General features: G+C 41.6%; 2 protein-coding genes across 2 annotated transcripts; both read left to right on the forward strand.

The window, feature by feature from the left end:
• Window positions 1-395: 395 nt before the first annotated feature.
• On the forward strand, window positions 396-99,261 carry DMXL1 (Dmx like 1). The gene is made up of 44 exons (XM_075272123.1): window positions 396-724; window positions 28,011-28,136; window positions 32,542-32,619; window positions 34,728-34,806; window positions 35,064-35,196; window positions 35,797-35,863; window positions 36,164-36,342; window positions 37,444-37,633; window positions 38,951-39,119; window positions 39,798-40,010; window positions 43,235-43,491; window positions 43,586-44,264; window positions 45,492-45,613; window positions 45,707-45,796; window positions 45,883-45,988; window positions 47,618-47,737; window positions 48,517-48,738; window positions 49,499-49,537; window positions 49,888-51,582; window positions 53,793-53,903; window positions 55,029-55,198; window positions 55,422-55,519; window positions 55,832-55,997; window positions 56,651-56,906; window positions 58,873-59,933; window positions 62,682-62,867; window positions 62,977-63,053; window positions 64,035-64,165; window positions 65,395-65,643; window positions 75,063-75,229; window positions 79,238-79,371; window positions 82,108-82,193; window positions 82,903-83,104; window positions 83,501-83,618; window positions 84,585-84,671; window positions 85,532-85,653; window positions 86,381-86,522; window positions 86,919-86,979; window positions 89,444-89,571; window positions 93,154-93,246; window positions 93,577-93,668; window positions 94,756-94,808; window positions 94,932-95,149; window positions 96,213-99,261. The coding sequence occupies exons 1-44, from the start codon at window positions 638-640 to the stop codon at window positions 96,435-96,437; spliced, it is 9,084 nt and encodes a 3,027-aa protein (XP_075128224.1). The 5' UTR covers window positions 396-637; the 3' UTR covers window positions 96,438-99,261.
• An 84,440-nt stretch (window positions 99,262-183,701) lies between these two features.
• TNFAIP8 (TNF alpha induced protein 8) lies at window positions 183,702-208,477 on the forward strand. Its single transcript, XM_075262446.1, has 2 exons — window positions 183,702-183,800; window positions 207,267-208,477. The coding sequence occupies exons 1-2, from the start codon at window positions 183,770-183,772 to the stop codon at window positions 207,833-207,835; spliced, it is 600 nt and encodes a 199-aa protein (XP_075118547.1). The 5' UTR covers window positions 183,702-183,769; the 3' UTR covers window positions 207,836-208,477.
• Window positions 208,478-233,984: the final 25,507 nt, after the last annotated feature.

Consider the following 233,984-nt stretch of genomic DNA (forward strand, 5'->3'; position numbering starts at 1 on the left):
AGCAACATGTTATGAGATGTATCAGTATACAGTAGTATGCCCCGCCATGTTTCCTGCACACACTACACGCCGGCTTATACACCAACAAGCCAGCACTACACACACCAGCAGCCACAGCACCAACCATACCAGCAGCTACACTGCTCATGTGACTGTGCGGTCACTGCGCATGAGTTTGTACGTCACCCTAAAACCCCGCCTATCAGTAAAAGAGGCGTCCAATCAGACCCTGCCTTCCGGGACACGACCCCAACCTCTCTCCGTTCATTTGAGCTCAAATGTAACACACTGACCGCTAGAGGGCGGGGTGAACATGATTGCAGAGGGTGACGCTGGCGCACTGATGACGGCAGTGAAGGTGCAGTGAGAGACAGACGCATGCGCAGTGCGGGGAGAGTGCTTACCTCAGTGTCTGGTCTCTGCTACCCACTGCGTTTGGTTTAGTAGTCCTCCTACTTCCCAGCAGCACCTGTGCAGTACCCGGAGTACACGGCAACCTTCCTGGCAGCGCTGCCACGGCTCCGGCCCTGCTGCTCGGCTGCTGGCAGTGACATTCAGCAGGCAGTGTGACTCCGGGAAGTCTCATGTTGTGCTGACACTACCCGCTGTGTGCCGGGCTCTATGCGGCCGCTGGACCATGAATCTGCACCAGGTGCTGACAGGAGCCGTCAACCCGGGGGATAACTGCTTCTCTGTGGGGAGCCTGCAGGAGCAGCCCATAACGGTGAGAGACCCTCCATGTCTGCTGTGCCCCCTGCCCATGGAAGTCAATGGGAAAGTGCTGAGTGAGCTAGTCTGAGGTGCAGAATATATGGGGAGGGGGTGCATTCTGTTCTCAGTGCAGTTATGTCAGAAAGCTGCCATACATGCATTGATAAATATACCGTAGTATCTGGTGTAGACTACCCCGGGGCAGATAAATATACCGTAGTAGCTGGTGTAGACCAACCCGGGGCAGATAAATATACCATAGTATCTGGTGTAGACCAACCCGGGGCAGATAAATATACCATAGTAGCTGGTGTAGACCACCCCGGGGCAGATAAATATACCATAGTATCTGGTGTAGACCAACCCGGGGCAGATAAATATACCGTAGTAGCTGGTGTAGACCACCCCGGGGCAGATAAATATACCATAGTAGCTGGTGTAGACCACCCCGGGGCAGGTAAATATACCATAGTAGCTGGTGTAGACCACCCTGGGGCAGATATGGTGACTTTGAGAACTCTTTTCTGTAGTGGCTTTCTTAAGTATCTACAGAAGAGCTACCAGTCTATTGCTCAAAGTGACAGATACATTTGGACTAGAGTTACGATGTGACTTTGGTTCCGACAAAAAGATCGAGTAGGGTTTTATTTTGTGTCCTTCTAGAATTTGGGGTTGCAGTGTGACTTCTTTCACTGACATTGAGGAAGGAGTGGTAAGCAATACAGCAATTTCAAAGGCTATGTTCACATCTGTGTCGGAGTCTCCATATGAGCGGAATCCACCAAAAATCGTTGGAGAGAAAGGACACCCAGTATAGTCTATGGGGGCCGCGGCTAACCTCTGTTTTAGCAGGCAACCTCTCTACACCCATTGCAAGTGTGAACTTAGCCTTAGGTTGCACTACCAAAGCCTTTGTATAGCCTAGGCTACATTTATGTGGTATTCTATGACTTATTGCTTGTGCCCAGCCATGACCTAAAAGGCCTCATGTTTAAGATTCCACAGATTTACTAAGGCCCTTGCAACATAATTCTAAGTTTCATCTTTTTTTTCTAGTGCAAATCAGTTTCGACAGATGTTTGCGCCTTGCTTTACACTTTTCATGCGTCTTAATAGGGTGCTGTGGTTTGGTCAAGTCCTGAAATTATGACGTGTCGACCAATCTGTTTTATGTATGTCAGGATACCTTGCCATCATAAATCCAGTCATCATGTATGTGTCAGTGGAATTTCCTATTAATATGTCTGTAGATAATATTTGTATAAACATCACCTTCTGTTCTCCACCCCTGACAAATATACCAAGATAACTGGTGTTACATAGACAAAGCTTATCGCTCTCTGCTGAAGTGATCTGTCATAAATCCCTTATAGATGAAGATCCTTCTCATGTCCCAGTTGTGACACACATATAGTGTTCTCACTCTCTTTGTGATACAGGTTCTTCAGCAGCTGTTAGCAATACGCAGATCTGATGATAAAGACAATCTTTTGTAAAATATATTCTAGCTATGTATTAGTCAGTAGTGGACCTGAATGCCCCATTCTGCAGCAAGTGAGGCGAGTATTACATTGTAAGTAATCTGTACCCTCTACCATATTGTAATAGACTATTAGCAGTCACCTTGGAGTTTATTGATCTGTATAGATGCACCTGACATATTATACAGTATATAGATTGCCATATAGCTGTAAGAATGGGTCAGTAATGCGACCATAGAATTGATCCCTACCTGAGATGAGAATGGTGTATTCAGCTATTTCTGTGACTGCCATAGAAGCGAGTGGATTGCCCACAAATGTGCAACCACCTCTTTATTCATTCTCCATCTGGAGGGTTTGGGGACCCCTGTTCTGAGGATTAGATGTATCATACTCCAGCCTTAATAAAAGGCCCGACGGGTGCAGGGGACACAACATTTAAGAAGTCTATGTCCTCTTCATGAATCTGTTGGAGGTCCCAGTAGCTGAATGGAAATCCATACCAAGTAGGAACTGGTGTAGATTTCCATTCAGGAAACTGGCATGAGTTTAGTAAATGATTCCTCGGCCCATTTTGTAATGGCCAAATTTGCATAATGTGGTACGGATTGGGACTTGAGGTGCTCGTTTGGCACAGAAAAGGGCCTTGGCTTGCACAACCATAAACCTCAGTATTATCCCTGTATGCCAGTTTTCTGGTGTATATGAAATGATGAAGCCCCCCCCCCCCCCCATATTGTCTGTGGTGACAAAATGCTCCAATGAAAATCTGAATGATTGTTGAGAGAACTTCCAGGGGTTTTCTTTATTGATGTTTCTTATTGTCTATACATTGTTTCCCGACTATTGTAAGTCGTGCCTAGATACCTGTTTCACATTGTATACACATGATGCGGTTGAATACTTGGCATCTACAGCCACATTATCTGATAATACGATATGATACAGCTTATGTTTTGTTACTCGAGCTTGCACAATATATTTCAGGTATACTGTTACTTCTGAATGTGTCCTTTATTCATTTTAAAGGGATTCTATCATTTGAAACCCTTTTTACAATAAGTACACATAGGAATAGCCTTTAAGAAAGGTTATTCTGATCCCCGGCACCCTTCCTAAGGAATTTCTTCTTTCTTCCCTATGCAAATAAGTTTTCTTGCAGGATTGCGGATGTCCCCAGTGCATCGGCAGTGAAGCTTGAAAACTCTCCAGCAACGATCTCTGTTTTTCACCGCCTCCTCCTTTTCCTCTCGCGCTCCTCTTCCCTGGGTCCAAAAGCGCCAACTGCGCTTGTCTGTCGGCCATTTTCATGTGGCCGAATAGGAGAAGCCACAGGAAAATGGGTGGCGGATATGCGCAGTCGGCGCTTTTGGACCCAGAGAAGAGGCGTGCGACAGAAGTGCTGCAAGAAAACTCATTTGCACTGGACACACAGTCATGTCATTGGTTGGGGTGAGACTTCTGTGAACTAAGGACAGGGAGGATTTATAAATGGCATTTTAAAGGATTTATAATACCAAAGTTAGGCGTGTTTATTCTAGTCTTTTTATTTCAGTCCCTCAATATTTCTCATTCACTGCTAAGGACAAGGCTGCAAACAGCTTGCAGTGTAAAAAGTGAAGCGGTCAGGGTGTTGGAGCGCTGCAGCCCCTTCAAACAGCTGGACCGCCACTGATCTCTTATTGAGGAACTATCCTGAGTATAAGATGAAAATGAGTTGGGGAAAACCCCTTTTAACCACTTCAGCACCGGGCCAATTTGTGGTCCAGGACCAGACACATTTTAGGTTTATTTTGTATGTGTGGTTTTGAGGGCTGTAACATTTTTCCCTTATGTCTCAGTCAACTAATTTTTGCGTCTTTTTTTCTGGGGACACATAGGGCTTTATTTTTGTTATTTTTATTTTCAAATGTGTTTAAAAAATTTTTATATCCAGGAAAATATGAACATAATAGGAGGGAAATTGTGTCTGGTTTTCAATTTATTATTTTTTTTTTTATTTAATAACACAAAGTGTCACTGAAAAACTTTATAATATAGTTTTTCCTCTCCGTTACCGTAATTTTTATTTTGTATGGTGTCGTCGGGGGTGGGGCCATAACCTTTAATAACGGCGTTTTATTAGCGTATTTATTTTTTATTTTATTTACTTTTTTTAACTTTTTTTATTTATTTATTTATTTTTTTCAGATTGTGTCCCCATAAGGTCATAAGAGACACGTGTCCGCCGGGTCAGAGGGCGGCTGAATTATGGCAGAGTCCATAGCTGTGTATACAGCGCTCGAGACGGCAGGGGAGGTAATAAATCTTCCCTGGCTTCTCTCTGGGAGCTCCGGTTACAGCCGGCTCTCATTGAAAGCAGCTGCACGATCTCTGTGCAGCTGCTGTGTTCTGACTGGACGTACCGGTACGTCCTGTCAGAACAAGGCAACCACTTCCCGGACGTATATAGTCTATGGGCAGTCCGGAAGTGGTTAATTCTAGGAAATTCTCTGTGAGCGGAATGTATCGGCTGCAGCACAAATATCCCTTCTGCTGTATAAGTTGAGATTTAATGTAACATCTTGGTATTGACTGTTACATTTATAGCGAACTCTCAGATGTTAGAAGTAGGTGTGATGTGTAATGATTTCAAGCTTTAGAATATAAGCATTAAAGAAAAATAAAAAAATAATAATTATCAGCAGTATTGACTAATAGGAGGCGCTGAAGGCTTTCAAAAAGCAGCTGATCTCCCCCCGATTCTCTTCCTAGTGTTCTCCACAAATATCTGATTTATACTGTTACTCTACCACTTGTGCTGCTGTTATTACAGGTACACAAAAGGAAAATGATGTATTTGGGGAATATATTTCCTGCTTCCCGCTCCTTATACTTTCTGCCAGCAGTATGCAGATTTTACAAGTCTCAGATGTTCTGGAGCAATAGAAACACTGGGACAATAAGTATGCATAAGGCTGAGGCCCCACATTGCGGAAACTCAGCTTTTTTTGTTGCAGATTTGTTGCGGTTTTTTAAGCCAAAGCCAGGAGTGGATTGTGCAGAAGATAGAAGTGTAAGAGTTTCCTATATATTTCCCATTCCTTTTGAAGCCATTCTTGGCTTTGGCTCAAAAAACCTCAACAAAATCTGAAACAAAAAAAGCTGCGTTTCCACAACATGGGTCCTCAGCCTAAGGGGGAATTCACACGTAGTAAAATGGAGCGCAATCTGGCACGTATACGCGTGTCAGCAGTTTGCGTGCTCAAAAAGTTCCCATTGATTTCAATGGGAGTTACGAGTCTATACGCCGCATAATTTTGTGCCCGTAATTTTGTGGCTGCAAAATGACGTGGCGTATACGCTCGTAACTCCCATTGAAATCAATGGGATCTTTTTGAGCGCGCAAACTGCTGACATGCGTATACGTGCCAGATTGCGCTCCACTTTACTATGTGTGAACTCCCTCTAAGGCCTTTTTTTTTTTTTTTTTTTAAGCCAAATCCAGGAATGGACAGAACAGAAGGGAGAAGTACAGTATAACCACTTCCTATATATTTCCCATTCCTTTTGTAGCCACTCCTGGCTTTAGCTCCAAAAAACTTCTGCAAAACCTGGGAAAAAAAGGTTGTTTCCGCAAAGTGGGCCTCGGCCTAAAATGGGGTTTTCTGTAAACTTACAAACCAGCATATCAATGTAAAACGCTTATGGTGTGCATCAATGGCAGCCTGACCTGAGGTTTGTCTTACCCAAAGTAGCTTCTTCCTAATCTTCTAACCCTATTTAATGTATCATTCAAATACCTAAATAAATTGACAAATGAACCACTCTGATCCTCAATTTTGATGTACATTCACATTGCATTTTCTATGTAAAATGAATGCTAACAGAGGTGCACCTATTCATATATAGGGGTCAGGTCTTCCTGGCATTTTCTGATGCAATATTTATTTTATTTTTATTGTTTCAGCAGTAAGGTTTAAAAAAAAAAAAAAAATCTAACATGACCATTTTTTTTCCACTGCAGTTTCTGATGTGGTTTTTAACCTCATTAATTTCCACTGTCTGAATACATACATGGACTGTTTAGGCTACTGTTTTGAGTACAGTGTATGGAGCTGGAAGCAGGTGGCTCTGTATACTGTGCACTCCTAACCACTAAGATACAATGCTACCCTAATGTCTATGTCCAGGACAGCCAGTGGATAGTCCATAGTCCTATAACGTAGTGCAGCAGCAATTCACTGTCCTGGTCTGTGGAAACTTTAGTGCGATAGGTTAGGAGAGCAGAATGTTACCAGTGTAAGGGCCCCTTCACATGGAGTAAACTCGCGTGTATTTTGGCAAAATACACGTGTAAAAATCAGACTCCCATTGACTTCAATGGCATTTTCTTTTACACATGTCAAAATACACGTGTAAAATGTAATTGAAGTCAATGGGAGTCTGATTTTTACACGTGTATTTTGACAAAATACACGCGCGTTTACTCCATGTGAAGGGGCCCTTAGATTGTTTTCCTGTTGGGAACTTCAGAGGGTTTCTCAAGTTGTCTTGTCTGATCTTAAGGAAGACCCTTCTTTCACTGCTGTCCTCTTTTTGGGCTGTAGTACAGTTTATTGCTGATGACTGAAATGGCAGCTCTGGACAAGGTCACCTGTACCCCCAGGCAGGATAAATACAATATACCTCCATATCATTCTGGTTAATGGTTAGGGAACTGACTGGAGATTTTAATACGAGAAAAAGAAGAATCAATAGTCGGTGAATGTTTATGGCCATTTTTTTTTTATTTTTTTTTTTTGAGAAATTTGTGCAAAGCCACATATAATGTAGTCTGAACCAAGATCTGCCTAACAGGTTTGTGGAAAATAATTAAAAAAAAAACAACATAATTTTGTTTTGTTGTTTTTAGTGCCTTTACTTTACTATTGTTGACATTTCTGTGTTGAGCTGGATTTTTGCCAAAAAAAGGGGGTAATCTAGTAAAGCAACGCGAGTGTGAACTACTCCAGTTTCTGAAAGTCTGTCAGATCTAACAGCCAGTGGGATGGGATGTTTATTGTGATCCTATCAAAGACCATAAAATGCAGATATTGTACTCATTTACCTTTCTTACCCTGTTACTTCCATAGCTAGATTATGCATTATGTGATAAGTATTGGTCCCTACTGTCTGAGTGTTATTCCCATTCTCAACTTGGTGCCAAAGAAATGGAACAGATTATATATATATATATATATATATATATATATATATATATATATATATAATTATTTTTTTAATCATAGAATTCCTATTGAACCTTTGCAGGGATATGTTGGCCTAGGTAAGAGCAAGATACCATGAAGGCAGACCAGTTGTGCCCTGTGATATGTGTTCATAAGATTTGGAAGAAGGATTTATGAGAAAAGAGCAGAGTAAATTCTGTCCAGACTCCTAGGAGAGACTGAGAGTCCTACTGACCCCTCACACACTCAGTCCCTGTATCAATGTCTGTATAGACCAGGCTGGCAATCTGGTAACCAGGACTCAGTCTTTTCTAGGAGTCTCATCAAGATTTACTCTGCTTTTAACTCGGGAATCCTGCTCAAATCATATGAGCCTGTATCACAAAGCTCAGCTTCTCTCTCTATCACAGTCTGTTCACCAGAAATCACCTAATAGGTTTATTTCAACACTATTGCCCACCTACACAACTTTATCTGGTTGAATCAAGTTTCTCCTACCTTGGTTGTGAGTAACCTTTTTATTAAGTTGTTTAGCCCATCTATCTAAGGGGATTTTACAGTGCAATTACATCTACCTCATGACCTTTCTGTAATTATTGGGGATTGAAATCTAGTTTGGCATATATGGTGACTTCATGCACTGGTTGTATCCTGGATCTGTATCATTTTGGTTCCCGTGGTCCCAAAGTCTACATGTCTCCTGGTTTACACACAAGTTGTTAGAGATTTTAAGCCCCATAAATTTGGGTTACAAAAAAAAACAATGTTTTTGGTGATTTTTATTTATTTTTTAAATAAATATCCCTCCCCACCCTCATGTTTCTCAGGTACATTGTTGATCAATGTTATTTCAATGCAATGATGACGTCTCATGAGTCCTTTCCTGGTTTAAAAAAGGCAGGAAAATATGTATATTACAATTCACAATTGGTAACCTATTAAATTGTGCTCTATAGAGAATTGTACACACAAATTCTATTGAATACTGCTTAGCATCCCTTTCTTATTTCCTTTTATCTGAGCCCTCCTATTAGACTATGTATAATGTATTTATGATGCTGAGATTATACTATAACCTGGGGCCCAGAGTCATTATAGTCTCTGCTACCAGATATCATTTTAACCTGCATTTTGGTAATGTATATTTGTCTAGAGGCAGTGGCTCTCTGCTTTACCTTCCAGATGTGCAAAAGATTTCTGGATTTTGTCTGACATTTGCTTTCTACAATTGCAATAATGAAATTACTCCCAAGTATCCTGAGGTGTGAGGCCAGAACAAATGCTGTTGACATTGATTTAATGCTGCTCATTCAGAACAAAATCTAATATTCTTATTACAGCACATTATCGCTCATTGTCTGCCAGAGGAGAAATAATGCAGCTCCTGGCAGAAAATGACTAAAAATTATTATATACATATACAGTATGTGTACAGTGATTGGTAGATATTACAGGTAAGGCTTTGTTCACACTGGATCTGAGTATTTTATCAGAGATTTCCTGACTCTTTCTGTCATGGAAGGCTCTAATTTTTGCCACTATATAACCCCTATCAACCGCAACCATTTTTTTATTTATATAACTTGCCGCCTTCCAAACTCCAAACAATTTCTCCATTCACTGAAAGCTTAATTTCTATAGACAAATTGTATTTGTAAACCTACCATTTAAAGGGGCTCTATCACTAGGAAAAGTCATTTTTAACTAATCACACCTTTGCATAGCCTTTAGAAAGTCTATTCCACACCTACCTTTTGTTTCTTGTATTTGTTTACCATTAAGTGGTGAACTTGCTTTTGTTTTGTTTTTTGTTTAGTTTTTTTTTTAAATGTACATTGTGATCCCTATATGGGGCTCACAATCTACATTTTTTTTTTCCTATCAGTATGTCTTTGTAGTATGGGAGGAAATCCACACAAATTCCTTGCCGGTGTTGTTCCTGGTGGGATTCGAACCCAGGACTCCAGTGCTGCAAGACTGCAGAGCTAACCAGTGAGCCACCATGATGCCAAACCTCCTTTTGTTTGTTTTCCTGTGTCTTGTATGTTTTTCATGTATTTTTTGATATTTAATTACTTTTGTATTTTTTTAGTATTGTTTGCGTTGCCTCAGTTGTTTTGGTTACTATTAACTTTGGTTCTTGAGATTTATTTTTATTTATTTGGGTATTTTGTTTGGCTTTATTAATTCTTGGATTCTGACACATAACTTTTTTTTTTTTTTTCTCTCTCTATTTGCATATAAACGCTATGGCATTTATAATATGGGCAAAACATTTTTATAAGGCTTTTCTTTCCACTGCTTTCAGTTTGTAAATGGCGGACCCCATTATAGTTAAAATATGTAATGAACCAGGGAAAACTCATTACTTCTATAGTGTATGCCCAACAGAAAGGTAACTGTTTATTAGCTTTTGCTTGCCCTCCATGTATGTATTCAGCCCTAGAAATTATTAACCCATAAGTACATCAAGTTGTTCCTATTATAAAAACACAAACAAAAACTAATTAAAAACCAAAGATTACTGATAGGGGTTCCCTTTACCTGTATCTGTTACAAGGACAGGGGGACACCTGACTTCTGTTTTACATCTATAGTGAAGGGAGAATCAGCTATGCATCCACAGATCTCATTCACTTGTTTGGGAGTACAAAAATTATTCAGCAGGCATTCTTAGCTATTTTAGGAAATCCCATACAAGTAAATGGAGAGACTTGCACGAGTGTCTCTCCTGTAACTGAGGCTGTGACCAACGTGTCTTGGGCATTTATGGTATAACCATTGGACATAACCTTAAATATCCAGATGGAATACCCCTTTAAGTGGCTGTCTAATCTGTATACCCTGCAAGTCTTTTTCTTTGCCCTTGCCAGGATCTCTCACCAGCTGTCTTGGGATGAGACAATATATGGACATAAGTTTTGGGACACGCCTGTTAATCATGAATTCAGGTATCCTAATACTTGTTTCTGTCTCTATTGTTCTTAATGGTGGTCAGCTTTGCCTCCCTTATTTCTTCTTCAGAGGAAGTGCACCCTTCTTCCCATGTTGTCTTTGTATTGATCACATAAGGTGGATTTTTTTATTTTTTGCAGACTGTGGGGGGTCGACCCATTTAAGAAGCAAGCACCAGAGCTTTTTTTTTTTTTTTTCTTATTACTTTTATGCCACCTCCTCTCCCCATACAGATTTTGTTGATCTCCAAAAACCCCTTTAAGTATATTATGTGTTGCTTATGGCTCTGGTAGTTGCTAGAATATTGAAGACTTGGTTGAATGTTTCCGTAAGAGAGACATGTTCTAATGTGTTAATATGTGGGCACTTAAAATTAATGGGGCAGAAAAAGCTTGTTCCAGACTCTAGGGCTAAATAGTATTCACACTGTGTAACATTTGTCCAGTATGCATTATGATAAAGTTCCTGACAGAATTAACCGCGTGATGACCCGCACCGTAATAGTAGAGCACGGGCAGGGGTCCCCGGAGGCGCTCTAATCATAAGGGCACTGCCACTGTGTTCTGCTCTAGAAACCGAGATCAGAGAATCTCTGATCTGTCCTTTAATCCCTGATCAAAGTGTAATGTGGCATATAAGAGGAAAGCAAAGGAGGATCGTCACAAGGATTCTGTGTAATGGGATCTCTATCTATAACATGCGAATCCATATGCCTCAGTCTTTAAGTGACCACTCTAGGTTGTGTGGATGCACACCTTCAGCTTGTAGCTAGCCACTTGGGAAGGGTAAGGCCCCTGTCCCAGGTTACCCAGTGTTTGTCTGGTCCTTCATCAATGATGGGTGGCTTCAGGTGTCTCTGCAGCAGCAAGGGAGAAGACCGGCTTGGCACAATGTTGTGTTGGTCTCAAAGCTGGCTGGTGCCTATTATTACAGACCCTTGTCGATCCTGAATGGATGACCTATCCTTAATTGGGTATTCCCATGTACATGATCATATCTATACTTATAGGTAATTAAAAGATAAACCTTTTTGCAAATATAAGTAATTAAAAATTCTGCAAAGTTTTAAAGATTTTCTCTAACTTTCTTAGTGGTGAGAGTCTGGTGTCTTGATCGGTTGCCAATGGATACGAACACTAATGCAGAAACTTTCTATGGCCTGGGTCTTGTCTGGAACCCAGCCATGATATTCTTATTGTAGCCGGGTTATCAGGCAGGGGGACTACATGTATCAGAAGATATCACGGCTTCAATAAAGAAATCATGGCTGATTTTCTGACCTTAGAAAGTTTCTGCATTCATGGTCGTATCCACTGGCAACCGATCAAGATAAGAAGACTGTGACCACAAAATATTTAGAGAAAATCTTTAAAACTCTGCAAAATGTGTAAATACTTATATTTGTAAAAATGTTTAACTTTTAATAATCTACAAATTTAAAAATAATTATTCACATGGGAATACCCCTTTAAAGTGTAACTTATTTTATTTTCACTATTGTGTCGGGGAGTTTTTCGTGACCAATTTTGTAATCTACTTTATTAAGCGATCGAGCTTCATTCTTACTATAAGACAAGCTGTAACATTCTTAGCAACCCTGTAACTGAGCTCTTACTAGGGAAAGTCCATACACAGTTGTATTGTAAATAGGGACAGCGTTAGGGAGGTGGGGGCAAACTGGGAATGGGGGGCCCTGGACAATTGCCCAAAGGGGCTTCCAGGATCCGGAGCATCAGGCTTTTAGACTGACTTTTAGACTTTTAGCTGTGCCTGTGCACCCTGATATTGTTTAATTCTATGACAGAGCAGAGAGCCAAAAGGTCTCTGATCTGCTATAGAAGACCGCCTGTAACGCACAAGACATCTCGGCGCAGATGGTGTGATGACGTTAATACATCGTGCTACCTGTGGCACTACTACAGGGAAGACACTTTAGCTGCTACGCTCATCGTGCGAGCGTACTAAGGAGAGTACAAGATCTATTGTTTTCTGGTAAGGGAAAGGGATTATTTGCTAATGGGGCATACTGTTATTTATAGGGGGGCTTATAAATTATGTGGGGGATCGATTAACTATAATGGGGCTAGTATTTATAATGGAGAAACTATTATATATAAGGGGCATTATTATAGGAGAAACTATAATAAATATGTGTGTGTGTATATATAAAAGGTATCAACTATCAAGTTTTTTATATTTCCAACCCACTGGCTAACACAGTACAAGAACGAACATTTTCCTTATATTAACTGATGGGACTGCAAAAATCTTTTAGGCAGTACAAAGATACCATATATACCCGAGTATAAGCCGAGGCCCCTAATGTTACCACAAAAAAAACTGGGAAAACTTATTGACTCGAGTATATAATTTGGCCGGAATGGGTGCAGTAGATGCTGGGGAAGGGGAGGGGGTGTTTTGATTGTCTGTCTGCCCCTTCCCTGAGCTTGAGGACTGTTTTTTTTTTTTTTTTTTTTTTGTTTTTGTTTTTGTTTTTGTTTTTTTTCCCCCTCCCTCCCCCCCCCACTTAGAATTCAGTCTGGCTGAATATAGGGTATCTGTAGTGCTCCTATTAACCCCTTCCTGACGGAACAGGAGCACTGCAGATCCCCTATATTCAGTAGACCGGGCACTTTCAGACACAGAGATACCTATTGTGTATGTGTTTCACAGTCATTTTCTACTTTGAGGGCGGATTCACACCAGCGCCCGATCTACGTTATGCAGGTTTCCGTTTTCTGTCGGCAGAAGATAGAAACCAACATTCACTGTCCGCTGGTGAGCGTCTTCTGCTCTCCTTGGCAAAACATTTTTTTTTTTTTTACTGGACACAAAGTCGGACATGCAGGACTTTGTGTCCGGTAAAAAAAAAATAAAAAAATCTTTCGCCACTGAGAGCAGAAGGCGCTCACTGGTGGACAATGAATGTCGGTTTCCATCTTATTCCGACAGAAAACGGAAACCTGCATAACGGAGATCGGGCGCTGGTGTGAATCCGCCCTTGTATGTATTCTAGGGAAAGGAGTGATTTAGAACTTTTATTTTATTTTTTTTCTAAAGCGTAAAAGTGTATTGCCGTCTATGGGAGATTCTATACATTACTATTGCGGATCTCGCCGCACAGGAGCTGGCCTGCAACTTTAAAGGTATGGGCAAGGCTAACTTTATAGTTACGGACCCAGCATATAGACACTGGGGCTGGTGCCGGGGACCGCAGCATCGCCATGCTCCTGGCACTGCAGGAAACCAGCGGCGGCAGGAGCTTGGCGATGCTGTTCATTTCAAACTGCAGAAGTAATTACGGTACTTCTGCTAGCAGGCCAGGAATACAGATACACGCCGGGTGCGGGCCTGAGCTTACGTGGCAATGTCACCCGGCGTGTGTTGGAGAGCAAGGGAGCGGAGGCTGCGTTCCGGTCCTGCTAGGAGGAGTACCGTAAGTACTTCTGCAGTTTGAAATTCCAGCTGCCGCCCACCTTGACTCGAAAACTGTGCTAAAAAGCTTGACTTCTACTCGAGTATATACAGTACTTATTTGTAGTGTGTGTGGGCATAAGAGGGGGTGGTTGTTACTGTTTTGGAGGTAGAAAGGGGGAGTTACTAAAGGGGCTTCTGCTGCAAATATGATGGTGTTGTTGGTATATCAGTATTTCGGGCCCTGCTTTTAAATTTTCCCAGGGCCACAGTTTGTCTAAAACCGTCCCTGATTGTCAATATGCAGAGCTGAAGCATTTACCAAAGGGGGGGGGGGGGATGGTGACTTCAAATGCATCCTCAGTTTTATATCACCTAGAAAAAATGGCTCTGGCATATTCAGTTCATTATACATATAACACATTCTTAACTTTTAGTTTTCTCTTTCTTTTAGAGTTAGTACTTCAATCTCGGCAGCATATGGTAGTTGAGAATCTCTTTGTCTTATGATCCCAGGAACATTTTTCTAGGTAGTTTAAAACCAGACATGCAGCTTTTTAAAGTGACCGCACCCTCCTTTAGTAAATGCTTCAGTACATCCTCATCACATGACCATGGACCGTAAATCACATGACCATGGTCAGACTTTTATCCACTAGAATAACAGAATGAATAACAGCAGGCAGAGATCTAGAGAACTGTGAGGAATTGTTACAGAAAGTATAATGGAAAATTGTATGTCTTTTTATTATACAAACAATAACATTTGTTTCTCAATATTGGTCTGAAAGTGGCCAACCCCTTTAATACTGGTATAATATAATAGTATCTGAGTGGTCTATAGAAAACAGAGAATTCTCCAATCTATGCGTTTTGCCTTTACACTGTTTGGGCTCTTCAGGAGTCTGGTATGCTGCTATAGGTGAATGCTGTAAGAACACGCCTAAAATCATTATTTATACATTAAAGACTGTAATAGTAATGGGTTGCTTTCTTGAATAGTGACTTCTTAGCATTGTTATACCTACATGTTATTTATTGCCAGGTGTCTGTGACAATGCACTAGGATTTACTATGGAAGGAGACAAGTTGGCAGGGAGGCAATGTGATGCTCCAGGGCAATGCTTTGCTTGGGTCCTGTCTATCAGGTGTATATTATGTTGACACTTACTTTACCAACTACCTAAACCTTGGCACAGACAAGGTACACTGCTCCATTTGCATTAGTATTTCTTAATGTCACTGCTACACTGTTGTGCCCCTCAGACCATCTCTGAACAATGTGTATGAGCTCAGTCTGACTATATGTTGATGTGCTGGAGAAAAAAAAAAGTACAACCATGGAGGCCCCCTCCTCACAATTTACAGGGTTTAGAAGATCTGCTTCTAATATCTTGGTGTGAAATACCATAGGACATCTCCTGAGGTTTAGTAGAGTCCATGCCTCAAGAAGTTAGACCTGTTTTTGCTGCTTTAGGGGGGAGTACATATCTGTTGTGTTGAAACCTACGTAGTCTGCAGGAAAGTGTTTGTGAACGCCTACCGGTACTTAGATTAAGACTAAATAATAAAAATATGCCAATACCTAGACACCAAATGTATGTCAAAGGACATTATAGGACAAATTCAACATACAATAGGAACATTTTCCATTGAGTACACCAAACAGTGTAAATATCCTAACATTTGCTGTTTATTTTTTCCCTTATACGGCTGCGCATGAAGTCCTACATGTAAATGTTAGACTTGTATATGTTCGCAGTCTGGTAATCTTTGCTTCATATTTGTGGGCTGGACAATGTTGTAATTCTGTAATTACACTGTGAACGTTCCTGGGAAATTCACCATTCATGATGACAGATTACAACGCTTCAAAGCTCTCAGCTTCTTCTTCTTCAGGTATATCGAAAAATAATTTTTGAAAGATGTATATACAGTATATGTACAAAAGGACACTAAGGAATAGAATTCTAGGAGGGAGGGTGGAAGAAGGTTATTGGTACATACAAATAAACAATTCATCAGTTTGCAATGTTCTTATCAGTTCACAGAGTGTCTTTATGGCTGGCTGTCTCAGTTGTGACAGATTCATCCCTTTCTGCAATGTTTGAAGCAGGGTCATAAACTTGTACTCATAAATCAGTCTCTTTCCTTGATTTAAAATTCTCTCTTAAAACCAAAATTTTCATGTCATTGGTGATATTATAATCTTCATTGCAGAAATGTTTTGACACGAGAAGGTCCATTCTTTTTTCTCTAATTGTATGGCGATGTGAGTTAATCTGCATTCTAAGCTTCTGACTCGTCTCTCCAACATACAGATTTTCAGTGGAACATTTGGTGCATATTATTAAATACACTACATTAGGTGTGTTACAGGTGAACGTACCTGGGATTTTATATTCCCTGGCAATATATACACTCACCGGCCACTTTATTAGGTACACCATGCTAGTAACGGGTTGGACCCCCTTTTGCCTTCAGAACTGCCTCAATTCTTCGTGGCATAGATTCCACAAGGTGCTGGAAGCATTCCTCAGAGATTTTGGTCCATATTGACATGATGGCATCATACAGTTGCTGCAGATTTGTCGGCTGCACATCCATGATGCGAATCTCCCGTTCCACCACATCCCAAAGATGCTCTATTGGATTGAGATCTGGTGACTGTGGAGGCCATTGGAGTACAGTGAACTCATTGTCATGTTCAAGAAACCAGTCTGAGATGATTCCAGCTTTATGACATGGCGCATTATCCTGCTGAAAGTAGCCATCAGATGTTGGGTACATTGTGGTCATAAAGGGATGGACATGGTCAGCAACAATACTCAGGTAGGCTTTGGCGTTGCAACGATGATCAATTGGTACCAAGGGGCCCAAAGAGTGCCAAGAAAATATTCCCCACACCATGACACCACCACCACCAGCCTGAACCGTTGATACAAGGCAGGATGGATCCATGCTTTCATGTTGTTGACGCCAAATTCTGACCCTACCATCCGAATGTCGCAGCAGAAATCGAGACTCATCAGACCAGGCAACGTTTTTCCAATCTTCAATTGTCCAATTTCGATGAGCTTGTGCAAATTGTAGCCTCAGTTTCCTGTTCTTAGCTGAAAGGAGTGGCACCCGGTGTGGTCTTCTGCTGCTGTAGCCCATCTGCCTCAAAGTTCGACGTACTGTGCATTCAGAGATGCTCTTCTGGCTACCTTGGTTGTAACGGGTGGCTATTTGAGTCACTGTTGCCTTTCTATCAGCTCGAACCAGTCTGGCCATTCTCCTCTGACCTCTGGCATCAACAACGCATTTCCGCCCACAGAACTGCCGCTCACTGGATGTTTTTTCTTTTTCGGACCATTCTCTGTAAACCCTAGAGATGGTTGTGCGTGAAAATCCCAGTAGATCAGCAGTTTCTGAAATACTCAGACCAGCCCTTCTGGCACCAACAACCATGCCACGTTCAAAGGCACTCAAATCACCTTTCTTCCCCATACTGATGCTCGGTTTGAACTGCAGGAGATTGTCTTGACCATGTCTACATGCCTAAATGCACTGAGTTGCCGCCATGTGATTGGCTGATTAGAAATTAAGTGTTAACGAGCAGTTGGACAGGTGTACCTAATAAAGTGGCCGGTGAGTGTATGTGCCAATAACCTTCTTCCACCCTCCCTCCTAGAATTCTATTCCTAAGTATCCCTCTGTACATAAATATGCCACCTTCAGAAATAGTTTTTAGATATACCTGAAGAAGAAGCCGAGAGCTTCGAAAGCTTGTAATCTGTCATCATTATTAATTAGCAATTTAAAAAAGGTATCCACTACTGAAGACACTCAAGTTTTTTTTTTTTTTTTCTACCCACTGGCTAACACGGTACAAAAACAAACAACTAGAATATGAAACAACATAAATCTATTGTGCTATTTTGTTATAACTGATCACTCGGGGTCGCTACCTATCACAAGTGCAGAGGTTCTATCCCCTCATACATGCCCACCACTCCATTCAAGATCTATGGAAGCCATGCATTGTGCGCAGCTATGTTTATTAGCCCAGAAGATAATGCAGCACTTGCATCTGTCCCATAGAGCTTAAATCGAGCTGAATTCAGAAGACACGGGAGCCCTGTTCTCATGATAGTGCTCCATAAAGATCAGATATTTAAAGGGGCAGCCCCCCCGAACTTGCTAGCCAATAAGAAATAATAACGATGTGTTCATAAAAGAAATATTTGTGGCATTTTCTAGTTCTGTTCTTCAGTGATGTCCTTGTATATAATGTTGGCAGCTTTCAGTCATTGTTGAGGAAGCCGGGCACTAGGCCCCTGTACACATTAGTTTCAGAATTTCTTGACCTATATTAACTAAATGGTAGTTTGTTTTTTGGATTTTTTTTTTTTTTTTTGTGTTTGATGTGATGGCTGTATAGACCTGTTTATAAGGTGGTTTGGCTCACCATGCCCTGATGACAGAACCCCTTGTACCCCTCCTCTAGTTTTATCCTTTGGGTCATCTCTTACTTGTTAGATCTTTATATAGATCGAGCTTCTCTTTAGCTTTGTACCACATGACCACCAATGTAAAGTGAATCAATTTGTTTAAACCCATAACAAGCTTAAAATAGATGGCAGAGCTGAAAATAACTGAGCACAGAAGTGAACAAGAGCAGATCCTTGTGTGCAGCGGCTTCTACCTGGCTCTCTAAGGTCTCGCTGTACTAGAACAGGAAGTTCAGGTCCTGCTTGTATACTGTATACAGTGTGTACTGACAGACGCCTATTGTCAGAAAATAGCTGGGACCAGCTCTACATCTCATTGCCTTGTTGCACAAATATCAAAGACTTTGCACTACCTATCTTTCTTAACCCTAAAGGCTCTAATACAAGCTACTTTTTTTTTTTTTTTTTTGCCGGTTTGCAGTCTTTTTTTCACTGCGAGTACACTGACCCAGTATACGCTGTGACACCATATACATACCTATGTATTATCACAGGTCTGTGTATGGGGCTATGAGCCTTGGGCAAAACTTGCGAAGGTCCTTTTACTGTCTGTTTTGTGGCCTGGGCTAACTGATTATACATTAATAGTTCAGTGGAGGCATAGGAAGCACATGCCTATCAGGAACATGCACACAATCTGTGGCTGATCAGCACACATGGTGATTCTAGAGGTACCGTATTTTTCGGACTATAAGACGCACCTAGGTTTTAGAGGAGGAAAATAGGGAAAAAAATTTTTGAAGCAAAAACTGGTAAAATATTTAATATATGGGAGTTGTAGTTTTGCAACAGCTGCAAGGCCACATTGACAGGTGACCCTGCAGCTGTACGGGGATGCATAGAGTTTTTTTTGCGGGGCCAGCTGTACTTTTTAGTTATACCATTTTGGGGAATATCTATTGCTTAGATCACCTTGTATTGAAAAAAACCCTGGTGGTTTATGATTTTATATATATATATATATATATATATATATATATATATATATATATATATATATATATATTTATTTTTTTTTTATTTTTTTTTTTAGGGACAGGTAATTTAGAACTTTTATTTATATTTTTAAAGCTTTTTTTTTTTTTTTTTTTACTATTTTATTCCCCCCCGGGGTCTTGAACCTGCGGTCACTTGATTGCAAGTCCCATAGACGGCAATACAACTGTATTGCCGTCTATGGGACATTCTGTCTATTAGTATTACGGCTGGTTATAGAGACCAGCCGCAATACTAATACAGCAGTGACAGGCCTGGGAGCCTCATTAGGCTCCCGGCTGTCACCCGAACAGGTCGGCTCCTGCGATATCGCCGCGCAGGAGCCGGCCTGCAACTTCACAGGTACGGGGCCGGTGGGGACCGGCCCCGGGGGAGAAGGCGCCGCCAATACAGACTGCAGACCCGGCATCCGCTATACTAGAGAGGCGGATGCCGGGGAGGGATAGACGCTGGCACAGGTGCCGGGCCTGAGACATCGCTGCGCTCCACTGTCCTGCATGAAGCCAGCGGCGGGGGGACGGAGGAGCGGAATAGCATCGCCGCTGCTGGCTTCATGCAGGGCAGAGGAGCGCAGCGATGTCTCAGGCCCCGGCGTCTATCCCTTGCCGGCATCCGTCTCTCTAGTACAGCGGATGCCAGGCGCCACATTCGGACTATAAGACGCACCCTTCTTTTCCCCCCAAATTTGGGGGGAAAAAAGTGCGTCTTATAGTCCGAAAAATACGGTAATTTTGTTGTTTTACCATAAAAGGAGACTACCACAAAACTAAACAAAGCCACTTGTAATCCACTTATATATTGTAATAGGGCCTGTTACTAGAATAGTGAATGTACCATACCTTTATTGTATCAAAGTGCAATCTTGCTGCTGAGAGAACCAATTTTTAGGGTATATATACAAAAAGAGTGAGGTGGCACTACTTAATGTAGGTTTGAAGTAACAAGGTAGGATAAGGGGAGTGCGCTATTGAATAATCCTATGGTGGTCTCAGTAAACAACATAGTTCATATAAAATATAAAGAAGAAGAAAAAAAACTGGGCACTCACCATCAAGAGGATACAATAAAACTTTACAACTTTATTTTCAAAAATCCATTAAAAGTATACACGGGAGGAGGCACGCCTGAGAAGAGGGAGCGACAGCCGTTTCGTGCGGTTTTAGCACTTTTTCAAACTCGGTGACACATTGAGCTTGAAAAAGTGCTAAAACAGCACGAAACGGCTGTCGCTCCCTCTTCTCAGGCGTGCCTCCTCCAATGTATACTTTACATGGATTTTTGAAAATAAAGTTGTAAAGTTTTATTGTATCCTCTTGATGGTGAGTGCCCAGTTTTTTTCTTCTTCTTTATATTTTACAATTTTTAGGGTATGTTCACACAGCGGAAAATGAGGAATTCTTCTTCACGGCTCAGGATCTACGGAATTCCTCATCACGACATTTTCGGTGCGGTCTAGCCGTGATGGGATGCAGTGCTGCAGCATTCTGCTCCTGATTAGACCCAGATGAATCGACCTAATCAGGAGGAGGTCTCGAGCTGCAGACCCACGGCAACATCGAGCAGGGCTCTTCTTTTTTACATGTCTCACTGCGATCTCTGCCTCTCATTGAAAACAATGGGAGGCAGATTCCGGGAGGAAACTTCTCTGGATTCAGGGGCAAAATCCGCCCCCAAATCCACGGCAAACTTTTCCATGTGAACACAGCCTTATTCTGCATGTGGTGCTATCCTGTGAACTAGTAGCATAGAATCCACTGAAATAAGGGATGCTTTCCCTGGATTGCACTACCTTTATATGGGGTATAAAGTAACCCTGTTCCTTGTATCTAGGATTTAGGTGTGGATGAGCAATCCTAAAAGTAAGCATGGTCTTAGGGTATACTTGTATAAGGCGAATATACTGCAGATTTTCAGCATTTTACTATACCAGTTTTCTGGATGAGAGGTTATCAAATCTCCTCCAAACCCAGCTGAAATATTCCTTGTGAAATGTGCACAAAAACCCTCAGTGCAGTTTAGAAGTGTGCGGCATGCCAACTTATGTCACAGAGTTTACTTTGGATTTCAGGGCACCTTCTGCAGCTGATCGGGTTTTGTTCCACTTCAGTTTAGTGTTTTCTGTGTAATTTCGCCGTATTGTGCTCTATTTTTCCTCCTTTATCACTTCCCTTTTATCTGTGAGATGTGGCCACAATGGATGGATTGTTGCTAGTCTAATTGAAGCCAGGAGCCCAGGTGGCTTTCATAACACTGTCATTTCTACACAGGCATTGTAATAGTAGTGTGGCTTGTACTGTACTATATAATTTACTGCCATCTGGCTGGCAGTAACTACACCGCAATTAGAGCTGGAAAGGAAAAAAAGAAATGAATTGCACGTGTGTTATATGTGGCAAAGACAAACCAAGGGATAACAGGGCTCTTTTCATGGCAAGGTAATACTTGGCTCTCCACAGGCCAGTGCAGAGACCTCTCCAGTTCAGTCCTTGCCGGAGCGCTCTGGACTGGTTCTGGCCTCTCTATTATGGGTGCACATATACACAGGCTTTGTTTAGTCAACATTTCGGGAGAGGAGCGGTAGAAAATGCTTTATTTATTTGCACATGGAGTAGAAGTTTCCGGCTCCAGTGAACCCTTCTGTCTGCATATTACTATGGGTGTATATTTTGTACTTTCCTATATAATATGCTATACTTATTGTACCATAGTACCCATGCTTACAGATTGCAGCCCTTTATGCCTAGAAAAAAATTGTCCTAATTTTTCTGGCTGAAACAGGTACACTATTAGTAAAAAGGAGGAATATAAATGTAATATCCTCCTATTCTCTTTGGGAGGCCAGAACGTTCATGTTCAGGTAAACATAGTGATTCATAGCAGGTATTACAACGCACTTGTGACAGCTGACATCGCTTCCTTATTGCAATGCAGATTATTAAAAACCAGTTGGACACAGATAAAATACTGGAAAATATTGTAGGGCTGGGACGTAAATGCACAAAGCTTATCTGTCCTTAGAAGGGACATGCAGTTATGATGAATAAAACCGAAGTACTGCAGATTTATTCCAGATTACATGGACTTTTCATTGTATACAGTGAAATGACAAATTCAGTGCCCTGAAATCTTCCTAGTCTTACATTTGCGTTCCAGCACATATTCACTTTCTGCAGCTGAATAATGTGTGTGTATAGCTGTATAAACCAGAATCTGACAACTGGGAGGTAAAGGGTTATTCCAGGACTATATGGAGTACTGAAGTCTCTTCGACAGTTACCAAGCATAGCGCTGTACATTGTATAGTGGCCGTGCTTTGTATTGCAGCTAAGTCACATTCATTTGCATGGGACAAAGCTGTAGCATAGCTATGTGACTAATAGATGTGATGTCATAAAAGAGGAAGTGGCGCTTAAAGGGATCCTATCTCTTAAACACAATTTTTTTTTCTCTCTAACATGTCTGAATAGCCTTAAAGGGGTTGTCCCATCACAAGGATCCTATCTATAATGCTTGTTAATGTGAATGTAAGACTTTTCCTAAATACAATGCTGGCTTCACCTGTGCCGGCGTCTAACAGTCCCCAGCATCCGCCTCTCTATTACAGCGGATGCCGGGGAGTGTTAGACGCCAGCACAGGTGAAGCCAGCAACATCGCTATGCTCCTGACCTGCATGAAGCCAGCAGCGGCAGCAGCGATGCTGCTATTCGGGGGAGGGCGGGGGGCGGAGGAGCGGAATAACAGCATCGCTTCTGCCGCTGCTGGCTTCATGCAGGGCAGAAGCATAGCGATGTTGCTGGCTTCACCTGTGCCAGTGTCTAACACTCCCCGGCATCCACTGTAATAGAGAGGCGGATGCTGGGGACTGTTAGATGCCGGCACAGGTGAAGCCATCAACATCGCTATGCTTCTGCCCTGCATGAAGCCAGCAGCGGCAGAAGCGATGCTGTTATTCCACTCCGCGGTCACATATGCAAAGCCAAGCGGCGAGATGCCGCCGGCCCTGCGTGCGCGCTCATAGACCAGTCTAGCCTTCACAATGCGAATACAGACCCGACACCCTGTCGGGTCTGTATTCGACTGGTCTATGAGCGCGCACGCAGGGCCGGCGGCATCTCGCCGCTTGGCTTTGCATATGTGACCCCGCCTACCAATGACACAACAAAGCTGGAAGACAGAAGATTTCACAGAAACGAAGACAGGTGAGTATGCGACGTGGGAATACCCCTTTAAAGGGGTTGTCCCATCACAAGGATCCTATATATACTGCTTGTTAATGTGGATTTAAGACTTTTCCTAAATACACTAAACTGCTTTATTTGTCCACTATCTTACTTTATTCAATTCCTTGTGGCCACAGCCCTGACTTAGCTGCTCATGAGTCAAGTGATGTATCTGCTGCTCTCAGGGGGGAGGGACTAAGTGCAGGGAGCGAGCCTGTGTTTCTAGCTATTCCTGTGTCTACACCACGTGACCTAGCTTCCTGCACTCAGATAGGGGAGAGAAGCTGCTTTCATTTCTTCTGTTCTCCCAGTTATCAGGCTAGCTAATTCAATTGTGTTCATTATGGCAGAGACAGGCAGTCTCTGTATGTAACACAGAATGGAGTTGCTGCTGCCTGTACTTCATAGTCCAATATGGGTGGGCGGAGCTACATGCAAATTTGGGGGTGGAGCTAAACGACAGGTTGCATGTGAAACCCTGCCCACCAAATGATGCAAGAAACCAGGAAGAAAGAAAATTTTACAGCTCAGTAAAGACTGATGAGTATGTGAGGTGGGAATACCCCTTTAAGAAAGGTTATTCGTCTTCTCCATTTTCTTCTCTGTGCCGCCGTTCGCCTGCAATCCTGGTTTTTCTCAGTATGCAAATGAGCTCTCTCGTAGCACTGGGGGGCGTATCCCAGTGCTCAAACAGCACTGGGGGCGTCCCCAATGCTGCCAGAGAGCTCTCCAGTGCCGCCTCCATCTTCTTCTGCGACGAGGTCTTCACCGCGTCTTCCTACTTCTAGGCCTAGGCCAAACTGACTGCACATGCCTGCCAGCCATGAGAAAATGGCTGCTTACAATACTGTGCAAGCAGCCATTTTTCTTGTGGCCGTGGGCATGCGCAGTCGGCTTGCCCGAGGCTTACAAGTAGGAAGAAGACGCGGTAAAGACCTCGTCGCAGAAGATGGAGGCGGCGTTGGAGAGCTCTCTGGCAGCATTGGGGACTCTCCCAGCGCTGTTTGAGCGCTGGGATACGCCCCCCAGTGCTACGAGAGAGCTCATTTGCATACCGAGAATTGCAAAAAAAACGGGATTGCAGGCGAACGGCGGCGCAGAGAAGACAAGTAAAGGTAGGAGACGAATAGCCTTTCTTAAGGCTATTCCGACATGTTAGGGAGAAAAAATTGTGTTTAAAAGATAGGATCCCTTTAATATCATAGCCCCAGAATACCACTTTAAACAGGGTCAATAAACATCAATGATTTCTTTCAGAAGTTTCTCTACTATCCCACCTGAGGCGCTGACATCACGTCTGTCAGTCACATGGTCATGCTGCAGCTTGGTACCATTCATATGATGATGCTGCCTGAGAAGATGTGGTGGAGGTCTTTCTGAAAGAATGCAGCCATTTTTTGTAATTCTGGTTAACCTCTCCTATCACACACCTGTGTTCAGGTTTCCATTTGGGGGAGTCCGCTTGGGACTGTGGGTATGTAACATAAAAAGCTGTGTGTCCCCTCCCCTATCCATTTTAACTACAACTGGTTTATTTACATGTAATTCTTCCATAAATGACTGTACAGTAACAAACACATAAATGGGAAAAGGCCAAGTGAGCATAATATAGGACATCCAGGATCTCTGAGCATAATAGAGGACATCCAGGACCTCTGTGCACAATATAGGACATCCAGGACCTCTGAGCATAATATAGGACATCCAGGATCTCTGAGCATAATCTAGGACATCCAGGACCTCTGAGCATAATCTAGGACATCCAGGACCTCTGAGCATAATATAGGACATCCAGGATCTCTGAGCATAATCTAGGACATCCAGGACCTCTGAGCATAATCTAGGACATCCAGGACCTCTGAGCATAATCTAGGACATCCAGGACCTCTGAGCATAATCTAGGACATCCAGGACCTCTGAGCATAATCTAGGACATCCAGGACCTCTGAGCATAATTTAGGACATCCAGGACCTCTGAGCATAATCTAGGACATCCAGGACCTCTGAGCATAATACAGGACATCCAGGACTTCTGAGCATAATCTAGGACATACAGGATTTCTGAGCATAATATAGGACATACAGGACCTCTGAACTACCAATGCTTGCAGGGATGATGCAACCCCCTCCTCCCCCCCCCCAAAAAAAAAAAAAAAAAAAACACAGGAAAATCTATGGGTTCAATCATGAAATCTGTCTGTAAATAATATCATGTAATCACCCAAGCAACAAGAAGTAAATACAAGTACATAGAAGTGCCCTCCTCCTTCCTCTCACTGTGAAGCCGTATTTCTTTGGAATGATGTCTATGGATTGCACTTTGCTAGTAACACGGAATGAACGGCAAATTAGCTAGGAGAGAGATAACTAGTGTCTGGTAATTTACAGGGGTTATTTTCAGGAAGACAGCAGCGACATTTTTAATTAAAGTGCATTACATTTTGGTGGTCCAGAATCACACCTTATTAAATGAAACCAAGTTGTTTGAAAAACTGGTAACTATCGAAGTGATTTTCCCTATAAATGACAGTAATTTTTATGTATTTTACGCACAGTGCTAGAGCAGGAGATGTGTGGACATGGTACTTATAATATATATAATATTTGTGTAAAAAATAAATAAATAAAAAATAAAGATTTTATATACGTGTGTGTGTATTTATGTGTGTGTGTGTGTGTATATATATGTATATATATATATATGTGTATATATATATATATATATATATATATATATATATATATATATATATATATATATATATATATTATATGTGTGTGTGTGTGTGTGTGTGTTTTATATCAGTTTGAGTATGTGTGGGAGGAAACCGGAGTATCCAGGGGAAACTCATGCAAACAAGGGGGTAACATACATGGTTTGATTAGAACCTAGGACTCCAGCACTACAAGGCACCAGTGCTAACCAGTATGAGTGTTTGTTTACTTTGCAAGACTCCTTAACCCCTTAAGGACCAGGCCATTTTTTGGTTTCGCATTTTCATTTTCCCTCCTCACATTTCAAGAGCCATAACTTTTTCATTTTTCAGTTCACAGAGTCACATGATGGCTTATTGTTTGCGGGACAAATTGTACTTTGTAATGGCACCATTCAATATGCTGTGCAATGTACTGGGAAGCTGGAAAAAAATTCAGAATGAGGCGCAATTGGAGAAAAAATGCATTTGCGCCATTTTCTTATGGGTTTAATTTTTACAGCGTTCACTGTTTGGTACAAATGACATGTTACCTGTGTTCTACGTGTCAGTACGAACGCGGTGATACCAAATTTATATAGTATTTGAAATGTTTTGATACTTTTAAAAAAATGATAAACTTTGCAAAATAGAAAAAAAAAATTGTGTCATCATGTTCTAACACCTGTAACTTTTTCATATTTCCATGTATGGAGCTGGTTGTGGTGTCTTTTTATGCGGGACAAGATGACGTTTCTATTGATACCATTTGGGGAAAGATCTGATGGTTTGATCACTTTTTATTCAATTTTTTATAGGAGGCAAAGTGTTGAAAAAAACGCTTTTTGGCTGTTTTTATTTTTTTTGCCGCTACGCCGTTCGCAGTACGGGATAAATGTTTTAATATTCTAATAGTTCGGGCATTTTGGAGCGCGGGGATACCTAATATGTTTATGTTTAATGTTCTTTATTTACTTTTATAGCTAATCTAGGGAAAGGGGGGTGATTTGAACTTTTATATTTTTTTTATTTTTTTTAATACTTTTAAAAACTTTTTTTTTTCTTCTGTTACATTTATGATCAGACCCCTTAGTTACCTTGAAACCTAGGGGGTCTGATCGCTCATACTATTCACTGCAATACTACAGTATTCCGGCAGGCTTCCGGCTGTCATAGCAACCGATCACCGCCCTCATGTGACGTTCAGGAGGGCGGCGATCGGCGAAACATGGCGGCGCCCGTGCCGCCGGCGCCGTTTACACACTGCGGTCACGTTTGACCGCAGTGTGTAAAGGGTTAACAGCAGCGATCGGCTCGGGCACCGACTGCTGCTGTTATTGGCAGGTCCTGGCTGTATGATACAGCCGGCATCTGCCGTGTATGGAGCGAGCTCAGCGTGTGAGCTCGCTCCATACATCCCCATGCGACCCATGACGTACAGTTACGTCAAGGGTCGCTAAGGGGTTAAACAAATGCTAAAGGGAGTCTGTCACCAGGGTGAAGTGCATTAAACCAATAATTCAGATAGTTAAGGCGGGGGGTAGCAGTTTGGTGCTCCAGAATGCTCAACTGCAAATGGGAAATGTAAGCACGAGTTTTTATGTGGAAAAAATTCCCCTAACATCTCTCATTGGGTTACTGGTTTTAATATGCTTCACCCTGGTGATAGACTTCCTTTTAAGACTCTGATGTAAAAGCTTCTGTAGGTGTATACTTTTTGTCCATTACAATATAAATACATAGATGCAAATATAGAGAGATTGTAATATCCGTTGTTTGTCTGCAATTCCAATATGATGATAAATCAATCTTGTGCCATCCTTTATTCCACAGGCTTATGCATCTGGATGTGACGTTGTGATTTTGGGAAGTGATTTTGAGAGACTACAAGTAATCCCTGGAATCCAACATGGAAACGTGCTGGTGGGATGTGTCGACTGTTCCATGCAACAGGGCAGGGTAAGTGCCTGTAATTCTTAGAAATGGTCATTCTTCAATGGGCCATTCACTTACTTTGTGATGTTACCCGGTGTAGGCGTATGCAGTTTTGTCTGGTTTTTCTGAAGACTAATGTAAACTCTTTATTTTTTAAAGAGTATCTGTCATGGCAGTCTAGCTGTCTAGTTTAGGCAACAGGAGCGGATGAGATTTTTCTTTTTTTTCTTTTTTTTTTCCCCCACTAACACTTGTTCTCTCCATAGGGTATGTGGTAAATGATATCCCCAACTCCACTGTATGAATGGAGTGTTTGTGCATGTCCATGACCACCACTCTATTTACTTCTATGTGAATGATGTCTGTGGCTGTACTCAGCCTTCTCTATCTTTCTCATAGGAGTGCATAGAGTAGTATTTCGCCTCATAATGTCACCTGTGTGTTGTAAATGGAGGGAACAGATATGTGATTGTTTTCTTGTCTACTTCATTACTAAATGGTTTGTAGTCACAGGATTCCAGTGCTACCTGATGATAAAGGTGAATTTCTGTTACCAAAAAAAAAATGTTGAAATTCCTATGGATATGATAGGCTCCCATGGGTGAGAAACTTCTATTTCACATGATAGGAACACTGCGGTTCTTCCAGTGATGACATGCCATCCTGTCCGCCAAGCACATGGTTTACTTTCTTGCCTCCACCTATCACATGACTCTGTCCCTCAGCTTCATACTCAGCCACTAGACCTGACCCCTTAGGCTGTCCTGCCACCTCTGTGGGCAGTCTCACGTGATAGGACTTGCTTGAAAGTAAAATGTCTTCAGCAGACTATTCTATATGCTATTACAGAAAGTGCGTCATTGTCATGTTACACGGCAGGGGGGCAGAGTGAACCTCTGAAGTAAAATCTGTAATTTGCTCCTATTGGCAAGAAACTTCTGTCATGTCCATAGGAACCTTTGCAATTTTTTTTCCCTTTAGTGCGTGTACAACCCTTTACAAGAGGGATGTCGAAATTCCTATTTGATCATTCTGTTTTATAAAACAAAAATGATTTTTTTAATTATTATTCTGAGCATTACTAAGTGAATAACTGGGGAGTGACCGGCAAACAGAATGTGTGTTTTTTTTTTGTTTTTTTTTTTCCTGTTAATTGATGGAAGTTTAACTGGCACTTCTAGGTCATGCTGTCCATGATGTTCAGTATCATTGTTTTTTTTGTGCCATTTCTTCTTTTGTGTTTTTAAATTTTGTGGTGTGATAGTGTTTTGGCCTGGATTTCTGCACATCATTTTGCAACGTGCTTTGTATCATTTATTTATTTATTTATTTTTTTATTGAAACTTTTGTTTTTTGTTTTTGTTTTTTTGTTCCAAAGCAAAGCAGCTTTTACACAGAGGAATTTGCTGCGGATTTGGGGTCGAATTTTGCCCCCGAATCCGGAGCAGATTCCTTCTTGAATCCACCTCCCATTGTTTTCAATGGGATGCAGAGATCACAGCAGGCTGCTGAGAAAAGAAGCGTCCATCTCGATCTTTCCGTGGCTCCAGACTCCCTGCTGATTAGGCCCATTCATCCGGACCTAATCCGTAGCAGGCTGCGCCGAAAACGCCGCCAACGGAAACTGAAACGGAATACCTCTTCATTTTCAGCCGTGTGAGCATACCCTTTAGGGTCTATAGGCTTCAGTCAGAGGCAGCCAATGCTGGATCCTGCCTAACACCGCCCTCTTGACAGTACAGAGCCTAAATAATATATCGGGTACCAAAACTAACAGCACTCATTGCTTGGGAACAGAGGGGGCTAGAGAGAATTGCAGTTGTGCCAGAATTAGTGGAGAAGAATCTGTTAATAGAATGTAAAGAGCTGGACTTACTGAAGGTGCTGAAAGGTCCTCTTTGATATTCACATGTTGTGAGGTTTCATGAGCACATGCAAAACTGCCAAGTCCCAAGTGCACTGAATTTCTTACCTGGTTATGAATTACCGTAGATATCAGTTGTCTTGGCATCAAGATGCATTTTAATATAAGAAGGTGAGGGTAAACTCTCTTTTAAATGAAAAGATTGTCTTAAATAGACTTGTAGCCTTTAATATATTCAACATTGCTTTAGTTATTTTGCACTAATCTCTAGTTTCTCATGTATTATAAGCCGGGTGAAATATTAGCTCAATCTGGTCTGTTTATTGAATAAACCCATATAAATCTTTCAAACCATTAACAAATGGCCACTTTGTGTGTTCAGACAACTTGAGAGCAAGCACCGACCGTGTGTCAGGGGAATATGCCTAAGGGGCTGACCCCTGCTATAGGAAATCCAAGAACACTGACCTCCAATTATAGCTTATTATGCAGCTTAAAAATAAAAAATCACTATCTTTTCATCAGCAAGAACACAAGTAGCTAGAGAGAAGTCAATATTCTCCTTACATTCGCTGGCTCACTTATGGGCCAGAGACAGGTAGGTCTCTGAGCAGTGTACAGTTAGGGAGCCCAGAGATATCTGGTTGCTGTTTTCAGCGCTCCCATTTAAGTAAATGGAGCCCCATTCATTTGTAACATTAACGACTATTTAAAAGAGAGGGGGTTAAGCTTGTGGGGGGCATAGTCAGCAGCAGTGTACAAAGGTTCAGTATGTTACTACTCTCTTTATACCCCAGCATATGCTGTTGGGGGAAGAGTTTTGAGACCTTTGTAGACCATAAATCCTGACAGACTTGGCAAGTTTATTCCAGGAGCTGCATATTGATCATCATTCCAAGAATATGTTAATATTGTATGTCAGTATTATCCATAATTAGCTCCTGAAGAAACCCTTTAATGTATATGGGCACCTTTTAAACCACTGTTGTAAGTTCACGTTCTGCTGTTTAAGGGTATGTTCACATCTGCATTGTTTAATCCATTCTTCTGATCGGTCATGGGGCAGAAGAATGTATTAAACAATAAAAACAGATTCATGTGATGACGGGTACCAACGGATACCATACGTACCGCATTGGCTTTAATGATGTCTGTCAGGTATTCCTTGTGTTTTAAGCCACATTGCCGGATGAACTTGCCGAACTGTTTTATCTGCGATTTTTAGATGAACTTTACATCAGGTGGACTCCACTGCAGCTGTGAATGTAGCCTAAGCTTAGTTTGCGCTACTTTCTGGTGACTGGTTCAAGCACAAGTTTACAGAAAGTAAATAATGTAAGAAAATAGGAAAAAGATAAATCGAAATTTGTGCTGTTATCTCTATCACTCTCTGTCTAAAAGCCTGCTTGAAAACCATAAAAACATAGGAAGCTTTAATCATTGAAGACAATGAAAGCAATGAATTGATCTACATTGTATCATGTAGAAGGAGAGCCTCCTGATATTGACTATTATGTATATTCAAGAGATTTCGCTATGCATTTGGTGGGAATGGGGAAGTGTGTGTGGGGAGGGGATGCGGCACGGGTTTGATAACCAAATCCTTAACTGATTGGAGGATGTCAGAAGGAAGGTGAAGGAGGAAAGCAAGATATTTGTAAGGGGCTGGAAGGAAAAGACCCTAATGAATAAAATATTCTGACAGTTCACACTGCAAGCTTTATTATTTGATCTTGTGTAGTTAATTAAAAAATAGTACAATGCCAGATAGTTGGGTTAGTTTTAGATATTGAAAATAACAATAGCCTTCGATTTCTGTGAATATAATAACCCCCCTACTTATTACAAGCAACACTGTTCATTCCAAGCTGATGAGGCCAATGGCTGGTCCTCAGTGTAAATGCTGAGAGAATATTTTATTAGATTGGAGCTATCTATAGTTCTCTGGTCAGCTCCTACTGACAGTGCACTGAATTCAGCACACTGTCCGCTTTCCCCATATGTGCCCCAATGCTGGAGCTATCGACCGATTAACAACCCACTGCCAGGAGGGTAGGCCTTAAAAGGCTACGTCGTCAATGAGCTGTGAGGAATACCTCCCCCCCCATCCCCAACTGCATTCTAACATAGCCTTGTATTGTCAGAGGGGGTGTTTCTTAGGGTCCAATCACACGGAGGAAAACGGTGAAGAATTTGGTGTGAAGTTTCAGTGCTGAAAAAAAAAAAGCCTCCCATTGACTTCAATGGGTTCCTTTTTCTGCTAGCAGAAAGGCTTTTTTTTTCAAAGCTGAAATTCCAGACCAAATTCCTCACCATTTTCCTCTGTGAATGAACTTTTAAAGTTCATTGTCTTTGCTGAGCAGTGAGGAACGCCCCCTCTGACAGCAGTCTGCTTTCTAGCGCTATATAATAATGCAAAGGATGAAGACATGAAAAGACATCTTTAAAGTATGAAAGTAATTTTTAAAAATAAATGGTTTGTTTAAAAAACTTTATGATGAAAAAATAGCATAATGTAACCAAACAAGGCGTTACAAGGAGATAACTAATGGCTGTGTTTTCCAGATTGCAGCATCGTACAACAATGTGATTTGCATTTTTGAACCAGTAAATCTGCTGAAACAGAAGAATGCCCCATTACAAGTAAGTCTATACATCATAGATAACCAGCAAGAGGTGACACTTCTGCTTTTCTACAAAGTGTTTAGTGTTGAAAGGGCTTTTTCTATTAGGGCAAATGTGATTCCTATTATGAAAGATAAGATTCCCCTCTTTCATATGACTCCAAAGGGAAGTTTCTGCATTTTTATAATGTCTGAGATATAGCCGTTTGAAGTGACCCTCCCCCACCCTAATTTTCTCCATGTCAGACAGCATGTACACTGTACACCGTGAAAGTCAGGGACAGCTCTCTATAGAGAAGCAAAGTAAAGGGCGAAAAAATGCAGGATTTCACAGAAAGGAGGATTAATACAGAAAATATTACAAAACGTATTAACATAAAAGCTGCCACAAAATCATAAGTTGTCTGAAAGCTATGCATTAAGGATTTCTACCCACGAGTACAAAGATTGGCCAAATTTCATCTGAAGTTGGAAAAGGAGCCAAAGTTGTTGTTTATTGGCATTTTTCAGTTTTCTGCAGCAGTCTTTTTTGTCAGAGGTATAATAGGAAGTAGAGCCATATCCATTGTCACCTTTGAAATGTGTTGAGTTAACCCTTTCCTGACATCCACGTTAATAATACCGGGGTTTGTTGGGTATTTAAATATATATAGTAGAGCTGAGTGGCCGCCATAGCCGCTAATACCCGCAATCAGTACCTGCACATTTTCTGTTGAAAGCTCTGCCTTATCTGGCATTTGTATTACAGGCTGTTTGCTTCAGCATATTAGTGATAAGACTCCTTGGGGTTCAAGATCATACTTTCCCTAGAATACCTTTAAAAGTTAAAAAAAAACCACTGTAAAGCGCGTACACGTTAGGTTTCCCATTGTCGAAAAATGCCGGATCTATAAACTTGTATTATCAAATATTTTTCTCACCTTAGGCTCAGTTCATATCAGCGTTTGGGTCCCCAATCGGACTGCCCGAACGGAAACCTATACGTTTTTAAAAAGTGGTTACCTTCAGGGAAGACGTGGACCCCATAGGCTATAATGGGTCCATGTGGATTCCGCTCTGTATCCGCATGAAACGTAGAGAGAAAAGTACTGCAAGCACAATTTTTCTCTCGACATGTTTCGTGTGGAAACCACACGGACCCCATTATAGTGTATGGGATCCGCAGGTTTCCCAGGTAACTGCTTTTTAATGCGTAAAGGTTTCCGTTCAAGGGGTCCCCAAGCAAACTCCCGAAATCTGGTGTGAACTGAAAAAATCAAAAGTGCAGAACCGCTGTTTTTTCACTATTTCGCCTCTGATAAAGATTTGAATAAAAAGTGATGAAAGCAATAGACAATCCCCCAAATGGCATAAGTAAAAAGTACATGTGACCCTGCAAAAAAGGCTCCCTATGCTTCCCTGTCCACAGAAATATTAAAAAAGATAGGTGTGTCATAAAGTGGCAACTGTTTGAAAAATGTATTTAGTTATTTATTTGCAAAGTTTTAGATTTTTGTTAAAGGGTTAAAATGTAAGTAATTATATAAATTTTGGTATCTCCGAAATTGTACAGAAACATAGAATACAGTTCACATGTCATTTTGGCTGCAGAGTGAACGCTGTAAAAACTAAGCCCATAAAATTTGCACAAATGCACTTTTTCTCTATTTCCACCCAATTCTGAATTTTGCAGCTTCCCAGTTCATTGTACAGATTAATAAATGGTACCATTATGAAGAACAATTTGCCCCATATATAGGACTCTGACTGGAAAAACAAAGGTCTCAGAGCATGTCTAGAAAACTCCCCTCCCATAAAAGGGTCTTCTCCAGACTATTGTGTCTATAGCCCATAGTCCATCCATACCTAGGAGACAGCAGATCACAAATTATTTTAGGTTTGTTGGCAAGAGTTGGAATTGCAAGATTTTTAAGATGCATAGATTGGTAGATAGATAGATTTAATTTTTTTAACTATAATGTGCAAAAATAAACAATAGTAACATGGAAAAATAAAAACCAACATTTCTTAAAAATCTGTTTTAAAACAGGATTTATACGATGGGTTATTTCCTGGTAACCCATTTCTTTTAAAGTGCTGACAATTAGTAAATGAGAAAATACTAACAATTCCATTTTTTTTCCTTAGGGAGTTAACTCTCAGTGGCAAAAAAGTGGGCACATAGTCTTGGACTCTGTTGCACATAATTTAACTTGGGACCCAACAGGTAAGCAGCAGTTTTGTACAAGGACATCTATTCAGTTTGTTGCCTTTATCACCTACCTTGAATATCTCAATAATCCCAAATCCACTTTCACACTGCAGTATTTTGGAAAGTATTTTGCAGCTTATTTACCATGTTTTGAACCCACTTTTGTGTCTGGCTGAAAAATATAAACTTCACGTTGACCAAGATATGCTGCATTGAGAAAGTGGCCTTGGTGCAAGAAGATTGACTTTCTGAACACATCATGATTTTTTTAGGTACACGTCTGTTAACTGGCTCGAACAGTCTCCAGCTCTGGTCCAATGTAACTGTAGACAAGTTATCCAATGATGATTCTCAGGAGAAGTCGGACTCTGACTTTGCCAACTGGACATGCATATGGCAGTGCAAGTAAGTTATATACCGTAAATAGCATTAGCTTTACCTAAAAGTCCAAACAGTCCATCTTAATGCTGTAACATAACGCTAAACATGTTACGTTCAACCCGGCAATGTTTGTGATCTCAGTATTGGGGACCAGAAGTTGCTGTGTAGCTCTAGACATACCTTGCAGGCTTGATGAATGATAAAACTCCAGATGGGATGGGGAAGTGAGTTTATTTACAAATAAGTTCCTATGTAGAACTGTTTATTTTTGACACTATTGAATTTTAATGGAGTCTTCTATTGTTCTTTGTGTACAGTAGCCTGGAATTAAGTAAAAAGTGAAAGAAACATGAGTGACATCCTAGTACACATGGCCGTGACCATGAGGGCTTACAGACTACAAATACATTCTGGTGCCCAAGTGGGTATCTTTGCAGTAAGGATAGCAGACCATTGTCAGCCTGCTTTATAGGTACTTTACATAAGGATTGTCAAGTAGTCATCAATTCTAATTCCCAATGTCACGCTTACCAGGGAAGGGGAAGAGCATTTTTTTTTTTCACATGATTTTTCACAACTATTTGCTTGCCATGAAAGTGAAGCTTTATCTCCTTGATTTTGCAGAACAGCATTTTCAGTCCATTTAATGAAGTTCTCCCCAGATGGAGAATTTTTTGCAACAGCTGGAAAGGTGAGGTAGTTTTTTTGTCTGGTTTTTGTGTGTTTTTTTTTTTATTTTAAATGTTTTTTGTAAAACTTGAAGCATTGCTTATGTTATCACTTCCAATTCAGCTCCTCACCACTGCACCCATTTGCTTTTTGTTTTATACCATTTCCTACCTTTCCCCAATTTTTTTAAGCACTTGGACAACCTCTTTAATTTTCATCTCTTATTAGATGAAAGTTTTCAGAATGGTGGACATTGGTCAATTATCTTTAATTCCTTGTTTTTATTTCTCCCATCAACCATGTATTTGGTTGCACCTCACAGGATGACTGCCTGGTAAAGGTCTGGTACAATACTGAAAGTTGGCACTCAGCTGTGTCTTCTCCAGTTACCAGCCCAGAGAAAGAAGGTCAAGGAGAAGTGGATTTTTCTTTTATCTACCTGGCACATCCTCGAGCAGTAACTGGGTTTTCGTGGAGAAAGACAAGTAAATTTATGCCACGGTCAGTGCAAGCTTTTGATAGTAATAGTAACACACTTGCTAGTTCCTCGCACTTGTATATTGCCATATATTGTTAAAGAATACCTGTGATATATGAAGCAGCAACCAGAGTTTTCTCTGTGCATGAAGCTGGGAAACCGCTCATCTTGTATTATGCAGATGGAGGAAGCCCAGGCATAGTAATACTGATATACTAAAAGGAAATGTTATTCTTCCTAGCTTTTTTCTTTTCCAGCTGACAAAGTTGTTTTCAAGGCACAAACAGTGACACTGCACAGTGATACATTACACTGCTGATAGCCAGCGGCATCACAATGTGTTTTTTTTTCTTTTTAAAGTAGTTGTTTTAGTTCATTACGGTTTCAAGTATAGAACCAATTCAGGCTCTGTTCACACCTCATTTTTATAAATGTCAGAGAATAAATTTTTAACAACTAGATCAGTCTTAAAAAACTTAAAAAGCCATCCAAAACGTTATTAGAAAATGCATGTAAAAACACCTACATTTTTTAAAAATTATTATACAACTAGCTTTTGTCTGCATGTTGTTGGCATTGATGAGCCACCTGCTTCCGGCATTTTGGCAGCTCTCAAGCTGGCCTGCCGCTGAACTCATTCCTCTTGCTGTGCCTGGGATTGTTCCGGCATCTCAGCAGCTGGCTGGGACTCGATATAATGAGCATGTTATTGGTGTCGATCGATGCTCTGGCGTTTTGGCAGCTGTCAAGCTGGCCTGCCGCTGAACTTGTTCCTCGCACCGTACCTGTGATTGTTCTGGCATCTCAGCAGCTCGCTGGGACGCTATATTATGAGCGTGTTGTTGGCGTTGATGATCAGCTTTCTACGTTGTTTCGACTGCTCTAAGAGCCGCTTGATTCCTAGCTTGATCAATCCTTGATAAAATGCCTCAAATTTCACTGAAGTTGGTGGGAGGCTGTAAAAACAGCAGAGAGTGCCAAAAACTCCAAAAACTGTGCTGAAAGTGAAGCTGATTTTGAGGCTCCCTAAGCATTTTAGCTTGGCTTACAAAAAAAAAAGAAAAATTCTAAACATTTAAAGAAATATTATTATTTTTTATTTATTTATTTTTTTTACCTTACAGGGGCTCTGTATGTAATGTACTTCTCACCTGCTGCAAGGACAATGTCTGTCGACTCTGGGCAGAAACATTGCTGCCCAATGATAGCCTTTTATGTGGCGATGGATTCAGCCAGAAAATTGAGCCAGACGGCTTAAATAATAACTTCAAAAGAAATCCATCAAGTAAAGAGCGTGTGCAAAGTGCACTGGAGGTGAGACCTGGGAACTGCAGTTATGTCATTCAGGGCTATTGTATTTTTTTTTTTCTTTATCACAAATCTGTAAATATATGGTTTTCTGGGTATTTATGGGTTTCAGAAGTCAGTGGTGCTTCTACAAGTTATAGCAGGAATTGGCAACCTTCACCGCTCCAGCTGCTGTGAAACTACAACTCCCAACATGCTCCATTCACTTCTATAGGAGTCCCAGGAACAGCAGAGCAAGTATGCATGCTGGGAGTTGTAGTTTTACGACAGCTGGAGTGCCGAAGGTTGCCTACCCCTGAGTTATAGCGACTAATCAAACATATTGGTAAATTTTCTTAGAATAGAATGTATCACCTGTTGCAAAACTGCAAACTGTGTCAGAAAATTAAGACTCAGCCTTGAGACGGCCAAAGTCTTCTCTCAGTTTCCCAACCCTTACCACTCCCCCTCCACCACCACTAACCACCAAATCCATTACAGCTGGATGCTTACCCTTTTGTATGTAGATTACCTCCCTCCAGCTGACAACAAAATGATGAACCTATTTGTCTTGCAGCATTGAAAAACTTTCCCATATTCTCATGGTTAGCATTTATCTGAATTTTTCTCTGACAACCAGCCCGATGGAAAGTCATCCCCCACACACACACACACACACACGCTCTTCTCTTTTGGGCATTATTAAAATTTCATAAATGTGTAAAAATGTAGTATGTAATCTTAGCTGTATTACATATAGGGTACTCATTCTGTTGTTGTTTTTACTATCCTTGTAAAACGGAATCACATATACAAGTAAATGACTGAGAGCACAGCACGTGAAAGATACTTCACAGAGAGAAAAATGTGGGAATTCAAGCTCAATATGAGGTTCCAATCATTAATAAAAGGGCTCACTGTTAACACCTGGATTTATAAACCTGTACAAGGACATACCATCTTGCTAATGCTTTCCAATATCATCAGCCATCCATTTGAAAAAGCCTGTAGTAAGAGCTTCTGTGCTTGGTTATAATTCTACCTCCAATACATTTATGTTTTTGACACAAAAGTATGAAATGTTGCAAGGATTTTTTTTCTGGCCAACACGGTACTACATGCATACATACCTATACAGGCGTTTACTAAAATCAGGCATGTCAGGAGAGCCATCAGGTCCTCCTTAATGCATTTGTAGGGTTAGAATCCATTACAGAAAGCCTATATATTACTGGAAAGTGGAAGAGGTCCCAGTGTTTCTTTTACAACATTGTGTAAAGTTGGCAAGTAAAAATTAAAGGCTCCCAATAAAGAAATAACTACTTTGCACTTTCCTACGCACAGTTAAATTTGAGACATTTTCGAAGAGGAAGGAGAAGGTCCTTAGCACTGGTAGCACATACTGGATACCCTCCTCACCAGCAAGATGCTCATGAGGTTCATCGGAATACACCTTTCCATGGGAATGCACTTTGCCACTTTCACATTGCAGCCAGCATCAATCCAGCCACAGGTGAGAGCCGTGTATTGCGTAGAACTGCTGCGGGCTTTTATGGATCAGCCGGTTGACTTTATTACCATTTTCTATTCCTTTTTTTATGTTCTGTTGCTTATGCACGGTGCACCATCTTCTTTTCTTGTAGTGATATTTCACAAATATTTCTTTGTACATTCTCCATTATTATTCCTTCTTCTGGAGCCTGTGGAATGATTTCTCCACAGTGTAACAGAAAACTATCTATTTGTTGCATTTTTACCCAGTTTAAGGGATACTAAATTCAGATACCCCGGTGGATCTGAACAACTGAGCGCTGGACCACTAAAACTACGGTTACGTGGCCACCGTTGACTATAATGGTCTGATGGGTGTCCACTGTTTGCATACTGAAAGCGGCAGAGAGAAAAGTCCTCCATGCAGGACTTTTCTCATTGCCATTTTCTGGTATTTTCTTCAACAGAGCCTCCAGTTCAGATGTGAACTTAGTCTTAGCCTGCCATATGACTTGCCAGCCGTGCTTAGCGGTACCCTAATGACTGTCTCGCTGTTTTCCATTTTAGATGGAATTTCTTATGAAGCCCCCAGTGCAGATGTGAATATATTTTACACGGGGTTTGAAATGCACATTGCACCAGTGTTCTCTCTTTCATTTGATATGTGTGCCCATTTATTTAAGACCCTTTATCTCCACAGACATTCCTCTTCTTCCTTCAATATCATCAATGAGTCTTGGAGAAACAGAAGAAAAAAATGGACCTTTTGTTGTACACTGGCTAAATAACAAGGAACTGCATTTTTCCTTGTCAATGGAAGTCTTCCTTCAACAGCTGAAGAAGAGCTTTGAACAGCAGTCTTTAGAAGCCAATGCTGAAGAAGCAAACCAGGTTGAGGGGAATTCAGATGAAGGTTTGTATGTTTGAAGGTCTCTTTTAGTTCTGAAACTTTCATTAAATATAGATGCACTCCAAAAAAAACCCAAAATACTAACATAAGCAAAAAGAAATTGAGTAAACCAAAATAAACACTTAATTGTTACAGATACACCAAGCTGATACATTATACACTATCTGAGACCATGAGGACCTGAGCTATGTAGTCTGAGTCAGGAAAAAAAAGTTTATATTTTATTTATTTTTTTATAAAGTTCATAGTAAGTCAGTGACAGGCTTTTAATGAATTGGAGGGTCTTTACTGATTCTGACTGACCCAACTGTCAGCCATTTATAAAAGAGTCAGACTCTGAGCAGGAGATATCAGGCTGTGAAAAAATAGGAGTTGTAGGTGGTGGTTTTGGCCTCTGCCGACTCCTTAGCCTGGAATTTTACAACACAATTGTTGGTGTAGTTTTAAAACTACAAAAAAACTAGGCTTTTGCAAACCTCTTATATTCACTTCTGTGCTAAAAAGTTAGGTATTCCCTTCATAAACGTTTAAACAAATTCGCTGGGTATGCCATAAATGCCTTATTGGATGAGGTTCCACTCCCAGTGCTCTCACCAGTTGGCAGAACAAGCCCCCGACCCCATTTGCCAATTCACGGTAACTTTACTCTTCCTAAAATGTAGTGTATAGTTTTCCAGTAACTCCCATTGCTTGTGAAGGCAAGGGTCTCATAAAACAGCGGTCTGTGAGGATTGTGGCTGCTGTGGATTTGCATAGGATTGTCACTGGCCATTGCATTCTTCATTTAAGCAAAGACTCACACTTGTCAGATTTGGTGCCAAATCCTGTAGAAGTGCAATTTTTCCTGTTCTCATGCATGTAACAGTGGATGATTTTTAGTATTGTAGAATGTGGTGAGTCTAGGCAAATTTCATATAAGTCCTGGTGTGCGTGGTAAAATTAAAGGGATTCTACCACTAAATAGCTATTTTTTTCTGCTTTAGATGTCGGAATAGCCTTTAGAAAGACTACTCCTCTTTTACCTTTAGACTTTAGACGTGGTCTCCGTGGCGCCGTTCCTTAGCAATCCTGTTTTTTTGGGGTTTTTTTGCAATTCTCGGTATGCTAATGAGCTTTCTCACAGCAATGGGGGCAGGCCCCAGCGCTCAAACGTTGATGGGTGTGTCCCCACTACTGCCAGAGAACTCTCAAGTGCCACCTCCATCTTCAACAGCAACCGCGTCTTCTTCCAGCTGGAGTCACACTCCACTCAGTACGCTCCTGTAGTTGTACGGAGAACTACAGGAGCGTACTGCGCATGCGCACAAGAGCGGACTGTGACCCCAGCTGGAAGAAGACGGGGTTGCTGTTGAAGATGGAGGTGTCGCTGGAGAGAGTTCTTGGGCAGCAGTGGGGATGCCTCCATCGCGTTTGAGTGCTGGGGCCCACCCCCATTGCTGCGAGAGAACTCATTAGCATACAAAAACCGGGATTTCTAAGGAACTGCGCAGCGGAGACCACGTCTAAAGGTAAGAGACGAATAGCCTTTCTAAAGCCTATTCCGACGTCTAAAGCAGAAAAAATAGCTAGATAAGATCCTTTAATAGTCCCACAATGGGGAAATTTCAGTGATACAGTTTCATAGATGGTACAGTAGTATATAACAAGAGAGAAAACACATACAAGATCATGGCAGATAAAACATTTTTTTTTTTACAGAGGTGGGGAACATATGCAGCTATCAAAATAACATGCAGTAGTTCTTTGGTAGGTAGTGAGATCTCAATAGACTCCAAAATCATCTCCTTGAAAGAAGAAATCCACACTTCCATGCAGGTTTCTCCTCCAACTTTGTCTGCCTCATGGTGACCATGCTGTCCTTAGCTCGTGGGGGGATGGTAACAGGCACATGTCCACACAGGAAATTCCAGGTCTTGAATCTTGATCATGTTTTAACAATAGAAACAAAAGGGAAAAAAAATACTCCACAGGGTCTTCCATTCGATTTATAGTTGCTAATTCATAGTGCTAGGTTGCTTGGTTAGAGGATTCTTGAAGATACTGGGAAAACTTATTGACTTGAGTATAAGCCGAGTGTGAAAAATGCAGCAGCTACTGGAAAATTTCAAAAATTAAAATGGTTGGAGTTTTTGGGTGCAGTAAGTGCTGGGGAAGGGGAGGGGGTGTTTTGGTTGACTGTCTGCCCCTTCCCTGAGCTTGAGGACTGTTTTTTTTTTTTTTTTTTTTTTTGTGTCCCCCCCCCCCCAACTTGGAATTCAGTCTGGCTGAATATAGGGTATCTGCAGTGTTCCTATTAACCCTTGCAGATCCCCTATATTCAGTAGACCGGGCACTGTCAGACACAGGGATACTTAATGTGTTTGACAGTCATTCTCTACTTTTGTGTCTATTCTAGGGAAAGGGGTGATTTAGAACTTTTAATTTTTTTTAAAGCTTCTTTTTTTTTTTTCCACCATTTTATGGGAGATTCTATATATTGATATCGCAGCTGGTCATAGACCCTCCCCCTTAAAAAAAAAATTTAAAAAAATTGTTTTGCTGACTTAAGTATAAGCTGAGGGGGGGCTTTTTCTGCACAAAATCTGTGCTGATAAATTCGGCTTATACTTGAGTATATATGGTACCAAATAAAATGATTCATTATATATATATTTTTTTTTTAAAATGTCTCCTGAATTCAACTCCACAGCTCTGATTTCCTACAGCGGTATCTGCATATTCGCTGCCCTCAGCTTTGCCTGAAATGTGCTTTCTGATGTCTTTGCAGAAAAATAAAATGGAAATTAATGTTTATATGTTTTTTTTCCAGCTTGCAAAAATTGGTCTCTGGATTATACTATTGTTACTTGCCAATTTCTGTTCTTATTTCTTAATGAATAAACTTGAAATATTTTTGTGCTCCTGAAAGGAATATATTTAGTGATGGTGTAGCGGTTTTAGTTTCGTTTTATGAAAGGGAGCTAAGAGTCAGAGTCTCTGGAGCCCATTACTTGAGTAGCTGACTTTGAACAGGGTTGACCTAAAAAAGGAACGACGTGAACCAGGCAGCCCCTATTATCATGTCAAAAACACAGACTGGGAGAGGGAAGTTATATGGCTGGGTCTGAATTCCAGTGATCTATTTAGTTTTACAAAACATATATATTCATAAGTTCAGCTTTGCCACACAACCCCTTTAAGAGCTTCTCTCTCTATTTTATTTTTTTTATTTATTTATTTTTATTTAGAAAATGATGATGTTGGAGAAAGTGATCCAAAAGTGGCCACTGAAAAGAAAGAAGTGAATGGTGAAAAGTCTGTCACAAATTCTTCCTGTGTCTCCTTCCCGTCATCTGTTATTGATCATGAAATTGAAGTCCTGCTTTCCGAATGGAACAAGAATCCTGACATGTTGTTTAGTATTCATCCTGTGGATGGCTCTTTGCTTGTATGGCATGTGGATTGGCTGGATGAATATCAGCCGGGTATGTTTCGGCAAGTGCAGGTATGTTCTTAACATCTTTGCATATCATTACAATTCTGATTATGAAAAGTCTTCATGTTTTCACCAGTGTTTTGGTTTTTTGTATTATGTTTAGGTGTCTTTTTCATGCAGAATTCCAGTAGCTTTCCCAACCGGAGATGCTAATTCTCTCTGCAGGAGTGTTGTGATGTATGCCAGCACCAAAAATGTAGACTTGGCTATTCAGCAGGGTAAACAAAAGCCTCAGAGTATGGCACGGTCATCCTCAATGCTGATATCTGCTGGCCAAAACAAATCCTCCAATAGTCTAAAACTGAGCATTTTCACACCTAACGTCTTGATGATTTCCAAGCATGCAGATGGGTCACTCAACCAGTGGCAGGTTAGCTTTGCTGAAGAATCCGGCTTTTCTACTGTGCTCAGCATTTCTCATAAGTCTAGATACTGTGGTCATCGCTTTCATCTCAATGACCTAGCCTGTCATTCTGTGCTGCCATTACTGTTAACAACTTCTCATCACAACGCTCTACAACCAGTAGAAGACAACAGTGTCCGAGAGTTCCATGACTCTTCCCATGGAGATATTAATTGTAATGTCAATGGCATAGAAGCAGACAACATCTGGCAAGACCCCAATGCGGTGTATAGTGAACTTATCCTCTGGAGGGTGGACCCTGTTGGACCTCTGTCTTTTTCTGGTGGAGTTTCTGAGCTGGCTCGTATAAATTCTCTTCATGTTTCTGCCTTCTCAAATGTTGCTTGGTTGCCAACTCTTATACCAAGTCATTGCCTAGGTGAGCACTTTTTATTTATTCCATTTTAAGAATGAGTTTTACTTATTTTTGCTGATTTACCTTTTGTAATATTTACTATTGCCATATGGTTTAGAACTGCTCGGTGAAGCTTTCTTCTAAATCCTTGGCATCAACTGGTAAAAATGTACAGCAGAAGTTGGGCCTATAGATTTTTATGACATATGCTCAGATCTGAACCAGTTTCATACACGGCAGGGTCCATTTGTGCATCTTACACAGACCTGGAAAGACTAGGCTGAAAGAACATATACCTTAGCCTTTTTATCCTCTTAGATGTCAAGTTGTGTAGTGACTGTGGCATCTATAAGGAGTTACACAGGGTACTTCTATCATTCTAATCGGGTGCCTCACCATGTGGGATGTTGAACGATTGCCATGGCAGATAGTGGCTTAGATAAAGCACAAGGCCTCACATTACAGAAGTATTGCAGTATATTATTGAAGCCCCCTCCTACTTTATGTGGTATTTCCATCTTGGCATCTGAGAATCTGATATCCAGCATTCCAAGGTGAATTGCAGAAGTCTTGAAAAGTAAGGGGCAATACTATGAATATTGAGTAACAGTAACCATAGAGACACCTGACTAAAATATCTAAATGTTTGTGGAAATCATCATTTGGGTCATTTTCAATACTTTTGGTCATGACTGTATGTCTGTGCGTTCATATGTCTAAACTATTAAAATCTGGGGAGGGGGGGTTGTTTGTGCATGCACAAGATAAAAAAAAATTAAAGTTGTCAGAAATTACACTTTTTTTTTTTTTTTTTTCTTCACACCTTGTCTCATCAAAGAAATGGGGGGGGGGATATGACAAATTTTTATCAATAGAAATTACAGCTTGTCCACATTAAACAAACCTTTACATAGTCACATCTACAGACATGTTTAATAGTTTTATATAATATATACTACACAGCCATCCCCTTGAAAATGAGGCCTAAGAAACAGAATTGCAGAGGTTTTCTTTTTCATTTCATCCTTCAAATATTTTGTAGAAACCTTAATACATTGTGACCTGTGAAATGGTCATAAACTCTTATAAGACTAGGTGAAGAGAACAGGTAAAAAGTTTGGGTTCTTGTAAGGAAAAGATGACAAAAAATGGCGAAAAAGATGAAACCTGTGATGGGTTACATTGGAATAGGTTAACTAGTGAGGTTTTGGTTGCCTGTCTGTAAAATAACCACAAATGTCTGTATTTCAGGAACGTACTGCAATTCTCCGAGCGCGTGTTTTGTGGCAAGTGATGGCCAGAATTTGAGATTATATCAAGCTGTGATTGATGCTAAAAAGCTCCTATGTGAGTTATCCAACCCCGATATCTCAGTAAGTACTCAAGTGTTCCTGGTAAATAATATAGATTTCATCCCCAAATAGAAAGTAGTCTTGTTATTAATAACTCATAATATTCATTTTCAGAAATATGTTGGGGAGGTTTTCAACATCATCAGTCAGCAGTCTACTGCTAGACCAGGATGTATCATTGAGCTGGATGCCATTACCAACCTGGTAAGCTTAGCTTGATGAACATCATTGTACGTTCTTAGATGACCAATTTAATTTCTGCTAACGTTTCCCATATCTTTTATGTTTAGCATGGAAGAAAAACCCAGCTGTTACATGTCTTTCAAGAAGACTTCATACTGGGAAATCTGAAGAAAGCAGGGTCATCTGGAATAAGTGGTCTTCTATCAGATTCTGGTAGTAATCTTTTATATTATTTGTGATGGTATGGGTTGATCACAGGTGGAGCCACTTCTTGATAACCGAAAATACAACCTTCACGTCATACCAGGCCTGTAATCCATTATAAGCCTAATAGCATGAAACACACAACCATACTACTGCCAGGAAGAAGAAGTTGTCATATGTATGATCCACTAACACAACTTCTTCCCTAGTTAAGAAGTTATCAGTGAACAATGGTACTACACACTCTTAACGAAATTATGGTGCTAGCAGAACTGGAGTGCTTCGACCCCTGTACAATTGAAAATAGATGCTGCTGCACACGCTAAGTATAGTGATAAGTGAAAATTTATTAGGGAACAAACAATAACAGTGATAATGCCATGAACAAAATAGGTTGACAAGCATATATGGATAAGGTAGCCACTAGATCAAAAGTATATTCGGTGCGTTTGGCCCCTTGGTGTTTGGCCAATTGCACGCGTTCCTGTGCCGGCGGGGTGTTTGGTCGGGTGCTGCTCGCTCATCACTAGTAAGCACTATATGATGTGATTCTATGAAGAATTTGCGCTACCTTATTGCCCATATGTGCAAACAACACTGTGCTTTGATGTTTCCAGGTCAATTATTTAATCATTACCACCCTGTCTCCTTGTAGGATATTGATACTATGTCTTATTGTGTGCAATCTTTATACACTATAATGAATGCTTTTGTATAACTTATTGGATTACTCATATCAGCTAATTACCGGTACTTGTAATTTAAAATATATGTATCTTTTTGTTTTTTTTCTTTCTCAGTGTGATTGCCACAATAACTATTTCCATTTTAAAATTGTGTAGCAGCAGTTTGGATATGATTTTGCCCAGTGTCTGCCAAATTGGGGAATTTTCTCCTGCACTGTGGCTGTCTTTCTTTGAACTTATTATGTATTGACTTGTTGATGTTTAAATAAAGTTGTTGTTTTTTTTTTGTATTTTTATAAAACCGCTGAGTGCTAGGTTTGCCAAAATTTTTGGTTATTTTTTATGTGTAAGCCAAGACAGAGAGTGGGTACAAAGCAAGTATAAATCTTTCCGGGATAGTTTTTCTCTCTCAATGGTTTCCACTCTGGAAAAAAGACTGCCATATGGAAGTAGCCTTGCTGTGATAAGTGCTGGCCTCTCTGGCTCTTCCTATGCTACTTTTAATAGTTTGACTTTAGATTTAGATCCGAAAGAAGAAATGCTTTTTGTTAAAGAGCTTCTGACTGTCTAGAATTAAAGCAAGATAGGAAATGCCTCCAAGTAATCTTGGTAAATTGTTTCATTGGTTGTTTCACCCTGAAGCCAATATAGAGGGACACCTAAAGCACAAAGAAATGAACAAACCTTTTATTGAGTAAGATGATGTGTGAGAACTGATAAGCGGCAGTGCAGGAAATGTGACTTCACATGCTTGTGGGAAGCAGAGGCATGTGACTGTCTTTGAGCAGAGCTATTTTAGTTCTGTTTTAACATTGTCGTAAGCTTGTTGAGTATTAACAGTAATGTGTCTGTTTATAAATAATGACCGTGTCGTACCACAGCATTTGAAGATTTCACCACTGATTTGTTATTGCAATTGTTAAGTTGTGGGTTTTTGTTTTTTGTTCCATAGATAACTCTCAAAGTGGGTATTCTGAAAAATTCTACTTGGTGGTAATCGAATGCACAAAAAACAAGCACTCGGTGTTGCATATGTGGAAATTACACCTGAAATCTATCCCAGTCTCTTTGGGTATGTTACTGTTTGTCTGTAGGACACCAATTTTCTAATGCAAGGTCTATAGAGAGTTATTGCTACTCTTTAGAAACCATCCCGCCATTTCTCTCATGTGTACATTGAAACTCACGACCCCAACTCATTAGACCGTCCCTCATGATAAAAACTTTCAAATGTAACCTAAAAGCCCACATCTTCAGAATATCCAACAACCCACAGTAACCCTGCTGCCTTCATGATATATCAGTAAACTCCACCCTTACTACTTGTCGCCATCCACCTTCCCTTGTGATTCTTGTGGGCAGGGTCCTATTTCCCACTGCCCCAGTTCAGTGCTTGTATTTAGGGGGCAAGACGGTGGCTCAGTGGTTAGCACTGCAGCCTTGCAGCGCTGGAGTCCTGGGATCTAATCCTGCCAAGGACAACATCTGCAAAGAGTTAGTATGTTCTCCCCGTGTTTGCATGGGTTTCCTACCATTATACAAAGATACACTGATAGGAAAAATTTATATTGTGAGCCCTATATGGGGCTCACAATCTACATAAAAAAAATATTGCTTGTATTTCTTATACTTGGTATGTAAACACTTTGTAAACAGCCATGGAGTTAATGGTGCTCCAGTGGATTGGCTATGAGCATCAGATTGGTGGGAGTCTGACCCATATCCACCAGCAGTTTGTAGAGGCCACAGTACAATCCTAAGGATGCCAAGTTCTCAGAATTCTGCTTTCTTCTTGTCTTACCATTCAATAGACTCTATAATTGATCCTGTGTTCACTCTCCTATTTTACAGAGGAAAAATCTGGCTCCAATTCATCAGAAAATAATCCACAAAGAGATGACTCTTTCTGTTCTGCTTCAGAAAAGGTTCAGTCTCCGCTGACTCAAAGATACCAAACCTGTAAAGCCAATTTACAGAGTACTAGCAAGATGTCCCTTTCATCTGAGCTTGTGTATAGCAAAGAGCTAAGTGTGCCTGAAGGAGTGGAAGTTATTAGTGTTAAGCCATCTGCAGGTAATTCCATTGCTATTGTATGGTGAATCTAAAATTTCCAGTGTAGGGTAGGGAATGGTTTATACATGAACATATGTAGGGGAACATATATTACATTTCTTCCAGTCTTACATTGGATAATCAGATTTTTATTGTCTAATATATAAATAACTGGATCACTAATCACAGATTGTGTATCATATAGTACCCAAATTATACAGTCACACAATGAGCACAGAACACTCCCAGATTTCCCCTAAAGCATCAGATCAAGGTATCATGATTGTCCAAACAACCAGATCTAGTGCTGCCCTTTTCAGTAATGACAGATTGCAGGTTGTACATCCTTAAGAGGTTTTCCTATTAATAACAATTTCCTCCTATCCTCAGTTTTAATGAGAATGGCATTCCTGAGTGTCCACATCAATGAAGCGGTGGTGCTCATACTCGGTCACCTTGTTAGGAACATAGAAGATTGTAGTTAGTTTCCTATAGAAGTGAATGGATTGGTGGCCCGGTGTGTGCTCCCCTGTTCCCTTCTCGTGGGACTTTCACTAACCCTTGCTTTCCTGATCACTGGTTACCCATTGATTGGACCCCTAGCAGTCACTTTTATTATCCTGTGGACAGGGGAAAAGTTGTTACTAGTAGGGCAAATTCTATAACCAGGTCATTCAACTTATCTTCTGTGTAATGACATTATCAGGTCCCTGGTGTTTGGCTTAAAAAGAAAAAGCTTTTTTAAAATCTTTTTTTTTTTTCTGAATTTTAACAACTTCAGACAATATCAGGAATTGTCAGTATAGGACTAATTGTAAATGTAAGTATACATGTGTTTTCCAGAAGACTTCTGCTTTATTTATTTTGCTTACTTCTGTATATAGAACGCCGAGCTATTCTGCAGCGCTTTCTAGTAATTGTCTTTACTCACTATCCCAAGTATCACAATCTAATTTGTGAAGATGGAAGACTTTCACCATACCCTGATGATTTTTGTTTCCCTAGACAAGTTTTCATATTCAATGTTGAATTCCTCTCCAAATGTTTAGCGCTCAATGCTCTGTAGAATCTAAAACAAAACAGCGATAAAATCTGTGTACAAGATGTTTACAAAGGTAATTCTCCATGAGCACTTGGTAACCAAAATGTGTTTTTCTGTTTCATTTGCAGGGCACCTCAGTAGTTCTTCAATATACCCAGTGTGTAATGCTCCTTACCTGCTAGCTACTTCTTGCTCTGATGGGAAAGTGAGGTTCTGGCGATGCTCAGTGGATTCGGACCTTTCACTATCTCCATCTGACTTGGAGAATGACATTGTATACTTGTGGGAAGAATGGCCTTTGCTGAATGAGGATGGTTTGCAGAATAGTGCTGTGAGTGTACCAGGCCGGCCTATAGAAGTAAGCTGTGCACATACCAACTGCCTGGCAGTAGCCTTTAAGCAGACGTCAAATAAAACTAGCAATTCATCCCATGAATTTTTGATGCATGTAAGCATCTTTGAATGTGAATCCACTGGTGGCTCTTGTTGGATTCTGGAACAAACTATTCATTTGGACGAGCTAAGTACAATGTTGGAGACTGGGATTAGCATTGACAATAATCTTGTAGCTTACAATAAGCAAGATGTGTTTCTATCTTCCAACAAGCAGCTTCAACCCAGCACAAAACACTTAGTTCGCTTGGACTGGATGTCAAGAGAGGATGGTTCACATATATTAACCATTGGCATCGGTTCCAAACTACTTATGTACGGACAGGTTGCAAGAAAACTACCAGAACATTGTCAGGATGAATTTGCATTGCAGCTCTGGGATACTGCCAAAAACACTTCTCAGCCTCGATTTGTATTGTTGAGATCTGTAGATTTAGTGTCTTCGGTGGAAGGGTCTCTTCCTTTACCTGTATCCTTGTCTTGGGTCAGGGATGGTATACTTGTTGTTGGGATGGATTGTGAAATGCATGTCTATTCCCAATGGCAGCCCTTTTCTAAACAGGATTCATCCAGCACAGATTCCTATAATGGAAGCACTCCATCCATCACAAATTTGGTTAAGCAAAGCCAATCTGTTGCATCTGGTCTCTATCCACCAAAGAAAGCTATGACAAGGTCCATGACCAGCTTAGCACAAAAGCTTATGGGAAAGAAAACTGCTTATGATCTCCCTGCTGAGATGGAAGACTTTGGACTCTTTGAAGCAGCCCATGCTTTATTTCCAATTTTACCTCAATATCACCCATTGCAGTTGTTAGAATTGATGGATTTAGGAAAAGTGCGCAGAGCAAAAGCTATCCTTGCTCACCTAGTAAAATGCATTGCAGGGGAAGTAGTCACTATTAATGACAACGAACACAACCCGGAGCGCAGGCTTCGATCACTCTCTATTAGTGCCAGTGGAAGCACTTCTCGTGATCCCAAAACGTTCAGCAAGCCAGAGACTGCAGATTACACAGAAATAGACTCTGTACCTCCCCTACCATTGTATGCACTTCTTGCTGCTGATGAAGAGTCCTCCTTTGCATCCACAGTCGAGAAATCCAGCAATCACAATAACTCCAACAAGGCATCTGATAGCAATCCAAATGATGAAAACTACGACGAACTCTTCCAGCTTCCGTCTCTGAGCACTGAAGAACTTGGACCATTAGACGAAGACGAGGAAAACCGTAAACCACAAGTCATCGATCTCTCTCAGTACGGGCCCACTTACTTTGGGCCAGAACATTCCAAGGTTTTATCTAGACAGTTGCTGCATTCGAGCTTACCTGGTTTGACACGTATTGAACAGATGTCCCTAATGGCTCTAGTAGATACTATTGCCACAACAAGTACAGATATTGGCGAAAGCAGAGACCGCAATAAAGGTAATATATTCTTCTTAAACTATCTGGATTAGAGTACACTGCTAGAATTCACACTATCATTGTGGTTTCTATTTATAATGTAAGCCACAGAACTCTTCCCGATCCGTCATGTGATGGATACCATTGGGGCTCCACGCACACCATTGCCTAAGCAGTATAGAACGGCTTTTGAGATTAAACTGCATTGTAACTACATGTAAAGAAAAAAAAAAGACCTTTTGTTTTTGAAATGTTGCATCATGCCATGAATTCAATGCAGGTGTTTAGCTTTTAGGGGGCGTTCACACTACCGTCGGTGTCCAACAGCTAGTGTCCGCTGCTAATGTCCATGAAATATCTTGTGCGGACATAAGCATCGGACACTAGCTGTGTCCGTGACATTTTGCATTGATTTAAATGGACATCGGGTGCGTTCGTTTACTGTCTGTGAGTTTCCTTAACTGTCCATTCCCAAAGATGTCCGACTTTTCAAGCGGACAGAAAAAACCTACATGTCAGGTTTTGCTGTCTGCTTGAAAAGTCGAACATCTTTGGGAACGGACAGTTAAGGACACCCATGCACTGCAAAACAACGCACCCGATGTCCATTTAAATCAATGCAAAATGTCACAGACACAGCTAGTGTCCGCTGCTTATGTCCGCACAAGATTTTACACGGACATTAGCAGCGGACACTACCTGTCGGACACCGATGGTAGTGTGAATGCCCCCTTAGATCAGATTTTAAAAAATCCCATTCACTACAGTACTGTGTTCAAGAATTGTAACCATTTAAAGTTATCTCCTTATACCAGCTCCTCTTCTGATTCCTAAACTGATCATTTGAATACCAAATCTGTCTTTACTGAAGATGGGCTGCAGTTCATAGAAATTTGTGGAGAGGGGATGGGGAAGTAGGAAGAGTAGTGAATGAGAAACAGAATGATACAAATGTCCAGGAGGAGCTTAAAGTAAGAAATATCTATCTAGAGCTTTTTTTTTCTTGTATACTCCCCCTGTACTGCTGGAAAACTGCTAGTAATCTGCTAAACCTTTACTGTTATGCTAGGTTCACACTAGAGTTCGGCTCTCCGCTGTACACGCCTGCAGGAAGACCTGAAAGGTGGAGAATCTGTCTGTTTAAAGGAGTTTTCCTATCTTTGTGTTTCAGCTTTGCCTGCTGGTCTCCTCTTCTCACTTCCTATATCCCCCCCCCCCCCAGCTTGCTGAATAGGACACTATGAAGTATCACAATACTTATGATTATCAGCTCTATCAGCAAACTGCAATTAGCTGAACGGATTGTCCTGCTTGCAGAGCAGTGTGTGACATCACTTGTTCTATTACACAGGTCCGGTGTTATTCCTCCCACTGTTTACACAGTGTCTCCATAAGTTCACATAGCAGGCAAACAAAGCAGCATTTCTAAAGCAATATACGAGGAAAACTATTTAGGAAAAGTCTTCAATATACATAACCTACCAGCATAGATAGGATCCTTGAGATGGGAATACCCCTTTAAAAAGCGGTTACCAATGAACAACAACAGACCCCATAGACTGTAATGGGGTCCGCCGTGTTTTCACCAGTTTTATACTGACACTAGCAGAGAGAAAACTCTTCCTTGCTGGACTTTTTCTCTCCAACAATTTTAAGCTGAATCTGCAGCGGAGAGTTTTGGATTTTTGTGAAGTTATTAAAATATAACAAAAACTATAAAAGGCTCTGGTTGTGGAAACACAAGAAAAAACACGTTTTACAGTACCAGCAAAGGGAATGAAATTTTATTTAATCGCAGCATGTTAATTGTATCTGCAAAATTGCAAAGGTTTTCAACATAAATTTTAATAGGGGAAGGAAAAAACGCAGAGAAAATGAAGCAAAAATGCTGTAGAAAAAAACAAACTACGGTGGGTAGGCTTATAGTAATTTTTACTATATAGTGAAAATCGTAAAAACAAAATCCATTGGAGCACACCATTCAGTTTGCGGCCACAGACTCGGTGAGTTGTAGTTTTGCAGCATGTCTGAGACAACTGTTAGGGGTTAGTTTTACTAAATAATGAAACCTGTCAATCTTTCTATATAACGTTAACTTCAATCTTCAGTTTCTGGGATCAATAACAGTGTTAAACTGGCCTAATTCTGAACATACAGTGTTTGCATTTTATGTTATGTTAAAGTTATTGCATCAAATTTTCTTTTCTAAATTGATTAAATCTTCCTTACAGGTGGCGAGACCCTTGATGAATGTGGTCTGAAATTTCTTCTGGCTGTTCGTCTTCATACATTTCTATCCAATACCCTTCCTCCATTATACAGAGCTCAACTTTCTCTTCAAGGTAAAGAAAGATCGCAAAGTAGTCAATGCGACCGTGCACATCATTTATTTTCCAGACATGAAACCATTATTAAATTATTTATTGCTATGACCTTAAAAAAATATACAAGAGGTTGTCATATGTTATGCTAGTCATGCATTGCGTGAAAAGAATAAAGGCGTTCTCCTGTGGTTCACTTATTTAATTACCGTATATACTCGCGTATAAGCCGACTTTTTCAGCACATTCTACATGCTGAAAAAGCTCTTTTCGTCTTATACACAAGTCAGGCTCCACGGAGCACAGAAAACTGGAAGGACCTGAAAGGGGAAGGTCCTTTAGTGCTACTGCTCTGTGATTGGCTTGTCATGAGGTCACGTGACTGATGTCAAAGGGCCTGTAGCCACTGGTATGTAACATCTGCAGATAAGGTTGAGTCTAAATCCTAGTAGCTCCGCCCACACCAGAGTCCGATCACACGGTCATGACGTCATCAGAGGTCCTTTAGCACACTAGGATTTAGCATCTACCCTGCAGATGACTGGCCAGGATTCATTGGGTCTTACGGAAGATGTCTGTTGTATGGAGGAGAGGAAGCTACAGTAAAGTGACACACAGGGACCTTCCTTTAGTTACTCTGCCTATTAATGTCAGGCATTTGGGGTTATTAATTTAGTTTCTGTAACTCCATGTGCCTCACATTAATAACAGTTAACCCCATCATGTCCCTCATATTAACCCCTGTGTGCCCCATATAAGGGTTACTAATATGTGAGACACATGGGGATACTAATGAGGGACCTTAATTATGAAGATAGCCAATTATTACCTCCATATGTTCCACATATCAGTAACTCTTATGTGAGGCACACAGGGGGTTAATGTGAGGACCATGATGGGGTTACCTGCTATTACTATGATCCCCATGGAGTTACTAAGCTGCAATGCCCATGACCAGACTTTTTAATCTGCAATGGTGGATTTCCTCCCCTCTGCTTATACTTGAGTCAATATGTTTTCCCAGTTTTTTGTGGTAAAATTAGAGGTCTCTGCTTATATTCGGGTCTGCTTATACTACAGTATATACGGTAATGTTGGTTTAATGATGTCAGCTTGATCTTTAGTTTCTATGTTCATCTTTTCTAGGATTGTCTACAAGTCATTATGCATGGGCTTTTCATTCTGTGGCTGAGGATGAGCTGCTTGCCACACTCCCAGCAATGCAGAAAGCAGACCCCACCTGGGCAGAGCTCAAAGCGATGGGGGTAGGCTGGTGGGTGAGAAATGCAAACAATTTACGGACATGTATTGAAAAGGTATGCTGAAAAAGCTCATGGGGTTTATTATTTAGGTGATGAAATTGGAACATTGCACTGTTGTAATTACGTTTTTTTCTGGTACTGGGGCCATTTACTGTTTTCAAATATCATCTTGTGGGGTGTTTAATACAAAAGAATAACTTTTATTAGTATAATGTATTCAAATCTAGTTTGTTCTTTGCTATTCTATAGTCTTTATATTTCCATTTCTTTTTTTCAGATTGCAAAGGCAGCTTTCCAGAAAAACAATGACCCCTTAGATGCTGCCATATTCTACCTGGCGATGAAGAAGAAGGCTGTGATCTGGGGGTTGTACAGGTGAGTTGCAGTTTGTGCTTGTATTGCCTAATTTGAAGTGTTCAGACAAGATGTGCCTATATGTATGCCATAGCATTTGAGATTTCACTCTTCAGTCGAACATGCAACAATATTTATGAAAAATAATCAGTAGGACAGTGCTCAGGTAAGACAAAGGAATTTCATCTGAATCTGGTCCTCTTAGTAAAAGGCTTTAACAAAAGGCAGGAGCTTTCGTACAAGGACAATCTTAAGAATGCTTTTGGCATGTGAAATCTTCTATAATTTGCTTTATTTTCAAGAGCCTGCCCTTTCTCTGCATTTCTCTGTTAGGTCCCAGAAAGATGCAAAGATGACTCAGTTTTTCGGAAACAACTTCAGTGAAGAGCGATGGCGTAAAGCGGCTCTGAAGAATGCTTTCTCTCTACTCGGCAAACAGCGATTTGAGCACTCTGCAGCTTTCTTCCTTCTTGCTGGATCTCTGAAGGATGCTGTGGAGGTCGGGACGCATTAAGTTACATTTTAAGAGCATGATGAATTCCTATTGCCTTGTAAAATGTTACACAATCTTCCAGTGTCGTGTTATGGAGCTAAGCAGATTGATACATAGTAGCACATTTATTTATAAAATTCTGGTCTTAGTGCACACTCCTCTGGCTTCCAATCCACCACAATTATTTATAGACAGACATCTTAATAATTGTAGTGTGTCTTGGGATAATCTCATGCCAGAATGGACCTCCAGTCCAGCAAGGAGCTGGAGAAGATTTCGTGTATTAATTCTGCCATTTTGTGGTGTAAACAATCAGAAATGAGTCTGACCGCTCCACACTGGCATGGTTATAAAATGGCAAGAAATGCTGCCATTTATGCCAGAAAACTAATGTCTCAAAAATGTGTGGTAGCCTTTTGTGTATGAGAATGAATAGGACTGCCCACATGAAGCATAGAATGAACAGGTTTTCTAAATCTTTTCTCACTAAACTGTGTGCCTGTTTGCTGTACTCTAAAATACTGCCCACAAATACTGTATTTGCAATGTTACAGGTTTCCTTTCATTAGCAAAATGAATAGATTTGTGAATGTGGTTTGTATCACATGGGACTGGTAGTGTGCACTGTGTGTTACTTAACATGTATTCTTTTCTTCCAGGTTTGTCTCGAAAAACTACATGACCTCCAGCTTGCTCTTGTGATAGCAAGACTTTATGAATCTGAATTTGAAAAGTCTTCAGCTTATAAATCAATCCTGCAAAAGCGAGTACTGGGCATCGAGTCATCTGGCCGAGAACCCAATCTGTCTTCTATGCATCCTGACCCTTTTGTACGCAGCATGGCATATTGGATTTTGGAGGATTACAAAAAATCATTAGAAACTCTGTTGAAGCAGCTGTTTAGAGATGAAGAAGGTGAACACTTATCTGCTGGACAGAAATAATCATTGGTTATACCCTTAAACGGATTCTACCATTAAAATCTAATTTTTATATCGTTGATACGTAGGAATAGCCTTAAGAAAGGCTATTCTTCTCCTACATTTAGATGTGTTCTCCGTGCTGCAGTTCGGTAGAAATCCCAGTTTTCGTCGGTATGCAAATATGTTCTCCAGCGCCGCCTCTATCTTCTTCAGGAACAGCCTCTTCACACGTCGTCTTCGGTGCGGGTGGTCAAACTTCTAGGCTTCAGGCCTAGGGCAGAGCTGACTGCGCATGCCCACAGGCCACAAGAAAATGGCTGCTTACTTGCTGTGTAAGCGGCCGTTTTTCTTCTGGCCACAGGCATGTGCAGTCAGCTCTGCCTGAGGCCTAGAAGTTTTACTGCCCGCGCCAAACAAGACACGTGCAGAGGCCGGTCCTGAAGAAGATGGAGGTGGCGCTGGAAAGTTCTCTCACAGCATTGGGGATGCCCCCCAGTGCTGTTTGAGCGCTGGGGCCCGCCACCAGTACTGTGAGAGAACTCATTTGCATACTGAAGAAAACTGGGATTTCTACCGAACGGTAGAAAGTACGAAAGTAATTTAGTCACTAAGGGGTTAATTTACATATTACATAGTGTCTTTATGTAGCCTTGGTCTCCAAAGCCCTGTCACAGTAACCAAAGAGCTGTCAGTACACCTGATCCTATAGAAATGCATTAAAGATGATTGATTTAGATTGTGAGGGAGAAAGAAGTGCATGAGCTGAAGTAGGGCTGGCGGCAGATTATAAATGGAGTGCGAGCCTGTGAAGCTTGTGCAGTTCAGTTTGTTAATCTAGTCAGTGTCCAGGTTTTGCTATTTGACTGTTAAATGTTACATAGCTGTGAGAAAAATAGTCTAATACCGCCTGGTATGGGGGATGATCTTATAAATGTGCAAATTAGAATCTGTATTGTCCATGCACTGCGGACCCCCCTTCTGACTTATTTTACACGGACATGTGCCTACAGTGCTCACACAGACTACTATTCTGTACATGACAGCCTGCGTGCCGCTGCAGTGTCTACAGAGGTAAAAATCAGGAACCTGAATATTTCTACAGTACTTTATGGACACTGGGATTTCTCTTTCTGGTTTACTTCAAGTAGTACCTGTGCCTGGTGTTACAATGTCCTATAGCTTCACCCCATCTCCAATGAGTAGGACTGAGCTCAGTACCAGGCACAGTCAATAAATGTCTGGTTTACAGAAAGTAGAGGCAGCACAAAAACCAGTCAATGTATTTGCTCATTAATTGGGGTTTTTATTGTTTTTCACTGCCCTGACGGATTGGAACGTTTTAGACAACACTGAATGAAACTTGAAGGGGGAAGTGTTCCAAGAAATACGGATAGGTCAGTGGAAATAGTATAGGTCGCTGTTTGAAACTAGAGTCAGCAATATGGTCCGTGGTATATTTGTATACCTTGGAACACTTTTCCTTTCCATCTTCATGTAGTGCTCATAGAAGAAGGTTATGATGATGTTCAAGATTATCACCCCCTACAATCTAATCTATGCTAACGATAGGCCATCAGTCTTAAAGAACCAGTTAACCCATTTAAAGAAGACCTTTCATGTCCTCGGGCACACATGGTTTTATATACCACTAGAAAGCTGAGTGCGCTAGACTGTCAGGAACGCCCTTCTGATTGTGAAGAGATATTGGTAACTACACCGATATCTCTTGCCGCGGGGCGCATAACGGGAAAGCTGACAGTGTGCTGAATTTGGCGCACTGTCTGCTGTTATAGCGGTATATAAAATCGCATGTGCCCAAGGATATGAAAGGTCCTCTTTAAAGAACATAATCCTTACAAAATATTTATCCTAATGTATGTATTTTCTTTTCTTTTTTGTTTAAGCATTAGTTTACTTTTAAGTAAATGTTGTTTATGCTGTTGCTTATTGTTTTGCAGATGACTCTTGGAGCCTGTCATCAATCTGTGATCCATCAGTCTTCAATTTCTACAATTTCTTAAGAACTCATCCTATGTTGTTGAGACGACAACATGGATCTTCAGAGACATCATCTACCAAAATGCGCCTGTCTGTTGAAAACGCTGACAAAATTAACTTGGGGGAAAGAAAGCTGTTTTTCACCACTGCACATGCTCATTTGAAAGCTGGCTGCCCCATGTTGGCTCTCGAAGTATTATCCAAAATGCCCAAGGTAGTAAAGCGCTCAAAGCCACGGCTTCGAACATCAAGTTTTGCAGATACAAGCAAAGTGTCTACACCATTATCTCCTTTACTTGGAGAGAAGAAAGATTCAGCTTGTGACTTTGACTGGTCAAGTCCCTTGTTCAATGGAGTATCTAATTCATCCTTAGAGAAACAGCAGAATTCAGCCCTTTCATTTGACTGGAGTCAGCCATCCATGGTTATTGAAGATGAGCCTTTGGAATTAAAGTGGGATAGTGATACAGAGGAGTCCGAGGGGTCTGGCTTGTCGATGAAAGATGTAAAGCCCTCACAAAGTACAGAAAGTGATAAACCTGAGGTAACCACTACTAGTTTTTCTGAATCTATGAGCATTGATGAGAATGACGTTCTCAGTAATGCTGAAGATGTGATCGCTGCACAGCTAAAATTTCGAGCATGTTTAAAGATACTAACTGGGGAGCTCCGGACATTATCTACTGGTTATGAAGTCGATGGTGGCAAATTGCGATATCAACTGTATAGCTGGTTGGAGAAAGCAGTGGTTGCTCTTCAGAGGATTTGTGACTACAGCGCTAACCTGGATGAGCTAAACGTGGCAGGAGCCACAGATTATTCTTATGATGACAGTTCAGAGAGTTCTGATCAAGTGACGACAAGGCAGAGGAAAGAACTTTTGCAGAGACGTCAGTGGTTACTAAAATTCCAGTCCCTTCTGAGGATGTTCTTGAGTTTTTGTGTCCTGCATGGATCTCATGGCGGTGGACTGGCCTCAGTCCGGATGGAATTGATATTGCTTCTTCAAGAGTCTCAGCAGGTATTGACTTGTATTATATACATTCACGTGACTAGTTCAAGGGGTTGTCAAGTTTCAGACAAGAATTGAGACAAATGTTATTGATTGTATAATGAAGTGAAGTTCTACAGTTTTCCAATTTACTTTCTGCATCAATTACCGGTTTCTGCTGCTTACTTCCTGGATAAGAATCAGCCCATGGTCGTGTGATGGACACAGAGGTGCATGACTCATTACCAGTCATGATGTCTCTGCAGTAATGAGCTGTGTACCTACCTGTGTGTTCATCACATTAATGACCAGGGACTGTATATAACATGGCCATGGACAGGTTGTGTGGTGGTGGTTTTGTTTTTTTGTTTTTTTATGTTTAAAGAGGACCTTTCATGGTTTGGGGCTCAGGCAGTTCTATATACTGCTGGAAAGCCAACAGTGCGCTGAATTCAACACAGTCGGCTTTCCCGATCTGTGCCCCAGATAAAGAGCTATCGGTTCCGGTACTGTAGCTCTTTACAGTCAGAAGGGCTTTCCTGACAGTCCGTCAGGAACGTCCTTCTCCACAGCAGCGCCTATCGCACTGTAGAGTATGAGCGGAGAGGAACGCCCTCTCCCTCTGCTCACAGTACACGTTCATAGACGAGTATTATCAGGAGCGGAGGAGGCGTTCCTCCCCGCTCACACTGTACAGCGGGATAGGCACTGCTTTGAAGAAGGACGTACCTGACAGAGTGTCAGGAACGCCCTTCTGACTGTAAAGAGCTATGGTACCGGGACCGAAAGCTCTTTACCTGGGGCACAGATCAGGAAAGCCGACTGTGTTGAATTCAGCGCACTGTCAGCTTTCCAGCAGTATATAGAACTGCCTGTGCCCAAACCCATGAAAGGTCCTCTTTAAAGAAAGCATATTGGTATTTATTATATAAATGATAGTCTTTTCAATATTTGTCTGAAACTAGACAAACCTTTTAATCCTAGTCTGGAAAAAAAATAGTATAGGAAAGTAGCAAAGGGCAGGCATAGATCGACTCTTGGTGCTAGATGCTTTCAACTTAGATATACTTTGGGGAATATTTATGTATAAATCTCAAGAAAATCTCAAATAAAAAAAACAATATGAGCCTGACAAGAAAAGCTGGAATGCGTATTCTTAAACTAGTTAACTAGAGAGCAATATGAACACCATGGATTGCATGTAAAATAATGAGCAGTCTGTGTGTCATTGCCCCGAGGGTTGTGTGCATTCCTGGTGTCCAATGCAAACACCTGGTACGCTGGTAACATGCAACCTAAGAGAATATTTGTCGTCATGCAGGCAACTATTTAGCCTCTTAGGTCTATTCACCCAGGGATTTACAGTGGATGGTAAATGGACAGTGGACTCAGGGGACTGCTGAGTCTGCTCGATGGCAATTGTGGTTGTGCATCATAAAGTTCACAGGGTGAAATTGTAACCTCACAAGTAGTAACTGTAAATTCTTATGCATATGACTATAAATATGCAGCCCCAACATAATAATCATGTAAAATATACCAAACCTACTGCATTTTGGCCATGAATCACAAGCGGCCTTTTCATTATAGAGACTAATGGAAGTCTTATTTAGCTATGCAGAATTTACTTTTTTTTTTTTTCAATGGCTAAAACTTTGTTTAGGTGATCACATTGTGAAGATGTATATAATGGTTGTAAATGTTGTTCTATTATGATACATACGACATCATTTGGCTACGACGTGCAAAGTCCAAGTCTTTGCATTTTGGTTGCAGAACACACCGCAGCTTTGCTGGCATAGACTTCAGATTAAATATTGTAAGAATGCAACTAATACACCCTTTTGATGTATGTGTGTGTGTGTGTGTGTGTGTGTGTGTGTGTGTGTGTGTGTGTGTATATATATATATATATATATATATATATAATATTTATTTACCGTTATTATATTTACTTATTTTTTTTAAGTAGTATCTTATGGGTATTGCAAACGCTATATCTACTCTAAATAGTTCGTTGTTAGAGTTCACATAGAAAAGGTGTTCTATTTCCTAACCTACTCCTTATGCTGTGCTACTGCCTGCTCCATACTGTACAATCACTTGTCCCATTTACTTTAATGAGTCAAAGTTTCAATAGCATGCACTGCCACTATGTGACTGTACATAGATCAGTGTAACTATTATAGAGACTGCAGAGCTGCTCAGTCATCCACTTAGTAAGTGATGCAAAGAATTCATCTCTATTAAACACTGATGGCCTATCTCCTCAGGGAAAAAAGGCCATTCATTTCTATGGGGAGCGCACGAATGCCAGCTCCCATAGAAAGCAATGGGATCTGTTTTAACGCCGCTGGTTCGGAAGTGTTAGGGCTCTTTCACACGGAGTAAACACGCGTGTATTTTGGCAAAGTACACATGTAAAAATAAGACTTCCATTGACTTCAATGACATTTAACACATGTAAAAAATGTCATTGAAGTCAATGGGAGGCTTCTTTTTACACGTGTAATTTTTACACGTGTATTTTGCCAAAATACACGCGCTTTTACTCCGTGTGAAGGGGCCTTTACGCGCACTCCCATTGAAGTGAATGGGATGTGTTTTGAAACGCTCGTATATACGTGTCTGAATGAGCGGAGCATAAACTCCGTGTGAAGGGGCCCTTGCGTTCAGAGTCAGCGAGTGTATACTCTGTGTGAAGGGGCCCTAATACTTGCATATAATCTTTTTCTTTTTTCTTTCACAAATTAATGAATTAAACCTATTTCTTTACAGGATACTTCTGTCATTTCCAATCCTCAAACAGAACAGACTTCAATCCCACTTTTGTTTGCCTGCACAGCAAGTGCCAAAACTGTTGTGGCCAATCCTTTATTACATCTCAGTAACCTAACTCATGATATCCTGCATGCCATAATACATCTTGATTCACCACCTCACCCTGATGTCCGTAGTAATAAGGTATGTTGTCGAGTGCAATTTCCAAGTAAAAAAAAATGTATCCAATCCAATAATTTATAAATGTGATCTATAATAATGTGTTCATGCTTCACATTTCCCTCTGTTCCAGATCTATGTAATGCACACTCTGGCTGCATCTCTCTCAGCTTGTATCTATCAGTGCCTTTGTGGAGGACCAGCCAACAGGTATAGAAGTCAGGAGGAGATTTAGATCTTTGTAACTTTTATGTTCTTATAAGTAAGGATAGGCGGGGAGGATTTTGTTCTCTTTCTTTCCATGTAAGGAGAGTCAATCAAGCACGGCAGGGAAAACCTGCACACTGGCCTCCTCTCCCCATGCCTGGCCTCCTCTCCCCATGCCTGGCCTCCTCTGGCCTCCTCTCCCCATGCCTGGCCTCCTGTCCCCATGCCTGGCCTCATCTACCCGTGTTCATCTAATTTATAAATTCTGTTTTTCTATGAAAGTCTGTTGGGATTTTATGGTTCATATGGTGTGGTGGCACGAACCAGTTGACAGGTTCCTTCGAGAGATCATTGATATTGAAAGGTTGCCACATCTGCTGCTAGAATCAATAAGGGATAAGATGGTTGGCAGATGTTTGGTATGAAAGTTTGATAACTTTTAATTTCCAGAAGAAGAGTCCTGGATTGCACTATTGATTCTGACACAGTTGAATTTTTGTTTCTCTATCCCCCCACTGATTGGGCACTCTTTTGGCATATTGGGGGCCTATATGTATATTTGGCAATTCTAGCTGTTAGTTTTGGTGCCTGATAAGCGATCTAGACTCTGTACTGTCAGGTGGGCAGGAAAGGGGTTGTGATACAGAGCTCCAGTCAGAGGTGGACAATTTGAGTTAAACATTACACCCGATGCTGCCCACATCACAGTAGAGAGACTAAATAGCATGTCAGGCACCAAAACGAATAGCACTCATTGGCTTGGGAACAGTGGAGGTTAGGGAAAACTTTCAACTGTGCCGGGATCAGTGGACCGGGGCCTATTAAATGATGCAAAAGAGCTGGACTTGTCCAATGAGGTGATTAGTTCCACTTTATATGTCCTAATATGACAACGCCCCATTTATTGTGAAGAGAATTTTCTTAGCTGCAACTTTTTTCACATGATGAAATAATTTCCTTATTGCATGTCATTTTGTTTTTCAGTTCCTCTATTCAAACCAACCCATTTACAGGTATGGTGTACCAGAGTGTTCTTCTTATCCAAAGGCAGCCTCTACGTACAACAAGTCTGGATGAAGCGGTCATACCAAATACTTCACCCACCCACTGGCCAGGTATTATTCCTGTTACTCTACCTCCAAAGCCAAGCAGTTCAAGTAGATTGTCCCATATCACCAATCAAGTAGTATAAGTAGCATGTGAGTCCATCGGGTTTACATAATTGTTATATTGTAACCGGTGGAGTCTCCAATGGAGACTGACACAGAAGTGAACCTAAACCTTGCTTGCTGGTCAGGTAACAAAAATGACTTCTCTTATTTGCTTTACAAGTAAATTCATTCAATAACTTGCAGAAATATAATCTTGAATTGTTTTTGTGTTGTAGTTTAGGCTCTGTTCACATGATTAAAGAGATTAAGTTGGAAGCATACTTTAGGAGAATCTCCCACCGTATACCTTAGTTGGAAGAATCCATTATATGCCACTGTGTATAATGGTTCACAGTACTTTTCTGGATACTTCTATATGGATTTGTGTAATCTACAATCCTACAGTGAAACTAAAAGTATTTTGATGAAACACCAATTTGGCACTTTTTTTTGGTATATGTTGAGTCAAAGAGGACCTATATATGTAGGTCTGTTCGGCATATGGGCCACCGTTTTAATGGGTTATTTTGCTTCTGAAAAATCATCACAGCACAGCTTTCAGTGACTGGAAGACAGGTTTTTTTTTTTTTGTTTTTTTTTTATAGCCCCACATTGCAGAATCGCAGCTTATTTTTTAGGCCATTGATCAGGAGTATAAGTACCTCTTATAAATTTCCCATTCCTTTTTGTATCCTTTCTTGGTTTTGGTTAAAAAAAAAAAATACAGGAAAAATATGCAACAAGAATTGTGTTGGGGGCATGGGGCCTCAGTCTAAAGGGGTTTTACAGGACGACAATAATAATAATTATTAATAAGCTATCTTTTAGGATACATAACTAGTATCAGAACTGTGATTAATGTTGCAGATCGGTCTCATTCATATGAGTGAGATTGAGCTGTACATGATCATGTGACCAATGAATGTGATGTAACTGGTGTGCGAGCCTTTTCAGACAGCTGATCAGCAGGATGCTGTCATCATTACTGATCTGATAGTTAATATCTATCCTAAGAACAGATGATAAGTATTACAGTCCTGGAAAACCCCTTTAATGTGAATATACCTTTATCCCTGTGTTGTGTTTCATAGAAAGCTTAGTACCCGAGATATTGCTGCCAGCTACCAAATATTACTGTGGGTGTAAGCCACCAACCTCAGTATATCTAAATGTGTATTTCTTGTCCATTTTAGGAATTAGTAGCTTAATCCGCCTGCTTAATTCTGCTGGAGAGGAAGCCCAACCAGGCCTTACAATCCTGCTGTGTGAAATTCTTACTGCCGTCTACCTGAGCCTCTTCATTCATGGATTAGCCACTCACTCAAGCCAGGAGTTATTCTGCATAGTTGCCCATCCTTTGGGTGATAAAATGTGGTCGGCAGTTTTCGGTGGTGGAGCTCGAATTCCATGCAGGGGGCAAATGCCTGTGAAACCAGTCACAGGTTAGTCATTACTTACATAGTATTGTGGGCAAAATGGAAATGCTGAAATGTCAGGGGGTTAGAGTCCATGATGTCTTGTGTGTTGCACATTTGTGTATGTCAGTAATGTATAGCGCTGCAACCTGCTTGTATTGTTAGTGATGTGTTGTCTTCTCTGTCTTAGTGTACTCTTTGTGTTAAATAATTCTTAAAGCGTTTAAAGTCAGGATGTTTAATGCCACTAAATAAAATGGCACTTCTTTGGCCCGCCTCCACTTCTGCCATGTCAGGTGTATACCTAATGATCATTTGAGAAGGGGGCTTTTTTTTTTTTTTAATAGTTCTCTATTTTTTAACAAGGCATGGGTGTTAAGTACCAGCATTTATAGGAATGTAGTTTAGCACAAGCACACTGGGGAAGATTCACGGCTGCTGTTTAGAGAGGACCTTTCATGTCCTCGAGCACACATGGTTTTATATACCGCTAGAAAGCTAACAGTGAGCTGAATTCAACACCCTGTCAGCTTTCCTGTTATGTGCCCCAGAGGAAGAGAGATCTGTGCATTTACCAATACCTCTTCACTGTCAGAAGGGCGTTCGACAGTTTGTGAGTAACGCCCCCATCCCCCTTCCCAGTATTAGTCTGTGGACAAGTGCGTCCCCTCTGACAGTATAGCTCTAGGGACACTACTTTCAGGAGGGGAATTCCTCAAACTGTCAGAAATGCCCTTCTGACAGTGAAGAGTTATCAGTAAATGCACGGATAGCTCTTCCCCCGGGGCACATAACGGGAAAGCCGACAGTGCCCTGAATTCAGCGCACTGTCTGCTTTCTAACGGTATATGAAACCGCATGTGCCTGAGGACATGAAAGGTACAAAATTTTTAGACCTTGCAAACTTGGACTACAGAGTCTTATGCACCACATTTATCACTGGTTTATTCTGGATGATAAATATTGTACACTTGTCTACCATCTAGTCAAAGTTTATAGTGCCCAATTTTGGTGCATTCTTGCCACTAATAAAGTCCTATTTCTTTGCTGCAAAGCCCCCACTCTTATATCCAGCAACATGAATTACCGTAAGTGTCTAAAACATTATATGTAGCACATGGCATACAGGCCAGTTTTTTGTTACACATTAAACATTAATTCTGGTGCATTTAGCCTAGTAAATGTGCCTGAATGTATATGAAGTTGTGGACTCCAGCAGAGGACCTTGTGCAACAACAGTATATGGACCTCTTGTTTTCCACTTGTTAATTTAATGGTAGAGGGGAGCAGTCCATAGACCTGAACCATCCATGATTCTTCGGATAATCTCTTACTGATGTGCCAGTCCCCGGGTAGTTGTGTGACGTGGAGAGGATTTAGTATAGACTCTTGTGTGTGCAGTTTTACAGAACTCCAGGCCCCATTGCCTGCCTGAAACTAAGAGTGGCTTCAAAAGGAATGACAAATACATAGAAAGCACTTAAGCAAGGGCTACATGGAGACTTTGATTGAAATAATTCAATGCGTCTCATGCACCATCTCACTTGTTTAGTTCTAAGACTAAATTTATTACATTTTCTATGTGTTTTGGTGCTTTTCTTGGTTTATAAACTGGTCCTTCCTGATCACTGACAGTTCTGCAGGATAGACTGGAGGTATCACAGGGGCTGCAGCAGTTTGGTCTCTTGTCATTGCCATGTTCTTATTCCAGGTACATTGACTTGTACGTTGACATCTTTGCCTCCATTTTGCTTGCTGTCTAGATCATTTGTATTGTTTCAATAACGTCTATTTGTACAGAGGAAAAAAGTTAATCTTAATCTTAAAAAAAAAAAAAAAAAAACGATCGCAGACACATGCTTATCACAGCAAAACATAATTTTTCATAAAAATCATGTGACAAAATCTCTGTGTAGCCCTAGCCTTGTGCTACTCCCTCGTTCTCAAATCAGAGCAAAATAAACAACAAAATACGCATCAAGTTTTTCTGTATCAAATAAATAATTTTAAAAATTAAAGAATTATTAGGACACAAGCAATATACATTTCTGTGTACCGTATATACTCGAGTATAAGCCGACCCGAATATAAGCCGACCCCCCTAATTTTACCACAAAAAACTGGGAAAACTTATTGACTCGAGTATAAGCCTAGGGGGAAATGCAGCAGCTACTGGAAAATTTCAAAAATTAAAATGGCCGAGTTCTTGGGTGCAGTAAGTGCTGGGAAAGGGGAGGGGGTGTTTTGTTTATCTGTCTGCCCCTTCCCTGAGCTTGAGGACTGGGTTTTTTACCCCCACTTGGAATTCAGCCTGGCTGAATATAGGGTATCTGCAGTGCTCCTATTAACCCCTTCCCGACGGAATAGAAGCACTGCAGATCCCCTATATTCAGTAGACTGGGAACTCTCAGACACAGGGATACCTAATGTGTATGTGGTTCACAGTCATTTTCTACTTTGAGGGCAGGTTCACACCAGCACCCAATCTCAGTTATGCAGGTTTCCGTTTCCTGCCCGAGAAACATTCATGGGTTTGAAAAGTGTCCGCTGGTGAGCGTCTTCTGCTCTCCGCATTGAAACCGTTTTGTTTTTTTTTTAGTCGGACATGCAGGACTTTGTGTCCAGTAAAAAACAAAAAACAAAACGGTTTTGCCATGGGCAGCAGAAGACGGCTCACTCACAGACACTGAATGTCGGTTTCTGTCTTCTGCTGACAGAAAACAGAAACCTGCATAACTGAGATCAGGTGCTGGTGTGAACTCGCTGTGAACTTTTATTTATTTTATTTTTTATTTTTTTTTAAACTTTTTTTAGCCCCCCTGGGGGACTTGAACCTGCAGTCATTTGATTGCAAGTTCCATAGACGGCAATAAAAGTGTATTGCCGTCTATGGGAGATTCTCTACATTACTATTACGGCTGGTCATAGACCAGCCGTAATAGTAATATAGCGATGACAGGCCTGTGAGCCTTCATTAGGCTCCCGGCTGTCGTCGGAACAGGTCGGCTACTGCGAGCTCGCTGCGCAGGAGCCGGCCTGCAACTTTAAAGGTATGGGGCCGGTGGGCACCGGCCCCAGGGGCTAATTTTGAACTAGGAGGAGGGGAGGACATCTCCGGAGGGCACCTCCGCTGTAACGCTTACAGCAGAGATGCCACAGCTTATGCCTACAATCAGAGATCGCAGGCATAAGCTTCAGCATCTCTGCTGTAAGCATTACAGCGGAGGTGCCGGTTTCTATGGCGACCGCTCTGCAGAGCGGCGCCATTACATTTACAGCCCTGCATCCAGACACCGGGGCGGGTGCCGGGGCACACAGCGTCGCCACGCTCCTGCCAGGAGCGCGGCGATGCTGTACATTAAAATCTGCAGAAGTACTTACGGTACTTCTGCTAGCAGGGCAGGAAGCAGCCACACGCCGGGTGCGGGCCTGAGCTTACGTGGCCACGTCACCCGGCGTGTGATGGAGTGGTGGGGGGGGGGGGCGGGGTCTGCTATCCTGGCCTGCTAGCAGAAAATTACCGTAATGACCCGAATATAAGCCGAGGAGCACTTTTTCAGCACAAAAACTGTGCTGAAAAACTCGGCTTATACTCGAGTATATACGGTATATATTCTTGTTGTTTTCTTATGCTTGTTTATCCTACATATTTCCAATTCTTCAAGTTGATTTGTGAAAAAACGGACATGTAACCAATATGAGGATTTTTTTTTTTTTTTTCTTTCAATATTTCAGAACTAGGTGCAGGTCAGGTGATATCTGCTTAGTACCCCTATAAGGGTATATTCGCATGTAGCACATACATTGATTTTTCAGTTCAGATGTACAGGTAGAAAATTTTCAGCATATTACATCACCAGTACTTACTGCAGCAGTTTGTGAGGAACTCGGAGACTCCTTTCTATTTTTTATTATTTTTTCTTCAGTTCTGTATTGTATTTCTTTAAAGGTGAGGGAGATTGCTCCTAAGTAAAGGCGGTTTCACACCTACGCCCGGTCTCCGCATTAGGCAATTCGGCAGGTTTCCATCTTCTGCCTGAGAAACTGGACAGGGGACGGGAACCTGGAAGTCAGTTTTCAAACCCATTCTACTTGAATGGGTTTGCAAAGTGTCCGCCCGTGAGCGTCTTTTGCCTCTCCGTGGCGAAACCGTTTTTTTTAACTGGATACAAAGTAGGACATGCAGGACTGTGTCCAGTTAAAAACCGGTTTCGCCACGGAGAGGCACAAGACGCTCACGGGCGGTCACTTTGCAAACCCATTCAAGTGGAATGGGTTTGAAAACTGACTTCCAGGTTCCCGTCCCCTGTCCAGTATCTCAGGCAGAAGACGGAAACCTGCAAAGCGGAGACCGGGCGCAGGTGTGAACCCGCCCCTTAGACATAGGCACATTTAATTTGGTTACTTTTAAATCCACCAAATCTTCAATAACTTTGCTATAGTGCTGTGTGACATCCCTTTCTAGACCATCTCTGTGCACTGAATATTCTCTCTCTTTTTGTTTTGACAGGAAAATACTTTTCTATTCCTAGTCCTCACCAGGTAGTTGTGTTCTCCATGGAATGTGTTGGCTTTTCCAAAGCCCTTACTGCCATCAGTACCCATAGCCCTCCCAGCCCTTCAGGCAAGAAATGACATTTTAGTTGAGGGCAGCGGTTTATTTTGGTTTATTTTGGTTTATTTTTTTTAAACCCCTCCATTGCGAGACTATAGGCTAGCTCTGAGAGATGTCTTTTATACTGCATTTTTATTTTTTACTGGATTTCTAATTGTTAATTTATTGGCAAAGTGGGAAATTCCTTGTGTACCTGCAGCAGCCTATACATTGTAAGACCTACTTTATAGTATTAATAGGCAAGCAGTACTAAGGTATCTACACTAAAAATATTGTTTTGGAATTTATGCAAAACTTTATACCCTTTTATACTCATCCACGGATGAAAAACTATTAGAAATCCATGCGATCCCTTTGTTTTTTTTACCTACACATCTTGATTTACTAACTTGCTGTGTGGCTAGCGTTTTGCTTTCAGGTATATGGTGTGGTTTGTGTGTTTTTATAGTTTTGTAATCCTTTAAGTAAAGTGTTTGCAGTGTTGTGTAGATAGGTCTGCAGTCTCCTGTATATTTTACATGCTGAACTCAAATAGTAGATTTAATTTATTTATTTTTTTTAATTGTTTTTTGTTAATAGTTGATTGCTTCCGTTTCGGATGCTAATGGGCAGCAGAAATAATGGTAAAACAATCAGCAACCAGCGCTGGGGAGGGGGCAGGAGCGAAGGGTCATTGGGGACATGTAGTACAAGTAACACACACATCTCTTCCTTTCTTATGATGTGGAAGTAGTGGATTGTATATTGCCGCCATCCAGGTTGAATCAGCCCCGCGAGTGGTTTGTGTCTTGTTTCTTCCATGAGAGTGTATACAGGAAAAGCTTTCATCATTGAGTAAAATGGACAGCTAATCTCCTAAATGTACAATCGTTGTTGCCACTGAACTGGAGGTTGGTTTACTACAGCAGTTGGGGGCAGAAAAACAGATGCAAAAAAACAACCAGATTACTAGCCAAATTTTATTTACTTTCTATTGAAGCAAATTCGAAAGTGTGGAAATTTTAGTTTTTAGACTTAAAATATTTATTGAATGATAAAAGAAAAACTAAAACTGTTGTAAAATTTAATAATATCTAAAAACAATATACCATAAAACATGTAGTAAACAAAAGCTAGCGAAGAGTTTGTGCGTCCGATCACTGCTGTCAAATGAAGGCTAAGAGAATACATATCAAAATGACATATTACATACACAGGCAAAAACAACCTGTATAACCTACAACAGTAACAATTTGATGGACATTTGTTCGTAGGTGTTATATGCTATTTTTTCTGACTAACATGTAGGAATAGCCTTTAGAAAGGCTATTCTTCTCCTATCTTTAGATGTCTTCTCTAAGCCACCATTCAGTAGAAATCCCGGTTTTCTTCAGGGGGCAGTCCCCAGCGCAGAAACAGCACTGAGGGCGTCCCCAATGCTGCGAGAGAAATCTCCAGAGCCGCCTCCATCTTCGTCTGGAATGGCCTCTCCCTGCGTCTTCTTCCGGTGCTGGGGTCAAACTTGTACGCATGCGCAGTCGGCTCTGCCATCTGGCCTCGGGCAGAGCTGACTGCACATGCCCACGGCCATTTTTTTTGTGGCTGCTTACGCTCTGTGCTCCGTTGAACTACAGGAGAGCACTGCACATGAGCAGTACGCTCGCATAAGTGGCCACAAGAAAATCGCCGTGAGCATGTGCATTTGGCACTGCCCGAGGCCCGATGGCAGAGCCGACTGCACATGCGTTGAAGTTTGACCCCAGCACCAGAAGATGATGCGGGGAGAGGCATACCAAAGAAAACCAGGATTTCTACCGAACGGCGACACAGAGAAGACGTCTGAAGGTAGGAGAATAGCAGTCTTTCTTAAGGCTATTCCTATGTATTAGTCAGAAAAAATAGCATTTTAATGATAGGATCCCTTTAACCCAACCAACATCATAGTCATATTTGGTATCGTTATACGATAGGGAGTTTGGGGATGAAGGGATTATGAAGGGCCATATTTACTTATCTGCAGGCTATAGGCAGAATTGGCGAAATTTGGTAAGCTATACACTTGAAATACCTTTTGGCTTGATCCGCCCCACTGCATTCTCTCCCAATTCCTTCCATGCTCAGCTGATGCTAGGTTCCCACTAGCATTCAAGTTGCAGCCCTACCCACTTAAAAAGCAGTTACTTGTAGATCCCATAGACTCTAATGGGGTCCACCAAGTTTCCGCCACAAATTGGCAGAGAGAAAAGTTCTGCTTGCAGTTCATAGCTTTAAGGTTATCTGTATATAGCTACAATACACAATGGGGTTCTTCACGCCGTCGTCATAATCCTGGAATCACAAGCTGCTTTATTAGTGACATGCTCTCTTTGCCAGACCCTGTGCCTGGAGGATAAATGTATGTCAGCTCACAGGTGGTCAAATTTATGCCATATTTTTGGTGTAAATGATGACAAATCTGCACACCCTTACCATGCACCTTTATTGGTAATTTGGCGAGGACAGCGCACAGAAATGTAAAAAAAAAAAAAAAAAAAAAAAGGGGGTTTTGCGCCAAACCTAGATTCGAATGTTGCTAGGGAGAATGTTAGAGCCTGTTATCTAGTAAATGGTAGTAAAGTGTAATACAATTCTGTGCATCACTTCCCCCTTAGGGTAAGTTCACATGATGTAACGTTGAGCGTGATCTGGCAGGTATACACGTGCCGGCAGATGACGCCCTCAAAATGCTCCCATTGATTTCATTGGGAGTTAGGGACGTATACGCCGCATTATTTTGGGAGCATTTTGAGCGCGTCATCTTCCGGCACATGTATACGTGCCAGATCACGCTCAACGTTACATCTTGTGAACTTACCCTTACACTATCCAGTCCCTGTACACATCAGTCTGCTGCGAGCTTACATTGTCACCAGATCTTCCCCCTGGTGGGCCTGTGTTCTCGGTAGGGAGCGGGAATCACTTTTCACTCTTATGCAATAAGAAAGAAGTTGACATGCTGCTGATCTCCCCAAAATTGGCAAATTCGCTCAATGTTCATCTAATGTAATATTTCCCATTATTCAGTTAAAGCGTAAACTTAATTTTTTGGAGAGGTTGCAGGGGATGTATTTTTAGTTATTCCTGATATTGGCATGCTCTTTGCGGTTTCTAGTGTTATGTGGTGTTATGTGTCGCTGTCACACTCAATTCACTTATTTCCATCTAATAACATCAATGGCCTCCATTTCAAGTTTGCTTATATTAACTACAATATCCGCTCTAATATGTAGAAAGACCTTCTGTTCCCCTTAATCTAATGAAATAACGTGACATGTGGTTGATACGGGTCTGATACTTACCAAATAAGTCATTGGACGGCAGAGGTTTGAGGATGATAAATACGGCTAAATTCTGCAATGCTTTTTCACAGAATACATGTTTTTGGCTTTGAAGACCATTCTTTTCTTCCTGACAATTTCCGTTGGGCATGTGCATGCGGTTTGTGCACGCTTTAGTTCTTCAATCTGTTATATGTAGAATATTCTGTGTTGTATTTCAGCTTAAGTAATCACAGGTTTACCTAAGGTAAGTTGACTCCAGTTAATGTTTTTCTTTAAAGGAAGACTGCTAAAAACTAGTCACCACTTTTATAGGTTTTTCTTATACATCATTTATTTATGAATTCACTACTAAGCTTTAAAGGCCTGTATATGAAAATTCACAGTAAATCACAGTATCCCATACATGTCCATCTAGGTCTTACCACAATAGTTTATTCAGTAGTTTCACTACTACTGCATCCGAAATGAAATCATGAAATACTGCATACGGATATGTGCAGAATTCGCTCTTTGTAGTGTTGTTATTTTGTTCATTGATATAGTGCCAGCATAGCCTGTACAGAGAGTTGGCATCACTCACATCGGTACCTTTCCCCTTAGGGCTCACATTTTACATTCCACTTTAACCTATCAGTACACTCTTGGTATGTCTAAAGAAACTGGAGAAGAAATTCATGCAATCCTGGGGAGAACATACAAACTCCATTCAGAGTGCAAAGTGCAGGCATCATGTTATAGAGCAGGAGGAGCAGAGCAGATCCATTATATACATTTTTTGCAACAGATGCAGTATAGCCTTTGATATTCCCACTGAAACCTCTGCTCATTTCTATGCTGAAAAGTCAAGACTGACCACCTTCCCTCTATGCATACAGAGAGCAGAGATGTCAGTAGATAAATGACAAGTGACTCTCTTCCTGTCATTGTTACTATGCTTCGCTCCCCCTGCTTTGTAAGAGCATCACTGTTTTCCTAATAGAGCTGTTCTAGTGAATGTATGAATGTGTTAATTGACGTTTCCCCGTTCCATCCCCACATGGAGTTTCCATACAGATGACATGTGCACGCTCATAAAGTTCGGCTGTTCTGGCGGCTCCTGGGATGTGCTGTTGCAGCCAGGAGGTGTAGGCAGGCTGCTCCTATTCACGTCATAGAAGCTTTGCTGCAGTTTCCCAGAGCCATTGCTATACAATGGACGAGGCTGCATAGACTCTTCTATTACTGGAATAGGAGTAGTCTGTACGCTCATCCTGTTCACAACATGAGATCTGCCAAGAGTTGAACTGTACGGGGTCTAAGTGTCTGACCCCAATGAATCATGTGCCTAATGACCTATGATGAGTGTGAAAAATTCATTTAGGGCTGGAAAACCTGTTTTTAAGCCCAGCTTGTTTTTTTTTTTTTTTTTTTTTTTTTTATGTTCATTTGGTGTATACAGGTTTTTGTCTCTTAAAAAAATATTAGGAAAATGCTGTTTTTTTTGCATGCTTATGATTTATTTTTTTCTTATTTTATAGTTTTATCTCCTGCAGCTGAAGAAAATGACAAGGCGTCAAAAAGATTCAGACTTTCTGCAAAAGCTCAACTCAAAGAGAGTCCATCTGTTTTTGCTTCGCCGGTGTTAGACCAGGGTACATCAATTTTCCGTGAGAAGTTCATCCCTCCTGAATTAAGCATCTGGGATTATTTCATAGCAAAGGTACTTGGGTAGAAGTCCATTAATCTTTTTGTATATAGAGCAGTAGCGTATGCATATGATCTCCTAGAGTGGAAATAGAGCTCTAGTGGGTTTTTTTTTTTAAATATATAAATTCTTTATATCAAATATACAAAACAAATAACAGGACAGACCCAAACAATAAGGGCCCATGAACAAATCAAAATGCAGAGAACAGCGGCAGTACAGGGAAAACCATATACAGCAGCTGAGTCGAGTCTCAAATACAGCACCGACAAAGGAGAAGGAGGGGGGAAGAGGGAAAGAGAGAAGAAGAGAAGTAAAATGCAAGGAAAAAAAGGATTTAAAAAGGGGGGGGGGGGGACAGGGAGCACAACAAGTGACTCCAGCCCCTGAAAATGGGCATGTGGCTAGTGAATCGGCATCAACCCGCCAGATCTCTGTATGTCTGAGTACCCTGGAAGAGAATCCATGGTGTCCAGGCGTCCATGAAAGACCTATGCGTATCTCAAAGAGATGCGGTGAGATCCTCCAAGCTCTGGATGTCCTCCACTTTGTGTATCCAGTGGCGGAGAGAAGGTGAGTTTGGTGATTTCCAGAGCACCAGGATGCAGGCTCTGGCAACATTGACCATGTGCTGCAAAGATGACTTTGGGTAGGCGTGGAGGGAGAAGTCTGAGAGTTGGAGCAGGAAGAAGGCCAATGTATAAAGGAGGGGGACCTAGGAAATCTGGCCGAGCACCCTTTGGACACCGTCCCAGAAATCCCCCAGGTCAGAACACCCCAGAAGATGTGCAAAAGTGTCCCCTCCGAGCTACAGCGCCAACAGGCAGAAGAGGAGGACAGGTAAAACTTATGTAATTTAGATGTGACATGGTACCATCTGGTCAGAAATTTGTATTCTGCCTCCTGATACTTACTGGCTATCGAACTCTTATGAGCGAACTCAAGAATTCCAGCGCACTGCAAGTCAGAGAGGGTCAGGTTCAAGTCTGCCTCCCACTTAGCCAAGTAGAAGGATCTATGGCCTGGAGGTGGGGAGGAACCAAAAGCAAGTAGAAATCCAAGAGAATGCCTAACCAGGCTGGACCCAGAACTGGCCCTTTCAAACCTTGAGAGCTGTTTATCATAGGCTGGGGAGTTGGGCAATGAGGAAAGGAAGTGGGTAAGCTGAAGGAGTCGCCGAGGGGAGGGAGGTTCAGGTCCGCGAGTAGGTCTTAGTGAGACTGCCAGTTGCCGCCATCACGGAAATGCACAGCCCTCTGCCTGCCCACCTCCTGCCACTACTGAAACGGCCCAGGGGAAACACCCGCCAAAAAGGTGGGGTTGCTCAATATAGGAAACAAAGGAGAGGGGGAGCGGGAGATCTGCTCCTTATGAAAGCGTGACCTGCACACTCAGTGGGTTCTATAGTAGTGTGAGACCTCAGGAAGGTGGGGTTTGTAGAGTCCAGCCAGGGGAGTAAGTATAAAGGGGGGGGGGGCTAAAAGAAAAGAAAAGGCACTCTCAAGGGAGATCCACTGTTTGATAGGGAAGTGGCGACACACAGCAGCACTCTTTGAAGCAGGGAGTCCCAGCCCACCGCACTGTTTCAGCAATGTGAGAGTCAATTGGGCTAGTCTAGAGTGCTTACCCTGCCAGACAAAATTAGGGAGGTCACCATACATTACAGCAACTTAAAGAAACTACGGGGGAAATGAATCGGCAGAGTTTGAAGTAGATACAGTAGGCAGGGCATCACATTCATTTTATAAATGGCGCAGCATCCAAACCATGTGTATGTGGAATTAGACCACCGTCTGAAGTCAGTTCTGATTACCCAAAGGAGGGGAAGGTAATTTTTGAACTAGCGCTCACCCGGGTCCCCAGAGATCCATTCCCCTAGATACTTGATGGCAGAACTAGACCACTTAATAGGGCTCTATTTCTTATGGTATATACATTGGTAGATTTTCAGGTTTATACACACTTAAGCCAACTACATTTTGAGTACAGCTGAAGAAATACCATTAGATCTTATGATATGTTCAATGTAAACCAGGGAGGACACTCCAGATGTGTCCCACCATGTCTACTAGCTTTGCTCTTCTTGGAGCTCCCACAGAAGTGGATGAGGTATGCTGTCAGGGTTGTAGTTTCAGTGCTGATCCCTGGTGTAGCTTTTCAGAACATTTGCTTGTGTTTAGGCCAAAAATACACAATGAACGCAGTGTGAGCTTTTCATGTTTGTGTCTTTTTCTCTCCCTTATGACTGCTTGTTTATTACATATACTCAGTAAAAGGTGTCAGTGAACAGTATAGTACATGATATTCTCTGGTAATGAATCAATGGTCTTGCAAATAATGTATAAGTATGCATTAGCGTTTATGTCCTGTGCTTATACAGGCACCTGAAAGACCTTCAACCAAAAGATGTTAGGACCGAGTGAGCTAGTATTACCGCAGATGGTATAAAGGGATTTTTAAATAAAAACATTACTGGCATTGAAGTTCACAATAAAAATAGTAACTGATGCTATATCATGTCGGATGACAAAAAAAAAAAAAAAACCTTTCTTACAATATGTATTCACAATAAGACAACCCAATGTGCAAGCAAATAAAATACATTCAAAGAAAATGGTCGACAATACAGGATGTGACACATAGGGTAGATGTGAAGCACCTTCACCATTGGTGCAGTCTTCACAATCATCCAACATCAATATGTTTGGGGTTTTTTAAAAAAAAAAAAAAAAAAAACTCTGGCAGTGGCTAATAAGAATTCAAAGCAAATTCTGATTATTCCACTTTAAGGTATTAAAAAGTCACTATGTCTGTATGGTAGCATTATGTGGCTTGGCCCACTATTAACATAAAAGATAGGACCTTAATATATCAGGGACTGTTGTACCATAGGATTTTACGCAATGCTTGGTCAACTGATGTAATATTGGCTTAAAGGCGTTATCCATCTGTGATTAGGATAGACCATCAGTGTCAGATATGCAGGGGTCTGACAGTCAGGACCCTCACAGATCAGTTGTTCCAGGACTGCACGTCTTCCAATAATGTTTGTATGCCGGGAGTTGTTTTCCTCACTCATTGTACAAAGTGTAGGAGCAGCTACACTTTGCACGGTGAGTGAGAAGCAGAACTCCTGGCATGTAAACATTACCAGGCGCCACACTGTCCTATAACAGCTAATTTAGTATTGACTGTCTATCCGAAGGATAGCTGATTAATCTTACAAGAATGGACCCTTTTAAGGTTCTTGCACATGGACAGTCTGGAAAATACAGTTTATATATCTGTTGTAGTTCCTGGGCTACAGCTGGTTTGGAGACCTGGGCTCACATTATTATAGTTATGTAATGCCATATGTCACTGCCTCACTGAAAGACTCCCGTCCTGTGGTGCTTCCAGTCTGTGATGGTAGTTCCGCAGTGACTCTGTGTCACAGATGGCGTTGATACTGTCAGTCCAGGTGTCTGGACATGGTGCAAACTGGTAAATAAAGTTCATATATGGACTATATTTTCTAGAACGGAACTTCCTGTTTGAAGGGACCCTTACTGTTAAGCAGAAGACACCTGTAAATAAGCATGTCCACTGCTGGGCACCCAATGATATCTTGGAATGTTTTCAATAGAGGCCTGGGCATTGCCTGACTAGTGAGCTGTAGGTGGTGATTCAGAACCACGTGGGCACTCTTCCTTCGTGCACATGCACCTTTCTCTGGGTACTTGCTGCCTGTCAATTACCCACAGCTTTACATCTTCTCATTCTGCTGTCAAAGTAGCAAATGGACGGACATTTTAATAAAGCTCTTGTTTCACAGCCTGCTGGACTTTTTCCTTTGTATCCGAGTATGTTTAACATTAGTAATTCATGAATGCCAGACTGGGCCGCAACTAATACATAAAACGATACTCTACCCAAGATAAAACATAGTCGTATTAAAGGATAAACACACGCTCCCCATGTCTTATACTTTTATTTAATTGTCACTGTAACTTATATTGCAATATTTTTTTTTTTCCTTTTCAGCCTTTGTTTCCACTGACACAAAATAGACTGGAATATGATTCTGAGGACAGCCTAGGTAGTGATGATGAAGAAGATGATGACATGTCCTTATCTGAAGTCCAGCTTCAAGAGCACTCCAATCCAAACTCCTACAGGTACATTGCTGAATAACAGAGGCAGAAAGGGTGTAAAGTTGTATTAGGACAAGAGTGACAGATACATAGAGGCTGCTGACATTGTATTCAAACCTGGAACCTAATTGTAAGTTTTGCATTGTTGCCCAGGCGGGTCACTTTTGACTGCTGTAGGGGTATTTATCTAATGTCATGCAAAAGTCTTAGCAGTTCTTTAAATATTGCAATACGCACAATATTAATACCTTGATCACATCATAGACTCAATTAGAAGTCCGTGTTCGAGTCATGGGGAAGACTCAGTATTTGGATATAACGTCCATTAAAGTGAGTCCCCTGACTGTAATTCCTTTTTCCCATGAAAATTAGAGTAGTATGGGACATAGCAGTTTGGAGCAGCCGAGCCGTCCTTGATGCAACAAACTGTTAATTTGCATATTGTGAAATAAATGAATGAATAAGCCACTGGTGCACAAACTTTCGTGGGGTGAGCCTGACCTAGCTGGCTGTGTTTCTGTTATAATATGCTACAAAATGGTGACAGACTCCTTTTAATATGAGAAACCAAGTGCTGGATTCCACACATTTATATATAATAGAGACTGCTGGGTTATGTCAAGGCACACAGCATCATTGTCAGCATTAAAAATTACATAATCTGCTTAGCCTAGGGGTACCTGCATAAGGGGCGGATTCTTGAAATGCAAATATGTGGCAAAACCTACGTATAGTGAAAAGTAGAATCTGATCAGCATGGCTTTTGCTTTCCTGTATAATACTAAGTGGGCTGTGTGTAGATCCAGTTGGAAAATGTGCAACAAATACGCAGCCGGTGCAGGTGGCCCAAGAAACAAATTATACACACTATTATACGTATTATTGAATAATTTGTTCACTTGATGTAATTTTTATTATTATCTGTGCTGTGCAATTTGTAGGAAATGCATTCCTCCTTGTAATGTGATTTTCTGCCTGGTGCCTGCAGTCTCACTTGCTGGATTGCTTGGTTTCTAAGGCTTAGGTTTACTGAATTATCTGTCTTAAGTGATGCATTGTCTTCCCATAATTTAGTTTTCTTAGATATCATTTCTTATTGATTTTGTTACTTTTACACTTAATATGCAGTAGCTTAAGATGGCCTTATCTTATGGAAATGTTGGATGGAAAGGTATACCTTGAATTGTTCTGAACTGATACGGTTCACCAAGTTTATGGCAGTTTTCCAAATCTGATTTACTGATTGTATTTGGTTTGGAAATGTTCTGTGTAACATTAGCTGAAGATGAGAACTGTATCTGATGAAGTAGAAGTTTTCATTTATTTAATATTTTAAAATGAAGTCTACTGCTTCTCTTCTATGTAAGGTAACAAAAATCAGGCTTTAGCACCTTATATTGGTTCAACCTTTGCAGCCTTCTTACATTTTTCCTTAAGGCTAAGGTCCCACCTAGTGAGCTGCAGAAAAGACCGCAGCGGAAACACATTGTGGTTTTTTCTGTAGCACTTTTCATAGTAAGTCCGCAGAGTTTCCCTCTGCAGATTTTCTATCCCTATTATACCTATATGGAAAATGCCAGCATTTCCGCTGCAGATATTTTTCTGCAATGTATGGATTGGATTAGCTAGAATCTCATCAACTTTACAAGTACTGTGAAACGCCGTGTTTTTTTCCGTAGCCTTTCCATCGCGTCCAAAATTGCAGCGTTTTTGCAATGTGGGGTCACGGCCTCAGGCCCCATTCCACAGAGTAATGCGCTGCTCATTCTGACACATAAACACGTGACAGAGTGAGTGCTTCAAAACAGAAACCCATTGACTTCAATGGGTGCCGTCTTTCGCACGCTACACATTGAAATCAATGGGAGGCTTTTTAACCCATTGATTTCAATGTGTAGCACACGTAAGACGGCATCCATTGAAGTCAATGGGTTTCTGTTTTGAAGCGCTCACTCTGACACGTGTATACGTGTCAGAATGAGCGACGCGTTACTCCGCCTCATGCAGTGTTCTGGTTACTGCTTGATTGGTGCTAATCACTTTAATGAGATGAAGGTGCAATATCCTGCACCGCCACTACTATATAGATGCTATATAGGTACAGATTCATGTTAATGAAGAGGCCATAGCTCTAGCCATGTGCTACGGCCCCTTCAATCGGCTGAAGTGACCTCCATACATCATAGTGATTTTCTTTGTGAACCAATGTGGCACTTGAGTTTCTAGCCACTTACATTTGCCTCTATAGTGATACTGGGCTATTTCTCAAGGAGTTCAATGTTGTAATTTGTGAGACCTAAAATAGCTGTTATTGATACTGTACATGGTATTGATGCTGTAAAGGCTTTGCAAGGAGGAATAACAATTGTTTTTTGGTTTTTTTTATGCTTGTTAATGTGTTAGGTTAAGTATAATACAACATGTTCCATATTCTAACTTCTTTTCAATAGAAAGCAGGCTATAAATTTCCTACTAGCAATGCTCCAAGCATTGCCAGAGAGAGTCTTTTCTGTACAACTGTACTTAATGCAGTATGTAGAGCTGTGGCATTGGCCAAGGTTGTAGCCCTAGCTATAACATATCTGGAGAGATCACTGATAATTAGGAAATGTGATTTGCAGCATGAACTGCACCCTCATCCCTGTGAGGCCAGAACCATCTTTTAAGTTATATAAAACCAGAGATACAGCCATTTGAAGTGACCATTTCCTCCTATTGTCTTACCATGTTGCATCCGCTTATATTGTGTTTCATCTACAGTTGGGCTCTAATGCGCCTTGCTATGGTGCAGTTTGTGCTTCAGAATCTGAAGACCTTTTACCCTCTAGCTGGACATGAACTTTCAGGTAAATCTTTGGAATAATCCATACCAGTCTTACCAGTATGATGGATATAGGCAGATTAGACATCGGACAAAGCGCATCTGTCATAAGATGATTGTCTATGGCAGGGGTCCTCAAACTGCGGCCTGCGGGCCACATGCTGCCCGCCAATCACTTCTGTCTGGCCCCGACGACGACGCCGGCAGGTGTGCATTTATAACGAAGTTTCTGGGGAGCTCGGGCCAGGCCATGGAGCGCACTTCACTTTACCTATTGGAGGGCACCGCTCCCGATGTCTGTGCGACCTGCTCTGCCTCCGGCCCACTGTTTAAAAAGTTTGAGGACCCCTGGTCTACGGGGTATCAGAGAATAGGGTTACTACCTCATCTGTATTACTCTTTACTCTTTTAGCTGACGTTACTGAATCAGGTTGTATAAAGTGCCCCTGACTCCTGCTGAGAGTGTTGTAACTGCTTGTATCATGGCATATGATAGTATCATTGCTGTTTACACATAATAACTGTTTTGTTGATCTGAAATGGCGTTTTTCTGTATTTTTATTGAAAATATTACAGCATTATTTCCATCTCATGCGCACGTCTGAAATAAAGCTATGAATTCCAGTTGGGCCTTCTGGTTTGCTTTAATATACACTTAATATCTAATACAATATTTTTTCCTTTATTGTTACTTTCTTCTTTTTTTACATCTAATTTTTTACTTGCCTTACCAGAACTTCCAGTGGCTTCTCCACTCTGCCATGCTACGCTGAAGACTTTGCAGAGATGGGAACAGGTGCTATTAAGACGGCTTGAGTTGTATGAGGGCCCACCTCAAGACTTTATTACAGTACCAACCTCAGAAGACGCCCTGTCTGCTGGTCCTGCTATCCTGAGACACAAAGCATTGCTTGAGCCAACAAATACTCCCTTCAAGTTAGTTTTCCTGTTTTTAAAACACCCCCCCCCCCCCCAACGTGTTTACATTACATTAAAAATAATAATAATAATCACCTAATAAAAACATGTCTATTACGTTAAACTGTTTTATATTTCATGTTGGGTCCAGTTTAGGAAGAATCCTATATAGCACAGACATACAATGTTATTGATATATTTATTGTATGGTACACAAACGCATACTTTTATAGCAAAGTGTTCATGATGCCAAAATGTTGTTAGTTTTTTACCTTGTCTTGTGTTTCCCACTAATGTTGTGTGTTTCATGAATGTCTGTCTCTTATCTGTATTGTGTTTCTGTGGTTTATTATAATTTTGTACGGTTCATGTTTTGTTTAGATTACTGAATTGAAACGATTTCTTGCAATTTAGGTCCAAACATTCAAGCACATTTCCAGTAAAGAGACTTTGGCAATATCTAGTAAAACAGGAGGGAATCCAAGAAACCTTTATCCGAAACATTTTTACTAAGAAAAGATCTCTCAATGAGGTATGAATTCATTAGGGAAAATTCGTGACCATGTGTATCTCATTTTTTTAAAAAAGAAAGATGTCTGCACAAAGAGATGTGAACTTCTGTGCCGAGACAGTAATGCTACGGGTGAAGGTTCAATCTTCAGTTGAAGATAAAGCAGTGTATATGACCGAAGCAGTATTATGATGTAAAATCTGGAGGTTGCAGCTTGGGGGTAGCTCAGCACTCTGTCTGGTCTGTCAAAGGCTCTTGCTATCCAAAACTTTATGCAAGAAAAGGTGGCCTTTCATCTTAGATGTACCTTGTTATGCCCATGCATACTTGGTTTTCCTGAGCATACATGAGTTCTCAGTGGGTAGTAGTCACTTCTGGACACCTCAAATGGTGGCATATCTTTGAGTGAGAACAAATTTCATTGGGGAACAGACCGAACACCCCAGTAATGAGGATAGAGAATTACAATTGTTAATATCAGAATTGTTCCTAAAGGTGGCCATACACCTTATTCTATGGGTGATCATTTATTAGGGCAAATTTAATAACAAGTAATCAATTTAGCCAACTGATGAAATCCTCTTATTGTCTGGATAGAAGTCAGAGCTGTTTACAAATTTCCCAGGAAGATCACACTGTCTTTTCCCAGTGTTATTGAACCTATAGGAGCCAATTTACATTGCCTCTTCTGGCCAACATGGACTGGAACGTGTATGCATGGATGCAGAAAATTGTTCACTAAAAAATTGCTTAGCAGTTATTCTGTCAGCCAACTTATAGGTATGATCTGGTAGACATATGTGAACAAATAGCTGCAAAATTTCATCACCATATGCACTGCTTGAAATTTTTGTCCAAAGTATTAAAACTTAATACATGTTTGTTTTTTTTCCTTAAGTTTTTTGTTATTCTATAATATACAGCTTTTCTAATGAGGATCATTGTAAGATTATATCCCAAATTTATGTTTTTGTTTTTCTGTTACAGACTGAAGCTGATTTGGTGTCTTCTGGAGGAAGAGCGCGTATAATCCATAAAGAATCTGATATAATCACTGCTTTTGCAGTTAATAAAGTGAGTATATTTCCTGCTTTCTTTAGTTTTTATGTTAGTTCTAGTGCAGCCAGAAAGGAGTTGGCTACATATCTAACTGTATGCTATGTAATGGTGTATTCACACATTACAGATTTGCTGCAGATATTCCTGCCATTCACGATGGGCTCATTATATCTGTGTGGCCTGGTTTCTGCGGCACATGCATAGATTTCTGCAGGGCCTGCTGCGCATTAGTGGGATAGCTACAGACATTCGTTGCATGTAAATTCACACTTATTGGGAATTTGTGTATTTAAAACCACCCATGTACTGAAAGCTCTGAGTCTATTCACAAAAGAGGAAATTACGATTGATATAAAATTGCCATTTCTTTACAATCTACTTCTAAAACTCAAAAAGCTGCCTCTAAATAGCATGTGTGTACGTTCAGTAAGGCTCTGTATGCATAATGGTAAGGATAGCTAGTTTTAAGTTTCTGAAAATGTGTCTAAAAATGCTTTCTACAGAATATGTGGCTGGGAAGGGTTTAATACACAGACCCATACTGATCTTCTAAATCCCTCATCGCTCAGTCTCCCTTATTCCCTGCTTGATGTCTGTTGTTGGGGTTACAGCGGTGAAATCTCCAATAACCGGCCTCACTGATGTATTGCTGAGGCCAGTGATGGGCTATATTGGTCATGTGACTTCTCAGCTCCTGCCTGTCAACAAATATGGGACCGATAGTAGTGGAGACTGAGTGCTGGAGCCGGCCATTTAGGAGCTAAGAACTTTATAATAGTTGGACTATTCCATTCATATTCTCTTTGTATATATCCTATTACCTTTTACATTATTTTACTCATATATTGTGCACTGTCTACAATTATGTTCTTCAGGCCAACAGAAACTGTATTGCAATTGCTTCAAGTCACGACATCCAGGAGCTGGATGTATCTGCAATCTTGGCCACCCAGATTTATTCATGGATTGATGATGATTTTGAAATGGAAAATAAAGGGTATGTATTTGTGTTCCTTCTGTTTATTTCATTTAGTTATGTCCTTTGGAATGCTTCTATAATTATGTATAATTGTGATTAAAGTGAACTTGTCACAGTGTACGTGCAGTCATATCTGCAGGCAGGAGGAGCTGAGCAGATTAATGGAGTTTTGCAGGAATAGATAATGGTAACAAATGTCTGTCTGAATTCTCAGGTCATTTTATGCAGTGACGACGAGCTGCAAAACGAATAGGAATGGGACCTGTCTAGAGTCTAACCCCTCTGCAGATCTGTCAGGGTGTATGTATGGGACCATAGAATATCATGCGTCAGTGTGCCAGCTATTGAAAACATAGCTAGCACACTGATAAAGCACGTGTGTGTGTAACCGAAGCATAACTTTTAATTTGTTTATATCACTACTCTTTCTACATACAGTTGTTCAGTGGGCAGTCCTATATATTGACTGAGAATTATCGCTGTACTGGAATTTCTGTTTTTCACCAATAGAACTGCCCGCTGAGCTCCTAGGCAGGGATTTAAAGGAATAAATAACAAGTTATACAAAGTCTGATGTTCTTCTGCTCCTCTCCTCCTGGTTTATGCAGGTCAAACTCCATGTTAAATGTGAAAGTGCTGGAGACAAATACAGTATGTTTACTGTTCTACTGATTGATTGATTTTTGTTTTCATTTTTAAAGTAACTTTGATTTCATGTCTCTGTCTGTCTTATCATCTTTTCTAGACCTGATGACTTTTTAGTTGTACACACCCGGGATGATCTTTCAGCAGTTCAAGGCTCAACCCCTTATACACATAGTAATCCGGGAACACCTATAAATATGCCTTGGCTAGGAGGAGTACAGACAGGAAGAGGTGCATCTGTGGTAAGTAGTACATAAGGATTTTCAATGTACATGTTGGTTGAAACTTTCCTACTGTTACTGTTCTACAACTCCTAAGACTGTCTCCATAGTAACAGACAGCAAACAAACTCCGTGTAGTCTACTCCTGCAGTCATATGCACATTATAGGATGTTCTTAATTAAGACCTATTGCAGTTTCTGAACTTTTTAACTTAGATTAAAAAAATAAAATAAAAAATTGCATAGGTGTGCATAGCCCTTATTTTTTTCATTTGAATGAGGCTAAGCTACAATACTATATTAGATAATTTAGAGAGAAAGTTGACATGTTATATCAAGAAAATAAATATATTAAATGCTTTCACAACCATGGACAGCCACAAATGAGTCATTTCTTTCTTATTTTGTTCTTTTCAGATGATTAAAAAGCCAATCAAAGATGTCAGAAGAATGGCGTCACATCCAACCCTGCCTTACTGTGAGTTAATATCGGTGTCAATATGTCCTTATTGAATGCGTAATGAAGAGATTGTTATTGTTGTCTTCCCCTTTTAGTCAATTATTTAATGAGAAGGAGGAATTTATTATGGTTGACTTCTTACAGTATATCTAGCCTGCCGACCATTCTTTGAATTTATCAATTTTATTTTTTTTTTTTGCATTTGTAATTACATTTAGAATTTTTTATTTTATTAAAATGGTATCAGTACATTTTGAGGCCTTCATTTTATCTCTGAAATTAATTCATATTTCTGTTATGATCAATGTCACCAACTTTGGCTATAAAATAAAGGTATCTTCATCTTGTGAGATTCCCAAAGCACTTCTAACAATAAAGGCAAATGGCTCAGTGGGTAAAGAGACCAGATAGAATTGTGTAGTCTCAATGTTATCATTGATGGCTTTGTTCATAGGGAATGGTTTCTAGCTGAAAAAGAGACAGTTGATACATGTAGCTTGTGCTTTGTAATCATTCTTATTTAACCCCTTAAGGACCAGGCCATTTTTTGGTTTTGCATTTTCGTTTTTCCCTCCTCACATTTCAAGAGCCATAACTTTTTCATTTTTCAGTTCACAGAGTCACATGATGGCTTATTGTTTGCAGGACAAATTGTACTTTGTAATGGCACCATTCAATATACTGGGAATGTACTGGGAAGCTGGAAAAAAATTCAGAATGAGGTGCAATTGGAGAAAAAATGCATTTGCGCCATTTTCTTATGGGTTTAATTTTTACAGTGTTCACTGTTTGGTACAAATGACATGTTACCTGTGTTCTACATGTCAGTACGAACGCGGGGATACCAAATTTATATAGTATTTGAAATGTTTTGATACTTTTAAAAAAATGATAAACTTTGCAAAATAGAAAAAAAAAATTGTGTCATCATGTTCTAACACCTATAACTTTTTCATATTTCCATGTATGGAGCTGGTTGTGGTGTCTTTTTATGCGGGACAAGATGACGTTTCTATTGATACCATTTGGGGAAAGATCTGATGGTTTGATCACTTTTTATTCAATTTTTTTATAGGAGGCAAAGTGTTGAAAAAAACGCTTTTTGGCTGTTTTTATTTTTTTTGCCGCTACGCCGTTCGCAGTACGGGATAAATGTTTTAATATTCTAATAGTTCAGGCATTTTGGAGCGCGGGGATACCTAATATGTTTATGTTTAATGTTCTTTATTTACTTTTATAGCTAATCTAGGGAAAGGGGGGTGATTTGAACTTTTATATTTTTTTAATTTTTTAAATACTTTTAAAAACTTTTTTTTTTCTTCTGTTACATTTATGATCAGACCCCTTAGGTACCTTGAAACCTAGGGGGTCTGATCGCTCATACTATTCACTGCAATACTACAGTATTGCAGTGAATAGCAAAATCCCAGCACTTCTATTAGACGATGCCTCTGGCCTCTGGCATCGTCTAATAGATCTAGTGCAGAGACAAGCCTGGAAGCCTTCAATAGGCTTCCAGCTGTCATAGCAACCGATCACCGCCCTCATGTGACGTTCAGGAGGGCGGCGATCGGCGAAACATGGCGGCACCCGTGCCGCCGGCGCTGTTTACACACTGCGGTCACGTTTGATCGCAGTGTGTAAAGGGTTAACAGCAGCGATCGGCTCGGGCACCGACCGCTGCTGTTAGTGGCAGGTCCTGGCTGTATGATACAGCCGGCATCTGCCCTGTATGGAGCGAGCTCAGCGTGTGAGCTCGCTCCATACATCCCCATGCGACCCATGACGTACAGTTACGTCAAGGGTCGCTAAGGGGTTAAAGAAGATCTTTCACCATCTTCAACATGTCCAGCTCCACTGATTCTGGCACAGTTGGAGTGTTTTCTCTAGGTCTTATAGTTTCCAAGCAATCAGCAGTGTTAGTTTGGTGTCTGATATGCTATTTAGTCTCTGTACTGTCGGGAGGGCGGTGTCAGGCAGGAGTAGACAAGGGGTGTGAGTCTGGGCTCTGACACTGGCTGCCTCTGTTTTGAGCTCTGGCACCCCCCTGCCTGACACTGCCCTTCTGACATTACACAGCTTAAATAGTGCATGAAGAAGTAAACCTACCTGCACTTTTTGCTCGGGAATGGTGGGGGCAAATTCCAACTGTGCTGGAATCAGTGGAGTGGAGCCTTTTCACAGAACTTCAATTGATGGAGGTGGTAAAAGTTTCTCTTTAATGAGGACTGGTCAGGAATCCCAACATGACTGGTTTAGTAAACATTGTGTCATAACTACTAATATAACAGAGGAGGTGACCGGTACTGGAATAGCAGGAGATAAAATGTATGATTGTGATTCTTAAGTGTAGAGGTGATTGCAGCCATGTATGATCTTTTGGTTGGAAATTTTAACTGAGGCAGAGTTCAGCTCGTCTTGTGATTTACACTTAACACTTTATTTATGTAACCATTTCCAATCCATTTGTATATTGATGTAGATCTCACTGGTGCTCAAGATGGCAGCGTAAGGATGTTTGAATGGGGTCACGCTCAGCAGATAACTTGCTTCAGGACAGGTGGAAATTCCCGAATCACTCGTATAAAGTTTAACCACCAGGGAAACAAGGTATTTTTTATTTCACATAGAAATTGCCATTCATGTACTAATATGTTAGAACTAGGTTTTTAAAGCATAACTAAACTTTTGGGCAACTTTTGAATTTCTGGCAGTATTTGTGTCATTTATAAATCATACTTCATTAACAAATGTCGTCTACGGACTACATTTGATTTCCTAGGTGCTTTTGTGTCATTAATAAATTTAGTAATTTACTTTATTAACATATTTTGTGAAATTCTGCAGGTTTTTTTTGTTTTTTAGTCTTCCCTTGACTTGAGAGGTGTTCCCTATTTCTCATGGTGTACAGGGGTTATGTGAACCAGTGATTAACTGTAGAAAGCATACAGGTAGAACTCCATTCTTAGTGTCCTATGAAAGATGTGAATCTCCTCCTGGTGTCCTAGGAATACAGGGAGAGCCATAAGTATGGATACACCCAGATAAAATAGAAGTGGTTGCTGATATCACCTTATCGTTTGTGGAATAATATTATATGGGAGTGGGGAAACATTTCACCCTGGGTAATGCCCATGGCAGCCATCTTTTTCAATGGGAAGGGGGTCATATGACACATCAAACACATGGGGAATTGCACAAGAAAAACAATGGTGTGCTCATTTTTAACATATCTTTATTCATTATCGAGTTATTGACACATTTGTGACATCGAGCAACGACAATAAGCCACTAAAGGATTTGCTCAAAGTGCTGTCCATTGTGTTGAATTGTCAACGTGATTCTCTTCTCCAACTCTTGACACACTGAGAGCAAGCAGCTGGATCTTGTAAGGCTAAGTTCACACGCAAATACGCATGTGCGTATTCCATCACGGCTGCCTGACGAAACGGGCAGCTTGTTTCTTTTTTCCGCTAGCAGCAACATGCCGCTAGCGGAAAAAAGAACGCTAGCAGTCTTCATAGACCACCATTGTCTTATAGTCTGAATGTGGCGCCTGGCATGCGCTGTAATAGAGAGACGGAAGCCGGCAAGTGATAGACGCCGGGGCCTGAGACATCGCTGCGCTCCTCTGCCCTGCATGAAGCCAGCAGCGGGAGGGGCGATGCTATTCCGCTCCTCCGTCCCCCCGCCGCTGGCTTCAGGCAGGGCAGAGGAGCGATGTCTCAGGCCCCGGCACCTGTGCTGGCGTCTATCCCTCGCCGGCATCCGCCTCTCTAGTACAGCGGATGCCGGGTCAGTATCGGTGGCCCCTTCTCCCCCGGGGCCGGTCCCCACCAGCCCCGTACCTGTGAAGTTGCAGGCCGGCTCCTGCGCGACGATATCGCAGGAGCCGACCTGTTCGGGTGACAGCCGGGAGCCTAATGAGGCTCCCAGGCCTGTCACTGCTATATTAGTATTGCGGCTGGGTCTATGACCAGCCGCCGTAATACTAATATACAGAATGTCCCATAAACGGCAATACACTTGTATTGCCGTCTATGGGACTTGCAATCAAGTGACCGCAGGTTCAAGCCCCCGGGGGGGAATAAAATAGTTAAAAAAAAAAAAAAAAAAAAAAAAAAAAACTTTAAAAACATATAATAAAAATATTAAATAAATAAAAGTTCTAAATCACCTCCTGTTTTTTTTTTTTCAATACAAGGTGATCTAAGAAATAGACATTCCCCAAAATGGTATAACTAAAAAGTACATCTGGCCCCGCAAAAAAAAAAACACTCTATGCATCCCTGTACAGCTGCAGGGTCACCTGTCAATGTGGCCTTGCAGCTGTTGCAAAACTACAACTCCCATATATTAAATATTTTACCAGTTTTTGCTTCAAAATTTTTTTCCCCTATTTTCCTCCTCTAAAACCTAGGTGCGTCTTATAGTCCGAAAAATACGGTAATAAAGCTACGTTAAAATTGAACACACCATTGTTTTTCCTGTGCAGTTCTCCATTTTTCATGTGTCACATGACCCCCTTCCCATTGAAAAAAGTAAAGTTGAATCCAAAGAACTCATCTGTTTTCTATGTGCAGAGTATGGAAAGGAAGGAATGCAAACTATAGGTATAGAATTCTGAGGCAGAAACTGACAAAAACTGCAGATTGAGTCATGTAATGACCAAAGATAGCGTTACTCCTTATGTACATACAGTACTGTTGCTTCATGTAAAGTTTGTTGAAAGGTTAGGTATGCATTAAAGGGGTTTTCGGACAAAAACAGCATAACTGTTTATATGCGGTTTCTGTAACTCCCATTTACTTCTATGAGAGTTACAGAACACTAAAAAGCTATTCCTATTAAAATAACTATTTCAATTGACTTAACTATTTCAATTTCCATATTTAAATACCCGACATCTGCCATAACAGTGCAGTGGATGTCGGGAAAGGGTGAAAGTGTTCGGTACATGCAGATCTGCTTTAACCAGTGATATCTATGTGTGCTACAGACATTGACCAGAGTTAGAGCAGTTTAACACCTTCCCGACATCTGCCGTACTATTATGGCGGATGCTGGGTGTTTGAATTTTGGTGGTCGCTTATGAGCCAGGCAGCGACCATAGATGCCGGGTGTCTGCCTTGTGAAGGCTCTCTGGCCTGTAATTCTGTTTGTTCTATTGCAGGCTACTCTATGTGCAATAGAAGCCCTGGTATTTTGCAATGCAAATACAAAAAATATATATATATATATATATATATATATATATATATATATATATATATATATATATATATATATATATATATATATTTGAAAGTTCAAATCACCCCCCTCTCCCTAGAATACACATAAAAGTACTTAAATACAGTGAAACACAGGCACATTAGGCATCCCTGTGTCCGAAAACGCCCGTTCTACAAAAATATTTTTCTTATATGGTAAATGCCCTAGTGGGGAAAAAAAATCAAAAGTGCCAAACCGCCATTTTTTTTACTGGTTTGCTGCTAATAAAAAATTTAATAAGTGATCAAAGCAATAGCCATCCCCCAAAATGGCATAACTAAAAAGTACACCCAGCCCTTCAAAAAAAGACGCTCCATGCACCCCGTACACGGAAGTATAAAAAGTTACAGGTGTCAGAATTTGGCGACTTTTAGGGAAAAAAAATTAAGTTTTGAATTTTTGTTAAGAGGTTAAGGTAAATAAAACTATAGAAATGTGGTATTCCTGGAATCGTACCGAAACACAGAATACAGGTGATTTGTCATTTTGGCTGCACAGTGAAGGCCGTAAAAACAAAGCCCATAAGAAAGTCGCACAAATGCACTCTTTCTTCAAATCCACGCCATTCTGAATTTTTTTCCAGCTTCCCAGTACATTGTACAGAATAAATAATGTTTGCGGAACAAATTTTTCTTCATGATGCTATCATTAAGACCTCATATGGCTCTGGGAGAGTGGGAAAATGAAAAGGTTATTGGGTTTGGAAGGGAAGGGGGAGTTGAAAATTGCTAAATGCCCGTGACTGGAAGGGGATAAGGTCGCACTGCTCTCTAAATGTGTTCTGCTTGGGTGTACTAGGCTCTGTCTCAGTCCATCTAAAGTCACCAGATGAAAAAGTCCTGCATGAAGTCCTTCAATCTTATACTTTGTTTTGTTTATTTTTTATTCTCATATTTGGTTTTTTTTCCTCCCCCATAGTTTGGAATAATTGACGCTGACGGCTTTATCAGTCTGTATCAGACCAACTGGAAGTTTAGTGCAGCTAGTGGAAGTCCTGCCAAGCCATACCTGGTAATTTATCTGTGCTATATAGATATAGATAGATATTTATTTATTTATTTTCTCTCATTGCTGATTGATTGCCTGCATGTATACATAGATTGTAACCACATAAGTTCTTGGCCATCATTGGACAAGCTATCAGTATTTTAGTGTTTGGGACAAAACTTACCGTAAGTACTTGGTGTAATGCCATAGCAAGTCAAGGAGAACATACAGGCAAAAATATTGCTTAGATGGACGAAACATCAGACAACAAACACCATATGTACTTTTGTGTGCTTTGTGTTTTTTCCTGTTTAAACATGGCACAATTTTCAATAGTTTTCTTATTTATTTTAGACATGGCAGTGCCATAACAAAACCGCCAATGACTTTGTTTTTATAAGTTCATCGTCCCTGATCGCAACAGCTGGACAGTCAAGTGATAACAGGTACTTTTAAAGTTTTTGTTATATTGATATATATTTCTAATTGGTGTTTGTGTTACAGTACATGTAAGATGTATTATTGGAATGCCTGATAAAACCTTTTTCACCAAGACTGTGTATTTTCTCATTCAAATGAATAAAATACAGTACCTTTTAAAATGTGTTTTCTGGAACTTTAAATTGATGTCCTATCCTGAGGATATGTAATCACCTGAAGATCTGTGAAGTTTCTCGGGCAGAAGATGGAAACCTAAAAAGCGGAGACCAGGGCACAGATGTGAACCCGCCCTTATATGTTGAGTGTTTGTAATAACTGTTGTACTATTAGGTAAATGATACACACTATATATAAAATTCCAGCTCACCCTTCAATCCACAGAATTAAGTCCTGGGCTGCACGGATTGAAGATGGAATTGTGTCTTTGCATGAACATGAATAAGCGAAGCAAAAGGAATCCAGTGTCCACCAGGCGTAAAATAAAATTTAACCTTTATTAATCCATGTAAAAAAACCATCATAGAATGTCCAAGGCTTAATGCAGATGAAATGGCATTGAAAGTGCAACGCGTTTCGGGACTAACAATACGTCCCTTCCTCTTGGCATGCCAAGAGGAAGGGACGTATTGTTAGTCCCGAAACGCGTAGCAGTTTCAATGCCATTTCATCTGCATCAAGTCTTGGACATTCTATGATGGTTTTTTACATGGACTATTAGGTACAGTCATGAGAAAAACAAAGTACACCCTCTTTAAATTTTATGTTTTAAAAATAAGGGCGTAGTAAAAAAAAAAAAAAAAGAAAAAAAAAAATCTGGTCCTTAAGAAGGCTTATAATTCTGTACAACCTAAGATGAAAAATAACAAATGACTTATCACCCCGTGTCATTATTTATTTAACAAAACTAGGCCAAAATGCAAAAGCAGTGTTTGAAAAATGAAGTGCACCCTCACTGCTTCTGTTTGAAATGTAGTCTTGGTAATTCAAAAAGGAAATAATTATTTTGAACTTCTAAATACATTTGAGATGAGATGCACGTACATGCTTATCTTTCTGTCTTTAGTCATGGGAATATTATTCTTATCTTTTCAGAAATATCTGTTTGTGGGATACATTGGTTACACCAGCAAATAGTTTAGTTCATTGTAAGTATTCATTTTTCTTTTAGTTCACTCTGTTTGTGTTTTTTTGGTTTTTTTTGCACGTTTCAAATGGTATTATTTAAGATTTTATTAACAGTAATAAATGTTATTTTCAATCTGTTTTAGCTTTTTCCTGCCATGATAGTGGAGCAACTGTTATAGCTTATGCACCAAAAAATCAGCTTTTAATATCTGGAGGAAGGAAGGGTCTCATTTGCTTGTTTGACTTGCGTCAGAGACAGCAGCGACACGCTTTCCAGAGTCACGATTCTGCAGTTAAGGCCATTGCTGTTGACACAACAGAAGAATATTTTATCACAGGATCTGCGGAGGGTAACATTAAGGTATGGTGTTGTTAATACGTGTGCAGTTTCTTAAAAGATGATGTTTTATAAGGATAGCAAGGCATATGTTTACTTCGAAAGTAGTTGTCTGGCCAATAAATAATTTGTTTTAGAAAAGTCTCAAAATCCTGTAAAGAGATTTTAAAACTACTTTACCAATCTTCTGCCAGTCCTGTTCCCTACCAGTCTCTGCTTTCTGCACTCTTACAACACACAGGAGTTATAGCTACCTAGCTAGTTGCTGGCTCAGGTAGGTCACTAGTTTTGCCAATGACTAACTGAACAGTGCCTTTTCCTGTGTGTGAAGAGGGACCAGGAAATAGAGAGAGATTGAGCACCTAAGAAGCAGTGTAACCAAGGGATCAATGAGTTTTGTTTTTTTTGTAAATTTCTATGGCCGGGCAACCCCTTTGGACACCAATGTACAAATGGATATCTCCTATATAATCAGTGGCGTAACTACCGGGGAAGCGCGGAGGCAGCTGCCACAGGGCCCGGGACATTAGGGGGCCCGGCGACCGCTGCGGGGTTTTTTTTTTTGTTTGTTTTTTTTTTTTAATAGGCCGTTACACTGCGGGCCCCACAATCTTCATTATTATACCCGGGGGTGGGGGGGGTCTAATAATCAGAGGCCCGGGGGAGGCAAGTGAACATAACAAACTGTTACTTACCTCTCCACACTCTGCAAAGGCTTCAGGGCCTACTTGTGTGACTTCTCAGACATCAATGGTTCGGCGCCCCGCCATTCCTAGTTACGCCACTGTATATAATATTTGCTGGAGATGCTTCTTATCTTGCTCTTTCTGTTCAAGTGGTGCTGCATGATGATGGTTGTAGCTTTTCTTCTTTGGTGTCCATCACTACTCTTCTGGGTTTCAGTGCAGACAAGAGACCAGAGTCTGGATGTTAGGCAGCATATTGAAGTCTATTGTGGGCCTTTTTCAACAAGGGTTCCAACTGAATAATGTGCTCAAACCTGTAGATTTAATTCTAAGAGGAGAATAGGGAGGAAAATCAGTGATCTGCGGGGGAGTTTTAACTGTTTATGTTGCTTCTTTTCCAGATCTGGACCCTGCCAAGTTTCAGTCTAATGCACACGTTCCTCAATGAGCATGCACGTCAGTCCATCTTCAGAAACATTGGAACCGGCGTGATGCAGATCGAAACCGGACCAGCCAATCACATTTTTTCTTGTGGTGCAGATGGAACTGTCAAAATGAGAGTATTGCCAGACCGGTTTAGTACAGTTAGCGACCACCTGAAAAATGAAGTCAAGTTTGTTCTCTGAACTTTTGACATTGTGTAGCTTAACCCTGTGGACTCTTTCCAATGCATTGTCCTGCACTAGCACTGAAAGTGGATTAAAATATAATGTATTAGGTTAGAAAAGTGGCCGGCAGATGAAATGTGCAATGCTTTAAAAAACAAAAGTGCCACTATGATGCTTTGCGCAGTTTCTATTTTATTTTTGCAAATTTTTTTTTTTTTTTCCCGTTCTTGCCCTTGACGCACTGATGCCTTAAATGATTAACACAATCATTCATCAATTGAATGCTCTGTTGCCTAAAATAGGAAAATGGATAAATATGTAAAATAAGATATATACATATATATTCCTACATACTTGTGCTGCTGCTGATGTTTGGGTTTTTTCTTTTTATTATACTTCTGAAAAAATTGTTTTTACATGTGTTTAAAATCTGCACACTCTGAGAATATTTTATTAGTTGTGTATAACATTTGAACATTATGATTTAAGAAGTTAAGTTATATATACGGAAGTAAAGATAAATTATATTTTAGGGCAGTTAAAGATCTAATAAATAGTATATACTGGTAGGTATAAATTTACCTATGTACAGAAGAAAAAAAATTCCTGAAACTCCACAAAAAAAAAAATGCCGTAACTTGTTGCTGGCTTTTTTTTTTTTTTTTTTTTTTTCAGAATGGTCTTTACATTAATGTATTACAGTACAACAGATTTACAAGAATGTTTTTTTGTATCTGTCAGCTTTATAGAAGGGTGTAAATACATATTTTCTTTTGTGGTTGACAGACTTAGGCAAATTACTTTAAAGCTTTTCTCCATTCAAAGTCTGAAAATTTTTCATCAATTTCCCATATTCTATTCCTCAAGGTAATACAGTGGTACAGAGTTCTTAGGCCTGGATCATACATGCAACTTGGTACAGTTTGTGTGTGTGTGTACAGAAGAAAGAATTGGTCATGGCCATGTTAGATGAGATAAGATGGCAGAATGTTCATTAAGCTGACTGCTATCTCATCTCATCTCTCTATATGTATGCATAGTCCTCTTGGCTGAGCTGTGCATGTGTCCTGACGGAGAGAAGAGGAAGCTGGTGGCCACTTATCTCCCAAGAACAAATGGCTCATTCAGTTGAAATCCATCTGCCCTATTCTCATCTCCCATCATATCTGCTGTTGGGGGCCCCTCATACACAGATACTTGGCGGGTTCAGCCCACAATCATCTAATGTGCATGGCTGCTTTAACTTAAAATCAAAAACACAAAGAAAACTATTAAGGAAATAAATTAAAAACCGTACGTCTGATTCTAGCTTTACACAAGGCAATTTCTGTCCCTGTGTTCGCATTTTATATACAGTAAACACTGTGCGGTACTTTGCTGAGCAAAATACTGAGTCAGTAGTTGTCCCTAATCCTACATGGTAATGACAATCATTTTTATTCACCTTCTTCCCTCGATTTACCAGGGACAGCAAAGTATCTTTTTTGATCACTATGACGGTGTATTGGGGCCATGACGTTGGATGCTTGCTTTAACTGCACCTGCTTTTTCATACTTTGAGTGGAGTTTTAAAGATGGCTGACCAAAAAAAACTACAAGAGCACAAAAAACTAAACTTTTTTTTTTTCTTCACAATTAATTTTTATTATCCCAGTAAAAATAAAATTAAAAATGAATTAATTACTTAGTAATTCTTTGCTAAATTTATTTTCATTTTTCTCTGCAGAGCCCGTGTCATCTATAAGTCTCAATGGTAACAGACAGCAGTCTCATAACTTCAATTTTTCATGAAATTGGCAGCGAACACGAGTTATGGAGTGACAGAGAATGCGACTGAATCCAGGACACATTTGTTTTCTGCCTGTTACCATGGAGATACATAGTCTGCATAGGGACTGTAGACTCAAAATGGTATTTTTAAATAACCACCTAATGCAACATTGTTTAATGTATTTTATATGCATTGAGGTTTGTGGAGGTAGACGTAAGTCCTTAAGGGGCATACTACAGTTGCAGAGGTTAGATCTATTTGTTGCTAAGCCAGTGTTCTGTTTGTCACATCCTTAACTCTACTCCAGCTACAAGGTAAGATAAAAACCTACACTGGCTAATGTAAATAAATGATGGATCCAATAGGCATATATCCCGGGTGGTTCTCGATTTTCTTGACAAAACACCTTCATCTACAGTTTTGGCAGGGACAGGACAGTGCTTTGACTTGATAATGAAGCCATGAAATCCGCAGCCGCAGTATAGATCAGTTAGGCAAGCTTCACCATCTTTACATGTCAGCGACAGACTCCTGAACTTGTTTATTTCCATTAGTCAGAAGAGCGTTCCGGTACGATCTACAGTAAATTAGCCGGTTCTGTAACTTGGGCAATAACTTATACTGTAGAGCGACTGCAATGTAATGTGATGGTCTACGTGTGGATGATCCTATAACTTTTATAACATTCTCAGGACTTGGGTTTTGTAATCACTCTAGTAAAGAAGACTTTTTAAGCTATATTTTCATTATTTGAAATGTTTGGAAAGTCACAAAATTCTGAACATCGGCTTATTAGAAGAAGTGCAATAACGTGACCGGTAGATAGAGGTCTAAAGTACAACATCTAGTGTAATGCTAAGTATCGACTGACCATAACTGTGTTAATAATTGACTGTTTTAAGTAAATAAAAATATATAAATAATAAAAAAAGCTAGATTACCGTAATGAAATTCTACAAAATGGGAACAATTGTGTAATTTAATCTCAGAGTTTCTAATGAATTCTAAAGAAATGATGTGATTTGTCATGTACTAAGTAACCATCTTTTAAATAAACTTAGAGACCATGCAGTCTCGTTTGACATTGGTGCTTTTTAGAGTCTAGTGTTGCAAAGACCACCTCTCTTCACTCTTAGCCCATGCATGAGCAGCAGGGGCCTTCAAGTGAACTGTTTCGGTAAAATATGACGGTTACTGATTTATGTGCCATAGCTTACCGTAATATTTCAAGGCCTTTTAGGGAATATATAAAGTGGACAACTCACTTTAATAACATTTCATGTTCTGATGTCACTAAAAACCTGGACTGCAAAGGGATATGTATATAATGTCTGCCTGTTATATGATGTATACCCCTACCAGAGCATACTGTAACTTTAGCCATCTTGCTTGCCAAACATAGATGTATCCAAAAAAAAAATAGCTGAAGAATGTGACAGAAGAAAAAAACTTTATTATTTTAAGGAAAATGATCTTAAAAAGGAATGTCCTTTAGACGGAAATAGCACATGTAGTTTTTGATGCAGTTTATGATATGTTTTTTTTCGAGCCAGAGCCTGAAATGGATTCAGAATGAATGGGGAAAAACAAACCCAAAAAGAATGAGGTTCTTGGCATGCTTTTTGTTCAAATTGTGAAAGCCCATCTGCCATGGTGGCGTGCATAACCAAATTACACACAGTGCAACAAAGTAAAATTAATGTAACAAATCAAGTTCTGGCTTTGGCTCAAAAAACTGCTTTATAAACTACTGTGTTTCTAAGCTGCTACATATTTTTATTATAGTGTATCTTATATTGCAACATCACTTCATGTAGTGTCTTAATATTACTAGTCACACTTTCATTTTAAGACCTAACATTTTCTTTTCAGATTGCTGGAAGTGGATGTTGCACTTCATAGTAAACCTAACCACAGTTTGCTCAATACAGGGGATTTTTTGCTTTCATTTTTATCTTTTTAATGTCCCATATAAATACAGAAGAATGCAGATGACGTAAGCATGAGGAAAAACTATAGCATCAAGTGACTCTTAGTTTGGATATCAGTAAAAAAAAAACAAAAAAAAAAAAACTGCAATCGGTTGTTATATATATATATATATATATTTTAATGTAGATTGTGAGCCCCACATAGAGCTCACAATGTACATTTTTCCCTATCAGTATGTCTTTTTTGGAATATGGGATGGAAATCCATGCAAACACGGGGAGAACATACAAACTCCTTGCAGATGGTTTTTTGCCCTTGGCGGGATTTGAACACCAGGACTCCAGCACTGCAAGGCTGCAGTGCTAACCACTGAGCCACCGTGTGGCCCCTTGTTGTTATAGATATATGTGGAGTAAAGCTGTGTGAATGTGACCTTGTGTAACAGTGTCATCCACAGTCCCTGCCCCTTTAATCCTGACATACAGCAGTGAAGAAAAATGGCTGGGTTGCTATGGAAACATGGAGTAAAGCTCTGATGTGTGGTACTGTGTGCTGAGGCGCGTGTCTAATCCTTCGGCGTGTGGAACTGTGTGCAAACGCGCGTATCTAATCCTTTGGCGTGTGATATTGTGTGCTGACCTGTGTATCCAATCCACTGATGCTTGTTTCTCAGTTTGGATATCAGTGCTGAATTGTACATGTAGAGTGAATGTGTGTATTGAGTGAAAGTCTTGCAAGTTTGGATTGGCAAATGGGGGGCATTGTTTTGGGAAAGCAGTATCTCAGCAACTGTATGTCCGAGTGAGTTGAGGCCTAGTCTTAAACCTTCCTGGACACCTGAGGTATCTGGGTGCCAAATTTGGTGAAGATCAGTCCAGTCGTTTGGTTGTGCATAAAGAACAGACAGAGACAGAAAGAAATCCATTTTTTATAATATAGAGCAGGGTTTCCTAAACTGTGCTCCGTGGAGCACCAAGTGCTCCACGGACCATCTACAGGTGCTCCGCAATAGGGTGATAATAAACTGTTAACAATAAAAAAAAAATAGATAAATGTGAAGGGTTTCCAAAAAAAAAAATAAAAAATGCTGGTTCACATGCACTCTTACTAGCGCGACACTATGGTCTGTTTGGCAAATATACGAGGCTGGCGGATTAACGCTTCACGGTTGGACAGTACTTCCAAACTGGTCTCAGACCACCCTTTCCGGCTTAATACGCCGGCCTTATATATTCGCTGAACAAACTATACCTACAGACGGAAGTGCTTTTAGTCATTGTAGTTTGCGCGCAAACTAAGATTTGCGCTCAGGAAAATGGGCGTTTACTGTGTAAGTGGCCATTTTTCTTGTGGCCGTGGGCATGCACAGTCGGCTCTGCCCGAGGCCTACAAGTTTGACCGCCTGTGCTGGAAGAAGACACGTGAAGAGGACGTTCCTGAAGAAGATGGAGGTGTCGCTGAAGAGTTCTCTTGCAGCATTAGGGATGCCCCCAGTGCTGTTTGAGCACTGGGGCCCTCCCCCAGTGCTGCGAGAGAACTAATTTGCATACCGACGAAAACCGGGATTTCTACTGAACGGCGATGCAGAGAAGACTTCTAAGGCTATACTGATGTGTTGGTGAGAAAAAATTGAGTTTTAATGATCCGATCCCTTTAAGTGCTTCCTACAGCATTCCTGCCCTCAATAGTGCTCCTCGACTCAAAGTTTGGCAAACACTGATATAGAGAGATAAGAGGAGCAAAATAATTTACCTTAGATCCATAAGACTAAGTATCACCTGTAAAACTCTATGTACAGTATGTTGGCTGAATTTACCAGCCTGCACAGTAGGCCAGGAGCTGGACTCCTGCCAGTATAGTTATAGTTTCTATGATGCTTGGAGTCCCTGCCTCTACTGGCAGTATGTCACTGGAAGACAGAGACTCATACACTGAGTGGCCAAAAGTGATGGAAAGGTACCGGATGCGCCATTAATAACGGGTAGCCCCTCCGCGAGCCCTGATAAATTTCTGAAATTTCCCCACTCTGGGACTATTAACGGAAAGGATAACTGCAGCAAGACGACCAAGCATGGACTCTATGAGGTGTTGGAAGAGTTCTGGAGGGATATTGATCCACGCAGATTGCACTGCAGCCCACAGTTGGTCCTGTGTAGTTGGCGCTGGGTCCATGGAGCAGACACTGGTATCCACAGCATCCCATAAATGCTCTATGGGGTTGAGGTCGGGTGAGTGAGCAGAGCAATCGAGGGATGACCTGACCTGTGATGACCTGTATTGTCCTGTTGGTACACAGCATCCCCATCAGGGAACTCCAACACCAGAAAGGGGTGCAGATGGTCTGCTATAAGTTGCACATAACGAGCATCGGTCATTGATCCCTGCACCCGGACAATGGATCCCAATTGCGACCATGTGAACATGGCTCAGACCATGACTGAGCCACCTCCCAACTGGACACGTCCCTGTTTGCATGGAGGATCTATGGCTTCATGGGGCATATGCCACACTCTCACAGGCCCATCGGCTCTGTACAACTGGAACTGTGATTCATCAGACTATGCCACATGCGGCTACTGTTCCATGGTCCCATGACTATGGTCACAGGCCCATGCCATTCTTCGAGCCGTGTGTTGCGGCGTCCGCAAAGGGATGCGGGTCAGACGTTGACTGTTGAAGCCTATGCAGTGCAGTTTTCGGCATACAGTCCTGGTGGAAATGGGTCCTGGCGCTCCACATTCATATCGTCAGTGATTTGACCCACAGTAGACCGTTGAGAGCCCTGTATTCAGCGGAGGTGATGTGACATCCGTTCATCGAACACTTGTGGTCAACTGGTGTGCCGGTTTACGCAACTGCCAACATTGTATCTGCGATATTGTAGGTCTACCCGAGACAATGTTGACCTCAGAAACCCAAATTCCTGGCTAATCTCCAAAATGCTATGCTCCATTCGTCTTGCACAGATTATCATCCCACGTTCAAAGTCACTTAACTTGTGACATGCTGCCATTTTCTCGAGACACCTGTCTGCATCAGATATCCTGGCGACACTAGCGCCATAGGCCATGTCACGTCGCACTGTTTGAGCGTCATATCCGACACAATCGACACTAGGACATGCCTTCCCGTGACTTTTGGCCACTGAGTGTAATTCCCTCTCCCGACATGAAGTTTAGGCCAGTAAATCTGGCCAAAACACGAACCAAGTTTTATTTTAGGGGGGAAACTTGGATCTAGCGCAACCCTTTATAAATAAATATGTTCCAGAAGAGTTATTTTATGTGGGAAATTCCCTTTAAGACATTGCAGCTAAAGGGGTTGTCGAGTTTGACAAATATTGAGGGACAAATGGGGCAACACGGTGGCTAAGAACAACATCTGCAAGGAGTTTGTATGTTCTCCCCATGTTTGCATGGATTTCCTCCCATTCTACAAAGACATACTGATAGGGAAAAAAAGTACATTGTCATCCCTATATCCCTCACAATCTACATTAAAAAAAAAAAAAATATTGAGGGACAAATGTTATTGTTTGAGATATTGTCTGTATCAAATCTTCAGTTTTCTAGCTCTCTGCCATTCATTCTGCTTAATTTCAGTGGATGGCAATTAGTCATTGGTCACGTGATGGACACGCAGATGCATGGCTTGTTATCAGGCAGGATTACTGTGGGGTGACTGTATTATTATTATTGTTTATTTATATAGCACCATTAATTCTACAGTGCTTTACATTTGGGGGTTACATACAATACACAAAATATACAGGTAGGTATAATACTAACAATGACCGACTGGCACAGTGGGGTAGAGGGCCCTGCCCGCGAGGGCTTACAATCTATGAGGGAAAGGGGGTAGAAACAGAAGGAGAGGGGGGAGACAGTACAGATGGTGGTGCGGTGATAGTGTTATTGGAGGTTGTAGGCCTTCCTGAATAGGTGAATTCTGGAGGTCCTTCTTGAAGCCTGTGATTGTGGGGATCAGTCTTATGTGTCTTGGTAAGGAGTTCCAGAGTATGGGGGATGCACGGGAGAAATCTTGTAGACGGTTGTGTGAGGAGCGGATGAAAGCAGAGCAGAGTAGGAGGTCGTTGGAGGATCTGAGGTTACGTGTGGGCAGGTAGCGGGAGATTAGGTCAGAGATATATGGAGGGGACAGGTTGTGGATGGCTTTGTATGTTAGTGTTAGTAGCTTGAGCTCAATTCGCTGGTCTATGGGTAGACAGTGGAGGGACTGGCAGAGGGGAGCAGCCAATGAAGATGAAGACTGTAACAAGCTATTCACCTGTGCGATCACATGACCATGCACTGATTTTTTTTTTTTTTTTTTAATCTACTGATGGTAAGCAGAATGAATGACAACAAGATGCAAACCATGAAGAATCGATACAGGAAGTATATTAGAAAACTGTATAAATTTTCATTATACATACCATAACAATTGTCTCTGTCTAAACTTGGACAGTCCTTTCAAGGACTGGCTAAATGGCAAAACTGTGATAACTTGGGTTCAAGCACCAATCTGAATGGGGAATATAAAGTAACAAAAAGACTGAAATTTGGATTCTAGTGACTACTGTCTGCTGCGTGTTTTCATAAGATATACCAAATGGAAACTCAAAAGGCACAACCACAAGAGGTCCTCATAGAGTCTTAGACTCCAGGATTGTCAGTTTTTGCAAGTATTGTACATAGATAACTGCATATTCTATGTAAGAAAAATGCACTCACTTGTGACCCTTTTAAACTAGTCCTGGGTCTTTGTATTAGAGCACAATGAATGATTTGAGAATATCACATGAGCCTCAGTATGTCGATCTTTGAATGATATGCCGTTGTGTGGACAATATCTGTTTTTATCCACGTGATGGATCATACTAATAATTCATATATGAAATATCTGCAGATAAACTTCATGAAGACTGGTGTTTTTAACAGCAATATTCTTATCCCCTGTACCGGCAGAAGGTACACCTCATCTCTGACCAGGTTCTTGCCACCTTGTAAATGTGGTGAACCTTATGCCAAGCCGAACACCTGGACTGAACTTGCCACTTGCTCATAGTTGTAGATTTCCAGCATCGGACTTTCTGCTTCCATTATACCTATATAGAGAAATTGCCGGTGTTTCCATAGGTGTAATTGATATTTCTGCTGCTGTATTATTCTGCAACGTGTGGATGGGATGTGCTAGAATCTCATCCACTTTGCAGAGACTGTAAAGCACTGTGGTTTCTTCTGTGTTTCTTTATGCCATGTGAGGCCCTGGCCTTAGATGGAGACCCCATGTTGTGGAAATGCAGGGTTTTTTTGCTGTGGTTTTGAGCCAAAGTCAGCCTGAGCCTTAAGATGGTGCAGCACAGAGGATGAGCACATTTGGAGTGAGGCACTTTTCTAAACAATGCTTGCCCCATGATGTTGTGGACTTGCCATGGCTTTGTCTCTCAAGTTCCTTGTAAATGATCTGGCTTGACCCTAAACTTGCACTCTGCTCTTGCTTGCCACTTCATGAGTACAATTTAGGGTCAGGCTGCAGCTTCAGTGTGTCAACTGTCTTTGCCGCAACCCAGTGGAGACCAGAGGATGGGAGTAGTAGTGACACTGTTGTGCCACCTGCTAGGCCGAGCACACTCCTCATACACTCAAATCCCACTCCAGGGCCACACAAAGTCATGGGGGGTCCTGCAGCACTACCGGATGGTGGTAATAGTATTCCCCCTGGGTGCTTCCAGTTGGAGAGGGGACCTCTCCTCTCTGAGTCGGTGTGGTGGTGTTCTGGAGGGCTCTGATGGTGAAGCAGGCACAACTCAGGAGTCCAGATGGTGCAGTGAACAGGTAACGGTTTATTAACTTAACTGAAGCAACAGAAAAGCAGCTTGTAGATGAGAGTTGTAGTGCACTGTCCAATCCCCCTGCCTTGGTCATAGAAGGTTGTCCAGGAATGGTACAGGCTCTGCAATAAAGTCCACAACTACTACTCCTCTCATGTCACTCCCAATCTAGGATGCTCGGGATAGTAGTGAACAGGGAGTCCTGACAGGGATCTGGTTACCTTCTGGTTAGGCACAAACAAGTTGCTCCTATCAGTGTCCTCCACTGCTCCTCCTGGCACGGCATGCAAAACTTCAAGGAGCAACATGCCCTGTTTCAGGGCTGTCTCTGGATGAGCCTGGGGCAGATAATAATCCTAGAGGCTGTACAGGTGGCTGTAGAGCTCCAGTGCTGGGGTTCTCTCTGCACAGTCCAGCATGAACTGCACAGGGTGACTTCTCTCTCTGAACTGGCCTTCAACAGTCGCTGTGGAGACTATAATTTCTTACAACCCTGCTCAATGAACTGTGATAGGCCAGGGCTGAACCAAGGGCCAGGTTATGAACAGTGATGGGGGACAATAACAAGGGAAAGCTGCAAAAACAATAACATATAACACTCAACATAGAAGATGGGACATACCAACATAACCTGGAGGAACAACAAACACTTAGGGTGCATTCATACTACGTAACGCCAGCGTGTATCACAGCCGTACACGCCGGCGTTACAGCAGGGCTGCCGAACACTTCCCATTCATTTCTATGGGAGTCGGCATGCGAGCACTCCCCATAGAAATGAATGGGCTGCTTCTTTCACTGCGAGCAGTCCTATTGAAGTGAATGGGAAGTGCCGGCGTATACGGCAAGCTCTGCTCATGCCGAGCCGTACACGCCGGCACTTCCCATTCACTTCAATGGGACTGCTCGCAGTGAAAGAAGCAGCCCATCCATTTCTATGGGGAGCGCTCGTATGCCGGCTCCCATAGAAATGAATGGAGCTGCTTTATACGCCGCTTATTCTGAACGTGTTTTACGTTCAGAATAAGCTTCAGTATACGTAGTGTGAATGCCCCCTTAAAGCAGTAGCACTCCAGGATGCTGCATCTTTATGCTTCAGTTGATATGCCCTGAGAGTCCATGCGACCTACAGTTCCTGCCACTTACTGTCTCCCATACCAGTTTTCTACTATCACATTTACTATCAGTATACTACACTCAGCTCCTCTGTAGACTCTTGAAGAGCCTCATGTGTTGACAGTGTTTGCTACTCCTCAATATTGCACTTCAACTCCTCACACCCTAAGACATATTTGACTGTCTTCAGAACGCCCATTGAGGTAAGCGGCCATTTCACCAAGCAGGCTAGGGTCTAATAAGGGAATGATATGAATATACAAGCATTCATAGTATCATAATTGTTATGGTTATAAAAACACAAATTCTTTAACTTATTAGAGACATACATTAAAGCTCTAGGGCCAGAATTAGTACTGGGGTCCCTACCTAGCTTGTGCATTTAGGATAGTGGTAGATTTTATGTAGCAGAGGGACGTCTCTAGGGTCTAGGACCCAGTAGTGACTGCTTTGTCTTTACATACTCCTGCTTGTCATCCTGTAGTGTTGACCCAGATAAAAGACGACACCAAATAAGGAGCTGCCGGCTGCTTCATATTAGGGTTTCCTTACACCGATATAGAAGACTAAGTTCCCAGATTAATGACCCATCTCCAGCAATGTTACACACAAGAAAGGCATGTAGACTTTTTCATATAACCCAATAAGAAGACCCATCACAATGTCCTGTGCTAGAGAGATCCTCTTTTTCTTCATGTATTATTAATGTTATGCCTTGATATGAAAACATCAATAGACACAACTCTTTACTGACCAATACATTTGTATGTGTGGTTTACACATTGTACATTCACCTAATAATATTTGTCACGATTCCCTATAGTATGTAAGACATCTTATATTAAACATTCTTCTGTCTTTAATAAACTGTTACTTTGTGTACTGAGGTATGGCCTATTTCCTGGAACATGTACTAGCTGGTTTTCCTGTGGTCATAAGTACCCAGTAGCAAAGTAAATTTACTGATCTTTAAGAGAAGTTCATGTCAACTCTTTTACATGTTAACTACTATACCAGCCGTCTTCTTCTATCTCAGTTATATGTAAACCTATATATTAAACATATGCACAGTTTGTACACAATACAAATGCTAAACCTATAGAACTGTCAGTTGACCAATGTGTAGATTTATTCCTGAAGCACTATTGTAATGCACATGTACTACATGAATGCTCCCTAGTTAAACCCATTGACAGATACAACACTGCTGTATTGGCCTCACCTTCTTTCCGTGGTCTTCACTAGGCTTACACTCCCATCTAATGTGGCTCTTTCACAAGCAGGCATTGGCCACATGCTCACTGTCTGTGATGTATTTCTGGTGTATTTCTCTAACCAACAATAATCCAGTTTTAGCTGCAATTTGTCAAAAGTAATGGACTTGTTCTGCTGTGGCCCAAACTAACCCCAGGGTGTTGTGCACATAACTTTCTGCTGTGATAGCAGGCACTTAAGAGAAAATTGAGGTGGACTTCTACCTCAGATTCCGCTCCACTTTCTAACACCGGTGATGGAATACAATAAGAGCTTTGGCCTTCCACTGTGATTTGTATACTCTCTGAATAGATTCAGTGCAATGGGTTGATCGGCAGAATGTCTCCCACTGCAGGTTCTGTGGCTATATCAGCTGTGGAATCTGCAGTAAGATGGAAGAATAAAGGTTTTTTTTGTGTTCTGTGTCAGCCTCAGATTAAGGACAGAATTTGGCACTGATTTTGAGGAAGAATCTGCTTTAAAATAAGTAACAAATTCTTCCATGTGAACCTAGCCTTAGAGTAAACCTTGGAATGACATGGGGCTGGAATATCTACAAGTGGTCACAGAGAATGGAGCTTTGATTGACGACAGGAAGCTGATTGCAAGAAAAAATAAATAAAGACCAGACATTGGAAAGTTCTAAACCGTACAACAATAGAAAAAGAAGCAATTCCTGCTTTGTGGACTATCGCATCTCTATTACACATCTGCATTTTTACTCGTGTGTTACAAGTGTTTTCCGTGTTTCATCATTGTTAGTAGTTTTAATTGCCGTAGAAACACTGCACGTGTTAACATGAGTAAAAAACAACAGTTAAACCTAAGGCTACACATTGTTGAAATTCAGCAGTCCCAGCAAAGTGAATGAGATTTTGTTTAAATTCATTCACACACACAGAGGAAAAAATGCTATGCGATTTTCAAAAACACAACATGTGCTTTCTCGCTGCGTTTGCGCAGATTTATATGATGGGGGGGAGGAGAAGAAATATTTCCACAGCAGTCTAGTTATGAAGTCATTGCACTAAATCATACGCTGTGTGATGTGATTGACATGTTCCTGTCGGACATCAGCTGATATCCTACCTAACAACCGGCCTCCCAGGTTGTGATTTAGTGCAGTGACTTTATGATTAGGTGAAGCTTCTCCCCTCCTCAATGACTAGTTAAAGTATATTTGCATATGCTGATTTAAAAGCTTAAAACTTGACTTTTCAACAATAGAAAGCATAGAGGGGACATCATAGGAAATGTCATTACTTGGTGCTTCACATGCTGGTGCCAGTTTAAGGTCTGTTCACACGGTGTAAACGCACGCGTATTTTGGAAAAAAAGGTACTATTCCGTTATCGGGCCAGCAGCAGCGCATTTCAGCACCAGCTTTCGGGACAGCAGTTCAGTTCAGCAGCGGGAATTACAATGACATCCGAGGACTGCTGGCCCGATGCTTGTGCCCAGTAGCCAGTACATCAATGACCCCCCCTCCATCTCCTCCTCCTTCCAGTGCTGCCCCCCAGCTCTCCTTACATCTACCCCGTACCCTCTCCCCGCCACATGACTAAGCCGATGCTGGCCCGATGATAGAGGCCGTGCTTGTGTGTAGTAGGCAGTACATCGATCGATGCCCTCATCCTCCTCTTCCTTCCAGTGCTGCCCCCCAGCTCTTCTTACATCTGCCCCGTACCCTCTCCCTGTAATAGGCCTCACCGTAAATCTTGAGCAATGAATGCTACTAGATAGCCGCCGGACGCTGCAGAAAGTTTGTCCCTCCGGCTCGCTGTAGCTCACCGTTCCTATAGTCGGCGTGTTTCTTGTCAGGGCCTGGATTGAGCCCCGGTGTCTTTCCTTTCGGTCTCGGTACTAGCGCTGAGGTGAGGCCTAGTCGTGTGGCGGGGAGAGGGTACGGGGAAGATGTAAGGAGAGCTGGGGGGCAGCACTGGCAGGAGGAGAAGGATGGGGGAGGGGGGTCATCGATGTACTGGTTACTGGGCACAAGCATCGGGCCAGCAGTCCTCGGATGTCATTGTAATTCCCGCTGCTGAACTGCTGTCCCGAAAGCTGCTGCTGAACTGCGCTGCTGCTGGCCCGATAACGGAATAGTACCGAAAAAAAATACACATGTAAAACTAAGACTCCCATTGACTTCAATGACATTTTTTTTACACGTGTAAAAAAAAAAAAAACAACACGTCAAAATGTGCGTGTAAAATGTCATTGAAGTAAATGGGAGTCTTATTTTTACACGTGTATTTTTTTTTACACGTGTATTTTGCCAAAATACACGTGCGTTTACTCTGTGTGAATGGGCCCTTAGGGTTGAAGAACTGTGTGACAGGTTCCCTTTAATGGTCATCTGCATACAGGTGACAGGCATAGTATCATGTGCTACACATTACTGTAATAAAAAACCACACAGTGTTCTTCAGCAAAAATACGCTTTACAAATCCAACCAAAAATGCATTTGTAAAATGACATAAAAATAGCATATCAGGGTGAATTCCATGTGTGTAAACAGGCATCATCTACAAAATGGACAAGAACAGAAAAAAAATCTGCACAAAGATGTTAGAGCACAATTCGCTCACGTTCTCGCTTATCTCATGATTGCATCAATTATCCACACATTTAAAGGGTCCCTTAATAGCCATGTGCTCCACCAAGTCACATCCCAGAAAAATGGACCCATATTTCCCAGGTTGAACTTAGCCATGTACATAGGCCTCACTGCATGAGTCAGGTCCAATCACTACTGTACTAAACTAACATATATGTGTCAATACAGCCCACAATGGTAATATTTCTCAGACGGGACATATTTGTATGTATGGTCACTTAGGCTAGGGCTACACTAAATAAGAGCTAGTTCACATGGGGCTATTGAGGCCGATTTTGATGGTGGATTTTGTCTCAAAATCTGCCTCCATACAATGGTGGTCTATGTAGACTGCTAGCTTTTTTTTTCTGCTAGCAGAAAAAAATAAGCGACATGATCTTTCTTCAGGCGTTTTAGTTTGAGGAAAGGCAATAGAAGTGAATGGGAGGTGGAAAACGCCTAGCTTTTTTTTTTTTTTTTTTTTTTTTTGCAAAGAAAAGCGACCGAAACCACAAGGCTTTTTTTTTGCGGTCATTCCAAAAAAATGCGCCACGGTCCAAAAACCTTTTTTCAATTAGGAAGTGTTTTTTTCTGGACCATAATAAGCCACATGTAATTCACGTGTGAACTAGCCCTAATAGTTTTGTAGAGCTAATGATTGATTTTAAAGATGATCTTTCACGTCCTCATAGATGTACGGTATTATATACCACTAGGGAGTCAACAGTGAACTGAATTCAGGCTGTCGGTATGAGCCCCAGTGCTAGAGATATTATGTCATTTATGTTATTATGTTTTGGCATTGATACCTCTCTACTGCATGATGGGTAGGCCTTACCCCTCAGCATTATCGCTAGAGTGTCAGAAACGCTCCCCCTGACAGTACAAGACTATGTTAGGACCCCTTCACACGCAGTTTACGCTCCGCTCATTCAGACACGTATACACAAGCGCTTCAAAACACATCCCATTTACTTCAATGGGAGAGTGTGTAAAGGCTTAGGGGGCGTTCCCACTACCGTCTGTGTCCGACACTAGCTGTGTCCATGACACCTGTCATTTATTTAAATGGCGATCGGGTGCGTTCTTTTGCACTCCGTGCCCGTCCTTCTCTGTCCGCAAGAGAAGATGTCCGACTTCTCAAGCGGACAGAGGAACCCTGCATGTAGGGTTTTTCTGTCCGCTTGAAAAGTTGGACATCTTTACATGCAGACAGTGAAGGAAGGGCACGGAGTGCAAAAGAACGCACCCGATCGCCATTTAAATAAATGACAGGTGTCACAGACACAGCTAGTGTCCGTTCCTAATGTCCGTGCCAGATTTTGAACGGACACTAGGAGCGGACACTACCTGTCGGACACAGACGGTAGTGTGAACACTCCCTTAGAGTACAGTCCAGGGGGTGGTGGGGGTGGGGTATTGCTCATAGACCAGTGTAATGCTGAGCTATCAACACAGATACCTCCAGCACTAGGGCTCATACCAGGAAAGATGTCAGTGCTCTGAAATGAGCTCACTGTCAACTTTCTAGCAGTATATAATAAGTGATCACTGTAGTCCATAAGTTTACATTTATCTCATGTATTCCACAGATCTGCAGCTTTCAATAGTTGAAATCAATCAGGACAACTACAAAAAGTCTGAATGTACTGTGATAAAAAGTCTAGGTCTAGCCACAGCTAAAAGGGGTTCTGCAAGGCTTCATATTAATAACCTGAAGTGCCAAAGTTCCCCCCACATGTACCATGTGGGTCATCCTACTAATATTATAAATGTGAAAGTATGTGTGTTTGGATGTTTGTTCCTCAATCACAGCCAAACGCCTGTACGAATTTCGCACATACCTAGATATTTTGCCAGAAGGAATGATAAGCCACCTCCCGAGGTGCGTACTCCCCCAACAGCCCCACTGGGACCGGCGAAACGATACTTCGGCTCCGCTGTATGGCCTCTCATGGCGTCCTCGCTGCTCTGTCCCGATATGTCCAAGGCAGTGTGTGGGCGGGCCACTCTCCACTCCCGGCCAGCATGGCGCCTACTCGCAGCTCCGGCTGCGTGTGGCATACATCAGGCAGAGCAGGCTGCCTGCTCGGAGAAGCGGCGCGGCACGATACCTCCAAGCCAGTGTATGGGCGGGCCACTCTCCGCTCCCGGCTAGCATGGCGCCTACTCGCAGCTTGTCAATTATACCTATGGAAACGCTGGAGGTGTAGGTATAATGGAAGCAGAAATTCTGCTTCAAAGATTGCTTAGCGAACCCTTAGACCTACTGAATATTTCTGAACTTAAGTAACTGATATTAAACCCGCTGTTTCCTTGAGGTAGTCATATGGCACAGTACATGTTAAGTAGCAGTGATAACCAGATCAGAGAGTGAGTGAATGAGTAAGTGAGTGCTTTCTGTGGTCAAACTGGTAAGTACTGAAGTGAGTAGGAACCCCACTGCCTTGTCCTTGGGTAGGCCAGTGTATGGGAGAAGCCACATCTACATCCATGATGACTAAGGGTGAGTTCCTATCTCCTTTAAAAAAAAATATATTTGGACCTCTCAAATTCCATCCTGTCTGCAAATCTCACTTGCTTTTTCTCACCCCCAACCAAGCCCCCTTTCATAATTAACATATTATTGCCCCTACACCAATCTGTATCAGCACTCCCTATTTAATTACTTTTAATTTGTTAATTGTCTTGCCATCTTGATTACTTAGTATATATAATTACTTCATATATATGAATGCAAATCGAATACAAATGATTTGCTGCAGATGAAGCTGATCTTATAACACAGTTCCTGTCTAGGACATTGTATGTGACTTTGCTCTTGGAGCATTTGGCAGCTCTAGTGGAATATCCTTGCCGATCAAGGCCTTTCATTTAGAGCGCAGGATAGGATCAGTACATGACCTTGTACTGCAGCCACAGTGAAGAAAAAGAATCGTTTCATGTAGCTTGTTTGACAAGTGTAAAGACTCTTCATGTACAGCCATTCTACTTTTATTATGTGTTTACATTATTATGTCTGGGACATAAAACATTTGCAACCTGCAATATCATTTTGCTGCTTGCCACCTAGCTGTGTCATCTATTTTCCATCATCAGTACCTTACCTCCACTAAAGATTCTTTAGGCTGTGGCCATACACAGCTCTGCGGGGAAATTCAGTTGCATTTTTCTTTGTAAAATTATTGCAGCAAATACAAAGTGCTCTTGCTGCAGCTCACCTGCAGCGTTCTCTGCACCGCTCCAGTGACTTTCAACCTTTGCATTGTAATGTTGAAATCCGTGGGTAAAACCTGCAGCAACGATTGGCTCACATCTGTACTTTTATGTAGTAGGTGGATTGGATTTAAGTCCTATGCTGCAACTGTAAATTTGTTGACCCATAGCAATGTCTCCCAGCACGCCCCTGTCCAGTCTTCATATCCTTTTATGTAAAAACTCTTATTTCAAATTGCATGTTTTAACAAATCAATAATTTTAATATTAAAAATTTTGTAACATACCTGCTCCTATCTCCTGCTTGTTTAAATGTTCAGCTCACTGCTCAGATCTGTTTTCAGTGAAGATAGGCTAGAGCTCATAGACAAATCAGGTTGTGTAGAAGTCTATGGAAAGGGCAGGAGGAGTAGCCCACTGAGTGACAAAGGTTAGCTACACATCTGCGTTTGGATTTCCATTCTTCGGATTCGCTTGGGGACCCAATCCACTTTAGCAGCAGTTACCTGCAAAAACCCATAGACTTAAATGGGGTCCACCGGGTTTCTGCACAGTTTCCATCTGAAAATTGCAGAGAGAAAATTACTGCTTGCGTTATAAAGTGGAATGGGGAACAGAATCTTTGAGTGCTCACCAAGCACAGATGTGAACTAACCCTAACATACACATGCTGCCTCAAATAACAATAAATGTTTAGCACATTTCTAGTAATATTAGGCCTGGTTCACATCTGCGCTCGGTAATCCATTCGTGGAGTCTGCATGGGGATTCCCCGAACGGAATACCGAACGCATTGGCAAGTGGTGTGCTTATGAAAGCACACAGACCCCATAGATTATAATGGGATCCGTGTGCTTTCCGCACGCAACATGTGGACAGAAAAGTACTTCATGAACTACTTTCCTGTCTGCATGACTCATGCAGAGACCGCACGGAAAGCAGACAGACCCCATTATAGTCCATCGGGTCTGTGTGCTTTCACTGCTTGTCAATGTGTTCGGTAGCCCATTCTGGGGTCCCCATGCGGACTTCCTGAACGCATTACCAAACGCAGGTGTGAACCGGGCTTTAAAGTGGGTGGTTTTAGCAGTACTGAGCACTACAGAGGTGAATAATGCTGGTCAGAACTTAAAAATTTCACAGAAAAAAAGGTCACACTTACCCAATACCGGATGAAACATGGCTCTGTGCAGGATGCAGGCAGGCCCTTGCAGTATATGATAGACAGAGCACAGGTGGAAAATTTTAGTAGAACATCCACTCACACACCTACAACCCATGAGGGGGGTGGATGCCAGCATTTCAAATCAACAGGAAAAACTTATACAGGGTGCTGGTCACATGATAATCTTACTTTTATCGGCTCCAGAAGGTGTGTATCCGTGTTTCTCTGCCTCTCCCCTTTCTAGTCTGAGGAGTGAATTGTCCAGGTTAGCATCGAGGAGAGGACTGAGCAGATAATTTTCTTCTATTCGCATTATTTAGAAACATTTTTTGTTGTATTTTTTATTTTGTAACATTTTGAAAATATGTCTTTTTTGTCTTGAAGTCCAAAAGAGAAGTATGGAATATGCAGTCCTTCAGTGTTACAACAGATGACAGGTTAAACGTAACAGCTGTAGTCAGCCATGGCTCAGTGTGCAAGAATGCAGACCGCAACAACTACAACAAGTTGTGGCACTGTAACTCTACTAACACTGCACGCCTGATCGTGACTACATGCACTGCTGGACCAAGGTTTACCCTACCCTACATATTTTAAGGTGTGTATCTGCACCACTTTACACAGGCTCCCTGATCTCCTGCCCTTCTCTTTCTTGTTTTTATATATGGAAAAAGTGCTGTACATTTAAGGGGTTTTCTGGGATTCTTTTTATGACCGATTGTTAGGACAGGCCACCAATGTCTGATCCCACATTGTTCAGCTGTTTAGGACTGCTGCCAGGCTCTGTAATAAATAGTGTACAGAGCTGGAAGCAGAGGTCAAGTTCAGTGACATAACAACCACCTTAGCAGCCATAGCAGCTACAATGGGGTCTGCAACCTTAGGGGGCCTGGTGGGCCCCTGCTGCTTTTTTTTTTTTTTAAATAGGCTGTTAGCTGCTGGTGTAACCCTAGCACAGGGTCCCTTGGAAGCAAAAAAGAGAAGCAGATGCAGCTGTGAGCAGGAGAGGGGATTGGCAAGTAAGGCTGTGGGGCACGAGGCAAGCGTATTTGTTGGGTATCTGGCATTTCTGTTCGGAAGGAATATGTCCAAAGTGAAACTGCTATTATACTTGGGGGTAAAAAATAATAACTAATAAATTGTGTTACTTACCTCTCCAGGGCTCTGAGAGGACTCCCTGCTGTCTTCACGCCCCTTTAGTGACATTAGACATCACGTAGGTCAGGCCAGCGCCATGATGCCAGTGTAACCCACGACTGTGATTTCAATGAAGAGGAGTTGCGCTGGAGCCCACTTTTTTATGTTTGACTCTTCCCAGAGCCCTCTGATCATTATACTCCGGCATACCTTCCAGACAGTCCCAGTTTCTAGGTGCGTTCCCACTGTCCCATTTGGCGGGAGATATATCCCGGCTCAACTCATCTGCATCCAGACGCAAATGAGTTGAATGCAGTGGTGAAACAGTAGCTGTCACCACTCTTTCACTGTTTGTTCCAGCCCCAGGAGTTTTTAAGCGCAATATGATGACATCATCAGAGCGCGTTTGTAGCTTCCTGAAGCCTCCGGACGTTTGAAGATTTTTCATATGAACATTAAAAAACAAGTCAAACAAAATGTCATGTACAATACAGGGAAGGGGGAGTGGTGAGAGGGGGAAAAATTGTGGTGTCTGGGGTGTAGGATAGCAGGCAGAAGGGGAATAACTGCTGGGAGGGGGGGGGAAATAGCTCTGTCGCAGCAGAGTACATATAAGAATGAAAATCAGGTAAATATACATAACATTAATGTAACAGAATGGGAAGAAGAGGAGAAGAGAAAGAAAAAGGAGGGAACGTTAAGAAGACATAGAAGGGAAGACAGACTGAAACTCAGCAGAGTAACAGAAGTGGTTCCACAGGAGCCATGTTTGTTGGTGGGCTCTATCATCCTGTTTAAGTTCTGCAAACAAGGTTTCCATAATTTGTATGCTAGGATCTCCTGAGGCCAAGACAATAGCGAGGGGGGAGTCGGGGATTTCGGGATAGGGATAATGGATCTGGTTGCCACCAATAACAAGCCTAGAAGTTTATGGGTGTGTCTCCTAAATTTAAAAGGGAAAATAGAAAGGACAAGTGGAGCTGGGTCACCATCTAGAGCAATGCCAGTGACTGTCTGGATAATATGTTGGACATCCGACCAGTACAAGCGTATGTTTGAGTACAGTTTTGGGGGTCATTCCTTACAGCTAATCGATGACACTAGGCTGTAAGGCCCGCCCCTTCTGACAGCGGGGAGATATCAGTGCCAAAATTAACGGCACCAATATCTCCAACACCGGGAAACCTGACAGTGCCCTCAATTTAGCGCACTGATGGCCTTCTAGCGGTATATAATGCTGAACATTGGACACCTGTTTTTTAACGAATCCTTGTGTACAGTCAATTTTTTTTATATGTATTCTTGCCCATTTCACCAAAGACATTAAATTTATGAGATCAAAGTGAGTGAAAAACAGATGAGAAACTTGGACTATAAAAATGGACATTTAAAAATGGTTGTGTTTATGCACCCCTAGTGTGGGGCTAGGAGTGGCTAATTGCCTACTTACCAAGACACATAAGACTGACCCCCACAATCACAGGCTTCAAGAAGACTCTGAAGACCCACGTATTCAAGAAGGCCTACAACCTCCAATAACACTATCACCACACCACCATCTGAACTGTCCCCCCCCCCCCCTCCTTCTGTCTCTACCCCCTTCACTCATAGATTGTAAGCCCTCGCGGGCAGGGCCCTCTACCCCACTGTGCCAGTCGGTCACTGTTAGTATTATATCTACCTGTATATTTTGTGCATTGTATGTAACCCCCAAATGTAAAGCACCATGGAATTAATGATGTTATATAAACAAACAATAATAATAATAATTGCTGAAAGAAAGGAGACAGAACAATTAAGATAAGAGCAGATGTTTGCATGAGCAAATCACACTGAAAGGCTGAGACCCAATGTTGCAGAAACGCAGCATTTTTGTTGCAGATTTTGCTGCGTTTTTTTTAGCTTAAGCCAAAAGTGGCTGTAAAAGTAAAGGGGAATATATAGGAAGTTCTTATTCTTTTATCTTCTGCTCAATCCAATCCTGGCTTTGGCTCACCAAACCACAGCAAAATCTGCAACCATAAAAGCTGTGTTTCTGCATTGTGGAGCCAAAGGGTGATTTCATATAACACTTTTTCATTCTTTTCACACTATAACAGCATTTAAAAAGCAAGTATCAGGACATTTAGGCAAAGGCCCCAACTCATCCCACAGCAAAAAAGTGCTGTGGGAAGAACTGTGGCGGCAACGGGTTCTTCCCGCAACGTTTTAGGCAGCAAGTTCGCAAAGGTTTCCTCTGCGGACTTCTGTTTCAATCATACCTATGAGGAAACCGCCAACGTTTCCGTAGGTATACTTGACATGCTACGATTTCCAAAACCTGCGCAAGAAGTCAGTAACCAGGTATTGTTCAAGACATCTGTGAACCAATGACCAGTGGGAAGCTATCAGTGCCGGTACCGCAGCTCTACACTGTTAGAAGGGCGTTTCTGACAGTCTGCCAGGAACGCCCTTCCTCACGATAATCAGTGCCGCACCTCCCATGAGGCGACCTGAAGCGAGCGCTTCAGGCGGCACTATGCCAGGGCCTCAGGGAGGGCGGCATTTTTGCTAACCTAAGCCAGTCCAGGACAAGCTGTCCTGGACTGGCTTAGCACGGAGCGGTGGTTTGGGGAGGCCACTGGAGCAGCGCTGCTCCAGCAGCCTCCCCGCACGCTCAGGCAGAGCGCAGGCGGTCTCGGGCCTGCTCTCTGCCGGCGAACGGCATTAAGCTCCGCCCCCTTTTGAGGCTCCACGCCCCCTCCGCTAAGCCACGCCGCGGGGGGGGGGGCGGCTTTCTGTACTTCGCTCGGGCGGCGAAAGGAGCAGGTTCACCCCTGACGATAATGTCTATTGCGCTGTACTGTGAGAGGGAGTGTTCCTTACCGCCCAGCCATGATGCTGTTAGGAACGCCTCCTTCCCGTCCTGATAGTCCATAGACGAGTACTGGGGGGGGAAGCGTTCCTCACCTCTCAGCGTCATGGCTGGGCGGTAAGGAACACCCCCTCTCACAGTACAGCGCAATAGACTCCGTGAGGAGGGGCGTTCCTGGCAGACTGTCAGAAATGCCCTTCTGACACTGAAGAGATATGGTAACGGCACCAATAGCTCTTCAGTGGGGGCACAGAACAAGAAAGTCGATTTGCATTCATACACCGCATATGCCCGAAGATGTGAGAGGTCCTCTTTAACCCTTTCGCTGCCAGGCATGTACACTGTACGTGCTCCCAAGGTGGCACTTCAGTAGCTGAGGACGTACTTAGTATGTCCTCCCTACTAATGCCGATATCTCTGGACTGCATCAACATATCTTGATGCTTTAAAATGCATTTTAAAGAAGAGACTCTCATCTTTAAAATGATACCAGGGACTTGATGATTTTACTTACAGTCTTGGAGCCATTCACTGTTGAAAACACTATTTGGCATTGAGATCCAACTGCAGATCTCAATTCCCGACAGCGTTTCAACAGTGAATTTCTCCAAAACTGTACATCCAATTATCGAGTTCTTGATATCATTTTAAAGATGAGATTCTCCTCTTTAAAATGCAATTCAAAGAATCAAGATATGTTGATGCAGTCCAAAGATATAGAGCTCCAAAGTGTCCCCCCCCTCCTGTCTAAGCAAGCAATTTACGATCTAACAAGAAAGGAAGAGGGACACGGAGCAATGCAGCAGAGAGAGAGAGAGACACACAGAAACGATCTCTCTCTCTGCATAACTTGTATGTGACAGCAGGAGGGGGGTGGCAGGGACTCTATTGTCCCTATTAACCCTTCTCCTGCCAATCAGAGAACATACTATACATTTGTCTCTGATTGTCACATACAATTCCCCCCTGAGCTTTACTAGTGGGGTATTCTTATTTTATACCTCCTGAACATAACCAGGAAGTTTGTTGGCACTGTGACCCAGACGTTTACCATTGTCCAGGTCGCAAGCCAAAAAAAAAAAGTCACACCAAACACTTACACAACATATACATAAAGTCGCAAATAAAGTTTACATTTCACCCAATCCCTGTCCTGTCTATACCTGAGCTTTGTACAGTAAAATACGTCTCTAGTGATGTCCGTTACACGCTAAAATAATAGTAATAACGATTATCACTAGAGATGAACATATAGATTGCTAAAATTATTATAGGGGGATGGAAAATAACATTTTTATGTAAAGTCCTATTTAATTTGCATGCACAAAATGGGATGGTGCATTTCTGCGATTTTGGCGATTCTTTAACACCCGCCCCTGTAAATATATACATGTGTGGTATGTATGAACTTCTCACATATTGCAGTTTTATGGACAGTACATTATGTTTGCAGAAAGGGATTTCTTGAGCCGCACTTTAGTGGCAAATTTGAATTTTTGAGCAATTTTTGCTAGCAATCTCTGTTTGCGGCAAAGTTGAATGAAGGTGGTTGTATATATAAACTATTAAATTGTGTTTTTATATACGGTATGCTGTGTACTCTGAAAAAAGTTAGATTTTGGTATCACAGTCACAGTTTGGTAGGTGCAGTATAGCTTTTTAACATATTAGTGAACAACAGCAAAATCCTGCTTGTCTTCTGTATTCGTGTTTTTGGGAGTCCGAGCTCTTGTTGTAGTTGATGTTTGCGGTACATATAGTATATATACACATTGTATACACCATAAGCTATTATTTTAAAAGTATTTTGTATATGAATGTGAGATTGAACATGAGTTTTAGGTGCAAATATGTGTTTTAGCGTATTTTTTCAAAAAATTATTTGTGTTGGTCGCAAAGTTGCATGAAGGTGGATGTGGCTATCGATGACCCATTAAGACATTTGTAATCTTCAGATTGTCTACTTTCAAAAAATATATAGGGTTTAGGGGTTCACTTACTTTTCATGGTGTGTAATCCCTACATTTTATAGGATGATACTTTTTTAACATTTCCAGCTTCAAAGCAGATTTTTGTTCCTTCCAGTTCTAGCGATTTTCTGAAGACACGTGCATGCGGGTTCAGGCCATAGTGATATGTATGAACTCTGCACATGTTGAACTCTTATTTTTAGGAGGTTTGGTGCATTTAATTTTTTGTTTGGTTTCCGCTTTTAACAACTAATATACATTTATTTGCATTCACTTTAAATCAAAATTGCATGAAGGTGCCTGTTCGTATACAGTACCAAGTGGCATTCTGACACTCGCAGAAAATATGTTAAAGGGATCCTATCATTTAAATGCATTTTTTTCTAACACGTCGGAATAGCCTTAAGAAAGGCTATTCTTCTCCTACCTTTCGTTGTCTTCTCCGCGTACCCGTTCGCCTGAAATTCCGTTTTTTGTTGGTTGGTATGCAAATGAGTTCTCTCACAGCACTGGGGGCAGGCCCCAGAGCTCAAACAGCACTGGGGGCATCCCCAATGCTGCGAGAGAACTCTTTCCAGCGCCGCCTCCATCTTCGTCATCCTCTTCTTCCGGCGCATGGTGGGTCAAAATTCAACGCCTGGTCGCATAAGTGGCCACAAAAAAATGGCTGCCCGCATGTGAAGTTGGCTCTTCCCGAGGCCCATAGGCAGAGCTGACTTGCGCATGCGTTGAATTTTGACCCACCACGTGCCGGGAGAAGAGGATGAAGAGGCTGTCGCTGATGAAGATAGAGGTGGCGCTGGAGAGAGTTCTCTCGCAACCTTGGGGATGCCCCCAGTGCTGTTTGAGCGTGAAGGACCGCCCCAATGGGCGCCACAATGGGGCATAATCCTGGGTGAAGGGGCCACAATGGGACATAATGCTGGGTGAAGGGGCCACTATGAGGTATAATGCTGAGTGCAGGGGCCGCTATGGGGTACAATACTGTGGGCAGGGGCCACTATGGGGTATAATACTGTGTGGAGGGGCCACTATGGGGCATAATACTGTATGCAGGGGCCACTATGGGGTATAACACTGTGTGCAGGGACCACTATGAGGTATAATACTGTGCAGGGGACGCTATGGGGTATAATAGTGCGTGCAGGAATACGGGGGAGCACATCAGTTGGGGTCTTCAGCGTCGAGGGGGGGGGGGATGTCAAAAGTTCGCCACGGGGCCCCGCCATTCCTAGTTATGCCACTGATTTACTCCCCATAGTGCAACCCCTCCCCCTCCCTCCAGTATAATTTATAAGTAATTCATGGACAAAAGAGTAAAATTGGATTACAGTTACACAACTATCTATTGTAGTGCTTCAGTGATGAAAGCTCTCCATATAGTAAACAATAATGACAATTTTACTATGAGGCAGTTTTCTCCTGACCAATATTGCTGCTCAGTAAGGCTGCTTGCACACTACAGTAACACTACAGTCTCCGGGTCGTGGATTGTACAGCTCCAAAGACTTCTATTGAGCCTGCAAAATTCACAGCTTTGTGAACAAAGAAGTCAATGGAACCGCCAAATCGATGGCCCAGAGACCTGTGAAAAATACTGCAGTGTGCAAGCAGCCAGTAAGGATACCAGACATGTTTTGTCAGTTCATGCGTGCATATGATCCATGTGTATGTATGCGTGTGTGCATGAATGTGTGTGGTCCGTGTATATGTATGCGTGTATGTGATCCATGTGTTTGTGCATGCGCAGTGCAAGTGTCCATGCGTGCGGTAGTTGTGTGTGAGTATGCATGTGCTCTGTTTGTCCGTTTGCGTAGTGTGCATGCATCTGAGTGTTTGCGTGCGTGTGTGGTATTTATAGGGTGGTGTTGTGGTATTTGTGGGGTGGTGTTGGTGTTGTGTGTGTCTAGATTGGTCTGGTGTTTGTGTGGTGTATTGTGGCATTTGTGTGGTGTTGTGCTTGTGTGTTGGTGTATGTGTGCTGTCTGTGTGATGTTTATATGGTGTTTGTGTGTTGTGGTGCGGCCCCTTTAGCAGCGACTCTTTTGCGCTGTCACTATAACCCCTCCCTGTCAGTCACAACTGTTGTTTTCCCCTCAGTACTTTTCCATTTCCCCATTATAGGGCCTAAATTTAGGGGCCCCAATCTCATGACGGGGGGACGATAGCGAGATGTAACGTGCACAGTATTCTGCCCCTGTGGGTGAAGAAGGGGCGTGCCAAATTTCACCCAAATCGCGAGAGAATTGTGGATTTGTATAGAGCAGACTACTACAGAATTTGAGTTTTATATACAGTACATAGATAGATTGGTAGGGTTGAGCCGATCTTGAGATTTCAGGATCGTTTTTTAAATCCGATTTCCAATCATTTTCCATTCAAATCCAATCCTGATCCTAATGCAAGTCAATGGGATTTTTTTTTATAATCGAAGATCAGATTTTAAAAACCATTCTATTCACTACACATCATGGAGTCCAAAAATTGAACGCTTTAATTTTTAGTCCCCCCTGGTGTCTACTTACCTGCACAGATCGCTGCCGCTCCCCGTTGTTCTCGCTCCTCTTCTCTCTCATTTACAGGCGTTCAGAGCGGCGCGCGCGCCCCGCCTCCCTAGGCTAGTGTTAGAGATGCTGGGAGTAGGCAGGGCTTGTTGTAGATTTCAGATGTAGCAGAGCTGAGTATATGGTAAAGCAGGGACGAAGCAGAAGAGTAGTTAGACAAGTCAATGTACAGTAATGCAGATGTAGCAGAGTCCAGTATACAGCACAGCAGGGAGGAAACAGAATAGTACATATTATTAGTTTCCTCCCTGCTGTGCCATATACTCGGCTCTGCTATATCTCAGATGTAGCAGAGCTGAGTATACAGTAAAACGAAGCAGAAGAGTGGCAGGCTGCGGTAAATCACTCTGTGCTAGTGTGAGATGAGCGAGTACTATTCGAAACTGCTGTTTCGAATAGCACGCTCCCATAGGAATGAATGGACGCAGACGGCACGCAGGGGGGTTAAGCGGCCGGACGCCGTCACAGGCTGTGTGCCGGCTGCATCCATTCATTCCTATGGGAGTGTGTTATTCGAATGCATATGCATAGCTTTTCCCACAATGCTTGGCCAGTAGTAAAGCATTGTGGGAAATAACCTCCGACCTCAATCCCGCCTAAAAAGATCGGGATCGGAATTCTGATCGTGAAATTTACTTGATCGCGATCGGAATCCGATCCTTTCCGATCTCGATCGCTCAACCCTAGTCATTGGTCCTCTGCTTGTAATAGACTATTGTTGGATCAAGTAAGTTTTTGATGACTTGGATATTGATTAGTGCTTTGGTGATAGGTTCCCACTAGCATTCGGGTCTCCGTCATTCGGGTCTGCATGGGGAAAGATGAAGACCTTGTCCACTTAAAAAGCGGTTACCCTGGGAACCCATAGATTATAATGGGTCTGTCGGGTTTCTTTTTTTTTATAACTCAAATTTTTATTGAAAATTTTTTTAAACAATAAGAAAAGAAAAAACAATTACAAGTTACAAGGCGAACACCCGCCCTGCGAACAGAAAAAGCACACAGTGCAACACAAAATACAATCAGAAGAATAAAATAAAAAAAAAAAAAAAAAAAAAAAAAATAATAATTAAAGACAAAGAAAGCAACATAGAAAAAAAAGAAAAAGGAAAAAAGGGGGGGGAGGGAGGGGTTAGTGGGACAGATGAGTGGGGGAGAGGACTAAATGTGGGGGGTGAAAGGGTAGGTAGGGGTGAGTGTGAGCAGTCAGGAAACCAGTGAGAGCGCTCGCCAGGTCATCCATACCACAGCCAGTTGGGAAGGGCTCGGGAGCAACCACTGGTCAAATACCTGAGACGAACAACAAGAGTATCAATCAGAGGAGGGGTCAGAGCCCAGGAGCGTCCGGTACTCTGCAGACTGTTGAAACCTGAACCAGTAGAACCAGGTTTTGATGTACGCCTCAGTCGTGCCATGCAGGAAAGACGTGAGATTTTCCATGCGCATTATCTTGTTGACCTTCGAAATCCAGAGGGAGAGAGGAGGAGGATCCACTCGTTTCCAAAAAAGGGGGATACAAGCCCGGGCAGCGAGGATCAGGAATCTAAGTAGGGAACGCTTAAAGACCTTTACAGAAGACTCACAATGATTAAGGAGGAACAGGGCAGGGCCCAAATGGTGAGAAGTTTCAGTAAGCTGGAGGGTTATCCGCTTGACCCCCTCCCAGAAGGACAACAGGGCAGGACAGGACCAAAAAATGTGTAGCAGCGTGCCTTCCTCGTCGCCACAGCGCCAACATAATGGGGAGACCTGAGGAAACATAGCATGGAGTCTCGTAGGAACCCTATACCATCGGGACAAGATTTTGTAGCTGGCCTCCTGGTGGCGAGAGCTGATGGAAGCAGTATGAGAAAGGCGAAAAATGCGCCTACGCTGCTCCTGAGAGAGGGAAAGGGATAAGTCAGATTCCCATTTCAACAAGAACGGCGGAACAAAGTCCTCCGGAGGTTCAACCAGGATCCGGTAAGTGAGCGAGAGGGAGTGGCGAAGGGGGCCAGCACCAACAAAAATCTTCTCCAAGGGGGTAGGTTCGACGCGGAACTCTGCAGGAGCAGGGAGAGAATGTAAAAAGTGACGAAGTTGCATCCCCCGCCAAGCATCCAAAGGGGGCAGCTCAGGAGGGGCCTGGGAATTCAGAAGTGTAGTCCATCCCCCAGCGTCCTGGAAGTGACAGGCACGGAAAATCCCATGACGGCGCCAATTACGAAAAACTCGGTCAAACATTCCAGGTGGAAAGGCAGGATTGCCCAGCACTGGGAAAAGAGCGGAATCCTTAGGGAGGAGAGTGGAGCGAACAAGGCCCCTGGAGCAAATCCGAAGCGTGGGACCAAGGGTAGGGTGAGAAAAGAGAGATGACAATGAGGAGGAGTCCAGCCATGGGGCAACCTGCAAAGGGATCGGAGAGAATGCCTGTTCGATGTAGACCCAAGGTTTAGAAACAGCATGCCTACACCAGTCCACGACACGAGTCAGGTGGGTAGCCAAGTAATAGGACTTCAGGTCCGGAAGCGATAAACCACCGCAACTCTTGGGACGAAAGAGAAAAGCCTTGCTCACTCGGGCGGGTCTGCCGACCAGATGAACTTCAATTGGACGGAAGTGAGGGATCTAAGAAAAGACAGAGGGATGTGAATGGGAAGCGCCTGCATCAAGTAGAGAAGACGAGGGAGAATGTTCATTTTAAAAATCGCGCATCTCCCGAACCAAGTAAAGGCTCCAGTGGACCATCGAGTACAATCAGCCCTGATAGACGCCAGAAGTGGGGGGAAGTTGCAACGAAAGAGATCTTTCGGGTCCGGAGTAAGATAAACCCCCAAATATTTGAGAGAAGTGGGGGCCCAATGAAAAGGGAAAGATTGACTCAAGGAGGTGGCCGCCGAGGAGGAAAGGGTCACATTAAGGGCTTCCGACTTCGAAAAGTTGATTTTAAAATTCGAAAGGGTCGAGTAAACCTGAAAGGCAGACATCAGAGCTGGAAGAGAAACATGAGGGGAGGAGAGAAAAAATAGCAAGTCGTCTGCATAAGCCGCCACTTTGTATAAACAGGAAGAATGAGCAGCGCCTGAGATGTTCGGGTCGGCTCGAACCTGGCGGAGGAAGGGTTCAAGAGTCAGGACGAAAATGAGAGGCGAGAGGGGGCATCCTTGCCTAGTGCCATTTCGGATAGGGAAGGACTGGGACAATAAACCGTTCACCCTAACCATCGCTGTAGGGAGAGAGTATAGAGCCATGATCCAACTCATCATGCGATTTCCAAGACCAATATGTAACAGGGTCTCTTCCATGAACCGCCAGTTGACCCTGTCGAAGGCTTTCTCAGCGTCAGTTGAAAGAAGCATGAGAGGAGAGCCCGATTGTTTAGCCCCATACATGAGGTTGATAGCTTTGGTAGTATTATCTCGAGCCTCACGGCCGGGGTCTGTCGGGTTTCAAACTGAAGCTGGCAGTGAGAAAAATTCTTGTAAGATTTTTTTCTCCACTGATTTTAAGCAGAGCCGCAGTAAAAAAAAAAAATGCTGTGGAAAAGTATTGCATTTGTTTCCACAGCGTTTTCACATAAAGTTTGCAGGGTTTTCCTCTGTGAAGTTTTAGTCCCAATTATACCTATAGGGAAAATGCCAGCAGGTATAATTGACAAATGCACAAGTTTTTGAAATTGTGGCTTTTCTGCTGCAGATTTTTTTCTGCAATGTGTGGATGGGGTTAGCCAGAATCCAATCCATTTTTCAGATACTGTAAAAATAAAAGTTTTTGCAACATCGGAGGCCACAGCCTTTAGGCTACAAAAGGAATGGAAGACATATAGATGGCTCTTATACTTCTCCCTTTGCTCAATAGCAGCAAAGTGAATGAGATTTCTTGTCACTTCGTTCACACATTGCGAAAAAAAAACTAAGCACGTTCATTTTACGCCAAGGTCACACCTGCATGGGGATCCGAAAAACGGAAACCAGATCTGCAGGGTTTCTGCCTAGAAAATGTGGAGAGAAAAGTCCTGCTTGAAGGATTTTTCAAGTAGAATGGGGACGAAATAAGCCTTAGGGTATGTTCACACATCAGTATGCCATCCGTCCGTTTGAATTCAGTTTGACACTTCAAAACGGACTGGTGCACATACTGATTGTATACTGACACCTTTTTATGCTGATAGCAAACACTGTCTGTCCCCTAGAGGACAGATAAGGGGATTAAAGTAGCAATTGTAACCAGAGTACAGATAAGGAGATATAGTACATGTCCCTGTGTCCTCCTTATCTCTACTGTGTTTACAATTGCTACTTTTAATCCCCTTATCTGTCCTCTAGGGGACAGACAGCGTTTGCTATCAGCATAAAAAGGTGTCAGTATACAATCAGTATGTGCATCAGTCCGTTTTGAAGTGTCAAACTGAATTCAAACGGACGGATGGCATACTGATGTGTGAACATACCCTAACGCTAGGTTCACACCTGCGTTCTGGTCTCTGTTCTGTGCTTTTCGTCTTCTGCATGCCAGAAGACGGAAAGCACAGACCGGGTCCGGCTGTGAGCGTTTTATGCTCTCCACCGCGAAACCGGATTTTTTAATCCGGACACAGAGTACTGCATGTCCGACTCTGTGTCCGGATTACAAAACCCGGTTTCGCGGCGGAGAGCATAAAACGCTCACCGCCGCTCACGGCCGGACAGCTTTCTCACCCATTCAAATGAATGGGTGAGAAAGACTGTTTTATGCAGGAAACGGAAACCTGCAGAACGGACACCTGGGCGCAGATGTGAACGAGCACTTAGGCTAAGTCCCCATGGGGCGACCTGAGACTATAAAGTGCTGCGGGAAAAAACGCAGTGGCAACGCATCGCGGTTCTTCCCATAGCGCTTTAAACAGAAAGTTTGTGGAGTTTTCCTCCACGGACTTTCTATTTCAATTATATCTATGGGGAAGCTGCTGGCGTTTCCGTAGATATAATTGTCATGCTGCAATTTCCAAAACCATGCCGACTCTGGAAATCACAGCGTGTCCGTGTCGTGATTTTTCTGTGGCGTTTCCGCAGTGGGAAAAATTACTGCATTTCTGACCTGGTCTTATCCTTGGAAACGCTGCATTTTCTCCATAGACTTAATATGGGATTGGGAAGGTAAAAAATGAAAAACGCAGTGGACAAGCAGTTCGGGGTGCAGCATTTTTGTCACCTGGGTCTCCTCACCTTCATGGTCTCAGTTTCAGTAGATGTGATGGAGACATTGTTGCGACTAAAGCCTGTCCCGTCCATGTGTTACCAGCCAGTGCACACTGCAGAAATATATACATAATATAATATATACATACACACATAAATATATAGGGCAGTAGTAAAAATGTTGGCCACAAAGCTGCTACGTGTGAACTTGGCCAAATGTTGAGCCGTGTATACTTCTGAGGCGGTGTCAGCCTGGTATATGGAGTAAGTAGGAGCTGAGTACACGTCGCTGTCTGGTATATACACATTAGGCACATACATAGCATTCCCTGTGTCCCAGACACGCCGCTACACGCCATGCTATGTGTGTATGTACGTAGAGGGCTCTGCTCCCCTCAGTGTCCGCCCCGCCATCACCGCGCCCCGCCCCCCGCACTTCACCACTCTGCCTCAGTCCCGCACTTCTCCGGAGCCCGGCGCGCTCTAGCTTCTGTCCCCGGCTGCTCGCTTGGCATTGCCCGCTGGTTTTGGTGGATATTATACCCTGGACCTGGTAGCCGTCCCCTGTCTGCACTGTTCCCCGCACTCTCAGTAAGTAGCGGCCACTGGCTGGTTTGTTTCCCTGTTGCTGTGTGCACCAGTACAGTCACTAGTCATGCCTTAGTGCAGGGTTACCTAGGTGCAGCTTGTAAAGAGTTAACCCGTGCCACCCCCTACCTGGCATGTCTGCCCCCCACTGCTGTGTCCTGTAGCCTGTATGTAACTTTCTATAGTGTGCACTCATGGCTGATCACACTTATAATACTGATCATAAGCCATTAATTCATCAGCAATCAAATTGATCCAAAGTGACTTTGTGACCATGACATTAGTGATGGCTATTTATGACATGATTTGTGCTAATATATAATTTGATCTCTTGTTCTAATAATATGTAGTAGTAATCACTCATGTGCTCGCTTACCTATAGAAAAAAAACTACCGTGTGACATCTGATGGCTATAGAAATATCCTCGAATATTGAGAGATTGTCACTCTTGTATATATTTTCTCTTTCAACCTTTTACTTTACGGTATTTTATGTGCACAGTCGATCCTTAATATGGCGAAATGTTCGGCAGAATTTCACTGTGAATGCTGCATCATGAAAGTAGCCATTGGTGGAAGTTTTGGTCAAGGATACGTTGGTTGAATGTTTTCCAATTGTCTCCAATGGTATTTTTAGGGTGAAGTAAGAAGTGGGCATCAGATGCCTATGGTACCACTTATTGTGGAAGAAATAATATGTGGCAATGTTGAAATTCAGCTTCTTTGATTATCATTGGTTGGCAGTCTTAAGTCAATAGTGCAATGGCCAACTACAGCCATGTTCACATCTGCATTGAAATCTATGGGCACTTTGTGGCAGTGTGTGTCTAAGGGCTTGTTCACACTGAGTTTTTTGATGCGGAATCTGCCTCAAAATCCGCTGCCAAAGGGTGCATTCAGACTACGTAACGCCGGGCGTGTATGAGAGCCGTACACGCCGGCATTACGGCAGACTGCCGAACACTTCCCATTCACTTCAATGGGAGCGCTCGTAAACGCCGCTGTTACGAGCGCTCCCATTGAAGTGAATGGGAAGTGTTCGGCAGTCTGCCGTAATGCCGGCGTGTACGGCTCTCATACACGCCCGGCGTTACGTAGTCTGAATGCACCCAAAAATGGCTTTCATTGACTTAATTGGAAGCCGCTCACTTCTTTTTCCGCTAGCTAGTAGCCCTATCTTGCTGCGGCCGAATCAGCCATGTGCATCCGCGGCTCGAGACATGCTCTGGTGTAGGCCCATTCATTCACTCCTGCACAGGAGCGGAATACCGCAATGGAAAGCCGATGCTGCATTGCCATTCCATCGTGGATAGCGGCACGGAATGTTCACATGGCCAAAGATTACCAGAGGAAACAGTCCTGCAAGTTCAACTTGCTGTACAGTTAATGAGGTCTTAGGTTGCGTATGTGACCAGTGTTGTAGAAATACGCCTATCCATTGTTCTAGTTCTATGATAAACCAATGCTAGTGTGAACCTGACCAATAGCAGCAAAGCAATGAAAATAACCAAAACACCAGATCCCTAAAATGTACCTGACAGATCCTGTTGACTATAAGGACATGTTCACGTGTAGAGTTTTGATGCTGATTTTGAGGTTGATTCTGCCCTGAAAAAACTGTTTCCCTGCAGAGAGGCTGCATATGGACACCGGCGGTTTGCTTTTAAAATCCATTCAAATGAATGGGTTTAAAAACTGACCGTCAGGAAGCCGTCCACTATGTAGTTTCTCCGGGGCTTAGGATGGAAACCTGGCAAAATGATACAGGGGCGCAAGTGTGAACGCCCCCTTACTAGCCCCATTTACCTGAAGCTAGTCAGTTAGTGAGTGGGGAAAGGCTAACGCTTTCTGTACAGATAGCCAGAGGGCTGGTAAATGGAGTGGGGTCTGAGGTAGAAGTCTGCTTATATTCCTCTTAATTTTCCGCCACCAGAATTTTCCATAATGGGGTCAGGTTTCTGTCAGGGAAACCAGCACGTTACTGGAAAAAATATTACAGCACGCCGTCGTATTTTGTAACAGAGTTGCACGACGGAGCTAAGAGTACAGATGTGAACACAGTTTTAGTTATATAGTATTAGGGGGCGTTTACACTACTGTTGGTGTCTGTTCAGCAGTGTCCGTGGCTATTGTCCATACAAGATTTTAGCAACGGATACTAGAAGGTCCATTTACAATTTCCATTCATTTCAATGGGATTTTTTCTTGTGTCCTTTAGAGTCTGTTTACAACCCTGTCCATTTTGCAAGCGGACAAAAAAAATCCTACATGCAGGACTTTTTTTTTGTTATCCATTTGAAAAAATGGACAGTAAGTGTCCGTTTTTTGTTGTTGTTTATTTTTTTAACATTGAGGTCTATGGGCAACGGATAGCCATCAGCCTTCAGTTACTCTCCATTTGTGTCTGTTATGATAGGTGTCAATGACTGTATGGACACATCCTTGCCAAGACAACCTAGTTTCAAAACCAAGAGGTTGCTACTGGTCTGACTTCTCACAGATAACAGTCTAGTGTTAACTTTTCTTGTGGAAACACGTGGTTGTTGTAAACGTGTGCTGAGCTAGGTGATACTTAGGATTTCTGTTCTGTTTTTGTTATGTTACAAGATTGATTTCTACTTTTGTTTAATCTAGGTTTGCTTCATGTTGTATAAAGGAGATTTCCAGCTGTTGTTACATGTAGAGTTTTTCTGATGTGTGAAAATGTGTAAGTAATAAGATGGAGCTGTCAGTTCTGATTCCTGCTACGTAGTTTTTATCTTTGCTTAGTGATTTCTATTGTCAATCATTGTCAATAATTTATTATGGAATTGCTAACTTATATCTAGTGTTGCATACTTTTTATATGATCTATACATTTGTGCTTTTATAAAGCGATTTTCTGGATCTTAGACATTGATGCTCTTAGAATAGGTCACCAATTTCAGATTGGTTGGTGCCTGACATCCATCACTCCTGCCAATCCGCTCTTTGCAGCGGTGCTTGGGTAAGTACTGTCTCCGCTTTACAGTGACAACACGTTCATCGGTGATGTGGCCTGTTTGTAGTTCAGTCCCATTCAATGTGGCTGAGCTGCAATACCAAGCATAGACCTTATACAATGCACGGCACTGTGCCTGGTAAGCAATGAAGAGACAACAATGCTTTCTAAGGCTGGATGTTCAGATGTGAACCTGGAATTCCAGCGCTGTAAGGAAACCGTGCTCAGCCCTGACAACATGTTTTCTGCTAATATAGCTTAATCATTGTATAATTGAAAGTTTAGTGAGTTTACAATATTTTTTGTGACTCTTATCCCCATTTTCAAGGTCTCTTCTTGCTGGTAGATTGTGTAGGTTAGACCTATATATTATTCTGCTGCTCATTGTTGGTAATACTCCATAATAACACATCACCTGACTACATAGCCTAATTGTCGCTCCCTGTTGTCAATCACATACTGATCAGTAGGCCATCGTATAGATAGCAGTGAGTGTCTGATGGACTTGATATGATGCAAACGCAGATTTGTAAAGACTTTTCATAGGACATTTGTATGTGATTTTTTAAAGCAAGCTTTCCGGCTCCCTCATGGTTAACTGCTAATCTCCCTTTTCTTGCTGGTGGATTACTTTATAATTATTCATGCTATAATATGTCATTTTCCCATGCCCTGTCTTCCTGGTAAGCCTGTAATGATACAACCAATATGAGGGGCGGAGCTGTAGGGGACGGAAGAGAGCCGCAGTGTGAACCTATGATGACTAGGGGTGTGTCTCAGACTACCTCGGTCTCCCTGTAGACAATGTAGCTAAATTGTAGTCTCATCTCACTGAGCTTAATAGCAACTAGGTTACCAGGGCTGTAGAGTTGGAGTTGGGGACAGTTTGGTTGGAGTCAAAGATTGAGGAGTCCTTCCTACAACCCCCTCCTGTTTATTCAGGCTGTACCAAAAGAACCAGTTAGCTATAGTGTGCAGAAAGTATATATATAAACCTCAGTGGATTGATGAGCAGCTGAATGGACATCCCTACTAATGTTCATTCTCAACCACTGTCCCTTGTAAATACGCCAGTAATCAGCCAAAATATGAGCGAGCCCTGATATGTCAGCTGGCCACATCTTTTATTCAGTGGTTCTTCATTCAGTATAATAATACTGACAAATGCAAGCTGTATAGAGATGCTCAATCACACTAACAATGATTCAGCCCTGTAAGGTAATTGCTGATCGACTTGCTAATATGATCAAGGTTGCGGTTCGGGGCGTTTAGTGAATTCAGTTGTAAAACTTACTCTGTGGCTCATCACAGTGTCTATGAGCAGCGGGGGAATCATGAAATGGGGTGGTCTTTACCTTCTTAAATACATTTTTATAGTGCTAAGGTAAATTCACATCTGCAATGTTCTTTCTGTTCTCTTCTGACAATAGCGGGGTCTGTCTAGTATCCATTTTGGTACCCATCAGGATAGGAAAAGTCCTGCCTGCAGAACTTGTTTTGTCTGCAAATGTTAGATGGCCTCTGCAATGGGGGCCCCTAACAAAGCCTCTGACACAGGTACGAGCCTATAATCCCTTTGTAAGATTAGGTTTCTGTAATATGAAGTAAAATGAAGTCCATACAAACAGGTTTGTGCAGCAGTTCATTGTAATTTATAAAGCAGACATCTTGCTAACTTGCCTGGTGTTATGTGTTATTTTCCTGCTCATTTGTACTAAAACTTTTCAAGTTCATACGAATGGAAAATAATCTAAAGAAAAAGTGATGTAAGAAAAGGGACTGATAAAAAGAACAAAACAGTTGCTATGATTTGTGCAGAAATTACCATACTTTTGACCTTTCATATGGGCACAAGAGTCCCTAGAAGACTGAAAAGCCTTGTTCTGATTTCCCCCTGCTCTCTTGGATGGGAGCCAGATGTGTGGAGCACCTAACCGAAAAACCTCACTCTATTTCTCTTTCTTTTTTTTTTTCCCTCCGCTCCTCTGGATTCCTTCAAGTGAGGAAGTGTTTCTGGAGTGCGGCTGGTTTCATTCTGTTTCCTGGCGGCTGGTGATTTGTTTACTACATTAGTATACTCCATCTCTGTGATAGTCATGATTTGGCTTATACTGACCTCAAATATCTAAGCAGTTGAGACTGTGGGGTAATTGTTCCAGCTTTTCAGTATTTACCCAGGAAAGAGGAAGTGAGCCAATACGTTCAGTTAGTAATAAGCCTTGTGTAAGACTGTAGTGCCTGTTAGTAAATGTTAATGTATTGTGTCATAAATAAGGCAAGCCCTCTGCCTGTAGGCTCTTATGGGATCGTATGTGTAAGCGGCGCAGGACAATGTATTGTCATCCTCTTGTACAATACACTGTTTCTGACATTTATTACTCAGACAGAATCTATTTAGGCTATGGACTCCTTTTACATATGTTAGTGTTTCGCTCGAGTTAGTTCATGCTGCAGTTCATTCATTCATTCATTTATTTTTCAAACTCCTAACATATAGTTTATTACCAACTCCTAGTTTTAGACTTTTCTCGCATGGTCATGTCCCTCCCAGTACTACATGCTGGATGTAAGGCCTATGCCCCAAATCCTCCAGCCTTCACTAGTAGCACTGGATTGATTTCCCTTTCTACAGACCACGAGAGATCTCTTCTTCATTGGCTGACTATACTACTGAGGCCCTGGTCTATGGAGTCTGAGTTGGGAAAAAATTATTGAGCTGCTATAGAAAATTAATAATTGTATTATATAATTAATAATATAATATTGTATCATTATTTAGATGCATAGCTTGTTGACTTTATTTCATAAGACCTTGTTTTTTTTTATTCCTTTTTTTTTTTTTTACCTCTTCTGACTGACCACGGCAGTCAGCTATTTATGAAGGAGTCAAAGCAGGAGTCGGGCTTAAAGGGGTTGTCCCGTCACAAGTATCCTATCTATACTGCTTGTTAATGTGGATGTAAGACTTTTCCTAAATATATTGCTTCAGCAAAACTGCTTTGTTTGTTCATTATATTTATTCAATTCATTGTTGACACAGCCCTGACTTAGCTGCTCAAAAGTCAAGTGATGTATCTGCTGCTCTCAGGGGGGAGGGAGGAGGGGCTAAGTGCACGGGAGCCAGCCTGTGTATCTAGCTATTCCTGTGTCTACACCACGTGACCTAGCTCCCTGTTAGCAGATAGGGGAGAGGAGCTGCTTTCATTTCTTCTGTTCTCCCAGTTATCAGGCTAGCTAATTCAATTGTGTTCATTATGGCAGAGACAGGCAGTCTCTATGTAACACAGAATGGAGTTGCTGCTGCCTGTACTTCATAGTCCAATGTAGGTGGGCGGAGCAACACACAAATTTGGGGGTGGAGCTAAATGGCATGTTGCTTGTGAAACCCCGCCCACCAAATGATGCAAGAAACCAGGAAGAAAGAAGATTTTACAGCAGTGAAGACTGGTGAGTATGCGACGTGGGAATACCCCTTTAAGGAAAATTCAGTGAGTTGGTGTCATGGTTTCTGGACTGTGATGTGATGTGTACGCTCTCCTCCCGATCTACAGTTCGATACACACAGGCTATGTGCCTGCCCTCCATGAAGACTTGGCTGCTATTCCTCCTTTCTATACTCTGATCTGTAGTATTCAATTTCTGTTACCTCTCTAAAGCTCTATAAAAAGGCTATAAAGTTTATATGAATATCGGTCAATGCCCCAATCATCTAATGTGTAAGGGAATCTGCCAGGTCGGAAAGAAGTGTCTGGCGTGTTGTATTTCATCATAACTGACCCTCTAAGTTACTGCTAGAGGTATATGTAGTGACTTATTCCCCTCTCCGTATTAAGAACAAATACACTCTCATCTGAGGAGCTCCATAGCAACAAAATGGTAAGAAATTTTTAATGAAGACTCTTGAGGAAGTTGTTTAGAAATAGTGCCACATTGTTTCACACCCTGAATGCCAACTAAAATTAGCACAGTAAGGCTATGGCCACATAGGATGGGGTCACCGTGACATTCCCATAGTGGACATCCTATTGTGGACATACTTGTGGCAGAAACCACACACAATTAGCTGATTTCCACTATGGCTCTCATGTGCTTTCTTATGCAGCTTGCCTGACATACAGTATTAAGTCCCTACAGTACCCTACACTCATTGATTAAGTATATTATACTACTTATAAATCGCACAAATACTGCCAGAAATTCATAAGTTGCTTAAAAGTTCAGGTGCGCTTTAAAGATTTAGATGGAGCCATATTGCAATATCTCTATAGGGGCTTGGATGATCCAGGTGCTGGCCCTCTGAATCATCCTATGTATCATGTACAGTAAGATTGACTAGTAATACTCTCTCTGATGTACTTCATTAATACTTAGTCTGACTTGTTGGATATTGAGGATATATCTAAGCTGTACCTGAATCCTTTGGTTTCGGAATCTATAATACGTTTCCCCTCTTATTGCATTGCAATGTGGCGCTTGGGGCCCCAGACTGGAACGATGACACAAGAAGTAACCAGATCCTTTATATTAAATACATTGTGGTTTTTAAGCACAACTTGTGTGACTCCATGGCAAACATCCAGAAGGTTGCTGGAAAACTTGACTCGACTTCAGTGTGTGGATATATCAATGCAATAGTGTATGAAATTGTGCTACAATGAATGAAGGACTTGAAGCTCAAGATATTAGTTTCCCCACTAGAGTAAGGCTCCGTTCTCACGGAGTAACGTGCCGCGCATTCAGACACGTATACACATGTTAGACTGTGAGCGCTCAAAACAGATCCCATTCACTTTTGTGCCGGCTTACGGGTGCTACACATTAAAATCAATGGGATGCTTTTAAACCCATTGATTTCAATGTGTAGCACGCGTGAGCCGGCACACATTGAAGTGAATGGGTTCTGTTTTGAGCGCTCACACTCTAACATGTGTATACGTGTCTGAATGCGTGGCGCGTTACTCCGTGGGAACAGAGCCTAAAGGGCCAGCCATTGCTCTTCAGAGTGACTTTAAAGAATACATTTCTTTAAAGGGATCCTATCATTAAAACTCAATTTTTTTCTGCCTACCATATAGGAATAGCCTTAAAGGGGCTCTATCACTGGGAAAAGTCATTTTTAACTAATCACATCCTTGCATAGCCTTTAGAAATGCTACTTTACACTTACCTTTAGTATATAAATTGCCTCAGTGGTTTCTGAATAACTCCTTTTTTTTATTCATATGCTAATGAGCTTCCAGCCAGCACAGGAAGTTCCCAGCAGCCTCCTCTCTCCTATTATCTTCTATGTGTGTGAGGCAAACAGGAAGCTGAGTCTTCAGCAGCAGCAGTCTCCCATAGGAAACAACAGGAGAGGAGTGCACGATGTATCATGCAACAGTCTATTTAGCATATGAATAAAAACGGACTTATTCAGAAACCTCTGAGGCAATCTACATACTAAAGGTAGGCGTGGAATAGACTTTCTAAAGGCTATGCAAAGGTGTGATTAGTTAAAAATGACTTTTCCTAGTGATAGAGCTCCTTTAAGAAAGGCTATTCTTCTCCAACCTTTAGATGTCTTCTCTGTGCTATTGTTCGGTATATAATACAGTTTTTCGTCGGTGTGCAAATGAGTTCTCTTGCGGCGCTGTTGGCGTCCCCAATGCTGTGAGAGAACTCTTCGGCGGCGCCTCCATCTTCTTCAGGAACGGCCTCTTCACGCATCTTCTTCCGGCACAGGCTTTAAACTAGTATTGTAAGCGGCCATTTTCTTGTGGCTGGCAGGCATGCGCAGTTGGCTCTGTCCAAGGCCTAGAAGTTTGAAGCCACCGCCGGTAGAAGACGCGAAGAAGACTCGTTCCTGAAGATGATGGAGGCGGCATCATTGGGGACTGGCAACATTGGGGACGCCCTCAGTGCTGTTTGAGCGCTGGGGACCTCCCCCAGTGCTACGAGATAACTCATTTGCATACTGACGAAAACCGGATTATATACCAAACGGCAGAGCAGAGAAGACATCTAAAGGTAGGAGAAGAATAGCCTTTCTTAAGGCTATTCCTATGTGGTAGGCTGAAAAAATTGAGTTTTAATGATAGGATCCCTTTAATGTATTCTGTCATGAAATGTGCCATAAACTGAGAATTATTCAGACGTGTTCTTAGTTTGTTCTCCCTTTTTAGGTCTTACTTTATACACTTCTGTTTTTGGTCAAAGTCACTTTCATTCTTTGTAATGATCCAATTGTCAACATTTATAAGCATTGTCTAAATTTTTTTCATTTTTTTCCCATGCATATTTTAGTATCTTTTTCTTTTTTTTTTCTATGTACCGTAACTTTGGTTCTTCACAATTTTATGTAACTTTTTCAGTGAAACCAGTTGTCTGGTTGACTGCAGTTTATGCAATGTTCATATCAAAATTTATTGTTAGTCGGGTTTTCAAAGATTTACAATCCCTCCTTTTTATGGTCAAAATTGCCACCTTGGCTTTCTGTATACAGGCCTGGGGGTTAACTTTTGTGAGAGTCTATCACTTTTTTTTATTAAATAGTGCCCCCCCCTCCCATATTTCAGGACCGTATGCAGTACATAAGACTGTAAAACTTGGAACCCCTTAAAGGAGTTTTCCAAGATCAGAAAAGAAAGGGGGTGGGGGGATGCAATAAAAGACCCATTTCTCACCAGATGAATCTTGCTATTCTAGCACTTCTTCTCTGGTGGTCCCTTCAGGCATAACATGAAGTTCCTGGGCCACGAAGCAAAATTTTTGCAAGGCTCCCCCCAACTATAATGTACTAAGTAAAATATAATATAGCACTGATCATTTCGTATTGTGAAAAGGCATTTTAAGGGCCCCCTAAGGCTCCTGGGCCCAGGTGTGACTGCACCCTCTGCACCCCTTCAAGTTACACCCTTGCCTCTAGAACCTTGCAGGGATGATGTGCCCGACTATTCACGTGACTGCTGCAGTCACTCACAGGCCTCAGCGCAGACTTGTCTTTTATTGGATATTGTTTGGGGATGATCAGGAGGTGTTTTTGAGCAAGCAGAGTTTTAGTGCCTTTTTGGCAGACTTCTGGAGTATTCAAGGGTACGAGAAGAACAAGTGACGTCATGGAAATGAATATAGCTACAATATCATAGCATATTAGCTGACAAAGCAGTGCTTCTTATGTATAGAGCGATTGTACAATTGTACTCTTTGAGCTTGTAGCTTTTATTGAAAAAAAAAATAATGGAAGTTTTTGGTGAGTGTATTGTAAAGAAATGGAGTGAATATCAATTGTTTACTGAAGTCAGTTTCATTGTAGTCATATAAAATGTGTATGTTTATTCCAGATAGGGACAAAATAACTTAGTTTGGAACATTGCAGGGTTGTGTTATTTTCAGAGGTAAGCTAGTATTACATTCTGCAAAGTACCAGTTTATTCTCTGCTGGTGACTGCCATATAAATCCAACAGCAGTAACATCTGCATATAGAGTAAGTTTCATATGTGGTGAGCCTGTCTGCATGTTGTCAGGCCACATGTTACACCTGGTCTCCATTTTTATATATGTTCACACTTCATAAAGCTGGCCATGCACATATGTTACCCTTCAGTGGACAGCAATCTCTCCTGACATCCTCATAAATATACAGTAGTGTGCATGTTCACCACTGTGAATAAACTACTGCCAGACCCCTCAGATCTGTGGTGTACACAAGGTTAAAACTGCCCCCCTGTCCAGTGACTGCTTTCCTGCATGATGATTTGATGAGAGTAGTAGTCTGTAGTAATGGAAGCCGTCATTCATAACGGAGGGGGTATAGTTCTCAGTACCCTCCGATCCTAGGATTCCTCGCTCCTTCTGTGCCCCAGCATCACTCTGATGTAAGAACTAGGGCCAGAGAGGAGCTGTTTACAATACAGGTTCAATACTGTGTGCTTGGGACAATGGTATCGTACTGTGTGGGGGACACGAAGGTTGCATTATACTGGGCCCCACGTCTATAACATTCTTCACACACCTCTGCCTCTGGAAACTTATGTCCTAGGGCAGTGATGGCAAACCTTTTAGAGACCAAGTGCCCAAACTGCAACCCAAAACCCACTAAATTATCGCAAAGTGGCAACACGGCAATTCAACCTTAATACTGTGTGGATCCACAATTGCGGACAATTATGGACCTGCGAAATACAGTCGTGTGAATGGGGCTTTACAGAGCTTTAAATTATACAAACAACTTTGTACTTCATTTTTATAATTTTGAACAATTAATATTCACTATTTACATCGTACAGATCTGTTTTATAGGACCGTGCAATGTTATTATTACCTGTAATATTATCATGTCTGCTATAAAACAGTTAATATGTGATATAAATAGTAAAGGGTCCCCACTTAGTCCAATCTGCTCCACAGTGACTTCCATACAGTACAATCTGCTCCACAGTGGTCACCAAACTGTATAATCTGTTCCACAGATGGGTGCCCACAGAGAGGGCTCTAAGTGCCACCTCTGACACCCGTGCTATAGGTGCGCCATCACGGGGAAACAAAGGTCTTCCTAAATGGCAAGTACTCTTCATGCCTCAGCGTTCTTGCTTGGAGTTCTCTAATCTGTATAGTCAAATGGGAAACCTGTGAGTTTAATATGCAGATCAGTTTAAGGCCTATTTGGTTAACAGGAGTATTCAGAGAATACAATGGTCATGTAGTCTGAGTTCGGTCTATTGAGCCCGGGGTGAGCTCTACCTGCCCCTGATCACAGAAGCAGCAACCTGTTACTCATCTCACTTGTGAATCACCTTATGGACTTCGCTGTATCAGTCATTCTATTAGTCAAACAGCATGTTGCTTTGGTTAGTTGCAGTATGGAGTCATAGATGCAATATACTACCTTTACATATTTCAGCATATCAAGCTAAAAGATATACTTTAGGTCTGCTTTGTGACGCTAGGGTCACTCTAACATTTGGGTAGACCACAATGGGGTCCACTGGGTTTCCGCCCGATTTTGGAATGGGTGACAGAGTCCCTGAATGGTCACACAGCGTTAGTGTGACTGTAGCCTGAATGTGATTTCTGGTAAACTGATTGCTGAGTATACCCTTCAGCATAGCCCATGCAACCAATCTCTGTCTACTTCAGGGTTTCATTTTTAGGGCTGAGGGGCAAGTAAAATCATCATTTTTATATCAGTCACCGTTTGACATAATAATAATTTTTGCAAAAATCACATAACAACTGCACCATGCAAGCTCAGCCTTAGGGCTCATTGACTTTTCTCACCCATATCCATTTTTTTCTTAAAGAAATAAGCAAAATAGAACATGAACAGAGCCATGTAAAGCTGCTACATCAATAAAAACGTAAATGGTTTCATTATGTTGGAACCTTTTCACACTTCTGATAATCCATGTGCCTGGACAAGGAGAACCACAAATTTATATAAACAAAGAAGCCACAATGGTTACTGACAAAGACTAGTATTTACAGAGCACTGCTGCGGTACCTGTGTACTAAGGCCTGTGCTTATCATACAACTTGTATCCATTGTATTTCTTTTAGTAGCCAAGACGTGTTTGTTTGACATTGGAAAGTATAAAGACCTGGGATTATATCAGACAATGGCCTGAACTGATCCTGAGATACTACATGTATTGTATGAATGTGAATGCTGAGCTGTGCTCTTTTAACTTTGCTTTGTAAGTGAAATGAAAAAAATAGCGATTGTATAAAGCCAATATAGTGAAATCTCTGTGTAAGTACATAGAAATACGCCTTAGGCCCGGTTCAAATCTGCGCATGGGTTTCTGCTTGGGGACCCCTGAACGGAAACCTAATCCGCATAAAAAAAGCAGTTACCTTGGGAAACCCTTGAACCCCATAGACTATAATGGGGCCTTTGTGGTTTCCATGCAAAAAATGCAGAGATAAAAGGACTGCCTCCGAACACAGATGTGAAATGGGCCTTATATATATTATATATATCCTTAGGATAGATCAATATCTGGTGGGTGGAAGTCCGTTACCTGGGACCCCCACAGATGAATAATGTAAAGTGGCTTGTTTACAGGTCAGCCTGATACAAGTGAATAGGGCCTAGCTACAATACCAAGCACAGCCAAACGCTGCCGACTCTTCAACTTGCTTATTATGTTTGGAAGCAGGAATTAAATCCCAGCCAATCTGATATCTCTAACCATTTGTATTCAGGAAAACCGTTTTAACCTTTGAAATTTTTAAGCAGTGTATAACTGCAAGAACATTCAGACCTGCTATGTATGGTGAAGGTCTTTTCTGTGTTCACAAGTGTAGTGCTTATATAGAAGTATATGTATGCGTGATAAAGGAGCGGTGGACAGTCCAGCCGCAAAGATCCATGAAAGTTGAATGCACTGACTAGCTTATTGGTTAACAAGGTTATTTTACAGCTCTGGAGTCCTGGGTTCAAAGCAAGTCAAGGACAATATGTGGATAGGGGGATCATTTGTTTAGTGAGAAAACTCCTTTAAAGGGCTAGTTCACACGTGAACTGCCCGCGCGGGTTTTGACACAGAGAGAGACGCGGCGAGCCGCGTCTCTCTCTTGTCAAAACCCGCCCGCCGCGACCATCGCTGTCGCGGCTTAACCCTCTGCTGTCGGCTCAAATGAATGAGCCGACATAGGAGGGAGCTGCGGGGGGCGGAAGCCGCGCGACTGAGACAGCGCGGCTTCCGCCTGAAGAAAGGGCATGTCCTTTCTTTTCTCCGCTAGCAGCAGCTCGCCGCTAGCGGAGAACAGAAGCCCGGCGGTCTCCATAGACCACCATTATAAGGGGAGGTTTTGGACGCGAAATCCGCTGTCAAAAACCTCCCCTTATACTCACGTGTGAACTAGCCCTAAATAGTGAGATATAATGGGGCAGAGACTGAGGTCAGAGATAATCTCTGTACAGCGTTGTATATAAACGAATGAAAATGTTATGCATATGGAAGAGTTTCTGTGTGTTCACCTGTTCTATTGACATGTTCCTCCATGGTGAAAGACCAAAGGGTTGTATGCATAAATATATATTCTCCGAACCTTGTGTTTAGTCATGCTAAGGCCCCATACACGTGGCAGAGTCATTTTACAGAGCTGCAAGTACTTTGTATGTTGTGTTACTATGCTTTGTCAGGTACTACATGTACATTCAAAGCTCTTTTTTGTCAAGCGTTGCAAGTAGTAGAATATTATGTAGTTTCTTGTAGATTTTCCAACCTCTATACATCTGATTTGTATGTAAAATGCTTTTGTACTGGGATCACTATGGAACAGTATTTTGTTTGGAGGCAGGGACTCCTATCATCATAGATAACTAGAACACTAGAAGTCCGTCTTGTGGCATAGTCACCAAGGAAACATCACTGAGAAGGACTGATTGTTACAGAGTAGGAACAGTCTGACGCAGCTACAAAAATGGTGCAGGACTGCTTTTTGCAGAGAAGCAAATATATGTAGAAGGAGGGGAGCCAGTAGCATTGGTTGCATGTGCCACAAGATAGTGCTTTCTTTCCCTCAATCCTAGCTGCATCTGGAAAACATTTTTCAGTAGAAATGTAGGCACCAGGGGTCCGCACCACACTCCGTTTCACCAACTAAGTGTCACTCTTGGGGAAGCTCATCTCCTCCTACTCCATCTGACCCATGGAAAAACTGCTGGATCCCTTCTTCTTCTTCAGTGTAGCAATGTCGCAGCCAAAAAATACACTCTCCTCACACAGGCACGTTGTCACCAGCGTTTCCTGAGGTAGATGATGCTCAGCACAACACAGGTTGACGTCAGTTGCTCAGCAGTAGACCACAGCCAGGATCAACATCAGCAGTCCGACACGACAGGACCAGAGCATGGTGAGAATACTCCTGTGGTATACACAGCAATTGTCTAGTTTTTTACAGGGTTTGCTGCACTAAACAAAAGCTCTGGAATTCTTACTGTTTTGGTGTTCCGTTCCCACCTTCATTGCAACACTCAGATGGAAGAGCAGAAGGTGCTGGAAAACTTCCTTTTTGTATGAGAGGCTTCCTGTCCAATGTGACTACAAGGCTGAAAGCCATAGTGTGGTAAGATTGTATATCAAGTGGTGCCAAAGTGACACCGCCTGCTGCACAGCCAATGGGTGAAACCAGAGTTCACCTGTTTAGAGAATCATTGCATCCTCTTTCCAGAGGGCCAGACCAAGGAAGCAATAACTCAGCAGTAAATATACAATGAAAGGAGTAGTTTCATTCAATGCAATAAGTCATCAGCATAAGATGCACAAAGCACAAGTAAATCTACACAACAGTTATACAGACTAGTCTTAACTAAGGACCTAAACCAGTTGCCCACCCAAGGCCATTTCTGGAATGTGGTGGCACATATCGCCTTACAGATAAACCTTGCGGAAAAAAATTCACCATTAGCAAGCAGTGTTCCTGTAGCAGCCCAGCTTCTATCATGGAGATGTTGCCTATAATGTTGTATATGCTGTAATGGGAATATGGATTCACATGTAACCCGAAATTTCAAAACAGTGGCCTTAACATGCTCATAAATGTCATGTATCGCTATGATTTTAACTTGAGTTTTCATTTGTGTCCAGGAAGTGTGTTCAGTGTGACCACACCGAGAACTAAAGAAACATTGTACCTGTCGCTAAGTACAAAATGCTAAATGGTAAACTTTATTTCACTGCCACTGTGCCCCTATTATTATTATTAATCCCTCCAGCATGCAAAAGATATTGCCCCTGTTGATTTATATGTAAGTTAGCACTTGTTGTCCAAGTGGGCGGAGACTTTTTATTTTGTGTTTGTTTATTTGGTGTTTGAATAAAAAAGGTTACTGCCCATGAGAGCTAATTTACATACAACCTACCAGGGGTCATGTCTGAATGGTGGACACAAAGAAAAAAGCGTTCAGGAGCGTAGTTACAGTCAAATTAGTTATATCATTTAGAATTGTTTTACTTGGTGACATATCTGCTATAAAGAAATGTGTGTGGTTTCTTTACTTTATATATATATATATATATATATATATATATATATATATATATATATATATAATTTTTTTTTTTTTCTGTCATTGCATTTGTTTTTCACAGTTTCATTTTTATTATGCAGACAAACCTCACACACTTGGGGTCATCGTTTTAGGTTTACAATTGATGCCTTAAATTTGTTTACTTCATAGTGAGAAAACTACACCTGCTATGATCAACCAGCAAGACATCATTTTTTTTTTTCGTTTTTTTTTTTCCCCACTTACGGTATTTTGCCAGGAAATAAAACCCCTATCATGTTGAAATCTGTCGCTATGAGTTGCACTTCCTGTTCCACACTGTGTTTTTAGTTCTATGCATTTTTCAAACTTATGAAATATTTCTATACAATTTAGTCATGCTCCCCTTTGGCTCTATGTACAGGTTCAATTCAGCCTTAGGGAAAAAATAATAATACCAACACACAATTGTCCAGAACGTTGTGACTGCCTCACAGTTTTCTGCTTTGCACATCTGGACTGTACACTCCGATGTTTCCTGCTTTCTCATCTCTATTACATCATTTCAAGGGTAGCCACAAATGCTATGATGGATTGAGAACTTGGAGTTGGCCACTTTAGGAAATATTCAATCATATTTGTAAGCCACATGTCACACAGTTGTGGGTTTACTTTATTTTTATATGGGCACAAATTTGATGAACTTTTCTGATATGTATTAGAATTTTCCATATCTTTCTGTCATGATTGGTGAACTGTGTTGGCTTCAGCTGATGTATGCATGGTCTATCTAGTGGCCTTATAACATGACCATACATTTTGAATTTTTGTTGTAGATGCGGCAAATGTTTACTCACAGCTGATTGCCAAAAACAGATTGAAAATACTTTTCTGCTGGCTGTCAGGACTACTAGTGTTTGGCATGATCAGGCATTTTGGCTGAACATTGCCCATCTTGTGCACCCATTTATTTATTTACTTTTTTAAGGGTAAGTTCAGACGTGTTTTTTTGGTCCGGAACCTGAGGTCTGTTTTGAAGCGCTCACTCTGACACGTGTTTATGTGTCAGAATGAGCGCCACGTTACTCCATGGGAACGGGGCCTAACAACTCTGGCTAGGATCACACCTACAACCCCATTTCAGTTTTTCTGTTCCCTCATACCAAACATAAAAATGGAAATGTTGCCAATGCTAGAATTGCCACTTTACAAGGTTGGGGGTCCATCGGTTTTCCATCGTAATACTTTTTATGACAGAATATTATTGCATATGCACTATTTTGCCTGGCAAGTGTGATGGACTCTCCAAGTGAACCCTCAACCCTCTATTTCAGAACTGAGCGTATGATTTAGTAGTTTCTACAGTAGTTCCATAGCATGTGACCATTCTAATTGGGATATAGCCAACATACTGTTCTGTATAATACAACGAAACGGTTTCACTCTAGGATTATTTATGGGCTTTTACTAAGGGAATAATTGTTTTTATTCTCCTCTATGTCAGAATATAAAACCCACAGGTATTGTATATTAGACCCTCTCATGCTTACAGTGCCCTTATAAAATGTTGGCACAAAACAAAAACACATTTTCACATTGCAGAGGACAAAAATGTAACCAATTATTACATATGACATCAAAATGTTTTACATCTGGTTTGTATTATAAAAAAGAACAATTCCCAGCAACACCATTCCAAGAACAAATATTAGAGGGGTTGCGTGAGGTAAAAAAAAAAAAAAAACATTTCCAGAAACTGCGCCACTCTTTTTCCACGGACTGTGTCTAATATTGCAGTTCAGTGCAAATGACTTACATGGGACTTAGCTAATGTAAAAGTGATGGGGAAACTGTTATTGCTATGCAAATTCACTGTAATTTACTCTGTAAACTAGCATTTACTAGCATAAACTTTAAAAGTGTTGACCCAGTCCTAATTTTTTTTTTATTTTTTTTTATGCTTTTCAACTTTCTTATGGGAATGCAACAGGGCAGTCAACACAAAGTGTAAGGCAACGTACAAGGTTCCAAAAATAAAAGCGGAGATACAATGATATATAGAGAGGAGCCTGTCGTACTTTCTGTCCTCTCTGCTGTATACTGTTCATAAATGTGTCGTAAATGCTGTGCTTTTTTTTTTTTTTTTTGGGGCGCAAATGTAGGCAGAACAGATTTGGACTTCAGTTGATTAGTATGACCCATTGACTGTGCGGAAAAGTTGTTCGGACACAGATTTTTGTTAGTAGTTGTCAAGAGCAGTTCTTGGCATAACTGGAATGTAACTCCTAACAAGACCCACTGGACATGACCCAAGTGTGTGCAGACCCATTCACAGCTTCCACCTAGTTCACAGAACGAGAAATCGGCCTTTAACCTTTTGACCATCGAAAAATTTTACGCTATAGCCAATGCTGAGCTTATTGTTATGACTTTAATTTTAAGGGTTGATTTAATCATTTTGGGTGTTTAGAGTTGTAATATGTGTGTGTGGCAGACCAGTCAGTAATATTAATAATTCTGGTTGTGAAGTTTTAGTATATATGAACTTGTTATATTCCTTGTCCATTTCATTTATAGAATGCGAAGGGTGGGGGACTTGTGACTTCAAATATTTGGAAGGTTTTGCTATAATTTTGTCATGTTTACATTGCTGAAGTGAAACAAGGGTTAAAAACAAGTTCCCCATTCATGCTAACATTTCGGTGTGTGACTAATGGGTCTACTCTGTTCAGGAATCTCCTCTTAATGTAGGCTTATTAAAAGAAGGTAGTGTGTGCAGTATGGCAGTCGCTCTGCATTTGGAGTGCTCTCCTGTGAAGTTTAGTTCATGTTGAATTGCTCTAGTGTTTTGGACAGGCTACAGCTGTACTCACCAGACTGTGCGGGGAAAGGCCCCCGGATCATTTTGAACTGAGAGAGCAAGTTTACTTTGAGTGTGAGCCTTGTATGACTCTAACCTTTTGGGTAGAGAAGAGTACTCCTGTGAGCTCATGACATGGTTTTGGGTTTTTTTGCTTATCGTTAATGCATGACTTTAAAATGTGTATAAAACTTAACTTTTACTTTGTTACCCTAAAATGTCCATAGTAGTAGTCTATAGCTTAGACTGGCAAAAAGTTGCTTTAAAGATGGGTGACTTCAATGTATCTTTTGCGACTTCATTGTATCTCTAAGTAGCCGCGATATGACGGTCAAAGAAAATCCAAGCTTGTTGGATTTTATTTGCTGATCACAAGTTGTATGTGACAGGTTTTTTTTTTTTTTTTTATACTATAGACTAAAGTGGACTGTGACTCGCTTGCAACATGTCTAGAAAAAAAGTCAATTTTTTTTTTTTTTTTTTTTTTTTTTAGTTGCATGGCTTCTGTGTGACACATATTGCTATATAGCCCTAAGTGTAAAGTGAATGGTAGTGGTATGTTTTGGTTTTTTTTTTTATTATTATTACTAATTTTGATGTTGCACTGACTTCAATTTTTAGGAATTGTTTTTTTTCCCCACTGGTTTAGATTAAAATAGAATTGATTCAAAATTGGTAGAGAAGTCCTAACAGTAAAACAGAAGAGGGAGCTAAATATATATTCAGACAGATCTATATACTCAAACAGATCTGCTGAATCACAACCATAGCTGGGAGACTGGCCCTCTTGGTCATAGTTTGGCACAGACGTTTGCTACTGTATTCCACACCAAGAAGGTGTCTTTTCCCAGCACAGGGGATAAAGGCACATTGTCAAAGAGAGGACTCATCACTTTCTATCCCATAAGAGCTTGGTGATCCAGCATCTTTGTTGAGAACTGTGGAATCCCCAGACCACTGGACATCCTGGGTGCTGCATCCAAGTGTAGAAAAAATTGATTGTTTGTTCTTGGCTTCCTATTGGTATATATGGAGGACTAGTTAGCACAGCGAGTGGTTTTCCTCTGGGGTTGCACTTCTGTACATCTGGTGACAGGTTGGAGGCGTGTATGTTCCTCTTGGTTTGGGAGATGTCTGGGATGATGTAGCAGGAGCCTGTTCTCTCACATGTAACGTCCTCCACTATAATTTCTGATTATGAGGAGCAACATATTATTGTTATCTCTGTTTTGCCTTACCTGTCCACCCTATTCACTTTATTAATACCCCCTTCCTACCCCCTTTTTTATTTCTTATGTTTTGTTCAAGTTAAACATTTTAATAGAAACCGTATTTATATAAAAGGTACTTTAAAAAAAAAAATTCCTTTATATCTAAGTCCTGCTCATAAATCATGACTAATAATTTGCATGTAACTGCAATACCCATGTTCAGTTTGTTTTCTAGGGGTCAAACATTAGTACTGGGATGGTGCAGCATTGAAAAATTGGTTTGTTGTTTTTAGAACTCTTGAAAGGATGAAATGTGTCTTGGAGTGTTACCAGTCCTACTTTATAGATTGCTAAAGGATGTGAAGAATCACCCTAAGGACACTAGAAGCCAATAGTCCATAAATAGTGTAAGTTAATAGCCAAGATCCATATTCTGTTGTGCTTTCCTTCCTGTGACCTTGCTTGTTTCTTCTACATACTTAGTAGTTGTTATTCTGTTTATTCCCCTGTATTAAAGCTGTATACAATTTCCAGGTCAGCACACAACAAAGTGACAAAACCGCCTTCTGGTTTGCAATACTCGGATTTATCTATGCTTTTATTTCACTGTGAACGAGCAGAAAGTGACTATAAAGATGATATCCCAGAGGGGATATTCTGTTTCATTAAATGACATATCCAATTCTAAACTCTGACTCTCATTAAACAATGTTTTCTGTGATTACCGCTATAACTTTATTATAGTGCCAAAAGTGTACCCACTCAAGTGTATTTGGAGGTGAACATGCATGTGCTGACTGTAAAGAAGGAAAATGCCTTTAATCTTACACGAGCATAATCCCTTTGCGGTCCGCAAGTTGCTGATCATCAACTTACACTCCGCAGATGTCCGTGAGCTGCCGCACTCGCCCATAGAGTTCTGTGGGCGAGTCCGTGCAATGCCATGAATTGCGGCCATTACGGACATGCTCTATAAAGTGCGGACCTCGGTTGCAGCCCGGCATACCACGGATAAAATATCCGGTGGTGTAAGAGGCCGCACTGAGTATAATGTGTCCGCAAATGGTCCGCAATTGAAAATCCTCAATTGCGGACCATTTGTGGACTTAAAGTACAGTCGTGTAAGACCAGCCTAAGCATTTTTAAGATCTCCTACCCTGACAAGCAGATAAGGTAGTGTTATGTACTGATCTTCTCCTGAACAAGGACACCAAGGCTGTGGAGTTGGAGTCAGAGCCAGTTTTGTGTGGTGTCAGTCGGAAACAAAGTTTCCAATTCTGGCTTAGAAATAAAATGATTCATTATTTTTAGTTACATTATTTTATTTGTAATATTGTATAGTTAAAGGGGTATTCCCACATCGCATACTCGCCAGTCTTTGTTGCTGTGAAATCTTCTGTCTTCCGGCTTTGTTACGTCATTGGTGGGTGGGGTTACATATGCAAAGCCAGCGGCGATATGCCGCTGGCCCTGCGTGCACGCTCACAATTCGAATACAGACCCGGCATCCGCTGTAATAGAGAGGCGGATGCCAGGGAGTGTAGACACCAGCACAGATGCCTGCAACATCGCTACGCTCTCTGCCCTGCATGAAGCCAGCAGCGGCAGGAGCTCCTGTTATTCCACTCCTCCGCCCCCCCCTCCCCTCTGGAATAGCAGCATCGCTCCTGCCGCTGCTGGCTTCATGCAGGGCAGAGAGCGTAGCGATGTTGCAGGCATCTGTGCCGGCGTCTACACTCTCCGGCATCCGCTGTAATAGAAAGGTGGATGCCGGGGAGTGTAGACGCCGGCACAGTCTGTATTGGCGGCCCCTTCCCCCCAAAGGGTAAACTACCCCCCCCCCCCCCTCCAGGCTCGCTGCCGTGCACATAGCCCCTCCTCCCTCCCCCCTCAGAGCAGCAGATACATCACTTGACTTATGATCAGATAAGTCAAGGGATGTGTCAAAAAAAAAAAAATGAATAAAGTAATATAGTGGACAAACAAAGCAGTTTTGCTGAAGCAGTGTATTTAGGAAAAGTCTTAAAATCCACATTAACAAGCAGTATAGATAGGATCCTTGTGATGGGACAACCCCTTTAATTAGATGTACAGTTTATTGTATATTTACTTTCATAGGAATTCAGCTTTTTAATGAATTCAAGGCTTGTTACTGCTTCTGTCTGACCACATTTGTAGTCCAGCCTACTGACTCCACGGCCCTGAGGGTCACCAGGTTTATTGTACAACATCCTGAAATATTTAGCAATAGATATATATATTCGTGAGGGACAAGATAGGCAGACAACGGAAGTGACAAAACTCTAACCTAAGCATCTTGTGTGAAATTCATAGGTCAAACTTTGTGAATTTTTATTAGTTTTTTTTTTTGTTTGTTTTGTTCATTGGAGAATGGGCTGTCAAAATCAGCAGAGTAGAGAGGTAAACGTGGATAATGAAAGAGTTCTAGTTGAGTGGGGGTTGGAGCATTACAAGCCTGTTAGATGCAGACCACCGAAAAGGATGTTGCAGTGGTTTAGGTGAGAAGCAATATTTTACCATTGACTTGAGTTAAAAAAACTTATCTACAAAAAATGATTTTTAGGTGAAGGTGGCAGAAAATAGTTAAGGCTTAAATGTACAGACAGGCCAGAACAATGCCAATGACTTTTCTAATACGCTTTTTTCACATAAGGACTCAAAGCACAGGGAGAGTTGTAGAGAAGCCCGAATCGGTCATCCCCATCACCTACTATATTCAGGGTTTGGGTTTTTTTTGTAACATATGAGGCCAATTTACCTATCATCCGATGTCCCAATAATGCCTGTATAGGAATCCTAGATGCTTCTGCAGACAAGTATACGCATTATATTGAGGTGCTCTGCTGACCGCAAAACACTGGTGGGGGGGCATGCTCAGTGATGGCGTGACAACATTGTGAGGTCCTCGCAGTAGATCGACACTGAGGTAGTTTTGGAACAGAATGTGGAGCGTTATTCAGATTGTTTGGCACAGTGACTGTGAGAGAAGTCAGCAGCTGAAATATTATTAAATGATCATGGGAGCTCAGGGTGCAATGCATTTCAATATAGTCACAGACCCCCAAAAAAACAATCTCAAACCAGCACTCTACCTATAATTATATAGGGACCCATAAAAGAACACAATATAGTAGTTACAATATCCACAGTGGTACTCATTGTGCTACCGTAGTAAAGGTAACCAGCGATCAGACCACATAAAGAGAATCCAAAGAGAAAACACATGTACTCACCAATCTCCCAAAACCTCTTCTTTATTCTTCCATACAGATAGAACAAAGGTGGGACAAATCTAGCAGAGCTATTCTCTGTAGCAGAACTCCTTCATCTGTCTCGCCTTTGTTTTTATCTGTATGACAGAATAAAGAAGATTTAGAAATTTGATGTTTCACTTTGGATTCTCTTTATGTGGACTGATCACTGCAACATGGTACCTAGTGAGGCGAGTGTTCACTTCTTCTTCCTCCAGTACTTCACTGAGAGTCAGTATGATGGGAGCCGTTCTAGTTCTGTCTTATGAATCCTTCACCAGAATCCAATCTTTCAATCCAGCCCCACAGATGGATGGGGTAGGATCACCCGAATCAAACCGTGTTTTATGCTTGTGAATTGGTACTTCTGGTCCATAGATATAACTTTTTTTTTTTTTTTTTTTTTAAGCAATATGCAAATTAGATATTTTTTTTCACAATATGTAAATGAGGACATTGCCACTTAACTCTTTTAGAGTAATGCCCACACTCATGTTGCCCCATAGAGTTAATTTGCGTATTGACAAAAGCGTTAATATCTCAACAACAACAGAGGTGCCGATTCACAAGGGCAAAGCAATTTTTGATTAATGTGTCCCTAACTTAATGCTTTCATGTGCGACATGCATTAAAAAATACTGACATCACATGACCATAATTCACAGTCGTGTGAAGGTAGCTTTACTGTTATTGATGGTTGAGGCAGATGGGGATGAAAAGGATGTGGCAAAAGTCCTAGGCCAGTGATGGTGAACCTTTTAGAGACCTAGTGCCCAAACTGCAACCCAAAACTAATTTATTTCAAAGTGCCAACACGGCAATTTAACCTTAATACTGTGCAGATCCACAATTGCGGACAATTATGGACCATAAAAACAATCGTGTGAATGGGTATACAGAACTTTTATTGATACAAAACAACTTCGTACTGAAAGGTAAAAGTTTGTGTTTGGCATAATTTTGAGCAAGTAACGTTCACTATTTACATTGCACAGGATTTGTTTTATAGTGATCGTGCAAAGTTATTAACGCCTGTAATGTCTGCTATAAAACAGATGCTCTGTGATATAAATAATGAGGGGTCCCACAACGTACAATCTGCTCCACAATGGCCCCACACAGTACAATCTGCTCCACAATGGCCCCACACAGTACAATCTGCTCCACAGTAGACCCCAGACAGTACAATCTGCTACACAATGGACCCCACACATTACAATCTGTTCCACAATGGCCTCCATACAGTACAATCTGCTGTACAGTGGACCCCACACAGTATAATCTGTTCTACAGATGGGTGCCCACAGAGAGGGGAACAGAGTGCCACCTCTTACACACATGCCACATGGTCCTAGGCTATGTTCATTTTTATACAATTTGATTAACGGGAAACCTACTTCTGAAATATTTCCATAGGGCCTCCAAGAGGAACATTTCTGTGATTTCTGTTAGTGAAAGAATCTGCAGATAAAGCTATGATTTGTTACTTATACCAATAATGGAGTGAAACACTAAATTTTTACTTAAAGGGTTAATGACACTACTAATGATAATAAGCCATATCACATTGCAAGCTTACGGATGTAATGAATTCTGCTACCTATCTCACCTGCTGCTCTGTGTAGGTTCCTATATGTATGTCACTGCCTGAGGGGGTTGCTTGTGAAGTCTTCTCTTTGGTAGAACTGGATCAGTGAGTATTATATTATGCTGTTTTGATCTGTTGGTGTTTTAACAACTTCTTGTAACCACAGTTTCCTTCCTCCCAAAATGTTTTCACCCCTGCACCTCTCAGCCTGTAAGCATTCCAGCTATGTACAGACAATGCTCAGCATCTTGTGTCAAAGTATAATGTCAGTCAAATGTAACAATAAAGTAAAAGGGAATTATAAACATCCAAGCCATATCAATCTGATCTACAGATTCCTTCTCCTGTGCAGACGTGGCCGTGGATGTCCTGTTAATATTAAAAGGTCTCTGTATAAAGATTTTTTTTTTCTTCATTTTCTTTAAAATCAGGCCAGACATATATCATTACTATGTTGTAATGTTGTGTCATCCTTATTTCTGGTACCGCCCAACCCCAGTGGGTCCTTGCTCTAAGACAGAATTTGCAGAAATGTTGTATAAACCTAGCATAGATCAATAGAAAATAAACTGGATCCACCATCTCTTCAAAATTTTGAAGGGACATTCATTGGCTGTGCAACGATATAACATGCAAGTAATAAAAAGAAAGTTGTTCTTTCCTGTTGTGGTAACAGACCGTCCTACTAAGGTCAGATTATTACACCCTGTTGTCTGAGTTGACCTCTGAGTATAATAATAGTACTGGCTGTAGGAGGGGGGGGGGGCTCTTGGGAGTATCTAATACTGTATGGGGGCCACTGTGGAGCATATAGTATTGTTTGGTGGCCACTGTGGAGCATATAATTCTGTGTAGGGGCCACTGTGGAGCATATACTGTGTGGTGACCACTGTGGAGTGGCATTATTAGCAGTATCGGGCCCTGTTTACATGGTGGAATCTGGCACTGATTTTGCAGTGGATTTCCCCCTTAAATCAGCAGTAGATTCCTCCCTCATTCTGTCTCCTATTGAAACTAATTGGAGTAGGATTCTGCAGCTGAGTTGGAGGCCACGGCTTGAGACTCTTTACTGGTTAGACTCATTCATTTTGGCCCAATCAGTGGTGGTAAGCCGCAGCAGAATTCTGATGTTCTTTATTTTCAGCCCCCATCTCATGGTACAGAAGAATCCGGGGCAGATGTCCACCTCTAATTCCTCTTAACTTTCCGATGTCTGAATAGGTTCTATCTACTTGTATGGAATGGAAGGTATTACAGTCCACTCCAGTAGGTCTACCTCAGCAAAAAATCACCCAATTTCCCCATAGTTTTTTTTGCTGCAATGTGCATAAGTTACTCCAAAAGGGGCCCACTGGGGCTCTGTCGCCCAAGGACCCACACAAACCTGGAGCTGACCCTGATTCACGACGCATAGGGTCTTAATAAACGTGCCATTCTGTTCTCTGAATTGCAGGATCTCCCATTCTTTTGTGTAGGGTCAGTACAAAAGTGAAGCTCTGCCTTCTAGGACCGCAAAAAATAATACATTTAACAAATGTTTCCTTGGGTTAAATTTTGTGAGAGTTACCCAGGAATGATAACTGAATGCAACTCAGATTCTCTTCTACTACTCTCATCATACTCTCTGCAGAATGCAGGCACAATTCCCATAGTTGTCCAGAGTCTTATAAATGAAGTTTAACAGCAAGCGGAAAGTATTTAAAAAAAAAAAAAAGTTAAATGAAAGAAAGTAAAATTATGTTCTAGGAATGTAAACAATGTTGTCCGGTGTCCAAAGTTGTCACAGTGGTGAGCCTCCCCCCTCCATTTGTCATAAGGGTGCATGTGTATTTGGACAAGTTTTAATCTTATAAAGTTCTTGATGCTTTTTAATTTTCTTCCCAAGTGTGTATGTGTGCGATTATATAATGAGACCGATTTTATCGGTCTTCTATCATGTCATTCTATTCTAAAGTGAATGAGGTTGTGTGCTGTTGTGGGAAGATTTTTTAGCGCTGCGTGTCAGATGCCTTTAGGGCATTTAAGAGTCTTTAGGTCATCCAAGTATTTCCAGATGCTTCCAGAATGATTTTCAGTCACATTGATCTGTATTTTTACCAAGCGTTGTTGTAAGTGGGCACTAATTTCCTGTTTTTTACTTAATTGCTTAAGCAAAAGCAGATTTTTACGTGTTTTAGTGGAACACCTGCTGGGTACTTTTTAAGCCGACCAACATTGCGACTTTTGCAGTGTTAGTCCCGTTTCTTTCTTTGTTAGCCAGAGTAGGGGACAATTGTAGTTTTTTTGTAATATTCTTTTCACTAGGATAGGCTAGGTTTTAGAGGCGTTTCTTCTGGAAGGGCTTCATAATGTGCTCTAGATAATCAGCCCTAGCTTCAGACAAAGTGGGACAAAGTGCAGATGTCACACAAGCAATGGTGGTAGAACTGGCAGCAGTTAGGGCTCTCCTCTAGATAATCGCCCCTAACTCTTGCCAGCTCTGCCGCCATTACTTGTTATTGCACCATTGCTAGAGCAGAGAGTGAAGCTCTTACAGAAGAAATGTCCCTAAAACACTTAATCTAATTTTCGTAAAAATAAGATCTTGGTTTACATGAAAATGGATCTGCAATACAGCATAAGAAAGGCATATTTGGAAAGTGCAGAAGCTGCCCTACAAGGTACTTTCATTAGTTTGATACTGATTTTTCCGGCTGACACTCCCTTTAGGGCTTGTTCACACGGGGCAAGAGGGGGCGGATTTTGACGCCGAATCCACATCAAAATCTGCCCCCTCATAATAGAGGTCTATGTAGACTGCTAGTGTCCTTTTTTCCGTGAGTGGTTTGTTCTCACTCTTGGTCAATTGAAGCGAGCTGCCCTTTCTTCAGGCGGATTCCGCAGCTGATTCAGCCGCGGCGTCCTCCTCGCGACAGCACCCTCTGGACTAGGCCCATTCATTTGGGCCTACTCCAGAGCGGGAAGCCACGACAGGCTTCCCGCGTCAAAATCAGAATCAAAATACGCGGTCACTAGCTCCGTGTGAACTAAGTTACTGTGGGGCTTTGGCCTAAAAGGTGTGAGCCTCTGTAGCTTTTGTTGTTCCTGAAATCCTCCTGAATTCCCTCGAACAAACTCAGCTTTATTGGGGTTTTTGTCTAATATCCTCAAACACCTGACCCAGATGTCTTAGATCCTTTTTCTTCTAGCTGTTGCTTGGAGCCAATGCCATTCAAGGTTAAGGCCACAATATTATTTGTCACCACTAGCTGACAGTGACCATATTACCATGTGGAGTGTGTATTTGTGGTACAGATTTCACAAAAACAGAACCATTTGAAAGTCCTCTTTTTACTTTTTTGCATTTGGTATTTGTGTATATATATATATATATATATATATATATATATATATATATATATATATATATATAATTGGTGTAGGATAAAACCGTGGCTTGCGCTGTTGTCTGTATTCATAGTTATTAAATGCATTAAAGGAGCTTTCTGGGTGCTACTAATTGATGACCTATCAATGGGGGTCCGACATCTAGGATCCTCATGGATCAGCTTTTAATAGAAGAGGTTGTGAGTGTCATATCACCTTTTTGCAGCTCAGTCCCACTTAAGTGAATGGGCTGAGGGGCTATACCAAGCACAGTGCAGTCCCAGTCTATTTGAAGTGAAACTCCTCGCCAGGCATGACATACCCAATCCCTTTCCGCTGAAGCCACTGACTGGCCCTTGGTAGTCATGTGACTGCTGAGGCCAATCTACGACCTCAGGATGGGACTATGACATCACATGTCCCTCATTAAGGCCACTGATTTGCCTGAGCAGTCACATCTCCCGGCCATTTATTTATTTTTTGCCTGGACAACCCCTTTTAAGCCTGAAAAGCCATTTTGATGCTAAGGCCACATATTACACAAATGCAACGTTAATGCATGCTGCAGAGACGCAGCAGAAAAAAATGCTGCAAATTACAGTACCAGCAAAGTGGATGAGTTTCTGGCTATCTCAGTCATATATTGCGGGAAAAATGAGTTTTCAAAAACTCAGCTTTTATTGAAAAACACAGCATGTTAATTTTAGCTGCAGAAATGCAAGCGTTTCCTATACATTTTAATAAGAGGAGAGAAACAGTAGTATCAATAATAGGAATGAGGGAGGAATGTTGGGATCTTCATAGCCTGAAGTAATGTCTATTTAATTTGTTTCCTTGTTAGATACTTTGCTTTACTTTGACATTTATTTATGCCTTCTCTCTGTAAATCTGTGTCAGATGTAACTTTCACACTGAGCGTTCCCATTCATCTTGAAATACCAAGTTATGATTTCAGAAATCTTGCTACTCTACCAACTGTTACATAATAGTATAGTGCAGGAGTTTTCTGAAGTCTGGCTCATGCTGCCATCTTGAGGGTATTTTACAAACTGCATGCTGTTTTATTTATTAGTATTGTGTGTATAGCATATTCAATAACAGAAATATAAAGAGATATCAGTAGATAGATGGACAGGACTGTAAATGTGTGCCTCCATTGTAGAGAGAGCATTACCTTTACTCCCAAGAGGTCATCCTCCCACTGCCCTGTGTCACCCTCTGTCACTGCTTCCTCTGAATGATAGGACCAGGCATTGTATAGCTAATCTCTTCTCGCCCTGAGTTCTGTTGTTGCGCTCGCCGCTGCTCATGTTCTCAGCACATACACAGTACTGCTGTGAGTTATACCTGGTTTGAATCAAATGAACTGCACATGCACCGAGAATATGAGCAATGGCAAGAGCGGCAGAGCTCAGGACCAGGAGAGTGAGGTATACAATGTTTGGCCCTGTAAATAAGAGAATGGAGAAAAGGACAGCAAAAAGGCAATGATTAAAAAAAAAAAAAACAGCAATTTCTTGGCAACAGAGACACTGGTTCACAATTGGAAAACACTTTCAAGATTCAGGGGACCCGTGGGGCTGTATTGATTTAATGGGTTCTGGTGACAAACTGCCTTTGACAGCAAGTGGAGGGACTAACACAAATTTTTGGGAATTTAAAGGTGTTTTATGAGGAATTAAAAAAAAAAAAAAAATTCTCAGTACATTCACTGCACTGGATAAACCTATAAGCCTGCTTAATAATTTTATACCAGCCCCATTACCCTCCATTCTTTGATTTAAAGAGCACAGCTGGGAGCTGAAAGTGTTCCTACCCTATTCTGACTCTCGGTCACATGACTGACCCTGTCCTACACTATGTACAGAGCAGCAGGAGTAGAGCGGAGTCAGTCACATGACTGTCACTCGGAGAAGCAGCAACAGGGGAAGCTAAGCTAAGAATGAGGATGATGGACTGCTGGAATGTGTATTACTAAGTAGACTTCTCCAGTGCAGGGAATGCACCAAATAAGTTTTTATTTTCCCACATGATCCTTTTAAAGAATACACGACCGTAGTTTAAGACCGCAAATGGTCCGCCATTGAGGGTTTTCAATTGCGGCCACATTATATTCAATGCGGCCTCTTACACCACCGGATATTTTATCCATGGTGTGCCGCGCCGCAACCGAGGTCCACACTTTATAGAACATGTCCGTAATGGCCGTAATTCACGGCACTGCACGGACTCGCCCAAAGAACTCTATGGCAAGTGCAGCAGTTTACAGGCATCTGCGGAGTCTATGTTGATGATCAGCAACTTGCGGACTGTGAAAGCATTACTGTCGTGTAAGACCCGCCTCAGAAAGATCATGCTTCTGCCCTTATCAGTATTAAACACTGCTGCAGTAACATAACTACTGCTATAAGGGGGCATTCACATGGAGTAAAGTGGCGGCAGAATCAGCACTGATAAAAAGCCTCCCATTGATTTCAATGTGTCCCACGCGTTAAACGGAACCCATTGAAGTCAATGGGAGTCTTTCTATCAGCGCTGATTCTGCCGCGAGTTATCGTTGCAGAATCAGCGCCACTTTACTCCGTGTGAATGCCCCCTAAAGGAGACAGTCAATGAACATTGCAGCTCCCAGCAAGTAAACCATGTGGGAACCGTAGTCACATAAAACAGCTAATCTGGGGGATCCCAACAGCTGAAGCCTCGCTGATCTAAAATCAAATGCCCTATGTTAGAAAAGCAATGGATCGGCAATTTTTTAAATTTTATTTATTAAAACCAGATAAAAAAGTGATGTTTCATTAATTATTTTTTATTTTCTGATTGCAGATTTACCCCCCTATTTTCTGTACATGACTATGTAGCCAGGCATCTCGTCCAGGCTTTTCCTTTGCTCTAATAATAACATTTAGTGATAACATGTCACAGTGTAGTCATGGCCTCAAGTAGCCTTAGTCTAGAGCCCATTGAGGTATATGGGAGAATTTTCTAGGCATGTTCTGTGTAGATAAGCTGTCCCAACATCTATTGTCAATAGAGGATGGAATGATAGGTCACCATTCATTCACTTTATCTATAAATAGCTGAACGTCTATTGTAATGCTATCTGTCCTGTCTGTGATGTAAATGAGCTGACTGCTCTAAAGAAAACCACTACTGAAATGGCAAATGTCAGTCTTAGTGACGAGAGAGAAAATTGCAGGATAGAGTTTTTTTTTCTTCTTTTATTTAGATATGACATGAAATCTAAAAATAAAATACAGTAATCAAATAATCAAAAAGTCTTAAAATATGTTTAACATTAACTCTTAGTTTAAAAGATAGGACACTTTTGGTAACACATTCCCTTCAAGGATAATCCCTATAGTGGACTGTAGGGATGGCAGTAAAATCTCAGGAAGACCACAGAGGAACAAAGTCAAACTTTTTATATGGTTAGCGCATTGACAAATCTGGTGAATTTTTACATAAATGCTGCATGTGTGTTTTTTTTTTTTTTCTTCAGATTTTGCTGCAATTATTTTTGAGACAAAGCCAAGAGTGACTTCAACAGGAATGGGAATATCTATCTATCTATCTATCTATCTATCTATCTATCTGTCTGTCTGTCTGTCTGTCTGTCTGTCTGTCTGTCTGTCTGTCTGTCTGTCTGTCTGTCTATCTATCTATCTATCTATCTATCTATTAAATATAACAGGAGTACTTATACTTCTCCTTTCTGTTAAATTCACTTCTGGCTTTAGCTTTTTTTTTTTTTCTTTATATAACGGGAGTACATATATATATATTTATAATTTTGTTTTTTCTTAAAAAAAAAAAAAGCTTTTCTGCAAAGTGAGGTCTTAGCCAAAAAATGTCCCCTTTTTTAATTGATTTATATATTTATTTTCCTAATTTTTTGGGGAAAATATAAGGTTTAATATCCAAAGGATGAAGACTTTTTCACCATAAGAACTGTGACTCTGGTCACAACAGCAACAAACGATAGCTTAAAAAATGGCTTAGATTAATGCCTTCATATAGAAAAATAACATTGATGCTCATAATACTTTTCTAGTAATAGTTTCCCACGTCCCTTCCCCTCAACCATGTCCTTATCCCATCCCCTGGTTGAACTTGATCTACTAATCTACTATGTAACTGTGTTTGCTGATGCTCATCCTGTTATCTAAAACTCTACATGGCTAGAACAGAAGGTAGCAACACCCCACTCGGACCCAAAATTGGCCTATTAGTTGATACCTCCACCTCCATCCCCCCCCCCAGTTTCACAAGTCTGCTGCCTTAGGGTATCCTTTGATTTTACTCTGTCTTTCAGGCAGCATTTATAATTCCTCACTATTTCCTGTTACTTCCACCTCAAAAATATTTCCCATAAGTCAACAACCATGCTATTGCAGCTCTCATCATCTGCCATCTCGACTTCTGCAGCATCCTTCTCTGTGGCCTGGCCTTAAACATCCCTTAACTTTACTTGACACCCCATAACTCTGCAGTCCAAGTAATCCTTCTTTACGGTCTTCTCTCCTCCGCCTCTTCTCTGTGCCAATCCATTCACTGACATAGGTAAGGAAGGAGGATGAAAACACAGAGTGGGATGCGCTCCTTCGAAGACCGTAATGTGTGAAAGTCTTGTGGTTTTCCAATCCGACCCTCCAGATCAGACCGGAAACCACACTTCCCAATGTACTGGGGGAAGGTAACCACAAACTGAGTGTACAATGCATACTGCTGTGAGGGTCACAGAAAACACCCGATGTAACCGACTGGCAGACATGGCCGTATGATGTCGGTGGATAAATGGCGGTATGGTGGTGTCCAGGAGTCCACTTTGGAACTTGGTATATGCTGCTTATTTTGAATATTGAGATCTGACGAAGGGGTGCGTTTCCTACACGCCAAACCCCAAAACGCGTTATCTGTTCAATAAACTTTGCTTCATCTTTACTACCTGGTCCGTGTATTTGAGGAGTGCGCCACACAGTCTTATACAATTGATCTTCAGTTTCCATACCACCATACACTGGCATACATTGTCCATCAAATTCAATTCAATATATTACCAATGACCTATAAGGCTGTCCACAGCTTGTCGCTTCTGTAAATCTGTGGCCTTATCCCCTAAAATCTTTCATCTACCATCTCCAACATTCCTCCCCATACACTGGAGCTGGCTACTCCGGTTCATCAGACAGTCCCCATGAAACACATCCTGAAGACTCACCTGGACAGGAAATACCACTACTGCCACTTCATTACCACGTGAACAGCTCCTTCCCTGGCATAATGAGGCTGATTGATCAGCACTGTCTAAAAGCAACATAATGCAATCAGTTGGAAGACCAGAACAATGGCAGGCGGACTGCTAAACTTGCATGTACATACAAGGACCAGTGGACCCCATTGACTTTAATGGACAAAAAAGCTGCACTCACAGGACCTTTTTGTCTGACAATTTAAGATGGACATCTAACAGAGACTCTGATGCAAATGCAAAGCCATTGTCCCTTTGTCATACTGGTTGTAAAACACTATATGTGGTGCACAGCCTGTTATGCAGGTTTTTGGCATAAATTATGCCAGACTTTTGGTGCATTTTACTTGATAAATCACCACCACTGTCTTCACTCCATTGTCACAGACTATATCCTGTCTCTCGCTCTTTCTCTCGTGATGAGGTTACTTTATGGTTATTTTACCTGTTTAGGAATTGCATATAAACCCTTTTTATATAGAGAGCAGCATGGAATTAAAGGGGCCCGAAAACAAATGCTAATCCTACAACACCTTTGCAGGTCATACACTTTGATCACTGGATTCAATGGTGTTTTACATTTACTTCAGCCTAGTAGAACTGTGTAACGTCTGGTTATTGCTTCCTCTTTAAGGTGGACACTAAAGACAGCGGCCTAAATATACAAGAGCGTGAAGTCAAATTCAGGTCTGAACAGATCCCAGGTGACTATAAATTATCAAAGATTTCTAGGGTTGTCATTTTCTGAGGCCTGTGGCTTCGATACTTAAAAATAAAGTAATAACTTACAATAAACTAGCTCTTAATTCATTTATCCTATCGTAGATTAAATGCCTTATAAATTGTAAAAGTGGTGAAGAAAAGCAATATAACACTCCACTATTAAAAAGAACAAGGTCAAAATGTTACATTAAGTAAGATGCCTGCTGTTGGGATGATATACTTAGGTGGCTGTTTGCTTTACAAACACAAAGCAATGATATTTATCGGTAAACAGAGAAGAACCAAAAAGGTCATAGAGGTTTGTGGTTGCATCAAGCTCTTAAGTCTCAGTGTTATTACAATAGCACGACATGTTTATCTATTACTGATCATTTAAATTTCCATAGGGAATCGGATTACTAATAACAAGATTATCTGTATTATAGTTTACTCAGGTAATTCCCATGTTGTTATAGCTTTAGAACAATATCCGTGCTTGTATTTTATATAGACGTGTAAAAAAAAACAGGAACATTTCATGTCCTCAGAGATGTGCGGTATTTTATATTTATTATTTATTTTGCTTACTTGTATAGCACCAACATATTCCATAGCACTTTACACTGTTCCATATAGGGCTCACAATCTACATTCCCTATTAGTATGACTTTGGAGTCTGGGAGGAAACCAAAGTTCCCGGAGTCAACCCTTGCAAACACATGGAGAACATACAGACTCCTTGCAGATGTTGTCCATACCACTAGAAGACTGACTACGCGCTGAATTCAGCAGACGGTCAGCTTTGCCAGTATTCGCTTTGGTGCTGGAGAAATCAGTGCCATTAGTTCCGGCACCAGTATCCCTCTACTGCCAGAAAAGCGGGCCTTACAGCCTAGTGTCATCACGGGGCTCTGAGGAAAGTCCCCCAATGGTACTCTTCCATAGCCTTGTACTGTCGGGGGGGGTGTTCCTCACATCCTAGTGATGATGTTAGACTGTAAGGCCTATCAGTGGAGGGATAACATTGCTGAAACTAACGGCATAGATATCTCAAGCATCGGGCCGTATACCCAGTAAGCTGTCTGCTTCTAGCGATATGCAATACCATACATCTCTAAGGATATGAAAGAGCCTCTTTAGGCTAAGGCCCCACGGGACATCATGCGAGAAAAACTGCAGGGGCAACACATCGCAGTTCTTCCTGCAGCACTTTAAAACAGAAAGTTTGTGGAGTTGTCACATCTATGGGGAAACTGCCGGCGTTTCCTTAGATATAATTGACATGCTGCGATTTCCAAAAATGCAACGATTTTGGAAATCGCAGCGTGTCCGTACTGCAGATTTCTCTGTAAAGTGGGCGTGGGATTCGCTAGAATCCCATCCACTTTGCACTTACTGTAAAACGCTGCGATTTTTCCACTGCGGGCAAATCATGGCATTTCCGTCCTGTGGGGCTCCGGCCTTAAAGAACTGCCATACAGATTTGTGACTTGAGGCTCACCAGGGACTGTGATGACAGAGCAGAGGGCAGAAGAGCACTACATGAGGAAATGACACTATATTAATAACCACTCTTAAAACTTTGTAATATCATGAGCATTCTTCTACAATGTGAAACATTTAATTTTGATATTTGCAAAAATTCTTCCCTGATGCCAGTAAGGCCCCTTTCATACCACATTTTTGTAAATCAGACAGAGAATCCATCCATTTTTAATAAAAACTGGATTAGTTTTAAAAAATGTTGAAAATATTTCTCCGTGATCCAGGTATATCTGATCCAAATTCCGAGTATTTTCAACTGTGATATCTAGGAAAATAATAATAATGTTAGAATGGAACATTTCATCTTCCATCAGCACAGTTCTGTGTTTTATAATGCCTGACAAGCACAAGCGTGCATGTGCTGAGTCCATGGCTGAAGGACACAGATGGCACATGGATGATATGTGTGCTGCCCGGGCCTCCACTGACCCAATAATTAGCTTCAATCAGCCAGGCCTCAATACGGACAAGTATAGGATCTGTCCTGAGTTTTGCCACGGGCTCACGGCTCTTTAAGTGTACCCATGATAATGCCAGGCATATCTATAGGATCATTAGAATATAATGGGTCAGTGTGCTAGCTGTGAAAAACACATCCTGCAGACTGACAATGTACACCCTACTGTGAATGAAGCCTTAGGATGAGTTCACACAGGGTTTTTTTGGTCTGGAACTCCACCTCAGGTTCCGCACCAAAATACGGGTAGCTGCAAATAGATCCCGGTGCAGTGTAACGGCATGCAGTCGTGCAGTGTAACGGCATGCAGTCGTGCACTCCGCTCCAGATTTGGCCTGAATGATAGAGCTAGTCGGGAGGGCGTGTCTTCAGGTGGATGTCGCGAGGCGAAGCATCTCGCTTCTTTTTCCGGAAGCTTGAACAAACTGCTCCCGGAAAAAATAACTGACCGGCTCCCATTGATTTCAATGGGAGCCTTCTTTTTGGTCAGGATTCTGAGGCAGATATGGCCTCAAAATCCCGACCAAGCCTGGGGCCACACGGTGGCTCAGTGGTTAGCACTGCAGCCTTGCAGCGCTGGAGTCCTGGTGTTCAAATCCCACCAAGGGCAAAAAACCATCTGCAAGGAGTTTGTATGTTCTCCTCGTGTTTGCATGGATTTCCATCCCATATTCCAAAAAAAATGTACATTGTGAGCTCACAATCTACATTTAGAAAAGAAAATCCTGACCAAAATACTCTTACACTCGTATTCCACCATACTCCCTGTCAGAAGCACTGAGGATTTCTGCTGCCTAATACATTATAATGCAGAGTCCACAGCCCAAAAATATATACAGTGAGGCTGGTCTTACACCACCGTAGTTTAAGACCACAAATAGTCTGCAATTGCGGGTTTTAAATTGCGGACCCACTATTTTCTATGCGGCCTCTTACACCACCCTAGATTTTGTCCGTGGTGTGGCGTACCGTAACCGTGGTCCGGACAGTATGCTGCATGTCCGTAATGGCCGCGTTTTTATGGCACGGACTGTCCCATACAAGTCTATGGGTGCGTGCAGTTATGCGGATATACACTGAACATACATAAGTGTATATCCGCAATTGCGGATGTCAACATGTGTGTTTTGTGGTTTGTTTTGTTTTTTTGCGGATCCGCATAATACTGATACACACGGAACGTTGCAGATGCACTTTGCAGTTGGGCACGGATGTCTGCGGAATGAATTTTTAGAGTGAAATTTGTGTTGCGGATCTGCAAATTGCGGACCTCAAAAACCACTACGGTCATGTAAGACCAGCCTTAATCACCAGTCAGTTGTCTACATTTGATTATAGGTATTGATTTTGATATATATATATATATATATATATATATATATATATATATATATTCTTTTATTTTTTTAAAAAAACAAAATCCGTATATTCATGTGAATATATCCTTCCATGTCCAGCAAAATTCTCCGCATGTGACACAGATAGTAACTACTGTGATAAATCTGGCATACCTTTAGAATGTCTAGTCTACATATTACTATGACAATGACACACATTTGTAATAGGCTATTTCTCACATGAGGGACTTGAAGCGCTCGTCCCCAATACTCACAAGAATCAGTTGTTCTACAAGAAGCTAAGTATTAGTATATTTATGGCATGTGGAGGAAACCGGAGCATCCGGAAGAAATGATTTGCGATATCTAAAAAGACCTTGATATATAACTTTATTATCCTAAATTGACCTACGTGACTCAAAGAATTGCTAGAAATGTAGGTTGTTTTTTTATTATTTGTGGGACGTGTGTCCAAGCATACTTGACCTGTTATACTTTTATATTCTTAATTTTCTTTCATGGAAACCTATTGAACCACAAATATTGTAGTTTTCTCATAATGGTAAGATGTGGACTTTGCTCACGTTTTACAAGGCTTTTTTGGCGCAGTAACTTTGTAGATGACACTCTTCCTACTAGTGATGAAATATAACACCCAGAATAACAAGCAGGGCCTTTCTGTTCTTTGTTTAGCAAACAACAGTGTGAGCCTACCCGGGGAGGTGTACACAGGCTTCTTATAACTGGTGTGAACGGGTATGTTCTCTTGTGAAAACCAAGGAGTAATTAGGAAAGTAAAAAGTACAAAGCTAAGAAGCGGCATCTACGTTTCTCTCCCAAGCACCTTCTGAAGTTGAGCACCAGCGATGCTCAAGTCATGTAAGTACAGTTTGTGGTCTTTGTGAGGCTCAGTCTATGTTCTTATGTATCACTAATTAGAATACATACGGGATAACAAATGGCACAGGAATTTGTCATGCATTAGCCATATGTTTCTAAATTGTTTAGGGATTAACCAGCTAAATTTGGAATAATATTCTCATGTGACGTTCCAGTCCTTTCTTCCCTTTCACTAAACTCTGTATTTAAAAATCTAGCCTCAGAACTCTAACCATTACAGCACATTGCATAGGTTGCTCTTCTTTGCTACGTATATTTCCTGAAATTATTGTAAATGTTACAATGTATCTGAATTGTTGACTTGATGAAATAGCAAATAGTAATTCATATGTATACAATGATTTGCTTTCTATAGCTGTATCTTCCCCTGTATTCAACTGTTGTTGATTTTTTGATTATACACTTCCTGACATAAGTTTAGCTTATTTAGTTTGAGGATGACAGACCTATAGGTAACTACGTCTAGAAGTTATCTTATCTATGGCCTATTTTGGTAGAAATGTGTAGCCAATACTTAATAAATCCCTTCCTGAATGTGTGTTACATGCAGAGTGTGCTGTGGATGTGACTGTAACACACAGTAATAATGCTGCTTTACAGCTACAAATCTCCCACAACTGGACCTGGCCCAAGGCTCATCCGGGACTGGTGTCTGTGGTCACATGACTACCCAAACTAATCTTTCTTTCACCCATGGTAAAAATTCAGTTCACTGCAGTAGACCTATGTTTAGTTGCAAAAGCAAAGTTGCTTGTTGGTGCCCCGACTGGCACTCGCCTCTCATATCTACATCTTTGCTACAAGTAGTAGGAAGTCAGTGATGGTGATAAATCAATTTACCCTCCTTTATCAATAGTCCAGCTGTCTCCTGACACACAGCTTACCTTCTTGCTGCTATAGACTCTTTAGCCTCTCCCAGTTAGACATATATTATCATCTGGCAGAGCAGACGAGTACAACTCTGTTAATAATGTCATGTCGGAAACCTATAGTTAAGTCCAGGCCCCACGTAGTGTAAACACCGCAAAAGTGTTTTACAGTACCTGCAAAGTGGTTGGGATTCTGGCTAATCCTATCCAATAAATTGCAGAAAAATATCTGCAGCGGACATGCTGAAATTTCAAAATCCATTGCGCGTTTGTATATTGCAGCATGTCAGTTATACCTACGGAAATGCTGGCAGTTTCCTTATCGGTATAATGGAAGCAGAAAGCCGTTTCCCCGGCTGACTTTCTGTGAAAAGCACTACGGAAAAACCTGCGAAGCGTTAATGTCGCATTTTTTCATGTAGTGCATTTGGCTGCTGCTCACTACATGGGACCTTTAGGGGTTTCCCGAGCTAAAAGTATTGATAACTTATCAATAATATCTAATATCCGATTGGTGGGAGTCTGACACCTGAGACCCCAGCTGATCAGCTTTTCTCAGCATCTGATACACAGAAATAGAGCAGGAAAGCAGTACAGTTTTCTGTGTAGTGGACAGAGCAGATTTCTTCAGATCAGTTCTCATTCACTTGAATGTAACCTAAGCAGCAGTGGCTCAGTTCTGCCATTAGAGAAAACCGCTGAGAATGGATTGGAGTAGTGTATATTAGTCCTCCACAGATCTGATATTAGTGATCTATATTTAGGATAGGTAACCGAGCCTAGAAAACTCCTTTTACGTTATTTTCACCAAAATATCTCCAATAGTTTTTAAGGTTGTACAATTCTGTAAATTGTGATTGTTCCGGCATCCCAGCAGATTGCTGGGCCACCGTATAATGAGCGTGTTGTTGACGTTGATGATCCACCTGCTTTGGCATTTCAGCAGCTGTCAAGCTGGACTGCCATTGAACTCATTCCTCGCGCTGTGCCCGTGATTGTTCTGGCATCTCAGCAGTTCGCTGGGACGCCATATAATGAGCGTGTTGTTGGTGCCGATGATCCCCCCTCAGCTCCACTTGAGGAGAACTCTGTTGACACCTGGCTTCCTTCAAAGCTGTCGATGTTTTTGAATTTTGCAACAAATTAGATTTTCTTTTTCCTGGCATGTTTAAAAGTAGCAAACTGCCAATTTGGATTAAAGGTATTTTCCTATCCAGTGTGTCAGCACTGCCTGGAGCAGATCAGATAATATGCAAATACATGTACACAATCCACTGAGGGTTAGCTGAGTGTTTACATAGATAACAGACCTGGTTTTATCAGATTCTGAGATAAGCTGCTGCAAGAGCAGTGTAATATAGTATAGTATGTGTACATAAATTCATAACAGTCCTGAAGCCATGTCATTAATCGGGATAAAAAGTAGCCTATGTTTTAATCGAGATTACAAACTATCTGTGCCAAATTTCATCCAAATCCATTCAGCAGTTTTTGCGTAATTGCATAACAAACACACAAACATCCAAAGTTTCACATTTATAATAGTAGGAGGAGGATAGGATTTGCACAAACAAATCCACAATATCCCTTCCCTGTGTCTGCTCATATGGTTCACATAGTCCCTTTATTTACCCACTGAATACCAAATAGTGGATCAATGTCAGACTGCTACTAAGGGAGGCAAAGTTGTGTAAATTGTGCAAGTCTGTGTGTGAATACAACTGCAGTGCATTAACCAGTGTACAGAACCTGCTGCTAATGATACAAAAGGAAGTTACAAAGCACTAATGTTATGCTAAAACATTATTCATTCAGCAGTCTGTGTTTTGGTTGTCTGGCTCTCTTGCAGGGTACAAAGTGCCACCACATACACAGTAACGCTAGGTTCACACCTGCGTTCTCCTGTCCGTTCTGTGGTTTCCGTCTTCTGCATGCCAGAAGACGGAAACCACAGACCGGGTCTGGCCGTGAGCGGCGGTGAGCGTTTTGCGCTCTCCGCCGCGAAACCGGATTTTTTAATCCGGACACAGAGTACTGCATGTCCGACTCTGTGTCCGGATTAAAAAACCCGGTTTCGCGGCAGAGAGCACAAAACGCTCACTGCCGCTCACGGCCGGACATCTCTCTCACCCATTCAAATGAATGGGTGAGAGAGACTCCTGCAGGTTTCCATCTCCTACCTCTGTTTTAGGCAGGAAACGGAAACCTGCAGTACGGAGAGGGCGACGCAGATGTGAACGAGCCCTAAGCCACCCAATACAGATCTGGTTCTACAATAAAATTGTGATGACATTTTCTTTCCTTTCTGGCTTATACTTTGTTTTGTGAAGGAACAACTGTCAACACAGGAGAATATAGTGACAATATATATTGGTACTTTCCATTGGTCACCAACTTTTCAATAACTAAATAAACCAGTAGTGCTAGCATATATAAGAATCTTTGTAATAAATCTTCCGTCTTTCTCTAGGTATCTGTCTCCTTTCTTCCTCATCTCTTCCCACTCTAAACTGACATTCATTCTGAATTCTCTGCTGAATTTGTCTTTCTAGAGTGAGATGGACTGCAGCTCACAGAGCTGTCATATTACAGCTTTGGGGTAAGTTCACACTACGTAAATGGCAGCTTATTCTGAACGTAAAACATGTTCAGAATAAGCGGCGTATAAAGCAGTTCCATTCATTTCTAAGGGAGCCAGCATACGAGCGCTCCCCATAGAAATGTGTTTTACGTTCAGAATATGCTGCCGTTTACGTAGTGTGAACTCACCCTTATATAGAGATTTATAGGGGATGAGGAGTGAGCAGTGACTAGATAGTGGAGAGACACAAGATGCTGAGCAGTTATCAGAATTTTTTATGTTACTTAAAGGGGTTGTCCCATAACAAGGATCCTATCTATACTGCTATTTTATGTGGCTATAAGACTTTTCCTAAATACATTGCTTTATCAAAACTGCTTTGTTTGGCCACTATCTTAATTTATTCACTTCATTGTTTAAATGCGTTTCTATGACCACTGCCCCAGACCATGGGCTTATCTGCTCAGTTCCCTAGTGATGTAGCTGCCTGCTCTCAGGGGGGGAGGGAGGGGCTAAGTGCTGGGAGCAGCTCTGAGCTGTGTATGCCACAGACAAGTAACGGAGCTCCTCAGATAGGGGAGAGGGAAGGCGAGAGCCCTGGGAATTCTGAGCTCTTATCTCCTGCTCTTCCACATATCAGTTGGTTTAATTGAATTTGGCTGATAAGAGCTGAAATAGGGAGTCTGGTACCTCTGTATGTATTACGAACTGACTCAAATCCAGCTCTGCTACATCAGCCTCTACATCAGCTGCATACTGTGGTAATTCATTTACAAGAATCCCTCATTATTGACTGCAAACATAGCAGATAGCAGAGCAAGTGAAACCCTGCCTACCAATGTGCCGAGAAAACCAGGAAGTGAAGAGAGCACACAGGTGCAGGTTGGTGAACAAGCGTGATGGGAATACCCCTTTAAAGAGCTTTATTTACATTAACGCAAGTCAGAACATTTCTGTATATTTTTTCCATGATCCTGTTGATAAAGAGTGCCAGATAAAGTTCTCTCCCTCCTTTCTGTAAGCAGTGGATTGGAAACATTATAGTAGCTAGTCCTATTTTTTGTAAGTCTGTGGCAGCCATATTGGTTGTCACCTATGAGTTAGAAAGTAAAGGTAAAACACATGCTTTGCTATTGCATGAAGCTGCTGAAAGGAAATAGAAACATAGTTTCAGTTAGCATACTTTTTCTATGTTCACATCTGTGTTGTGTTGGGGGGGGGGGGGGGGTTGGGGTTAGTTTGTAGACGTCATTAAAAAATTATTTTCAAAATGGAGCCTCCTGTAGCCCTATTTTGTCCAGTAAAATGATGAACAACATAAACACTGGGCTTCAAGCAGTGAGGCCCTCGGCAAATCAGACTTATTAACCACCCTGTGGTTTAGGTCTTGCAGGAGATAGCTCCTTTCTGCCATGTCCTGCTAATGGGATTTCCAGTAAACACATGTTGACTGACAAAATTTGCAATGCAGTTTTCGCACAAAAGGAGGGAGGGACAAAAGTGCAGGGAGCGTTGTGGAGTAGGGGAGTTAGTGACTGTCATACAGACACTTTAACCTATACTCAAAAGGTTCAGTTGTTTTACAGGAAACCAATTTACCCATCAGTATATGTGTGGCAATAACTCAAAGAAAACCCACGCAAACATGGGGACAACGCAAACTCCATGCAAAACGCCATGCTTGGTCGGATTTAAAACCAGGACCCTAGCGCTGCAAGGCAGCCATGCTAACCACTGAGCCACTGTGATACCCGGTGTTGGCGATTCACTGGCCAGCCTTTAAAAATAAAGATGGCCTGAATCCACTAAAACTCGGAACAGTCATACATAAAATGGGAATCATAGAGGGGGGTCCCAGCCAGGATAAAGTTTTAACCACTTCCTGTCTCACTTTTTGTTTTTCATTTTTTATTTGTGTCCACACATTCCAAATGCCATAACCTTTTTTTCATCTTTGTTTACAAAACCATATATGGGCTTAATTTTTGTGTCATAAATTGTACTTAGTAAAGGTATTATTTAATATTCCATATCCATACAATGTACTGGGAAGCTGTAATAATAATAATAAAAAAAAAAAAAAAATTGGGCAGAAATAGAGAAACTGTATTTGTTTAACTCTCTTATGGGCTTTGTTTTTACGGTGTTCACTGTGCAGCCAAAATATAATGGCACCTGAATTGTACGGGTCGGAACAATTCTAGAAATTATTTATATACTTCCTCCCTCTTCTTCCTTTTTTTTTTTTAAATTTTTTTTTGATATTTTAACCCCTTTAAAAAAAAATTGAGTCACCACATTTTGACACAGATAACAATTTCTTTATATTTCCATGCACAGCAATAAGGCATCTTTTGTTGCGGGACCAGATGAACTTTTTATTCATACCAATTTGGGGAATGTCTATTGTTTTTATTGCTTTTTATTCAAAATTTTATGGGAGGTTAAACAGCAAAACAATGTTAGTTTAATTCTTTAGATTTTTATTTTTCCCTTCTACAGCGCTCACCCAGTGGGAAAAATATTTTAGAAGTTTATAGAAAGGTGTTTTCAGACACAGGGAAACCGCGCGCGTGTGTGTGTGTGTGTGCTTTTTATTTCAATTTTTTTTTTTTTTTAATAAGTAACTTATTTATTTTTTTACTTTTTTTTATTTTATTGTAATTGTAATATTTAGATGTACTAGGGGTTTTGAACCCTGAGGAGTCTGATCACTAATACAATGAATTGCAATGCATTATACAATTCTAGTACTTGCTACACAGAGCAACCTATCATAGAAGTATATATCACAAAAGCATTGGAAGACTTTCATAGGTTCCTGTCTGTCATGGCAACAGATCTCTTGCCCCAGATTTCGTTCTTGGCAAGTCACCCCAAAATGGCAGCCCCCATGAATGGTTGGGAAAATGATGCCTTGGACTGGTTTGACCAAAACGTCAGGATGGAAATAATGACAGCAATCATAGATGTGAGCGGCCACCATATTTAAATTCCCAATATCGAGAGTACTTGTTACAGTGAGAGCATTGCATCTTGTTACAAGTCCATCACATGACCATGGACTGACTTATATCCACTGGGAGAAAACAAAGAATGACAGCAAGCAGAGATCTAGAAACCTGTGAGGAATTGATAAAGAAAGGATATTGGAAAATTGTATGATCAAATAATATTTATTTGCTGAAATTAGACAACCCTTTTAATGTTATATACTTTATGCTTTTTATATATTTACTGTGTTTGCATTGTATACGTGATACACAGTGGTTATTTTGTTTCCTGAGTATCCTGAAACCTATCAAATCACCTGCACGTCTGTTTTGGCAGCTTAGTCTCAGTTGATAACAGCTTCCTCCTCTAATCCGGATGTGGGGTTACATGTCGCTGTCACATGACCCTTAGACATACCATCTTGCAACCACATTTTTTTTCAGGTCTACTGCCTTTCTGTAGCTAACTATTTATCTATGTATCTGAATATGGTATAGAAATCACTTTTCTAGTACCATATCTTCTTAACGGGTTTTTCAGGGACCAAAAAGCTAATTAATTGCTTAGGGCATATGATTTAATAAAGCTCCTGAATATAGAGTAATTATAATAACAGTCTCAGGATCTCAGCACTGGTCCTGGGATCCTTCCACATCTGCAATTGTTCTCATACAGAAAAAAGCATGCCCGTCTGTGACCATTGATGCTGTGTGCATTCCCAGGAGAGACAGGTCCATCCCAAGTCCTATTCTTTTTAATATTTTTGTAGACGATATAGGAGAAGGATTGGTAAGATTTGCTGATAATACAAAAGTATGTAAAAGCAATGACATTTTTGGAGAGGTTTTTAAAATGGAAAAATATTTAGCATCACAGGATAGATAGTGCATGCTAAGGAAACTCCAGTTCATTGTTTTCAAATATAAAGCCGTCAGAGTACAGTATTGGCATTTCTGTGTTACCAAGGACTTCAGAAGAGAAGGATTTGGGGCAATACGGTGGCTCAGTGATTAGCACTGCAGCCTTGCAGCGCTTGAGTCCTGGATTCGAACCCTGCCAGGAACAACATCTGCAGGGAGATTGTATGTTCTCCCTGTGTTTGCGTGGATTTCCTCCCATTCTACAAAGACATACTGATAGGGAAAAAAATGTACATTGTGATCCCTATATGGAGCACAATCTACGCTTAAAAAAGAAAAAAAAAAGAAGGATTTAAGGGTCTTGTTATCAGAAAGTCACAGAGTCAGCAGTGCATCCAGACAGCAGAAGAAGCAAGTAAGATGCTCAACTGTATATCTCAGTGGTATAAATACTGGGGTAGTGGCGCTAGCCGCTGCCTCAGGGTCTGGGTTTTTTTTTGTTTTTTTAAATAGGCTGTTACCTGCTGGAGTAACCCCCAACAGGTAACGGGCCCTATTTACTTATCGATCCTCACTCTTGCTCACAGCCGCCTGCGCTTCCCCTTCTGCGGAATCGGCTGTGATCAGGAGTGGGGATAAGTATGTGAGGCCACAGGCCCACAAACCCAACTAACACTGCTATCAAATTCTGGGGTCTTTTCAGACCCCAGAGTATAATGATCGGATGGCCAGGAGAGATGAGGGAACATAAATAACATTGTTACTTACCTCTCCTGCGCTCCCAGACATCACGCAGACCAGGCCGGCGTCATTATGTGTCACAACGCTGGCCTTGTTCACGTCACATCTGGTCCAGCATTGAAGGTGGCCTAAAATCGCATGGAGTGCACCGGAGCCAGGGAGAGGTAAGTAGCATTGTTTTTTTATGTTTTTATCTTCCCCTGGGTCTCTGATCATTCTATTTTGGAGTCTGAAAAGACCCCAGAGTATAATAACTGTTCATGCATGGGCCACAAGGGGCTATAATACTGTGCGCAGGGGGCCACTATTGAGGCATATTAGTGTGTGCAGGAATGCGGGATGGTTGGGGGTCGTGGGCCCCCATTTCAAATGTTCACCTTGGGGCCCAGCCATTCCTAGTTACGCTAGAGGTGTAACCAGTAGGAAGAGAGAGATTTCAGTTGCGTTGTATATAGCACTGGTGAGACCTCATCTGAAATACTCTCTGTACTTGGAGTCCCCACCTACTAAAGCCATAGATACTGTATATTGGACGGGCTGCAAAAACAGTGAAATGGTGGAAAGTCTAAAGGAAGTCTGTTTTGTAAATGCCACCAAACCCAATAACAGTGCAATGTCTTTAGCTTGAGCAGTAACATATCTGTATGGCCACAAACCAATGAAGCAATGCAGAGATTATCATCTTTTTATGGATATGCAAATCAGCCTGTAAGCATATCGGTGTGAGGCCTGACTTGGTAGATTTGCGTACAGATAACCATGACGCTGGCAGCGGCTGAAAATATAACTCTTAGCTAAAGGGACAATGTTGGGTGGTAATTCCAGGTCAGAGCTGGAGCACTTGTGATTTACTGTCTGGCAAATTGAGACTGTTCCTGATGCACTTGCAGCCTGATTTGCATATAAAACGTATCAGGAAAGACTTTTTTGGGTATTCTGGTTATTTCAAGTATCCCCTTATTGACAAGATAGTAACTAAATTGATAATTGTAGGGTCCAAGTGCAGGGACCCCACAAATCTCAAGAACTGGGTCACATTCCCCATCTGAATGGAGTTAAGAATGTGGGCTACTGCTCTATTTGTGTGTATTATTGGACTGCTGGAGAAATCGGAGTCTTGTATTCCACTACCTCTGGAAGTGCCATAAACTAAAATTTAGAATTTAGTGGCTGCATATGCACGATCAGCCCCTCTGCAAGGTAAAGGGGTTGTTCGACTCTTCTGTCCTTTTTCCAGGCCTCCATTTCCAATGGTGGCAGCTCCAGTCTTGTAAAGTCCACTGATGGTGGTTGGTGTCTATGATCCGCCTATATTCAGCAAATTGCTGCTGTCACTGGTTTGCCTGCTGCAGCGTTTTGGCAGCTCTTAAGCTGTCGTGCTGTTGAACTTGTTCCTCACATCATGCCTGTGATTGTTCCAGCATCTCAGCAGCTCACTGGGAAGCCATATAATGAACGTGTTGTTGTTGGTGATGATCCACCTGCTCCAGCGTTTTGACAGCTGTCAAGCTGGCTTGTCGCTGAACGCGTTCCTCCCTCTGTGCCTGGGATTGTTCCGGCAGCTCACTGGGAAGCCATATATTAACCGTGTTGTTGGCGTTGATGATCCGCCTGCTCCGGCAGCTCTCCAGTTGGCCTGGCACTGAAGTTGTTATTCGCACCGTGCCTGTAATTGTTCCGACATCTCAGCAGCTCGCTGGGACACCATATAATGCATGTGTTGTTGGCATCGATGATACCCCTCAGCTCCGTTGAGAACTGTGTGACTTCTGGCTTCCTTTTTCCCAGGCATGTTTAAAATTGACAAGCTGCCAATTTGGATTAAAGGTGTTTGCCCATGTGAGTTTGTCTGCATTGCCTGGAGCAGATCAGATAATATGCAAATGTATGTACAATGAGGGTTAGCGTGTGTTTACACAGAGAGATAACAGACCTGGCTGAGTTAAGGCTGCTGCAGGAGCAGTTTAATATAGTATGTGAACATAAATTCATAACAGTTGTAAAGCCGTGTCATTTACTGGGATAAAAAAGTAGCCTATGCTTTAATCGAGGTTACAATCTATCTATGTGCCAAATTTCATTCAAATCTGTTCAGCCGTTTTTGCGTGATTGACTTAACAAACATCCAAACTTTCACATTTATAATGTTAGTATATAGGAAGGATAGGATAGGATTAGTAGGATAGGATAGGATGACTGATCACAGGCTTCTGTGGTGACATGTAAAGTCAGACAGCCCCATTAACTTGACATAATTGAGATACCCCTATATTCTGTATAGCTTTGAGTTACAAAGGTAGAGGTGGGCATAATTCAAGGTTTTTTTTTAGCACCCTAAACTGATATACTATCTACAGTATCATTGGGAGTCTGACACCCAGACCCCACACTGATCTGCTGGGTGCCTTTTAGAAAGTCAGAAGACACCACCCTTACTGGTAACTCTTACTTATCACGTTGCTGATTATTTGCAGTACCAAATATTTTACTGCTCCTTGTTCTTGAGTGTTCTTGTGCTGCACAGTTTGTTTGGCGTTCTAGCTTTTTCTTGGATTACCCAGTTCTCTGGCTGACATCATGTATTTCTTTTCATCCTCTGCTTTATCATTTCCCTAAATCATCTGAGTTCTTGTTATATGACTCACCCTTACAAGTAGTGCTTCAGTACAAGTCTGTATACAATGAAACATCTTCTAGTTGGTATAACATTGTCTAATTTGCCCAGACATAAATTCTAGATTTTATTTCATAGTTATATCTATACACAAACAATCTTTCGATACATACGATACATTCTACAACATAAAAGACACCCCCTTCCCCCGGTCACACACAATTTAGTAGTTTTTCACCTCTGTTTCACTTGTTAATGAGGTTTTCTCACATTTTTGTTACGTGTAGAAGTGCATGTGGTGTAGTTTTTCAAATTCCATACTGAAAAAGTGTAGAACGTTTGATGCAGTTGTTGCACTGAAGGTCATTTCTGCACAGGACATGGCCTGTGTTATATGGATCTGTAATACAATATCGACAGCCTGATGTGTGTCCATATTGTATATATGAGCTTCTAAGGAGGCGTACAGAATTTTTGCTTTTCTCCTTGCTACTTTGTTTACATCACTAAGACCATGACAGCTACCCACATGCAGCAATCTACCAGCCAGTGGCGGTGTACTAAACAAAGACCATCAGGGGGCAACAGAATGGCAGCACCATTGTTGTTTTATCACATTGTCTAGTCTCCCAAATTTAATATGATCTTGGACTGCCCCTTTAAAACTTGTTTCATACATCTGAATTGAGTTTTAAAATTCCAGTGCACATGCTATAGAAGTAGGTATCTTATTTCTGCTGTAGAAAATTGTGCAATCAATCTATAATATGTTAGTATAATCTAATTCAGAATGTATGGAAAACGTTAGGAAGTTTCAGCATATATGGAATTCCGTTAATGGATGTAAAATAAAGGTTTATTTTAGCTTTACATGGCTCTCCGGAACTAAAAAGATTAAAAGTCTAACCTTAGTTTGGATAACCTATCTATACTTGGGTTATGGTGAACCGACTGGCGATGATCAGCTGTATGATCCACACATAAAGGGAGTCTGTTACCAGAGTAAAGCATATTAAACCAGCAACACAGCTAGATAGGTCAGCCTCACCTGAATGCAACATCTTTTTCTCCATGAAAATGTGTTTGTAGTTGCTGAGATTATTCATTTATTTTACAATATGCAAATGAACAATCTGCACCACCAAGGGAGACTTCATTGCTCTAAACTGCAATGAGCCACACTGCTCTAATATGCCAGGGTGAATGCAAGTAACACCGGGCCGAGCGAGATTTCAGCATGGCTCCCTAGCCCTCTATCTCTAAGGGTTGGTTCACATCTGCGTTGGTATTCCGTTCAGGGAGTTCGCATGGGGATCCCCCCAAACGGAATACCAAACGCAATTGCAAGTGCTGTGCAGTAAAAGCACACAGATACCCATAGACTATAATGGGGCCGTGCAGTGGCGTAACTAGGAATGGCAGGGCCCCGTGGCGAACTTTTGACATGGGCTCCCCCCCCCCACACACACACTGCACCGACGCCGAACACCGACCTCCTCCTACGCATTCCTGCGCGCTCTCTTATGCCCCATAGTGGTCCCTGCACACAGTATTATACCCCATAGTGGCCCCTGCACGGTATTATGTTTCTTAGTGGCCCCTCCACACACTATTATGTCCCTCAGTGACCCCTCCACACAGTATTGTCCCCCATAGTGGCACCTCCACACAGTATTATCCCCCATAGTGGCCCCTGCACACAGTATTATCCCCCATAGTGGCCCCTCCACACAGTATTGTACTCCATAATGGCCCCTGCACACAGTATTGTACTCCATAGTGGCCCCTGCACACAGTATTATCCCCCATAGTGGCCCCTGCACACAGTATTGTACCCCATAGTGGCCCCTGCACACAGTATTATCCCCCATAGTGGCCCCTGCACACAGTATTGTACCCCATAGTGGCCCCTGCACACAGTATTGTACCCCATAGTGGCCCCTGCACACAGTATTATGTTCCTTAGTGGCCCCTGCACACAGTATTGTACTCCATAGTGGCCCCTGCACACAGTATTGTACCTCATAGTGGCCCCTGCACACAGTATTATGTCCCACTGTGGACACCCATAAAGAATTATTATACTCTGTGGTCTTTTCAGACCCCAGAGTATAATAATCGGAGACCCAGGGGGAGAAAAACATAAAAAAAACTGTTACTCACCTATCTCCCGGCTCCTACGATGTCGGCCTCCGAAGTAGTCCGTCTTCAATGACGTCAGACTTCACATGACCCGGGACGCAGGCCGGGGTCATGAGACGTCAGACGACTAGGCCGAAGGCTGCCCAGATCGTGGAGAGGTAAGTAACAGTGTTTTTTATGTTTCTTACCTCTCCCGGGGTGCCGATCATTATACTCGGGGGTCCGAAAAGACCCCTGAGTAAAATGATAGTAGCGGTAGGGGCTGTCACCGGGCCCCTAATGTCCTGGGCCCTGTGGCAGCTGCCTCTGCTGCTACGGCGGTAGTTACGCCACTGGGTCCGTGTGCTTGCAGACAGATTTCCGCTCAGAACATGCGGACAGGAAAGTACTTCACAATCTACTTTCCTGTCCTGTCCGGCAAGCACACGGACCCCATTATAGTCTATGGTGTCCATGTGCTTTCACTGCACAGCGCTTGCAAATGTATTTGGTATTCTGTTTGGGGGTCCCCATGCTGATTTCCCGAACGGATTACCAAAAGCAGATGTGAACGAAGGGTCAGAAGGTATGGAGAAGGAAGGTGTATTAGAGCAGTGTGGAGCAATGGAGCTGGTACATTCAGGTGAACCTGATCTAAATGTGCTGCTGGTTTAATATGTTTCACCCTGGTGACAAAATGGGGCTGAGCTACAGTATCTGGCTCAACGAAGAAGCACTAACTAATATGATGATTTGCAGGGTTCTCAGAAATTGAACCCTCATTGATCAGACATTGATAGGTTAATAATAGATCTTATTATTGTACTGGAAATATAAAACAAATTTAAAAAAAAGAAACAAAACACAAATGATTTTGTGCATATCTGTTACTTTGGTTTGGTTATTACTAGAGATGAGCAAGTACTGTTCGGATCAGCCGATCCGAACAGCACGCTCCATAGAAATGAATGGATGCACCTGGTACTTCCGCTTTGACGGCGGCCGGCCGCTTAACCCCCCGCATGCCGGCTACGTCCATTCATTTCTATGCGAGCGTGCTGTTCGGATCGGCTGATCCGAACAGTACTCGCTCATCTCTAGTTATTACAATATTCACAAGGTCTTACCTACAGGTTTGTTCAGACTGTACACATCCAAACCACAGCTGCTATTATTATACCCTGTGTTCTCTTTAAACCCTAGAGTATAATAAGTGCCAAGGGAGAGTTGACTAAACATAAACTGTGTTACGGGCTTTGGCACGACTCCCTATCCTTTTTGGGCCTCTACCTGCTTAATAACAGACTCCAGGTACCGCTGAGGCCTGTGACATTGTGGTAACATAACGAATATGTCTATGCATCACAGTGCCTCATCACCACTAAGATCCAGTCACAAGCCTAAGCGCTCCCTGACGTCATTAAGGAGGGGCAAGAGGCCCAAAGAGGACAGGGAGTCACACTGGAGCCCAGGGGAGGTGAGTAATGCTGTTAGGTATATTTTACTCATTGACTACTACTATTTGGATAAGACCAACTAGTAAGGGTGCATGCACACTACGTAACGCCGGGCGTGTATGAGAGCCGTACACGCTGGCATTACAGCAGACTGCCGAACACTTCCCATTCACTTCAATGGGAGCGCTCGTAACAGCGGCGTTTATGAGCGCTCCCATTGAAGTGAATGGGAAGTGTTCGGCAGCCCTGCTGTAACGCCGGCGTGTACGGCTCTCATACACGCCCGGCGTTACGTAGTGTGCATGCACCCTAATAGCCCATATTCACTACTGCCAAACCCTATGCACTACATCTGGAAGCTAAATAAAGTCAGGATGTTGTTCAATGCCCAGATGTAGTTATCTATTGTATTAATCCAACTAGTAACTGGGGGCCTTGGAAGGTGACAATATATTGTGAGTTGGCAGATTCTAAGAATTAAAGAACCCCTAAATCATTAAAAAGCTAGTGATTGACTTTGTATGGAAGTAAATATGCAACAAACTGTGTATGCAATAATAAAGTGATAAATGTTGTATAATATAATTACAAATAATTAATCATTTTATTGTGAAGCCGGAGTTGGCAACCTTTTTCCTACTCCACCCAAAATTGATTCAGACTTCACAGCCCTGTATAAAAGGGGAGAATGTATTGTGTGGGGGAAATACCACATCTGCCCCTGACTTTACAGAGTTGCTATGTGCGGTGTACTTGATGTATATTGTGTCTATAAGAGCTGTTACTAATAATAAATTAATAATAATAAATAAAATTTATTATTATCTTATTATTATTATATTAAGTTACATTATATGAATTTACAGTCACTAGTCTCTAAGCTCTCCCCTGAAGGGATGTGCACTCATCATTGCTGTGCTGCTATTTTGTATTTGGTAAATGCTGAGCTCTGTGGTCCCTATTGCGGTAGTATTTGTTTTCACAAGTATGTGTCAGTATGCAGCTTCTCACACTGTCCTGTTTCTATCAGCCCTGCCCAGGTTGTTTTATGACACACGTCTGACTGTGATTTTTTTTTTCTAGGGCTGAGCACGAGTAACATCAATACAGCAACAGGAGTTATTAGCCTTAGGGAGCAAAGCTATGACACTTATCACTTTAATGAAATCCATCTAGCATTGCTCAGTAGAGCTCCTTCCTGTAATCTTGTCATGTTGTAACAAGCAACTCCCCACCCCTTTAAAAGTATCACAACTCCCAGGAAGACAGTGTGTGTGTCTGTGTGTGCAGGGCTGAATTCCTGCTAGTGTGAAGGTGCTGCTTCTCTCCAGACAGTGGCAGAGAGGAGGACGGCCTCCTTCTAGACCGCCTTTTTGTGATTGGCCAAACTTGCAGAACTTTCCTCTTTTCATCCTGACTTCTTTTTTTTTTTTTTTTTTGAGAAGTTGACTTGCTCCTTCTTCTGCTCAGAGAGCACGTCAGCTGTAATCTGGTCTCCAGTGACTTACACTGACACCATGAGCTCAGAATCAGATGAACCAAAAGAAGGTAGGATTTTTATTCTTCATTTCTGTTTCTTTTCCACCGGTCTGCTCTACATTTTCTGACTAATCGAATAAGTGCAGAGGCAATCCAGTCCCTTTGCTTAGCTCGTGCACAGATAGTATGCAGCCATTATGTATGAAGATCTGGCATATTCATTTGAAGCCTGCTCTTTAGATTTCCGGGATGAGGATCTCCAGTGTTGGCTTCATGTGTTTTTGGTAGATTTAGGCCAGCAAGACTCAGATTGCTTTGGAAAGTTCATGTGCTGCTCCCTGTAAACTCTCAGTAGACAACTGTTTGTTGTGGAGCTGCGGGGCTCCAGATTTCTTCATCTCACAGAGGAAGACTTCAAAGTTTTAGCTGAGCAATGAAGATCACTATTTTTGGCTCGCTCGCTGCAAAGCTAGATTTCCTCTTTCTTCTTAAAGTTCTTCTTTCACTAAAAGCATAACCCAGTGAGGGATGTGTGCTGTAAAATGCACACTGCACAACTCTTTGGAAAACTGGAAGCCGTCCAGTAAAAGCAATTTATAAGAATGGTTTCATTAATTTTTCTATGGGCTTTGGTGGTGGAAGGTAGCAGCACAGTGTGTATATGGATGAAATACAGATTTATTATAGAAGCCGAAGAAATCTAAGATCTTTTTTATTTACCATGAATAATAGGTCTGTCAGCTCCTTTCAAGCTGCCGGTTTTGTATCCGCCAGTGACTACAAAGTGGCATAGTCTTTGGCAATAAAGAATAATAGTACTGGATGATATACTGGGCATGTGCTCATGCCTGCTCTCTGTGTCAGGCCAAAGCGGAATCCACTCACTGACTAAATAAGTGGTGGGATATTGTCCTGAGGCCTGAAATGAACTGAAGTTTTTCCTGTCTTGAGTGTTTTGACAAAGTACATTCTTAGGGGAAGTCTGACATTCCAGACCTGCATTGCTAAAGTACTGGGATTCTGGGAGCTGTAGGCACAGACATCTAAATCTCCATGGGAGTTATCTATACATAATACACACACAAAAAAAATGGGCTGTAAACTTTAGCAACCGGCAAGATGCTAATCTCTTGTAATAAAGACTAGGTAATGAATTGCTGGCAACAGTTTATTACCAGGACGGTCCTGTGCAATTCCCTAATGTGCAATGCAGCTGGGATCTAACACTTTAAAGGTTGCAGAATTCTAGCCTTGACTCAATGACTACATTTTTTTTTAGTATTCAGGCAGTACTAAAATTCTGTGTTCACATCAGTCTGGAAAGGCCCCACCATACGTGCTAAAGATGTCAATAGGGTTACATCAGAAAAGTAATGATCTGTATGTTTTTTCACAATGAGACCCTATGGATGAGAGATACCACTGTATGGCTTCCTTTTAATGTGTACATCCCAGAGTACATGTTAAGCGGAACTCATAAATGTGATGGGAAGAGAGCCGAAAAATTGCCGAGGACTTTAACTAATCTCCAGCTTTTACCATTATATGGCCAGGTTAGATTTGGGTTAAAGTTCAGTTTTTATGCTGGTCTTGGCTACAAAGATATTGACCATATTCTGTCTTGTTGTGATGGCCATTTTAGCAAACCAACAACAGGATTTGAAGCAATATTGGTGTTTCTTTTGCATTAACTTCTCAGAAACTGATGGGAAAATTGTCATTGATAGATCTTGTTCAAAGAAGACAGTACAGACCATTTGGCAAGGGTTACATACCTCCATTACTAGTCTCGGAGCGGCAGAGGACTTTGTTTTACACCATCTATAATGCACGCTGTGACGGACTTTCCATGGTGAGACAGTCAGTTCATTATTTGTGTATTATAGTGTAGTAAACCCTCAAAAGAATGTTATTGTCTCCTGTATTTTTAGAATGGAGGCTTTTAAACTCCACTATTACGTAACATCTTTTCGCTACAGGGTGTTCTCATGAACACAACCCCTGTTTAGAGGCCCTATTAGGACCCCTCCCCTGAGCCAGAAAGGACAGCCAGTCTGTATGAGTTGCTACTGTTCTCGCATGTGCTGGTATCTGGCTACCATGTACTGCAGCTGCTGGTAATACTGGGAGTGGGAACTGAATGCTTCTATTGGCACATTATTCTCTGTAAAGAGAAGACCCCATTAAATGCCAGCATATGTGGAAATACCCTCAATGAATTTTAGCTTTATAATGGTAAGGTCTCCAAATAATTCTGAAAAATCTGAAGGTACATCCCACTCATATTAGCGCTATCAGAAATCTTTCCTCCCCACTACAGTTAGGCTGTACAACCAACACTGAGCTAAGCAGAGATCATTCTATACAGATAAGTTTTGATATCCATTTTTTATATTTACCTTTTTTTTTTTTTTTTATCTGTACCTACTATCTCTGTTATGCCTCTTCCTTGGAGATTTCGTATTTGTATATTGTATTATCTATGCTGCTGTAAAACACTGAATTTCCCCACGGTGGGACTATTAAAGGCTTATCTTATCGCATCATATCATATTAGTTAGGGAAGATAAATCAGTGCAAGTGAATAGTGGCAATGAATGAATTTCTAGTATCTCTATTGGCTTGCTGTAAGCAGTTCCTCTCATCCTTTACTGGGGTTATTTTATAAAAATGTTGCTTTTTAGAAACCAATGAAATCCCAACACTTCTTTTTCTAGAGCAGTATTGAAAATGTGACCAACTTCGTACGCAACAAAGACCTTGTGATCATAAGAAAGAGCTCCTCATAGTCATCCACATATTATTCTAGGGCTTAGTTCACATTTGCTTGTTTCTATTCCTAGGCCCTCTGACTACACACTGACCACAAATGGAACTGTAGTTCAGTACATATTAGGCTCTATTCGCATCTTTTCTGAGCTATTTGTGAGACCTATAAATCTGGAGTATTCCTTGATATGTACCTGAAGTTAACAGCATTGTAGAAACTTATATAACGTTTGGTAGCCAATTCAATGAGACAGAGCAAACTACTGCAAAAGGGGTATACACTACACTAGGGGTATACACCAGGGGTATCACTAGCCTATGCAGTGAACCTAGGCATCAAATATGATTTTGAACAGGCTAATAAAGTTGGGTAAGGCTATAGTGACACAACTGTGGACAGAAATGGCTACCCCGTGATTTAGTGGTCTCTCATAGACTTTGGTTCATGTGATTAAGGCTATATTCACATGAATGGGAAATACTGCCGTGTGAACGCTGATTTTGTAAAGTCGGTCCTGCAGCTGTTTTAAAAACAGATTTCAATGTGGCTAACGAAATGGACCCTCAAAAAATAGACACTGTCCTATGTTTGTCAGTTTTCAAGGATGCCTCAGTATAATGACGTCTATAAGGGATTCATGAAAACAAGTCCTAGATGGGAACCAAATAGCTGTTACTAACCGGAACGTTTCCTCCATTTTTCACAGCGATCTCTTTTCCCTGAAGTGTGAATATAGTCTAAGGGCTTGTTCACATGGAGTAAACGCGGTACGCAATGTGCCGCGTTTACGGGACGTTTGCGCCACGATTTTGACGGTGCATGTTTGCGGTCGCGATAGCGCCGCGTTAACGCGGCGTTAATGCGACCGCAAACATGCACCGTCAAAATTGCGGCGCAAATGTCCCGTAAACGCGGCACATTGCGTGCCGTGTTTACTCCGTGTGAACAAGCCCTGCGTGTATTAAACTATGACTGTACATCAGTCCAGTTGATCTCCCTCATGGGCCATGAATGTAGAAGACATGGCAATCGGGACATTGTTACACTTACATATATCCTGTTTCTAAATAGAGCATTCAGTGTGAGAGCAGTGGATTCTGGTCTGCTCTGTAATGTGAACACGGCTAATGATTTCAGGCTGCACATTTGGAGCTGAAATAATACTCCCTTTGTTAACTAGTTACCTGCAGTTAAAACTTGTGACCCTGGGGATGCCTTCGATGTATCACTCCTGCCTATTCAGTACATACATGATGTGGTGCAGCACTTGGCTCAGCCTTAATGGAGGTATTTCACTGTAAAGTTTTTGTTATTTATGCCAAGATCTGTGGGCGGAATCATTAAGAAAAATATTTCTATTACAGGGGCACTTTTAAGGACTTTGCTTTCTCTGATCTGAGCTGTGCCCGGCTCTTTTCACATGGCCACCTTTATACCCCTAACCTCATAGCTTGTTACAGCCACAGTTGTTATCTATATTGTCACTATCCGCGTTTTTATTGTGTGGCTTCTCCCTTGCCAGTAAACTAAATCTCACCTGTAAATCTAATGTCAACATTTATTATTGCCAGTGTGTCACTTATCTGCCATTACATTTCCTATAGGGATAGTCCAAACAGTATTCCTAGACTCTTCATGGTAATATCACATGTCCTCTATCGCTGTACTGTATATTTACCATTCAGGAGTAGGAGAAATCTGAGCAACGTCCTATTGGACCTGTGATAATGATCATTATGTAACAAAATGGAAAAGGTTTAGAAACAGAGATTTTGGATAGTCATTTTCTTTGTATTATGCCAACATATTCAACACTGGACCAGGACTTTGTATCGGCATGGCTATTATAAATAAAGCAACATGAACCAGTTATTGACATGATGCAAAGTGCAAAAGGACTGAAGATATTTGTGATCAAGTGAGGTTGTGTTTCGCCTGCAGACTATGGTTATGTGACATAACAACTTGACATATGCAAGTCAAACCTCTGGGTCCAGCACATGTCTTCAGAATTTGGGTCTCCCTTTCCTTGTCTCACTGTGAATAGGTAGCATAATGACTGTTCCCATTCACTTCATTGCCTTAAAGGGTCTCTATTGAGAAAAGTCATTTTTAACTAAGCACATACTTGCATAGCCTTTAGAAAGGCTATTCCACACCTACCTTTTGTATGTAAATTGCCTCAATAGTTTTTGAATTAGCCCATTTTTATTCATATGCTAATTAGTCTCCAGCGTGCACCCAGAAGTCTCAGTGAGCACTGTCTGCTATTCTCTATGTGTGTGTGAGAACAGGGAGATGAGTCAGCAGCATCAGTCTGTGTTGTACACATAGCAGATAATGCACGCTGAGACTTCTGGGGTGCACGCTGGAGGCTAATTAGCATATAAATAAAAACGGGCTCATTCAAATACTACTGAGGGGATTTACATACAAAAGGTAGATGTGGAATAGCCTTTCTAAAGGCTATGCAAGTATATGCTTAGTTAAAAATGACTTTTCCCAATGATAGAGCCCCTTTAAATGTCTGAGATAGGAGTAGCCTATAAATGGATATTCTAATATTACCTTTGTTAGAAATTTTTACAAGTGGACATCTTTTCCTTGAAGCCTATGAGGACTGAAGCCATACAGAATTTGGGAACTGTAAGTCGTCTTGTAACTGAGGGTCCCAGACCCAGAACCCTCACATGTCATATCATATATTTATGGCATATTGTGTGTGTATATGCCCTCGTTAAAGGGCATGTTCCTCTGAAATAACTCAGGTATGATTATATTTCTCCAGTCTACACATGAAAACCTTTACTGAGGCTTTTTTTTCCCCTTTTCTTCTCTTAAAGTTTTTAATTAACAAAATGACTCATTCTAAAGTTATTTTTATATAACTGTATTATTAACTCCTTTTATGTAGAAGTTACATATTAACAGACAATAGTCACATTGGATAAACACAAATGTCACCTACATACAGTCACTGTCACCTGAGGTAAATGTATTCTGTAGTCATCTAACTGGTTTAGTAACTAGGTTGGGGCTCATGCCTGCAGACGTCCATCAGTACTCGGTGTATGGAATGTGTACAGCAGTACATGCACCCGTATTATACCCCCCTTCCCCCCCAATGGTTTAGTCACTTTGTAACATTGTCTTCTATATTACAGTAATACACTAGTGTGCATGAAGACCTAAGGTTCCGTACACTTACATTGGTGGTGCCATGTTTCCTGACATACCCTAATAGCCTAAATTGCCTAAAGGATACTGCAAGTTGTCTGCAATATTTCAGTTTCTGTAGCCCTAGCTATTGAAGGTCATCACACTTCACAGGTCTCTACAGCTCCTAGTCTGAATTCTGCCAAGAGGTTTATATTGTTTCTCTCTTAATACACTAATGCATACACAGCAGATTAAAGCTGTGTTTATGTAGTTGGAGCAGATAACTCCTATTTAAGATGTACAAGTACCTGACATTTACTTTGACTATACCAGCGATTCAAAACTCTTTAGGTGATCTCTAACAGACAACATATTGTCACTCTGCTTTTTTCCCTTTAAGTAATATCATGTGAAAAGTAGTCTAAAGAAGGTCTAAAATAGAAGGTCTACCACCACCAAAATCACTTCTAAAAGAAATTCAACTTATATATTATATGCAGATGAGCTGTTTGGTGCACTTGGGAAGGGGCCACACTTGCTGGAGCACCATCTGCAAATAGTTGTCTATAGGACAACAGCCGTTCTGGCTTGAGAGTTGCACTGGGTGGTGACCACAGAGGAAAATGGTTGCTCCCACTGGTGTTTCCCATCCTGAGTGCACTGAACTTCTTATTTGTATAGGGAATAAAATTTAATACCGCAGCAGCAAAATTGCACTTTGCACAAGAAAGATATATTTGCTATAAGAAGTAGTTTACGGTATAAGCAATTTTTGTGGTGGTTGATTAAGTTTAAGGGTAGTGCCATACAATGCACCTGATGTGGTTATAGCCGCATCCAGTCCATGGGCCCCAGTGCTTTCACCTCTCACTAAATGTAACAGTGGTTTATTTAGTGTCCATGTCATTACTAGTCAATGGACATGGGAATTTGATATTCCTTACTCTGAATTACTGTAATATATAATCCAAATCCCACCTACAATTCGTTTTATAATGTTCCCTCCTTGTGTATTTTATAGTGCGTATATATATAATTTGTGGTTTACTGTACTTAGTTAACCGCCATGTGATGTGCTTGTCCAAAGTGACAGATCGTGTAGTCCATAGCCTCACGTATATTGCTGCTATCAAAACTTTCTGATCCCTGAGAAATGCCATTATGAATGGTACACATTGGACAACAGACTGCAGTATCCGTTTCTTCAAACGCGTTAACTTTCCCTGTGAATGTAAAATATGACACGCACCACATTGGAGCCCAAAATACCCATTATATGGTATTAACAGTAGACGCTAATGTGAACCTGGCCTTATACATTGCAGATGTATGCGGTGGTGTGGTATTTGGATGTGGCTTGGTCTGAGGCCTCATGTACATAACTGTGTGCATTGTCGGTGTCTAGCAGTGTTTTTTCACAGCTAGCATACTGACCCATTGTATGGCACCATACAATGTGCATGTAGCCTAAGGCAGGGGTCTCAGACTAAGCTGGGCCACACAGAGAAGTTTCAAGTTGATGGCCCACATTCCTTATGTTGGCCCCATACAGTAATATGGCTTCCACCAGTTGCTCTTCCCTGGTTTAAGTACTACAAAATAGCTATAAGTGAATTAACATCCACACCGGAAATGACATTAGTGACTAAAAAGGACAAATGGTAGAAACAAGTTTAGAATGATGAAGGATGATACTGTTTAGAAATCTCATAAGAATGAGGTGCCCATCAAATAAAAGACTATTATTGTAATGCAGTTTTCACAGGATAGGTTTTGTTTGTACTGCAGATATTAGAATTATGTTTTTTACATTTAGGGGAACATCACATTTTCTATAGGCATGTAAATTTGTAAAACCTGAACATTTCAAAGGGTGTCTGCAATTTTGGCCACCACTGTATATGCCATATTATGAGTCTAGGGGTGTGATATAACAGTGGATAGCTGTGCTTGTATGGTTTCTGTTATTGTGGCAAAGCTTATTTTTATATATTCATGGGTGTGCATGCTTTTCATATTATACTATGTGTAGCACCATTTGTTACTACCTCTCCATGCTGCACATGTCTGTTTAATTCACTCCCCCAGGGTGCAGAGCCTTTTTGACAGCACAACTAGAAGCATTTAAGAGCCTGTCCGCTTAAAATTTGGTTACCCGCAGACATCATAGACGATAATGGGATTCGCCTGGTCCCTACCAGTTTTAGGGTGAGTTCACACGGAGTAACGTGCCGCGTGATGTGGCACGTAGGCGCCGCGTGAGCTTTTAGATGCCGCAAAATAGCGCCGCGTATACGATCCCGGCTCCCATTGAAATCAATGGGAGCATATACGGCCCAGAAAAGCTCACGCGGCGTCTACGTGCCACATCACTCGGCACGTTACTCCGTGTGAACTATCCCTTATTGAGACCAGCAGAGAGTTAAGCCCTCCTTGCTGGACTGTTCTCTTGACTGGGTTTACCCTGTAATTTGCATACTCAGTATTTACATTATTCTCAAGACATGTTCTTCAAGACTTGATAACATCTTGTCTATTGCACTACTGTGTGGTATTTTGTATGGCTGATATATTGAGTTTTATACAAACCTGTGTTGCAATGCATGAATTAGAAGGGGGTTGGATACAGCACGAGACTCCTCTGTATGTAGAGTGCCACTATTTCTGTCTTATAAATCACCCTTTGTTAACATGTGAAAACTGGATACGTACATTTTTAGCAGGAGTCCATAGACTGTTTGTTCCTCTCATGCTGGGCTGTCGGATATGGGAGGACAGTGGGTCTAGATATGCTTGTAACAGGGGAAAAACTCTGTTTATATAATGGTTTATTACTGGGAATGTCCATTTTAATTTTACTTCTTTGCAGAATGTGGATGTTGAAATAAACACTCTTCATGAAACACTAGTTTCCTTATGACCTTTTTAAAGTTCACCCTTGGAGCCAATAAATTCTATGTTGAGAAGAATAGTTTTCTTCCCATTCTCATACTGTTCATAGACAAGTATGTACAATGTAACCAAACATCACTTTCAGCTACATAAAGCACCTTGCAGGCTATAGGGGCATAACTGAGATAGTTTCCATCATGTGACTTTTGACAATGCTGGTATTACATGCTGGTGTTGAGTTTGCTGCATATGAACTATGTAAATAAATCTAAAATATTTTACTAATAGCGAAGATGGACGTAAACATTGTACTGCTCATGTAATATGTATAAGCTGAGGCCACACATTGCAGAAACGCAGTTCCAGCAAAGTGAATGAGATTTGTTTTATTCTCTCCACATCACAGAAAAAAAGACTGTGGAAATGCACCATTTTTTTAACCTATAAAAATACTGTTTTTTTTCCCCAAAAGACTTGTACTGGGGGAAGCAAAAATGCAAAACACAGCAGCAAGAACAGAAAAAAATGCAGTTTTGTGATTGAATTTTCAGCTGATTTTTTTTTTCCAGTACATTTTTATCTGTATTTGGCCACATGTGGCCTTAGCCTAATATGCTTGGCTGATACTCACTTGGCATATTCATCTGTTTGAAAGTGTAAAGTGGAGATGTAAGGACCTCTGTAATGTAAGCTCTCCATAAATGTGGAATAGCAATTCCTTACTAACTACCGGTACTTATACACATAATGCTTGGCCAAGCATGTCTTACACATTAGATGGTCAGCCGATTTTGCTGAAGTTAGCAGGATCAGTCAACTTATAGAGGACCTTTTAATGTCCTCATCCATGTGCAGTATTATATACCACTAGAAAGCTGTCGGCTTTTCCGGTATGTGCCCCAGTGCTGGAGATATCAGTGCCATTAATTTTGGCACCAATGCCTACTCACCGTCAGAAGAGCCTTACAGCCTGGCGTCATTGCCCAACTCGGTGCTCCCTCACTAATTATCCCCCTGACTATACACTTTACATAGCCTTGTACTGTCAGAGGGGTGTTCCTTACTGGACAGCAATGACACTGAGCTTTAAGGAACGCCCTCTCTGACTGTACAAGACTAAATGGAGGAGGGGGGTCCTCATAGTCCAGCGATGATGCTAGGCTGTAAGGCACGACCTTCTGTTCTGAAAGTGGGGAGATAAAAGTGGCAAAATTAACTGCACCGATATCTCCAGCAGTGGGGAACATACCGGGAAAGCCAACAGTGTACTGAAATTGGGGCACTATTGGCTTTCTATCAATATATAATATTGTACATTAATGAGGACATGAAAGGTCCTCTTTTATGTTCACCCAGGCAGGCTTACATTCACTTACTGTAGATTTCCCTGCCACATCTGTAGGACCTTTGTTCCAAGCCTCAACCTTATACATTTCCTAACATTGCTCCAGCTCATCCCCTTCCCCACCCAAATGATTTCTATGGGATTGTTGGTGATACTAATACTATACTATATTATGTGCTTTTTGTTACGCTTACTACACCAGAGCATGGGACCTAATGTTAAACACATTGATGACTTATCAGCTCCTGTTTTACCAGTTTTGTTTAGTTTATGCAGTACATTTCACTATGTATTCTCTCCCATATGACACAGGTCACACTCTCTGTAGCGCTGTCAGTGGCGAGTCCTGTCCGTTTAGTTCTTCTTATTGGAGATAAATACTTACATTACAAGGTGACTTGTTTTCAGCTTAATAGCACAGAATTTATTTTTAGAGATCAATACACTTGCATTTTGTTTTTGTTCCCAATAATATTCATTCATAACTTTTCTGATGTATCATACATAAAAACGCAATAAGGCTACATGTACTTACAATACACATATTCATATGCATGAGACCTTAGAGTTTGTTCACATGAGGCAGCTTTGCTATAGAGATTTCTTAGTTAGAGTAGTTAGTGCACGGATTCTTGCTAGCTCTATTCAGATAAATAGGACTTTTGCAAAACTTTCTGCAGCAAATCTGACACTTGTGAATTTATCCAAAGAGTGGAGTTACTAGAATGGGGCAAGTTATGGCTTCATTGTACACCATTGGCTTGGAGCTTCGCCTTGCCTCACTGAGTGCAAATAAAACCAGAAGGAACATCTTCTTGATTCTCATCCTGCTTTTCAATGCAGTTTTCCCTGGGCACTTTGTCTTCTTCCCACTCGTCATACAGTTTTGTATGAAGACGTCTTTCACACAGCAGTTTTCTGGGACATCTTTTGCTGTAAGCCAAGAGAAAGTGTGACATGTTTTCACCTCTTCTTTGTTTAGGACCTACTCCTGGTTTAAAGGGCTATTCCCATGTACATAATCATATTTATATTTGTAGATGATTAAAAGTTAAACATTTTTGCAAATATAAGTAGTTAAAAAATTCTGCAGCATTTTAAAGATTTTCTCTAACTTTCTTAGTGGTGACAGTCTGTTGTCTTGATCGGTTGCTAATGGTTACGACCACCAATGCAGAAACTTTCTATGGTCTGGGACTTGTCAGGAACCCAGCCATGACTTTCTTATTGTACCTGGGTTATCAGGCCGGGACACCACATGTATCAGAAGATATCCTGACCACAATAAGGACATCATGGTGGATGTTCTCACCTTAGAAAGTTCCTGCATTCATGGTCGTATCCACTGGCAACTGATCAAGTGACCACAAGATACTTAGAGAAAATCTTTAAAATTCTGCAAAATGTTTAATTACTTACCGGTATATTTGCAAAAATTATTAATTTTTAATTATCTACAAATTTAATAATATTTATGTTAATAGGAATACCCCTTAAAGTTTAAAGAAAAAAACACATCCAAAATACTGCCACGTGAATGTGACCTCCATCTGAGATTCACATCACATTTGACAGCCAGAATAAAATTGTGTGCAGCACTATAACAACCATTGTATAATGGATATAGAACTGTACTGTGGCACAAGAATTATGTGTATACTCCACTGACATTACTTTGTGCTCCTCTTCTGGGGCTGGTGCGAGTGATAACAACCTGTGTACAGTGCGCTGAAGTAAAAAAAAAAAAAACAACACACACTAAATAAATGGTAGAAAGGGGTCCATTTAGGGCTAGTGACCGCATATTTTTGTCCTGATTTTGATGTGGGAAGCGCGTCAGAGTCAGGACCAAAATGCCATTGCCGCGCCTTCCGGCAGTCGTGGCTTCCCGCTCCGGAGTATGTCCAAATGAATGGGCCTAGTCCGGAGGGATTGCCTTGACGCGGACGTGCCACAGCGGAAATCTGCCTCAAAAAAGGGCAGCTCGGCTTCTTTTTCCGCGAGAGGCAACAAACCGCTCGCGAGAAAAAGATTTCTAGCAGTCTACATAGACCTCTATTGTGAGGGGGTGGATTTTGAGGTGGATTCTGCGCCAAAATCCGTGCCTTCTTGCCCCGTGTGAACTAGGCCTTAGGTGCACATGGGGACCTGAAAGACAGAGAGTCTGTCCGCTTAAAAAATGGTTACCTGCGGACACCCGCAGACCCCATAGACTATAATGGGGTCCGCCAGGTTTCCATTGGTTGTATACTAAAACCAGCAGAGAGAAAAATCCTCCTTGCAGAGTCTGATACGGAGACTTCAATACAGATGTGAACGTAGCCTTAGAGGATCTTTGCTTCTTCTGCTTGACCATGTTTGTCAGCCATTGACAGATTTATCATCCTACCTACTCAATAACCCTGAATTTTACTTGACATTTTACAAAAGTTGTTGGTGTAGCAATTTGACCTCACCATGTGGATAGGGTGTTTCATTGTATTTTGAAGCCAAAATCAGTTATGGATCATAAAAGAAGAGAAGGTATATAGGACAGATACTATACTATATCTCATCTTTTTGGGATCCACTCCTAGCTTTGCTTGCTCTGCTGTTCTTGGAACTCCCATGGAAGTGAATGGAGCATGTTGGGAGTTGTAGTTTCACAGCATCTGGAATGCCGAAGGTTCCCTACCCCTGCCTTACAGTATGATCAGCTCCCAAGTCAATGTCTTACTGCAAGATAGGGCAGTGGTAAGGCAGGTAGCTGCTCTGCAACAGCTCTATGGAGCAGACAATAAGAATACATAGAAATATTGCAGATCCTTTGGCTGCTCCCACAAGGGTACAGAGGAGGTTTCAATATGATATAAGAACCTAACGATTGAGTAACATTCTGTTTGTTTAGACTTTAAATTAGAAGCAGCCTTGTCTTAGATCTGGCAGTATTTCCATCCTGGACAGGCAATGCATGGGTATTAGTTTATCCTAGAAATAACTATGGTAAAAGTTACATAAGTGTGATTTATAATAATATTGTCTAGTCTCTAACAATTTATGCCAAATACTCATCACACAGCATTGGCCATTGTGATAAATTTAGCGCACATTCATACTACCTGCGTATAGTGTATATGGAACGTGACTATTATACAGCATTAGTAAACTTTGACTGGTATGTTGTATTTCGGGCCTGGCTATGTTATTCAGGTTTGCCCTCTATCCATAACTATAGTCTAAACCACTGATGTGTAAGTTAGCTGCGTATGTGATAGGAATGATGTACATCATTTTTTTTATATGTTATTTTATTTTTTATGTAGATTGCGAGCCCCATATAGGGATCACAATCTACATTTTTTTTTTTCTTTGTAGAATGGGAGGAAATCCACACAAACATGGGGAGAACATACAAACTCCTTGCAGATGTTGTTTCTGGCGGGATTCAAACTTAGGACTCCAGTGCTGCAAGGCTGCAGTGCTAACCACTGAGCCACTGAGTTGCCTCCTCCTTTCTTGTCTTAAATGAAACCTTAGAATATTTGCAACATTGGTAGAAGTTCCTGTCTTTACTATAAAGGTGGCAGAAGTAATCTTGGAGAATATTAGAAGTTGTGATGGAAAGAGCAAGGCCTTCATTTCCTGTTAAACTGTGTGATCCCTTTAAAGGGGCTCTATCAGCAAAATTATGCCGTATGAGCCCCACATATGCCTGAATAGCCTTTAAAAAGACTATTCAGGCACTGCTAATCTTATTTTAAAAGCTCCCCCCGTTTTTAAATAACCTAAAAACAATTATTAAAATCATACTTACCCATGCACGGTGGGCGGTTTGTGCACTGTTGGACGTCATCTTGCTGGCATGCCTTACTTTGTGTCTTCTTCCAACGACATCCTCCTGGGCTCTTCTTTCCGCATCCATCTTTTCTTCCGGAATGAAGACGTTCGCAAGCGTACTGCGCACGATCCGGCGCCGTTTTTGTTGTAGTTCTAAGTTCCCCTTAGAACTACGCTCGCAAATTTCTTCATTCTGGAAGAAAAGAAGATGGAAGCGGGGAAGAAGAGCCCAGGAAGATGTCGCTGGAAGAAAACACAGAGTAAGGCGTGTCAGCAAGATGACGTCCACCAGTGCACGAACCGCCCACCGTGCATGGGTAAGTATGATTTTAATAATCGTTATAGGGTATTATTTAAAAACGGGGAGCTTTTAAAATAAGATAAGCGTTGCCTGAATAGCCTTTTTAAAGGCTATTCAGGCATATGTGGGGCTCATACGGCATAATTTTGCTGATAGAGCCCCTTTAAGATTTGCAACTACTGGAGTTTACTATTGTCTTCTATGTATCACGCTGGTTGTGTGACACATCTAGGAATGTATAGCACATTTCATTTTTTTTCTGTGCTCTTGCCTAGAATAGTGTTGGCATTCAAACAATGAGCACTTCATCCATCTCTGGTTACTCCAGCCTGTGTGTGTAAGGACATACATGTATTTATTTCTAGTCTTCTCTGTATCAGGGCAGAATGCTTTTGTTTCCTATTGATATTCTGGTCAGGAGACCGCTAGCACAAGGGTTTTGTGATTTGTATTTTGTGACAAATGGAAAGATGAAGCAGCCGGGGAACAGCTGCTGATGGCAAATGGCTACAAATGAGTTTACTTTGAGTTGCAATTGAATTCTTAGAATAGACTTCTTCATAGTACTTCTGCCATGGCACTGTGTCTACTATGGTAGTGTTTTATCCCATACTTGGCAGAAGATCAAACACCAGACATAGAAGTTATAAGTGTAAGTGTATTGAAAATTGTCCAAATATCATTCATAAAAGTAAATATGTCTTCTGACTATAATTGGGTCTGGTGGGTTTTCACACTGAAACCGGCGAAGAGGAAAGTACTCCGTAGAGGACTTTTCTCTCTAACAGACACTCCGGCGCAGATGTGAACTGATGCTAGGTTCACACCTGCACTTACGTCTCCCAACCCAATCTGCTTAAAAAGTGGCTACCCGCAGCCCCAAAAGGCTATAATGGGGGTCTGCTGGGTTTCCACCTGAAAAATGCTGAAAAAAAGCCCGCTTGGACTTTTCTCTCTGCACTTTTCAAGCAGAATGGAGGACAGAATCCCCAAACAGGCACCTTTAAACGTTCACACTTTTATCTGTAAATATGTTAACCATATGCCTCTCATAGGAGTGCACATCACAGCAAGGGGCCTTTTCTTGTGCCAGGGGTGGAGGAATCATCACAGCAGGGATTACGTGCTGTTACATTGTACATAGACAGTGGTGTAAGTACCGCCATATCGGCTGCCACAAGGTTTGGGACCTTAGGAGCTCGGTGGGACCCTGATGCATTTTTTCTTTTTACCATGATCAGTAAGTAAGGCCACGGGCCTGCAGCAAGAGTATTTGTTGAGCTAACCCCAACAGATACTGCTATTATTATACTCTGGGGTCTATTTAGACCACCAATTTTAATGATTAATGGTCCAGGGGATATGAGTAAGCTTAAAAACTAGTGTTACTTACCTTTCCTGGTCTCCAGCACACACTCTGCTGTGTTTGGGCTCTTTCTTTAGAGATGCCACACATCTGTGCCAACATTGCTGAGGGCCAAAAACAGCAGAGTATCGTTCCGGAGCGCAGGAGAGGTGAGTGGTTTTTATACTTGTCACCTCACCTGGCCCTCCGATCATTTTATTATGGAGTCTAAACAGACTACGGTACATAATACTGTATATAGGGGGCCACTATGGGACATTATACTATGTGGGGGCCAGGAAAGGGGATGCTATGCCATCAGGGGGCAAGTCAACAGTTTGATATGCGGCTCAGTTTTTTCTAGTTACATCCCTGTACATAGATATTTATATTATGCAATTACACAATTTCATGTCAATTATGAATGTATGGTATGTAGGCTCTTGTCTGTGGGAACTGGAAGAAATCTACAGATGAAACTATTTCAAGTATTTTCAGTAAAACACATTCTTTCTGTCTTAAGTAAACAGGTAAAGTACTGCAGTTTTATTGTCTGCACTGCTAAGCTAACCCTCGACTCCAGCCCCCCCCCCCCCCTTTACTAGCTTTGGCGATGCCAAATATCTATTCGGACGTGCCAATAAAGCCTGTTTGATTTGATTTGATTTTGAAGCTGTTCTTCACATTTTGATGCTTGGTAGGTTTATTGCTACCAATTTGGTTAACTCATGTAGGTCACATACATTTTGTAATAGTAAAATAATGGCGCTATTCTTCCTCTCTGTGCAGTAGTGACTGTGGAGGATTGTGATGTTGATGGAATGAGCTTTTAGGTCCCACAGGGCCATCTTTACTACAGTGGGTACAACTGCCTGGGCTGCTTGACTTTTTCGGAGGGTGGTTTAAAAAGTTTTTGGTTTTTTTCTGGATTCTGAGCAGTTGTGCCATGCTCCAAGCAGTTTTTTCTGTGCCTCTGAAGACATAAAGCTCATCCTTCTCTGAGGAGCTAATGGGCACCCAGGTGCTGCATATAAGACCCTACCACAAGGCTGGTCACCAAAAGAAAAAAGACCTAAATACTAAACCGAGGATGGAAATAAAGCATGACAAGTCCAAAGATAAAACTTTGGAAATGTGGGTGTCCATGGCATCTCTTGGCTCTACAGACACCACATACTTGTGGTCTTCAATAAATAACAAATTCTCCAGAGTAATTTCATAATTTCCTGTTGATTATCTGGTACCAACACCACCCTGGGAATGTAGAAATAATTGGACAGATCTGCATTACCATTCCTCTATATAAATAGGCTTCCCTCTGAAATTTAGTCCTTAAATTGTAGGAAGTGTTGAGGGATTGTCAAGATTTTAAAATCTTTTCTGTGTCTATGAGAATCTACAATAATTGCTTATGATCTACCTATAATATTCCATGTTCTTTTGCAAATGTTATTTTTGGGTATAACCTATAAAGCTGCCAGAAGCTGACTAGCTAACTAGTCAGCTTTCCTTCTTAAGCACAGTAATGATCCCAGTGCTGTTCTGTATGTGCCAGGCAGCAAGGCCTGCTATTGTGTCTGGAGTTTGGCACATGGAGAAAAGCCGGTTAGATTTACTGGGCTAGAATAGAGATGTGGATATGGTGCACCTGCCCGGCTTTTATACACTTTCTTTTATCAGTGTATTGAGCTCGGCCTGTCCTTTTGATGGATCAGGACTGTGCAGCTGGTGTATACATCTTACTCAGCACTGCAATTTCCTGTAGAGTCAGATTTTAAAGAAGTGAAATTGTATAGTGCCTGTCGTGTATGACTGTCCTGTAACTGTAGCTGTGGTTGGGTAATACAGGGCGTTGGTTTTTAAAAAAAAAACAAACAAAAAAAAAAACACCACCTTGTGGCATTGACATGATATGTGATGGCTGACAAAAATAAAATAAAAAATAAGGCACCATGAGTATTCATTGCAGTTGAATAAAGTAGTCACATATATCAGGCAGCAATATTTTTGTAACTATAAGGGCTAGTTCACACGTGAACTGCCCGCGCGGGTTTTGACACAGAGAGAGACGCGGCGAGCCGCGTCTCTCTCTTGTCAAAACCAGCCCGCCGCGACCATCGCTGTCACGGCTTAACCCTCTGCTGTCGGCTCAAATGAATGAGCCGACATAGGAGGGAGCTGCCGGGGGCGGAAGCCGCGCGGCTGAGTCTGCGCGGCTTCCGCCTGAAGAAAGGACATGTCCTTTCTTTTCTCCGCTAGCAGCAGCTCGCCGCTAGCGGAGAACAGAAGCCCGGTGGTCTCCATAGACCACCATTATAAGGGGAGGTTTTGGACGCGAAATCCACTGTCAAAAACCTCCCCTTATACTCACGTGTGAACTAGCCCTAAAACTCACTTTTTTAGCAAGAAAAGAATGAGTCTTATCATTTGCAGTCAGAGGGTACTGACAGTGCCAGACCCTGACCCCTTTGACTGCGTTTTTAAACATCAGGAAAAGCCCTAAGAAATTGCTCTGCCCGATCACTGAAAGTGATATGTGTCTGCACACCGTGTGTCATCCCTGCCTGACACTGATCCATGAGAGCTGCTCAGTAGAAAGCTACACCACTGGTCCCCACCATTTCTTGACCACGGACCGGCTTCAAGCAATAGCATTTTTCCATGGTCCGGAGGGGTGGAGCAGGTGCAGAGCTTTAGTCATATGGGGCAGGGTTATAGGCAGGCTCCACTGTGTGGTCAGGAAGGCTCTCCACTGGGATGCTTTGTGGGCCATGTAGGTAGGCGGTAGGCCACATGCTATGGTAATGTGTAAACTATCGGGTAGCATAGCAGCTGGATACTTTGCGCTAGGCCATGTTGCTATGCCAACATGTAAACTTTTGGGTAGTGCGGCATTCTGTAGGTGCTACAGGACACCATGCTACCCGATAGTTTACACGTTACCATAGCAATGTGGCCTAGTTCCTAAGTACCCAGCTAAGACTCAGGCCAGCCCGCTGTTCCCCGCCCCGCGGACCAGCAAAATAAGCCCCAATGATCTGTTCGTGGTCCACGGACCGGTGGTTGGGGACCCCTGGGCTAGACTATTCTTATCTTTCAGCAGCTAGAGGCCGCTCCATACTGCAGGTCCTCAAAATCCTCCAGCTTCGGCAGAAGCAAAAATAAGTGAAAGATCCTAGTCCTATGATGTTTTGTTATGTCGTGAGCAAATGACCAGTCACATGTATCATTAAATGAATGTAAACGTTCATGGGTTGTATATACAAGAGTTATCTATTTACCTGCAGTGTATGGTGTGCGCTCCCTGTGTTTGCAGCATAAGCAGACTGTTGACTCATAACCCCTTTTATCCAAATACAATCCCAAGTACTCCTATATCTAGAATAAAATACCAAGTGACACTGACCCTTTCCTAAGTTTGACCACCTAAGTTTTTTTCCTATTTTTCTGTAGCCTAAACCAAGTCCAAAAAATATATAAGAAATAACAAACTGAGCAACACAGATTGAGAATGGCAGCTCTACAGTAACTTGAGTCTTTCAGAATTCTGAATTTACCTTCCTGGCTGAACGGACAAGGAAACTATAATTGAGTGGATGGGGTATAAAGTAGTATACGATAAATGAAGCAAATGGTTCACAAAATCTCTCAACTGTTATTGTAAAATGTCATTCTAGACTGGCATTCACCTTTATGTTTCCAGTAGCACATTCTTAAGCACAAAGGTGTTTGTCTAGCTGAAATATTCCTGCAGGATAGTGACAGGTTTCAGTGAGCTGTAGAGATCATAGCGCTGATGCCAGACCACTTACTTCAGACTACACCCATAAAGCATTAGGGTGTGAAATGCTGGGTGTTAACACTAGTACAAAGCAAGGATAATATTTTCTATAATCCTATCTGAACGATCACTCCACATCTGATAACTCAATTATTATACATGAACCTTACACTGTGCAAAATACTTGCTACATATAGCACAAGTCCCGTACAAAGGCTTCCCACTGATCAGACTAATCTTAGAAATATTAAGTTAGGGGGCGTTCACACTTGCGTTAAGACTAAGGGGGCGTTCACACTACCATCTGTGTCCGACAGGTATTGTCCGCTCCTAGTGTCCGTTCAAAATCTGGCACTGACTGACTGACATGTCGGGTTTTTCTGTCCGCTTGAAAAGTCGGCCATCTTTACATGCGGACAGTGAAGGAAGGGCACGGAGTGCAAAAGAACGCACCCGATTCCCATTTAAATGAATTACAAGTGTCACAGACACAGCTAGTGTCCGCTCCTAATGTCCGTGCCAGATTTTGAACAGACACTAGGAGCGGACACTACCTGTCGGACACAGACTGTAGTGTGAACGCCCCCTAAGACTGTATTCACACAACTGTAAAAAAAAAATGGCCATCACACAGCGGTTTCTTAATGATCACACAACCGGTTTACTAACAATAAATGTCTGTCTGTTGTTTTTTGGTTTTTTTTGATGGACTGTTTTTCACTGCCATCAAAAAAAACTGCCATTCTCTCTGTTTCTCCATCCGTAGAGCTGCATGACTAGACCTATACACATTCATGGGTTTCATAACAGACGGGTCATTATTTACTGTCATGTGACTACGGTAAGTCCGTTCCATGGGCTTGAATGGACCAACATGGCTGTTGTTCACAGACATTGGGTCTGTGAAAAATGATATTGTCGTATGTGCAATGCTTTACTAGTCCAGGTCAAGATTATGATTAAGTTGGAACGGCTACAGCATTGGAGTGGGAATAAAGTAGACTCTGTTAGTGCCAGGATTTATCGAAGGAGATTTTACTAGTGCAGTGATGTATAATACAGTATATAGCTAGATTCACATTTACACTATGAATTCTGTAGTTCTGCAGGAATTTCAGTTCAATTATGAAAATGCAGTTCATGACTGATGGATCATTTAAAAGATGGAAACCAAATGTTCCCGATGGATGGATTTATAATGAGGTCGGACAGGTTTCCGTATGGTGTCTTTTACCCTGAAAAATAATGTGTATATTTTCTACCATTGATGAGAAACCTGTAACTAAAAGCCTTGCATGTACGTCGGAAGCTCTAAGGGATGGTTTACACTAGCTTTTGGGGACTCCGTCCCCTATTCTGCTTAAAACAGGTGGAATTTTAGGCAGAAGCCCTGTGGACCCTATTATAGTCTATGGAGTTTGTGGGTTTCCGTGGGCCACTTTTTAAGCGGATCTGGTTTCTGTCCTTTGGGTCTCCAAGTGACCCGAATAACTGAGACCTGAACACTAGTGTGAACCTAGCATATGTCACAAGCTAAGGTATGATATATGCTAAACAGCAGTTATGCCTAAACTAAGTATGAAAACACTTTGCGGTGTATTTACACACTTCCATTTTTGTGGTGTTTTCTCTACCAAACAGGTGCTACAGTTGTGGACTTCCGTGTCATTTTTGCACTGGTTTTGTGTAACCCCCACCTTTTTGTCTTTACCAAAATATTGGCAGGAAAACCCGTAAACATTGTAAATATATAACAACTACTCTTATCCTGTATAACTGATTCACAGCATACTGGGTGAGCCAACATTAGCTTATCGAACTCTTCTACCAAACTTGCGCCAATATTGCACTCTATTTTGTGCCGTGCAGTTCACATACATTGCTGTTTTACACATGCACAGACTGTAGAGTAAAGTATTAGTAAGCTAGAAAGTAGAGTAATGTTCCTCTTCCGCTTGTGTTACATATCTCGCAGATAGATCAGTCATTCAGTTTCAGGAGTTACTTATCACAGTTGCTGCTGATGTGACCTCTGCACGCACAGGTTGTTCATGTTCATAGTAATCTTCTACTATATTATGTGTAAATAAGAACGACTCATTCACTGTACTTAGCGCTAAGTAGACACTACTGGAGCCTGGAAACTTGTTCTGCCACCTGCAGGTTTTCTCAAGCATTTCAAATAGAACATTGAAGAATTAATATTTTGCATTTTTTGGATGAGTGTACATATTAAGTATTATATGTAGATTATACGGTCAATCCAAAATCGAGGGGGATCAGTATATGGCAACTATTTCACTGCATCTCCCTGTCAATCTAGAAGTAACAAGTGCGATAAAACTGAGCTTCCATGTTTATGGTGTTGTCAGGGGAGAGAGTGAATTTCTGGTAGTTCTTGTGCAAATGAACAATCTTGTTGATGGTTGAGTATTTTCTTGTTGTATTTTTGGTTACTTTTTATTCTTATTAGATTAATACCTAACCTTACCAATAGTAGCTTATTTTGTGAAGTTGTGCGTGGAGTAACTCTATTTTTGGGGCATTATATGACACTTTTGGCAGTTTTTCTCTCTGCTTGCTTTAACTCGAACTACATGCTTATCCCCAAGCTAGTGGATGGGGGCCATCTTCTACTCCATCTCCCATATAGACTCTGCTCCCTTAACATGCTCTCACCCCGAAGGTGAAACTGCTTCATATAGGGCTACGGCCTGTGGAAATGCAACTTTTTCCTTGCAGATTTCTTTTTGAGCCAAAGCCAAGTATAGTTACAAAAGAAATGGGAAACATATAGGAAGTACTTCTACCTTCTGCTCAATCCAGTCCTGTCTTTGGCTCAAAATAACGCAGCAAAATGTGTAACAAAATAAAGCTGCTTTTCTGCAATTTGGGGCCGCAGTCTAAGGCCAGGTTCACACGGAGTATTATGGCTCGTCATTTGGTACGTACACGCCACGGGATCTTTTGCGGGCCGTATACGCTCTCATTGTTTTCAATGGGAGCCGGTACCGTACACACGGCGCTATTTTGCGGCTGCCGCAAAATAGTGCCGCGTGTACGGTACCGGCTCCCATTGAAAACAATGGGAGCGTATACAGCCCGCAAAAGATCCCGCGGCGTGTACGTACCAGATGACGAGCCACAATACTCCTTGTGAACCCGGCCTAAGGGTGAGAATGAAAACTTTCCATTAACTGCAGCAGCCTCTGTCTGCCTTTGTCTCTATTCATTTTCCCCTCCTCTCTCCATAGGTTTCTATGGACACACATAATCTGATACTTTAGTAAACTTTAGTTTGTCTTGGGAAATTCAGAAGTTATTTTGCACCAATGATTTACGCAAAGATTGTTGAAGAATTATTGATAGTTTTAGAGTTGCTTTGAACGGTTATGAAAACTGATCAGTATATACTTATTTTCTCCAAATGCATTATATAAAAGCATACAGTAAATGAGAACAAGATTCAGCAAACCAGTCTTAAAATATGACTCTACTTTAGGATATGGAATAAAACCACTTGGTAGTACAGGTGCAGAGGGAATGTATGACACCCGAAAAGTTTCATCCAGTAGCCCTCCTTCTTGGGCACTGGTATAACATGTTCACAATCTTATATGACTGGCAGGAAATATACTGCTAGTAAAGTGATGACTCTGAATTTTGTAATATGACCTATGGCGGACTTGTTAAGAAGAAACGATAGGAAACGGTTCTTGTGCTAAAAAAGAATTAGCAGAAACAGGAACATACTGCAGAAAAGGAAGTGCCTTGGAGCGCAGCTAAACCACTTGTTGTGCACAATCGTGATCTGTGTAATGGCTCCTGCACAAGTTCATATACCATACTAAGTAAATCCATTGCATATTTTCCTGATAGCAGTTGTCCTCTACATGTGAACCTTGGCAGTGTGCAGTTATGTTATAGATCTGTTGAAATTCAGTATTTATGCCTTTTAAGAATGCCGGGCATGTGCAATGAATTATCTATTTACCTAGCTGTCCTTCACACTTATGAAACATCCAATTGTATTTGGTGCTTTACAATTTGTATCTCTATTGATAAATAAAATTCATGAAAGTGATGTCACCTATGTAATAATACATTTTTACTCTATTTCTTTCAGTGGCGACAGATTTTTTCAGTTCCAAACATCTGGCTGTCCAGGCCCAGAAGAAAATTCTTGGAAAGATGGCTTCATCAAAATATATAGCAACATCCTTGATCGATGACACCAGTGGAGAGGTGTTGGATGAGCTCTATCAAGCAACCAGGGAATTCACCCAAAGCAAGAAAGACTCAGAGAAAATTATAAAGAATCTCATCAAGACCGTGATAAAGCTGGCAGTCCTGTATAGAAACAACCAGTTCAACCAGGAGGAGATCGCACTTATGGAAAAGTTCAAGAGGAAAGTCCACCAGTTGGCCATGACAGTGGTCAGCTTTCATCAAGTGGAATATACATTTGACCGCAATGTGCTCTCGAAATTGTTGAACGAATGTCGGGAGCTTCTTCATCAAGTCATTCAGCGTCATCTCACCGCTAAGTCTCATGGACGTATCAACAATGTTTTTGATCACTTCTCAAATTGTGAGTTTTTGGCAGCTCTTTACAATCCATTTGGACCTTACAAAAATCATCTTCAGAGACTTTGTGACGGTGTGAACAAAATGCTAGATGATGACAATATTTAATGGTGGGACATTGAGGTCTTTGAAGATAATTGCTGGAAAATGTAATTTTTGGAACTGATTGCCGATGAGGAGTAAGAGACCATTCATTCAAAATGGTGTTTTATCTGCTGATGGTGACACTGGAACCAGATTGTTATGTCATACAACGCCGCTTACTGGTTCTGGCAGGAGAGTTGTTACTATGCAGATACGTTCCCTCTACACCTTGAGTGTACTGGAGGCTGGAAGTGGAAACCACCTTGTACGCAGGGGATAATACAGAAATCGGGATGTCACAAAGACTTTCTGCAAATGAATAGGAAGGGGAGGGGGTGCTATTTATGGCCTTGCCAAAAGATACCTTAGTACAAAAGATGTATGTGTGTTTCCCAGTAATGTATGATATATATGCCCAGATTCTTTATGCAATATTTCTCGATAATTGAATAACAAGGCAGCTTCTTTTTGTTTTTGCTTCTGTTCTCAGATCTTTGTTTTTTAGGTACTATATTCATATGGATCTACCGTCATGGAAGTGCACTGCATTTTATGGAATATTACAATTGATACAAGTATCTTCATTGTGAAAGGTTCTTAATTTGTCTGTGTAGACAGCAGGATTGCACTTTCTTAATGTCCTGATAAAACTATCTTATGAAAAAAAATAAAACAAAATATCCATACAGAGGTAGAAATAGTGGTTTTCTTTTATAGTTTACTGCACACACTACACTAGCTTTACAGGGGGTTTTTCAGTATGTCCCACTGCTCTACAAGTAATGTGAATTTGTTGAAAAAAAAACATGAGGATTTAACTTCCAGTGTCAGTCTTGGTTTTAGCTCCATGAAAATTAAAGTTTTTTTGGGGATTTTTAAGTTTGGTGGCTTTTTTTTTTAAAGGGCCTCTATCACTAGATATGTGTCCTGAGCTAAAGATATGCCTGAATAGCCTTTAAAAAGACTATTCAGGTGCTGCTATTAGTTTGTAAAAAGACACCCCCCCCCCTTTTTGTTATTTTTACCTCAGAAATCGATATGCAAATGAGCTTGATCGTGCACGGTGGGCGTTCCGTGCACCCCTTAGCATCATAGCTTCTGGATGCCCACCGTTCTTCCTTGTGCCTCCAAGCCCCCCCTCCTCCTGCTTCTTCACCGCCTCCATCGTCGGTGGTTTCTATTGAAATAACGTGCGTGCACAGTAGTGCTCCCTCCGGCGCGCTACTGCGCATGCTCCAGCACCAGCTCGCAATGTTTTCTACAGGAAAATGGCACTGCAGTGTGCACAGTAGCACGCCAGAGGGATTGCTACTGCCCATGCACGTTATTTCAATAGAAAACGCTGACTATGGAGGCGGTGAATAAGCAGGAGGAGGAGGGCTTGGAGGCACAAGGTAGAGCGGTGGGCGTTCAGAAGCTATGACGCTAAGGGTTGCACGGAATGCCCACCGTGCACAATCAAGCTCATTTGCATATTGATTTCCGAGGTAAGAAACAAGGCTATTCAGGCATATCTTTAGCTCATAATGCGTATATCTAGTGATCGAGCCCCTTTAAGATAGGCCATCAATATTTGATCAATGGGGGTGTTACCTCTGAGACCCCAGTCGATTACCTGTTTGAATGGGCCACTTTGGCAGGCACAGCAGTCTCTATGGCAGGGTTTGTATGATATGCCAATTTTTTTTTTTTCTTTCTTAAAGTCAAAGTGGAGGTACTCTGTGTGCCATGCAATAATACCAAGGATATCAACCCTTACATAAACCATACCACAACCATTTAAGTGGTTGATTATACTTTCATTTTATTGTGATTCTTGTCCCTGACTTTTTTGCAAATATGATCCTTGTCTGGTGGAGATGACTCTCGGCTGAACACAGAGTACAATGTACAGAGAACAGAGGATGCCCCTCACATAGTCCGATCTTTTTGTTGAATTAAACCATACAAATCTGTTAGATTTAATTAACAACCAGCTACTTTAGTGTGTTGAGCTGCCATATTATACTTTTGCACTTCAAGATAGAAAAACATATTGCATAGGCAGGCTAGCTCGCAATCCAGACACAAGGATGCCATGCCTTCATTGCTTTCCCTTCTAGGGCCTTCTTCCTTCTGACTGTGTTTCTATGGTCCAAGAGAGAGCTTGCTGGAGCAACGGTGTTTAAAAAAAAATCAGAAAAGCCCTTTGCTGGGTAAGTATGCCTGAGGTGCTCACCCCTGCTGTACAGCATGTTCTCGTGAATGGGACTGAGCTACATGATGTACACAGACACTATACAATGTATGGAGCGCATCCATGGTAATGAAACCTAACTAAAGTTTGGAACAACATATGATTTTCTGGAAGAATTTATGACAGTAATAAATGTGCTTTAACCGTTTGTGGCTCCTTTCCATAAAATCCAATTCTGTCCCTTCTGTTTCCTTTGCTATGACATATGTGTAAAGCCCCAGTACATGTACTTGGCGTCCCGGCATTCTTCAGTGTCATGATGTAAGTGTAGTGCCACCTAGAGGAGACACCGGAGGGCGACTAGGACAGGAGAGTAAAAATTATCAGCAGCTGCTTCTGGCAATAGCACAATAAGTAGCTGTTGTAGGGAGAATAAAGCTGGGAAAGTCACCGGTAGAGAAGGACCACTATTTTTACACTGGTTTACGGGTGAAAATAAAGAAGAGGGGTCACTTTAAACAGATATTCAGATATATATATATATATATATATATATATATATATATATACACATACAGTGGGGCAAAAAAGTATTTAGTCAGTCACCAATAGTGCAAGTTCCACCACTTAAAAAGATGAGAGGCGTCTGTAATTTACACCATAGGTAGACCTCAACTATGAGAGACAAAATGAGAAAACAAATCCAGAAAATCACATTGTCTGATTTTGTAAGAATTTATTTGCAAATTATGGTGGAAAATAAGTATTTGGTCAGTAACAAAATTTCATCTCAATACTTTGTTATATATCCTTTGTTGGCAATGACAGAGGTCAAACGTTTTCTGTAAGTCTTCACAAGGTTGGCACACACTGTTGTTGGTATGTTGGCCCATTCCTCCATGCAGATCTCCTAGAGCAGTGATGTTTTGGGGCTGTCGCTTGGCAACATGGACTTTCAACTCCCTCCAAAGGTTTTCTATAGGGTTGAGATCTGGAGACTGGCTAGGCCACTCCAGGACCTTGAAATGCTTCTTACAAAGCCACTCCTTCGTTGCCCTGGCAGTGTGCTTTGCATCATTGTCATGTTGAAAGACCCAGCCACGTTTCATCTTCAACGCCCTTGCTGATGGAAGGAGGTTTGCACTCAAAATCTCACGATACATGGCCTCATTCATTCTTTCATGTACCCAGATCAGTCGTCCTGGCCCCTTTGCAGAGAAACAGCCCCAAAGCATGATGTTTTCACCACCATGCTTTACAGTAGATATGGTGTTTGATGGATGCAACTCAGTATTCGTTTTCCTCCAAACACGTAAAGTTGTGTTCCTACCAAACAGTTCCAGTTTGGTTTCATCAGACCATAGGACATTCTCCCAATACTCTTCTGGATCATCCAAATGCTCTCTAGCAAACTTCAGACAGGCCCAGACATGTACTGGCTTAAGCAGTGGGACACGTCTGGCACTGCAGGATCTGAGTCCCTGGCGGCGTAGTGTGTTACTGATGGTAGGCTTTGTTACATTGGTCCCAGCTCTCTGCAGTTCATTCACTAGGTCCCCCCGCGTTGTTCTGGGATTTTTGCTCACCGTTCTTGTGATCATTTTGACCCCACAGGGTGAGATTTTGCGTGGAGTCCCAGAGCGAGGGAGATTATCAGTGGTCTTGTATGTCTTCCATTTTCTAATTATTGCTCCCACAGTTGATTTCTTCAATCCAAGCTGGTTGCCTATTGCAAATTCAGTCTTCCCAGCCTGGTGCAGGGCTACAATTTTGTTTCTGGTGTCCTTTGACAGCTCTTTGGTCTTCACCATAGTGGAGTTTGGAGTCTGACTGTTTGAGGGTGTGCACAGGTGTCTTTTTATAGTGATAACAAGTTTAAACAGGTGCCATTACTACAGGTAATGAGTGGAGGAAAGAGGAGACTCTTAAAGAAGAAGTTACAGGTCTGTGAGAGCCAGAAATCTTGATTGCTTGTAGGTGACCAAATACTTATTTTCCACCATAATTTGCAAATAAATTCTTACAAAATCAGACAATGTGATTTTCTGGATTTGTTTTCTCATTTTGTCTCTCATAGTTGAGGTCTACCTATGATGTAAATTACAGACGCCTCTCATCTTTTTAAGTGGTGGAACTTGCACTATTGGTGACTGACTAAATACTTTTTTGCCCTACTGTATATATAAACTGTTTGTTTTTAATGGATGAAGCACTGGAGTCCTGGGCTCCAATCCAACCAAGGACAACAACTGCAAGGAGTTTGTATGTTCTCCCTGTGTTTGCGTGGGTTTCTTCCCATACTCCAAAGACATACTGATGGGGGGAGGGGGGGAGCCAAAACCCCACAGTCAGGATTGGCATAGTTATAGGTTGCTTCTTCCAATCTTGACTGTTCTTGTAACTGATATCCATGGAAACTATACAGGTAACCTCATCTTTCATATGGCACCAAAGCACTGTGTCCTACTTTTTAGGTGGACGGATATATAACTGTTTTAAATGTCCCCCCTACAGACTTAGTTTCTCTGTATTATTAGAGCCAATAACACCCATACTTCAGTGAGAGGAACAAGGCAAAAAATTCAGAAGGGATAGAAATGGATTTCCACACAGTATTTCAAGGAAAGGAACCAATATCCTTTAATAAAACATATTACAATACTTATGAATATCCCAAATGCTGAAAATCAAAAGTTGTTTTGAAAGTTTAGTTACACTTTAATATTGTGCCCGTATTGCAGCAATGTAGAATGTGCAGCAGGAAAACCATACTAAAGGTAAGTTCACACAGGGTTTTTTGGTCCGGAACCTGAGGCAGAGGCCACCTCAGGTTCCAGACCAAAATACGGGTAGCTGCGACTGGATGCCGGTACACTGCACTGGCATCCAGCCGCGCACTCCGCTCCGGATTAGGCCCAAATGAATGGGTCTAATCAGGAGGAGGGAGTGTCTTAAAGAGGACCTTTCATCAGATCGGGCACATGCTGTTTTTTATACTGCTGGAAAGCTGACAGTGTGCTGAATTCAGTGCACTATCGGCTTTCCCGATCTGTGCCCGGTGTAAAGCGCTATCGGTCCCGCTACCGTAGGGCTTTACAGTCAGAAGGGCGTTTCTGACACTTAGCCAGAGACGCCCTTCTGCCCAGCAGCGCCTATCGCGCTGTGCTGTGGAGCCGGGAGGAACGCCCCCTCCCTCTGCTCACACAGCTCGTCCATAGACAAGTATTATCAGGAGTGGGAGGGGGGCGTTCCTCCCTGCTCCACAGTACAGCGCGATAGGCGCTGCTGGGCACTTAGCGTCCCTGGCTAAGTGTCAGAAACGCCCTTCTGACTGTAAAGCGCTACGGTACCGGGACCGATAGCGCTTTACACCGGGCACAGATCGGGAAAGCCGATAGTGCGCTGAATTCAGCGCAGTGTCAGCTTTCCAGCAGTATATAAAACTGCATGTGCCCGATCTGATGAAAGGTCCTCTTTAAGATGGATGTTGCGAGGCGACTCTGCCTGAAAGAATCAGCATGTCGCTTCTTTTTTCCAGGAGCCGGAACAAACCGCTCCCAGAAAAAAAGAACTGACCGGCTCCCATTGATTTCAATGGGAACCGTCTTTTTGTTCAAGATTTTGAGACGGATACAGCCTCAAAATCCTGACCAAAAAACCCTGTGTGAACCCTGACATTTTTTCAGAAGAAGTAATATGGACATCTCATTGCAACATTCATTGGTCAATGTAACCCTCATGGAATGTTTTTCTCCATTTTTATTCATCATTTTATTAAAATAACCATTTTTTTTTTAACTCCGTAGTGATCATCTGCTAACATGATTTTACCAGATTATGATGGATAAGGATAAATTCAGATAGAGATACACAGTGCTTGAACTTGAATCGGATGACTTGCTGCAGTGTGATATCACGCAACTATTTATTTAACTTGAGAGGTTTTTGATACATTGAATACCGCGCATCAACCCCCCCCCCAAAAAAAAAAAAAATAAATAAATGATTGATGCATATAATAGGCCAGGGAAAAACCCTTCTATTACACTGGCATGTTTGTGGCAGAGGCTCGTATATATGTCATTAATAATTTCCCATATTTCCCATTGATTTACACATTACATCAGGATTATGCATTATTTTGTGTGTAAATTATTGCCCCAAATATCATGCAGATGACCATTTATTTTCCAGAAATGAGGATGATTTTTACAAGTTAAAGGGAGTCTATAAGCAGTAAATTGGTTATAAATAGAGATGAGTGAATATTATTCGGATCAGCCGATCCGAACAGCACGCTCCCATAGAAATGAATGGAAGCACCTGGCACACAGACTTTGCCGGCGGCCGGCTGCTTAACCCCCCGCATGCAGGCCGCTTCCATTCATTTCTATGTGAGCGTGCTGTTCGGAACGGCTGTTCCGAACAGTGTTCGCTCATCTCTAGTTATAAACCTAAACTCAGTACCTTGTAAGGCCGGGGCCCCATGAGCCAGAAACGCTATGATTCGCCAACAACGGAGACACGACGGGAAAAATTGCAGAGTTGTACAGTAACAGCTGAGTGGATGGGATTCATGCGATTCCCATGCCCACTTTACGTTAAAATCTGCAGCGCGAACCAACGCGATTTTGGAAATCACAGCATGTTAATTATATCTATGGAAACACCAGCGGCTTTATCGTAGATGTAATGGTAGTAAAGTCTGCGGAGGAAAACTCTGTGAACTTTCTGTTCAAAGCGGTGCGGGAAGAACCGCGATGCGTTCCCGCCGCGGTTGTTACCGCAGCACTTTACAGCGGCGTTTCCGGCATGTGGGGCCTAAAAGTGATTCATTAGTTTCCAAATATGCCTCTCTAATTCAACTTTGGAACCATATTCTCAAGTTAACCAAAATTTTATCCATATACAAATTGGGGGAAAAGTACTTTGTCTGGCAATCTAGAACTGACACCAAAGCCCAGGCAAGTTAAGGTAGATCCAAAGCCCTTTTCACATCATTCGAATATGAATAAAACGGCTATTTATATGAAAATGAGGCTCCAAAGCTGAATACTAGAGAATATTTGGAAACTGTAGCATCACCTCTACAAGCTACTGGGATTAGGATTATATCCAATTTACTGCTGATCAACTCCCTTTAAAATAAAATATAGGTTTATTAATGAGGTGGAAGATCATGCTTGATGCTCAGGAACATGTGCTTGGTCAGTGGGTTAGCACACTGATCCATTATTTTCTGTTACCACTGGATCTAAGACACAGGGCTGTTGGGAGGAGAATAGATGACACATACAATACTGCACGCCATGTCTGCGCTGTGTAGGGAGGAGGTAATTGTAGAATTCAGGACACCAGGCAGCAGTAGTGAGATCAGGGGAGACGTGGACCCTGGTTATGGGGCACTAACCTGCAAGTGCCACTGCTGGGACTCCTATAGCTGAACCACTACTTATTATCCCCTTGTTATTGTTGCTACGGGTTGGATTTGAAATCCATGTCAATATTCAATATGTTTCTTAAAGCAGAGACCACTACAGGTTACTAAATAGGTTAGTCCTGTCTAATCAAACTGCAAATAAAGATGGAAAACCAGCTGTCTGAACATGCTCTAATAATACTCTTTATATGGAACCAACCTATTTTAAAGCACTTTACAATACAGAGGGTTCACATACAAAGAAAATCAGACATTATATATTCAACAAGTAATTGACAATCTCTGAAGGGGAAGAAGGAATAAAAGGAGAGAAGGCCTCGCTTCCAAGAATTTACAATCCATAGGTATATTGGAGTGAAGCAAAAGGTTACAAAAGTGCTTGTTGTGTACAATGGTCCAGAAATTAAGAGTAAACATGAAGTTGAACAGTAGTCACTTTGTGGTTTTGTGTAACAGTCGCATGTATGTCCATACAGCTCCTTCTCCATTCTGGACCTCATTCATATTATTGCTACTGATCTGCTCAGATTTTGTACAGTTTATTACGTGTCTAATGCTGAGACCACACTTTGCAGAACAGCTGCACTTTTGTAAGCCAAAGCCTGGAGTGGATCTAGCGGCATTGGGAAGTATAAGTTCTTGCTTTACATTTCTCATTCCTCTTGAAGCCACTGTTTGGCTTAAAGGGGTTGTCCCATCACAAGGATCCTATCTATACTGCTTGTTAATGTGAATGTAAGACTTTTCCTAAATACACTGCTTCAGCAAAACTGCTTTGTTTGTCCACTATCTTACTTTATTCAATTCGTTGTGGCCACAGCCCTGACTTAGCTGCTCATGAGTCAAGTGATGTATCTGCTGATCTCAGGGGGGGAGGGAGGAGGGGCTAAGTGCACGGGAGCGAGCCTGTGTATCTAGCTATTCCTGTGTCTACACCATGTGACCTAGTTCCCTGTTATCAGATAGAGGAAAGGAGCTGCTTTCATTTCTGAACATCTTCTGTTCTCCCAGTTATCAGGCTAGTTAACTCAGTTGTGTTCATTATGGCAGAGACAGGCAGTCTCTGTATGTAACACAGAATGGAGTTGCTGCTACCTGTACTTCATAGTCCAATATGGGTGGGCGGAGCTAAACAACAGGTTGCATGCGAAACCCCGCCCACCAAATGATGCAAGAAACCAGGAAGAAAGAAGATTTTACAGCAGTGAAGACTGGTGAGTATGCAACGTGGGAATGTGGGAATACCCCTTTAATATCAAGAGAAGCCTCAAAATTTGCAACAAAAAAACAACAAAAACAAAGTTTTTCTGCAATGTGTGACCTCGGCCTTATGCAAACAAGGAGTGCAGAGGCGAAATCTGTCCATACCTGTAAAAAAAAAATACCTGCTGGTTTACTTGATGGAATTGGTGTTGGATTCATTGTGTCAGTATCAGACAAGATTTATGAAGATGGACAGGTTTTTAGGCATCTGCATATCAGTGTGATTCAGAAGATAACACAAATAGACTTATACTGTATTTTACTTTTTATACCTCTTGGTAAATGTCCAGAATAATGAAAACTGAAAGGATGACATTTGATGTGTCTATGAATGATATCAGACCAGGATTGGCTCACAAATAGATATTTCTGGGCTCTGGAGAACTGGTCAATTAGGCCACATGGAAAATATCTGAGCTGTTCTAATTCTATTTAAGTAACTATGGGAACAGTTTTTGGAAACTTTATGTTATTACATTGCTTGCTGCTACCCAGAGAAAGCTTATCCCATGGTAAAAGAAGAAGAAAATGATTAGAACGTTAATTGATAAATCCACCCAAAACAATTGTTCTATTTCATGCGGCTCACTGTGAAGTCCAAAATGAACAAAGACAAAGACCAATTGTTCTCCAGACTTGTGACCAAATATATATTCCCTTGGCTATGCTGTTTACCATGTGGACTAGAGTGTAACCTTCCTTGAAAGTGCTAGGGACAACACAAGAGCAGCCGCCCCCCCCCCCCCACCCCACCAAGAAAATCTTATCTTAGATATCGAATTCATATACATTGTATAAAGGGGAAAGAAAAGCTTCAAGGCACATGTGTGGAATATATCCCTTTTTGGCTTCCACTTGGCCAGTCACCATTGGGCATATGTCTTTTCCACTGCTTAATTTAAAAAAAAAAGGAAACTATGCGCTATTCTATAAAGAGGGATACACAAGAATATGATATAGTATTGTTTCTTTGTTATAATTGAAGGCTATTGGTGATAAACAATATTGCATGTGTACACAGTATGGCATGGGTTACAGCCTTCCTTCTGAGGTACATATCAGGAAATTCTCCCAAGTTTATCTTGGGGTTATTGTTGTGCAATTATAATTAAGGGCCCATTCCCACGGAATGAGCCCTGACACATAAACACGTGTCAGAGTCAGCGCTTCAAAACAGAATGCCAATTACTTCAATGGGTTCCGTTTAACGCGCGTAACACATTGAAATCAATGGTTTAGAAAGCCTCCCATTGATTTCAATGTGTAGCGCGCGTAAGACGGAACCCATTGAAGTCAATGGGATTCTGTTTTGAAGCGCTCACTCTGACACGTGTTTACGTGTCAGAATGAGCGCAGCATTACTCCGTGGGATCGGGCCCTAAGGGTGAGGGGACATTCACACGGAGTAATGCGCCACTGATTCTGGCACAATAACTTGCGTAAGAATCAGCGCTGCAAAACATAATCCCATTGACTTCAATATGTTACGCGCTTTAAACGGAACCCATTGAAGTCAATGGGATTCTGTTTTGCAGTGCTGATTCTTACGTGAGTTATCATGCCAGAATCAGCGCCATGTTACTCCGTGTGAATGCCCCCTTGAAGTGTTAAGAGCTGCAGGAGTGTGCGCCATTGTGTAATGCCCTGACTGCTGCCACATGGACATATTCACCCCTAGAATCAATGCATCTATACTGCCACTGGTATTCCGATACCCAATATAGAACTATTTGTAAATTCTCTTTAAAGATAAAGGAAAAAGGTTATTATAAGGTTTTACCATAGCTGTTCTCCACAAATGGGCTGTTTAGTCTGTTTCCAGGTTGATATATGGCGGTGCAGGTGCAGTCTGCCTCCAGGGAAGATATGACACTTTCCATGATCTTCCTACCTATACCAGAGAAGTTTGGGTGAAGCAGAACTGAAGCCTTTTGGGTTGAAGATGAAACCTGCAATTCATTGGTTAAACCTCATTAGATTCTTGCTGTCCCAACAATGGGCAGCATGAGATAGCAATGAAATAGCTCTCTCATTACCAGTGGCGTAACTAGGAATGGCAGGGCCCCGTGGCGAACTTTTGACATGCACACAGTATTATTCCCCATAGTGACCCCTGCATACAGTATTACGCCCCATAGTGTCCTCTGCACACAGTATTATCCCCCATAGTGGCCCCTGCACACAGTATTATCCCCCATAGTGGCCCCTGCACACAGTATTATCCCCAATAGTGTCCCCTGCACACAGTATTATCCCCAATAGTGGCCCCTGCACACAGTATTATCCCCAATAGTGTCCCCTGCATACAGTATTATCCCCCATAGTGTCCCCTGCACACAGTATTATCCCCCATAGTGGTCCCTGCACACAGTATTATCCCTAATAGTGGCCCCTGCACACAGTATTATCCCCCATAGTGGCCCCTGCACACAGTATTATCCCCCATAGTGTCCCCTGCACACAGTATTATGTCCCATAGTGGCCCCTGCACACAGTATTATCCACCATAGTGTCCCCTTCACACAGTATTATCCCCATATGTCCCACTGTGGACACCCATAAACAATTATTATACTCTGGGGTCTTTTCAGACCCCAGAGTATAATAATTGGAGACCCGTGGGGAATAAAAACATTAAAAAAACAGAAACAGTTGCTTACCTGTCCCCCGGCTCCTAGGCTGTCGGCCGCCGCTCTTGTCCTGCTTTAATGACGTTTAATGAAGCAGGCCCGGGTCATGTGACACCAGAGACGTCAGACACGAATGACAGAGGCCTGGTAGGATCGTGGAGAGGTAAGTAACAGTATTTTTTACGTTCCCTTACCTCTCCGGGTCCGCTGATCATTATACTCGGGGGTCTGCAAAGACCCCTGAGTATAATGATAGTGTTTGTGGGGCCCGCGGTGTCACTTGCCGATCCCGGCCCAGCCAGGATCGGAAAGTGAATAGGGCCCGTAACGGCCTATTAGAAAAAAAAAAAAAAATAAAAATGCAGCGGTAGCGGCTGTCACCGGGCCCCCTAATGTCCCGGGCCCTGTGGCAGCTGCCTCCGCTGCCTCTATGGTAGGTACGCCACTGCTCATTACAATAGATGCTTTTGTAATGCCAGTCCTCTGTATTTACTGGCATTCTGCCTTACTTGCAGACCTAGCTGTCTACTACTTCTGAGTATGCTGCTGCCACTTTAGGATTGTGTGCACCTATGATTAGGGGAATGGGTGGACTGAAGCCACCAAATGGAATAGAAATATTAATTATAAAACATAACTTTTAATAAATATACATTAATAACAGTCCTAAAAGGCAGGGGAAGGAAAACCTTGTACCAATGTATGCTGTGCAAACAATAGAAGTCACACAGGCACGGCAGCCTCCAAAAAATGAAACCAATAACACTCACCAATCAGATGATGTTGTGTGTAGTGCCATTATAACTTGGAGGTTGCTCATAGTAATAAACTGGTACATAATCAGATAATTTCCAAGATAAAAGTGGCCCAGGGTATATAGGTAACAGATAAAGTAAAAGACACACTAGGAAGGGGTAGGGATTGCTATTTAACCCTCTAAACCTAACTCAGATCCATTCCCCTATTGGTAAATGGCCTGGCTGGAACCTTTCCCTAAATATATGGCTACCCTATAGGAATTCTGAAATCACTCATGAAAAATTAAAACCATAGAGCATGACACCTGACATGCATGTTTCATCAGGATAAATTTAACACAAAAAATCCTGAATCATTAGATATTCTAACATGCAAAAATACCCTGTAGAGGAAAATTGTCATACTGAGCCATACTCATACTCACTCATACAATTTCTAACCAAACATCCCATATGGTGCTGGGGGGTAGAAAGAAGATCAAGAGCCAGTATGAGGAAAAACTGCTATAGATATGCAGAGTAGTGGTTTCCCAAATTGTCAAAAAGAAACCACGGCCGCCCAGGTCTCAGACTCAGTTTCAGAATGGGTGGACTGGAGTACAACGATAGATTAACAAACTTGGGGTTATTCAGTTTAGAGAAAAGACATCTACGGGGAGATCTAATAACAATGCACAAATACATGAAGGGACAATGCAAAGAACTTTCTAAGGATATTTTTACTCCTAGGCCAGTGACAGTGACAAGGGGACATCCTCTACGTCTGGAGGAGAGAAGGTTTCACCAGAAACATAGAAGGGGATTCTTCACAATAAGAACAGCGAGGCTCTGGAACTCTCTGCCCCAGGAAGTGGTGATGGTGGATTCATTAAACAAGTTCAAAGTGGGCCTGGATGCCTTTCTTGAAGAGAAAAATATAACGGGTTATGGGTTCTAGATTTTAAGGACATGTTGATCCAGGGTTTTTATACTGACTGCCAGATTTGGAGTCGGGAAGGAATTTTTTCCCCTGAAATAGGGCAATTGGCATAAGCCTCATGGGGTTTTTTGCCTTCCTCTGGATCAACACTGTAGGGATTGTAGGGTTATAGGTTGAACTTGATGGACTAATGTCTTTATCCAACCTCATCAACTATGTAACTATGTAACTATTTAACTTTCTTCAGTCTACCCTGGTGTGCCTGCATGTATTAAGCCTGCTTCCTCAGTCTCACTATGGGCTGAGCAATGTTTTGTTCTGTTCCTGGTCTTTTTCTGTTTGGCACGCATGCATGTCTTGTCTGTTTTACTGGCGTCTCTGCTTCTGTTCCTGTATACCTGTGCCTTTTTAGCTTCTGTTCCTAATAAATGTAGGCTCCAGGATTTGTGGAATATTACTTTGTTTCCTGCCACCTGTGGCTGTGTGCCTTATGCTTGTCCTGTCCTAATCCCTGTCTGGTTTTAGCCTGTACACCTGTCTTCGTATGGGGGATATGAGGTGAAGACCGGGGAGTCTGCTGGGATAACTCCCTTAGAGGTGGCCCCCAAGCCAATCCAGTTTGGTAGCCCAGTATGTCCACAGTCCCTGTGATAGTTTTACTCTGAAATACTGACAATCTGAGCAGGGTGGGTATTTATTTTGGCGCCTGCTGCATTATTTATTCCATCTAAAATAAAGGTATATTCTGTTTTGTTTTATCATTGACGACAATTGGGCAATGGATGTGGGAGGATAGTGCACCTAGCCTTTAGTAACCAATAGAATAAATGGACAGGGAAAATGAAACCTATTGAACTGAAATCTAAACACTTTTACATGCAAGCAATCTTATTTCCATTCTGCTTGTCACGCCAAGAGGTTTTAACAATTTATAGCTAGAAAAGAATTCTCCTTAGATGTGATTGCAACATCCTCACAAGATGGCCCTAACAACCTCCACATACGATTCTGAATTTATTAGCCTGTTTCCTAGCTAAATATTTTCATTGTATCTCATCTCTTTTACTTATCAAGAGATTCAGCAAAGGCAAGGCTCCAAATCCATCTTTCCGTTCTAATATTACCTTCCTCCTCTTGAAAATGTCACTTGCTGATCCATGTCCTGACCTGATGTAACACAAAAATCAAAAGGATTACAGTGCGGTGGGAGGAAAAGCATGAAGCAAAATGGAGCTGAAATCTAAACTGTAAGTGATGGGCACTGTGACCTTGTTACTAGGGCAGCAGCGGATAACATGACCCAGCTTCAATTGCAGCTCACAATAATGTATTCAGTCTGCGCTCTTAAAAAATCAATTCTTCCCATTTTGTGCAGAGTAGGTTATGGTTTGTAGTTTTTCAGCCCCTCTGTCACTATAATATATAATATATATAATATTCAGTTGTATGTAGAATCTATAGTCACCTAGAGGTCTAAACTTTAAGAAGAAAGATTGTTTCTACTACCTTCTGCAAACTAAGATCCTAGTTCCTCTGTCTGAGGTGGCCATATTGTCCCTTGTCTGAACTAAATCCAGATGAGATCAGGGGTGCCACATTCTTATTTTTAGTGGTGCTATGTGGAAGGGTTCTCCTTCTCCAACACGCATATAGAGTTAAAGAGGACCTTTCATCAGATCGGGCACAGGCAGTTTTATATACTGCTGGAAAGCTGACAGTGCGCTGAATTCAGCGCACTATCGGCTTTCCCGATCTGTGCCCGGTGTAAAGCGCTATCGTTCCCGGTACCGTAGGGCTTTACAGTCAGAAGGGCGTTTCTGACAGCCAGGGACGCCCTTCTGCCCAGCAGCGCCTATCGCGCTGTACTGTGTGAGCGGGGAGGAACGCCCCCTCCTTCTGCTCACACAGCTCGTCCATAGACAAGTATTATCAGGAGGGGAGGGGGCGTTCCTCCTCGCTCCACAGTACAGCACGATAGGCGCTGCTGGGCAGAAGGGTGTCCCTGGCTAAGTGTCAGAAACGCCATTCAGACTGTAAAGCGCTACAGTACTGGGACCGATAGCGCTTTACACCGGGCACAGATCGGGAAAGCCGATAGTGCGCTGAATTCAGCGCACTGTCAGCTTTCCAGCAGTATATAAAACTGCAGGTGCAAGATCTGATGAAAGGTCCTCTTTAAGCTTTACCACCATGCACACTGTTTTTGTGATTATTATCTTATATTTATTAGGGTATAAAGGGCAAATCACTTCATAAAGGGTATCCATATACAATTTCAGCCCACTGTCAGCTTTCCCAGAATGTGTCCTGGTTTTGGAGAAATCAGTAATGCTAATTCTGGCACCAATATCTCCTTACTGTCAGAAGGGCAAGCTTTACAGCCTAGCATCATTGCCGGACTGTAAGGAACACTGTCCCTGACAGTACTTTACTGTAATTCACAACGTCAACGCAAAATCACATGGTCAGTAATATGGTGACACTTGCTTTTTCATTGGGGATGATTATACATTACCATTATATTATAAATATACTGTAGATTAGATCATACCTTAGACCAAACCTAGAAATTAACCAAGAGCCCAAAATGTATTCAGATCAGATAGACTGTCATTTGAGGGAGCCATTGCCCCATTGCACTACCTTAAATCCATCCCTGCAATTGAATGATTGCTGGTTGTTAAATGCTAAGAGAATAAGCCAAAACTACATCTAATATGACATTAGATCCTTTTGCAAAGGTGGTTGATGCAAGAAGGTAGGGAAATGTCATTATCTTTGTGAATTAGTAACATGTAAGAAACTGTATGGTGTGAATTTCATGTTTTGGGTGGAAATCCTCTTCTAAGACAATAGACTCAGTTTAAAGACATTATGCTGTTTAGACAATCCACTTTAACAGGGCTTCTCTATCAACCAAGAATTGCTTAACAGGGAATTAAAAATGTTATTTTTTCTACCTACACAAAGGTTATGCACATTGTGTGAGCAGAGAGCCTGACTGAAATGAAGGTATATAGAGATACAAGGGGGCCCTGCAGATGTCTAAGAGCATATGATTATGGCTCAGAGGTTATATGGTGCAGTAATATGATGTGTATCATCCTTTAGGCTATAAAAAAAGATCAGTGACCCTGTTAGCTCAGTTCACATGTAAATGGCAAAAAAGGGAAAAAAGCTTCTTACAAATAAAAATATGGCTCTTTTTATAGCAAACCAAAAATTATATTTGTAGAATAATAGAATAATTCTAACAATAATCATTTCCAGTTTTACAGAATCTCTCTTTACAGAGAATATTACGGCAGCAGACTGGTCATTCATACCATGAACACAATGGATGCAGTGTTGATTTGGCCAGGAAATGGAGTAAGATTGCTGTCAGCTTCTGGACCCCCGGGCTGTCAGTGACCCTCACTCTCGTGCAAGACAAGGTACATCTGAATTTTGTTATTCATTGTATTTACTTCTCGTAGAACATCTCCTGACCCAATGAATGTTACTATGAATCTATTATTAAAGTGTCGTGTGCAGCCAAAATATCAGTAATGGAATCTATCCCAGCACAAGAGACATCAAGGAGGAAAAGCCAAATCCTGTGTTTTTACTGGCAGGGTCTATTTCTCTATGATTAGGATGGGAATACAGCTGCAAAGTATCAGTTATGGAGCTAAACTTGTTTATGACCCGAAGCTTACAAAACACATAAAAAGATCATTGGTGACATAAGTAGAGCTATAACATGAAAGGTCCCAGGGAAGCTATACCACATCACTGTGACAGGACTGAAGGTGTCCACTGCTGGCACTAGATGGAGACCTATACACGTTGCAGAATTGTACTTGGGCCACAATTTCAGTCTAAATTATGTCTACACATGCCATGCCTCGTACCATAATAGACCTAACAGTGTGCAATTTCTCATGCTTACTTGTCACTTTGGTTGATCTTTGTCTTAAAAAGGAATGGTCACCTCTCCTGATCTGTTCAGTAAATACTTGTATTCCCCGTAACCAAATCCCAGAGCATCTGTTCTTCGAATTTTACTACTGCTGCAAATAACTGTATGAATACATTAAAAACTGGAAGTTACTATTTTCTTTTTCCATGGGTTTTGTTTCTGCACAATCCAATAATGTCCATAAATTCCTGATAAGAACACAACGTGTGCAAACCCATTTGACACTGGGAAAGTAACACCTTGTTGTCAGTTTAGTCATACATTTATTATCAGAGAAACTACACACAGTGCATATCTGTTATATAATCTCTCTATCTTATAAAAATGAATTTCTGTCTGCCTGTCTGTTCTTTATGTGTGACCAAACGACTGGACCGATCTTCACCAAATTTTGCACACAGATACTTTAGGTATCCGGGAAGGTTTAAGATGAGAATCCAACTCACTCAGACGTACCGTTCTGGAGATACAGCTTTCCCAACACCTTGACCCCCCATTAGCCAAAACAAACCTGCAAGTCTTTCACTCATATTCCAACTGCAATACACACGGTCACTCCACATGCACAATCCAACACTAATATCCAAGCTGACATACACGCATCAGAGGATTATTTACACAGGTCAGCACACAGTATCACATGTCAGAGGATTAGATACATGCGTCTGCACAAAGTACCACACACTGGAGGGTTAGATACACAGGTCAGCACACAGTATCCCACAGCAGAGGTTTAGATACACATGTCTGCACACAGTTCTACACACCAGAGAATTAGATGCGCGCATTTGCACAAAGTAACACACGCCAAAAGATTAGATACAGGCGTCTGCACACAGTTCCACATGCCAGAGGATTAGATACATGCATCTGCACAAAGTACCACACGCCGAAAGATTAGATACGTGCATCTGCACACAGTTCCAGATGCCAGGGGATTAGATATGCGCGTCTGCAGAAAGTACCACACGCTGAAGGATTAGATACACAGGTCGGCACACATTATCACATGCCAGAGGATTAGATACTCATGTCTGCACAAAGTACCACACGCCGAAAGATTAGATACGTGCATCTGCACACAGTTCCAGATGCCAGGGGATTAGATATGCGCGTCTGCAGAAAGTACCACATGCTGGAAGATTAGATACACAGGTCAGCACACAGTATCACATGCTGATTAGATAAACGTGTCTGCCCACAGTTTCACATGCCAAAGGATTAGATATGTGCGTCTGTGCACAGTTCCACATGTCAGAGGATTAGATACACGTGTCTGCATAAAGAACCACACGCCAGAGGATTATATACATAAGTCAGCACATAGTATCACACACCAGAGGATTAGATACGTGCATCTTCACACAGTACCACACGCTGGCCGGAGGATTAGATACGCGCATCTGCACTCAGTACCACAAGCTGGAGGATTAGATACACACATCTTCACACAATTCCACACTCCAGAGGATTAGATACACGCACCTACACACAGCACCACACGCTGGAGGATTAGATGCACAAGTCAGCACACAGTACCACATGCCAGAGGATTAGATACACGCGTCTGACAAGTGTCTTAATATGTTGAGTGAAAGTGAGATCTGAGTTGAATACAACTCCAAGACATCGGACGTACTGCCTCAGTGTAATAGTAAGCCCACAGACAGAAATTGAGATATCAAGGTAAGGTTAAGTTAGTAGATGGAGGGAACATAAAAAGTTCAGTTTTTCAAAGATTCAGTTCAAGATAAAAAGAAGGCATGATGTTAGTGCTGCTAGTCAAATGATCTTGATTAATTTGTCATTAGAAAAGATGACCACTTGTAAAAAAGCAGAAGTTTTGGCAGTTTTCTGGTCTGGAACATTCAGGTGTGCGTTTACACAGTGCCAAGAAGGAAAACATCAGCCATGATTTTAGAGAAGCACTTGTTGTTATCTACCAATCTAAGAAAGGTTATAAGCCATTTCCAAGCAATTTGAAGTCCATAACGCTATAGTGAGAAATATTATTTACAAATGGAAAACATTCAAGAGTAGGCATTTCAGTAAATTCACCCAAAAGTAAGGCTGCAATGCTCAGAGAAATTGCAAAAAACCCAAGAGATACATCTAAGACTCTTCAGGCCTCAGTTGGAATGTAAAATGTTCAGGTTCATGATAGTACAATTAGAAATAGACTGAATAAGCATGGCTTGTTCGGAGTGGTTGTGAGACAAAAAAAAGTGTTCTTTCTAAAAAAAAAAAAAAAAAAAAAAAAAAAAACCCATGGTAACACAGCTTAAGTTTACAAAGTTCTATCTGGACAAACCACAAGACTTCTGGAAATTAATTCCTTTGAAATAGATGAGACTAAAGTGGAGATGTTGGTCCATAATGCATCACTCAACATTAGGTGAAACATCTCAACTGTTAAGCACAATAGTAGACGGGGTGATGATTTGGGGTTGTTTTTCAGCAAAGTACCTGGGCACCTTGCAGTTATTGAGTATGAGCAGTGGTGTAACTACCACCATAGCAGCGGTAGCAGCTGCCACAGGGCCCGGGACATTAGGGGCCCGGTGACAGCTGCTACCGCTGCTATCATTATTCTCGGAGGTCTTTTCGGACCCCCGAGTATAATGATCAGGGCCCCCTGTTGGTGGAATACTTTCCACCAACAGGGGGCCCCGAAGCTGCAGCAGCGGCTGAGACACAGGAGCTGCAGCTCTGGCTCCTGTCAGCGCTTCAGGACGTTCCCCCTCTCTCCCCCCTCCCTTTCTCTGCCTGTCCTCTGCCCACCAATGAGAGGAGGAGGCGGGGCTTATCCCTGCCGAGCTCCTGCAAGAGAAGAAGAGGAAGAAGCTGCTCCAGGAAAATGAAACTAAAGCTACACAGGTACGTACTGGGGTTACTTATTAATGTCAGGCATTTGGGGGGATTACTTGTGTTTTAGTAACTCCATGTGCCTCATATTAATAGCAGTTAACCCCATCATCTCCCTCACATTAACCCCCTGTGTGCCTCACCATAAGAGTTACTGATATGTGAGACATATGGGGGTAATAATAATGAAGATACTTTATTATTACCTCCATGTCTCTCACATATCAGTAACTCTTATGGTGAGGCACACAGGGGTTAATGTGAGGGAGATGATGGGGTTAACTGCTATTAATATGAGGCACATGGAGTTACTAAATTGTAATGCACATGACCAGATTTTTTATCCACAATTTGTCCTAGTATAGCGGTCAGCGGTGATGTGACAGTATTTAGTCCTGTAGGGGCCACTAAGGGACATAATACTGTGTGCAGGGGCCACTATTGGGTATAATACTGTGTGCAGGGGCCACTAAGGGACATAATACTGTGTGCAGGGGTCACTATGGGACATAATGCTGTGTGCAGGGGTAACTATAGGGCATAATAGTGTGTGCAGGGGCCACTAAGGGACATAATACTGTGTGCAGGGGCCACTATTGGGTATAATACTGTGTGCAGGGGCCTCTAAGGGACATAATACTGTGTGCAGGGGCCACTATGGAACATAATAGAGCGCGCAGGAATGTGTAGGAGGGACTCGGTCGAGATCTTCGGTGTCGGGGGGGCCCCATGTCAAAAGTTCGCCACGGGGCCCCGCCATTCCTAGTTACGCCACTGAGTATGAGTATTGACTATGAACTCCTCTATATGTCAATGTATTTTAGAGTCAGGCTATGTGAGGTCATCTATCCAACAACTAAAAGTTGGCCAGAATTGGGTCATGCAACAGGACAATGTTTCATAGTACACCAGCAAATGTACAACAGAATGGCTGAAAAGAATCAAGCTGTTACGATGGTCCCATGAAAATCCAGACCATAATCCAAATGAAATTCTGTGGTGGAACATTAAGAGAGCCATGCTTAAATGAACACCCAAAATGCTCAATTTACTGGAACAACATTGTAAAGAATGGACCTAAATTCCTCTGAAACAGTATGATAGACAAAAACTGAAATTTCACCTCCAATCTCTTTAATCAGGACTATCCTTTGTAGCCTCTACAAACTATCTATATGAAAAAAGCTAGCTAGCCAATGGGGTAAAATAAAGTTGTTTCTTAGTAACTTGGGCCCATAGCGGTCTCTGCGCCCATCCTTGCAAACTAACATTATACCAATTAGCCATTTAACTGGTTTAATACAGCCATCAACAGGTCTACCTTTTACTTTCTAGTACTTTGGTACTCTTCTTTCTTTCTAGTTTATGTACCCTTTTCCTTGACATAACTCTCTTTTCCACTGTGATCCCATTCTCCTCTTTCTTTTGAAGTAATACTTAATATTTTGTGTTTTGTGAACGCTCCCAGGGCAGATGTCCAGAAAATATTGTTTGATCTGTTTGATGTTTTTGTTGTTTATTTGATCGCACATCATTTTTCAGTGTTTATTTATTTACTATACCAATTTATGTATCCCTTTGCTCTTTGTTACTCTTGAAAATCTTCAATAAAAATTTGGTTCATGTGTCGTTTTCTTTCATTACACTATATAGTGTCAGTTGTAATAACATCACACAACACATAACATTAAACTCAAACCTCAGACGGTATGAATGCTGGGTAAGTAAAGATCTAAATCTGATATTGTAGCTCTGGACAAATCTTGTAGGCGTGCCATTGCCAATTACATTTTTATTTGGATTACCAATTGTTATTTTAAAGCAAGTCTGTGACATACAAAATGACTCCCAAACTAACGACAGTGACATGTATGGACCTCTTAATAGGATCAGAAACATCCTTCTGTGGCCACAAAGGAAGTAGACAAATCCACAAAAAAAAATATTTCCCCTTTAGCTGTGACTGACATTTTCAGCCTTTTTCTACATAAAAATTGCTTGTAGACAAAATCTGGTAATTCACGCCCTGCTTCCCATACATTTGTAGGATGATTTGCACATCCATAAGAAGATTAATATTTTTGCATGGCTTCAGTAGTTTGTGGCCACATTGTGTATGCTTCCATCAAAGGCCTCTGCACTATTGTTTTCAGTTTCAGAGCCTTCCATATAAAAGAAGCAGCATATGTTATTGAGATCTTCTTATATTCTCTGTAATTACTTCTTAAATGTACTTGGGACTAAACCAAACAAAGAGCAGGTTTTCAGGATTTGTAGCAATATATATATATATATATATATATATATATATATATATATATATGATTAGCATCATATTCTACAGACCAATACTAATGTTAATTATAACCAATGGTTTACATTGTCCATGTGTAAACATGGGGACTTAGAGTGAGATTTAAAGAGGTTTTCCAACTTCCAAAAATTATCTGCAAATATATCCACAGCACTCTTGTGCATTGGCAACCCATGGGAAAACTGCATTTATGCCACTAAAGTTTAAGTTAGCATGCACCTCTATTAACTGGACACCCTGTTACTTTACTGAGATCCTACCGGCTTATCCAATGGTTAATATGCTACTTGAAAACATGGGGAAGGGAGAAGTAGACTGTGCATTAGCACCACATGGTCAAATTTGATTTATGCCACTAACATAAGTTAGCAAGCCCTACGAAAACTGGTTACAGAACTTAGATCTTCCCATGGGATTAATAACTTATTGAACAATGCTTAATATGCTATTGGTATGGGAAAAAGAGAAAGTGTGCCACCTGCGAGGTTCTCCTAGGTCTGCCCCAGGCAGACTTTTTGGATGGTGAGCCTTGCAATGGCTGGAATCATTGCTTTCACCACTGACACCAACCTGTTCATCTGATGTTACTGTGTCACCCTTGTAGCCAGATCCTATCTGCAACAGAAATATCATCAATGTCATCATTATCTTTCCCACTTTTTTTCCAACACATCATCATGGCCATGCTCATCCTCAGATTTTCTACCTCCAGATATTTCCCTAGCTCCCTTAACAGAACAACTATTTGCTGTCTGTTCTCATCCAGCTCATCAAAAATAGGAGGAAGATTGCTCTGACTAGGAGAAATAGGTTGCTCAGCAGGTGCCACATCACTATCTGTGTCAGTGAAGAATATGAAGGAGACAAGAGAGACAGTCCAGAAAATTCTTGTAGTAAATTTGTAGGAGGAACACACAGAAACCTGACTCCAGATTACATAACTCTCGGATATAATATCCTGTGACTGAAATGAACAAGCTAAATAATCAAAAACTTCATCTCCATTCTCAGAAAGTACAACAATCCTGCAGATACTGGCAGTGCCACCATAGCCAGAAGCAGTGTTGTTCTTGCCACCCATTATTGTTAGTAGTAGTATTTGAGCATGTGTTTCCTCCTCCCCCTCCTTTTGTCTGTCTCCTACCCTGTATTGATCCAGTAATTTTTATTGCACACAGACAGTGCTTAATTATTTACCAAAAAAAAACCAAACGCTAATATAAATATATATTTAGAACAATGCTCCTTCACACTGTGTATGAGTCAGTCTCCAGGGACAGTTGTTATTTTCTGGCCACATTATCAGACAGTGTGTTGCTGGATTGCCTTTCTATGTTATAGCTGCTATACAAATTATAATGAACCGTGTTTTAGTGGTTATTTATTACAGTATTTATTATGCTTACTTATATAGCGCCATCATATTCCGCAGCGCTTTACAGATATTGTCAGTCACTGTCCCATATAGGGCTCACAATCTACATTCCCTATCAGTATGTCTTTGGTGTGTGGGAGGAAACAGGAGTACCCGGAAGAAACCCACGCAAGCACGGGGAGAACATACAAACTCCTTGCAGATGTTGCCCTTGGCAGGATTTGAACCCAAGACTCCAGCGCTGCAAGGCTGCAGTGCTAACCACTGAGCCACCGTGCTGGTTAGAGGAGTAACTGCTACACATTAATGCACAAATGTGCAAGGAGGATTTTTAGCAGGACTAGGACAGACCACCTTATAATTATTGATGATTGCTGCGCAACAAACTGGAGTATCTGGAGTAAACCCACGAAAACACAGGGAGAAGATACAAATTCCTTATAGATATTACTGGATTTGGACCTAGGACTCCAGAGCAGTGCTAACCACTGAGCCACTGTGCTGCCCTGAGTACATGTACAGAAAGGATAGACCAAGTGTGGCCTCCATTACTTCTCTCCAGCTGCTGAATTCCAATTTTGCCCATTCCAATTTTTCCCCATTAGATTCTGGTGAAACCTGGGAGGAAGGGAATGACAAGACAGTGAGTCCTAAGCTGAACCCTTCCCCTGTCCCTGCCTACTTGCCTCAGTGCCCTAGGTGGCAGAGGAAAACTGGGTGGCATCCCTTCTTATGATATAGGTGATAACATACCGTAGAATGGAGACAAACAACAACAAACGGGAAGTCAGCTAGCCAAGGGGTCGAAACCAGTTGAGCAACGCAGTACAGATTCAAAATCCAAGAGCATACTCACAAGAAAAGCCAAAGGTCAGAAATGTAAAACCAGACAGTAACAGTTAAGAGCAAGCACGCACACAAAGGCAATAGCAAGGATTATGGAATGGGCTGGAAAGATATTTATAGGAATCCGCCCTAGACTAGATTAACCAGGGGAAATGTCAATCAAAAGTACTAAGTTAACTCCCTACTAGCCAAAGGAACCAAAGCACTGGCTGGACTGACACACAGCAACGGATCTCAGCTGTGCAGCAACAACAAGTGCAAAGGATCACAACTGAACACACCTCCTGCGCCGAAGTGTGCATGCAGAAGGGTGGCGCAGAGGCCCAAACAGGCAAAGATGTTACAGATAGGTAGTGATAAATCTCCATGTAGACCAACTCCTGACAACTATACTAAGACGCTGCAATAGTCATTGAAGCCCTGTCAAAGCTGTTAATCCACTTTACCAGATCTATCTAATAATGCATTGATAAATCCCCAAATCTCATATTATAGAATAAAGTTTGGGTAAGAATCTAATTATGTCTTCTGACTCAACATGTAATTCACAGAAAGCACAGTCAGAAAAAAGGGTTTTAAAACTGAACTCTCTTTCATTCTGCTTACAAGCCAGCAACCATTATCTCGAGAGTGACAGCTATGCAGTATATCGTCACCACGTCAATGAGTGGGGCATTAATGTAAGCTTCTCTTAAGGAATTAATAGGACTGGAATGGTGGCTTGAATATAGGTATTCACTCATAAAGACTCAATGTGGAGTTTCCACTGACCTTACTGGGGGTTACTACACCCCTTTGAATTGTAGCTTATATTAATAATTCAAAATGATTAAAAGTTATATTTTAATTGTTCAATTAAAGGGGATTTCCCATCTCAGTGTTTCAGCAGTTTGCCTGTTGTCTCTTATTCTCACTTCCTGTATTTCTCTCTCCCTTCCCTTGCTGAACGGGGCACTGAGCTTTTACAATACTTATGCAGATCAGATAATATAGACATGCTTGTAGAGAACAACTCAGTGTTATCTGTGTGTTTACATAGAGAGATAACAGATTTATCAGCAAACTGCAATTAGCTGAACTGATCGTCCTGCTGGCAGAGCAGTGAGTGACATCACTTGACCTATGTCACAGCTCCATGGTTATGGTTATGCTGTGAAAACAATGGGAGGAATATTTTCACAAAGCAGCATTTCTAATGTAATATATTTAGGAAAAGTCTTCAATTTACATAAGCTACCAGTATACACTGACCGGCCACTTTATTAGGTACACCATGCTAGTAACGGGTTGGACCCCCTTTTGCCTTCAGAACTGCCTCAATTCTTCGTGGCATAGATTCAACAAGGTGCTGGAAGCATTCCTCAGAGATTTTGGTCCATATTGACATGATGGCATCACACAGTTGCCGCAGATTTGTCGGCTGCACATCCATGATACGAATCTCCCGTTCCACCACATCCCAAAGATGCTCTATTGGATTGAGATCTGGTGACTGTGGAGGCCATTGGAGTACAGTGAACTCATTGTCATGTTCAAGAAACCAGTCTGAGATGATTCCAGCTTTATGACATGGCGCATTATCCTGCTGAAAGTAGCCATCAGATGTTGGGTACATTGTGGTCATAA

The sequence above is a fragment of the Leptodactylus fuscus genome, chromosome 1 (assembly GCF_031893055.1).
Source record: "Leptodactylus fuscus isolate aLepFus1 chromosome 1, aLepFus1.hap2, whole genome shotgun sequence".
Lineage (NCBI taxonomy): Eukaryota > Metazoa > Chordata > Amphibia > Anura > Leptodactylidae > Leptodactylus > Leptodactylus fuscus.

Excerpts from the sequence above, each read along its gene's own strand:
- DMXL1 (XM_075272123.1), top strand. The coding sequence starts at position 638 with ATGAATCTGCACCAGGTGCTGACAGGAGCCGTCAACCCGGGGGATAAC. Across the intron at positions 45,614-45,706 it reads TATCCAACCCCGATATCTCA|AAATATGTTGGGGAGGTTTT; the intron begins GTAAGTACTCAA and ends ATTCATTTTCAG. Across the intron at positions 59,934-62,681 it reads TTCTTCAAGAGTCTCAGCAG|GATACTTCTGTCATTTCCAA; the intron begins GTATTGACTTGT and ends ATTTCTTTACAG.
- TNFAIP8 (XM_075262446.1), top strand. The coding sequence starts at position 183,770 with ATGAGCTCAGAATCAGATGAACCAAAAGAAG. Across the intron at positions 183,801-207,266 it reads ATCAGATGAACCAAAAGAAG|TGGCGACAGATTTTTTCAGT; the intron begins GTAGGATTTTTA and ends TATTTCTTTCAG.